This window comes from Triturus cristatus, chromosome 3_2, assembly GCF_964204655.1.
Source record: "Triturus cristatus chromosome 3_2, aTriCri1.1, whole genome shotgun sequence".
In the NCBI taxonomy this organism is placed as follows: domain Eukaryota; kingdom Metazoa; phylum Chordata; class Amphibia; order Caudata; family Salamandridae; genus Triturus; species Triturus cristatus.
The window spans coordinates 831,888,038-832,131,830 of NC_140584.1; the positions used below are offsets into that span (position 1 = coordinate 831,888,038).

The following is a 243,793-nucleotide window of genomic DNA, read 5'->3' on the forward strand; positions in this document are numbered from 1 at the left end:
CCAGACCAGGTGTAGCAAGCCTGAACAAGATGGACTGTGACCTTCGGCATGTCTTTAGTAAAAACATGAGTCTGAGTACACGTCCTGCAGATCCTTGACATGCAATCCTTGAGGTCCAAGGCCGGCAAAACTTGTGCTAGGGCGATTACCTTGAATTTCTTCTTCTTGAGGAACAAGTTCAGAACTCTGATGTCTAATATCGGTATCAAGCTGCAAGCCTTTGTGCGGACCAGGAAGTAACATGAGCACCAGGTTACTTCCTGCTCTGCCTCGGGGAGCAACATCAACACACAGAAGGGGGTGTCTGTTACCGACTCGCATTATGTCCCCCTGTGGTGCCTTGCCACTAAGCACGACTCCCAAGTCCTGTGACAAATGCTTCACTGTTTTCTGATGTACTGCTTCCCAATTGCTAATCTTGCACATCATATTAATAATCCAGGGAATAAAAATGATATGCTGCGCATCTGTTACTGCAGAGAAATACAAAAGTATGCTGTGTACCTGCTACTGCAGAGTAATACAATGCACTTTCCCCAAAATACAGACTGATCTCTTAAATGTATGAAAATGTATTTTTCAACTCTAATAGCCATTTACTACTTTGAAAAATACATTTCTTACATTATTTACAGATCTCCTGGTTAAGATTGTTGACCTTGTGGGGGCATGGCCAACAGCATTGCCGAGTGAGACGCGCTTTCGCCGAGCTCCGGCAGAAAGTGCCATCCGACACGGAATCCGGCGATCCTTAGGCCTGGGAAACACCTGCATTTCCCATCCAGCCATTCCTGACTACCCCAGCGAGTCTCTAGGAGCCCTGCGACCTCCTGAGCGGCTGTCCTGAGACTTGGGCTGCGACCACACTCGCGCGCTCAAAATGGCTCTGCCGCGGACCTGAGACGGCGCGGCGAGCTTCCAGATCTGGCACCGGGTTGCGGGACTGCGGACACCCGGAGACACTGATCAGGAGGACTATCGACCTCCGTCTCCTCCGGACTCTGGCAAGGGTGAGACACGGGAGGGGTAAATCCTGCCCGGGATACCTGTGACCCTTCCGGCCGGCGTCACTGCGACCGACGTGGAGCCTCTGACCTCCAGGGAAGGCCGGTAGAGGCTGCTGGATACGCGGGGCACCTGTGGGCAGTGGAGGGCACTACGGAGCGATGACCGGAGTGCTGACCCCAGGTGTGCTGGGTGAGTGCGAGGTACTGTCCCACCCGGTGGCGAGGCCTGGGGGCCAGCTCTGTGCTGACGGAGACTTGCGGCTCTGGTCTACCTGGCACGACGATCTATAGTGGGAGTGGGGCCTGCGCTGCCCGGTGGTGGTGCCTCTGCCTTGGGACCTCCAGCAGTCCCTGAACTGGCGCCGACACTGGCCCCCTGCGCCTGACAGAACGGCGGCTGCTGCGCTGAGCGGCCCAGCGACGACTTCAGGGGCCTGCGTGGGTGGCTGGAGGGCTGCCCCGGTCGACTTCATCCCTGATGTGCTGAGGACGATCCCTAAAAAGACCGGCACCGGGTAAGGAGAACCCCCCTCCCCCCTTTTTATCGACCGCACTCTACTAAGAAACTGAAGCCCCAGAGGGACCCTGGGTATCCCAAGCTGGTCTTACTACGGGGGAGACTGTCAGAACTGTCCCTGACTCACCTCCTTGGCAAATGGGCCTGGTCTCAAGCAGGCCTGAGGAGGGTGTGTGAAGTACTTTGTAGAGACTTGCCTTTGCCTCAGAACCCAGCCATAGTAACCTGTCCACTGACATCGCTGAGGGGTCACTCGAAGTGTGGACCCGGTCCCCACCAACTCCCCCCTGCGCCTGCGGTGCACCCCCCTGGTGCTACACAGTTCCCCTGCGCACTCCTCCACAAATAGCGGCGACCATGGGCAAAGACAAAGACCCGAAACCACCACGCCAAGGGAAGATGGACCCGCTACACCAAGGTAATCACCCCCTGTCCGGAAGAACGGCTGGGCTACTCGCACTGACATGGACACCCTCCTACAGGCGATCCAATCCTCTAGGATGGCGCTTGAGGGAAAGATAGGTGTAGTGGGCACGGAGGTGACGCTCCTGCGGCAGGACTTGAGGAAGCTGGCGGCCAGGGTCACCGAATCAAAGTCTGGGGGAGGCTGAGGATACCCTGCAAGAACTCCACAAAGGGATGTCAGACCTACAGTCCTCAAATGAAGACCTTCAGTTACGTGTCGACGATGCGGAAAACAGGGCAAGACGCAATAACCTTTGCTTTGTGGGCTTTAGAGAGGGACTCGAGGGGGCAAATATGTCGGACTTTCTCCACTCTTGGCTCCTACGCATATTCCCGAAGGATAAATTCTCTGCCTGCTTCATCATAGAAAGAGCACACAGAGCGATGATGGCCCGGCCCCCCCGGGGGCACAACCGCGTCCCGTTATAGCCCGTTTTTTAAACTTCCTAGACAGAGACATGACCCTCCGAGAAGCCAGGAAACTGAGAGATATCAGATCTGAAAAAGCACGTATAATGATCTTCCCGGATTACAGCAGGGAGGTACAAAAGCAGAGGCGTACTTTTGACTCAGTGAAGGCAAAGCTATGAGAACACAAGATTCAATACATGCTCCTATTCTCTGCGAAATTAAAAGTGATATTCCTGGGGAAGACTCAATTCTTTCAGACACCGGAGGAAGCATGGCACTGACTTGAGGAGAGGCCCGCCCTGGAGCGGCCGGAGGCTCCCCTGCGCCGTAATCAGACAATGGCGGGGACCGCCCCGCGGACTCCTGACCCCCGAAGTTCGCTGACGCCCCGGAGTACCCGCGACCATCGACTCCAGGAGGCCACCCCATATGCACCGCGGGGCACTGGAAGAACCCGACGACGTAGCGGTCGTTCGCTGGATTCTTGCCTCCCGGCGCGCTCGCACACCCTCTGCCTCCCCGACCTCCCTGACCAAGACACAGAGACCAAGACTAGAGACACTACGTCCGGAGAGAAGGGTGAAGAAGGACCCTCTCTCCACCCCCTGGTGGCTAAAATAGAGGCAATGGAGCAGGATGCAACTACTGACACTTTGGCTTCACCGGGGGAACCCCCTGATTTGCACTCTTGAACGTGGGCTAGTGAGATCGACAGTGGAACCAGAATATGATACCGGAGTCAGCAGGTTGGACAATTTCCCCCCCCTTTTTTCTACTCCACCTACACAGACCTACGAAGCGGCTGAAGACCCCTCATTACATCGCAGAAGAGAGCCTGGAAGTAGCTATAGACTTGGGCTTCACATAGCCCCTCTCTTCCCCTTTTCTCTTACTCTAGCTGTCTCCCTCTTTCTTCACTCTTTCTTTCTCCTTTCTCACACATTGGTCTTTTCCCCCTTATTTGTGATTCCTCTGCCGGTTGGGGAATTCCCTTTTAAGAACTATTGGGGTCGCTGCAGGAGTTTGACCTTGTAGCGCAAGTTGGGTTTGGGGCGGGCGACAGACCTCTGCCACCCTAATGCACATCCTCGAGCGTCTGGCTGGGGGTGCGATAACGGGGGAGAGGGCGGTGGGGTAGGGGGATGGGATTGAGGGGTTGCGAATAGTTCTATTGTTGTGGTTTGTTTTGGTTCCTTATGTTTTTACTGAGATAGTGTCACAGAATTCGGAGTACGTGCACAATCACCCACATTCACCGACCAGGGCACTGTCTAACTATCCCTATACATGTCTCCCGCCACTGCACACCAGTCGACTGTGATGGATTCAGAGGCTAGCCCCTTTACAGTGCTCACTTAGAACATCAATGGCCTGGGGGATATGATTAAAAGAGGTTTGGTTTCATCATTCATAAAGCGTGCCCGTCCGGATGTGTAGCTACTGTAGGAGACCCATCTAAAAGGCACAAAATGCGGGTTTCTTGCGAGGGGAGCATATACGGTCCTGGCACATGCGGGATACACCTCCAAATCTAGGGGGGTAGCTATCCAGATTAAAAAATCCCCATCTTACAAAGTGACACGCACATGGGCGGATCCCCAGGGTACATATGTAGGAGTGACAGGGACCTGGGGTAGAAGGAAGGTTACCATCTTGTCAGTTTATGCCCCACCGAAGCTACAGACTAAGACCTTACACGGGGTGACCGATATTTTGCTGGGGACACCGGGCAAGACACACATCATCGGGGGTGACTTTAACGACATAATGTCAGTTCCCATGGACCGCTCGGGAGAACATGCTAACCCCCCTCCGACTACGCATTTAGCTCGATTGACTGACACCCTGGGCTTGGTGTGGACATGTGGAGGCACCTACATCCAGGGGAGCGACAATATTCATACTACTCCGGGGCTCACAGGGTCCACTCGAGACTAGACTATGTACTGCTCCCTTGAGGTGTCATAGAAAATATACATGAGGCAGAATATATGGCCCGGGGTCTGTCTGACCATTCGCCCTTATATTTTAAAGTGGGGTTGAGGCCCGTCACTGGGCGCGGGAATTAGAGACTATCGGTATGGGACCTACAGAACAAAGAGGTGCTCCAGGGCCTTCGGGCTGACATCAAGGTTTTCTTCGCAGAGGATCCAGGATCGGTGCAGTCGGGCATAGTACTGTGGGAAGCATTTAAAACGGTGCTGCAGTACAGGGCCCAAAACCAGATAGCCTGGGCGAAGAGGAAGGCTCAGGAAGAATTGGCCACCTTGGAGACCCAAATCCTTGCCTTGGAAAAGCGGTACCTTGAGAGCAGAGACCCTTAGACAACTGATGGTTGCGCAGCATCACTACAAGGCTCTAGCAACACAGGCGACCCTACATAGGCTGTACGGTGTGGGGGACAAGTCGGGAAAGTTGTTGGCATGGCTTAGCCGTAAAGAAATGGAATCCCGCTAGGTAACGAGCATTGTAGATCGCCAGGGCTTGGAACAGACGAGGGATGCACAAATAGTTCAGACGTTCGCTTCATACTATCAGCATTTCTATGGTGCCCGAGCCCTGGGGGCCTGTCAGATATTCTAGCTTATTTAGACGCCATTCGGACCCCGTCCTTAGATGACAATGAGAGGGAAGGCCTAGAATCGGATATAACGGCAGACAAAATCAAGGAAGCCATACCAGATTGCGTCCCAGGAAGACTCCAGACCCAAACGGCCTCCCTGCAGAATTCTATAAGAGATATGCAAACCTTTTGGCAGTACATCTCTTGGCGTTGTTCCAGGATGCATCTTAAGAGGGAACACTGCCCTTGGATCTCCGAATGGCCACGATTATCCCAATTCACAAACCAGGGAAACCCCCCAATGACTGTGCTTCCTATCGCCCCATTTCCCGCCTAAATATGGAGGTAAAAATTCTGGCGACGATTTTGGCTCTACGCCTTCGCCAGGTCATCACTACCATGGTGCACCAGGACCAAACGGGCTTCCTGCCTGGCCGGGCGACCAGAATGAATCTGCGCAGGACCCTGTCCGGAAGAACGGCTGGGCTACTCGCACTGACATGGACACCCTCCTACAGGCGATCCAATCCTCTAGGATGGCGCTTGAGGGAAAGATAGGTGTAGTGGGCACGGAGGTGACGCTCCTGCGGCAGGACTTGAGGAAGCTGGCGGCCAGGGTCACCGAATCAAAGTCTGGGGGAGGCTGAGGATACCCTGCAAGAACTCCACAAAGGGATGTCAGACCTACAGTCCTCAAATGAAGACCTTCAGTTACGTGTCGACGATGCGGAAAACAGGGCAAGACGCAATAACCTTTGCTTTGTGGGCTTTAGAGAGGGACTCGAGGGGGCAAATATGTCGGACTTTCTCCACTCTTGGCTCCTACGCATATTCCCGAAGGATAAATTCTCTGCCTGCTTCATCATAGAAAGAGCACACAGAGCGATGATGGCCCGGCCCCCCCGGGGGCACAACCGCGTCCAGTTATAGCCCGTTTTTTAAACTTCCTAGACAGAGACATGACCCTCCGAGAAGCCAGGAAACTGAGAGATATCAGATCTGAAAAAGCACGTATAATGATCTTCCCGGATTACAGCAGGGAGGTACAAAAGCAGAGGCGTACTTTTGACTCAGTGAAGGCAAAGCTATGAGAACACAAGATTCAATACATGCTCCTATTCTCTGCGAAATTAAAAGTGATATTCCTGGGGAAGACTCAATTCTTTCAGACACCGGAGGAAGCATGGCACTGACTTGAGGAGAGGCCCGCCCTGGAGCGGCCGGAGGCTCCCCTGCGCCGTAATCAGACAATGGCGGGGACCGCCCCGCGGACTCCTGACCCCCGAAGTTCGCTGACGCCCCGGAGTACCCGCGACCATCGACTCCAGGAGGCCACCCCATATGCACCGCGGGGCACTGGAAGAACCCGACGACGTAGCGGTCGTTCGCTGGATTCTTGCCTCCCGGCGCGCTCGCACACCCTCTGCCTCCCCGACCTCCCTGACCAAGACACAGAGACCAAGACTAGAGACACTACGTCCGGAGAGAAGGGTGAAGAAGGACCCTCTCTCCACCCCCTGGTGGCTAAAATAGAGGCAATGGAGCAGGATGCAACTACTGACACTTTGGCTTCACCGGGGGAACCCCCTGATTTGCACTCTTGAACGTGGGCTAGTGAGATCGACAGTGGAACCAGAATATGATACCGGAGTCAGCAGGTTGGACAATTTCCCCCCCCTTTTTTCTACTCCACCTACACAGACCTACGAAGCGGCTGAAGACCCCTCATTACATCGCAGAAGAGAGCCTGGAAGTAGCTATAGACTTGGGCTTCACATAGCCCCTCTCTTCCCCTTTTCTCTTACTCTAGCTGTCTCCCTCTTTCTTCACTCTTTCTTTCTCCTTTCTCACACATTGGTCTTTTCCCCCTTATTTGTGATTCCTCTGCCGGTTGGGGAATTCCCTTTTAAGAACTATTGGGGTCGCTGCAGGAGTTTGACCTTGTAGCGCAAGTTGGGTTTGGGGCGGGCGACAGACCTCTGCCACCCTAATGCACATCCTCGAGCGTCTGGCTGGGGGTGCGATAAAGGGGGAGAGGGCGGTGGGGTAGGGGGATGGGATTGAGGGGTTGCGAATAGTTCTATTGTTGTGGTTTGTTTTGGTTCCTTATGTTTTTACTGAGATAGTGTCACAGAATTCGGAGTACGTGCACAATCACCCACATTCACCGACCAGGGCACTGTCTAACTATCCCTATACATGTCTCCCGCCACTGCACACCAGTCGACTGTGATGGATTCAGAGGCTAGCCCCTTTACAGTGCTCACTTAGAACATCAATGGCCTGGGGGATATGATTAAAAGAGGTTTGGTTTCATCATTCATAAAGCGTGCCCGTCCGGATGTGTAGCTACTGTAGGAGACCCATCTAAAAGGCACAAAATGCGGGTTTCTTGCGAGGGGAGCATATACGGTCCTGGCACATGCGGGATACACCTCCAAATCTAGGGGGGTAGCTATCCAGATTAAAAAATCCCCATCTTACAAAGTGACACGCACATGGGCGGATCCCCAGGGTACATATGTAGGAGTGACAGGGACCTGGGGTAGAAGGAAGGTTACCATCTTGTCAGTTTATGCCCCACCGAAGCTACAGACTAAGACCTTACACGGGGTGACCGATATTTTGCTGGGGACACCGGGCAAGACACACATCATCGGGGGTGACTTTAACGACATAATGTCAGTTCCCATGGACCGCTCGGGAGAACATGCTAACCCCCCTCCGACTACGCATTTAGCTCGATTGACTGACACCCTGGGCTTGGTGTGGACATGTGGAGGCACCTACATCCAGGGGAGCGACAATATTCATACTACTCCGGGGCTCACAGGGTCCACTCGAGACTAGACTATGTACTGCTCCCTTGAGGTGTCATAGAAAATATACATGAGGCAGAATATATGGCCCGGGGTCTGTCTGACCATTCGCCCTTATATTTTAAAGTGGGGTTGAGGCCCGTCACTGGGCGCGGGAATTAGAGACTATCGGTATGGGACCTACAGAACAAAGAGGTGCTCCAGGGCCTTCGGGCTGACATCAAGGTTTTCTTCGCAGAGGATCCAGGATCGGTGCAGTCGGGCATAGTACTGTGGGAAGCATTTAAAACGGTGCTGCAGTACAGGGCCCAAAACCAGATAGCCTGGGCGAAGAGGAAGGCTCAGGAAGAATTGGCCACCTTGGAGACCCAAATCCTTGCCTTGGAAAAGCGGTACCTTGAGAGCAGAGACCCTTAGACAACTGATGGTTGCGCAGCATCACTACAAGGCTCTAGCAACACAGGCGACCCTACATAGGCTGTACGGTGTGGGGGACAAGTCGGGAAAGTTGTTGGCATGGCTTAGCCGTAAAGAAATGGAATCCCGCTAGGTAACGAGCATTGTAGATCGCCAGGGCTTGGAACAGACGAGGGATGCACAAATAGTTCAGACGTTCGCTTCATACTATCAGCATTTCTATGGTGCCCGAGCCCTGGGGGCCTGTCAGATATTCTAGCTTATTTAGACGCCATTCGGACCCCGTCCTTAGATGACAATGAGAGGGAAGGCCTAGAATCGGATATAACGGCAGACAAAATCAAGGAAGCCATACCAGATTGCGTCCCAGGAAGACTCCAGACCCAAACGGCCTCCCTGCAGAATTCTATAAGAGATATGCAAACCTTTTGGCAGTACATCTCTTGGCGTTGTTCCAGGATGCATCTTAAGAGGGAACACTGCCCTTGGATCTCCGAATGGCCACGATTATCCCAATTCACAAACCAGGGAAACCCCCCAATGACTGTGCTTCCTATCGCCCCATTTCCCGCCTAAATATGGAGGTAAAAATTCTGGCGACGATTTTGGCTCTACGCCTTCGCCAGGTCATCACTACCATGGTGCACCAGGACCAAACGGGCTTCCTGCCTGGCCGGGCGACCAGAATGAATCTGCGCAGGACCCACAACTGACTCATGGAGGTACAAGGTCGAGAAGAGCCGCATCTGCTCTTGTCCATAGACGCAGAAAAAGCGCTTGACGTGGTGCATTGGCCCTTTCTAGAAGCCACCTTGGTTAAGATTGGTGTTGGTCCCAAATTTAGGCACTGGGTGCGACTCCTATACACGGTCCCCCGTGCAAGGGTTAAGGTTAATTGCCAGGTATCTTGAGATTTCCCTATTAGAAGGGGGACCCGCCAAAGCTGTCCCCACTACTTTTTGCCCTTACTATAGAGATAGTGGCTTGCGAGATCCAGCAACGGGGGGAGATTTGGGGGTTCCGAATAACACCGGCAGATGTGAGGGAAGAAAAGATTGCGCTTTATGTGGATGACATTTTGTTGTCTGTTACCCACCCGGCCACCACGATACCCGTCCTGTTTGATCTTATGGGCCGTTCTCAGGATATGCCATAAACTGTCCCCGGGGCCCTACAGATAGCACGGACTGGGTTCACGTACTTGGGGATTTACCTCACTACAGACAGGAGGCTCTCGTACTAGGAAAATATCCAACGAATCATCACTAACTTTGCTGAAGATGAACTGAGGTGGAAGGCTTTTCCTCTCATTATCCTTGGCAGGGCAGCTATGTTTAAAATGATTACTTTACCCTGTCTCCTTTATGCCCTCCAGAACGAGTATTTCCCCTTCTCCAGGCAGACCTTTCTGAGTAATGGATGCGGAACTACGCTCCCTTCTATGGCTCGGGAAGCAGCCGAGGATCGCTCTCTCCACATTATGTCGCAACCAGTATGATGGGGGGGATTTCCCTACCGGATATTGAGGCCTATTACTGGGCAGAGCATCTAACCCCAGTAAATGAATGGATTCATGCCGCGGCAGACCACCCCACCTATAGGTTGGAGAGAGACACTATGGCGACTCGCAAGTGTATGTTTTATCTTTATGGAGGGCGAGGCAGGGGACGTCTACTCCCGGCCACACAAGTTACACCGGAGGTGTGGGACAGAGCATCGAAAAGTTTTCGGGCGCTGTGAACAGATTTTGGGCTGCACGCCTCCCAGTTTTTTAAATATGCACAACTGTGACATGCCTGGCTAGCGGAGAACTCGCTATCCTCCTCACTGCCAAAATATGCACCATTGGAAGGACGCCTACTGCAAGAACAGGTACTCACCAAGGCAGTATCACTAACATACGGAACCCTGAATAATAATACGCCGGACAGACTGGGGAAATTGAGGGAGACGTGGGAGCAGAGCTTGGGTGCCCCTGAAAATGTGGACTGGGAGGCGTCCCTGATGCACCACCGAGAGGTGGCCATTAAATCCGACCTCCGCCTCATCCAATACAAAATACTTCACAGGGTATACTATGACTTGGCCCGACTTCATCGTATGGGCAGAGCTAGTGACCCGAATTGCCTGAGGTGCGGTCAGACACAGGGAGACTTTTACCACACCATTTGGGAATGGCCCGTCATACAGTCATATTGGGAAGTGGTAGTAGGGGAACTGAGTAGGGTTCTAGAAGAGACGTTGCCCCTAGATCACCAAATTCATACTGCTGGGCATACCCGGAGATGTAGATCTGGGCCGTCCGCAGCTTATCTTTGCCATGTTGGCTTAAGTAGTAGCAAAAAGGGACGTAGTTAGAAAATGGGGGGCGGCGTTACCTCCCCAGCTTCGGGACTGGAAGACGGGGTTGGATATGTACATGGCAGCGTAGAGGGTCACATACAAAGCAAGAGGTTGCCTGTGAAAATTCCGTAGGGTGTGTGGTAAGTGGAGGATATATTACAGGCTGGATGGAGGACTGGGCGATGATTAGTTGGCCTGTGGGGGGAACTGCACTGCACTTTTGCCAAGAGGGCCGGCTGGCCCGCCTTCGGACACTCAGGAAGAGGACAATATGGGGGACGCCGCTGCATGGATCAATGATTGAACGGGAGTCTCAGATTCATACAGCCCACACAGGGGAGGAGAATGGAATGTATGTGCTGTGGATTATGTATGCGCACGTCTACACGATTGTAACCAACTGTGACACGCTTCTTTCTGTTTTTTGTTTGACGCAAAATGAAAATAAAAATATTTAAAAAAAAAAAAAAAAAAAAAAAAGATTGTTGACCTTGTAAGTTAATTCAAGTCACCATCCTATTTCACTGAAAATTCCTTTTCAAATGCTTTAGCAGGTAATCTTTCAATTCATTACAGGCACTGTTGCTGTTTGCTAACCAATCTTTAATTTTCTGAAAGGTTCTTTAAGAAGGGGTTAATAACACATCTCCTACAAAAGGATGTCTAGATCTGTTGACATTTAATAACTGCAGACCCACTTTTCGGTTACCTTTTTAGGGGAAGGCCACTGAAAGGTTTGTCATGCTGCAGAAATAGGCACATCCTGACTGCTACAGCTAGCGGCAACTTCATTGGTCAGGGAACCACACCAAACATAGTACTGAAATTAGAAATTTAGAAGGAGGTGGGGAGAAACTCTGGCCCCCAGGCTGTGGGGGTGCCCGCTTGCTGCTTTTCAGGTTCTGATACTACCAAATACGGAGTACAGTTGTCAGTTCTTGCTGGCTGCATGGGTCTGGGATGGAGGCACCTTGTCTGTTTTTCATCTTTTCTATAATGGGGGAAACAAATGTCAGATGTGTTCTTCGAGATACCCACCATCCCCCATGCCGGTTTTGTACAAAGTGCCCAAGGTTTCAATATTCTCATCCAAAATCTTTTACATGTGTGTGGGCCTACTGAGAGATAGTTTCTGGCTTTGTGGTCGGCATCTATCAACGTGCTGAAGACCTAGGTATACTTTGAAAAAATCTTCAGAGCCTGATGTTCAGAGTATGAAGATGTGCCTGCCATAAATTGTGGGTTAGATGAAATGTATATTCATTTAACGTAATATGTCAGAAACAGAATGAATTTCGTTCACCGAGGAAGCCCAATTCTAGGTTTGCATCCTGCGCATCCAGTCTAGATAATGAAGACACAGAACCTATGACTGGTGACTCAAAGAATTCCATCTCAAAGACTCAAACAAGTACATTCAGCCCATTCTTCAACTTCCATTCTACTAGGTTGACTCTTTCTTAGGTGGATGGCAGTAATGTGTTTCAGATTAGTAAAAGCACTTCTAGATTCAAAGATTGTCTGACGTACTGCAGGTACAAGGAGGTTTCAAAGAATTGCTCTATTATATATCTCTGCTTTATTACCTCTTAAGTTTAATTTGTAATACAAATAATGCTGCTTTGGTTGTAACGATGCTGGTTAGATAACTTGGGTAAAATAAATAACTGATTTATGTAGGAGGGCCATGTATGATGTAAGTATTGGCATCGGCTAGAAATTCTAACAGTTTGAAAATCTATCACTTCTTTTCTTCTTAGGCTCCCCTAGTAGCCGCACCTTTGTTTTGCAAATCTCCAGCCCTACCTCTCGTCACTTCACTATTGATCCCTTTGATTTGTGTTCTTTATACATGTGTGGGCTGTAGGTAAATAGATTTAGTATAATTTCCTAAAGTATTTTTCTTTATTCAGTTCACATTGCCTTTATTGTAACTAGGCTTTTATTTTTATTGGGATATTTTATTGCATTAAATTAGTTTGTTGTTTTGTGCACCATGAGCACTTGTGACACGGTTCACACTTCAGATGAATTCTGAATAAAATAAACAAATACAACCAAGAATACCATAAAGATTAATGAAGGGAGTTTGCAGGGCCCATATGCACCTTCCCGTTCTCTCTCGCAGTAACCACTGCCCTTCATGAGGGATACTGTTGATTAGTGTTTCCAAATGTAGACACAAAATCAAGTCTTGGTCCAAACTCATGGAACACAACAGAGTGTGACCTGGCTGTGTGCGCATCTCTGGAGTGCAAACTATTTATTAGGTGCAGCTATAAAATTCACTTCATCCTTGAAAGCTGGATACGTTTCCACAGTTTGTTTGTGGTACGATATAAAAGAGAACTGTAGCTTTTATTCAGAAAGCTGGGATTTTCCTCAATATACTAGGAGACACCAAACTCACTCAGTAGATTAAGGAACATCCCAGCTTCTGATCACAAATATAAAGAACACTAAAGAAAAGGTTTTGAGAATTGCAAAAACTTATATCTGCACCCTTGTTATGTTAAGTGGTTTTTATAGAGCGCACAACTCACCCTGGGGCATCTAGGCACTAATTAAGAGAATGTACTGAGGTTAAAAATATCCGGATATCAAGAGAAGTGTCCTGATTAAAACAAAAACGCTTTCAAGCTGTTTCATGAAAATGCTTAGCGTTGGACTTTTACGAACGGCTAGAGGGAGCTTATTCCAATAGCTTGGCGCTAGATATGAAAAGGCTCTACCTCCGGTGCGGGTAAGGCGAATTCTGGGAACCTGGAGAAGATCCAGAGTGCTGGATCTAAGTTTTCTGCCAGGAGAATACTTTAATAGGTTTTTTATGCAAATAGAGAGGGCCTCTTTCATTCAATGCATTATGTGTAAGACAGCAGATTTTTAAAAAAGGATCTGTTCTTTATTGTTAACCAATGCAGTTCCCTCAGCAGAGGGGCTGAAGCGGATTCTGCCGGGCAATTCAAGATCAATCATGCTGCCATATTCTGAATTACTTGAAGTTTGGCCAATTGAGTCTGTCCCACTTCTGCCAACAGGGCATTGCCATAGTCCAGACGACTAATGACCATTGCCTGGACTAAAGTTCTGTGATGGGAGGTAGGCAGATAGGGAAAAACTATTCTGAGAAGCCTTAAACCATAGTAGCATGAGCTTACTATCGCCGCAACATGATCTTTCATGGTCAGGGCCTGATACAATTTTATGCCTAGATCTTTTACTGACTGTTTAGGGGTAGGGGCCTGGCCCAATTCGACAGGCCACCAATCATCCGACCAACTATTGAAGGCTTTCCCCATCAACATAACCTCCGTCTTTTCCGGGTTAAGCTGGAGACAATTTCTTGTCATCCAGTCGAAGATGGCAAGCATTCCAGAGGCAAAACGGACTTTGTCGAGGTCTGGGTTGGGTCCGATGGTAAACGTAAGCTGAGTATCATCAGCATATGAAATGATCTCAAAACCCAGATGCTCGACAATTCGTGCCAGCGGGGCCATGTATGTATTAAAAAGGGTGGGACTTAAACAGGAGCCCTGGGGTACTCCCCTGTCAAGCAACATTTTGCCTGAGGAGTACGGTCCCAGCATGACAGTTTGGGTTCTTTCGGACAAGAAGTGTTCAAGCCATTTAAGGGCTGTCCCATTTATACCACAATCCAGGAATCTCTCTGACAGCTTAGAGTGTGAAATAGTATCAAAAGCTGCAGAGAGATCTAGGAGGATCAAGATAACTGACCCTACCGCGTCGACAGTTAATCTAAGCGCGTCAGTTACCGCCAAAACGGCGGTTTCTGTACTAAAACCTGGACGGAAACCAGATTGCGAGGGGTCCAGAATATGATTATCCTCCGGATAAGAGCTTAGCTGTCGATTATTGATACTTTCCCGGATTTTTCCCAGCAATGGTAACAGGGAGATGGGACGATAGTTACCAAGAATTAAGGGGTCCGCCGTAGATTTTTTTAATATTGGGAGAACAATCGTCTCTTTCCAAGTAGCTGGAATGGCACCAGTAAGGATAGAGTGATTAAACATGTCTGGGATTGCCGGGGCACAGCTAGAGGCTAAAAACGCCATGATTTTGGGTGGACATATATCAAATGGTGACCTAGATTTAGCCCCGGCAAGGCCCTATATGACCTCCTCTATTGTGGCTTGTTCGAAGCTGTTTAGGGAGCTGGCTACTATCTTAGTCTGCTCCTCGGATTTTCGTGAAGATACCAATTCAAAAGTAGTAGGCGAAGAAAAATTTACGTACATTTCTCCACAGCAACCTTCCTGGACACGCAGATGTCAGACCCCTCGAAAAGAAAGCCTCCGCTGACTCATGCGATCTAAAAAATTATCATCCAATCTCCCTGCTCCCCTACCCGGCAAAAGTTCTCAAGAAAGCCATCAACCAGTAGCTTACCACATTTCTGGAACAAAACCACCTATTTGACACTTCTCTAGCAGGATTCTGTGTCTGCCACAGCACTGAGACTGTATTGACTGCCACCGCAGACAACATCAAAACACTCCTCGACCATGGAAAAACGATGGCCCTGATCCTCTGTGACCTCTCTGCAGCATTCCACATAGTCTCCCGCAACATCCTCATCAACAGACTCTACAACATAGATATATGCCAAGACGCTCTCAACTGCTTCTTTACAGGACACACATGGAGCATCTGACTGCCTCCCTTCACCTCCACACCCAAAGACATCATATGCGGTGTACCACAAGGATCATCCCAAAGCTCCACCCAGTTCAACATCTGAATGATCCCCCTCGCAGACGTTGTCAGATCTCACAAGCTCAACATAATCTCCTGTGCAAAAACCAACTTCATCAACGCTATGATCACTGTAGCCAAACGGATGAGAGACAACTGCCTCCAACTCACTTCCAACAAAACTAAAGTAATGATCTTCGGGAAGAATACCTCCGCAATGGACCACTGCTGGTGGCCTGCAGAACTCAGACCCACACCCACACAGACCGACCAAGCACGCAACCTCGGCATCGTCCTCGACAGCCAACTGACCATGAACTAACAAATTGATGCAATCGCCTCTTCCTGCTTCCACACACTTCGCATGCTCTGCAGAATCTTCAGATGGATCCCAACCAACACCAGAAAGACCGTAACTCAGGCCTTCGTCACTAGCTGCCTTGACTATATATCTCCACCCAGCTCCTCAGAAGACTTCAGACCATACAGAATGCTACAGCCAGACTCATCCCAGACCTCCCCAAAGGAACCCACTTCGCCCCTCCACCTGAGAGACCTCCACTTGCTCCCCATCCAGAAAAGATGCCAGTTCAATATCCTCACACACACTTAGAAAACCCTCCACGACCTAGGATCTGCCTACCTCATCCATCAACTGAACCTCCACCAACCTGCCAGACACCTGTGCTCCTCTTCACTCTCACTCCCACCCACCACCCCCGCCGCATCTGGCACACCCGCAGCAGCGGGCGCTCTATTTCTTACATAGTAGCCAATACATGGGCCCCTCACTAGCAGATTTCAGAAAGATACTCAAGACCTGGTTCTTCGAGGGAGACATAGTGCCTAGATTCCCCTAGGCATGACAGAGTTGCAATTTACAAATGTGGATTGATTGATTGGCAGAGTTTAGTCTTTACTCACTGAATACTACTCTAATTCACTTTACGGACGAACCTTTTAGTGAGTCATTTCTATTACTATTCCAGGATGAACTGGATGCTTACCGATTTTTCACTTTCGTCTAATCTTGGTTGGTGTACTTCCGTCAATTCTATTCACTGTTTATCTTGGACATATTGAATCTAAACTGGACAATGCCAGTGAAATAAAAGGTTTTCAAATTAAATAGAAAAATCAAAATTGCACACCAAGTCTCATGATCTAATTAATATCTCTGGCACACCATAGGAATCTTGCTAGGGACCTTTTACAGTAAAAGGCTTTATATCTGTGCAAAACATTCTAGATAAACCACCAGTCCTCCAATTTGATAACCAAGCCCCCATCTCATAACACCTTTCCTTCCTAGGAGTTCAGCAATGGCACTCTCTCCCAGAGCACCTACACAAGAGATAATGAATACCTCCGGCTTTCAGAAGGTCCTGAAAACCTACTCCTCCCCCAAGGCTTACAGGCCAAGGTCTCATGCAATACGGCCATGAACAAGAGCTCTATACATCATCAATTCTAATGAGCTGTGACAGGTTCCATTTTAAATTCATTAGAATGTTTAAACACTGCACACAGAAGTAACAGATAGTGGTCTGTGTTTGAGGAATTGTGTAAGGAATTCTTTATACACGCAACCTCTGAAACATATCCCTCAGATTCAGATTTAATCTGTAGCAGTCACTGCACTCATTCAACTAGGGTGACTAAAGCTCGGAAACAAGGAAAACACTTCAGGTTCAGTAATTTTGGAATCCCTGTGCAGTCAACAAGCTCATGTGCAGGTAGAACCCCCAAATGTAGTCATGCCCACTCCAGGAATCATGCCACCAGCTGTCCCATCTGGAGGAGGTCTGGCTACCTGCAGATGTACCATCTATGGAAGTTTAGAGTACCAACCCCTAAATCCATCTGAAGGCACTTAAGCTACCAACAACTGCCCTGCCAGTGTAGCACATCTATCTTTTATCATAGCCATGATAATAGCTGCACCTCGGCACACAGTCTGCTGAAGCTGCTGTTCAATCTTTGTAAAATTGATCACAAGCCCGAAGACCCAAATATTTTTCTTCATTGCTTCATGGGACAGATCTCCGATACCTGCAAGATCTTGAGATTTATAACATAAAGGAGAAGCTTCCGGCCCAACCAAGTGAACTGAAAATAGAAGTACAGGATATAAAATGGGAAGGCTGCTACTTCCAAGAAGATCAACCATCTTTTGTGCGTCTTCAAAACTGTACTCTTTTGCGTTTATACAAATAAAATTGTAGCAGGGTTTGTCGTTGAAGAGGGACTGCAGTTGAGAAACATTCTTGCACATGGAGGGTGAGATGCCCTTCACCTGCTTTCCATGAGTTTTCAGAGTTTCGTGAAAAAGAAAGCCAACTTGAACAACATCTTCCTCCATGTCTGTGATCAGGCAGACATGCTGTGAGAGACCATCCTTGATCATAGACTCGGCTGCATACAGGTCCCGGCTGTATGTTACTTTCCAGAGATCAGGAGGACCGTCCACGAGCTTAGCAGGCATGCTAGAGTACTTCAATGCTAACTGCAGGCACTCTGTACCATAGTCCAATTCATAGTCACTACACTGCAGGTAGGCTTGGAAGATGGCATCAAACTGGAATGCTTGTGGCATCTCACTAGCCCTGTGTTTGGCACGTTCGAGTGAATAATCTAAGCAGCCATCCTCAGAAGACGCAATGACTGTGGAGATCAAAGGGCGAACTACTCCAGCGGCTCCATGCTCATCTGCTGCTGCAGTCACCTTGAGAAGAATATCTTCTTCCACAAAAGGCCGCACAGCATCATGAATAATGACCACATCTGGCTGCCAGAGTCGAGAAACAGGAGATTCACTCTGCACCAGCATCTTCAGTCCACTAAGTATTGATCGGTGTCGTGCTGTGCCACCTTCTGCTAGTGTCACCCGCTTGTGTCCATACTTGTGAATGATAGACTGCATCAAGTCAATTTTCTCGGCAGCCACGACCACCACAATCTCCTTTATCCATCGGACTCTCTCAAATGCCTGTATTGTATAACTGATGAGAGGCCTCCCCAGAATTGTACAGAACTGCTTTGGGGTGGAGACGCCCATCCTCTCTCCGCACCCTCCTGCTGGCAGCACAACTGCCACTTGTGGCTTTACCATTCCTGCCACCTTTCCACTGCCAACGTGTTTGGGAGAGGACATTGGATGAGTGAAGAACGTGGCACTGTTTTGACACCTGCATGACAAAAACAACAGCAGAAATTCAGTTTATTCAAAGGTACAACTAAACCCTAATTTCCAGACATTTCTCACATTGACAAGTATACAGTTGAAATGCAAGCACATATTAATATTAGAAGGACCTCTTTTAATGGACAAATAAATAGGCTTTCCAGGTCACCATCCGATTTTTCATTAATGAAGAATGGAGCAAATGAAGATATTTTCTTACTCATGTTAAAGTAATGAGGAAATGGCTGAGACCTTCCCAAGGTCCACCACACACAGATGCTGTCACTCACTGTCATCTTTGGAATGGTAACATACGATGGACATATTTTATGTAGTTGGAATTGAGAAGTATTATGCACTTTTAGATTATTGTACTTTGGAGGAACAGCAAAAAATAGAGACATTTCCCTCTAGGCCTACGGAGTTGGCGTTGCCGCCACAGAAAGGCATGTGGATTTTGCGTTCGGGGGCCTGTTGCGGGCCCCCAGGTTATTGGGGGGGGGGGGGGTGGGGAGTGCGCAATGGGGTACCTATGGTACCCCCCTACATTGTCACGGACAAGGTGGCAGGCACCACGCGGTGCCTGTCACCTGGTGCATGACATTGCACAACGTGCATTCCCAGCATTGTACAGCACCGCCCGGCACAATGCTGGGAATAGAGGATGCCACCGCCACGGTGGCATCCTAACTGCTGGTGCGGAACCGACGCACCACTAGCGGCCGGTCCCAGCACCGCTAGGGTGGCAGGCGGACTAAAGTCCACCCGCCATCCTAATAGGCCCGCAGTTTTGTTTAGCCTAGTTTTCGCTGATTGACAGTACACCAAAGTTTATCCCCAATCAGTCAAGGTTGGCTCTTGTTCCCTCAAAACAAGTAACTAGCTGTTGGTGGCAGATTTTGTATTAGTTACGGGGTGAAGGTCTTATTTTCCCTCAATATGTTGCCCAGTCTCACTACTGGCCTCCAAACCCCTTTTTCAATCTCTGAAATCTCTCAATAGGAGGGAGTGGGGGGGGGGGGAAGAAGAGAGAGAGAGAGAGAGAGAGAGAGAGAGAGAGAGAGAGAGAGAGAGAGAGAGAGAGAGAGAGAGAGAGAGAGAGGGAGAGGGATATGAGTGTGACTGATTATTTAGGCACAGAACAAAGTGCAGGGGGTAGTAGCCAGGTCTGCACAATGGTGGTCCCAGGGGAGTGAATGGGAGCGGATCCTTGTCACTCAAGAGGGAGGCTCATCCCAAATTAATATTACATATACAAGTTGCCTCCCTTGCTCTTTTCTTAATTGGTTTCAAGTACAAAGAGTAAAAATCATGTCTCAAGAAAACAAATCAATAGGATTAATCTTAAATTTGCTGCACAGCAATTTGTTTTTGTAGATTAATGTGCGAGGGTGAACATACAAACAAAAAGAGAATTAACTTCTATAATATATCACTAATGTTCATATATTCAGCTTTATTCAATATTTATTCTTTTTGTTCAATTAAATCCGAAAAACAAAGGAGCAGTGGCCAGGAAGGGAATTTCGATTGGAGTGTTTCTTTAGCAATCATGTAAGGTTCTTTGAAAACTCAGATAGCGTAGGTTTCAATGAAACACCAGGCCTGGAAAAAAACAGGCTCTTTCTGACACTGGGGACAGTGAGTCTTATCAAAATATTTAAAGCACTGTCAATTTTTTATAGGGGTCAATGCATCACAATAATGGGACATTCAGGTCACCTCTTTTTAAGTGTTAAAAACTGGTGCTTCATGAAAAACCTAGGACACCGTCCTCCGCGGTCACAAGAATCCTAAGACTGGCGTAACAATGAAACCTCGGTATCGGAGTTTTCAGACAGATATTTGCTTGATTATCAACAGATTCTGTTAAATGTAAAATCAAGCTAATGGAGTTCTTTTCAAAAGAAAAAAGAGAGAAGAATTTCAAAGAAAAATAATACTTTCCAAATTATGATGTACTTGGGTCTCCGCAAAATCTACCTTTGTGCCACCATCCCCTGAGATGCTAGAGAAAGTGCTCATCTTTAGAAGAGCAGCGTAATCACCAATCAACCAACTAGCAAAGAAGTAAAAATGATACAAATCCAGCCTCTCCAAGTATGAGATGCAAACTATTTCTGAACTCAAGGACAAGAATGGCATAATAGTAAAACCTGCCAGCAAGGGTAGGGGGCCATTGTGGTCCTCAACAAACAAGACTACATAAATGAAGGACTGTGACGTGACAGGTCACTGACCAAGAATATAATCGTAAGTTAAGAGCAGATTCAGCAAAGCAATTAATGGAAGATAGCTCATGATTGCTGGACAAAGGCCGAACACAAGGATGGATTGGCATCGAAGAAATTGAGAATCTAAAAGATATGATCGCAAACACTCCTGTACTATGTCCTCTGACAACCCCGAGCAACACCCATAGTCTGCGGCTGTGAATCAGTTTTGGAATCACTCTCTAAATTATGTGGATTTCTCCCTGAAACACTTCACCAGCACCACAAAAACCTACATACAGGATACCACAGACTTCATCAGGTGGCTTGAGGGTACCACATTTGAGAAAGATGCACACATTTTGGTTCCACTGGATGTGGTTTCTTTCTACACAAACATTCCTCAAAACAAAGCACTTGAAGTACTCCAGATATACCTTGACCAGTTACTCATTATTTCTCTTGACAAAGTTTCCCCCACAAGAAATTATTTTTTACTCAATGGCTACTTTTGGTTACGAGTCATGGTTACCATGATGGGATGCTCTTTTGATCCAGAATGAATAAATAGTAGTGTTGCAGAGCGTGAACTTTGCCCAAGGGCATCAAGGCGCTATGGATAGAGCGAGAGGTTGGAGGAAGCATAGAGAGGGCCATTAAGAGTGAAGAGCCATGTTTATAGAGCCATACGGAACAAAAGGTGAGAGTTTTGCCCAGAGATCGATAGAGTGAGAGAATTCCAGAGCTTCGAGGCAGCAACAGAAAAAGCCTCCCCCACCCCCCCCCCACCCCAACCTGGCTCTCCTGAACCTGGAAACTACCAGCAAGTTTTTGTTGGCAGACCGGAAGTTGTTTGGTAGGGACATACCGCAAGAAGAGTCGTTTGATACCGTTGAACCAGTGTTGTGAAGAGTCTTATGGACAAGGCAGAGGGCCTTGAACAGAATTCTCTTTCCTAAGGTAAGCCAGTGAAGCTTACGAAGGGATGCCAAAACAGGGTGGAATTTTGGAAGATCCATTACAAGTCTGGCAGCTGCATTCTGTACAAGCTGTAGTTTGTGGATGGAGCCCTTATTGATGTCCAGGTAGAGCGCATTACAATAATCCAATCTGGACAGAACCAGGGCCACAGCTGCCTGCTTTCGGGAGGAAAATGAGAGACAAGGAAAGATCTTCCTCAAGATCACAATTATGCCAAAACAGGTGGAGACTCTTCTGTTGGTCTGGGGGTTAAAAGAGAGAGAGCTGTCAACAATGACACCAAGATTCTTTCCTGCTGAGGCTGGACATGGGCATGAACCGAGCATTTCAGGCCCCCAGGAGTGGGACCATATAGTTTGTTGGCTGCCAAATATCAAGACTTCGGTCTTGTCCCCATTGAGTCGCAGGTAGTGGTCTACCATCCAGGAGGCCACAGCCTGCATGCAGCTCTTAAAATTTGCAGCGGACGCCTTAATGCTGTTGATAATTGACACAATAATTTGTGTGTCATCCGCATAGGACAGTGCCTCCAGCCCAAAATATCTGATAACCTTGGCCAAAAGAGCAACATAGATGTTAAACAAGGTTGGGCTCAATGATGAACCCTGTGGAACTCCGCAAAAGGTATGAGTGGCGTCAGAGTAGAAGTGATCCAGTTTTAATAGTTGTAACCGATCCGTAAGAAATGAGGACAAAAGCATCAGAGCGGAGCCTCTGACTCCAATTTCTTTGACACAGCCAACCAGCCTCACAGGCGAGATGGTATCAAAAACCGCGGTTAAGTCTAGGAAAATGAAAAGCACGGTGTACCCAGCATCTACTTGAATACATATGTCATTTATGGCAGAAGTTAAAGCAGTCTCCTGGCTATGGCCACTTCTGAACCCATGCTGGGACCCATCAAGCAGACGATGTTCCTTCTCCAAGATCTTTGCAGGTACTTGTAGCAAAGAGATAGGCCAATAGTTTTTTAGTTCAGCGGGATCCAATGTGGCCTTCTACTCCAAGACGACCTAAGACAGGACATTTCCACAAATTTATCTGACACAGATTGGAACGTGACATTAGCAGATATCAATAAACAACTAGATGCATATACAAATGAAATCAATGAGAGAAAAACCAGAAAATTTAAGCATGACACAGTGGATTATAAACTCGGAGAGGTTTACACGTGGGCCGACGTTTACGCCACAAGAAGACAACAACGCAAACAAACAGGTCGTACGTTTGAGTCAGACGCTACATCTTCTGACGATTCTTCCACCAACATCAGACCTTCAACCAGTGCATCCACTAAACCATCTACGGAAACTTCCGAATCAACAGAAACATTACAAGCAGCCTGTGACGAACCTTCAACCAGTGCCAATAGACAACATTTTTTAGGATCAGGTCCAAAACCACCAGGAGAACCAGGAGGAAAGTCCACGTCCAAAACCATTGCAAAAAGTACACGCAGTCAGAAAACTTAGTAATCAACATTTCCGGCTACACTCTCACTCAATTTCAAATACAAACTTTGCAAAAAGGTACTTCATTCGTACCCACCTACCATTCTAACCAGTTGGAAACAGAAATCAGTCTTTTTAAATTCATGAGATCTCTAAGATTGAAACACTTTTTTCACAACATTATCCAAACACCGGATACACCTCGCGAGAATACGTTACTTGGTTTAAGGAACAAGAGTACATTTATGGCTCCATCCAGCCACAAAGCATTAGACGCTTTTGAAACAATAGTTAGAAAAGATCTCAAAAAGATCACTTACCATACCAAAAGCACTTTTGCCAATTTAACACGCAAAGAATATGATACTCTCAAACATCTGGCGAACAAACCCGAAATCACCTTCAGAGAAGCTGACAAAGGGGGCGCCCTAGTTATCATGGATTCCACCTTTTACCACGATAATGTTAACGAGCATGTTCAAAACTCCGACATCTACATGCCAATACCATCAGATCCTACCAAGGAATTCACTAATATTCTCAAGATCATTGTGAATAACGCTCATGAAAACGGCACCATCAAAGATGAGGACAAAAAATTTCTTATCAAGGAAGATCCGGCTACTCCATATATATACATGTTACCCAAAATCCACAAACATGCAACTAAACCTCCATTCAGACCCATTGTATCGACAATAAACTCAATTCATGAACCGGTGGGAAGATACTTGGATAAACATTTGCAACCATTAGTCCAATCCATGTCAACATACATCAAGGACACCACCGACTTCCTAAACATCTTACAATCAACACAGAATCAAATCACCCCTGACATCACATTGGCCACAATCGACGTAAAGTCATTGTATACATCAATTCCGCATGACAAAGGACTCGAAGCCATCGAATCATTTTTACTTCAGACCGATAAACCTGATAACCTGAATATATTCCTCATGGAACTCATTCATTTTTCACTCTACCACAGTTACTTCGAATGGTCCGGAACGTACTATATGCAATGCTCGGGCACATCAATGGGCAATTGTGCTGCGCCTACGTACGCCAATCTCTACATGTACCGTTTCGAACTTGATCATATTCTCAGTAATGTGGACTGGACAAACAACTTGATTCTTTACAAAAGATACATAGATGATATTTTTTCATCATTTGGAAAGGACCGACTACCCTACTGGATCAACTGATTGAAATTCTCAACACAGTGGATCACCGAATCGAATTTACCCATAACATCAGTCATGAGTCAGTAACTTTCTTGGATACTCTTGTTACCAACACTGGAAATCAACTCACCACACAAGTATACACCAAACCCACTGACAGGAACAATCTATTACATTATGACAGTTTTCATCAGCCTTCTCTAAAAAAACATCTACCGTACTCCCAATTGCTACGACTCAAAAGAATTGCCAGCTCAGATGAACTCTACGAATCTAGTAAAACCTCCTGCATAGACAAATTCAAAAAACGCAACTATCCTCTTACCATCTTGGAAAGTGCAATTACCAAAGCCGCCATTCCTACCAGACAGGATTTGCTTCAACCAAAACTACAGGTCCAACAAGAAACTAGATCAGTGTTCATCTCCAAATTCTCAACAAGAAGCCACCAAATCAAAAAAATTGTGTTAAGGTATTGGCCGATTCTGAGCAATGAACCAGACTTTCGACACATCTTTGATTCACAACCCAGATTCGCATACCAAAGATCTCAAAACTTGAAACAACTTTTATCCACGCCTAAAAATCTCCACACCAGTGATTTCAAAGGTACCATCCCCTGCTTGAACTGCGGAAACTGCAATTCTATTATCAAGGGTAACAAGATTGCACACCCTCACAAAGGTTTTCCCATAAACCTAACCGTAACAGCCACGTGTAATACTCAGAACGTCATATACCTACTTAAATGCCCCTGTGGGCTTGTTTACGTTGGCAAGACAGAGAGAAAAATACGTATTCGTCTCAACGAACACAAGAGTAACATACGTACCCATCAGATAAAATCTCCCATTGCTAACCACTTTGATCGTTTACAACATAATGTCTGTCAACTACGCTTTTTGATTCTCGAACAAGTACCGATCATAAAAGGACGAAATAATACACAACATCTATTACAACGTCTGGGCGCTAGAGAGCGCGCACGCAGAATGGCCGCACTGCTGTGAGGCTCCTGCAGCCTGGAACTCAAATCCGTAATTTATCCTGTTTAAGCCGCTGCTCCCGCGACCGAAACTACCCGTGGCTGTTGAGGGTGTTCTGCTGCTGCTTTGGTGCAAGTTGGAGCCCTGTGCGACCAGCCTCGGCGGAGTAAGCGGCGGCGGTAGCCGGAAGGGGAGCTTAGCAGACGTGGGGCGGAGCGAGCCGCCCGGCGTGTGATCCACGCAAGTCCGAGGCTCACCACGAGGCAAGTGGGCCGTGCTGGGGACCCGCGCTGGCGGCACCTTGAAGACTGTGCGGATGGCGGAGAGGTCGCTAAGAGAGGGAGAGGCGCAGCCGTACACTACCTCCCTGCAGTGAGCCACGTTGCTGCACGAGGATTATCGGTGCACCCGGGGCCCTGTGAGGAACGGCGCCATCCGCGGGAGAGGCATACTTGAAACGGTGAGGTGGGGGCCGGGGCGTGCGGCGGGTGCTGAGGGACAGTGTGCTCTGGTGAATCTGCCCCCCCCCCCGCTTCCCCCCCCCTCCTCTGGAGCAGTGACGACGAGATACGACCTGCTAGAAGGGTAGCGGGCAGGGTGTATGGCGGTGTACCCTGCCCTGGTCTGGCCGACCCGCTATCACGAAAGCCAGTGCTGAGGGCCCGTGGAGGTGGGGGGCTGGCTCGCGCATCGGGGATCTGGTGCGCGCTCCCCCCCTCCCCCCTGCTGCCGGAGGAGGACGAGAAGGTGTCCGAGACTGCGCCCACCCGACGGGGTGGGCAGCTGTGTGGTGCCCGGGCCTGTGAGGGGGACTCGGAGACTCGCCGCCTCGGGGCCATCTACTGAGACTCGACGAGAGCTGGGCTCATCTCTTGTATGCCGGTACCTGGCTGGCCGCTCTCCCGTGTACCGGCCCGCTGTTTGGAGGTTCGAGGGAGGCGCCACGCTACGGACACCGCGGCCCTGCACCCTGCATCTAGCTTCATTTGCCTGCCACGGCATCTGCGGATATTAGGGTTCCGGCGGCCGGTCTTCCTCTGGGGGCTGTGGTGGTGGACGCCTCTTACCTGCCTTTTGCTCCCTGATCGGGGGTGGCTGGTTCGGACCCGCCGGTGGCCTGGTACTCATCACTGAGGTCGCGCTGTGTGCTGTCCGGGACTTCTGGGCCCACCTGTGCCCTTGAGGATAGCAGAAGCCAGCATACTGAGACCTGTGTCAGCACCCAAGATGGGCAAGCAGGACAGCCGGCAGCCTAAGCTCACGTTTGACCCCCCGGCGACCAAGAGAGGGGTGCGGGGTGCGCAGGACCCGGGAGGCACCCAGGGCTCGCCCGCGCCCGAGGCGAGTTCCTCCTCTCCGGCCACAGACCTACAACACCTGATGCAAGAGATGAAGCAAGGTTTTGCTACAATCGTGGATAAAGTGGACCGGCTATCGTCCAGAATGGACGCCATCGCGCAGAAAATAGATATCCATGAAGAGAGGATTGCGGAAACTGAGCGGAGGATATCCGATAACGACGATACCACAGCCTCCCACACCACGCAGCTTTCAAGAATGGATAATGTCTTGAGACTTATAGCAGCAAAGAATGAGGAGTTGGAAGCCCGTAGCCGCCGCAATAACATCCGCGTGGTAGGGATTCCGGAGTCCACCAATACAGGGCGCATGGAAGACTACGTGGAAAAGATCCTCCTGGCCGCCGTTGGTTCCGACGCTTTCTCTAAGCAATTTATCGTCGAGAGGGCACACCGCTCTCTTGGGCCGCGGCCGAAACCGGGAGCTCCTCCAAGACCCATCATTGCACGGCTATTAAATTATAGAGACCGGGACACAGCGCTGCGAGCGGCTCGCACGGCTCAGACACTTTCGTGTGATGGGGTCAACTTTACCGTTTACCCAGACTTCACGCCTATCGTGCAAGAACAGCGGCGTAAATTTCTCGATGTTAAAAAGAAACTGCGGGCCCGACAAATTGATTATGCACTACTCTACCCGGCGAAACTGAGAATTACCCACCAAGCACGGCAGCACTTCTTTACAAACCCGCAGCAGGTAGAGGAGTTTCTTAAGGCTCTGAAGAATGGGCGTACAGAGAGGTCTGCTGGTGGCGAGGAAGATCGTGAAGATGAACACTAGCTATGTGGGTGTGTTTTTTTGCTAGATGGATCTGCGAACTCAGGAACTATTGTCATATGCTTAATACAGATGCAAGCCTAAGGGACATGCCAGCATGAAGACGCTGTGACTGTTTGGAACTACTTTGGTCGGATGTGGGACAGCGGTTGGTAACGTATTCCAGGCGCCACCTCCCCGCGCCTTCCCCTGTTGTAAGGGGGATGGGCCGTTGGGGGTGGATATGGGCGCACTCTGGACGGACCCCATGGGGTGTACCCCATTGCTTACACTGACTGTGTTGCTCCTGTTGAGCTTTAGGTGGGGAGTTATGGGTGGGGGGAGGGGAGGGGATTCTGGCAAGTTGGGGTTGCTTCAGTGGGTTGGGGGTGGGGTAGGGATGCACGTGACGGCCCTGGTCTCTCCCGCTGCCCTCGCTTCTACCGGGGCAACTTTGCCCGGGCGGAGGGATTGGCACTGGCGGGGACCCCTGCTGCACACACTGTTTGTGACTATGGCCTTCGGCAGCGATCAGGTAGGGACGCTCATTGATGGGTCATGGGGTGTACGGGGCTATCTGTCCTACATTCGGGGGGTGAATGGGAGGGGATTGGAGCGAGGGCCCTGGAGCTTACTAGCCCGGGCCGCCCTGATATGCCCGCGCCTGAGGACTGTGGTAGGAGTTGGCATGCTCGGAATAATGAGGAATCTCTTGTAGATAGCTGCTGGACGACTGGGACAGAACGATTGTGTGTGACGACCCTGGCCAAAACTTTAGATCAAAATGCTTGGGAATGGTGGTTATGCAGGGCGGCTGACACTGGGTGTAGCGGGGAGGTGCGCTTTCCAGTGCAGTATGAGAATGACTTAGATACGTTGCCGGTAGGCCATGTTCTTCAGAAGGTTACGGGAATTATATTGGAAATGTTCAAGATGTGGGGTGGGGGGATGGGAATGTTTGAATATGTTATTGCACTGTTGTACGCGACCAACATCAATGTGAGGTTTTTTTTGAAGATTATGGGTGCACCTGCTGGTGGCGTGTTGGGGGACCCCCTCTTGGAGCCGGCCCCTCCCACACTTATTCACGTGGGGTCTGGCGGAGGTAACTGCAGACATATGGGACACAGGTGGTGGCGCTGCTCTGATGCTGGGGCGACACTGCGGTTAAACATGTATATTTATGGTTGCGTGGGGGGCCCTCCCCTGTTGCAGCACTATCTTACTCCTTTATTGTCCCCATGACACGAGTAGATTCGGCCTTAAATATCCTGACGTGGAATGTTAGGGGTCTGGGAGACCCGCGAAAGCGGAGACAGATACTCTCCTATCTAGACCGCCATGTCATACATATTGCCTTTCTCCAAGAGACCCACTTCAGAGTGCAAGCCAGCCACCCCTTTGCTGGCAGATGGGCGGCAATTGCTGCCTTCTCCTCCTACTCTTCGTACTCTAGGGGTGTGGCGATATTGATAAAGAAGGGAACGCCCTTCAGTATGGAGGGCACTAAAAGTGACACTCAGGGGCGGTACTGTCTAATGTGGGGTAGGCTGGGACATGTGGCGGTTACCCTGGTCTGTTGTTACGGCCCCAACATAGATGACCCGCATTTCTTTACAGACCTCAATGCGGCAATTGTGGGCGTGGGCCCGAGACAGCTTATTTGGGGGGGGGACTTCAACACCACACTAGATCCGTCTAGGGACAGATCCCACCCGGCCCCGCACCATTACACTAAGGCGCGTGCGAACCTGTTGGAAGCATTGGCTGATCATAACTTAATTGACACGTGGCGGCACCTGCATGCGGACGCGCGTGAAGGTACACACTTCACGGCACAAGCAAAATCATGGGCACGGCTTGACTATGTTTTTATCTCCCCTCATTTTCATGCGGTGCTTGAACATGCACACCATCTCCCACGCACGTTCTCTGATCATTCGCCGACCCGCGTCACATTGCGGGCGGCGGACCTGGGCCCCCCTGTGACTTCTTGGCGCCTGCAGCCCATGATGCTGCTAGATACTGTATTTCAGGAGGAGTTACGGGAGGAATGTTTGGAGTTCTTTGAGCGCAATAAAGATTCCGTGACTGAGGTCGGAACCATATGGGACGCTTTTAAAGTTACCATACGGGGAGTGTGCATCGCTAAGGGGTCAGGCGTTCTCAAAACCATATTAGCCCGCCTGCGTACTCTGGAGAGTGAACTTGGGGCGCTTGAGGTGTCGCTGGCCGACAACCCTGAAGATGCCACGCTCGCGCGTATCCGTGAAAAGATAGCGGAATATATGACTGAAGCCGATCGGGAAGTGAAATTTAGGGGTAAACACTGGATAGCTCGCCGCTATGGCGAAGGCGAACGGCCAGGGAAAGCCCTGGCAGCGACGATGCGACTGACGCGCCCGCCAAATACTATATTGGAAATTGAAGGCAGGAACGGTGCAGTGTACAGAGATACCACGCTCATTCTTAACGCATTTGTTGAGCATTATCACCACTTATATACATCGACCAGGGCTGGGGATCTGCACCTGCAGGACTATTTGGGGGATGTCTCCTTGGGATGGCTTAGTGATACGCAACGGGCGTTTTTAAGCTCCCCTTTTGAATTGGATGAGGTGCGGGAGGCTATTATGCATATGCAATCGGGCAAAGCCACAGGCCTTGATGGGATCCCAATCGAATTCTATAAGACTTACATCGATTTTATGGCGCCGGTCCTTCGCGAAGTGTATGAAGATGCTCTAGAGGTGGGCCATCTGCCCCCTTCGATGCGTATGGCCCTCATTACCTCGCTCCTCAAGCCTGGTAAAGCTGCTGACCAATGTGATTCATACCGACCCCTCTCACTGCTCAATTGCGATGTAAAAATACTTGCTAAACTGATTGCTACCCGCATTAACTTACTCCTCCCTAACCTAATCCTCCCTGACCAGGCGGGGTTCGTGCCCGGAAGGGCAACATCCCATAACCTACGTACTTTTTTCTCGATTCTGAATGCCGTACATGACGATCTCCCGATGGCTGCCGTCTTCCTTGATGCCACGAAAGCTTTCGACTCGCTCGAGTGGGATTATGTATTTCGGGTTCTGGAATTGATGGGGTTTCCCCTCATCTTTATTTCTTGGATTAGGCTCTTGTACATATCCCCCAGGGCCCGAGTGCTGGTGAACGGGAAACTGTCTGAGGCGTTTCATATCACCAGGGGCACTAGACAGGGTTGCCCCCTGTCGCCCCTGTTGTTCGCTATCGCCATGGAGCCGCTCGCGGCGCGGCTCAGGCAGCATCATAAGGATAAGGCGATGCGGTGTTTCCAAAGACAGATATTGATATCTCTGTATGCGGACGACATTACTCTATATATTCGTGATCCCTGTGATAACCTTCACCCGATTCTTAGGGAGTTCATCAGGTTTGGCAGGCTCTCGGGAATTCAGATCAATTGGAGCAAGTCTCGGGTTTTCCCGCTTACGGCGTCTACTAGACGGTTTACGCTGGAGTACCCTCTAGCCTGGTGCGAGGGGGATTTCACCTATTTAGGTATACACATTGAGAAAAACAGGGAGGAACTGATGAGGGCCAATTATGGCACGAAGATGACCCGTATTACAGACTGCATAACTCGATGGATTACGCTCCCCCTTTCTATGGCGGGTCGGGTGTCGTTGGTTAAAATGGTAATCCTGCCGCAGTTGCTGTATCTCTTCCTGAACATCCCCTTTTACCCGGGCAGTTTCTTCTTCCGGACTCTGCGCTCGGAGCTTATTAGCTTGGTTTGGGGCGGGAAGTCTCCTCGACTCAAATGGGAGGTCCTCACTAGGCCGTTTGTGCAGGGCGGGTTTGGCGTCCCGGACTTTGAGTTGTACTTTCAAGCGGCGCAGGCGCACTACGCCTATTTCTGGATACGGCAGCCCCGATACATGCCCCAGCTTGCGGCCGAACACTGGTTGGCGCATCCGATCCCCATAGAAGGCGCATTGTACGCTCCAGTAACGGGGGCAGATGCACCGCCCACGACAGTGGCAAGTACGGTGACGGCCTGGAAGCGAATAACAGCTAAGCTGGGCCTAAATATGGTATATGCGCCGCTCTTGCCGCTTGTCTACCACCCTGCCATGCCCCTGCTGCAGGAGGCAGGGTTTCAGAAATTGGCCCATGCTATCCACGTTAAGACATGGGGGGACTTGTACCATGATGGCACGTTCCGTTCTATGGAGCACCTCTATGGGGGCATCCAACCTTCTCCCCTTGAGGTGTTTTTGTATATTCGGCTCCGGCAGGGGCTTAAGGCACTCACGCCCGATTTCCCACGGGAGCCGCCAGAGGTGACACCGCTGCAGCGTGCCCTTCGGGACGAGACCCCTGCCAAGTTGGTCTCCAAGATTTATGGGTCGGTGCGATCGCTGGTGGACGCGCCGCCTCTTGCTGCTCGGGAGAAATGGGATCTGGAACTGCAGATCCCACTGACGGACAAACAGTGGGAGTTCTGCCTTCAACAAACGGAGCGTATTTCTTCTAGTAGCAGATTCAGAATAATACATTATAAATATATTCACAGGTTGTATTACACTCCTGTCAAGTTGCACAAATACCGACTCCGGGAGGATGATAGGTGCGAACGGTGTCATGCTCCTGGGGCAGACTTCCTCCACTTGGCGTGGGCATGTGAGGCGGTGCAACGTTATTGGCGTCAGATCTTTACAGCGGTTTCCAAAATGATCAATTCGGAGATAGAGCCTTCCCCTGTCCTTGCCCTCTTAGGGTATGTGGAGCCCATACAAGCCGCGCACCGCAAATTCGTTGCACTGGCCTTCTTACTTGCTAAAAGACGAGTTGCATGTAAATGGGGCAGAGGCAGGGCCCCCAAATTTAAGGATTGGATGCGGGATATTGTTTATTGCCAGGAACAAATTAACACGTACTCTGAACTTTTACCACTTGCTTCACGACCAACTGACATTTGGGCTCCACTGACTTGCTCCTTGTTAGAAGGGGAGAATGCTGGGGGGGGATGAGGCGATCCCATAGCTACATATGGGACAATCCCTCATGACATGCGGAGAGCCCGCGGTGAATGGTGTGCTCCATTGCAGATGCGAATGGCTGGCCGTTAAGTGCAGCGGCCCTTAGGCTCGTGGAGAGTGTCTTCCAATTGCCCGGTGCTGAGGCGTGAGAGATTAGAATTGCGGCTCCGCCAGGGGGAGTCTGATTTGCAGCGCACTGCACAGTTATTATGGACTTAAAATGCGATCCTGAGTTATTGATATCTTGTGTTAGTGATGATTGCTGTGCTGCTCCTTGTCACCTTTGTACTGCTTCCCACTGCCATATGAACCCATTGATGTAACTTGCTTATGATGTATGGTCGCTCAAATTTCATAAATAAAGTTTAAAAAAAAAAAAAAAAAAAAAAAACATCTATTACAACGTGAAGTCTTTTGGATCAACAAACTTGATTCGATTCATCCTAAAGGACTCAATGATCGTTATGATCTAGGTTGCTTCTTGTAATGCGCTTTGATTCTGACCTTTTTTCAGTTTTCAGAATACACCTCGATATGAATCATATGGGTATACACCCATGAGACCCGGGACCCCACTACCTTGTATTCCCTGATGTTTTATCATTGTCATTTATTTTTGCCAAACCACTTTATTGCACTTGTTATTACCATCCACTAGTACTGTTTACCAATATTCTTTAGTCTATTTTGTAATTGTGTGTGTTTGTGCTTACCATTGTACTATGTGTCATACCTTCTTGCTTTGTTCCCCTATTCACCCCGCCTACACTTTCACATGTTTTCTCCATACTATCTTACTATCAGTCTTATTAACACACTGTCATTATTCCTTTCGCCATTGGCTTTACCACCTTTTTCCAGATTACGCTTGTCTATACACTTGCGTCTTTTCACTTCTCTGTTTTCAACATTCCTTTTGACTTTTCGTATACCTTTTATTGATCCTGTACACTCTTCCTACCATTTACGTATCTCTTTACACGCAGCTACACAGCCGCCGTTACTTCGTAACAGGCTTGTATTCCTCTGTTTTGATTGGACTCTACCATTCACGATAAACCTATCGGCTCTTTACACGTTGGACGACACATTTACCAGTACTAATGTAGACGATTGGCTACGAGGCCTCCAGTATCTGATTAGTGATTACGATCACCTGACACCCTTTAAAACCGCGCGCGTTTCACAGTTTACTGACTTGCTGACACACCGGCACCTTTGACCACTTTGTCTTGATCGACTTTAACCCAGCATCACGTAAGTAGTGTACGCCATTGCCGACACCGCCTCGCTCCTCTATAACTGTGCCGTTCTACACCCACCTTGTCTATTTACACACCTTTGGCTCTCTTTTTCACCTGGCTCTTAAACTTTTCCATCACCTTTCATCTTTGACTTTCTTGAAACTCTCCGTATAGTTTGTCTATCTCTGCACTTTTCTCAACTATGAGAACGCGTACTTGCCTTGTTTTCCCGTCACGTTGTTTAACCTTGATCTACACCGTTTCTTTATATTATTTTTTTACGTTCGCATGCAATCTATTTTAACACACTTCACTCATTCCACAGGATTTATCACCCACGCTCGTGACTTCAGTTTACTTTCTTAAACTTTGGCATAATACAATGTACTTGTTTACGCACCACCGTGTTCCTTAAATCACAATATTCAAACCTTGTTCACATTCTTGCTTGCTTTATTGACATCTAACCCGCTAATTTGGATTGTTGATTTATGCTTACCGCTCTTTAGATTGATTGCCGATTGACATTACTGTATTGAGTAAAAGCTGTTCCCTTGTATCCTCCCTTTTAGTGCTGCCCCTGACGAAGGGCCGCATTGGCCCGAAATGCATTGGGCTACATCGAGTTATGAATTCCAATATACTCGTTTGTGATGTTTAACCTTCAGTGAAAACGATACCTTTTCAAAGGAATGACTACATACATGTGAATTGAATAAACCTATGAAATACAGAAAACGACCTTCGCTTGATTAATTTCTCCATCGGAGTGCAATTCGAGTGACACGCTTCCTACCAGAACGTGCTTTCACAGTATTCTCATCCCTACTCAGGGGGATCTACTCGTCTGCACCCATACCTCGCTTACCGAAAGTACATTGATTTAACACGAGTGCGCTTCCTCTCTCTTCATCAACTTCTACTCCAAGTAGCCATTCACCCATACTATTACTATCTAGTTAAGATATACAGATGTTATTTTTTGCAGATGGACTGGAGAACCATTTGGACTACAACAATTGTCTTTGTGGCTACATGACAGAAATACTGATTTTACAATTAGAAAAAAGAGTTGTAAGTACAGGATTGATTTCCTGGAAGTCTAAGTAAAAACTGAGAATGGCTTGTTGGCCACAACACTATATTCCAAACCGAACAACAATAATAGTCTGCTCAGATACAATAGTTTTCACCAGAGAAGTCCAAGAGACGCTCTTCTCTATGGCCAGTTACTGAGACTATGACACAACTGCTCAAATTCAATGGATTATTTTGAATATTTCACAAATCTGAAGAAGAAAAACTGCAAGAAAAATGCTACTCAAAAACAGGTAAAACCCTGCTTTCAAAAGAGCATAGTTAACACCCTGTTAAACACTAATAGGAAAGAGGCCTAGAGAAAATTAAAAATCTGGGGATATGTGATCACCCAAGTACAAATCTCTGCGGCTGAGTTTACACATAGGGGCAAAAGGGTAAATCACCAATCTCTTCTAATAGCAACACCAAGGAATGCTGTACACAGGATTCTTTGATGCTGCAATAAACTATACATAGTAAAAAAAATGCCCAGGGAGTCAGCAAAAGAATTGGGCAATAAAAGTCCAGGAACCACTATTAACAGCACTTGGGGGCGAAAGGATATATCCAACATTCCCACAACGAAAACCTACTCAGATTAACACTCCTAGACGAGATACACAAGAATCCAAGAGGAAGAGGCATAAAACACACACTACTAACAAGCATTTGCAATGCAATAGGTCTTGCAAGTTTTAGCTATTGGCATTGTAAATGACAATGCCTTTTATTTATGTTCTAAAAATAAAAATAAAAGGCATTGTTATATGCATAAATGCGAGACCTATTGCATTGCAAATGCTTGTTATATTAGTAGTGCAGTCACTCATCTGATTTCTCAGCAGCATGTGTATTAACGGTACTAGGCTGCCCTTCCAGTTAGATTAAGTTAGACTGACAACAGGCATATTTTTCTTTATTATCTATTTTTCAGACATTAAAAAATACAAATGACCTTCCATTTCAGGGGGTTTTGCTGCAGTTTTAGCATATTTGTAGAGCTTCTTTGTGCTCAAAGGGGTGTCATTTCTGATATTTATCACTTTCTATGCATTTTATTGCTAGGTTTTACTCACGAAAAAGTGTCACTCAAAGTGTCACACATTTGGCAGCTGGATGTCACTCATGACCGCACTGAAACTATGGTACTGCTACACTTAAGCAATCCGAGAACTTACCAGCTGTGCATTCACACCACAGTGATCTCACGCCTCTCCAGTTTACAGCGCTTTAAAGCCCGGTTGGGTGCAATTTGCGCATCGTAAGATGACAAAATAAATTTAAAAAGAAGCTTTCGGTTTAAAGAAAATACTCCTATTGTAACCTGAATGTACAAATTTCCATTTCAAGACGGTGCCCACATTTAGTGACTGCAGGGGGCATTCTTCCCAAAGCGGTCTGGAATACTCAGTTAGTCTTTTGGTCCGCCCCTTCTAAGAAAGTAACATAGGCCACCCTCTTTTAAGGCACATTTTAAAACGGAAACCGAGCAAATCAATAGTTAATTCGAAGCCGTCAGAATTCCTAAAACAAAATGAGCAAATATTATATTTCTCAGTTTCCACAAGGACAGGCATAATCAATTACGTCATGCGTTCGTATGGCAATGCAACAGAAGCAGTTCAATTTTATTGCCCGATAATGTTGAAATATTCTTGCAGTTATTCCTGTCTGCTTTAAAAAGTAAAGAAAACATCTTCCGAGTCAGTCGACTTAGTTTGAGAAGTGAAAGCGCTGCAAAATGGTGGCAAAACTTCCCTCAGCCGGGTAGGGCAGGGACTGTGCAGCTCAATACACCCACCCCGCTGTGACTGCGCGCGGCCCAGCCCCTTGCACTCGTCCTGGGGAGAGGGAGAGAGCGCACGATGGCAGATCCGCTGAGACCCCTCCTGCAGAGGAAGTGAGTGCTGCGCGATATGTCCTGCACCTGGCTTTGTACCATATTCATCCTGCCAGTGTGACAGCAGCTGGTGAGGGCATACCGGGCACTGGTATGAGCAATATCGGATTCAGAACCCTGCCCTTTTCATCAGGGTGCTGCTACACCAGATCGGCACACTATAAATAAAACCGCAACCTAGAGCACCCCCTGACTTCCAGTATAAGAGCGCCCCTTGACCTTCTCAGAGTGCCTGTCCCCTAATCCCACCTGGCATACCCAGTGGACTATCCAAGAAAATATAGGTCTACTCCACACAACCTATATGACAAGCCGTGGCAGAGGGAGGGAACAGGAACAAGCTGAGCCAAACCAGAGCAGAGGGAGTGGCGACAGGAAGAAAGCCATGCAGATAGAGCCCGTGGAATGGGAGATGGGGGCAAAGCGAGACAGTCAGAGATAGAGGCAGGGGATACAATGAGGAATGAGTAAACAGGAGTGAGGGGAGGGGTGAGGGAGAGAGCAGAAGGCTACTACAGAAACAAGCAAAACAGAAAGCAGCTCCACATCCGGGCCGGGGAGGAGACCTGGCAGGGCGAGGGCTGCCCGCGCATGTGCTGTACCTGGAACTTTCGCGTGTTCTGCGGCTCGTGCCCAGTGGCTGCGCGTGCGGACTTCAAAAGCCACGGTACTTTAATGAGTGCTCTGCGGCTCATGCGGCCCAGGGAGGGGACCGCCAAAGTGCCCAAGGCAAAAAAGAAGCAGAAGTCCGACGGGAGCCCACCCTGCCTTCGTGAATGCCGCATGGTGCGGCCAAAGCAGGATTTCAGGCGGGGCTCCTATGAGCAAGACGGAGCCCCGCGTGGTGCTGCAGTGAGCCACTGAAGACACGAGACCAGCGCAAAGTCCCCACAAGAGCTAGTAAGTGGGGCATGCTGTACGTTTAGAGCGCGTGTGTGCATTTAAAACAAGCATTGGCATAGCCAATAGGTCTCGCCTTTGGGACCTTATAAGTGTTTAGCCATGCAACAGTTGCATAACTAAATACTTAAAAAGGTCCCAAATGCGAGACCTATTGGCTATGCAAAGCAGCCGTGCTGCCATGAAAGTGATCGCGATCAAGCATCAAAGCGCGAAAGTGAAAGTAATCGCGGTAAAAGCCACGCGCGCCCGCGCACATGCACTGTAGCTCTAGGCTGGCCTGGTAGCACTTTTTGGAGCCCTCTCAATAAGTCTCGCCAGACCAGCGCATGCACTGGGTCAGGCGAGACCTAAAAACTACCCCTTCGGGTACGAGAAATGTATGTGCCCGCAACACAGCCCAACTCTTCCGAAGGCTCGAGCCCGCTCCAGTATTAGACACCTTCCGATAACACACTTGTGCTACGAAGTAACTCGAGATCACAAATCAGCACTATATATTTTTTGGGGGAGGGGGATGGAGTACAGAAAGTATTCTGGAGCGTAATGAATTCTGCATCGATGCAATGTATCGGTTTTTATTTTACTTTACCTGGTACAGCGTAGGTGTATTTAAGTAAAAATCGCTGGATTAGAAAAATACAAGATACAATGAAACAATTTGCATCTACTGTGGACGTCGAAAACACCAACAATGTATCATACGATGTCTTCCAAGCAGTGAAATAAACAATAAAAAGAGATGTGTCTTCAACAAAGAAACAACGGATCGCGATGAGAAACAATGTCTGATAACTGGCAGGCGCGCGAACTCAGGTGTTCCTGCACTTACTCACTTCGAGCGTTTTTACGAATAAAAATGACTAGTTTCACGGCGGTTGGAAAAACTACCTCAGATTTTTTGAATAACGCATACGACTATTTAGTTTACAGCATTGTTTGTGAGTAGATGTTAAATGATAATTTTACTTCGACAAATATTTCATTTGTGATACATGTGCAACCGGTAGAACTTGGAATCAACTTCATAACTGGAGAACTACCCCACAGAGATCTTAACAGCTTAAAAAAAGAAAAGAAAATCGCCATTTGCCACTGCGTGCATGCTGCTCTTTTTGAAAGTGAGCTGCAGCTAACCGGTCACTGTTCGGGATACATTAAGCATGTTGCTCTCGTGCTATAGTCCTACAAATTATTAGCGACTGGGTTGCATTTCGATTCAAATGTTACTGTGCAGCGGAATTTTAATCTCGGGAAACTGAAGTGAAACTTCGAAAGGCGGAGAGTTCCGGTGCTGCACCCTCAGCCGCAACAGCAGAAGTGCTTCTGAATTTGAAGCCGGCATGTTCAATTGTTTTAACGCCTTACGGGTTTGAAGGTCGATGTTTATAATTGTCTCACTTACTTGTGAAACTTACTCGTGTCGAGCCCGGGTCTTGCGCGCTGGACGTTTTTCCTCGCACACAACTCTTCAGATGACAAATGCATCGCTCAGGCGATTAAAGTGGAGATTAGGACCCGGTTTGTCATATATTTCAGACAACGATACAGGTTAGCAATTCGAAACAAGCTGCAAACAAAACATAGCGGAAGAGTCTACTCCGGGCGACCGATAACCTCCTTAACCTGGCAGCAGGGGTGGGAGGAGAGTTCCATAGGCAGCCTGTGTTTGGTGGTGGGAGGGAGGGCAGCCTACGGGGAGATGGCGCTTTAAAGTTGAAAGCACGGCGCTTAGGAAATGGGCGCCACGTGTGAAGTTAATTAAAACAAGCCCGGCGGAGCGTGGCGCGCGCGCGCTTGGGGGCGGGGGAGCGAACCCTTTGAAGTGCTCCCAAAAAGCGGAGTGCATGGCGGCACCAAGCGCGTGATTGTGCGTGTGCTAGCAATGCAATCCGCTTTTTGGGAGCACTTTTAAAAGCCCCTATAGTCTCGCTTTGCGATCGCTTACGTGATAGCAAGGCGAGACCTAAAAAGAAATTACATGAGGCTGGTGAGGACGGAAGGGGACAGGAGATGTGCACATCGCGTGTCTGTACGTGCATGTTCACGGGCACGTTCACAAACTGCAATCGCCCCTGCGCGTGCCCATCTCCTGTCTCCCTTCCGAGGCAAGTCAGTAAAAATAGATCTCGCTGGCAACAGCGCTTTGCGCTGCGTCACCGGGCGAGACCTAAAAAAGGAAGCCATACTGATGCTACATTGTGACACCATAAAATTCAGGACTAAATTAGACGATAAGACCCGATTGTCACAGTTTGTAAGCATACAGTACGTATGCGCGAAATCCTGTTATGACCCCTCAGATGGGTCCTGTCTAGCGTGAGCAGTGAACAACAACACTATTTTATAAAAGCATGATGCAATTACACTGTGAGCAATGGCATGCAGAGGCATCTGCACATATTCTTATGTATGATATAACTGTTTGTTTTGGTGTACAGCATATTGGGTTGTTTATATATTAATGTGCGATATAATGCTATTCTGATTAAGGATTTGTATCCCCGATGTCGGATTCCAAATATATCTGTACGAATTCATGATGACAGTCATGTTAAAGTAAAAATACTAATGAAGTTATTTAAAGAAAAAACAAAAATCTAATTTAGGACTCAATGAGCTCTCACAAATCCTTCATATTTGCTACATCTACGAGACCTTGACCTGTGTTCACCAACTAAGCCATGTCTTATGGATGAAATGAATGTCACCCTCAGGGTATTCTTATTATCTGTCACTGAACTTTAAGATAAATCCCTTCTCCAGTCAGTACCCTGAGCCCATTTCCTAAAATTATACTGTACATATGATAATCTGTATGGATGTTACAAATTCTCTACAGTAAATCCACCTAATGAGCAACAAGCTTGGATCATCAAAACAAGTTTCAAGACTTTTGCAAGAGCCTAAAAAGAAAACCATAGGAGTATCACAGAGTACTCTGCACAGGTGATCTTCTAATTCCAGACAAATCTGTATATTTATACTGTATTCCGCTCTCTCCCTAATGCTACTATTGTTTTATTGCGTTCTCTTTGAAACAACCAAGTCAGTCTGCCCACCTTTCTCGCAGATGACACACATGCATACCCTGTGAAAAACACACATCCATACAATAGCTTGTTGTGTGCAGTCACGTCATATAGTAGATGACTGGGCCACAAACCTGTGCTGAAATAAACCTATCATATAATCATTCTCATATATAGTTAATATATTTGTTCTTCCAACACAAGTCACAATTTTTTGTGCACAGCGAGATCTAGAAGTCCGATTACTCTATGTAGGCCTCATAAGGGGATTTCACAGCATTAACACAGACTGTCAGGCCACTCACCTGGGAAGTGCCTAGTCTGCGGGGACGATGCTGCAACTCACTCGCCTCTAAGATAACCCTCAACCAGGGATGGAACCTAAAGTCAGCAGGTGTCTCAGAAAGGAAGGGTGGGGGAATAGGAAGAAAGAGAGAAATCCTTAGCTCTCAAGATCTTATGTCTGGAGTACCACTTGCATCCCTTTTCATGTCTGATTGGTGTTGGTCTTCCGTTAGATTGTATCCCGGCTCAGTAGAATAGTTCTCTGTGGTATGCCTGTGTGTGATACAAGAGAAATATCCAACATTAAACTCAAGCAGACATTCAGCACTACAACACATCTACATATTATGGAACAGTTACTTATGCAATAACTACTATACACTTCAAGCTGCTCAAAGTCTCTGGATCCTTTCTTCAGGATTGATCAAGAGTATCAGGAGTCTGTGAACTTAGTATCCCTCGCTTGGGAGCGTAGTTCTGCTCTATGGTTCAGTGTCTCGGTCTTTCTCTGAGAGTTAAGGCTATTCTCTAGTTAGTGCACTAACCTTGCCTTCAGAGTATTGTCCTATGTGGATTACTTGGTGATGTTCACCTTTTTTCTTGTGTTCTTTCTTTCTTTTAGGTGCGGTGTATGCAGTGACTCAGATGAGCCACCCATGGTGGGATGCTTTGAAATGGACATGGCGCCCTCGGGTCTGAAGGATCGACATGATTCCAGGTGAGGAATGGAGAAACTAGACCTCTCTCCAAGAGAGTAAAAAGCAAAGCAAGTAAGAAGCCAAGCAAGGCATTGTGAATTGGGCGGGGTTTAAGTACTGCTCTCAAACCAAGTTGGCCACCGTGATCATGTAACACCTGAAATCTTGCTAGCTAGCACGAGATCGCCGATGCAATTTGTCATTCCTAGGGATACGGGCCAGAATACTCGGTACGGTGTCAAACAACCCCAGGGTATGGCTAATCTAGACAAGAGGCCATTTGGAATAACAGGGACACCAAGAATGGCAAATGGCCCCGGGGGCTAGCTCTTATAAGCAAGGACTTTTTGAAAACAAGGACACCAATATTGAATGGCCCAGAGAATGGCTAACATAAACAAGAGGCCTTTGATAACAAGAGCAACAAAATAAAACAGAAATGTCTTTTTAGAAGGGGACAGGCCAGGGCATGGAAAGGTAATTGTTGAAGGGGCTGTACCTCAATTCACAAATGACGCAATGAAAAAGTAGAGCTTGGGCTTGAGTGGTATGCATGACATGACTCCCAACACAGACTACATTTCCTGCCAAACCCTATAGTTTGAAACAAAAAAACTTCCCTCTAATGTCCATTCTCATAGCTACTATATTAGATCAACAACTACAAGAGCAACCAGCCAATAATCTATTCACAACCTCCAGTTAGCAATATGCTGAACAAAACTTGAATATTACTATTGGCCACTGTAACTGCAATCTAAAAACATTGAAATCTTTCCCACTAGGACCCAATCATCCTTTATCAGTCATGTTTGCACACTCCAAGTTTAACAACTTAAACCTGGGCACTATCAGCCTGCCTTCCGCAGCTTCCTTCGTAGACGGATTAATAAGTCCATAGTGTGCATGACCCATATAATGCTAAAGGAAGAAGAAAAGGGGTATAATTTGATTTAGAGTTACTGTAATTCAAAACACTTCCAACAGGCCCCTTTCCTTAACAGGCAACGCAAAAGTGCAAGAACAAACACAATATATAATTCTGATTTTGCTAACACTAACAGACATCTCCATTGGGGTGGTGAGACAAAATATCGATTTGTAAATATCGACTTGCAGAAATATCGAGTCAAAAATATTGTGACATGGAAATATCGTCAGCAAGAATATCGTGGTAAAGAATATCGATTTTAAGTCAAGTAATATCGATTTTTAAAATATCGATGTTATTAAGATCAATTACAATAATATAGTTGTTTAAAATATGTTTTTAATTATTGTTATGCATTTTACTATATATTTTAAATGTATATGATGTAATTTGTTTGTATAATTTTTTTTAATGTATTTGTAATTTATTTTAGTAGTTATTAAATTTCGTTTAAGTAATTTTTGTTATTTCTAGTACCGTAGCAGGTTGTGGGTTTATAGGGGTACAGGGTGGGAAGTAATTTATTCATAATAAATGATTATTTTTTTAAATAATAATTATTAATTATGTTAATAGTGTAATTTTTTTTAATCTTTTATTTATTTCATGTGTGGGTTGTGGGGTTTATAGAGGTTTTAGGTGGAAAGTAGTTTAATTTATTGTTAAATATTATTTAATTGATAATTATGTTAATTGTGTAAGTTTTTATTTTGTGTGGGTTGTGGGGTTTATATGGGTACAGGGTAGTCAATTTAAATAATTAATATTTACATATTTTTCAATAATGGTTATTTAATTATAATTAATTATGTTAACTGTGTAATTATGTTTTTATTTAACTTTAAGAGTGGGTTGTATATTCTCTTGGGGTATATTGTGGAAAGTAAAAGTATTTCATTTAAATAATAATTAATTTTTAATTATTGATAATTAGATTGTTGATACATATTTATGTTAATAGTGTAAATATTTAGCTTTTAAAGGTTACGTTTTAGTTTGGTTGGGTGTTTTGTAGGGGTATATGATGGAAAGTACCTAAAATAAAATGTATGTTATAAATCATTTTTTGTTAATACATTTTTAAATAACATTTTTTTATATGACAATTATTTTTACATTTCATTTTTAATGTTTGTAATTAGTTATCATATGTATTTAAAAATTATATTTAACAAATGTTTATATGAAATATATTTGTTTTTTTAACATTTACATTTTAACTGGTTATTAAAATAATTTTATTGCTTTGTAGGGAATTGGTTTGTTTCTAATGTAGTACTAACTGCAGTGGGACTATTATTATTTTTTCCTTCCGCAATCCAACACTTTCCCTCCTGTTGCCCTGACTGGAGTGGGAATAATATTTTTGGGTGGGTGGATGGATCTAAGCCAGGCCTCTGTAGTACTTCCAGTATTCTCCCTGAAAATAATTGGGATGATACCAATGAAGGCATTATAATTATAGATGTAATCCTATCCTATCCACTGCGGAGCCCCATGCAGAGTCAACGAATGATTGGAGGGACACGGGGTTCTCGGACAAGTGAACTATTACTGCATTGTGGTGTAGTGCTCTTTAGAGAGGTGTGTCTTTAGCTCATTTCTGAGTAGGTTTTGTGATGCCCTGATAGATATAGGAATGTGGTTTCAGATCCTGAGTGCATTGATAAAGAAGGTCTGCGTCTGCCATCTAGTTTTTAATTTTTTACACGTTATTACCTCAAGTCTGATGATACCAGGCTGTCCTTGTTTCTTGACAGTGATGTCTTTGAGACCGAGGTTGGTGTCCAGGGTGAATCTAAGTAACATGGAGTTGAATGAAAGTTGGGGTCTGAATTGGTCCCAGGTCATGCCGCTGACTCAGGTTTGGACTAGTTATTGCTTGTTTTTCTTGGTAAACAACAGCCCCTTGTGTAGCTGAGCCTCAGATCAGTTCTGAACATCCAGTTCTGAATGAGGGGCAGGCATTCCGTGTGCTATAGAATGCCCGGAGGAGAGGAACTTTCAAGTAATACGACCTTTCCCCAGCAGTACCTGCAAGTGTGAAGGCTGTAGCAGTGACCACTCCCTGTGGTCTACCCCATCAGGCACCAGGAATGTCAGCTTCCTCGAGCAGCATGTCTTTGATATAAGACTCAGCAGTGTGAGCTTTCTACCAGCAGTGCCAGGTCAGTACTGTCACCATAGCTCTGAGAGTTCCCTGCCCCCCAATGCTGTAGGACCCCAGCGGCATTATCTTCCTTCCATTAGTGACCTGAGGGTGCTGTAGGAAACCAGCAGTGTGAGCTTCCTCCCAACCAGAGATGGCAACCCTACCTTGGCCCAGCCATTGACCCATGGAACCAGGGATCCTAAATGTAGCTGGACCCAGCACCCCAGATAGTGCCTCTAATTCCTCCCTAATGTAGGGGTCGATAATGTTGGCGGGCGGATCGCCACCGCCCGTATAGCGGTGGCAATCCGCCTGCCAATTCCCACCGCCCGCTTACCATTTCCCCCCGCCACATTACGATGGTGGGGCGGAAAAAGGGCATGATATGGTGGCAGTGTCTGCAAGACACCGCCATCCATATCATGATGCAGGCTGAGATATGCCTTTCCATGGCGGCATTGCATCCTAATGTCACTGGCAGGACCGACGCACCTTCGGCGGTCGGTCCAGTTTCCCGGTACGGTGGCGGGCGGCATCTTAATCGGCCTCATAGTTCTTTAAAGACAAATAACACGGAATACAGGACAGCTGAGTGGAAACTGAAATTCAAACGAAGTACGTGTATTGAACAATCAGTTTATCCGGTTGAAGAGCTGTAATCTAAGCACCGCCTCTCTGGTATCTCCTGCACTTGCTATTATCTCGTGCTATAGTCCTACAAATTATTAGCGACTGGGTTGCATTTCGATTCAAATGTTACTGTGCAGCGGAATTTTAATCTCGGGAAACTGAAGTGAAACTTCGAAAGGCGGAGAGTTCCGGTGCTGCACCCTCAGCCGCAACAGCAGAAGTGCTTCTGAATTTGAAGCCGGCATGTTCAATTGTTTTAACGCCTTACGGGTTTGAAGGTCGATGTTTATAATTGTCTCACTTACTTGTGAAACTTACTCGTGTCGAGCCCGGGTCTTGCGCGCTGGACGTTTTTCCTCGCACACAACTCTTCAGATGACAAATGCATCGCTCAGGCGATTAAAGTGGAGATTAGGACCCGGTTTGTCATATATTTCAGACAACGATACAGGTTAGCAATTCGAAACAAGCTGCAAACAAAACATAGCGGAAGAGTCTACTCCGGGCGACCGATAACCTCCTTAACCTGGCAGCAGGGGTGGGAGGAGAGTTCCATAGGCAGCCTGTGTTTGGTGGTGGGAGGGAGGGCAGCCTACGGGGAGATGGCGCTTTAAAGTTGAAAGCACGGCGCTTAGGAAATGGGCGCCACGTGTGAAGTTAATTAAAACAAGCCCGGCGGAGCGTGGCGCGCGCGCGCTTGGGGGCGGGGGAGCGAACCCTTTGAAGTGCTCCCAAAAAGCGGAGTGCATGGCGGCACCAAGCGCGTGATTGTGCGTGTGCTAGCAATGCAATCCGCTTTTTGGGAGCACTTTTAAAAGCCCCTATAGTCTCGCTTTGCGATCGCTTACGTGATAGCAAGGCGAGACCTAAAAAGAAATTACATGAGGCTGGTGAGGACGGAAGGGGACAGGAGATGTGCACATCGCGTGTCTGTACGTGCATGTTCACGGGCACGTTCACAAACTGCAATCGCCCCTGCGCGTGCCCATCTCCTGTCTCCCTTCCGAGGCAAGTCAGTAAAAATAGATCTCGCTGGCAACAGCGCTTTGCGCTGCGTCACCGGGCGAGACCTAAAAAAGGAAGCCATACTGATGCTACATTGTGACACCATAAAATTCAGGACTAAATTAGACGATAAGACCCGATTGTCACAGTTTGTAAGCATACAGTACGTATGCGCGAAATCCTGTTATGACCCCTCAGATGGGTCCTGTCTAGCGTGAGCAGTGAACAACAACACTATTTTATAAAAGCATGATGCAATTACACTGTGAGCAATGGCATGCAGAGGCATCTGCACATATTCTTATGTATGATATAACTGTTTGTTTTGGTGTACAGCATATTGGGTTGTTTATATATTAATGTGCGATATAATGCTATTCTGATTAAGGATTTGTATCCCCGATGTCGGATTCCAAATATATCTGTACGAATTCATGATGACAGTCATGTTAAAGTAAAAATACTAATGAAGTTATTTAAAGAAAAAACAAAAATCTAATTTAGGACTCAATGAGCTCTCACAAATCCTTCATATTTGCTACATCTACGAGACCTTGACCTGTGTTCACCAACTAAGCCATGTCTTATGGATGAAATGAATGTCACCCTCAGGGTATTCTTATTATCTGTCACTGAACTTTAAGATAAATCCCTTCTCCAGTCAGTACCCTGAGCCCATTTCCTAAAATTATACTGTACATATGATAATCTGTATGGATGTTACAAATTCTCTACAGTAAATCCACCTAATGAGCAACAAGCTTGGATCATCAAAACAAGTTTCAAGACTTTTGCAAGAGCCTAAAAAGAAAACCATAGGAGTATCACAGAGTACTCTGCACAGGTGATCTTCTAATTCCAGACAAATCTGTAAATTTATACTGTATTCCGCTCTCTCCCTAATGCTACTATTGTTTTATTGCGTTCTCTTTGAAACAACCAAGTCAGTCTGCCCACCTTTCTCGCAGATGACACACATGCATACCCTGTGAAAAACACACATCCATACAATAGCTTGTTGTGTGCAGTCACGTCATATAGTAGATGACTGGGCCACAAACCTGTGCTGAAATAAACCTATCATATAATCATTCTCATATATAGTTAATATATTTGTTCTTCCAACACAAGTCACAATTTTTTGTGCACAGCGAGATCTAGAAGTCCGATTACTCTATGTAGGCCTCATAAGGGGATTTCACAGCATTAACACAGACTGTCAGGCCACTCACCTGGGAAGTGCCTAGTCTGCGGGGACGATGCTGCAACTCACTCGCCTCTAAGATAACCCTCAACCAGGGATGGAACCTAAAGTCAGCAGGTGTCTCAGAAAGGAAGGGTGGGGGAATAGGAAGAAAGAGAGAAATCCTTAGCTCTCAAGATCTTATGTCTGGAGTACCACTTGCATCCCTTTTCATGTCTGATTGGTGTTGGTCTTCCGTTAGATTGTATCCCGGCTCAGTAGAATAGTTCTCTGTGGTATGCCTGTGTGTGATACAAGAGAAATATCCAACATTAAACTCAAGCAGACATTCAGCACTACAACACATCTACATATTATGGAACAGTTACTTATGCAATAACTACTATACACTTCAAGCTGCTCAAAGTCTCTGGATCCTTTCTTCAGGATTGATCAAGAGTATCAGGAGTCTGTGAACTTAGTATCCCTCGCTTGGGAGCGTAGTTCTGCTCTATGGTTCAGTGTCTCGGTCTTTCTCTGAGAGTTAAGGCTATTCTCTAGTTAGTGCACTAACCTTGCCTTCAGAGTATTGTCCTATGTGGATTACTTGGTGATGTTCACCTTTTTTCTTGTGTTCTTTCTTTCTTTTAGGTGCGGTGTATGCAGTGACTCAGATGAGCCACCCATGGTGGGATGCTTTGAAATGGACATGGCGCCCTCGGGTCTGAAGGATCGACATGATTCCAGGTGAGGAATGGAGAAACTAGACCTCTCTCCAAGAGAGTAAAAAGCAAAGCAAGTAAGAAGCCAAGCAAGGCATTGTGAATTGGGCGGGGTTTAAGTACTGCTCTCAAACCAAGTTGGCCACCGTGATCATGTAACACCTGAAATCTTGCTAGCTAGCACGAGATCGCCGATGCAATTTGTCATTCCTAGGGATACGGGCCAGAATACTCGGTACGGTGTCAAACAACCCCAGGGTATGGCTAATCTAGACAAGAGGCCATTTGGAATAACAGGGACACCAAGAATGGCAAATGGCCCCGGGGGCTAGCTCTTATAAGCAAGGACTTTTTGAAAACAAGGACACCAATATTGAATGGCCCAGAGAATGGCTAACATAAACAAGAGGCCTTTGATAACAAGAGCAACAAAATAAAACAGAAATGTCTTTTTAGAAGGGGACAGGCCAGGGCATGGAAAGGTAATTGTTGAAGGGGCTGTACCTCAATTCACAAATGACGCAATGAAAAAGTAGAGCTTGGGCTTGAGTGGTATGCATGACATGACTCCCAACACAGACTACATTTCCTGCCAAACCCTATAGTTTGAAACAAAAAAACTTCCCTCTAATGTCCATTCTCATAGCTACTATATTAGATCAACAACTACAAGAGCAACCAGCCAATAATCTATTCACAACCTCCAGTTAGCAATATGCTGAACAAAACTTGAATATTACTATTGGCCACTGTAACTGCAATCTAAAAACATTGAAATCTTTCCCACTAGGACCCAATCATCCTTTATCAGTCATGTTTGCACACTCCAAGTTTAACAACTTAAACCTGGGCACTATCAGCCTGCCTTCCGCAGCTTCCTTCGTAGACGGATTAATAAGTCCATAGTGTGCATGACCCATATAATGCTAAAGGAAGAAGAAAAGGGGTATAATTTGATTTAGAGTTACTGTAATTCAAAACACTTCCAACAGGCCCCTTTCCTTAACAGGCAACGCAAAAGTGCAAGAACAAACACAATATATAATTCTGATTTTGCTAACACTAACAGACATCTCCATTGGGGTGGTGAGACAAAATATCGATTTGTAAATATCGACTTGCAGAAATATCGAGTCAAAAATATTGTGACATGGAAATATCGTCAGCAAGAATATCGTGGTAAAGAATATCGATTTTAAGTCAAGTAATATCGATTTTTAAAATATCGATGTTATTAAGATCAATTACAATAATATAGTTGTTTAAAATATGTTTTTAATTATTGTTATGCATTTTACTATATATTTTAAATGTATATGATGTAATTTGTTTGTATAATTTTTTTTAATGTATTTGTAATTTATTTTAGTAGTTATTAAATTTCGTTTAAGTAATTTTTGTTATTTCTAGTACCGTAGCAAGTTGTGGGTTTATAGGGGTACAGGGTGGGAAGTAATTTATTCATAATAAATGATTATTTTTTTAAATAATAATTATTAATTATGTTAATAGTGTAATTTTTTTTAATCTTTTATTTATTTCATGTGTGGGTTGTGGGGTTTATAGAGGTTTTAGGTGGAAAGTAGTTTAATTTATTGTTAAATATTATTTAATTGATAATTATGTTAATTGTGTAAGTTTTTATTTTTATTTTGTGTGGGTTGTGGGGTTTATATGGGTACAGGGTAGTCAATTTAAATAATTAATATTTACATATTTTTTAATAATGGTTATTTAATTATAATTAATTATGTTAACTGTGTAATTATGTTTTTATTTAACTTTAAGAGTGGGTTGTATATTCTCTTGGGGTATATTGTGGAAAGTAAAAGTATTTCATTTAAATAATAATTAATTTTTAATTATTGATAATTAGATTGTTGATACATATTTATGTTAATAGTGTAAATATTTAGCTTTTAAAGGTTACGTTTTAGTTTGGTTGGGTGTTTTGTAGGGGTATATGATGGAAAGTACCTAAAATAAAATGTATGTTATAAATTATTTTTTGTTAATACATTTTTAAATAACATTTTTTTATATGACAATTATTTTTACATTTCATTTTTAATGTTTGTAATTAGTTATCATATGTATTTAAAAATTATATTTAACAAATGTTTATATGAAATATATTTGTTTTTTTAACATTTACATTTTAACTGGTTATTAAAATAATTTTATTGCTTTGTAGGGAATTGGTTTGTTTCTAATGTAGTACTAACTGCAGTGGGACTATTATTATTTTTTCCTTCCGCAATCCAACACTTTCCCTCCTGTTGCCCTGACTGGAGTGGGAATATTATTTTTGGGTGGGTGGATGGATCTAAGCCAGGCCTCTGTAGTACTTCCAGTATTCTCCCTGAAAATAATTGGGATGATACCAATGAAGGCATTATAATTATAGATGTAATCCTATCCTATCCACTGCGGAGCCCCATGCAGAGTCAACGAATGATTGGAGGGACACGGGGTTCTCGGACAAGTGAACTATTACTGCATTGTGGTGTAGTGCTCTTTAGAGAGGTGTGTCTTTAGCTCATTTCTGAGTAGGTTTTGTGATGCCCTGATAGATATAGGAATGTGGTTTCAGATCCTGAGTGCATTGATAAAGAAGGTCTGCGTCTGCCATCTAGTTTTTAATTTTTTACACGTTATTACCTCAAGTCTGATGATACCAGGCTGTCCTTGTTTCTTGACAGTGATGTCTTTGAGACCGAGGTTGGTGTCCAGGGTGAATCTAAGTAACATGGAGTTGAATGAAAGTTGGGGTCTGAATTGGTCCCAGGTCATGCCGCTGACTCAGGTTTGGACTAGTTATTGCTTGTTTTTCTTGGTAAACAACAGCCCCTTGTGTAGCTGAGCCTCAGATCAGTTCTGAACATCCAGTTCTGAATGAGGGGCAGGCATTCCGTGTGCTATAGAATGCCCGGAGGAGAGGAACTTTCAAGTAATACGACCTTTCCCCAGCAGTACCTGCAAGTGTGAAGGCTGTAGCAGTGACCACTCCCTGTGGTCTACCCCATCAGGCACCAGGAATGTCAGCTTCCTCGAGCAGCATGTCTTTGATATAAGACTCAGCAGTGTGAGCTTTCTACCAGCAGTGCCAGGTCAGTACTGTCACCATAGCTCTGAGAGTTCCCTGCCCCCCAATGCTGTAGGACCCCAGCGGCATTATCTTCCTTCCATTAGTGACCTGAGGGTGCTGTAGGAAACCAGCAGTGTGAGCTTCCTCCCAACCAGAGATGGCAACCCTACCTTGGCCCAGCCATTGACCCATGGAACCAGGGATCCTAAATGTAGCTGGACCCAGCACCCCAGATAGTGCCTCTAATTCCTCCCTAATGTAGGGGTCGATAATGTTGGCGGGCGGATCGCCACCGCCCGTATAGCGGTGGCAATCCGCCTGCCAATTCCCACCGCCCGCTTACCATTTCCCCCCGCCACATTACGATGGTGGGGCGGAAAAAGGGCATGATATGGTGGCAGTGTCTGCAAGACACCGCCATCCATATCATGATGCAGGCTGAGATATGCCTTTCCATGGCGGCATTGCATCCTAATGTCACTGGCAGGACCGACGCACCTTCGGCGGTCGGTCCAGTTTCCCGGTACGGTGGCGGGCGGCATCTTAATCGGCCTCATAGTTCTTTAAAGACAAATAACACGGAATACAGGACAGCTGAGTGGAAACTGAAATTCAAACGAAGTACGTGTATTGAACAATCAGTTTATCCGGTTGAAGAGCTGTAATCTAAGCACCGCCTCTCTGGTATCTCCTGCACTTGCTATTAACAGGACAGAGAAATTCCAGGCAAATTGCTTTACTTCACACTCTCATTTTACTTGGCCAACTAATTTGAAAGCACCATGAAGTAAGTTTATTCAGGGTGCATGCTACACAAAAAACAAACTTATTTGGTTTAACGGAAATATGCTACACATACGTTAGTAAAGCTGGCCATATATAAAGTGGTCATGATAAACTGACATTTCATGCTCACGGCAACGTCATCCGTGTACCAGAAAATTGGAACAAATCACCTTGAAGATGGGAGGCAGAACCAAATGTTTGGCTGTATCTCACTCTCCTTCACTACACTACAATCATAAGCACAGGCACATATTGACATGGACACCATCTGCATAGCATGATACTGAATACAGTGCTAAAAGCTTTCAAAAGTACACCACAAGTGAGCCATGGCATTCGTTTAACTATGAACCTGTGGGTGGGAATAGTGGTCTACAAAATACATCTCATGTATAGTTTGCACCTCCACCCATGAGACTTGCGTATGAGGTGAGCACATATTGTGTACTCCAGGAGTGAGCTACACACAGTGTACACACCCGGATAGGCATTCATATGGTGCCTCACGCAGAAGAGATGCACATGCTGCAGCCAAGGAGAGCTGTACTTCCATTACAACCGCGTGTCATATACCCTTGCGGCACATTTGCTGCATTACATGTCCCCTTGTGAGATATACATTTTGTGTGTCTCTGGTGGAGAGCAGCAGGTTTTATGGCCTCAGGCGATTTCTGTTTTTGCTGGAGGTGCAAGTTTGCAAGGCTGGGCTAGGGTATAGCTTTGCCTGGACACAAGATGGTTTCTGGAGCAGGGCTGGCATGTGGGACTCAGTCACAATAAGAGGCTGGCAGTGCCGCTGATTTCAAAGAGCAGGAATGAGGCTGAGAGTCAGGGAAGGGGTGGCCTCTGAAGGCTGCTTTGAGGGACACAGACTGAACACCACTACACTTGAGTCTAGGCAGCACAGACCTACGTAGGGACCCAGAACACCTATGTATTGATTGGAATAGAGAAGACAGCATTTAATTTGGGGCACAGAACTACCGGGGCTCGGAACACTGGTTTTGAGCACAGAGAATTGCACTGTATTTTGGGGAACGTTGTAGGGCTTTGGTGGTATATTGGGGACTTAGAACACTGCACCTGGGCTTGTGGAGTACTAACTTCACCCCGTGGTGAATAGAACTGTACTGCGTTTGGGTAGAACAACTGCAGATAGTGACTTTTGTGAGTGCAAAAAAAAGTGCACTGCATTTCTGTGAGTACGTGGCACCGCAGTGCATTCCCAGATTTAGAGTTTTCCATGCACTGAATTGAGGGAAATGATGGGAGGGTCCTATTCAGGCCCATGGGGAGTGGAGGTTAATCCCCAATACTGGGTATGTTTCTAGAAAATAGCTAGGGATATGACATTGGATATGGGCCTCACTGTAAGACAGCCTAGATTCTATATCTGTAATTATATATTGATAGCGCGTTTACTGCCCCTGATGAGGTGTTGAAGCGCTTTAATCTGACACAGGATGTTATATTTACAGTAGACATCCAAGGATGTCACCCTTGGCCTGGGTCTAGTTCGGACTAGGAGAGACACCATGATCTGACGCCCGATACTGGTCCCACTGACATCCTGTGACTGTTTCCATGAGACAGTTTGTGAATTGTTGTGGACAGGCCTTGTTTTTAGAGTGTGTGGCTGCTCTCATCAGATAGAGGTCAGGTGAGGGCACTTAGCTGTGTTTCAAAGTCGAAGCGTGGAAGCTGCAGCCAGCGTCCTCCTGTACACGCACGACTGCTCTGGACCTGGACCCTTTTAGAAAGTTGTGCTTGGCCTGCAATGCTGCCACCGAGCAGAGGCGTGCGGGATTGGGAGGTTTGGCATTGGTGGTGGGGATAGGGGGCAAGGTTCTTTCAGTGTTGGTGTATATTCCTGTGGCAGAATGCAGTTGTATCGACAGCCTTTAGGATGCAAAACTGCGGCACCAAACTGTGTGTTTGGTGCGCGGAGCCCCTGGCTAGTTTTGACGCCACAGCGCACAGATTGGGAACCACTGCACTAGTGACATTTACCTTACAGGGCCAAGGTACACTTCATACCAGGCATTTCCGAGTTGCTTGTGAGCTACTGATAGCTTCTCAGCTACCTGTAAGTAGCTCTCTAGTAGACAACCCATCTTACTAAATTAGAAGCTTTTGCTGGAGATTATATATATATATATATATATATATATATATATATCTCTCTGCTACAAAGTACAAAGTACAGAACTCACGGGGGATGATTTAACCCGATTTATTAGGTTAAACTATACACAAAAGACATGTTTCGGCGACTGCCTTCGTCAGTTTTGCAAGGCGTCCCTGGACAGCACAATTTAAATCAAATACATTACAGTGATTGGTGGTGAGGTGCTCCTTTAAACAAACATCAAAAAAAGGACTTCAAAAGTAAGTTTAAAGAAAAGTTTCAGCCATCTTTAAACATGTTAATGTGATCAAATAATGAATTAATTGCATTTTTGCCCTGAATGGGCTAATATCATTGATCAGTTATGCAAACACGAAGACCAAGGTTAATATTTCATGACTATAAAGCCCTCAGATGGGCATATTCCGTCAACCCGGTCAAACAGTGACAAAATCGAGGACCTCGATATAAATAGAAAAGAAACACACCCACTTCTACAGCATCAAATCTATGCTGAATAATCGTCCACCAAAAGATGCAAAAAGCTATACATAAAGAAAAGACTCATGAAGTTATATTGCATATTACATATAGCAAATAACGTAAATGTGGGAAGGAAAACAGTGTCCTGTTTAACTATCATTAATCCAGAAAAAAATAATTAATTAACTGGTTATGCTGACATCCGACATAATGCAAAATACAAAGAGATAAGCTGACAGACTGTTCAGAAAATGTCATGATTTCAAAATCAAAGATGTATCGCCAATTCCTCACTGCTGTTGAGTCCCTGAGGTATCTTAGTTTGCAGATCAATTATGAATCGGGACTCCAGTCTACGGAGTTTGAGAAGTCTATCTCCTCCTCGAATGCTGGTGGGAACATGATCAAGGCAAAAGAAGCGTAATAAATCCCTATTGCTGCCATGATGACTTTTAAAATGACGTGCAACCGGATAGTTGACGTCATTTGTGGTGATAGCTCTCTGGTGTTCTAGGATCCTGATCTTTGTGGGATGTATAGTGCTCCCAATGTACCTCAGGCCGCACGGGCAGATTAAACAATACACTGTATTGCAGTTGATACATTTTTGAATTCTTTTGGGGGATTTAAGGCCTGGAATTTCATACGTTAAGGTCTTTTCGCTGTTTTTACATGCCTTACACTTGCGGCATGGGTAGAATCCCTTGATAGAACCTAGACCGCAGGCTTTTCTTGGAATAGAAAAATGACTTTGAACCAGATCATCATGTAATGATCTGGCCTTTCTAAATGATAGTTGCTGTGCCTTGGGTAAGTCTTCCCCAATTACTGGATCGGATTTAAGAATCTGCAAGTTTCTTTTTAGTATTTCTCTGAGGGCATTTTGATTGCTGGCATAACTAGTAATCAATCAGCAATCCATGTTAGGAGAAGATATGGATTGTTCCTTCTTTTGCTTGGTTGCAGAAGTGCCACTTATGAGTTCAAGTCTATCTTTTGATTCAACTTTACATCTAGCGCTACGTATAGTGGCCTCTGAATATCCTCGCATGAGGAATCTGGCTTCACTGTCAGCTGCGGCTGAGCGAAAGTCACACTCTCTAGTGCAGTTTCTTTTAATTCTTAGCAGTTCGCCATAAGGGATGCTGTTAATCAGTTTGCCTAAATGACAGCTGTCAGAATGGAGAACGGAATTCCCTGCCGTTGGTTTTCTGTGTAGGGATGTACATAGTCTTCCATCAGAGACAAAAACCTCCAGATCCAGAAAATTTACCGAAGATTTACTAACTTCACCACTGAATCTGAGGTTCAAATCATTTAAATTCAGATTGCTAACAAATTCATTGGCAGATTCTATGGTGCCATTGAAAATGGTAAAAAGATCATCTATGTAGCGGTTCCAGCTGATTAGCCTACTGGTCCACATCTCATTGGCATCTGACCAGGCCACCTGCTTCTCCCACCAGCCCACGAAAAGATTTGCGTAACTGGGGGCGAAGCAGGTGCCCATGGCCGTACCCTGTAGCTGTCTGAATAATTGATCCTGGAAAAGGAAGATATTGTTAGTTAAACAGTATTCGACAAATTCCAAGATCATACAATTATGATCTTTAAATTTCAATGAACGGCTTTTTAAGAAATATTCAATTGCTTGAAGGCCATATATATATATTACCTATTGGCAGTCACCAGTAGGCAGTTATAGTTAGGACCAAGTTTCCATAGGAAGAGCATTTATTGTTTTGCTTATAACTATGGCGTCTTTTGATGAATCTTCATGAAATTTTCCAAACAAATTTTTTGTTCATATCAGCTCCTATGTGGGAAGTTTGGGGGTGATTCTTCAAGGGGGGGGGCTGAGAGAAAAGGGGGGTCCAAAAATCGTGTATTCTCCATGTTAATTTCCATAGGAAAATTTAGACAAGGCTACAGGTCGAACAGGTGAACGGAATTACCCCAAATTTGGCAGGGAGAAGGGTCTTGGTCTAGAAAGCACGCTTTTGCTTATTTGGTGTAAATCCTTTCAGTAGTTTGAGAAATATCGAATTTTACAGATATCGATATTTGGGAATTCTGCGATCTGATTGGCTGAGGTGTTACGAGCACAAGCTTGCTGCTTATTGGTTGTGAGCGCTGCGAGTGGTTGCAACTAGGAAGTGTTGGCCGCCATTTTGTGATTCCATTGAAGCGAGTAAGGGGGAAAAAGGGTGAAAAGAGTAGAAAACAGGAGGATAGGAGCACTGTAACCTCTGTGGGGGGAGTGCTAAGCAAAGTAGTCACACCTACCGGTCTGAAAGTGCGGTGTTGCTCAGAGTGACATGGTGCTGAGATGAGATGGTGCTACAGTCTGGTATGAAACCTAGAGCCTAAACCGGGAGGTCATTGCTGTAAAGTGATGTGCTCTGGTGTTTGTAGGATACCTGTGAAAGTAGTGTTAGTAGGCGTTTATACCATACAGGGAGTGGGAAGCAAACTACTGAGCTCTACCGTGCGTTTATACTATACCGGAAGTGGGAAGCAAAGTACTACGCCTACCGGTGTGAAGAATCGGGGATCAAACCGAGCTGATTGTTGTAAAGTGATGGGCTGTGGGTACTGTAGCATACTGGCCGTTGTAGTATAACTGTAAGTAGTGTTCGTATGCGTTTATACTATACAGGGAGTGGGAAGCAAATTACTCACCCCTACTGGTCTGAAGACTCGGGGATTAAACCATGAGCTCATTGCTGTAAAGTGATGTGCTCTGTGTACTATTTCAATGTGAGTCATAGTACAATGTTAGTATGTAATGATACTATAATGCAAGTATGTAATGTGAGAATGTAGGGCTGTCATGAGGGGAATCTTGGGGAGTGTGTACACAGTGCTGGATCAGATGGATGCCTTGGTGTCTGGTCCTGTTGGTGGCTGTTTAAGTGGTCTTCTTTTCCTGCAATAAATCTACTTATCAGATCCACTGCCGTCTTCCTGTTCACTACATACATTTGGCGACGAGCGGGAGAAGGTGAAAAGGAAGCACTCACCAAGATTTTGCGCTTGCTTGCGTTGTGCTGAAGACCAGTTTTCTAGGTGAATCCGTTTCTACTCATCCCAGGGTTGTCGGCTGATCGAACTATGTGATCCTACCTCTGGTAGGATTTATATTTTTTGATTTTGGGCTTCCTCCGCCTCTTCACTACACTCTGGTTGCTGTACCACATGCACGTGTGCAAGTAGTGTTAGTATGCGTTTATACTAATTCTGTAGTTATGCATTAAACAAAGCATCATGGTCCCATAAAGCGCCACCTCCCAGGCACAGGTCATACAATGTCCCGGGGTGTGCAAGCGCGGGACTTTTATGTTTGCTATTACAGGGTTGGAGCATTGCTTGCACCCTGTGATAGTAAATTCTTGTTTGCCTCGTTGAAGCAAGAGGAGGAAAACCTCTTATCGTTTCAATAAATCGGAACCGGATGGTAAAAATGGGAGGAAAAAAAAAATGAAGCGGGGTCTCACCCGTTCATTTAAATGAGCACGCTGGTGGGTAAGGTTTCGGGACCAATCCTATTATTATATCGCGGGGTCTCTGCAGCACTGGGGATCTTAATCTCAAATGTAAATTAGGTGCGGGAGGGCATAGAGACTTTTCGCACATTAGGGGATCGACACCTCCCCGGGTATTGTTTTCGAATTGTTCAGGGGGCTTCGAGGCCAACTTAAGACCGGGGATCGGCAACCTCCGGGGCTTTATTTAAATATGCAGGGTGGGCCTCGCCAGTCCTTGAAGCCTCGGTGGCCCTGGGCAGTGCCTTATTGGTTCTGAAATCACACAGGCAGTATTCATGGTGTTATAAAGTGATACACTCATAGAACTTTTGCCGTTGTACAATTACCCAGGTTTCATTTATGTAATAGTCTGTTGGTTTATATTTGATAGGTGCACCGGAAAATTAAACAACATTTCCCTTATAACCTACTATCAACCGCCGATTTTCACCATAAACTACAGACAAGTGTTGTCAGAAAAAGAAGAGCGATACACTCAGTTATTTATTGGTAAACAAAAAACCTTTTATTAAACACAACACAAATAAATGGAAATGTAACTTTATTAGAACAACAGTAAAACATGAAAGAAGTGGGTGGGACTCCTCCAGAAGCAGTGTACAAAACCTGCAAGACAAAAAAGAAACATAAGTATGTGTGCCATGTCTAAGAGAAAAAGAAAGGTAGTGAGAATGAACGGAGGAAAGTGAGAATGGGACAGAGAGCGAGTGGGTGGAAGGGGAGGGAGAGTGAAAAGAACAGAGGGAGGAGAAGACAGAGCGCCGGCCTACTGCACCCAGCCCTCACTGTTCACCTCCCATCACCCGTGTGTCTGGGACGCTGGAGTCTGCGAGAAAGAGTGCGGTCCAGAAAGTCCTTAAAATGAAACAGAGATATGAATGAGGCCAGAGATTACATTATTATCTATGACAAAATCGCTTGCCTGCACCTGTTCACCCAGGGTGCTGCACCCCAGCCCCTTTCTCCGCTCTGTGCTCAATTGCAGCTCCTGCGCGCCGAGGCTGTACTGCTCACCTGCCACAACCGGTGTGTCCAAGGACGTGCCAGTGCGAGATCCAACTCCGTGGTGCCGCTATCAGGGTGGCCCAGCAGGTCTCCGGTCGGGGACGGTGTTTTGATACCACGGTGGAAGGCGTCAGAATGCCCAGGGCATCATCACGGGGTAAGCACCCGCTCCGCCCATTTTGGCTCCACTAACCCAGTGTCTGAAAAGGGAGAAAAAATATAATGTTGGAAACGTCTTGAGGTAAATGAAGGTTTCTTTCAACGTTAAAAGAGAACACCAGTTGAGTGCATCCTTCCTTCTTGAAGTACGATCTTCGAACTGTTAGAGGTAATCGTGGTTCAAAGAGGAGTTGGAGTGCACGAGAATACACAAGGTTAAATAATAATAGGTTATGCCAATGTTCACATACAAAGGAACAGAGTGCATGCTAGAAGTATAACGTGCGTGTTTAATGCAGTGGCGCAAGCATGTGTGCATGTACACTTAGTAATCAGCTCACTACAGTGCCCCAAAAGCCAACGCCACTTGTCTGTAGGGCAGCGCTGCCCGCTGGCTCAGGCCTACAGTACGGTCCAGCAGGTCCTTAAAATGAGACAGAGCTGTAACTGAATGAGGTCAGAGATCACATCAGTACGCAGGGTAACATCAGTTGTTCGCACCTTTGCACACAGGCTGATGCACCCCACCCCTCCCGCAGCACTGCACTCAACACGTGTCTGTAGGGCAGCGCCGCCCGCTGGCTCAGGCCTACAGTACGGTCCAGCAGGTCCTTAAAATGAGACACATGTGACTGAATGAGGTCAGAGAACACATTATTAAGCAGGGCAATATCGCTTGTTTGTACCTGCGCACCCAGGCGGATGCATCCCACCCCTCCCACAGAATCGCGCTCAATTGCAGGCCCTGTGCACCCAGGCCCCACTGCTCACCTGCTGTCATTGTTGTGTGTCCAAACACGACGGGCAGCAGTGTTCACAATTCAGGTGCAGTGTTGATTGGGATGATGGTGTACACCTCATGGATCCTTTTTTTTTATTGCGCATTGTGATATGCGAGGTGGATGCGACCATATCACCTGAGGCAGTGTAGAAGAACTGGGACATGTGGCAGCGTCATTATCCTATTTATACGTACGCAAAGTGGGCTGGGCTTGCATACCCCAGGCGAGCGTAGGGGTGTGAATAATAGTTCCGGGGACCTGGGTGTTGTTCAGTTCCTGCCTGGCCAGGAAGTGTACTTATGTGTATTTCTGTTGCAATTTTGACGTTGCAGAATGCGCAATTTACATTAATGTAGCATGTACCAGGAGGGCGGCAACTATCGCTAATGAGATGCTGTTCAAAAACATTGAATGGCCAACATCACATGTCGTTGTCAAGGTTGTGGATATGCACAGACACTCATGTCAATGGTGTGCGTTATTATTGAAAGTGTTGCTATCGCGAAGTGCAAACGTGGATGTGCTCGGATGGAGGGAAGATCAGCAGTGAGGCTACGTCATAAATAGTGATAACGTTCATTATAGTTAAGCAATGCATGCCAAACGTGAATCTGAAAGTTTCACATATGACACACTACTATACTGGTAAAGCCTGACAACAGAGAATACAGCAATACAAATGTACACATTACTGTTTACTGTTTGTCACATGTGATCTAGGATGTGCACTCTGCCTGTGGCTGATGATATCCCTTCGGGCCAGCAATACCCAGGCCAAAAGGCAGCACAATAATGTGCCCATACACACACCAGGGGCATCGTGTAACACACATTTGATTTTTTATGTAACGTTTGAGATGCATGGCGATCACACGTGGAAGGCTAATGTACAGACCATGAATATTGATCAAGATGATCGTTGCATGTTGTGTGTAGTAGAAGATGTGTACACAGCAAAAAAACTTTTCAAAAAAGCTCTCTAAGCAGAAGGGGTGTGTCTCATCAAACGCTGTAGAGAGAATAACTAAAATGGGTGGGATACTCCAACTGTTACAATGGGAAATGTTATGAACTAATCAAATGCTTTTTTTTAAGGTCACATGGCAATCGCGCATCGAGGGCGCAAGGAGGCCGCACCCGACAAGATTGTGAGAAAATATATTTATCATAATATAAGTTTATTACAGTTAAAAATGTATAAATGTTTAAAATATTTTAGATTATCGCTTGCTCTCATATACAGTTTAAAGTTATTTAGATATAGTTTTGAGACATAAAAAAAACGAGGGAATGGCATACCCGGCGAGACACCATACGTCTATGACGCAACAGGGCCTGGCAGCGTGCACTCGTAGCATATGCAACGCGCAGCGGGCGCGACCCCATAAGTACATGACGTAACGCGTGGCTTGGTACAGCGTACCTGTCGAATACCTATGTAGCAGCTGGCGCGAACTCATACGTATATGATGTTACACGGGACGTGGTGCCACGAATTCATCGGATACGAAATGGGCATCCTTTACGAGTTAAGCAATATGGCGGATAGGATTCGCGTGGTGATGGAGCTTGGTACACTACCGGTATGGGAGTGCAGTTTTCTCCCCCCCCCCCAAAAAAAAAAAAAAAAGATATACATATTTTTGGGGGAAGATATAAAAAAACATTACTTAATTTTTAAAGTTAAAAACAAAGAAGTATAATTGAGTTCCAAAATATAAAAAAAAAAAGAAAAAAAAAATATAGGTTTTATAAACATTCAGATATGAAATTAGCATTTAAAAAACCTTTGAAATTCACTGAAAAAAACTATAGTTTTTACAGACGTTATAGTTAGGAATTAGCATTTAAAAAACCTTTGAAATTCACTAAAAAAACCATAGGTTTCAGGGACGTTATAGTTAGTTGGACATTTGACTCTTATAAAACCAGAGAAATAGTTAGTTGAGCTAACCATAACTTGCGCGCCCGCAATGCACTGCTGATGTCACATATTACATCACTCATGACATGGTCAGTGACATCACTCATGACATCTCAAATGACAGCACTGATGACATCATCCAGTGAATGTATGTTTCTGTAAAGTTTAAATATTTTTCATATATATCTATTCCAAGGTGTATTGAAGAATGAATGCATTTACAAGAGCCTGAAGGGTTTATTTAGTAGGTGCGTGACTGACTGTATAAGTGAGTTATTTAACATGTCTTACTGAATCGTTTTTTCAGTGAAAATATGTATTATATATATACACACACACACACACATATATACATACACACACACACACACACACACCCCTCAAACATAAAAACAAAAGGTTAAAGATTAGTAATGGTTTCTTTACGGAAAATACGTTTTCCTAACTAAGTTTAAACTACACAAACTTTAAAAATGTCAAAACAATAGTTATAACTTTCATATACAATTAATATACCACATTCAAATTATTATAAGTAGAGGACCTTGTTACACTCTCTTTTCAGCCCGCTAACCAGACAACATTAACTATAACTCGCCACTCTACCATGCACTGTGTTGTAGATTGGAATCAAGTAGAGTGTAGTAGCATATCGTACAGTGTAGTAAAGTGTTATGTATTGTCATGGCATGGTGCCTCATATTGTGGAATCAAGTATAGTAGACTGGAGCAGCAAATTGTACTGTAGAATGGGGTCGAACAGTACAGTAGGGTGTCGCAGACTGTCAGAGTGGAGCAGAGTGTTTTAGAGTGGAATAGGGTGAAGTAGAGTGTCGTCTCGTCAATTGAAGTGGAATAGTGGAGGAGAGTCTTGTGTCATATATATACTGTGTCATATCGTAAAGGGAAGTTGAGTACGTGTCGTCGAGTGTCATACAGTGTACTACAGTGGATGGTCATAGAGAGGAATAGAGTGCATAACGTATAGTATAATGTTACAGAGTACAGTGGATTGGCATACAATGTTATAGAGTGCAATGGCATTGAGTGGCGTAGAGTGGAGTAGTGGAATAAAGTGGGGTGCAGTGGCATACGAAGAGTTGCGTACAGTGTCATATAGTGGACTATAGTGTCGTTAAAGCGGAGTACAGTGTTTCACAGTGGCATACAGTATAGTACAGTGGAGTGAGGGGTATGGAAAGGACTAACTTGTCGGAAAGTGGCATACAGTGTAGTAGAGTATTGTAGAGTGGAGTTGCATAGAGTACAACAGTGCGGGAAACAGTGAAGCTGCGTAGAGTAGATTGTTGTATAGAAGCGTACAGTGAGTTAAAGTCTTGTACAATGGAGTAGAGTCGAGTGGATTGGTAGCACAGTATGGAATGAAGTACGTAAGAGTGTATCGGTGTGCCGTAGAGCAGAGTGGCATAGAGTGTAGTGTACTGGCGTAGCGTAGGTAGCAAACGGTTATAAATCGGAGTGGGGTTGGTACAGTAGAATAGAGTGCTGTGTCTTATAGAGGAAAAGAGTGTTGTACATTGGAGTGTACGGGCATAGAGTGGAGTTTAGAGTGGGACAATGTAGTATACGGGAATAGAGTGTAGTAGAATGCCATGAAGTGTGGCAGACTTATGTAGAGTGGAGTTATATAGAGTGGAGTTATATAGAGTGGAGGAGAGTATCCTACAATGGAGCGGCATAGAATGGAGTGGCATACACTGTAGTGACGTACACTGGATTACCATAAAGTGGAGTAGCATACAGTGGAATAGAGTGCAGTGGAATATTGTACAGTGGAGTGTAGAAGAAGGGAGTGGTGTAGAGTGGAGTAGAATTCAGTGGATTAGCGTAGAGTGGGGTGGCATACATTGAAGTGGCATAGCAGAGTCGAGAAAACGTATAAATTGGAGTGGAGTCTCATACAGTAGAGCGGAGTGCGGTGTCGTAGAGTGTTGGAAACTGTTGTAGAGTAGAGTCTTGTACAAAAGAGTGAACAGGCATATAGGCAAGTGCAAATATGGACAGTGGAGTGTATGGGGATAGAGTGGAGTAGAGTCTAGTAGAGCTTTGTAGAGTAGAATTATATAAAGTGGAAGAGAGTACACTGGAATGTCGTAGAGTGGAGCAGCGTACAGTGGAGTTGCATAAAGTGGAATAGTGCAGAGTGGAGAAGCATAGACTAGACTGGCAATACAGTGGAGTGGCGTAGAGTGTAACAGCACACGGTGTAGTAGCATACAGTGGAGAGGCATACAGTGAAGTGGGTTAGACTGGAGTGATGTATTACGGGGTGGGGTGGAGTGTAATAGCATACACTGGATTGGCGTACAGTGGAATGGGATAGAGTGGAATACAATACTGTAGAGAAGTAACGATTGAAGATGTGTACAGTGTAACAGCATTGAATGGAGTGACATACAGTGGAATAGCAGAGTGGAGTTGCGTAGAGCAGAATAGCATAGAGTAAAGTGGTGTATGGTGTAGTGGTGTAGACTGGAATAGTGTGCACTGGAGAAGGGTAGAGTGAAATAGCATATCGTGGAGTGGCGTCCAATGGAGTAGCGTAGAATGGAGTGGCGTACAGTGCAGTGGTGCACACTGGGGTGGCATAGAGCGGAGTAGTGCATAGTTCTGTGGCATAAATTGGAACAGCATAGAATGGAGTGGTGTACAATAGAGAGACAGGCTGCCAGACTGGAACAGCGTATAGTGGATTAGTGTACAGTGCAGTGGCGTACAATGAAGTGGTGTAGACTGACATGGCGTACACAGGAATGAGTGTAATAGCATCCAATGGAATAGTGCAGAATGGAGGGGGGTAGACTGGAGTGGCATAGAGCGGAATGGCATATAGCGGAGTGGCATACACTAGAAAGGCATAGAGGTGAGTTCCATACAGTGTAATAGCATAGAGTGGACTGCCACAGTGTTGAGTTGAGTGGCGTAGAGCTGAGTGTTGCACAGTGGAGTGGCATAGAGTGTTCTAGTGTACAGTAGATTCGCGTACAGTGGAGTGGCATACAATGGAGCAGTGTAGACTGGAGTGGCATGTGCTAGAATGTAATAGCATAGAGTGGAGGGGTATTCACTGGAGTGGGATCCAACCGAATAGATTAGAATGAAGCAGCGTAGAGTGGAGTGGCATACAGTGGGATGGCGTAGAGTGGAATAGCATGTACTGGAGTAGCATATAGCAGAGTGCACTGGAGTGGGATCCAATCGAATAGTGTAGAATTAAGTAGCGTAGAGTAAAGTGCCATACACTAGAGTGGGGTAGAGGGAAGTAGTGTACAGTGGAGTGACATACAGTGGAATAGCATACTGTGAAGTCTTGTAGAGTGGAGTTGCATACAGTGGAGTAGAATGGAATGGCGTACAGTAAAATGGCAAAGAGTGGAATAGCGTATAATGGAGTACCATCCAGTAGAGTGGTGTACAATAGAGTGGCATAGACTGGAGAAACGTACAGTGGCGTTACATAGAGTGTGATAACGTAGAGTGGAATCTCATACAGTGCTGAGAGGCATAGAGTGGAATCACGTATAGTGGAGTGACTACAGTGTCGTGGCATAAGGATGTATGTGAAATTTAGTAGCAATGTAGATTATGGTGTGCAGAGTAATGCAAAACAGCAAATTGCGCTACCATGCGTTTTTCCAGATTTACTAATCAACTCAGGGCATGGTGGCCTTGCGTTTCTTTATGAACCTAACTTTAGTACTGCATTGCCCATGTGACACCATGAGTGACGCAAGGGTACCGCAATCCAATAACACAGCTAGGCCTTAGGTATATTTCGGGCCATGGTATACCATGATAACTTTGCAGTATACCGTGGTGCGTGGTGATGACCAGGCAGTATATAATTGGGTAATGGCTGTTTATTTCCTATTGACTTTCCAATTCAAACCATTGAATTAGGTAACAATAAACAAATATTATTTCAGTACCAATAGCCTTTAAGTTGCACATGTGCTTTAAAAATGCACGTTATATTAGAATTAAAGTTAATATTGGACTAATAAATCATGCAGTGTTGCAAGACTTATTACCGCCTTGGTAACCTGGGCACTTCGCTGTTATATATTGCCCATGTATAGGCATTGTAAATTGACTAAGCCTTTTTAGATTACTGCTGGTAACTCTGCCAGGTTCATCGAGTTGATTACTGCTGATAGACTTGAATGACATGCCCAACAATGTAATCTTGTCTGATGTGGTCACTATTACAGCACTAATATTAATAGCTCAGGAAGCTCTTCATTGAACATAAGTAGCTCTTACTATAGAAAAGGTTTGAGACCCTTCCTTCAACACATATAACGGGCTTATAGGTAAGCTAAATATGCCAATTGGGAGTATACCAAATTCATTTTGTAAAAAGAAGAGAATAGACACTTAACCTCTAGTTAGCAGAGGTAAAGAACACAGAGTTCTACAGCCAGCAAAAACAGACAGTTGTTTTGTTGGTGTATGATCTTCACTGTATGGTGGTGGTTTTATTGACCAATGATGGTGACTCCGGGTATACATGTGGTGGTTTAGTAGATGTATGCTGTTGGTTGTGTGAGCTTATGATAGTGTGTATTCTGCCATATTACGTCGGTTTTATAGAGATATTGTAATTGGATTTACATAGCGCTTACTACCCCTGATGAGGCGTCAAAGTGCTTTTCGGTGAGAAGCATGCTACATTGGAACCAAAAAGTATTAGTGGTGAATTAGTATAGGGAAATATGAAATTAATTTGAGCAGTAGACATGTTAGTCTGTTAGTTGGATAGAAAAGATAGTGGATGGAAATAAGAGGGAAGGGTCTAGAGAGTGTTTATTTAGAGTTCATAGCAGTACGAGGATGTTTGGGATGAGTAAAGGAAAGATGGAGGAGGGAAGAGCCTCTAGAAGTGTATTAGGGAGAGGGATGAGGTATCAGATGAGTCTAGGAGGGATACATGAGGGAAGGGTTTAGAAAGTCTTGTTTGGGAGGTCCGAGTAGTAAAAGAGGTTTCAGATGATGCAAAGAGGGGTTGTGGAGAGAAGAGTCTAGAAAGGGTTATTTTGTAGATCATAGTGATAGAATGGGATTTGAGATGAGTCAGAGTAGAGGTAGAGGATACATTGAGAGAGGTATAGGGTGAGATATTGGTAGTGCATTGGAGATGCTGAATTAGGAGTTAAGAAATATAAAGATACACTAGTACATGGAAGGTATATATGTATTAGGAAGGTATATATGTATTAGGAAGGTAATTTGTCTAGATTTAAGTTGTATTTAATAAACTCAGACTTTCATGTGTTGCTGTACTTTAATCTAAATGTTTAATATCTTTTTCCCTTTTAATAATTCAACAGTGAAGAAATTGTAGATAGTCATGATAAAAATGTATTTATTCATGCAGTGACCTGTATACATGTTAAACATAGAATGCTTTAACCATAAGTAATATGTACATTTGTCAAGCAGAACTAATGGATATCTGTATATTTATGAACAATTATTATACACATTTATACAAAGGAATAGACTTGTATAGATCCATACATATAATCCAAATAAATGCTTATATAGACAGCGATTTGCTGTACATTTATGTTTGAGTATGGTGGTTATGTGGGAAAGAGCCAACTCGAGTAGTCTTCTGAACAGAAGGTAGTTATAAGTGGATCTTATGTTTGGGGGTTAAGAGTTCCATAGTTTAGGTGATTAATGGATGTGCCAACTATGGGTTTTTTCTTGTATGGTGGGATTTTGAGGCAAGGTGCCAATGTAGCGCGGAGGTTTCTTTGTTGAATGCATTTGGTGATTTTATTCCTGATGAAGAGCGGCTCTGTGGGTGATTCAAAGCAGCTTGAATATAGATCTTCTGGCAATCTGTAACCAATGTAGGCGCTTCAAGGTAGGGCATATGTGGCTTTACCTGTAGTTGCAGTCTGGAAGCAGAGTTCTGAATCAGTTGTAGTCTTTTCATAGTTGTTAAAGAGGATCCATGGTATAGGCTATTGGTGTAGTCCAGTTTAGACAGTGCAAGAGAGATAGCAGCCTGGACCTTAATTTGAAATCCCAGGTGGGAGAAGATGTGTTGCAGAATTTTTGTAGTGATGAAACTTGATCTTGCTAGTTTGTCCACTTGAGCATTCATTGATAGCTTGGAGGCCATGGCAATTCTGAAGTTTCTTACTTCCGTAAATACTTTATGCAGTGTTCCCAGGCCATCAGGCTACGTGGCGAGTAGGTCATAATTTTTCCAATTGCACATGTGAGTGTTTCTATTTTGGAAGCATTCAATTTGAGGTGGCTCCATGTCATCCACTGATCCACGATTCTGAGGCAACTGAAAATGTGTGAGTTCCTAATGTCTTTGGGGCTTTCCAGTTGAAGGAGTATTTTTATGTAGATGTTGAAAGTATGGGTGAGACGACAGAGCCTTGGGCAAACCTTGCTTTGCTTTTGTGAAGTATGGTTTGGATGAGAAAGGGGGGGTATGGATGACATTTGTTCTGTTTTGAAGGTGAGATATGATCCAGGCGAGAGCAGTCCCCTCAATGCCGGCTTCGTAGAGTCTTCGCATTGGAGTGTCATGGTCAACTGTGTCAAAGCCAGCTGAGAGGTCCAAGAGAAGTAGTGCAGCAACCCCGTTCGGGTCTACTGTGTTTTTAAGGTCATCCCTGAGGGCATATTCTGTGCCTCTTCCTATAATGGTGGGTGTGTTGGTGTAGGATGTTGGCTGGGTAGACAAATGAGGATAGGTGTTCAACCAACCTTCCTGCAGTCTCTGTGTGCTGCCTTCCCCTGCCCCCCCTGTAGCTCCTGTGTAACTGCCTCTCCCAAGTCGGCCCTCTATGTGCCCCACTCCCAATGATACCTTCTGACAGTTGCCTTCCTCTCCTGCATGCACTTTTTAACCACCACCGCCTGCAGTCTATATGTGTTCTGTATATCTTGCATCCCATTTGAGATGATCTGCTCTCACATTAAGGTTCGCTATACGCACTTCCTCACTGCAGTCCCTCTCTGCACTGCACCCATTCAGGCCACTTCATGTCTCCCAGAACCCTTCATTGTGCCTCCACTACCCTCCCATCACACCATTTTTTAATCTCTCCTGATGTTAAACATCGGAATAGATTTAAAGAAAAATTAGCCCAGGGATTGTTTGGGTGTTACTTTAACACACCCAAATTCCTTAGTCTCACTAAAAAACAGTGCAGAGCAGGGTTGTCCTAAGGGAGCATTAGAGGTATTTCCAACTGGCAGGTCTCAGGTTTGATTCCCAATTCATTTTCCTTTCCTCCCGAGAATGAATACGCGAGTGCCAATCAGTTGGCAATATTACTGCCTGTTAATTACTGTGCTAGGAATCTGTGCTATTCTGAATCAAAATAAAATATTCATTATGTGTATTCCAAGTCAGCAGTTCTCATAATAGATGACTGAGCTAGGTCATTACAGGAAGCCACCAGGTCTAAAGACCTAGCAAAAGAGGTAGTTGCCATGGAATAACTTTGCAACTAATGGTGTCTGGCATTGAAAGGCTACAAGTATGTCATCAAGCTCCAGAATAGATAGAATGTGAGGCTGATGGGCAATGTCCTGCAAAGAAACCGCTCCAATAAAGACAGAAATAGTGCCTGCTTATAACATGTTATAACAACAACCATGCTTTCAATTCTGTTCTGAAGCCCCCAACACATAAGTTGCCAAATCCAATAAAATATAAGTGTTGTTTTTAAGTCTTGAAAGGGCAATGGGCATTATAAAATTGTAAATATTTTTTCCAAAAGTCCTTTGTAATGAATTGCCATTTTCTCTATTATGTTTGCTCCTAAATGTCTACTCTAATTATAGCAATTAGCCTGGCCTGGGTAGAGAAAAAGAAAACCTTGTATGGGGCACAAGAGACACCACGGAGACACCATGGCTACAGGTTTGTCATTGTAGGGGGCGCTAGGTGGCGCAAGTGCGGAATGGCTGACTGTGTGAGGCTCCCGCAGCCCGGTGTAAAAATCCGGTAATTAATCATTCTCTAATGTCAGCTGCCGACTGAAACCGCAGGGAAGAGGTAGCCGATGTGTTGCTGCTCCATCCAGGCAAGTTTCATGAGCGGTAGAGACGTGGGGAGCCTGGAAGCGGCGGCGACCGATACAGCCGGCAGAGAGACCTGTGTGATCGGAAGCCGAACCCTGGCAGAGCCTGCCTACGAGAGGCCGCGGCGCCCACGTAGTGCGCGGGCCTCAATTGCCTGGTGAGTGCAGCTGGAGCGAAAAATGTGCACGGTAGGCGGGGAGAAAACGATATAAGACCGACGGGTGGCGGAACGGCCATCGAGGAGCGCAGAGTGATAACGAAAGACGGTACTGCGCGCAAGATCCTCGCTGTAAGTGCAGAGTCCCCCATTAACCGGCGGACCCAGACGCTCTGGGCCTTGCGAAATACTGGTTCTGAATGGCCAACAGGTGAGGAGCTTCGGCTGGGAGCTCCCGGCCAGGGATCGCCTTTTGTCGTAAATTCCCAGATTCCCACCTCCTCCTTGGACCCTATTGCTCACCTGAGTTGTTTGCCTTCGGTCCTCATTGCTTTGGTCTCCCGCTTGTGAACTCGAGAGTCTTGGAGTTGTAATGGGATCAATGCTTTTCTTCTGTGGAGACTGAGCAGTCATGGCCGATGCCCGATGGAGCTGCCCGACAGCTATAGGGGAGATTGGCTCCGACTTTTCGCCGCAGCCGTCACCTACCCAGCCGGGCATCGGGCACAGCTCTCCTCGCATCTCCGCTGCTTGTCCTGTCTTCTTCCTCCCCCACCATTCATCGAGACTTTATGGACCTGCAGTCGCCTGAGGCATCCTCGACGATGCCAATGCCTGGTGAGTTCTCAGCATGGCCGTCGGTGAGCAGGGCTGAGGTTCTCCCCTATTGGACTTCCCCCTGCCTCCGGGCTCAATTGCTGCTGCTTGCCCTTCTGCCAGCCTTTCCGGTCTCGCCTCCCGTTTGTCGTCCGATGCCGATGCCTGTCTTTCCGGCCCTGGTGGTCCTTCCGATCGACGCCTGCCTTCCAGACCCATGCTGCGGTTTCCTGGCTCCTGCTGCGCCTACGTGGGGCTGCAGCGGGGGCGTGTGGATCGTTCCTCCCCGTTGGAGATTCCACAAGAGTGCCGTGACGCTGGTGCCCTGTTTTTCTCTCTTCGAGCTTGCTCTCCCTTTTGCGTGTTGTTCGCATCCTCCTGACACCGTAGCTGCTTTTCCCCCTCCGGAGCTGGTGCCTGTGCGGACTTCTTCCCCAACTTCTAATAACTTACGAGGGATCAATGACTTCCAGCCTTCCGTCTATCTACACTTGGTGACCTGCCCTCCTCACTGTGCCCTGCCCCTTGGGTTCATGTGCCTTTTTTTGACTTTTGATTTTCTGAACGGAGGTGTTCACCTGCAGCCCCGCCATTTTGTTATGTGGCTCTGGGGGCCCTAGACCTGATCCCCCCCATCTTGCGGTTGCCTTTGACTTCCAGACTGTTCCTAGCCGCTTGGTCAGCGTCTCTTTCACTATATGGACCATTTAATTCCTCCAGTAACCGATATAACTGTAATTTCATGCAACGTTTTTAAATCCCTGTTTAACCTCATGTAAAATGCCCCTTTTCTCTTTCACCATCTACCCCCTCTGCTCCATTGTTCTCGTTTGTCCTGCTCTCTGATTGCTCTAGTAACTGATGTAACGGAATCTGATGTAATGCTGTAACATGGTTTTAAACCTCATGTACAGCACTCTGATACCTCCGGGTCTAGCCAGCGCTATATAAAACTCATCAAATAAATAAAATAAATAAATAAATAAATATGTGGCCGTGCTGGCAGCGGTGAAATAGACGTTGGAGTGCTTGCGGCCCAGGCTGGGTAGCGACACACGGCAGCGAGGCCTCACATCAGCAGCAGGGCCGCGATTCACATGACAGCCTGCGAAATAATTTGGTGCAACACAACGAGCGGGCCCTGAACAGTGGGTTGGGGCCAGAGAGAGGCAGGCTTTGGACTGCAGCACTCAGGAAGAAGCTCAGAGGTGCCACCGTGCTCTGGAGTGGCGGATCGGATAAGAAGCAGACACCTTTGGCATTGTGGGGCGGTGGAGGCCGATGCCTCTGCTCGCGGCGGCTCTTCTGCGATAGGCTCACGGGCATTTGGAGGCGACGGTGCCCGGGGCGGCGCGGCTCCTTGCGAACGCCTCAGGCGACTGGGCCTTGGCGCCTGGCATTGCGGAAGTGATAAGAGAAGGGTAACGCGACGAGGTTTGGTGACCGCTTTGCAGACAAATAAGCGGATGCATGAGGCTGCAGGAGCAGACACTGGCAGTAAGTTATACCTGCAATAGAGGCACCGACATATGCAACTTTCGACCAGCGTCCGACCTATTGAGCAAGGCTGAGGGGGAAGGTTAGAGGAAGAGCGGAGCATATCTCGGACCGAGGACGCTGCGTGATGCCTGAAGTGCGCCTCTTGTGAGTGTGTCCTAAAACAATGCGCAAGGAAGCTATTCTTGAGGGAATTGCTCGCGGCATGCAGTAAGCTGGGGATGCCTACAGCGTGCTAATGCTGGTGAAGAAGAACGACGACTAAGTGCCCTGGATTTGGGGTGGAGACGCTGGAGGAGAGATTGGGCCCTGCCTCAGTTGACAACGCGGCAGCGCTATCACCGATATAACTCTGCAGCAGTATGAAATCCGGCGATCTCTATTGAAGGAAATGCTCTGGACAGAGTGCACTATCCCGAACATTGCCCGACAGCCTCGGCTCCAATTTGAGGCTAAAAAGAATTCCAAAGCAATCCCGGATGGCGACAACAGCAATGCGGCAATGGGCAACCGAAAGACGCCTGTGGAGCCTGATACTGATATGAAAACTATCCTATTGGAAGTGCGCCAGGGCATAGTGGCAATCGCGGACAAAATGGATGACATGAATACGCGGATGGATAACATTGCTCGCAAAATAGACGGTCATGAGGAAAGGATCATGGAGGCAGAGAAGCGCATATCAGACTCGGAGGACGCCACTGCGCATATGCAGGACACTATGATGGATAAGCTCTTGAAAGTCATCGCTGCCAAAAATGAGGACATGGAAGCGAGGAATCGCTGAAACAACATCAGACTCCTAGGGATACCCGAAAGTACCAACACGGGCAAGATGAAGCTGTATGTTGAAAAACTGCTGCTGGCAGCGATCGGGGCGGAATCCTTCTCTTCTCAATTTGTAGTGGAGAGAGCCCACCGCTCGCTAGGCCCTAGACCTCCGGTAGGAGGCACGCCACGTCCTATCATAGCCCTCCTCCTTAACTATAGAGATCGAGATGCAGCCCTTAGGGTGGCGCGGGAGAAAAAAACGCTCCACAATGAAGAGGTAAATTTCACTATCTACCCGGACTTCACTGCCGCGGTGCAGGAGGACAGGCGGAAATTCCTCCCAGTGAAGCAGAAGCTGAGACAGGCTCAAATCGACTATGCCTTACTCTACCCGGCCCGTCTTCGCATCACTTACCAAGGGAAACAAACGTTCTGCACTAGGCCCCAGCAAGCCGAAGACTTTTTGAAGCACCTGAGACAACGCAACAAAGCGGCACAATCTATTGATGGTTCCTCGATGCCAACCACTTCGGATATTGACTGATCAAGATGTTTTGAGGCAAAAAGGGGTTGATGCAGCAAAAAGACTGTGAGAGCTGAATCTTATTTCTAAACTGTATATGGTACTCCTGACGGAACAATTCATAGTCTTGCGTAATATTTTGGACCTGGCATAGGAGAATATAAGTAATGCACACCGGACACCCTTGCTACCTCTACGGGGTGCGGAACGACATCTCGTGCCCCTGAGGAAGTAAGTGTTACTTGTGAGCCGCCTGGCGACAGTCCCCACCCAGGAGAACCCTCTTTTCTCTTTGGTTACCTATACTAGAGAGGGCTTAGCAGCGCTGTTAGTTTGGGATAATTGGGGCAGGGAGGGGAGGGAAATTCTTTTCTGGCATGTTTGGGATGCTTCAGTGGGAGGAGAGAAGGGGGACGGTTGGTTGGAATATACCAGTTCGAAGTATGTTGCTTAGAGACCGACAGCCAAGTAATTGTGCAACTGCGTATAGTGGGATAAGTGCCGGCTTACGAACAGCTCATGCTATTACCAATGGGGAGTGTGGGTGAAGCGACATCTGCTAATCGTATGAGGATTTTGTCCTGGAATGTGAGGGGGATGGGGGACTCTAGGAAGCGGAGACAGATACTCTCATACTTGGATCGTCATAAAATTAGTATAGCGTTTTTACAGGAAACGCACTTTAATCCACAGCGGCATATCTCATTTGCTGGGAAATGGGCAGCTTACAGGCTGTTCTCCTCATATTCTTCCTATGCGCGAGGCGTTGCCATTACTGTCAAAAGGCACGTGCCTTTTCTACCACAGGGAGAGATAGTAGACCCGCAGGGAAAGTATGCAATTGTATGGGGGAGGATGGGGGCTGACAATGTCCCGTTGATAAGCTGTTATGGTCCAAATGTAGATGCGCCTGACTTCTTCACAATTCTGTGGTGTAAAATACTGGCACTGGGCACCAGTCATATAATTTGGGGATGGGATTTTAATGTAGCCTTCAACCCTATCATAGATAGGTCTACAGCGATGCTGCGAGATATCCTGGAAGAGGGAGGGCTAATTGATACCTGGCGTCACATTCACCCAATGTCTAAAGAAGGCACGCATTTTACGCCGAGCGCGGCATCATGGGCCCGGATAGATTACTCCTTAACATCGAGAGGTCTGGGACCGTCTATTTGCCCCGTACATATTCTGACCACTCGCCAGTGCAACTATTGCTTGAATTGTCGGGGGTGGAATGCCAAGATGAACATGGCGACTACAGCCCACAGCCCTGCTGGACGCGGCGTTTCATGCAGAGCTGGAGGAGGAGATTCAGGGGTTCTTTCAGAGAAATAGGGGATCAGTGAGTTTGGTCATATGGGAGGCCAGCAAGGCCATGGTCAGGGGAGTGTGTATATCTAAAAGTTTTGGAGTGCTCCGAGATATCCGGGTGTGACGATGTCAGGGGGGACCTCGGACCAAACCCCAGTTGGTCACCCCTTTCTTCTCTCTCCCACAGCCTCACGGGGAGCAGACTCCGACCCCGTATTGGAGAACCGAGGCTGAGACACAAAAAGGCGACTGTTACTTTAATTGGGCGGAGTTCGACTATCCCAGACCCGGCCCCCTTCGTGACGTCGTCTACCCGGAACCAGAAGTATCCGGAAAGAAGAACAGCCTGGTGTGTGTTACACCCGGAGGAGAGCAGTGTGGAGTACAGCGAGTCGAGCAGGAGAGCGGAGGAAGTGGAGGAGAACAGGAGAGCGGAGGAAGTGGAGGAAGAGACGGGAACATCGCAGACGTCCAGAGGGCAGCGCCAGGAGGCCAATGTACCGGCGAATCCCCCTGCCACACTTCAAGGGTAGTGTGGCTTCAACAGGTACGGGGCCGCATCAGAGCGTGGGTGGGAGGAAAGGGTTTTAAACCTCCTTGATCCCTACGCCGACCTCGGGAGTTGGAACTGGTCTCCCTACCCTGGAGCACCTTTTTTTTTAGTCTTGCACTGTCTGGGTCGTTTAAGGAGAGCACTGCGTGGTCCCTCACTCCCTTCCCTAGAAAACGGACGTATCTTCCCTGAACCTGATCCCCCTCCCCCATATCTTCTCTTTTTTTCCCTGGGCAACCCACCACCCCGGAGAGGTCTTCAGGGAATCGACAACCTGGAGAAGACTCGGACCGCCAGAGTGAGGAGAAGCCGCGCCAGCCCAGATCCACGTGTTTCAGACCTCCCCCTGCCCTACTACAGGAGTGCCAGACTACCCAAACGCTCTGTAAAATCAATAAAAGGATTAACAAGCACCTCTCGAGTCTCTGTGCCTCCCTGCGACCCGCTACACCGGGGATGGCTTCAGAGGCTGGAAAGAGCACTGAAGGCACTAGAGGCGCGGATGACTGGGGGAGACAGGGGGCAGGCACCAATAGAATTTCGGGACAAGCTATCAGTATACATAAACACGGCGAATCGCGAATCCAAGTTTATGGGGAAATACTCGAAGGCCCGGAGATATGGGGGGGGGGGGGGGGGGAGAGCATCCGGGGAGGGCGTTGGCGGAGGCCATCCAGAACCCCTAAATTCAAGGAATGGCTGGGGGACATGGTGTACTGTCAGGACCAACTTACAATCTATGTAGAGACGCTGCCCCGCACCTCGAGACCAAAAGATATCTGGGGTCCTCTTACGCAATACTTGCTGGCCCGCCCTGCAAACTCTCCTCCGGACAGCCCTGTAGCAGCAGGGAACGATAGCAGACCTCCCCCCCCCCGGCAAGACCGTCCTGGGAGCTAGAGGAGAGGTGACGACCTATCATCTTGCTGAAGTGGAAGGGATGTAAGTGTGTTAGTAGGTCGATCCAAGCAAAATGAGCTGCGTTGTACACCTCCTGATAATATTCTTGCACATATGGAACTTCTGCGCCGCCATGGACTACACTGTGATATGTATTGTAGTTGATGTACGAGACTAGTTGGGACTGATGATGTGGCCCCCCTGGATGTCCCTATAAATACCATCTGACACTCGAGAAAGGTACCCACAACTACAGGCACAACCTACTTTATATCTGTTTCTGTAAATCTGTACACGCTGTTCTGTCTATTTACTGAATGTGTTGTTCTTATGTGGAAAATCATAAATAAAGTTTTTTTTTTTAAAGTTTGTCATTGTAACACTAACACACACACTGCACAAAGTAGTATTTTGATTGTGCAATGCTTTTACAATAGTAACCTACTGTACACAGAGTAAGGCTGCTATTGACACAGCCAGACATAGTTTGCCAGCAGAATAAGGTTTCACAAGCTTTTTGCTGCCAAACTTCACAAGTTTGATGAGGCTGGACACAGCGAGGTACTGCCTACACAAGGGGGTGCAGATCTACTGCCTTTGCCTAAACACCAAGGCAAAGAAGGAAACAAGCATTGGCATAGCCAATAGGTCTCGCTTTTGGGACCTTATGAGTATTTAGTTATGCAGCACAATATCCTTGGTGCACCAACATTAACTGTTGCATGGTTAAACAGTTATAAGGTCCCAAAGGCGAGACCTATTGGCTATGCCAATGCTTGTTTTGAAGATGTTAATACATTCCCACATATAAGGACATCTATGGTATAGGCTGGGCTGTTACATATGGATTTGCTTCTCCTTATTGCATACTTTTGACTAGCTGTGTTAATTTATACTACAATATACATACCTTTTTTTTTTTTAATTGACTTAAACTTGAGTTTAATTAACTATGTGGAAAGTGTGTTTAATTTTTGGGAAAAAAATACAAATGCAATTAAAAAGAAAACTTTGATGTCCCTAGTGACAGTCGCCGCACGGGCTCCCCCCGCCACCCCATCATCGGTCGGGATTTGCAAGGGATTTTTTCTTTGTCAACTACCTGTATTTTTTTTACTTTACAAAAATTTATGTTTGTCAGGACGTTTGCAAGCTTCCGAAATATAGCAGAAGAAAACGTTTCGCTAAAACTAGGCCTTGCACGGTGAAATTGAACCAAGGTGCTTTTTAGGTGGTCGGTTCTATTGCCAAAAATTGTTTCAGAAATTTCTCTTGTAAAACTTCCTTTGTGTGGACAAGTTATATTCCGTAAAAGAAGTCGGGCGAAGTTGGTAAATGAAGTATTCCACGGTCGATTAGTTGTTCGCTTTTTTGTGCGTTAGGAACAAATTGAACCCCACGTGGTCCCGTCCAAGTCTCACGGCTCCTTCCCTGCAGCTATTTTTTGAGGGTTTTTCAGCTCAGAATCCCCACACGGGTGCATGCACAGCTTGGCTCATTGTCACTAGTGACAGTATATATTTAGATATTCTGTACGTTTATTATAAATGCTATATATTTTCACTCTATAAAATGTCCTTACTTACATACAAACCCCACCCATTAATATTTATTTGTATTGTCAGGGCAAGTACAGAGGTAGACATTTATGAGAGGCTATGAAGTTATAACAGGTAGAAAAATGGGCAAACTAGGTTGGTTTGGGGAGACTAATATATTGTAAGGTATACACCTGTATGGAGATCATCATGACAGAAGCACCAAGACAGATTTGGAGACTAAGGCATAGTTCTAGGTTATGCAATATTTGGGTGTCAATTAGTATACATGGTAATGGTGTGGAGTAATGAATGGATGATATAATTAACTTCTTCTGAGTCCCCACCTCAGAAGGAAGCCTAACATGTGGAATAGGTTACAACACCAACTGTCGCATGTATGTCTTAGCATTTTATCCAGATTCATTTGCTCAGTCTTTTTCTGGTGAAACCTCAGGAGAAAGTTGTAAAATCTGATAATTGATGCGCAACTCACAATTCCAATATGTGTGTAAACATCCATTAGCACACAGATCCGAATGTAAAACACAACTTTGATTCACTAAAGTTTGTACGTTTATAGAAGGCAGGGATAGGTTACGTCAATAGAGATTTGTCTAGCTCTGTATTGCCATTGTTAAGGCCTCGCAGTTCTGTAGGGTTCAAGTATGTTGTATTGTATTGCTACAGTGCTTCCTACTTCTAACGAGGTGCCTAAGTGTGTTTGTTAATGGGTAGCACTTTACTACATGGAATGACATAGATGTGCATTTGTCTTACGGCCTATGTGGAGTTTTTGATTGTCACACATCAGGAAGAGAGTTATGCTCTTAAGTTTTGCTGCTGTGCCTCTGTGAATTTGAAGAGAATCATCAGTAAGAGATAATTTGCTTAAGCATTCAGTTCTAATTAATGGACACAGGTGACGAGTACGGTCTGGCCTATGGTTGTAGTGTTTTGGTGTGTGGGTACGGCTGAAACTATGTCATAGCCAAGAATGTCGCTGTGCTTACTCATGGGTGTAGGAGAGAATTGTGATGATAGATGTGGACACACAAGCCAACACCTGTCATCTATAGAGCAGTCTTTGTGGATACAGATCTAACTGCAGAGAATACAGGGATAAGGAAGTGCACAGAGATTATGGGATCTACCCTTAGAAGGTAGAAACTCAGATTCAGGCAGTAACGTGGCCACAGAGTGCATCAAATCAACCTCAAAACAGCCTCTGTGGAAGGAAAAAGCCATAAGATCTTCACAGTACAACAGGGCCTACAGCACCCACAATACACTTTGCTTAAGGCAACAAGTAACTGGGATCATGAAAGCAGACATGCTTTGGTGGGATGGGCATTACTTAGAGTCATTGCTAAAATATGTTGAAAATAGGGCCCGATGTTATGAATGGGCTCAAAGCATAAAGAAAATCAAACAAGGCAAGGTTTTTGTCACATCTGCACAGTGGTACTGTTAGGGTTAGGAAAGTGCTATACAAACGACAATACAATACCTGCAAGCTTCATGCTAGCCATGTAAAACACACAGATCATTTTAGCTACCTAGGGCTAATCTTTAACTGTAGAGGTTCCTGCCTTCCACAGTTAGAAGTTAGGAAGAACCAATTAGCAAGAATTATTAATGCCCTTTTCTCCTTTGCTACCAAACTGGATAAAAGATAGTTTGCTCACCTGCTGGCCATTTACAGTGCCAAATGTATCAGTAAGGCAATTTAGAAGGCAGGGGTTTTTGGTATACAGTGGCAGCATCCTTACAGGTTACAGAAAATAAATGTACTCGCCGCTTACTGGCCCTCCCAACATCTACTGCCACCTTTATATGTCATAGGGAGCTATGGCTTTTATATCTTGAAGCTATGTTAAGGACAGGCCCAATAAGGCTGTGGCATAGGGTCTGGACTAATGAGGCCCTATCTTTAAATAGAATGACAATTAGGACTGTTTGTCCCTGTCCCAGGTCTTCGAGATTCCCTGGTTTAGAGGTATCCGGGATATGGCCGTGGCCTTGGGCAGGCAGGACTAGTTCAAAGATCAGTCCCAGACACTTTCTAAGGTGGATTAAAATAAAAAATGCTCAGGGCCATGTGCTATACTCACTGGGAGGACAAGAGGTGGTCAAAAGTAACTGAGCTCCCCTCTGTTGCCTCATATATGCAACTCAAGCCACTGAGGAACATTCAACCATTCTTGTTATATGATCGTTACTATTGCACCTATGTCCAAATAGGGACCCTTCTTCCTAGTCAGGATAAGGGAGTTACACTCCTAAAATAACCCTTGCTCACCCCCTTGGTAGCTTGGCACGAGCGGTCAGGCTTATTTTAGAGGCAGTGTGTAAAGCATTTGCACATAACCCACAGTAATACAGCATAAGCACTACAAAAGGACACCACACCAGTTTAGAAAAATAGCCAATATTTTTATATACTTTAAGAGTTCTAAAGTTCAGGGGTCTGGGCCCCAAAATGTATATCCCAAAATCCTTTGATCTCTTAGGCAGAGAGTGTCTGTGCCCAGCCAGAACCAGTTCTGCCTTATCTGGTGTGATTTCCTGACAGGAGGTGGAGACAGCATTGTCAGAGGCAGACCAGTCCCTTTGAGGTGCAAGGAAATCTCTTCCACCTTCTCCCATTGCAGTCCAGGTCTATTTAGCCCATCCTGACCCTACCTAGACTATCTGGAGCCACTCTGTCATCCAAAACCTAGACAGGAAATCCACATTCCAGCAAAGGCACACAGGATGACTGAGCAAGAAAATACCTACTTTCTAAAAGTGGCATTTTGAAAAACAGAATGTAAAAAACACCTACACTAAAAGATGCATCTTTAGATTATGAGTTCAGGCATACTAAACTTTATTTTCCCACCTAGTTCTCAGGGCCAGTTATGTTTATAAGATGTTATAAACAAACTTCCCATTCTGTCCTATGGGGAACAGGTAGCCTTGCAATAGTGAAAAACAAAATGGGCTGTAATTCACTATCAGGACATGCCCCACACACCAGGGCATGTCCTACCTTTCACATACACTGCACCCTGCCGACAGGAGCACATTGGGCCTACCTTAGGTGTGATTAACATGTAGAAAAGGGAACGTTTAGGGCCTGGCAAGTGGGGGCACTTGCCAAGTCGACATGGCGGTTACAAACTGCGTGCAGACTCTGCAATGGCAGGTCTGAGTTACCTTTTTAGGGCTACTCACGTGGGTGGCACAATCAGTGCTGCAGATCCACTAGTAGTATTTGAATTCAAGGCCCTGGCACAGGCAGTGCACTTTACTAGGGACTAACAAGTACATCAAATATCCAATCATGGAAACACTAATCCATAACACAATTTGCCAAAGGAGCACTTGCACTTAACCACTGATCAGCAGTAAGAAAAGTGCGCAGAAACACTCTGCCAGCAAAAACAGAGTCCAAACCGGGATGGCAGAAAGCAAAAACTCTGGGGAAACACGCCAAAAGATGCCTTGTCTAACAATGATGCACAGCACTATCAGTACTTTATGATACTCAGGTTTCGACTTAACCTATTTCATAGACTAGTCACCTTCACCCAGTGTAATAATAGATCACACTATCTTGTAACTGAAAGCAGCACAGAGCACTTTACATGTAGCGTTATTTTGCACCTTCTATTCCAATTGTAGGTCCCATGTTCTAAAGCCTTTATTCATTAAGTACTCCCTGCGTCATTGCACAGAAGCACTGCACTTTTTGCAATCCCTGGCCTCAGAGGAGATTGCGCTTACCATATATACTTTCCTGAGGCTGGTGATTAAGGCAAGGAATTTGCTAGGGTGGCTTTTCGTGATGATATGTTAGCTTTTTCTGCAGATCTCGGATTTAATTTTTGTCAGACAAATATCTTTTTAGGTCTCGCCTTGCTATCGCGTAAGCGATCGCAAAGCGAGACAATAGGGGCTTTTAAAAGTGCTCCCAAAAAGCGGATTGCATTGCTAGCACGCGCACAATCACGCGCTTGGTGCCGCCATGCACTCCGCTTTTTGGGAGCACTTCAAAGGGTGCGCTCCCCCGCCCCCAAGCGCGCCCGCGCCACGCTCCGCCGGGCTTGTTTTAATTAACTTCACACGTGGCACCCATTTCCTAAGCGCCGTGCTTTCAACTTTAAAGCGCCATCTCCCCGTAGGCTGCCCTCCCTCCCACCACCAAACACAGGCTGCCTATGGAATTCACCTTCAACTAGTGTGGCGGCGCGCGGTAACTGTGCGCACAGCCGAGGAGTGCTCTGGCAGGCTTGGCGCCTGGCTCAGCTGTTGTTACAAAGTAACAAGTTACACGCGGGCACGGCGCACTGAACGCCGCTCGGGATTTTGCATACAACTTTATTTAAGGCGGGTCGAATCGGGTCCTCTTTCCTGCCGCCCGAGGCGCAGTCAGCACAGTTCCCAAGAAAAGCTTTGGCGCACCGTTGTGGGAAATTTATTAATCACAGAGTCGAACCCACACTGGCAGCTGAGTGAACTTGGTCGCTGGATTGGTTCCTCAGCTGCAGCCTCAGCCTGTACATAGCACACCGCAGCCCTTAGGTTTAAAGCATGCACTGAAGCTGTGTTGTCATGGGCGGGGCCGCACGGGAGAGTCCGAGTTGTGGGCACCAGCTACCAGAAGGCGTGTTACCGCTGAAAAGAAGTAAGTGCTGCTTGCAGTGCGTGTTCCTAATTTTTCAACTGAAACGCTGTGTGATTACTGACTTTTTTCCTAAACAAGTGTTAATTATCTTCGAGGCCGCTTGTGAATGTCTTCTCTGTCCCTATGTTTTGCTAGGTGTTTTTAGCAGAAACTGTTGTTGCACTGCTCTCTCTGAAGGGTTCTGTTTCTGTAAAAATTTATTTTTTTTCCTGTTGGAACAGGATCATCAATCAAGTAAAGTTGCTGTGGGGGCGGGGAGCGAAGCCCGGAACGAATGGTCCAAACACCGTAGTATACAGTTCCCAGCAAACTCTATGGTTCTTGAGTTCAGCAGGTTGCTCAAATTACATTAATTTGGAAAGCGCCTGTGAGCCCTCCAGACTCCCTTATGCTGCAGTTGCACTTTGCCGGGCTGCCTTCTCCGCCCTCTCTCTCACACATGTGCCTGCCCTGGACTTTTCTTTTAATAATCAGCACTGTCGCTTTGTTCAGTTGGACCAGCCAATCCGGACCGGTCATTACTACATACAGCTCCTAGAATACATTACGTAGTTAATGAAAGTGAGTCGAGCAGGGTGCGTGTGTGTGTGTTAATTAGCAAATTCCTTTTTGGCAGAGCGCTATCAGGCAGCTGGTGCTGGTTGTACGGTGTGTCAGATTATAACAAATAGTTACTTACTGTGCTATGGCCAGTCTCAGACCTACGTTGCCCCTGCAGGAAGAGTGTGTAAGTCAAGATGTACTGTTGCACTGACATGCTATGCTATGAAAATATTTTTGCTGATGCAGTCACGTTGCTCAAATTGGTGTAATTTCAGATATTTGTTTCCCTCATCTTATCTGCTTGATTTTTCTCGTGAGAAAGTGTCACTCATTGTCGGTGAAATGTCACCCATAATTACTCTAAAGTTATAGAAATGTCACACATACCAATCTGAAACCTTGGCAGCTATGCTGTCCTCTTCACGCCACACCCAGCCCTGCTCACTACCAAGGTACAGGATTAGCAGAGTGGGCCAGGTCACTGGGATACTCGGTTTTCAGTACTGGCTTCTTTATGATACATCAGTCAATTCTGGCAACTGTACTTCTGGTTCCGTTTAATTAAACCAATTTGATGAACGAACGTGACACCGACTTGTAAAATAAAGATATAGGACTGTTTCGAGGCGTCATTGAGTGGTCTGGTAGTTCTACACACCGCCTACAACAAACTGTTCCCTGCACAGTGAGGCTGACAGTGTCACCTGTCAGGCTTGAAGCTAGTCGGGCTGGGGCAGAGTCAGTCTCATGTCAGGCAGCGGGGCCCTCTTAGAGCTGCGATAACAGAAATAACTGCGGATTTCGGAAGAAATATTGAATCAGTCGAAATTGGAGGATTTGGTTAGCACCACCTCCAGTCAGTTTCTTACAGGTCGTTCTGGCCGGTTAAGGGTCAGCCTCATGCCACACGGGTGTGAAATGCCAGGCGGGCTTCGGAGGAGTCAGCCACACGGAGGCCGCCCCCTGCCGGCCTTTCACAGACTGCAGCCTTGCAAGGACCATCTCCCAGCTGCTGGCAGGAGAGACCACTCCGTCTCGGCGCCCCAGGGCATCTCTCCAGAGGGCGCCCATTTATAACTACAAGCAGAACATTTTTAGAATAAAACTACAGGGCACGAGCCAGGGTGGTTAAAAGCTATCCTTCCCTAACCACCCTGAGGTCTGTGGTGAGTGGGTCTGTGCCAAGGGCAGGCTCAACTGGCAGATCTGTACCGCAGACGGAAGGCGCTGCCTGGTGATACGGAGAAGGGGGGAGCACTTGATAACAAGCATTTGCAATGCAATAGGTCTCGCATTTTCGAAACTTTGACCTATTAGTATTGTAAATGACAATGCCTTCTATTATTGCACGTTTTTTTAATCACATAAATAAAAGGAATTGTCATTTAAAATGCCAATAGCTCAAAATCTCGCAATTGCGAGACCTATTGCATTGCAAATGCTTGTTTTTTACCGCTGTGATGTACTGTACTAAATGCAATTTAACTTTAAGATGAAATATGTTTTCTATGTATTGATTGCAATGTTGTCCCAACATGAAACATGTTTTTATGTTAATTTCTCTGTGGCTTCGGACCCAGAATGAGGGTAAAAAAAATAATAATTAAAACCACCTCTGGTACAGAAGGAGCAAGAATTACAAATTAATACACACGTTATAAGGACATCATGACAATACTGCTTTATGACATATATGGGTTATAAGAGAAGCCGAGAGCTAAATGTTGCTAGGGGAGCCAAGAGGTTAAATCGCTGCCCTTTGAAGACCCCGTCCATCAATACTTGAGATTAGATGGTTGAGTAATATTCATGGATCTGCCTCAGTGGGGTCAGATACGGCCAAGATGACGTGCTGCTAAGACGATCAAATCCAACTATCTAGAGGAAGTAAAGTTCTGAAAAGATTTGCTAAAGTGAATCAGAAAAGGTTTGTTAATGGAGGGGCCGCTGAAGCAGCAGTGCATGACTATCCTTAGTTGCCTCCCAGTTACAACAAGGAATTGGGCCTGGCCCTCCTCTTCTATGTGGGTAACCGGCTGGTGGATTGGTCACGAATAGCAGGATCTTGGCATTGGCACACAGAAATCTCCTGTCCAGAAAACCCAATCGGCACCAAACCAAAGAGTCAATAAAGGCAAAAGCGAAGCTTGGCAAAGTGGTCCACCTACAGAGGTCCTCTGTAGGGACCCTGGGTGTGGAGTTTGGTTGAGGCATTGAGGGGCTAGTCACCTTTGTGGGAAAAAAGACCTTCCAAAATGCAGGACATTTCTGAGAGAAATCCCAAAAACCCTGGCACTTGGACCCTCTGCACCTGATCCTAGTTCCCATCTAGGCAGTGATCTAGGGCTTATAAGCAACCACAGGTGGCAGGTCATTGCAGATGGAAAGCTACCGGGGCAACAAAGAACCTAGAGACACTGTGTGGCTCGAATCCATCAGGCAATAAACCCATTAGTGGCTTTGAGGGATGCCTCACTGCTTGAGCTTGCACAGGCAAACTACAGCAATCATTTAATGAATTCACTCAACAGGAGTACCTTAATCTTGTGTGTCTATATTATTCTTTTCTCATTTATCTTCTCGTTACACATAGTCACTTTATTTTTCATATACATGAATGAATAAAAACGTATTTATACACAAAATTATCAAATCATAGTTTCCTATAGCCACAAACAAGACAAATGTTGTGTTACATTTGTCAATCATTCACAGTGCAAACATTTCACATATCACCTAAAATGTTACACAACGAAATCATCTTTAAAAAGTCCTTTTCCTTATTCAAAAAGTATATGAAGGTACTGTGAACTTAACTACTGGATTAACTGGGAAAGTTCATCACACGCCCAGTTCTTCACTCAGGCCTAAAACAGATGTGTTATTTATGTCCCCATAATTTATACTATCGATCTAATTGTCCTTGAGTGCTGTTGGTCAATCCTTTTGACCAAACAAGCTGGGGCAGACATTGGTCCTCGTGTTATACTTGCCAAAGAGTTTCGACCTCCATGTTCTGGGCACATCTTAAATTATGAGGTCATTGTACGGGCATCTGAATTTGTCTATACACTGGACTCTACCCGAAGGTACACGCATTACTTACCATCCAACACTTATGGGCCAGTCTAACATCCATTCGTTCTTTCCGATTCGTTTGGCACTCGAGCTAAGTCCCTACAGACTGATCTCCCTTTTTAGGTCTCGCCTGACCCAGCGCATGCGCTGGTCTGGCGAGACTTATTGAAAGGGCTCCAAAAAGTGCTACCAAGCCAGCCTAGAGCTGCAGTGCATGTGCGCGGGCGCGCGCGCCGCGCTTTACCGCGATTACTATCACTTTCGCGGCCGCAGGGCCGCTTTGATGTTTGATCGTGATCGCGATCACTTTCACTTTCGCGGCCGCTTTGCATAGCCAATAGGATTCGCTTTTGGGACCTTATAAGTATTTAGTTATGCAACTGTTGCATGGCTAAACACTTATAAGGTCCCAAAGGCGAGAGCTATTGGCTATGCCAATGCTTGTTAACCTTGATGCAAACATCTTTACTAAAATAGCAACGCTGAGACTACAGATGTTAAAGGGTTACTTCACACACCCTGACCAATCAGGCTTCATTTGAGAACGCCAGACAGAGGATAATATAAAAATGGTACTGCATGTGCTGGATGTGGGGGCCTGCGGAACTAAGCCATCTGTCCTGGTGACTCTTGATGCTGAAAAAAGCATTTAACAGGGTAGATTGGGACTTTATGTCTGACGTCCTGCAGAAGATGGGGATGGGAAAGCACTTAAGCAATTGGCCGGAAGCAGGTTATCAGCCCACATTAAAATTAATGGAGTGTTGTCTCAGTGGGTGAACATCTCCAGAGGCAATAGACAAGGAGGCCTTCTCTCACCCCTTTTTTAGGTCTCGGCTAGCGTGGCTGCGCACATGCGCAGCTCGCTCGGCGAGATGTAATGATTGAGGGAATGCTGTAAAGGGCTTCAAGCCCCGCCCCTCTTTCCCATTGGCTGGCGTCACCGTTTATGCTAAACGGTGGCCAGCCATTGGGAAAGAGCACTTTGTGACGTAGACTTTTCCATTTTTCAGACGGCCCACTTGGACGGACTCGTCTGACTTCCTCCCATCGCAAAAGGTTTCTTATCTTTATGGAGCCATGTGTTTGGAACACATGGCCCCATAAAGACAAGCTCCAGCACGATCCTCTTATGCTTTCGGAGCGCTTGTTTTTTTTTAGGACTCGCCACGGTGCCGCTTATCTCCCGCAATCTGCAGTGACGTACTACGGAGTGTGGAGCCCTCCGGCGGCGCACACAACCACCGCGCCCCCGCAGCGAATGGGAAAGCGGGCAAAGGTGAAGGCGCCTCCGGGGTGGGAGCCTGAGCCGCAGCATTGCGGAGGCATCGGCGCACGCATGGTGAGTGATGCCGCTATACTACTGAGCTGCCCGGGGAATCTTAATCAGTTTTGTGGTAGCGTGTGGCTGCCCGAGAATTCCCGCAATGTCCATCTCCCCGCTGGTTCCGGAGCGGGCGGCGGCTGAGGATGACTAAGTGAAAGTGGCGGATCTTTCAAAATACAATCCCAGCCTCTGAGCAGCAGAGACGAGGCCCTCCGTCTCAGACACCCTATCTCTAAGGCCCCCCCCCCCCTTCTGCGCCCTGCGAAGGAGACCCGTGTGCCCCTGGTGAACCCGGAAAGGGTGCCTGACACCCCACTTCACTCCAACGGAGAGCTGCCACCGAGGTGAGCTGGAGAGTGGGGGAGGGGGTGGAGGTGCGAGCTTGGTCTCCCCAGTGCCTAGTAGAGGACCCCCATTCCTGCCTTTTCCGGAGAGGTTGTGGTGAGGGGCGCAGATGACAGGCTGGCCCCGGGCAGCGCCTCTTCCCACAGTGTAAACATGTTACAGCACTGTGCCTGCTCCCAGCACAGCCGCAGAAGCACTCCGATCTGTTTGCAAGCCGCACTCCTGCTTCACGCACAGTTTTTGTTTTGGCCGAATTAATAGTTTGGGGACATTTTGGATCGAGACTTAGCAAATTGCTAGCGCCATGAACTATTAAATTATCATGCATACTGAGGCCAGGTGTGGCGCAGCGGTATGACTATGTGCTGAGCCTCTGATATAAAATAGCAGGACTCCAGAAATGTATAAAATCTCATTCTTTCCAAGTAATCGTACCCAGTGGACTTGTTGTCTGCACCCACTCCTTTCTTTGTGTGACCCTCCTCGTCCTCGTATGTACGGTATGTATGACCCTTTGATCTCGCATGCAGCAAACGTGTAGGGCCGTTACCCATCAAGGTGCCTATGTCAGCGAGTGGGTAGGTAAGTCATTTACTGCCACTTATTCTCACCATATACACAACCTGAGCATGCTAGCTTTTTTTCTGTTTCCTACTCCCAGGTTCCATCCGTCTTCCCATGCCTCCACTCACTCCTAATTAAAGATGTGCTCTTTTTATTCATCAATCAGTGTGGTTAATTCTTGAGATGGCTTGGATGTATTTCCGGGTTAGAACATTAGTGAGGTGTAAAGAACCTTTGGAGATTTGACATTACAGTTAGATTTTTGCTGTCGACCGCTACACAGAGGGCCTTTTCAAGTTCTTATGCACGGATACATTCACCATCTGTGTAGCTGCGGGACTAGAGTGCCAAGAAAACCGGGTGTGTCAGTGGGTTTATGAGACTTTATCTTGCTTCTTAGGCCACACCTTAAAACGTATTTTTTACACCGCAGTACTTGTACACCAAAATCTTTTTTTTCAAGAGTATAGTGACGGTGGGTGTGGTGCGATTCAGTGCAGGTGAGGTTGCAGGACTGTCGTTAGTGAAATGTTTATCCACTGTGCCTTGATTTGCATAGTGAAGGGCTAGCAGGGGTCACCCGCTATCGGTAAAATGTATCCTATGCGAGTTTATAGGGGGATAAGCGGGTGATTCCAATTTTATTTATTCTATTTTTGTAGGAGAAAAAATGCTTCAGCAGTGTCCGTCTTCGAGTTGATGTGTAGAAGCCAGGGTGAATATCAACCAGCCCCCCTGAGTAGAAGACAGTGGAGGATAGGAATCCCTTTATTTGCAGCCATCAGCTCTAAAAGGCCCACCACTCTTGAACCATACACTGTGTTTTTTTTGTTATCCTGCGTGCGGCAGCTGGGGGCTGTTAAAGCTCAGATGTCTGGTGACCAAGATTAGGGACATGTGGGTATTGACGTGTTGCCAGCAAGGGGCTAGGGATGGGCAGGCGGCACAGGGTGGGAGGTGTGGAGGATTCTGGGAACTCTTTGGCCTTGTGTGGCACAGAGACCTTTTGTTTCAAGGAGACATCTGATTTCGTGTTGTGTTTCGAAATTAGACACGCCATTTGCAAAGATCTTCCACATGTTCCTGCGCCTAGAGAGGGATAGCGCTTGGATATTGGGCCTCTTAGCAAGCACTACCTACAATTGATCGACAGGATTGTCAATTATACGCGTACGGAACGGTCAATGCCCTCTCCGCGTCCTCTCCTAGACCGTCTGTCATTTAAAACCACATCAGACACCATGCTGAAGTCTAAAGAGAATCTGTAGCGCCTAGAGGACATTCAGTTGTACGGAATAATTCGTAATAATGGCAGATGTGCCAATCAACTAGTGCCGTGGGTTTACGCACCAAGTTCAAACTTATGTGAACTTCAGTTTACGGTCCCACCCTGATGAGATGCTCAGTGGGTTAATGCGCTTGCGGTAGAGATGTTGGTCTAAAACCTCCAGGTTGTAGGTTTTAACCCATGCAATGCAGTCTCCGCATTTGACAAGTCGGAAGCAGATAAAATGTATAACATTCAGCAAGTCATAGCATCGCTTGCTGTACAGTGATCTGAAGTGGCAAGAATGTGGTGACAGCAAGCATTATGAAAACAAGAAGGTACAAATACGGTTTAAGACCTTTTTTAAACGTTACATTGATATTAATTTTTGCAGGATTTACGTTCACTTACACTTCTGCCCATGTTTCTTTTGCTTGCTTACATATACACTTTTGACTGTCTGTGCATTTTCTTCCTCTTTTTCAGCTCTACTTCGTTTTTATGGCTATTTTGCCATTTTATGTTTTTTTCTTTCTATTCTTTTAGTTTTTTCCTCTTAACCTTCGGGCCTCTATCATTTCTGTTTTTTTAAAATTCGGCAAACAGACAGCTCTTAGCTGTTTGTAGGGGTAAAGGATCTTGTGGACATACCTATAACTTATAGTGAACTTAGTGTTTATTGGCTTTATTGCTACTCTCATTTGCTTGCTTCTTCTATGACTTTCCTTTCTCTTTAGGTCTAGTCTCCTACACAGCACTAGACACTGTGCCTTACCAACAACCTAAAGGGGCTTGGAGCCAGCCCCCTGATTACCACTGGTCAGCGTTCCTTGATTAAGTTAAAACGATTTGCTTTGCTAATGGTATTGTATAGCAAAGAAAATGGTTTTAACTTAATGAAAGGCGAGACCTATTGCATTTTTAATGCTAGTTTGCATTCACTTTGCAACCCGTTGCCCAGCAAATAAAGGCAACCCCCCTATTTAAAGGGATTAAATTTGGTACCCAGGATATAAAACTCACTACGTTCACGGACAACATATTGGTACCAATGACAGACCCACTACAGTCCCTGCCCCACCTTATGGCTGAATTTGAGGGCTATAAAAAGGCATCTGGCTTTAAAATTAATGTCACCAAGTTGGAGATTCTACCCCTAGAGCCATCGTGTGCCAGCTGGAACCGATAATCCCACAACGATGGGCGCAGACCCATATTGAATACCTGGGACTAGCCCTAGCTCCCTCCCGGACCAAAACCAAAGTCATTAACCTCCAACAGCTGGAAACAGAAAACAGTATCCCTTTTAGGCCGAATAGTAGAATATAATATGACCATTCTTCCCCAAATCGTATTTATCTGTTAAAAATTGGTATTTAAAATACCAAAAGACTACATTACAGACCTCCAGTGGCTTTGCTACTCACATACTTTGCAAGGCAGAGAGAATAGCCAGTCGCCAGTATTCCCTCAAGCCCCGTAGTGGAGGGCTGGGGATCCCTGACTTGACCTACTCCGTCGGATTGGTAACGCGGGCACTCAGGCAATGCCCGAGGGACCGGTACCCAAATTCCAGTTGTGGGCTGTTTTTTTGAGCGGTTTCTGCGTGGTTTGATGCCGCCAGCGGCCCAGTGGCTGCCTGAGTGGCCTCTCTGGAAGTAGATCAACGAGGTGGAGTGGTCACTCTCTTTCTCTCGCTGGGCCGGCCCATTAATATATGCATATTGAGTGGGGGCAGGGGGCCTGAGCAAAAGTGGCATCACTTGTTTTCAGGTGTGTTTCACCAGTGTAAACTAATCTGTGCATTTTATTAGCCACCTTCCCTTTTTTTTTTTAAATAAAATTTCGCAGAAGTAGTGTTTTGCGGAAAGGCAATAAGCAAATGCGGGCCACTTTTTTTTTAGCATGCCCGGGAGATTTTTAATCCCCATCCAAGCCTGGAAAGGGTGGTTATGATAGATCATACCATGGCAATGGACCCTCCCTGGGAGATACCAAGGCTGCTTAAAGTGCAGAGAACTAACACTTTATATAAGTCCCCAGTGACGAAGGCTACCCTTTAGCGACGTGAAAGGGGCTTATGACTTTCCCCTTGCCTTTCACACCACTATGGGGGACACAGACTTCACACCTGGGCTTCACTGAGTTACATATGTCTATTGGCTACAAGAGGGATGCAAGATGCTAAGGGATGTATATTTGAGGAGTGCACCATTGAATCATTTGAGTAATTAATTATGGAATATGCTCTCCCGGAAAGAGTGCTTTTGCTACTTACAATTGCGCGATTGGGTTCTCCATCTGGAGATCAATTGAGGGGCAACTAGATTTCTAATGCCCTTTGAAAAATACATTCTGACATGCACTGGATGTAGAAATGCTACCTTCAAAATATACAACAGTCTCAACTTTGAGCATAAAGATGAAAAATTGGCTTTTCAGAATGCCTATGAGAGGGAGCTGCAACTCAGTCTCGACACAGACCAGTGGGGTGGTATCTTACTCTGTGCAAACAATGTTGCCTCACACACAAGGGAGAGAGAATTATTTTTTTTAAAGACTTTATAGGTCTAACTACACTCCAGGACATCTGGCCCAGATGGTGAGAGAAGACAGCTCACATTGCTGGCGGGGTGTGGGAACAATGGTTCCAAGGTACAATCATTTTGGAACTCTGTCTTGACGACATTATAACAAATGACAAGGGAAGACCTGGCCAGATGCCAGGAGGTGATACTACTAGGTAGTCCAGCAAAGGATATCTACCCCTTGTTGGGGTGGGAGGAAAGGGATGCCTCATCTCCCACCTTCTGTTGGCCACCAAACAAACAATTCTCTCACTTCGGGGTCAACACCTGGTCCCTTTGGAACTCAAGTGGATTGAGAGGCTGTGGTGGCTCTTAGGGTCGGAAAAGGTTTCCAAAAGGGCCAAAGTGGAGGTAAACAACTTCACAAAACAATGGGGCCAATGCCTAGATTTCTTCAACAAGGACTACAAAGAGTAATCATGTTCAAAGAGACTTGGTGTGCAGATCTGGGACTTTTTCTAAGGCTTTTAGGGATTATAAATAGCATACTACATACTCCAGATTACAATACACTTCAACCGTCCCAGACTGATTTTCAACACTACAGCCATTCTCGCTTAAATTACCACAGACATCGATGTAACACAGCTATTACTTTGTGGCAGGTAATCCAAAACCGAGGTCAATTCCAAGTAATTATTTATGTCCACAGTTCCTCTTATAATAATAATAATAATAATATTATTAATAGTATTAATAGTCTTGCCACTCCAAGACTAAATCGACATATAATCCCCACAAGCCTTGAAAAAGCCCCAGGCCTGAAAGCCCTCATGGGGCGAAACATGTTGGCTGAACCCATAATCAACCCACCATGGAGGATTTTTAATACAATGTGAACAAGCCATCATAACTAAATCACATTTTAAGAACAGAAGTCATCTAATTTTGTGTTTGTCCGCATTCTTGGTTTTGGGTGAATCAACATATATTGACATAATTATCAAAAAACTTGGATGAATACATAACTTTGGTAATTGGCCTTAGTAGGGTTCTAGGTGTCTGGTGTATTAAAGATGCTCCCATTCATAAAGTAGCCGGTTATTTATTCTGACATCACTGCATAGGAAGGCACTGAAGTAAGAGTCACCCATTTGGCGCCAAAAGTTGCTTGGCTCAGACAACAGGTGCTCCATTTGTTAACATCAATATAAATATTTGTTAATCAAGTTCATTTACATGAGAGAAAGAATGGCTAATTATTTTCTATAATTCCATAGGAATCAATCAATCAATCATTTGTAAAGCACGCTACTCACCCGTGAGGGTCTCAAGGTGCTGAGGGAAGGGGGGAGCAGCTACAGGTCGAACAGCCAGGTCTTGAGACGTCTCCTGAAGGTCAGCAGGTCCTGGGTCTGACGCAGGTGGATGGGGAGGGTGTTCCATGTTTTGGCGGCGAGGTGGGAGAATGATCTTCCGTCGGTGGTCGTTCGGCGGATGCGTGGGACGGTGGCGAGTGAGAGGTCGGCGGAGCAGGGCTGGCGGTTCGGGGTGTAGAAGGTCAGTCGTTCGTTGAGGTATGCTGGTCTGGTGTTGTGGAGCGCTTTGTGAGCATGGGTGAGGAGCTTAAAGGTGGTCCTCTTGTTGATCAGGAGCCAGTGCAGGTCTCTCAGGTGGGTGGTGATGTGGCAGTGGCGAGGGAGTCCAAGGATGAGGCTTGTGGAGGCGTTTTGTATGCGTTGGAGTCTCTTCTGGAGTGTGGTTGTGGTTCCTGCGTAGAAGGCGTTGCCGTAGTCCAGCCAGCTGCTGACGAGTGCTTGGGTGACAGTTCTGGTTTCGGTGGGAATCCATCTGTAGATCTTGCGGAGCATGCGTGGGGTGTTGAAGCAGGAGGAGGAGACCGTGTTGACTTGCTGGGTCATAGAGAGCATTGAGTCCAGGATGACTCCCAAGTTGCAGGGATGTGGAATTCCTATAGCCCGACGCCCAGGACATATTGTTTGGGGTCAAGGGCAACAAGTTTTCATGTGTATTTTGTCCTTGATGTATTTTGTCCTTGGGACAAGTAATTCCAACCCCCTGCAGCACAAACCCTTTGGTTGCCAATTTGCAGTACCACATTATAGATCAGGGAAGAGCATTGTCTGCAGTTAAGGTATTATTTTTGGCCATATGTTAATGCCGTCCAAACTTGTATTTATGGTTCATTAATTGAAAGCCTTTATTATTAGGGTGGGCACTCTAAGTAAATGTTGTAAGCTCCGACTGCACTGACAGTGATTCCAGTATACAAACGTGTACACACGTTTTCAAAGTTTAGCAATATAAGGCTATGTATAATGCTCCCAGAATGCTCTCTGATTTGATGCAAATATTTGCAGAAGCTTGAAGCAAGATTGATGATGACTTGCTTTCAAAATAAAATGTTCCTAAAAAACATGAAAGCGGGGAAAAAACATTTAGCTAAACTACTGTAAAATTTTAGGTACCATTTCTATGCAGCATCATTTAGTAACGTGTTGATGCATGGTAGTATTTCCCAAAAATATTCATAATGGTCAATCAGTGTAACCAATTTCAATAGGAATATGGGAAACAAACATACAAGCATTGGCAAAGCCAGTAGTCTGAAATTGGTGATCAGCTTTTTAGTTTTGTCAATGTGTGACTTGATTTGGCATGGTTTTTGTAAAACCTTATTGGTGTTGGAGGTGCTGGGTCCTCACCATTATAACAAACATTGGCAAAAGCAAAAATTGTTTTTGGTCCAAAAAAGCACACACTGCCACAGTAGTTACTGGTACTGAACAAAACAACTTTGTGTGCAGATATGCTCCTTGTGAAAGAGCAGAATGCTGTCTCTCATAGTGAAGCCAGTCGATACAGAGAGACAGAATTTCAATAAACACAAAAGGTTATGGTCAACGCCAGACCAAATTAGGGGCACAAATATTAAAGAAAGTCTTAAAAGGGCACCCATGGTATATGTCCTTGCATTAAGTGCAGCTGCACGGCTTTCGTGAATTCCCAAAAGTAGGAAAAGAAATAGTACTCCTAGATAATATTTATGAACTACATTTTAGCATGAGCAAATCTGAATGTGTAGATTTGCTAATGCGAAAATCTGGAGTGTTTGCAAGATCACTTTCCCTTCAACCACTTTTTTCCCCCCAACTCTGGAAGAAGGTTTACATCTGCCATTGTCAGGAGTACATTTCCAACATTTCTCTGTATGGGAAAAGATTAAAGAAGAGTTGTTGAAAACCCTTAAAACATGCACGTTGGTAGGTTTGCACAGACTCAAAAGGGCATTCGAACCCTGGTACTATTGCTTACCACTACCTTCAGCCCCAGTATGCAGATCTGCGGAAATATGGCAACATTAGGGTATTGCAAGTATTCAAATACTACTATGGTATGAGCCCTGGCATATTCATAGAGGCTATATCAGAGCTCTTTTTTATAATGAGATTTCTGCCATAATTTGTCGATGCACTACATGGCACCAAAGGGGCAAGTGGATTTTGTTACAGGACAAGTATATTTATGAAGCAACCTGCCCCATGGACAGGTAGATATTTTATATTTTATTAAATTCCACACCCCTGCAGGTTGCGTGCAAAGTTGGTAGGTGTCGGGGCGGCACCCAAAGTAGCCGGCCACCAGGAGTCGTCACATGTGGTGGGGGTGGAGCCGAGGATGAGGACCTCCGTCTTATCAGAGTTCAGTTACAGCCAGCTCGTCTTCATCCACTCTGCGGTGGCCTTCATTCCCTCGTGGAGGTTGGATTTGGCGGTGGCAGGGTCCTTGGTGAGGGAGAGGATCAGCTGGGTGTCGTCAGCGTATGAGACAATGTTGAGGTGGTGTGCTCAGACGATGTTATCGAGCGGTGCCATGTAGAGGTTAAAAAGGGTCGGGCTGAGGGATGAACCTTGGGGTACGCCGCAGGTGATTGTGGTGGCTGCAGACCTGAAGGGAGGGTTGGGGGGGTGGGGGGGGGGAGGCTAACTCTCTGCATTCTGCCCGTGAGGAAGGAGGTGGTCCAGTCCAGGGCTTTGTCTCAGATCCCCGCGTCATGGAGGCGTGTGCGCATGGTGTTATGGCAGACGGTGTCGAAGGCGGCCGAGAGGTCCAGGAGGATGAGGGCCACAGTTTTGCCGTTGTCCAGTTTGGTTCTGATGTCGTCAGTGGCAGCGATGAGGGCGGTTTCGGTGCTGCGATTGCTGCGGAAGCCGGATTGGGAGGAGTCCAGGACATTGTTCTCCTCCAGGAAGTGGGTCAGTTGTCTGTTGGCGGTCTTCTCAATGACCTTCGCCGGGAATGGAAGCAGGGAGATGGGTCGGAGGTTCTTGAGGTCCTTTGGGTCCGCCTTGGGTTTTTTGAGAAGGAAGTTAATCTCGGTGTGTTTCCAGCTTTCTGGGAAGGTGGCGGTCTTGAAGGAGTTGTTGATGATCTTCCTGAGTTGGGGTGCGATAATGGAGCTTGCTTTGTTGAAAATGTGGTGGGGGCAGGGGTCGGAGGGTGAGCCGGAGTGGATGGTGTTCATGATTTTGATGGTGTCTTCATTGTTGACGTTGTGCCAGGGGAGTAGAGGGTCAATGAGCTTGGTGGGGGCAGAGTCGGGGGTGATGGCGTCTGTCGTCGGTGTCTGGGTGTCGAAGCTGTTGTGGATGTCTGCGATCTTGCGGAGGAAGACGGTAGCCAGGGAGTCGCAGAGTTTTTGTGATGGCGGTATGTCGTTGGAGCAGGAGCTGGGGGTGGTGAGTTCTTTCAGCTGTTGAAGAGCTCTTTGCTATTGTGTGCGTTGTTGTCAATGCGTTCTTTGAAGGAGGTTCTTTTGGTGGATCAGATGAGTTGGTGGTGTTTGCGTCTGGCGTTTATGAGGGCTGCGTGGTTGTCTGGTGCCTGGTCATTACGCCAATGTTTCTCGAGTCTTCTGCAGGTGTGCTTGGAGTTTTGGAGGTCGGCGTTGAACCAGGTGGCTCTCGAGTTGGTGCGCCTGTTGGAGGGTTTCCTTATCGGGGCGAGGGTGTTGGCACAGTTGTCGATCCTTTGTCTGAAGTTGTTGGCTGCTGCGTTGGTATCGGAGGGCTCGGGTGGAGGGTCTCGGGCGAGTGTGGTGGTGAGCTGGTCTTCGGTGACTTTTTTCCAGCTGTGGTGTGGGATACGTTGCGGTTGGTTGTGTGCGCTGTGTTTATCGAAGGAGAAGTGGATGCAGTGGTGGTGGGTCCAGTGGAGTTCGGTGGTGTGGCTAAAGGTAACGTGGTCGCTGGCGAAGAAGATGGGGTCGAGCCTGTGACCGGCGGAGTGGGTGGGATTTGTGACGAGTTGTTTGAGTCCGAGGTAGGCGATCAGCGTTGTGGAGTTGCTTTCGTTGGCGTTCAAGGTGGAAGTTCAGGTCTTCGAGGAGGATGTAGTCTGTGGAGGCGAGGGCGTGCATGCTGATGAGGTCGGCGATGGATTCGCTGAACTGTGGTCTGGGTCCCGGAGGTCTGTTGACGAGTGTGCCTCTGAGGGTGGTGGTGTGATCGATGTGGATCTGGAAGTGTAGGTGTTCGGCCGTGCTGAGGGAGTCTTCGGTGTTGGTCGAAATGCTGATGGTGTTCCTGTGGACGATGGCGATTCCTCCTCCTGGTTTGTTGTTGTTTCGATCCTTGCGGGTGATCTTGTAGCTGTCCGGGATGGCTATGGCTATGTCTGGTGCCGAGGAGGTGTTCATCCAGGTCTCTGTCAGGAAGGTGACATCCGGAGCGGAAGAGTCGAGCAGGTCCCAGAGTTCGACGGCGTGCTTGTGGACTGAGCGGGTTTTGAGTACTACACAGCTGAGGTGGTTGTGGCCAGCAACATTGGGGTGGGCAGGACGTGCAGGTGTGCACTGGCTGGTGCAGCCGCAGTTTCGGCAGGTGAAGGGTCCGTGGGTGAGTTTCGGGGTGGCCTGGAAGCAGGTGGAGGATCGGCCGGTGTTGCGCGCGTGGAGGGTCGTGGCATCATAGCGCGTCGGGTGTTGTAGCGCTCTCGGGGGCCAGGGGGTCTTATGCTGGATGCAGTCCAGGCGCGGACAGGGGCAGATGGGCTTGCCTTATGTGCGCCAGCAGCGCGTCCACAGCGCTCGCCATAAGAAGGGGAGGGGACGGGAGCAGGGGGCAGGAGCGGACTTGATCGGTGGGCGGGGCCGCGGGGCAGCAGCGGTGGGAAAAACAACACGCAGGCACTCACGGCAGGACGAGTACAGAAATGAACAGGGGGCAGCTAAAATACAGTCACACCAATAACAGCTAAATTACATTCACACCAATAACAGGGGGCAAAAATAGTCACTCAGTCAGATGTGCAGTGCGGGGATACGGGAGGCGCGGGCTGTGGAATAAGAAACGGAGGGACTGCGGGCGGAGTGCAGGCCCGAACCCTGCTCAGAGGAGGCTCAGAGGCTGGAGCGACGAGGTGTAGAGGCGGTGCTGCTGTGGAGAGTGCTGGCCTGGACCGGAGTCTAGGTCTCACACGCCCCCCCACCCCCCGCAGCGGTCGCCATAAGAAGGGGAGGGGGCGGGAGCAGAGGTAGGGGGCGGGAGCAGGCTTGATCGGTGGGCAGGGCCGCGGTGCAGCAGCAGCAGGTAAAACACGCAACAAGCAACACGCAGGCACTCACGGAAGGGTGGGTACAGAAATGAACAGGGGGCAGCTAAAATACAATCACACCAATAACAGCTAAATTACAGTCACACCAATAACAGGGGGCAAAAACAGTCACTCAGTCAGATGTGCAGTTCGGGGATACGGGAGGCACTGTGGGGGCGGCGGCGGGAAAAGAAACGGTGGGACTGCGGGCGGAGTGTAGGCCCGAACCCTGCGCAGAGGAGGCTCAGAGGCTGGAGCAACGAGGTGTAGAGGCGGCGCTGCTGGGGAGAGTGCTGGCCTTGGCTGGAGGGAGGCAGAGTTGGCACATGTTTTAGTGGAAATTTGCTTCGCTCAGGCTAAATCTAGATGGACCGTTTAGGGAGATGTGGCATGTTCAAAATTTCATAAATACTTGTGATCCAATGTGATTTTCCTATAGGACAAGCATGATTAGTTATTCAGACATAGTTGCATAGGAATGCCTTGAACTGAGTGACACCTTTTGGGGTCAACGATTCCGACAAATTTTGCTCAGCTCAAATAATTTACATACAGGTTGTGTTGAGAAGTGCTGCATTTATTAAGATATTAAGAGTAGCACAGTTAGCCCATGCTTTGGTGGAAAAGTTGCTTCACTCATGATAAATCCTGGTGAGCCTTATACACCAACTGCTCATAGTATGAAAATGCAAAATCTGATGCAACGCAGCAGTATGGAATATTTCATATTTAGTTAATGGGATGTGATTCGTATAAATGCTGACTGAGAGTAACATGCCCAGCCAATAAGATGCTAACATCAGCCTGTGAATAAGATGCTGTCTGAATAAGATGCCAATGTCAACATCATCTTTGCCACGCTGTCACTGCGTTGCCTTCTAGCAATCTATGCTACAACTGGACCCATGATGGTATGCTGTCCCTGATGGACCTTACAAATTTACTGAGGAGCCTTCTCGTAGTCCAGAAGCTGCTGTAAAGAGGCATATGTTGTCCATGTCCTGTGCCAACAACACATGGTAGGCATCCAATGCCTCACGATTGCCCTAAGGCTGCTGCACGGCTTTTAAGTGTGCCGGGTCCTGCCGGTGCTCAGGACCGGCAGTACTAAAGAGCAGGTGCTGAGATGGGTCCCTATTGGGCTCTCCATTTCTGCTCTCACCCTCAGGGTGGGGAAAAATCGTACCTCTGCAGCAGGACCACCCATCACTGCCTGGGAGGTAACTTCAAAGAGACTCGTTATAGTTCTTTCAGCCTCATCATTTCAGAACGGAACCATTTTCAATATTCTATACAACGAAGCCGTGGTTGTTACATATTTAACTTATGCAACTAACAACCACTGACAAAGCCAATAGCCCTGGCTTGTTGTATGTATAATGTTACTTGTTGTATTATATATCTGGATACAATGACAGAAGCAACAAAGTACCAGTGGGGCGGCACACTATGCTAAGAACAGATTTTTAGTTTACGTGTTTTTAATGACATCAGCTACGCTCCTGTTTCCTTTACTATATCGCCCTGTGCTCCACGGCATGGTCTCTGGCGCCTCCTGGAAGCCCACAGCCTGCACCCATCCCCAACCCACTCTCAGCCTCCCCCACTCACCTGCACCTTCTTCTAGCGGCTCAGACAGCTATGACACTGCAGATCTCGCTTTCTTCTAGCAGGTGAACTTTCCCCCGCCAGTAGTAGGATCTAGACAACGCTGGGATCAGTGGGTCTAGGTTCCCCCTTCACCACAGTCAGCTGCGTCTCTCATACGGTGCAGACAGACACACAGAGCATAAAGCGCCCGGCACACGTGCGGCTGGCTGATCACTTCCGGGGCAGTCTTGTCCAGTGCCTCAGCAGAGGCACTTTCTTCTGGACAGGCGGGGCTGCTTTTCCGGGGAGGGACGTTTTTTCTAACCAGTCGCGTGATTTATAGGGAAGTACTGGTATTAGGAACCTCCCAACAATGTTCCTCAGCCTGTCAGCCGCTATATCACTGGCTTTCCGGTTACTTGCATCAGTGCTCACTTATTTTAAGTTGGATAAAGTCGAGAACAGAAGACAGGCAGTCTTGATTGTTTAACATCTTCGGTCGGGAGGAGGAAGGAGGTGAGACTGACATTCGGAAAGCTTCTGATTGATTTTCGAGACTTCACTTGCAGAAGAGTGCGAGCAGGGCAATGGAGCCCCCAGACAAGGGGCAGGGTGGGAGATTACGGGTCAGGGGTGTGTGCTGTCAGACGAGGCTGCTGGAGGGGGTGCGTGAGTGAGTTTGCTGGGCTGGGGCAGAGGAGGGGGTCTGCAGCTTAATGGGGGGTGGAGGGAGTTGGCAGACTGGGGACAGCAGCGGCAAATGATGGAGTTAGAGATGAAAGTCTGCAGGCTTGGGTAATCTACAGGGTGGTGTGTTAGAGGATGAAGCCTACAGGCTGAGCGGGAGAGGGTGGAGTATAGAGGGGTAGTGCAGAGAGACTGCAAGCGTAGACGAGGCAGTGTGCAGTGCAGGCTGGAGGGCTAGAAAAGAAAGTCTGCAGGTGGAAGTAGTAGACCGAGTGTGCAGATGAGGCTTGGTTAGAGTATGGAGACTATAGTCATGGGGGCCGAGGATGCAGACTGCAGGCCAGGGGTGGTGTAGGGTGGAGGAGGAATCGTGGAGCTTGAAGGGCAGCAGAGGGAGCTGCAGAGAGGCAAATGCGTGCTCATGATTAGAGGAAGGTGTGGACAAGCTTGGGGTGAGCAGAAGGTGGAGTTTGCACGTTGTAGATGAAGGCGAGGGATGTGCATGTTTATTTATGTACTACATTATTTTTATTTGTTGTTCTGTTAAGTGTGAACTTGACCCAATCGGGTTCAGAGCGCGGTACAGACGAAAGGTGTAAGAGGGCATCAAGTAGAAAGTCATCAGGTAGGAAGTCCACCATGAAATGACCGGTAGTGTATTAGTGTATTACAGTACAACGATGGTCATGATTTACAATGACAGGATTGCAATATGGTTGAAGGGTGCAATAATAATGGGGATAGATAACAACGTGCAATAGTTAATGTACATCACGTTACTCGCACAAAGAGGAACATAAAAGAACAATACAAGCACTGAGTTAAGAGAGCATAAAAAAGCCAAATTAAAAGTATTGGATTAGTGACTGGTCCAGGGAATGTGTGAATCTCGGGAGATTTGGAATTTTTGAGCAAAGGTAGCAGAGTTGAAGTAGTGCCATGAACAGAGCAGATTTCTTACAGGACAACAATGGTAATACGTTGCAATGGTACAAATTGGTGTGAAATACAACGTTTTCACCAACGTAGTGGAGTATAGTTTTAGCACCCTCCATAAATATATAAGTAGCAAACTTGCAGTTAACATTGGTTTGATTTAATATTGTATATAGTACAGAAATAGCTAAAAGATGCCCTGGCACTAAACCCAACTGAATCTTACAGAGAGGCTAAAGACTAGAGGAGAGGTGGCCACTGGCTTGTGAGGAGCAGCGTCTTCAGGAGTTTTCTTAATGTCATTAACTGACCTGAAGATCTCAGACTAGTAGGGGGCAATATTCTAATGTTGGGTGGCTAAAACTGAGAACGCTTGCCCTCCCAGCTGAACGCAACAATACAAGAACAGGCTGCTGTTTCTGGATCTCAGCTGCCAAGGAGAAGAATAATGAATACAGTTGTGCCGTAAATAGACGGGCCTTACAAATCTGGTTAGCTTTTAATTTAGTACACATGGTCTTTAAAAGGATGATTTTGGAGATGGGCAACCAGTATAGCATTTTCGTATGATAACTTTATTTCGGTCAGAAGACCATAAAAGTGCAAATAGAATACATACATAGCACATCAAATAAAATAATAAATATAGGTTTTTCACTTATTAAAAAAAAAGAATTAAACGGTGAGTTATCAGACGTATTTCGGTAGTTTAGATTGGTTTAAAACTTATCCTACGGCGCCACATACCATAAAGGAAACGAGAGACAGCAAATACAATAGGGGGCGAGGTATCATATTTAAGAACTCTACATGCCTGCACACAATGTCTAAAACCCAGGTTTCTGCATATTGGGATATCTATATGCTGGACAGAAAAATAAAACATGAATGACATCTTCTCTAATGTAATTACATGCCGGGCAAGTTTCATTTTCAGTTTTTGCCCATTTCGTAGTAAATGACCTAATAGGTAGGGAGCCATACCTTAATTGAGCATATAGTTTCCTCGCAAGAGGGGGTTCGACTACATCAAAGAATTCCTCCCACCCCATTTCAGATTTGACTGAGAGGAACTCAATAGAGAGCCTACCATAGGATGTTGACCATTGTAGTGCACTTAGATTTTGCTGCCTCACCAGATTTAACAACTGGGCCCTAGATATTCTCGGGCAACTCAACTCAGGGGTCCCCCATAACTGAGGCAAGCCTATTTTGAAAGAAAGAGCCTTAATATGGGAAAGCCATGGAATATTTTAGTTTTTTATCTGTTCCCAGACCTCCCGAAATTCAGCTCTATAGGATACCAGCTCAGGTACTGACCAGAGCCTCCTCCAATAGAGCAAGGGTCGCACAGCTGCCAATTTCTCAATAGACTCCAGACCCAAGTCCATTTGCAAGGGGATGAGGGGTGTACTTTTCGGTAGGCCCGCCAAATTCCTCATAAAGGCCTGTTCCACCCTCAGAAGGCTAAATACGTTCTTATGGCCCCAAAGTTCGGCGCCATAGATGGATGCGGTCCGAGCTTGGAGGCCATAGATCTTAAGGGCGGGCGCAACCGGTTTGGGGATCGATGCTCTCTGAAGTTTACCAATACCCCCTGCTATTTGTGAAAGTCTAAGGGCGGATCTGGTAATCTGATGGCCCCAGCCAAAATCCTCCACAAAGTGATCCCAAGATAGACGAAGGTTTTGACTCGTTCCAACGGAACACCATTCAGAAGAGGGTTCGGGCACGTACGCCTCGGGGGATTAAAGATCATAAACTTGGTTTTATCCAAATTGATCTCCAATCCCCTCGAGGCACAAAAGCACACGAAACCGTCCAGGACGCGCTGGATGCCCGAAGAGTTCGGGATAGCAACAGAGTGTCATCCGCGAACATTAATGCGGGCACCCGACCGGTCGTCAACCAGGGAGCATCATTATCCTTTACATCATTTAAGGTGTCGACAAGGCCATTGATAAATAAGCTAAAAAGGGTAGGGGCTAAAACGCACCCCTGCCGGACACCCCTGGAAACAGGGAAGCGGTCCGAGAGATCCCTGTGTCTCCCGCACCTGACCCGTGCATAATTTCCAACATGCAAACGGGTCAGGATATTAAGCAGGTATGGCGGAAGGCCCAGGTCAGCCAATACCTCCCACAATTTTTCCCTAGGGAATAGGTCAAAAGCAGCCCGCAGGTCCACAAAAACAAGGTAGAGGCTGCCACCCTCAACCCTTGTGGTTTTCCAGAAAAGGACCTGGAGCCGAAAGATTTGGTCCAAGGTTGAGATACTGGATCTAAATCCAGCCTGGGGGGTAGACAATATTTCCCATTCCTCCATCCAAGCTTGTATCCTGTCCAATATGATTCTACCCATTAGTTTTTGTGTTGTGTCTAACAGGCGAATGGGCCTGTAATTTGAGGGGGTAAGTGGGCATCCCTTCTTGTAAATGGGGGACAATCTCAGCCCCCAGCCAGGTATCCGGTGGATCAGACCCCATAAGAATCGCATTGAACAAGATAACAAGGTATGGCGCCCATATTTTTGGCTGGGATCGGAACAGGTCCCCTGGCAATTTGTCGAGGCCGGGAGCCTTGTTTGGGAGCAACCTAGCTATGGCAGATTCTACCTCCTTCAAGGTGATGCTCTTTGGGGAGTCAGAAGGGTACAAGCTCGGTCCCGACCCTCCACCCGAGGCCCCCGCCAGTCGATACTCATGACGGGGGGCCGGGCAAGTGTCGCGGCTCCCTCCTGTTGGAGCCCTGGGGCGAGCTTAGGGCCTAGACGAAGTGTCATCATACTCCAAACATGGGTATAGTGCCCCTAAATGTGCTTCCCACACTGAGGGTGCAATGTTTGGGAAGTTAGCTTGCCCGGCTCCCTTGGAGCCTGTATTAACAATAGCCCAAAATGTCTTTGCGTCCTTAGTCAGGAGCGCACTTCTCAGCTCTTCCCACCTTGTTTCCTCCCAGTCCCCCTTGGCTCCCTCGATTGCCTTTTTATAGAACAAACGGGATGACCTAATTTCTAAACTGTCCTTAAGTTTAATTGCAGTAAGGAGATCCTTCTTGGCATTCCTACAGGTAGCATTATACCATGGGTGTATCTTAGCCCCACCTCGTCTAGACCTACTAAGTGGGCAAAGAACATCCCCCAACGCACTGGCCAACTGCCTATGAATTTTTACGGCATGACCGTTTGAGGACAAGTCGGCCATCTCAGCTATCCATGGTATAGCAAGCTGGTATAATTCACCCAGCCTAGACGGGGAATCCTGAAAATGAGGCCATTTGACCCTACGTCGATTGTTCGAAACCATAAGGGGCATGATCATGCTGGTAAGACCAGCTTCAGGGTTAGTCAGCCCAAAGCTCCCCGGCTTCAATGTTAGGACAAGGGCGTTGTGGTCACTATCATATCTCGGTTGCACTCTGAATTCCAACAACCTATCCCAGTGTCTTACTTCCATCATGATGTAATCAATGATGGAAGTTTGTTCTACCCTGTTAAATGTGGGAAATCCCGGACGGTCAGGGTCCAGTCTCCCATTACACGCCCACAGAGACGTTGCAAGTGAGAGTGACTTTATTTGAAGGACCAACCGGGTCCATGCCTTGACAGGAGGGATCTTTGGTTCCGGGATACACCAGAGCAGGTCTTCATCATCCTGCTCATCCAAATCAGGGTTAACCAAGGGCTCGAATTGACAATTAAAGTCCCCACCAACAATTATTGTGACTGAGGGTTCAAGTGTCTGAATAAAGAGATCTAGTGCTTTGATCGTGTCTGACTCCTGCCCGCTCCTAACTGGCCTAGAGTAAATATTTATTATGGCTATTTTTGGTGAGTTCAGGGGTGTCAATAACACACATTGAACATCAGGGGAGTCAGTTGGTATTTGGGTAGCTTGAACGCTCAAGTGGGTGCCTATTCAAATTGATAGGCCACCAGATGGGCGACCTCTGCCACTAGTTACTGCCAAGATGTGAAAAGTTGCGTAACCTGGGCTAGCACTCTCCTCTAAAGCCCATGTTTCCTGAATCAGGCAGATATTGTGTGCTGCCATGAAGGTGCCCCAGTCAGGAATAAGTAATTTGTTTTTTAACCCCGCTACATTCCACGAAATAATTTTTATAGTTCCATCATCTACCTTACCAGTGTCTTTTGGAATCCCTGTTGCCATAGTGGAAGAGCCATCGCAGGTAAGAGTCTCTGACTGAACTTTCCTTTCCGTTTTATCTATACTAGGAACTTCCCCCCCCTACAATGGAGACTCCCCGCAGTTGCTTTGCATCCCCCAATTCACTCCTTCCCACCCAATTCAAGGAATTGAATAGTGTACCTTCTACTGAGGTAAGGGTTTTGATATTTCCCTCCAATACAATTAAAGGGGTGGATGTTTCACTAGTGTTGTTCAGAACTAATTCCTTGTCGAGTGAGCGTCAATCTACCTGATTCAGTACACTAAACCTATTTCTATGCGCAAGGGATGACAAGGGGGGAGTATAAACATAAAAGTCCTCCCAGCTTGTTTGCCCCTGTTGCACTCTAGGTGGACGGCCATTTTGGCCCTCATCATAATTAGCACTTTTACAGTGAGCTGGTCTCAGATGGGGCATAGGATAAAAATAAGACAGGTGGAGGGGGAGGATTTGAGTATTTAATCTAGAGGGAGACATACTACAGATGTAATCAACGGCAGCGATATCCCTAAAATGTATTACTACACAATTCCCTGTAATAGTTTTGGGTCCCTTCCCAATCTAGTCTATTCGTCTTACAAAGAGTATTTCCCCAGAAATATGAGAGGGGAGAGGTCTGTTTACATTAAGCCACTGGATGCACTTATTTTTTAAGTCGGTATGACCTTAATTTTTTTTCCCTGGCTTAGAAGTGGTACCCCCGTTAATACTACAACATACGGCAAAGATTCTGGGGGAAGATTAATGGTTTGCAACTCCGGTGAGGTAGCTATAGAAGATGATGGCTTTATATTTATTGAGACCAAAACATCGGAAGACCCCCTTACCAATCTGTATCTTTCGCATCCGGTTTTCTCATCACTGGGAGTGACTTTTGCTTTAGGAGAAACCGGGGCAGAGTTCCCAATTACCTGGGGGCCATCAGCAACTGAATTTATACATAGAGGGGGGCTAGCAATTTCCAAAGCTAGCTCATTGTTGGTGGGGGCCAATCGTGTTCCTTGGCTCCTAGTAAAACTATCAACTACTAAGGCAGTCCTAACTTGAGAAACCATACCGCCAGCCTCACTAGAGGCAGACTTCCCATGTGGGACCGCTAGGGGTGCTTTCCCCAGACCCATATTATTAAGAGTAGAGACTAATCTATCGATTCTAGATGCCAGGGATTTGATGTGTTTGCCAATAGTCTGATCCAAGAGAGACTGAAAGTCAGCTACTAAGCTAGTAATCCGCAGCGGAGCTCCCACATTTGCTGGGGAAGGGTAGTAGCTAGTACAGAATCGTGCTTAGGCCCTATATTTTTATTTGGTCTCCTTTTCTTTCCTCTAGGGCCCGGTTTATTTATTATGATGGTGCTTGGGGGAGATGGGGGTGAACATAGGGATGAATTGCTAGCTTTTGCTTCTGTAGGGACCTGGGCACAGGGTAAATCAGCAAATGACGACGTAAGAAACGAGCTTACGTCAGGAGGGTTTGTTACAATTGCTGAATAGTTCCCTTGCTTGCTCTACCGAGGGGGCAGCGGGAGTAATTGACAGCCTTCGCTCTGTGTTTTCAATTGCAGTTACCACTACCCCAATGGTTTTTTGAAGCATCTTATCGATAGCCGTTAGCGTAGGGAGGGGTAGTGTCGTGGCCACCTGTTGTCTCGTCACGGGGCGGGAAACTACGAACTTTTGGTTTTTACCCATTATATAGGATGGTTAAAAGAGATAGTCCATTCCTACAAAGCCTTTGCTGAGACGCCCAAGGGAATAATAATAATCAGTAATAACAGTACCTTTGGGTAAATGTCCAGGCTATCAAGGGAGTCCGATAGCAATGTTAGGGGGGTGGCCCGTCCCGGCCCCTGACGGCCCGCCCTTTGCCCGGGCTTCGCCCGGCGCGACCCGCGCGCGATCCCGTGGCGCGGAGCCTGTCGGGAATTTGTAGCGCCTCCGGGCGCGGGAACAGCGGTGCGGGGAAGCAGTGCAGGCTGGGAGGTGTAGTCTCCCTCCACTCGGCGGCCGCTACGTGACCAGCTGCGGCAGCGGGAGGGAGGTCAATAATGGCAGCAGCACACAGGCAAGTTCCCCCAACGATGGCACAGCACCCGCTCCCCTGAGCCTGTCGGGAATTTGTAGCGCCTCTGGGCGCGGGAACAGCGGTGCGGGGAAGCAGAGCAGGCTGGGAGGTGTAGTCTCCCTCCACTCGGCGGCCGCTAAGTGGCCAGCTGCGGGAGGGAGGTCAATAATGGCAGCAGCACACAGGCAAACAGGCAAGTCCCCCCAACGATGGCACAGCACCCGCTCCCCCGAGCCTGTCGGGGAATTTGTAGCGCCTCTGGGCGCGGGAACAGCGGTGCGGGGAAGCAGAGCAGGCTGGGAGGTGTAGTCTCCCTCCACTCGGCGGCCGCTAAGTGACCAGCTGCGGCAGCGGGAGGGAGGTCAATAATGGCAGCAGCACACAGGCAAGTTCCCACAACGATGGCACAGCATTTTCAAAGAGGCTGAAGTAGCGGCACAACGTTCCTAAATAGTAGTAACTTTAAGGAGTATCAGACCACAACAAAACACCTCATATTAGGTGCTGAAGGATAAGAGGCTGGCATATGGAGGGTGAAGAGGGCAGGAGTTATAGAGTTTTTTGCAGTTATTTATTTATTACTCAGAAGTAGTACACTGTTACCAGGAAGGAACAGTAGGGAAATAGATTAAACTGTCATGTGTAGATGGTCCTGAAGGAGAAAGTTCTTAAGGAGGGATTTAAAATGTTGAAAGGAAAAGTTATTTTTGATGTAGAAGTCAGGACATTCGAAGAATTGCCAGAGGAAGATCAATGAGGAATGGACTTTTTTTTTCTAAAATGCAGAGTGTGGAGAGATCATTGTCCTTGCAATAGAGAGAGCAAAAGTCTCCAGATAAAGAAAGTTTTCAGGTGAAATATTTTAGACCGTAGGTTTAGCACTTTGAATGTGAGGCAGTCAAGATTTCTGTGACAGAGTAGCTACCTGCTTTCAGGACAAGGTCCTCAAGATCTTACAGGAGTTTAGGCCTATGGAAGGTGAGGAACCCGAAACTGATGTCGCGGAACCTGATGTCGAGGAGCTCACCCTGGACCCCGGTAAGGAGGCCTTGAGCGCCTTCCTGCTAATTACGGTCAAGCAAGCTAAAGAACTCCTTCTGGGCCTTAAATACGGCGCTCCGTCGGATGCCTGTATGCCCTCCTTACTCAAACTGGCTCCTGACCGGGTAGCTAACGTCCTCTGTAAGGTGTTTAATAACATACTTTCCTCCGGCGGCTACCAGACCATCTGGAAGGAAGCCATAGTTTCACCACTCCTTAAAAAACCTAACGCTGACCCTTCAGAGTTGAAAGATTTTCAACTCCTCTCCCTTCTTCCTGCCCCACTAAGATCCTGGAAAAATTCATCAACATTGAACTGATGAAAAACGTTGCATCCCAGGATATGTTAGACCGCTCACAGAACGTGTTTCGTGCTGGTCCCAGCACAAGTCTGCCCTTATTGCGGCTACTGACCATAGTCGCATGCAGGTGGATCGGCGGTGTTGATCATACTCGACCTTTCGGCGGCATTTGACATCTCCCTGGTGCGTATGGTACTGCGCTTGCAGGAAGTGGGAGGCTTGGGCAAGACATTGCAGCTTCTCCACTCCTTTATGTCAGGGATAACGAACACTGCCAGCTGCGAAGGCTTAGGGAATCACGGGCCTATAGCCTTCCCTGTGGGGTCCCCCAAGGTTCCTCCTTGAGCCACACCCTCTTTAACCTTTATGTGACCCCCCCATGCCAAGCTGGTGAGATCATTTGGGTTCCAGGTGCTGTCCTATGCGAATGGCACGCAAATCATTGTTTCCATCTCAAATGATTTGCAAATGGTCGCAGGAAAATTCAATCGGTGCATGACCAGCATTATTTGTTGGTTGAAGGGTAACTCACTTAAGATTAATGCTGACAAAACCAAGGTACTGGTGTTTAGCTCACAGAGTTCCATCTGGTCAAATGTCCTGGTTAGGACAGCGAAAAATCTGGGGGTCACATTCGACGCGGGTCTGAACATTGATGCTTAGGTCAGCAGCACTGTCGGCACCTGCTTCTATATCTTAAGAACCCTCAGAAAGGTGCTGCCGTAAATTCCACCCGAACGGTATCGGTCCACCATCATTGCACTTATCACCTCCCGGCTGCAATGCTTTGTACCTCAACACCAATGCGGCATCCCGGGACAAGCTTCAGGTTGTACAGAACGCAGCAGCCAGGTTGATCCTTAACATCTCTAAGCACCAATCAGCCAGGGAGGGGATTCACACCTTGCACTGGCTCCCCATTAGGAAGTGAATCTCATTCAAGGTCCTGAGCATTGTCTATAAGGACCTACACAGCAAAGGCTCGTTGCAGTTGAAAACTATCTTCAAATGGTATATCCCCGGGAGGACCCCAAGATCCTTCACCCAGAAAAAACTGTTTTCTCCGAGATTCCGGAGGGCCAGGTGGGGCGGTCGCTCCTGTTCTGTAGCGGCCGCCAAACTTTGGAACTCTCTGCCTTCCATCATCGCCAACACGGATTCTCTTCTGACTTTCAGCAAATTGCTGAAAACATGGGTTTTCTCATCCTAATGGGTGGCTACGTGCTTCTTTCTTCTACTCAGTCTGCCCAGCGCCTTGACACCTTCAGGTATTAGCACGCTCAAAAAACTGTATCCTATCATAGTACAGCCAGCCTCAGTTGGAAGCCATTTAAGGGGAGCATGTGCAAACATGCTGTGTTTCAGTTTTTGTGAGAAACCTGCCGGCTGGGTGTAGCACTGGTCTTAGTGGTGTGTGCCAGCGATGAGCCATATTGAGATAGGAGAGTACACTGGTCTCGACTGCCACATTCAAATCATGGATGGAGATATGTTTGAGCTCCATAACGTTTTGGAGGTGGAAAGGTGGAACCAGGTTGATTTAGCCATAGCTTGGATGTGATTTTTAGGATTAAGGTTAGTCAAGCAGGAAGCACAGAGATTTGGTAGAGGTGACCAATTTAGTGGTGATATCTGCCAGTTTAAGAGATGCAACCTAGATCGGGTTGGTATCTGGGTCAGACTTGAAGGCGAGTAGAAGAAATGTAGTCTTCCGTGCATTTAGGGGAATCCAGTTTGACAAAGACCTTGGACTCATTTGTGTATTGGTGGAATGAGGTGCCAAGATCCTTAAGGAAGTCACCCTGAGTACACCATAGATATTGAAGATGATGGGTGCTCAGGTGGAGACATGAGGAATGCTGCACCTGATGGGTGAAGGATCAAAGAAGACGTTTGTCCAATTTTGACTAGTTGAGAAGGCACGCTGAGAGATATGAGGGAACCCACTGCAGGACAGTTCCATCGAAACCCTTGATGTCAAGGAGAATGTGGTGGTCAACTGTCTCAAAGGCGACAGTTTTATCCAGTAACATGAGGAGGTCAGTTTGGCCATTTTTGAAAGTGCAGATTAGATAATTGGTCACAACAGATGTTGCAGATGTAGTAGTGTGACCTGCCCTGAAGAATTCCCAATAAGTCTTTTTCTAAGATGTATTTAATCAGTTGTGAGGAAACCTATTTCTCAATAGATTTGGCCAGATTGGGGAGACTTGAGAGTGAGTGGCAGTTTTGGACATTAAAGGGGGTCAGGGTTGAGTTTCTTTAGAAGGGGTTTTACATGCACAGCTTTAAAGCAGTTCAGTATCACACCATGTAGAACATATGAGTTAGTGAGGACACGCCATAGAGGAAGAAGGACCTGAACAAGGTATTTTACAATGAGGGTTGGGGAGAGAGATTGACTCACCAGACTCTAAGGAAGGTTTGCTGTGAGAGACAGCAGAATGAAGGGATCCTGTAGGAGGCAGGAGACGCACAGGTAAGAAGAAACAGACTCGCAGATAATCTATATAATCCAGTGTTTATTTCCAACAGCATCCACTTCCTAAGTATGTAGAACCATCACTGCTCTATCTGCTAACCCCCTTTATATAGAATATATACACTTTTTACCTGCCATTCATAGACATACACAATGCAGCGTCTGTTCACCACTGAAGGCAATAGGTGAGATAGATATGAGCGACAACATAAGTGTCACGCTCGTGCCTATCTCATAACAATAAAATAACATCAAATATAAACACAGGAACGTGGACACCAAGAAAGTGTGGGTGCACATATACCCAAGACCTCCCCCTTTTTATATGGAATGAAATGTTTTTTTTAACCAACAATGTAGTCTTGGAACCTCTTTGGTGGATGACGGGACCTCACACTCCTAGAGATGTACTTGGCATGGTTTCTTGCATCAGAGCTGGGATCCTTTTCACACTGTTGTTCACCAACATCCAAGAAAACATTTCTCCAATGTTGGTCTGAAAACTCTTTCTCCCCTCTAAATAAAGATACCATGTTAAGGTTCAAGAGCCTACCATCGTCTAATTGTACTGCATTCTTGAATACCGCAGTGATTTGAATGGGGTCTGACCACATGGCTCAACCCTTTACCATCCATCTTCCCTTTCTTAATGCGGACTAAATCACCTATTTTAACACCGTGCTTGCTCACAGGACCTTTCCTCTTTCTGACCTCATGTTTCATTTTATTTATGTACTCCTCCACTCTGCGTCTAATTCCTTTGAAACAATATGTAACATAACAAGGGTACCCCTAATCTAGTTTCCTATCTTAGGGTATTAAAGTAGTCTAATTCCTTTGAAATCCACCTCTGCAATCTCATCAACCACATTGCATTTGTTCTTCAGCCACCTAGGAACCAACCTAGTACTAGGTTTGCATCCTCTCAATAATTCAAAGATACTGAATTGTGTGAAGTCCTATAGGTTAACAACATAGACTACAACTCATTTCTCCAGTTGAGCCCTCCCCTTACGGCTAACTGGATCGCTTCCTTGACCATGCGGTTGAACCTCTCAACTTGACTGTTAGCCTATAGGTGGAATACAGCTACCTGTTACACCACATTTCTCCAAGTAGTTCTCCTTAAATGCACTGACGAATTGAGGGCCATGATCAGTTACAAGTTCCTGACGTATACCTTCCCTACAAACAAAATTAATCTAAGAACTCAACAACATTCTGTGAAGTGACCTCCTTTACCATTTTAACCTCTGCCCATTTGGACTAATAATAATAAATCGGCACAATCCTAAAAGCTTCCTATCTAGGTAGTGCTGCAAATGGACTGATGATATTTAATCCCAATTTCCGCCACGGAGTAACTGGAAATTCAACAGTATACATGGCCTTGGCTGACTTGTCACTGGAAGCACACTTTGCGCATAACCTTATCTGATGCTTTACAAACAAGTCCACCCTAGGCCACCAGAAACTCTCGGTGCATGAGATTCCCATGTGACCCTCATAGGCTATGTCCACAATAATTTCCCTCATGTTAAACGGAGGGATACATTTATCACCTCGTACCACAATGCCATTTTCTACTGGCAATTCCACTTGTACTTTGGAATACCCCATTAACTCTCTATGCATCTTCCTTTCCTCCATCCATCCATCCATTTAAAATCCACTGTTTTAGTTCCACATCTCGTTCCATTACTTCCATCCACTTAGCTTCTTGGACAATGGGTTGTTCAGTTACGTTAAAGTTAACATCTTGAAGGGTGAATGCTACCTCACAGTCTTCTTTATCAACTACCTCACAATCATTTACATTCGCTGGGATAGGTAGTCTGGACATGCAATCGGCATGCACATTAATCTTCCCATGAACAAATTCTAATTGGTACTGGACATTTTGTAGCCTAGATGCTAATGTAGCCAACCTCGCAGACGGAAAACCCCCTCCACCAGGTGCCATCATGTAAACCAAAGGCTTATGGTCCGTTTTAATGATGAATGAATTTGGTTCCCCATAAGAAGGTCCTGAAATGCTCAGTACCCCCACACACTTGCCTGCAATTCTCTCTGTATTATAGAGCAATTCTTTTCTGCATCACGCAAAGCACTAGAGGCATAAGGAACTATCCATTCTTTGCCTCTATCTCTTTGCATAGGCATACCAACTAAACCACAATTTCTGCCATCCACCATCACAAGACACTGCTTTCCAACTTCAAATGGTTTCAAACAATAAACTCTTTCAAGGTTTTAAATGCAGTGATATTTTTTAATTGGATTTTATTTATTAACTGTTCGATTAATTAAAATCATTACAGTAAGAACAAACACCATTAAAAGAATAGTAATTGGGCTTAGCAAAAGTCAAATCAAGTCATATGCACTTCTATAGCGCAAAACATATCACTCCGAAGAGTCTCAGTGCCACCCGTTCTTTCCCCGGCACCCTCCCGGTCCAACCTACACCTGGATTTGTAGTTGACCATGTATCCTTAAACACACTTTTGCAGTCTCCGTTGTTCTTTAAAACTCCTTCTGATTAAAACACCTCATTAGAAATTTAAAAACCGTCTTAAAAGGACTTGTAAAATGGGGACGCTCTCCTCAGGGCCTGTTATGGACCAGTCTGCTTGCTTCCGCAGGGTTTGGCGTACCCATCGCCAAAGTCGGATTGCATTCATTCGAGGCCTTTAAGTCAACCCTGATCAGATGCGTGAATTTCCCCAGTCTTGCTAAGGTCATAGCATTTGTTTTGGAAAAGCACAAGGTTGACGCTTCACTGCAGGTCTTTGCTCCGTTAGCAATACAGATCGGGCACAGGAGTCACCAACGTTTGTTGTGAAGATTGGGGCAGCAGCATAGGAGGTGCAACCAGGATTCTCTCGTGTAGGAGCACAGCCTGCATTTTATGTCTTCCCCCCCTTGCGGTCCATGCTGGATTGAAATCAGCGACACCTAATGTGGTAAGTCTCATAAAGAGTATTTTGCTTCGAGCTTGTGGTGTTAGGGCATCGCTTAGATAGGGTTGGGTTTTGCTTGGTGTGTACGATTTATTTAGAGGATCAAGTTTTTTAAGCTTGAACAGAGAGACTTGGTATCTTGAGCGAAAGATATTTCATGCACTTGTCTATTTATCACTTTTTTCCAAGCATTAATTGGGATTTCCAGTGACTGTAAACTTGCTTCCTCTATCTTCAGTGTGTTGACGGCGCTGCCAAGGCTGGTTTGCCAGACCGAACCTCTCTCGTCGAAGATTGATCTCAGCTGGTGTCTTAATGAGTCGACTGGAGCCCTCAGGATCCTTAGATGTAACTTTATGAGCTCCCCCTGACATGTCAGATCTGGCCTCACGAGGCCTAGCTCCAATCTCAGCCTTGATTTCCTAGCTGACCTCTGGATAAGGAGCTCTGATTTATATGTTTTAACTTGAGCTGAGTTATAAAAGGTGTCCAGCGACCCTGGGAAGGCCAGATGGCCATACCTAATAGCTGGAAGCAGTTTCGCTTTTAGGACTGTCCATATTGGTCCGGCAAAAGGGCTTATCAGATGTTGGCTCAGTTGTTTTAACAAATGCGTGACGTTGCTGGACTTGTAGGTCAGATGTTTCCGAAGAATTTTCGCCTTGGCCCGTTATGTGAGCTGAACCCCTAGATAATTGTATGAAGCCACTGTGCTGATTTACAGATCCCGCAATAGCCACTGTGTTTCCCATTTGAGGTTGTAGCTCTGGAAAATTATTTCCTTGGTCTTCCCCCCTGGTTCACAGTCAAGAACGTGTCCTTGTTAAAGTGGTTCAGTGCATTTAGGGCTCTTTGTAGGCCCACTTTTGTACGGTCCATTATAGCTGTATCATCAGCATATTGTAATACCGACAGCCTCACACTGCCGAGCCTAGGTGCTACTAGATTAGCTCCTTTCAGAGAGTCCCCCAGGTCCTCAGTGTACAAATTAAAGAGAATAGGGGCCAGCACACAGCCCTGTTTAAGCCCGTTGTTCGTGGTCAATTTGGATGACCCAGTACAGGTGCTAGTTTTAACCCGCACCCAGGTATCTTCATAAAGGGATCTGATTGCCTTCAGGAGTTTAGATGGAATTCCCCATTTGTCTAATTTCCACCATAGCCTTCTGCGATCAACTTTGTGGAAAGCTGTGCTGTAATCAATGAAACAGCTAAACAGTGGGGGGGCTAATCTTCTTTACTGCCTGGGATGATAGATAAGCTAACACCAATACATTGTCCAGGGTCGACGACTGAGACCTGAAGCCCGACTGATAAAAGGGAATGATGCCTCTTTCTTCTGCCCAAGATGCAGGTCTTTCAGGAGGAGGCGAGCATAGGCCTTAGCTTCAAGGTCAAGAAGGGCAATGAGCCTGTAGTTTGATGGCTTCCGGCAGTCGCCTTTTTTAAAGATGGGGACCAATATAGAGCCCCTCCAGGAATCTGGTATCTTGGCTGTCGAGAGGATATGATTGTAAAATGGAGTTAGGGTTGCTGCCCAAAAGTCTGGGGCAGTTTTAAAAATGGGTGCAGGTATCCCGTTGGGCCCTGGGGCTCCATCATTCTTCATAATCTTGAGGATCTTGATGACCATAGCAGGATTTATCAGGCCTGGCGACCTTTGGTGCTCCTCTACCCGGGCGCTCTGTTCAGTAGAGATAATGGCAGGGGTGGCATTCAATTCTTCAGACTTAAGGTTGTTTGACTGGTTTAACCCCCTCCTCGCAGTTAGTTTCTTCTGAGCAGCCTTTATTTGAGGTAGCGTGTGAATATAGTTGCTTCACGTGAATCGGCCAGTCGTGCTCGGCTACTCCGTTTTCTCTTGTTACCCCACGACTACTCAGCTGATTGATGTGTCTCCATAGCCGCGAGAGATTCTTTTCCTTGAACAGAGAGAACACCTTCCGCCATTCCCTTTCAGTATGCTCTTTTTTGTGTTCCCACAATTTCTTTCTTAGGGCAGACCTCAGTATTGTAACAGATGATCCGTACGTTGGTCTGCTCCCTCCTTCCTTTTTTTTTTTTACTTTTAGGGCCTTGCGGAGTGCTCGCTTGCAGTCGAGTATGTCTTTTGTTGGGCGTTTACTTCCTGCTATTAATGGCACGTTGGTGCTGGAGGGTTGGGGCTGAGCGTTTCCCAACTTCAATTGAAGATCCTCTATAATATTCTTCCAGTCCTTTATGGATGATAAGAGCATTGTTGAAGTACCCTTCTGATTCTGGTTCAACGAGACTTGCATCTTCTTGCCTATCTTCTCTGACCATTTTATCCTCCTCAGGACTTTGTTTTTCTTCCCCTCTCGACTCTCCAATGGCTTGAAAGATGGTGGCTGTTGGTACTTCCAACTGGATCACCGCTCTTAGTGGCCTATGGTCACTTTCGAACCTATCCTCGACTTCAAAATCTTTCAGTCTGGCCGCTGACCATAATGTAGTTTATTCTTGAGATATTCCAGAAGGTTGGATGTGGCTGCCAGGATGGCGTTCGTGCTTCTTTCAATGCATGAGTTGTAGTCCGCTTATGGTTTTTGAGGAGACTGTAGAGGGGTTCTGCCCAGCCCTTTTCCCCCTCCCCCAATGCAGGGGATATAGCAATGTCAAGATCCCTCAAATTAAAGTCCCCAGCTAGGATTACCTGATTGAGTTTGTGTTTATTTACGAGGTTGTTTAGTTTCCGTGAGAGTGCCTCCATGGAATCTTTCATGGTGGTCTGTACTGGGTTAATATAACAGTTTACTAACAGTAGGCAAAATGGATGAGAGTTGAGATTCAAGCCTCTAATCTTTAAAACTTGTAACCTCAGGTGTGGTCGGTTTGAGGTCTGTGGCCTCAGTCCAAACAAACTTTGCATTTTTTTAAAATAAACATATAAAAGGAGCTACTTTGGCAGCATAGTTTGGGGATACATTTTGAGTAAAATTCAGTTAATCCAAGGAATGCCACTAATTGTTTCTTGAAAGTGGGAATAGGACCATTTGGTGATATTTTCAAAAGGTTCCGCTTGGGTTTAATACCAATGGCACTAATGCAATGGTCTAAATACTCACCTTCCTTCTGCTTAAACCTTCATTTGTCAGATCGTAAAGTGAGGCCTTTAGCTGTTGAAGCTGCCAAAACCATCTTTAAATTGTGATCTGCTCTTCTGCATCCTAACCATAAACCAATATGCCGACTTGGAAAGCAACTGCCCCTTCCAGGCCATCAAGAGTTTCCTTCGTCAACCTCTGAAAGACAGATGCCACACTGGCGATGCCAAACAGCATATGACAAAACCTTCTGGAGTTGTAAATGCCGCAAGGTTCTTTGATTCCTCATCCAAGATGACTTGATGATATGCACTTGCAAGATCAAGGCATGAGAACACGTGCACTCCTGCTAAAGTGGTGACCATTGCGGGTAAATTAGGCAAAGGATGAGCATCCACCCATGTAGCATTGTTAAGACTAGGCCGATTTTCCTTAACAATAGCTTGTGAAATAATAGTGTACGAGGCACAAAAGTCCACAAGTGCACGTAGTGCAACCCAATCAATAGTAAATACTCATGATGGAAATTTGGTCGAGTCGGACCTCCAACTATGCTTAACACTGCACTGAATTCAGGTTCACTACTTTCATTAGAACTGTCATATTCCTCATAACCCTGTACCATGTTCACTCTCCTGGGAGCTGACCTGCATACTCTGCCAAAATGCCCTTTAGTACCACGCCTTGAACACACTTACTCCACGGCGGGACATATTTTTGCACTGCAGAGGTGCGCACTACTGCCACATCTATAACAAAGGGGAATGTTTCTCCTCCCATCTTGTTTTTGCCAATTAGGTTTGACATCATTTGTCTGCAAAGGACCATTGTTCTTAGTGTAAGGCTACTTCCCTTTAGATCTATCCTTGGATACAATGTGGACGTCACTTTTCAAAACAACCACACAAACTTTTCAGCGTGCTCCAATGGCTTTGGCGATGTCGATAGCAGCATTGAGCGACATGTCAGTACTGGTCCATAATCATTCCTGTATTTTTTTTAATTATTGGTTCTCATTAAAATTTGGTCTCTTAGCACTTGCTCATAAGAGATGTGCTCAAAATTGCACGTGACAGCTAGAGATGTAAGGACAGAAATGTAGTCCTAAATAGATTAATCAGGATGCTGCTTTCAAGAATAGAAAATGAATCTGTCCATCACCACATTAGTTTTCTTCCTGTACCGTAAACAAAACTGTTTGGAAGTATAATGATAAACATTGATAATTCCTGGATTATCCAAAACTGGTAAATTCTTAAAGACCTTCAAACCAATACCCTCAAGACAATGCTTCAATAATGCCATCTTTCCCCCAGGTTCACATTCTTCACCTTCAAAAAACTCAATATACGCTAGAAAAACAGCCTCCCATGTTTCCCATTCCCTTGGTGGCTCCCACGTGTAGTGAGAAATGCAGGAGGAGGTATAATGCCAGACATAGTGGTAGAAAAGGTACAAGTATGAAAAATAGGAAAATAACAGTCCTAGTACACTTAAAATAACTAAGGGAGTCACCGCAGTTTAGGATAGAGATGTATACATCGGGCAGTAAACGAGGGGGGGAGGGGTACAAAATGCAAAAAAAAAATAAACACTTACCTCCTCGCCGTGTCTCTCGTCCGTCGTCCCTTGCTCCGGCTGGAACCAGGAAGCCCACCCAGGCTCCTCTAAGGCAATCACAGCACTGCAATGCAGCGCTGTTAGTGGGTTGACCTCTTTGGTTCAGGCAGGCAGTGGGAGCCTTGGCATGTTCCTCACCAGGGTGTGCATTACAGCCTGGTGGGGAACATGCAAAGTGTGCAAGATGGCCGACCAGACCATCCTGCACACTATCCTCACCCTGTGCCACCAGCTCCGCCCTAACTCAGCCCCGAACCTACAAAAAATTAAATTATGATAATAATAACGTTATTATCATTTTATTTTTCCTCCTCTGAGAGCAGTGGGGTGACGCTCCTCCGCCTTAGCAGAGGAGCTGCCCCTGATCACTTCACCGCCGAGTTAATCAGCGCTTGGATTAATTGTACACCATACTCAAAATGTTAAAATGATAAAGGTAGTCACCGCTGCCTTAAGTAGATTTGTATGATGTGGCTTGGAGTATGGTGGCAGCTCAATGGAGGAGAATTTGGCAGGAAAGGGTTAAACCTGATGTGGGGTTGTTGACGATATGCAGGCCGTAAACTCCCACCGCCTTGAAATATTGCTGCAGAAGCACGGTACACCAAAATGACACGCTAACGATCTGCTTCCATGTATGGGAGTGCACCAAAATGAGCTGCGATGATACACTGCGATCAGCTTCCGTATGTGGGCATGGTGGCCAAAAGCAATTGCCTCTCAAAATACGCGCCAATATAGTTTTGGGAACATTCAGGCTCCTCAAGAAATGGCAGATGGGGTAGAAATGATGCACCAGTTAAATCAAAGGGATGTGCAATGGCATGGATGAAATGCTGGTGAGATACAGGGAACACTAATATCCAATAAAAATTCAAAGTTGGTGTAAATCCAGTGCGTGACTTTGTGCCTGCCTGTCATCAGTGTAGGAAGCGGGAGTTTGCAGACAATCTGTATAATCCAGCATTTATTTCCAACAGCATCCAAATCCTAAGTATGTACAACTGTCACTGCTCTAACCGTTAACCCACATTCTATATGTACAACCCCCCCCATTCAAAGACATATACAATGCCTTCACGAGCGAAAGCGCCCATTCACCACTGAAAGCAATAGATGAGATGGACACAAGCGACAACAGAAGTGTCACACTCCTGCCTATCTCCTATCAGTACAATAACATCAAATATAAACACAGGAACGCGGACACCAAGAACGTGAGCTTGCACATATACCACCAATCCTTTTAATAGAACAATGATGTGTGGGACAGAAAAGGGAAATGGTAGGGAATCAGTGGTCTTGGGGACTCCGAAAGATATTTGAGGTCTGGGCCACAGAAGCAAGTCAATAGTCTTCGTTACACAAGTGTGTATGCATACTAGGTGCAGGGGGGGGGGTCTGCAGTGTGGTAGCAAGTAGAATGAGCGGTCTGCAGCCTGTGTGGTGGTCAAAGTAGTGAGTCTGCTTGCCAGAGGTCTAGAAGATGAAGTCCTAAGCAATAGAGGGATTCTGTGGGTGATGTAGTCTGCAGGCAGAAGAGACAGTATACATGCTGGGACTAAGAAGAGTTAGGGGTCTGTATAATTGCGCCAGAGGTTTGAGGTGAAATGGGGCCAGAGAAAGGAATCTGCAGACTAAATATTGTGTGGACTACGTGATGGCAGATCCTCCGTTACATTAAAATACTCTTGATATGCTTTCTCTATAAATCTCGTGGCCAGTTTAACTAGTAAAATTAAGACTTCTCACATAGGTGCCAGGTATTTCTAGGGTTTGGGAGTCAAAGTCTCCATGGGGGAGACAGAATAGGCAGGTAACATTGTTGCAATGGCTGCTGGCATTATCTTCCCTTCTAACACGCTGCATGTTTGTTTTCCTCACAGCTGGAACTGGAACTGGAAAATGGCCGGAGGACCCTAAGCCTCCTTCCTGAGCCCTGCCATGCTCCAGCATGGAGTGGCTTGTAAACAAAGTGGAGAGTGACCTATATATTGACCCGCGCCAACTGGCAATTGCTGCTGAAGGAACTCATGTTGCTGCCTTTGTTCCTCTGAAATGGGTACTAAACCTAAAAGAGCGGAAAGTCCTGCCCAGCTTCTGCCCAAGGCCAGAGGGGTTGAGTGATATAGAACTACAGACATTTTTAAATCGATCCGTGGTCAAGTTGCCAGCAGGTTGGACAAGAGTGGACATTTATGGTTTACGAAAAGAACAGCTGACTTATCCCCTCACTGGCCATGAAGGCTGGCAAGACGAATCGACAGTTGGCTCAGGGACTTTTGTCGGATTCATGCAGAATGTGGCATCTCAGAACTACAAAAACCTGTGGGAAAAAGCTCACAGAACACACGTTCAGCCATACCAGGGCACAGGTGTGAGATCAAAGGTCCAAGCCCTTGATGTACTCAGAAGGGCCCTGCAGAAGGTTTATGGCCTCAATTTCATTCTGATAGACAAAGAAGCTGCCTGTCTCTCACCTGCCAAAGACACTGTACCTATAGCACGGGGAGCTCCATCCTGTCCCAACATCCTCCGGGCAGATGCCTTGCTGGAGTCTACCCATGTCCTTTATGTCATTCAACCATATGTGCAATACTCCTTGTATGATCTTGTTACCTTCAGTCCTGCAAAGCTTGCCAACAGTTATGCCAAAATCCTTTTTATCATTTTTCATGTGCTACAAGCAATGAAAACCTTCCATGCTGCTGGGCTGGCCTGTGGGTCGTTGTCCCTGCGCAATGTGGCAGTGGATGAGAAGCTTTGCAGTCAGCTGCGGGTGAACCTAAATGAATTTGAGAGGCCATCAGTAGATGAGGACATGACGCTAGAGAAAGAAGCTGCAGAAGAAAACCATGTTCCAAGAAAGAAAAGGATGTGCACCACTTGTCAGGAAGAGTTGTGCCGCTTGGTGGTTGGCTGGGTGCATGGACAAGTCAGCAACTTTGACTATCTTATGGAACTGAATCGGTTGGCAGGACGCAGAATGGGTGATCCCAATTACCATCCAGTTTTGCCATGGGTGGTGGACTTTACTACTAAACACGGCAGGTTCCGGGACCTACGTAAATCTAAATTCCGACTCAACAAAGGAGACAAACAGCTAGAGTTCACCTATGAGATGACAGAACAAGCCTTTGTTGCTGGTGGAACAGGTGGGGAGCAGCCCCATGTCCCCCATCACATCTCGGATGTCTTATCTGACATCACATATTATGTGTACAAGGCACGGAGGACCCCCAAGAGTGTTCTGTGTTGTCATGTGCGATCCCAGTGGGAACCTCATGAGTATCCTGCCAGCATGGAGCGTATGCAGAGCTGGACACCTGATGAGTGCATCCCTGAGTTCTACACCGACCCCACCATCTTTCGATCCATTCACCCTGACATGCCTGACCTTGACATCCCTGCCTGGTGTAGCTCTTATGAAGAATTTATCAATGTTCATCGGGCACTGCTGGAGAGCAAGGAAGTGTCTCGGGATCTTCACCACTGGATTGACCTCACCTTTGGGTACAAGTTGTCAGGAAAAGAAGCAATCAAGGAGAAAAATGTTTGCCTCCATCTAGTGGACAACCACACACATTTGGCCAGCTGTGGGGTAGTGCAGGTTTTTCAACAGCCCCATCCTAAGCGCTTGTTAGAACCTGGACAGATTCCTTCTGAAGCTCCTTCCATTACACGGACTATCATTCAGAGCATGAGGGAGATGACTGTAAGGGAGGACCCTCGTGATTACCTTTCCAGCACTGTTAATGGGTTAGTTTTAGAGGCTACTGCTTGTGAAACGATCTGGGTCTCTGACAAAGTTAACATCACAGATGAAGAGCTGGAACAAGGAATGGAGGCTTTAGAGTCCATACCCTCAGGTGGCCGGACAGTAGACCAACTGGGTAGGCAAGTTTCTAGTCAAGGCAGCAGCGTTCCTTCCTTGCTAGCAGATGCTAGGGCTCTAGGTATTCGGTCAAATCACAAAAACAAAGCTGGGGTCTGGGACCAGTTGGAGTGGGGTGAGCAAAGGCTCCTGCTTCCTGAGGCCTTCAACCCGACCCAGGCACTAGAGGAGCTGGAGATGCTGAATAACTTCTTGGTTAAAGGTCTACATGGTGAAATCAAAGAGTTGAAAAGTCCTCAACTGGAACACCATCAGAGCTTGTTGAATTACTTCCAGCGTGACATGCAGGCTCTAGGTGTAATGATTGCTGAGGTGATCTTTGCATCCAGGATGCGAACAATGCAGCCCCAGGCAACTTTGCTGCATCGTTTCCTAACTGCACGGAAGCTTTGCAGATATCATGTGAAGGAGATTCCGGCTCCTTTGCTGCATATCCTGGAGATTCTTTTGCAGTTACGCATCCCAGAGAAAGTGCTGTTGAAGGACTTTCCTGTCAGCACCCGGGTTTCTCTATTTGAATATAAATTAATTTCAAAGGGCCTCCCTCCACCTTGTCCTGCCCAACTTCTTAGTCCTTTTTGCTCTGTCATTCCCTTCCCTGCATATTTCCAGTCCCTGCATAAGTTCATTTCTATTTATCAGTCGAGGAGAGTAGAGGACGAGCGCCAGGGGCGTGAGCTTGTATTCCTGCTCTGGCAACAGCTGGTGGACATCATTGATGAGGTCACCCCAGAGGGATTGGAGATCATTCTACCATTTATTCTCTCTTTGATGTCTGAAGAGAACACTGCCGTCTATGCAGCCTGGTATCTTTTTGAGCCCATAGCCAAAGCCTTGGGCCCAAGGAATGCCAACAAGTACCTGCTGAAGCCACTGATTGGTGCATATGAAAACCCCTGCTACGTACATGGGAGGTTTTACCTATATACAGACTGCTTTGTGACACAGTTAATTGTGCGTCTAGGCCTACAGCCTTTCCTCTCCAATCTACTCCCTCACATCCTTCAGATATTGGTGGGCATAGAGAGCCTGAAGGAGGAGACCACATCTCTTGCAGGAGGTGCTGAAGATGAAGAGAGTGGCGTGGGCACTCCTGTGACCTGTTCCTTTGGTGAGGAGAGAAGTGATGGGGATCTCAACTCCTCAGGTTTGGAGCTTCTGGACTACACCTCTGGGGTCAGCTTTCATGACCAGGCCGACCTAACGGAGAATGAAGATTTCCAGAATGGCCTCTACGTGGAGGAATCATTGCAAGAGCAGGAGTCCATCAGCCTGGGAAGGCTGAGCGATCAAAGCAGTGCCAGTGAGATCTCCTTTGGGGAGGAGAAGCCTGTTGATGGTGATTCCTTGAAAGAGAAGAGCAGTCTCAAGTCGGACAGCAGCCAAGACTTGAAGCAGAGCGAAGAGTCTGAGGAGGAGGAGGACGACGACATTGATGCTGCTGCTGCTGCTGCTGTCCCTCCAGGGCCCAGGCTTTCACTGAGCATGGACACCAACACGAAGGCTGTATTGATCAGTGAAGATGTAGAGCCTAAAGAACAGGTGGTGCCAGAGCTTAATGGCCAGTTGGATGAAAAAGATCATCGGATCCTATTGGGTAAGAGGCATTTGTGTTATTTTTGCACAGAGGAATGACTGCTCTGTATGCTGCTTACAAATGATTAAATAATTGATGGTGAAAGCCCTTTGATTTTTCTTTGACCAATTCCACAAACTAGCTTCATGGTGTTAAAGTACAACCAAGAATCACAGGTTATCTGCCACACAACTGAAGCATTAATCGCTGTTATTTTTGTTGTGATTTCAAATCGTACTGTGCGCTTAATTAAATAGTGATTTTATAGGTGTGCATGGTGAGTGTGTGCATATATACATATATTCCATAAAAGGTCTGTTATAGGGTTGTCGCCGGTGACCTCTGTGCTGTTTCATGCATGGTTTTTCATACATAGGATGGAGAACCCCCTGGCACGATCTGTCTCTGTTTTTTGTGCAGTGTGACCTAGGGCCTGGCATTTACTTTCTACATACAGGGACGTAATAAATGGAGTGCATGGCCCGCGACATAGCTTGGCATGGTTTTTGAAAATGCCCTGTTCTCACTACCAGGGCACTGACCTACAAGATCTGGTCTGGAACCATGTCTTATATGCTACAGGCACAAATGCATATGGTTCACCAATACATATGTAGGCTCTACTGCATGCATAAGCATTCAGGACACACAGGAACTGTCTGTGTCTCCAGTTAATCAGCTTGGTGATGTCTAAAGTGGGGCATTATCGGACAGGTGGAGTTAAGGCTGCAAAGTACAACTGATGAATTTCAGATGTTTTAGATTATAGCCTTAAGATTGCTTTCTACTGAAAATTTCCAGGGAAATTGTATGTGTTTTTTTTTTTTTAACGTAGATTATACTTTGATTTTATCAAAGCGCAATACCATTGCTTTAACAGATATTTTTACTGTCAATTTCTCGAGTTTTGTTATATAATCCTTTGGTTGGTTCCCACCACACCCACAGGGCATGAATAGATAAATGGGTAAACAAAAATGTGGCTAGTGCACTGCAGATCATTGTGTGCAGCTCTGTGAACCTTTTACTTTTAAAGGCATTTTCTACCCTTCTGATGTGTGTTCTGATGCTTGCTGAAGGGGGGCGGTGTCCTCCCCACCCCTATGTGTTCTCAAAAAACGTTTTGCAGTCCATAGTTTTGAAAATGGTTCCCATGGAGATCCAAATGGCTGCTAGCTCGAAGTTTCAACTACTAGCACATCTGTAATGCTTGTTTGGAAGGTTTTTTCAAGGAATGTTGGAGCGTGTACTCCAAATTCAGGAACAAGCATTTACAATGCAATGGTCTCGGCATTGGTAAAGTTAGAGCTATTGGCATTGCTCATGACATTTTTTTTGTTTGTTTTTGTTTTTAAAACATTTAAAGAAACGGTATTGTTATTTACAATGTCAATAGCTTAATCACTCTCAAATGCGAGACCTATTGCATTTTCACCCACACACAGGACCACCTACACACACACTGATTAAGCTATTGACATTGTAAATAACAATGCCGTTTCTTTACATGTTTTAAAAACAAAAACATAAACAAAAATGTCATGAGCAATGCCAATAGCTCTAACTTTAACAATGCCGTGACCGTTGCATTGTAAATGCTTGTTGAGATAACCCCTCGATTTACTTAGCTGACTGTGTTTATACCCCTTCACTTCTGAAAGCTCTCAGTTGTCCCCTTTTTCACCCGCCAGCTGCTATGCTATCCTCTCCGTCTTTTTTGCACAGAAGAAAGGGAAAGCCAGAGCAAATTGGGATTTTTAAAGCGCTTCCCTTTCTTCCCGCGGCATAGCTTCCTGGCGGGGAAGGTCACACCTGAGGCACAACTAGAGTCAAATTTCGTGTGGGGTGGGGGGTCTGATTCTTCAAGCAAAAGGTAGAGTGGAGGTGCAGGGGCTCTAAGGAGTGAGAAACATCAAAGCCTCGTTAACGAGCAAAAGGTCTTTTAAAGACCTGTGAAGTACTCGGGTGCCGCTGTGCTTGTACCCAGGAAACTGTCTAATCCCGGTCTGCGACACACGAGGGGGGGGTGGGGGTGGCGAAGGCCTTTGAGTCCAATGGGCGTTGCGCGCCTGGGTCACACGTTGCTCTGCTTTGGCGCCATGGCGTCACTGCTCTCCTTGTGAAATCACCAATATGTGAGCATGCGCCGCAGTGTAGAAATGCGATGCATGCTCACATGACTTTGTGTGACAGTGAGTACCGGTACTCTATTTAATAACGGGGAAGTGCCGGTACTCTTGAAGGGGGAAAAAATAAGTGCCGGTACTCCGTACCGGTGAGTACCGCCCCATTTAAAGCACTGTGGATAGGCACCGCCGCAAGTCTGCTCCAATGCGCACACAGTGTCTCACAATGCTCAGCAGGCAGCTTTGAAGATGAAATGATCCGCTCCCGTACATAGGACGGACAATGGCTCCCCACTAAACACGCCGCCTCCCGAAATCAGAATTAAGCACGCCTCCTAGCATGCGAAGGTCGACTAAGTACCCAGAGGCCCCTCCTACTGAAGCCTTCTGGGAAATGTAGTTCGTTGTGGTTTTGTACCCGGAAACAGTACAAATTAGCAGGGTCAGATCCTGACAGTCCTTTTTCGTCTCTTACATAGGTTATAGTAGGGTCCCTGGTTATTCATATATACAGACTAATTGCTTAAACCTTAAGAAAGTGAATTGGTGCTCCCGGTGAAGAGTTAAGCGAGGTGATGCCTCTTGATTAGACATGACATGAATTGTCTATCAATCCTATTTAAAACCGGAGAATCATTATTTCACTTCAAATGGAATTGAGTGTAAGGTATAAAACATCATAGCAGCTGATGTTCCATGAGTCGGATGTAAGGAGACATCCATGTGAAAACAGTTGTGTAAACAGTTGTGCGCGCGAGTAATTAATGACAGAAGGCATAGTTGATATGATGTAAAAGGAGTAATAGACGTGAGTAAAATGAGCACACGAAAAAAATCAGCAGTCAGGGACGCACCAGAAAGTTAAGTTTAAGAGAAAAAAGGTACAGAACTTACTTAGATCCGGATAAAGCCTGGTAAAGTCACAAGAGTGAAACAAATCTGCCGCAGAATTGAAAGTGAGCGCGGAGATCCAAGGGCTTTGTCCAATTTATTCCTCCTCCTTGATAGTCCATCTAGGAAGGAGCAATAATGTTATATCGCCGCACAAAGGGGTAGCGAAATTGCAAGAACGTTACAAAATAGTAAGCAGCGGGGCTGCAGATGATGGATGGATTTTAATTTGAAGATGGCCAAACAAAGTATCAATAAGTTTCACGTCCCTTCGAGAGTCTGGCTTGAAATATCCGTGACTTTTCACAAACTCTGATGTCCTTCCCCGCTTTATAGACATGTTTTTAGAGAAAAACTCTGCTGGATTTAACTCTCCTTGTTTCAGAACTGCTTTGGCTGTTTTAAGTACAGCCACAACACACAACCCGAATAACATGCATCTGCAATGTGCTGTCCTGCCTGTTGTCAGGACAAACTGCTCCGGCTACGTCATTTCGTTGCCTTTCTTAGGAGTCTTCCTCCGGGGCACATTTTTGGGCGGTGACGTTTCACGGAGAGGAGGGGGCAGAGCGTTCCGGGTTCGGGATAAGCGGGCACACCCAAAAAAATGCAAACAAGTCCATTCACGCAACAAACAGGCAACGCAGAGGTTTAATCCAAATTTAACAAAACAATGAAGCAGATCAGACTTCCTGTGGGGACAAAGTGTGTCAGTAAAGCCGTGAGTTTCCTGAACTTTTTGCAGACAGGACCTGTGCAGCGCCCAGACATAAACACAGGGACTGTTGGCGCTTTATCTCTCCCGCTTAGTACAGTGAGCTGTACCAATTAAAGCGAACCAGAACGGCTTACCTTCCTTGGCTTTTTTCCTTCTTGCCAAAGTTCCTCCGAGTTTCCCCAGGAACGAGTCCTCTTTCTTTCTTGATGGAGGCGATTTAGGAGTCGTGGAGGGGGATTTTTGCGGGGACGTTGCCATGCCGCGGCGGTAGTAGTTCTGGGGGTTGACGAGTGCAGTGGGACCTCCCACCCGGTGGGATGATCGCAGAGTCAGATTTGTGAGCCCTGCTCCGTTAAAAGGGCTGTTACCTTTCCAGCGGAAGCGGAATCATTTCAGGCAGCTCCCCCTCCCTCCGCCCATCCCGCGAGGCTCCAGTCCAGGGAAGCGGCTCTGCAGACGGTGCACTGCAGCAGCAAACTGGAAGCAGAATCCGTTCTGACGCTGGCCAGGCCTCCTCGGCGGCCTGGCCTCGCTGACACGCTGGCTGCCCAGGGACTGGTGGTTCAACCACTCAAACCAGGTGGGAGAGGAGAGTTCCGCAGTTCTGCCAAATGTACTTCAGTTTTCATGTCCTCTCTCGGGAAAGAATGCCGTTCCTCAAACTCCAGATTTACAAATGTCTCTCCTACACACCAAGTCTATCTATTTTCAATTGTAGCTTACAGTCTGTATGAAAATATGAGTCCTCTGGGTCCACGCCGGGGTTAAGAAGCGCCATATAAGTGATACTTGCAGAGTAGGCGCTTTTTCAAGCATTGAAGCCCTCTTCGGGGCTCGCAAGAGTAAAGGAAACCCGTCATATAAATACGGATACAATCAGTGTTTTAAAGATTTAAAAGGGCAGTACTCTCCGGCACTGAGCACCTGCATTGAGCACCTGCACATCTTCAAGGTGAAAGGGAGGGTACCTGCACTTCTCAGTGCCGCAGGAGGAATCGGAAACGCGCCGAAACCATTTTATCTAAGGGTCGAAGGCTCAAGGGAGGCCCTGCGGGCACATGCTACACAGAGTAGCAAGCAAGCAATCAATAATAAATCTTGGGTTTTGCAAGCGCTTAACACCAGGGAGGGCAACTGCAGGCTGTAAACCCTGAAAGTGCGACGCGAGCAGAAGGTCCTCGTAGTAGGTACAGATCGGAATCCTAATTGAACACGATCACGTTCAGGCAGGAATCGCCCTGGACTCCACCGCCTTTCTCCGAGGCAAAGCAGAAATGCCTCGGAGAAAGGCAGCGCCGTTTCCGGATTCGGGGGCGTGTTTTTCTGTTCTCTCCTCTTGCCATTGGCTGGAGGAGATAATTAGAAAAGTTGCAAAAAACACGCCCCCGAATCCGAAAAGGACGGGGCCTGTTCGGAGTGACGGACCTCTTCTCCAATGGCTGGCCAGCATTCAAGAGGCCAGCCAATGGAGAAGAGGGGAGAAGAGGGGCGGGTTCAAGCCCCTCTTCTCCGAGTCATATCTCGCGAGCGAGACTGCGCAAGCGCAGTCTTCGCTAGCCGAGACCTAAAAAAGGGCACCCCTTCTCCACAAGTTCTGTGTTTATACCACGTGTTGTGTTAATCAATTGTGCCTAGTGATTTTTGTGTGCTTTGCTTGACAAAATCTTCCCTACAGGATTTTCGATTGGAAATGCAACCGGAGTTTGCTTCTGGCTGCCATACATAAGTTGTATTCACTTCACCAATCTGCAGGAAACCTCCCTAGGTTGGTGCATACTTTATCTGAAAAGGTTTCCTGCTGATCATCAAACGGGAACGATGTTCCAAAGTGATCGAATAAAGGCTTTTATTATAGATTACTGAATTGACCTATAATGTGAGCTAACCTGGGGGAACAGCAAGAGAGAATGAATACTTGTATTAAGTCAAACAGCCTTATTTGGAGTTTGTCTGAGGGAATACTCCAATCCAAATGTGGTGGATATTCCATCTACCCTATTACAGGTGCATTGTAGTCCGTTAAACTTGTAGTACAGAATATCGGCCACGTTTGTACCGGCCATCAGCAGCCTTTGTTGTAACCCTGGCGAGACTCCTTTGTTATGCGTGTGTAAGGAGCTAATCCGAGGATACTCTCACTCTGCTAGTGATGTGAGTGCACGACGTGGGGCTCCGCGGGAGGGGTAAAGGGCAGAGCTGCGGCTCAGGCTCTACATTTAACAGGTCCGCACTGATGAGGCTGCTGGCAGCCAACTGCTGCCAAGTATTACCAGCTTCTAGACAGTCCTTCAAGCCCACAATAAATAAAAGTAAGTATTTTACAAGGACTTTTATTTACCGTTTCTAATGGAGTGGTGTAGTTTTTCACAATATCATAATTTACAAGAATTGAAGCATTTTCGCTATCCTTTACCACAATGTCATTGTTACTCATTCATCTTCTGCCGCTAACCGTCATTGATACATCCTAGAGGCTGGGCTTGTTTTAAGTGCATGCCAGTTCGATTTTATAGCTGGATGCAATAACAGAAAGAGTCAGCAGAATACCAGCCAGGCAGTAGAGAATTGTTATCTTACATGTTTAAGTCCCGCTCTTTAGTATTTAGAGTACGTGCCTTTGAGAGACTGTTATGTTCTACAGTTGCTATGTATATGGTCAAAGGGGGTAGCATGTTCTATATAGAACAGAACATTGGGAGGGCAGAATGGCAGGGAGGACATTTGGAGGAAGACGTGCCAGCCTTCCGGCTTCAGAGAAAGTTGTGTACTTCTGGATTTGTCAAAGTGTATTTGTGCACCACTATACACAACAGAGATAAGCTCCCACCCTGCCCCCCACACACAGTTTTTTCCACCCGCTTAAAGCCCTGGCACTAGTGTACAGAGGAGCTTATCGCGTTACGCTGGTGTGCCCACGTGACGTACGTTCACATATTTGGCCTAGGAAAGAGTCTGTACTGGCGTGCCACAGGCGCCTGCTTCGCTTACGTGACGTCTCAATAATCAACGTATCCTTTATTCAAGACTTGTGACAACAACAGGAAAGGGAGGGGAGGGGGGAGATCACCTGATGAGACTGAAGTGGCATGAGGAACACGTGGATGGCATAACTGAACAAGCAAGAAAGATTAGAGCCTGAAGGCCCCAGGGAACTGAGCCCTTTGATCTCTACGCGCACGTGCGAACAGCAATGCACTCTATCACAGGCTCATCGCACACTGTCGCCAGCTGCGGCGAGAGGATAAGTCGCTTCACAGGCTCCACGAGGGATAAAGCCCGGGGGTAGACTCGCGCCATTCCGCGGACTGTACGCTGCGCGAGACTCGCGACTGAGGGCCGAGAGCTCCAGCCCGGATGGATCCTCGCCGCCCCTGCCTCTGTAATAGACGCATGGGTGACCAGATAGTTCTATGTACTCCCATCAAGGCGCGTCCCGGTGGAAAAGTCACGCACTCTTGTCATGTCCCTTACCTATCCCAAATCTGGTAAGTGACAGGCGTGCAACACCCATTGGACTCAAAGGGCTTCAGCCCCCCCCCCCCCCCCCCCACCGTCGTGTGTGGCAGCCCGGGATGAGACACCTTCCCGGGCAAAAAAGCAGCCGCACCCGAGCACTTCACAGGTCTTTAAAAGACCATTTGCATGTTAATGAGGCCTTGCTGTTGTTTCACCCCATCTAAGAGCCCCTGCAGCTCCACTCTGCCGATTGCTTAAAGTTCAGCCCCCCTCCCCCCCCCCCGAAATTTCGCCTCTGGTGGGTGAAGCTCACCAGTGGGCATCATACCTGCTCAGGAAGTTAAGTATGGATTGAATAAAAGCGGGTTTCGTTATCCTGTTCGTGATATCCTTGGCCTTCTCCCGAGTTTCTCCACTGCCTATTGAAAGTTCAACAGCCCTGCCGAGCGTTTACAGCACTCGACAGCTTCTTAGCTATGTTTGCAATACACACATTCACAAGCACACGCACAAACGGCAATCCTGCCCGTCTTTTGCTTTTGTTTCTCTTGAAAACAATACAAAAGTCAATTGCTTTGAATCAAGAAACAAAGGTCTTAAACCTCATTACATTCACCCTGGCAGTTACTGAAATTGTTCTTGGTGGAAAATGGCTGGCAGTTCGCTCAGCGAGGTAAAACATAACTTTGATGAAGAGATAAATGCTTTAATATAGTATGATGTATAGAGTCTTGTCAGGGTTTACTAAATAAGCGGCGAGCCAATGTAAATTATGTGGGACATTATGTGATCGTATCAATTCATTATATTGTCATTGCTACATGTTAACACTGTACAAAAGTTTAACCTTATTAGTACTAGTTTATTTATTTATTTATTTATTTATTTTAAAAGTTTTATATAGCGCTGGCTAGACCCAGAGTTATCAGAGCGCTTTACATGAGAAGATAATATAAAGCAAACATGGCATACAAGTTGATAAAAACATAATGAAACATCATGTGAAATATACAAATCAAAATAGATATACAGGTGCAAGAGCTATACACTTCAAGTAATTAGGTAGATGATGTTCGGGAAATGGACAAATATTACTGGACAAATATACCATGGTGATTGGAGATCAGGTGCAGGTCACAGGTTAGGACCCCCAATAATAATTGGGCCAAACATGGCATACAAGTAGATAAAAGATAATGAAAACGACATGCGAAATATACAAATCAAATAGATAAACGGGGGCAAGAGCTATACATATCAAGTAATTAGGTAGATGATGTTCAGGAAATGGACAAATATGACTGGATAATATAACATGGTGAATTGGAGCTCAAGTGTAGGTCACAGTTTAGGCCCCCCAATAATAATTGAGGAGGTGGATTTTGAGGTCTTTTTGAAGCTGAAATAGGAGGGGTTACAGCGCTGTCTTTTTGGGAGGGCATTCCAGATGATAGGGGCATTACCAGAGAAGGAGCGTGATTGTGTGGTCTTCTTTTTATGCAGTGTTGGAATTAGGAGGAGGGTGTTAGTGCTTCTCAGAAGTCGTGAGGTGCCCGCAATGAGGAGTTTCTTTGAGAGGTACTGCGGAGTGTTTGTGTGGAGGACTTTATGAGTAATGCAGGCAGATTTGTAGCCAGTTTTGCCTTCAATAGGGAGCCATTTAAGAGATTTGAGAGCCGGGGATATATAATCAAAGCGTTTGCAGTCTGTGATGAGCCTGGCTGCAAGGTTGAGCACAGCTTTGATTGGAGCAAGGTGGACCATGGCGATCCCGTTGAGGATGGCATTACCATAATCAATTCGTGAAAGAACAAGTGACTGAACTACAAGTTTAAAGTCATCGGTAGGTATAAAGGGTTTGATTTTCTTAGGTGACGGAGGGTGAAGAGGGCTCCTTTAGCAGAGTTTTTAATGTGGACGTTAAGGGTTAGGGTGTGGTCGATAGAAATACCAAGAGATTTGACCGAGTTGGACAAGGTGAGTGAGCAGTTAAGTGCGTTAAGGTCAGAGATCCAGAATTGAACGGGGAGAAGGTTATTTTTAGGGGAGAAGAGAATGATTTCGGTTTTATTGGGGTTAAGTTTTAGATGATTGGAATGGAACCAGGTTTGGATCTTTGTGAGGGTGTTGTTCAGGTGTAAAATGTCAGCATAAGTTTTAATCTTGTAATAGATTTGGGTGTCATCGGCGGAGAGGTGGTAGTTGATGCCCGCTTGTTTAAGAATGAGGGTGAGGGGTTCCATAAAGAGGTAAAAGAGGGAGGGAGAGAGAATAGATCCTTGGGGGACACCAAGGGAGACCGGAGTGGGGTTAGAAAGACAGTTTTGAATTTTGATTTGCTAAGTTCGGTGTTGTAGGTAGGAGATAATCCATTTGTAGGCAGTACCATTAAGGCCGAAATGGGTCCTAAGCACATTAAGTAGGGCTAAATGGTTGACTGTATCGAACGCTGCGGAGAGATCAAGGAGTATAAGAAGGCAGGTCTCGCCATTATCCAGGGCGTGGTGGATGTCATCGACGACATTGAGCATTGCCGTTTCGGTGCTGCAGCCTTTCCTGAAGCCTGATTGAAAGGGTTTGAGTAGGTTGAAGTTTTCGATGTGTTTGTCTAGTTGTAGTAGGACACATTTTTCAAGGACCTTTGAGAGAAGGGGGAGGTTAGTGATGGGGCGGAGATTGTTTAGGTCATTGGAGTCAGCATTGGGGTTTTTGATTATGGGAGAGATTTGTCCAAGTTGAAGGGAGGTGGGGACACAGCCAGTGGGGAGAGAGGTGTTGATGATTGTGGTCCAGTATGGGGTGATGATGTGCTTAAGGGCAGGGACAAGGTTAGAGGGTAAGGGGTCTTTTGTGTGGGATGACGGTTTAAGATGACCAATTATTTTAAGGACTTCTAGCTCAGTCACGGGGAGGAAGTTGAGCAAGGAGGCATTGTTCTTTAATTGTGAGTTAGGGGAGTTGGTTTCTGGAGAAGTGGTAGGGGATAGGTGTGGGGAGTGGTTAAGAGGGGTGAGGAAGTAGGTGGGTGCGGAGAGTTGCTGGGGAGCGGTAGAATAGTGGGCAGAAGAGAGAAGGGGTCAACTGGTCGAGGAGATGTGGAGTAGGCATTAGGGGTGAGGACGGGTTTGCATTGGGAGATGGAGGGGAGCTGTGTGGGAAGGAAGGATTGATCAATTTTGTCTATTTTTTCCGAGAAGTGGGAAATTTCTTCACTTCTGGCTGAGGAGGTGATCAGATTTGGAGGTGCGGGGGAAGTTTGGTTTCGAATGATTTTGAAGAGTTCCCTAGGTCTGTTTTTGGCACGATCAAGTTGAGTGCGGAAGAAGGATGCCTTTTCCTTGAAGATGTGTTTTTTGTACGTGGATCTAGCACGTCTGAGGAGTGCAAGATGGGAGGGAGAGGGATGGTGTCTCCAGGTTCTTTCCGACAGTCTGAGTGACTGTCTTTTGTTATTAAGCTTGGTATTAAACCAAGAGTTGGAGGGGGTGTTTCTTTGGATTTTGAGTTTAGGCGGGGCCAATTGGTCAAGAATACCGGTGACAGTATTGTTAAAGTGTTCAGTAAGCTCATTAGCATTATGTGAGGGGGGAATGAGAAGAAGTTGGGCTTGGAGTTTAGACTCCAGAACACCCGGGGGGGTACGTTTTAGATTTCTGGTCAATTTCTTAGGTCTGTTAATTTTGGAGGTGGGGAGATTTGCAGTGTAGCAATGGTGAACAGTATAAGGTGATGGTCAGACCAATCAATTGGGATGATATTGGTCACGGAGGCCAGATCTTCGTTGGAAAGAATGGTGTCAAGGATGGCTCATTTGGTGTATGTCGGGGACAGGCATAGTTGTTTGAGTTCATTGATCTCAAGTAGATTAGTGAGTAGGGAGATAGTGGGATCATCGGTATCGTTCCAATGGAGGTTATGATCCCCAAGAAAGAGATTTTTTGAGTTGGATAATGAGGATTGTGACAGGAGCTCAGATAAGTCCTCGATGAAGGGCTGGGAGAGTTCCGGGGGGGGGGGCGATATATGTTGTGTAGATGAATTGGGTGGGAATTTTGAGTTGTCAGTTCAGCTTCCAGGTATTTGCAGGAGGAGTAGCCAGAATTATTGACCAGGGATAGCTGAAGTTCATTTTTAAAGATAGTGGCTAGACCACCCCCAATTCTGTCAGGTCTATCTTTTCTAAGAATAGAGTATCCCGGGGGGGAGAGTAGGTCAAGTATGCTCATTGAGTGGTCATTGAGCCAGGTTTCTGTGAGGAATGCAATGCCAATAGATTCACTCAGGATAGTTTTCAAATTTCCCGGGCATGTTGGAGTGCGGAGCGACAGTTGACAAGCATACATGTAAGTAGTGTGGGGTTGCATATGGTGGGTGAGCAAGAGTGGATCGATGTGAGTTGGGGCAGTGGTGTGGGGGAGGAGGGGATTCTATTAGTCCCTAGGATAACAGGGATGTGGGAGTAGGGGAGTGGAGGATTTGGTGATTGGTAAACTAGGAAGGTAAGAGTTGCATAGGTCGTAGAGGTCGGACGGGGAGAGATGGTTCGAGGTGCGGCGAGGTCTATGTAAACGGCAGCGGAGAGGAGTCGATCTCCAATGATTGTGTTTGGTGTTAGGGATTTTTTTTGGGGGGGGGGGATTTTATGGTGAGGGAGGGTTCTGGAGCTGAGGAAGATACAATCTTTCCTGAATTGAGAAAGTTCAGCAATCAAATTAGATAGGTCAAGTTCAATGTTGTGTAGGCTCCTGGCAATTAAGGTGAAGGGAGGTACCGAGGGGGCGTGGTCTGTGTTATTTGTGGAGGGTGGACTGATGTGTGAGGGGGTAGATGGGGTAGTGGGTGTGGAGTGATGGGTGATGGGGCTGTTAGGTGTGAGGGTTTGGTAATCAAATTGGATAGGTCAAGTTCAGTGTTGTGTAGGCTCGTGGCAATTGGGGTAAAGGGAGGGTACTGAAGGGGCGTGGGTGGGGGGTAGGGAATGGTCTGGTTTAGTCGCAGAGGGTGGACTGATGTGTGAGGGGGGAGTTAGGGGAGTGGAAGTGGAGTGAGGGGTGACGGGGCTGTTAGGTGAGAGGGGTTCAGTAATCAAATTAGATAGGTCGAGTTCAATATTGTGTAGGCTCGGGGCAATTAGGGTAAAGGGAGGTACTGAAGGGGCGTGGGTGGGGGAAGGGAAGGATCTGGGGTAGGGAATGGTCTGGGTTAATTGCGGAGGGTGGACTGATATGTGAGGGGGAGATAGGGTAGTGGGTGTGGAGTGAGGGGTGTCGGGGCTGTTAGGTGTGAGGGGTTGGGCTAGGTTAGACAGGAGGTTAAGAACTTCAGGAGATGTGGTCAGAGAGGCTAAAAGGGCATAGAGCGAGTGGAGAACGGATATATTGGGGTGGAGGGGTTGTGTATTTATCGGGGGTTGGGATAAAGGATTGGGAGGCGGAGTTAGGAGGGCCTGAAGGGGCAGGATTGGGGGATGGGGAGGAGAAGACGGTGTTCGGGATGGGTAAGAGGAGGGGGGTGAGGAGAAAGTTTAACACCGAAATGCAGCAATATGCAACTGGAAGTGAACAGTCTGCTTTTGCGCAGTGCCTTCCGCTTCACAGTAACAAGCGTTGCTGCATTTTTTGTAACTATTGATTTGTTTGCGCTAAGAATATTTTTTTTGTTAAAACCTACAAATTATGCAGCAGATAATGGATTATGTGGCCAATGCAGCAAATCCTTAATTATGAGAAAAATGCCACAGCTCCAGAATCGCTTAATTCCAGTGACCCTAGGCATAGCAAAGGCATACCAACAAACAAGGTAAAGCCTAATAAGAGGAAATGTAAAGTACACGAGGAAAGGTTTTTTTTTTTTCCAGGGCTCCAGACCATCCTTTGGCCAAAGAGACAGTACAAGCTAACTGAAAATTCGAGGACAGTTTAAAAATCTTAGGATTCATCACTTTGAAATAAAGTTGTACATTCAAAGAATACGCAAAGTAAAAAAAAAAAAAAAAAAAATGAAGAAGAGCCTGTGTGACTTCTGTACTTGGTTGGTGGGGTTCTTTTTTGATGAACCAAGTTTTATTAAAACACAAGATGAAAAGGTGATAATACATTTTCGTCTCTCAATGTCTTTATTACTAAACCATCAAGTAAGAGCACCATAACAAGTTTTATCATCCTACGACTGTATTAGGAGTATTATTGGAATTATATTTTGTTCCGTGTACATGGACTTCAAACTCGCACAATTTTCCATTAATACTCCGCTGATCATGATCACAGGTGCAGTTTTGCAGTATCAAAAGCATTCACACATCTCATTCATTTTCTTTCTTCAAATTCTTCTTACAAATGTGTGGTCCCTTATGTTTATTTTTTCTCTTACACATTTTATTTATAGGTTAGAGGGCTGTATGTTTGGCTCGTATCCTGAACTAAGGGATCCCAATGTCAGATTGTGCACTATTCAAGTGCTGAAAGTAAGCAACATACTTGGATCAAACCAGCATTAGCAAAGCAAATCTGTCCCAACTTTGGGAACTATTGGCTTTGCCAATGGATTTTAGTAAAATGAGAGGAAAAAAAAGCCTATAATGTGGCCGGCCACGTAAGTAATTTTGTACGTGTGTGTGCACCACACATGCAAACACCTTTAAAATGATGCAGCCACTTTTGCTTCCTTTTTAACTACTGAGTTAGATCGGTATCTTTTAAAAAGTAAAAAAAAAATGGTGTGGGTGAAATTCAGGGGTGGAGAGCAGCAGGGGTATAAGCATCACATGAGGCGGAAGCAGCATGGGGGTGCAGGTGGAGAGCAGCAACACAGAGAGCAGGGGTGGGGGAAAGCAAATGAGAGAGCAAAGTGGAGTGTGGGGGAGCCCACTGAAGAGCAAGCATCATAGTAGGAGTGGGGAAGAAGCACACCGGTGAGAGAGTGAAAGGAACATGGAATGATGGGTACAGGCAAGAGAAGCACAGGGAGACAGGTGAATAACACATGCATTCTCATGGAGTGCTCAACAAAAAAGAAAAAAGTAATGCTCGAAAAGCAAGCAGTGAAAGGAAGTAAGCAGTGGGTCCATGCTCAAAGGTAGGTATTCCTAGTTTGTTGGCCTGATCTGCGCCATAGGGGCACCAATTTCTACAATTCAAAATTACTACTTTTCAACACTTCCTAAAATACTTTGGGAATTTATAACTTTCACCCAAATAGAGCTGGAGTTAGAATAGTAAATTTGACCTTCCACTGTCAGCCAAGACCACTGCTGCAATGAGGGCATAGTGCAGGACAAGAAACACGAACAAGCTCAAGGGTAGGGACAAACACAAGAGGAAGCAAAGCCCACATAATCTGACAAATTGGAAGCAAACAAATGAGAGTGAAAAATAAAGCTAACCAACAGTAAGCAATAGGCTGTCTCTAAGATAACAATAAGTCTTCCAACAGACAGCGCATGTGCTGTCTTAAGGTGAGACCTAAAACATTAGCAAACTGCAGTCTTGTGAAGTAAACGTCAGCAGGCTATGACTTGAAGTTAAAATAAAAAACAACAATGTGCTCAAAATCCTCCTTTAGAAAAAAATGCCTCTTCCAGAGACGCAGGCCATGCTCCAAATGTCCCTTTTTTGTTTTGTAGAAGTCCAATACATTGATGCATTTTGGATGAAGGAGTAACAATTGTAACAGTTCTATTTATGGCTATTAATTCACTCTTATAAAAGTAGGAATAGCAATCTATGTGGCATAAGAGCAAAACATTCAAGAGAAATAATAAACCATGCATCCCTGTTCTTGTTCAGCTTGCCTAAAAGAGAAATGTAGTGTCTTAATTAGTTTTGCCTCTGAAATGTCTTATACTCTGAAAATGTTTCACAGAGCAGGTGAGCTAAGACGTATTTGTGTTTTGAGGTTTGTAAAGTGCATCATACCCAAGGGTGTCAAAGCGCTAGCTAAGGAAGAGCCACTACCAGAGAGACAACCACAGCTAGCATCTCGCAACGGAGAAGGGCCAGGTTTTCAGCTACCTGCCGAAGGCGGCGTGGGAGGAAAGACTTGCATATGGGTGAGAAGAGTATTCCATAACTTGGCATCAACAACCTGGAAGGATCGCCCCCCCCCATCTGGCTTTACGAAATCTCAGTATCGCCACCTTCCTGAGAGAGGTGGACCTTGGTTGTCTATTAGGGATGTACCAGTAGAAAGCCGTTTGCACGTGCTGTTCCTGTTAGAAGAGAGCAGTATGAAATAGACAGAGAGCTTTAAAAATCACATGACCGACAGCCAATTCAGGGAGCGAATGCCCTCTCTGACTGACAAGCGTTTGAGAATGTCCAGGACAAGCTGAGCCGCCGCATTCTGGATAGTCTGAAATGTGGATATGTTAATAAAGTACAGAGAATTGCTGTACTCCATGCCTAAAGTTATAAGCGCGATGACCACTGCAGCCCTGGAGGTGTGCACTTCGTGGCTAGGAGAATCTTTTTTATACCCAGGGCTGTTTCTGCATACCGAGACTGGTTCTGTTTTTGTGACAGGTCTCGCTACGCTAAGATGGTGATTCACATCTAAACTGGGAGGAAAAAGTCCTCTGGGCAGAGATATGCAAGAGACTTCGGTCGAGGATGAGTTTGCTGTGTTAGTGTAATTTGAGAGATGGAAACCTTTCATCCGATGGGAGAATTAAGTCCTCCGCATATTAGCCCTATTACCTCAATGCAGAGTCCCCCTATGTCGCTCTCCGATTCCAGCCCCTCTTTAGAGGGATAGTTTGAACTACTGCAGGGTGAGGCTCGCAGCCCTGCACTCCTCTAGTTATGGTTCAGATGACTTGGAGGAGGGGACAGCCAGACTGTGGAAGGGAGCCTCACAGATCAAACTTGATTACCCAGCATTGGCAAAGCCAATAAGTCTCGCCTATGCACAAGCTATTGGTTTTGCCAATGTGTTTTAGTATATTGTATACTATTATGGCTGCTGTTCAGCATGGCTAAAAGTTAGTTGTATGGAGGAGAGTGTCGTGGAGTGAAATGTTGAAGAGTAAAATGGAGTGATATAGTATGATGTATTTTACTAACATAGAGTAGAGTCACGTAGAGTGGCGTGCAGTAATCACAAGGAAAGAAACCTGTAAACTTATCGCTGCTGCTAAATCAGGCTCACCCCACGATCCTGCATCTTGCTGTTGATAGAATTGGAGATGAACTAATCAACCAAGTGCTGGAGTCGGGTAGCTATCCTTCCAGCTGGAAGAGAGCTACAAATAGGCCATTATTGAAGAAACCCACATTAGATCCTTTTGAAACCAAGAACTACCGCCCTGCCCATAGCAGCCAAAATCTTGGAGAAATCAGTAAATAGGGCATTGACGCTGTACCTCGACACTCACAATTTGCTAGATTCCACGCAACATGGTTTTCGTTCACAACATTCTACGGAATCCGCTCTGCTCGTAGCAGCTGAGGAGATCCGAGGCATAGTAGAGAAAGGGGGTAGGGCTATTCTTGTCCTGTTAGATCTGTCGGCTGCTTTTGACACCGTGAATCAGTGTTAATACAGAGACTACAGGAGGTCGGTATTGAGAGCCCAGCCCTGTCCCTTCTCTCATCATTTCTGGAGGGAAGGGAGCAGAGCTTGTATTGGGATGGCCTTCAGTCCGACAGTTTCCATCTCCCGTGTGGGGTCCCTCAGGGATCAGCGCTATCACCTACGAAGTTCAACATCTATGTTATCCCTCTGGCCAGACTCATTAGGAAGCATGGTTTTACCCTATTGTCCTACGCGGATGATTCCCAGCTCATAATAGTGACGGCCAATCAGTCAGATGATACAGCCGCCAGATTTCACATGTGCCTTCTGGAAATCATGACCTGGATGAACCAGAGCTTCCTGAAGATTAATACAGACAAAACAGGGATCATTGAGTTTGGCCAGGGGCAACCCCTGTGGAACGACACCTGGTGGCCTCTGAAGGCTGGCGAATCCCCACGCCCCGTGTCCAAGGTGAGAAACCTTGGCGTGCTGTTCGATTTTCAGCAAATTTCTCGGCCCAGGTGAATAGCCTTGCCTCGTCATGCTTTTTCCTAAATAAAGACCTTGAGAAAGATCTTCCCTTTTATTACGTCAGAGCTACGTAAGACAGTGGTAGTGGCGCTCCTGCTGTCCAAGCTGGACTATTGTAATACCCTACTGTTGGGGCTAAACAAGGCCCAGTTGAGTAGGTTACAGTCTTTGCAGAATGCCGCCGCGAGACTGCTGCTGGACATTCCTAGAGACCAATCCATCTCGGCGGGAATTAGAACTTTACACTGGCTCCCTGTACAACAAGGTGTGGAATTCAAGGCGTTCTGCCTGGTCCATAAGGCTGTCTTCGGGGGAGGAGCCAAAGATATTCAGAAAATGTTGACTCCCTATATCCCCGGCCGTGCCCTAAGATCTAGCACCTTGAGTCTTCTTCAGGTGAGCAGGACCAGGAGAGTTAGGTGGGGTGGAAGAGCCTTCTCAAACTGCGCTGCAAGACTCTGGAACAAGCTTCCTCTTTCCCTAAGATCTGTACCAAACCATCAATCCTTCAGGAAGGTCCTGAAGACATGGCTGTTTTAAGGTAGTTCTCGCTTAAGACTGAGACACCCTCCACACTTAGCAGTGCCAAGACTCTACGGCATTCGAGCGCTTTAAAAACCTATATCCTATCCTATCTTACAGTGGAGTGGTGTGCAGTGCATTGGCACACAGTGTTGCAGAGCATAGTGACTTAGAGTGCTGTGGCTTAGAATTCAGCGGCGTACAATACAGCATCATAAAAGACAGTGGCAGAGATTGGCGTGTTGCATAGTAGAGTGCAGTGGTGGGGAGTAGAGTAGCTTAGAGTGAAGAGGCATAGAGTGGCATAGAGTGTTGCAGAGTATAGTGAGGCAGAGTGCAGCGGCATAGAATTCAGAGGTGTACAATGCTGCATCGTAGAATGCAGTGGCGTAGATTGGAGTGTTGCGTAGTAGAGCATAGTGTCTTAGAGTGCAGTGTTGTAGAGTGCTGCGGGGTGCAGTGGTGTAGAGTGGAGTGATGTAGAGTTAAGTAGCATAGCGTGGAGCAGAGTACAGTGGCATAGAGTGGTGCAGAGTAGAGTTCAGTTGTGTAGAGTATAGTGGACTGGTGTGGAGTGTTAGAGTATAGAACCGTACTGTGCAACAGCATAGAATTCAGCATCGTACAATGCAGAGTGTGAATTAGAGTGGTGTACAGTAGATTGCAATGATGCAGAGTAGAGGGAGTGATGGAGAGCCCCATAGAGTTAATTGGCACAGAGTGCAGTGTGGCAGGGTAGAGTGGCGTACAGTATAGCCGTGCAACATTATCCAAAAGGCAACTTAAGAAAAAAAGTATGGACAGAATGTCACGCAAGTACCAGGTAGAGAGTGGCCCAGTAACAATGTGCAGTTTTCAGCCGATTTCTCCCCCCCTCCCCCCCCAAAAAAGACAAGCATATGCAAAGCCAATTTGTTTTTCTTATGAGACCTATTGTCTTTTGCAATGATTTTTGCCAATTGATATATGGGATCTTGCTGCATTAAATATTCCCCTTTAATCTGCAATGAGTGTTGAGCTTGTTCATGTTGTATTTTGGTATTCTAAAGTGCATAGAGTCCTTTTTGAAAAGTGTTCACGTTGTTTCCTAGTATTTTGAAGTCTTGCCCAGGTGCTCTGGAGAGAAAGTAAGACACACCCCCTTCCATTGTCTGTTGGCTTCCCCATCCCTGAAAGCTGAAAGGCAGGGTCAGACAAATACAAGATGAAACCGTGCTCACAAATGTAATAACAGCAATATGAAGTCAATGGTCAACACATGATCTCACACTGTATTAATGCCTATAGCATTACAGGGTATCCGGGGAGAAAGCATGAAATGCAACCGAGGGAGGGCGATGGTTAGGAAAGAAACACATGAGCGAGAAAGAGGAACACAAAGTATACAAAGGGAGACTGATTGGAAATACTTTCACTCTTTTAGAATGCTTAACCAAAAAGAACAAGCATTGGCATAGCCAATAGGTCTCGTTTTTGGGACCTTATAAGTATTTAGTTATGCAGCACAATATCCTTTGTGCAACAACATTAACTGTTGCATGGCTAAACAATTATAAGGTCCCAAAGGCGAGACCTCCAAATATTTCTGGTGTATGGGACATAAAGTGTTAAGTATGATGCAAATAGAGGGGAAAAGATGAAAAGAGGAGGAGCTCTGAGTAATAAAGCAAATAAAGACATGACAAAAAATGAGACGTAAGATAACAAAAAATTCAATAGTGCTAGACGAAACCGAAACTTAAATGATTCAGTAATAACGTTGGTCAGCCAAGAGTAAAATGAAATGGAATAACGTGGAATCCAAATAGCTTAGGGAACAAGCTGGGATGATGGTGAGTAATCCAGGAAGGTTTTTTTTTTTTTTTTTATTTTTTTATTGAGCATTTTCAACATTTCTAATACAACCAACAAACCTGCCATTCAGCATCATCATGGTGTTACAAAATAATTTGTTGCTTGGTGCCATATGAAAAAATACGTCGTGCAATAGTCAACATGTCCGTAGCAATAGGGAGTACAAGCCATTAAACTGGATACAGGAGCTCGAGGGGTCGCAACACTCTACCTTGGTGCACAGGGTGAACTAACCATGGAGAAGAACATGTGTGGCAAACAAAGGACACTCCAGCCCAACAGGTTCGGCCATCGCGTTTGGAAAGGACAGGACTTTCGCGTGGCTCTCCCGCCTCCCACCACTCCGGGCTCATGCACATACCATATCCCCCTCCGCCTCCCCAGCCTGATGTTCCCGAGCCCAGCTCACAAATGGATCCCAGATGTCGCGGGGTCGCGACGCAGTCGGCAGCAACTCCCCAAACGTGGTCAACTGCGTATGTCCATACGTTACGTCTGCTAGCCAGTCCGTCACCGTGGGTCTCTTTCTCCTACCCCAATGGATCGCCACCCGCCTCTTAGCGAACAGCAGGAGCAGTGCATGCAACTTGCGTAGCTGTGGTGAAGTGTCTTTGACATAGCCTAGTAGTCCTAGCAGGGGGGAGGGGTCGTCCAGGCGGCCTACAATCTGGTTGATGAATAAAAATACCCGAGCCCAATATTCCTCCAGCCTCGGGCATGACCATGCTACGTGCAAAAAGGAGGCCGAGGCAAACCCACAACGCCAGCAGTCATCCGTCTCACGCAGCCCCATCCTCTTGAGGCTGACGGGGGTTCTGTAGAAACGGTGCAGATATTTAAAATGTATGAGACGCAACCTGTAGTTTGGCGAGAGCGCAGTGAGCTGCCCACAGCAAAACTCCCACTGTTCCTCAGTCAGCCCAGGCTGGAGCTCCTCATTCCAAGACAACATAGACTTGGGCACCTCCGCCAGTTCCTTGTTTTGCATCTGGCTGTAAATACGAGTTATCAACTTCCGGGGAGACGGGGACCCCACCACAGCTTCCAAGGCCTTAAAGACCGGTGGCGCTTCCGGGAACTCTTCAGAGAGCGTCCGGCATGCCGCGCGCAGTTTGTGATACAGGAATAATTCGGAAAATGGCACCACGCCTCCCTCCTCCGGCACCGGAGCAGGCATAAACTTGCCATCGGGGAAAAGGTCCGCAAAAGTGCGAAGGTGCATCTTGTCAGCGAGGTGGCTGGCTATTCCGTCAGCGACACAGGGCAGCATCGGGTTATGCATCCGAGGGAGCGATGGAGCATACAACAATGGAACTTTCGCCTTCTTACGCAATTCCTCCCACACCCATTGCAGCATCCCAGCTGTATCTACATCTGCCTTAGGACGCCGTGCCTTGGCACAGATCGCTACACCCAACGGGAGGGGCGCCACCACATCTCGCTCCACCGCCACATGGGGCTGATAGGGGGTAGGGTGGGTCCAGAAGTGCAGGAACTGTGCCTGCGCACAGAGGGCATACAATTTCATGTCCGGGGCACCCAGGCCTCCCTGTCGCAATGGCAGAACTAGTGTGTCCCACGCTATTCTGGCCTGTCCACCTGCCCATACCATTGCCACCAACTGTGACCGCAGAGCGGCAAAAAAGTGCGCCGTAAGCGGAATAGGTACATTAACAAATAAATAAAGGAATTTTGGTAGTACTACCATTTTTGCCAATGCAATCCGCCCAGTTAGTGACAGTGGCAGGGAAGCCCATAGTTTTACTTTCTCGCTCAGCCACATCATTGCCCTGCCAAAATTGAGGTTCCAGAGTTCCTGAAGGTTCCGGCTGATCCAGATCCCCAAATATTTAACCTCCTCCGCCTCCCAGCGAAGGGGGTATTCGGAGGACACCTCCGCAGTGCCGTCCGTGAGGGGAAAGATTACCGATTTAGGCCAATTAATGGATATACCCGCTAGGCCCTCAAAGCGGACAAATTCCCGTAAGACGGGATCCAGGTTATCCGCAGGGTTGATAAGGTATAGGGTCACGTCGTCCGCGTAGAGTGATATTAGAAGAGTTCTAGAACTAAAGCCTATACCTCTCGCTGTGTGATGTTGTCGAAGCCTGGCTGCCAGCGGCTCCATAGCTATGGCAAACAGCAGCGGGGAGAGAGGGCAACCCTGCCTAGTACCGCGCAGGATAGGAAACGGTGCCGACACCAGTCCGTTGACCCGCACCCTGGCTCGGGGCAGAGTGTAGAGCAAGCGGATTTTCTGAAGCAGCAGCGCGCTGAAACCCATCCGCTCCAGAATGCGGAATAAATAGGGCCATTCGAGAGTGTCAAAGGCCTTGGTGGCATCTAAAAACACCACCGCGGCCTTGACCTCGGGGTGCAGGTAGTGCAGCGCGGCGAAGACCGTTCGCAAATTGTGGGAGGTCGCTCTGCCCGGTATAAAACCGGATTGATCTGGAAGTGCGATCATTGGCAGCAGTGGCTGCACCCTGTTCGCGAGCAGCTTGGCTAAGATTTTCATGTCGACGTTAATTAGAGACAAGGGCCTGTAGGAGTTGAGATCGTCAGCCGGTTTATCCGGCTTCAGCAGTGTGATGATCAGCGCTTCACGCATGGTAGCAGGCAACACCCCCTTTTCTAAGGCCTCCTCATACACCGCCAGTAACCGGGGCGACAGCTCTTCAGCGTACGCCTTGTAGAAAGCTGTCGTCAGGCCGTCCGGTCCCGGCGCCTTGTCAGGTGGCAAGCTCTTTATAACCTGTGCCACGTCACCGGCGTCCATGGGGAGGTCCATATATTCTCTGTGTCTGTTGTTGAACCACACCAACGCGATGGAGTCCAGGAAGGATGTAAGCCCCTCCGGACACACATCCTGGGTGTTTGTATATAAGCGGGAGTAAAACTCGGAGAATGCTCCCGCAATGTCCCCCTTATCATGGAGTAGCTCGCCAGCCGGCGTGCGCAGCTCATGTATATATGTCGCGGTCCGCGGCGACCGGATCATATTCGCCAAGGCCTTTCCGGGGCGGCCGCCCTCGCCATAGCGCCTAGCCGCCGCATATTTCCCCAAAAATGTTACCTCCCGCATTGCCTCTTCGTCATATTCCAAAAGTTTGGTCTTCAGCTGCCCTGACACCTCCGATCCACCACCCTCAAAGAAAGTGCGCTCAAGTTGTTTTATATCGGCCTCTAATGTCGCCAGGGTGCCCCGTATCGCCTTCAGCACACCAGCCTGCCGGGCTATACATTGGCCTCTAATAACGGCCTTGAATGCCTCCCACAAAGTCGCCTCTTCGGCCACCGACCCTGTATTTCGTTCAAAGTATTCAGTGATATCAGACCGTATCTCCTCCTTGAACACATCATCAAGCAAAGCGTGGGGCGGGAGCCGCCACGAAAAGGCCGGGAAAGGATCGCCCGGGATTAGTAATTTCAACATGCAGGGTGCATGGTCAGACAGTGAGCGGGGCATATGCTCCACCTGCGCCGTCCACAGTGCAACATCCCTTGACACCAACCAGAAATCGAGACGGGACCACGCACCACCATGGGCCGATATGCAGGTACCCTCCCTCAGGCACTCATGTCTCCCCCTCCACACATCAACTAGCGCCCCGTCTGTCAATATTTCCCTCAGCACGGAACTCGCCAACGGATTCAAAGTGCGAGCCACTCCCTTTCTGTCCATTTTGTCATCAAGTATGGCATTGAAGTCACCTCCCCATATAATCGTACCACAACCAGTGGCCTTCACCTGTCCCCAGAGCTTATGGTAGAAGCCAGGGGAGTCCGTGTTCGGCCCATACACCGCCACAAACACCACTGACACACCGCATACAATGCCCTGAACCAAAACATACCTGCCCTCCGGGTCACACTGAACCAAGCCCTCCCGCCAGTCCAACCCACGGCGTATCAGTATCGCCACCCCCCGGGCATAATTGGAGTATATAGCGGAATAAACGTGTCCCCATCTGGTGTGGTGCAGTCTTTGAGCGGGGGCCGTGTTCAAATGCGTTTCCTGCAGTAGGCAGACATCCACCCCATGGCGCACCAGATAAGCATGTACCAACCTAGCCTTCCGGTGGTCGTTGAGCCCTCGAACATTCCAGGTAAGGCAGTTCAAAGTTTTATCTACTCTCGGCATGCTTCGTATACAGTATGTAAATTACAGTAGGACACGTTGACAGTGACCAGTTCATACGCACCGGGCATCGTTGCGATATCGCGTAATAAATGCTGGCAGTGAACATCAAAACAAACAACATCAACCATCCGCCCCCCACCCACTCCAACCCCCCAACCGGGTCGTAGAATAGCCATCCCCATAGTATCCCCAAAACTGCAGTAAATGAACAAGGGAACATTCCCGAGGGGGTGTGGCTGTGCCGGCTACTCCCCCGTATGGAACAGGGTGGCCAGAAGGTCTGCGAGGGATCCCCGCCACTCAACAACCTAATAAATTGAAATTACACATGGTAACAGATGGCATCAATTAAGCCCTAGTTATCTCAAATACACGCCCACTCCGCTGTGCAGGAGGCCCAGATCCAATATCAACCAGTCCCCTTAGGATATGCTAGATAGGCCACTCGGCTACTCATTGTCGCTCAGCCTGCTATCCGGTTTCTCCGGCATGTTCTTAGATCGCTGCCCAGACTTACGACCCACATGTTTGGCAAATTTCATCGCCTCTTTGGCATCAGTGAAGATATGGGCAGTCCCCTCATAGGCCACTTTCAACTTAGCCGGGTAAAGGAGCGAGTATGGAATCTGCGCCTGCAGAAGGAGCCGCTTCGCCGGCAGAAACTCTCGGCGGGCAGCCTGGACTGCCGGGGTAAAGTCTGGGTAGAAGGCGATTGTATTGCCCCTGTGCGTGATGGTGCCTCTTCCCCTTGCAAGTCTGAGGATTTGGTCGCGGTCCTGATAGTTCAAGAGTCTCGCAATTATAGGCCGTGGCGGTGCCCCAACCGGGGGCTTCGGACCCAGCGATCTATGTGCCCTTTCCACCGCAAAGACCGCAGAGAGATCAGGATCAAATAATTCCCGTAGGAGTTCGGTGATATAGGTCTCCATTTTCGTTATGGCAGTGGTCTCCGGCACCCCCGTGACTCGTACATTGTTGCGCCGGGACCGCGCTTCCAAGTCCTCATTCTTAGCACGGATGATCCCCAGCAGTTTATCCATATGGAGGAGCTGGTCTTTCGTCTCCACTTGGAAGCCATGGAACTCCGATTGGCGAGCCTCCAACGTGTCCAGCCTCGTCTCGTGTGTCGCCACTTGCGTTTTCACAGAGTCCAATTGACTGGTGAGGGCGTCCAGTTTTGTGTCGATGTTGCGGAGGCTAGAGCGCATCTCGAGCATCAACGTGCGCAGATCTTCGCCCTGATCACTCGCGGCCAGGTCGCGCCCCTCTTCCGCCTGGGACTCCAGCTCCAACTCCCCCTGTCGTGTGGATCGTTTATTATCAAAATTCAGCTTCGGCTGCTTCGAGTCATGTTTACCCATGGCGAGGAAAGTCCCCGCGGGGTCCCGCCGTAGACCACCGCCACCTGGGTTTCAGCCTCCACAGCTGCTGACGTGTCACTGCGGGCCTCCTCGCGCCGGCCCGTACCCCTGGCTGCCGGCCCCAACTCGGAGGTCAGACGCCACCTCACGGACCTCACTCTTGCCTTCAATGTCGTACGCCAGTTCTTCACGGCGGACCAGACCATATGGGGAGCGCCTTATTGTGCACAGCGAGGGGGGGGGGGGAGGAGACCCTTCGCGCACCCCCGTATCCACCAACCTGCAGCCTTATAATCCTCCGGCAGCGCCACCCGCAGCTCCTGGGTCCAGCAGGCACCCGCCGTCTCCACCAGAGCTCCAGAGTTCTCCCAGCGCCTCTCACCGCACAATACTCCTTCGCCACGCGGCTCCCGGTGTCGACCACAAAATGGCGGCCACCTCCCCAGGGATCCGCTTCTCAGGCACTCGTCACAGGGTAGCCATCCACTCCTCACAATTCTTCTCGCACGTCAGGCACTTGTTTCACTTCTCACCGTGCCTCGCCATCCGGGTCCGCGGTTAATCGGGCGCCCACCGCATCAGTCAGCAACGGCTCGGCGCCGGGCAGCCACAGGTCCTCCCGGCTTCCCGCGGCCCGTCCCACCGTCAGCTCCTGGTCCGCCCGTCCAGATCCGTGCTCGCAGGCTGTAGCGAGCAGCTCCGCCCACCTGTCCAAGACTCCCGAGTAATTCTGCTCCGCCGTAGCCCAGGCCTCTTCACCCGCGACTCCGGGCTCGAGTTTCAGCACATCCCCAATCTGGTTCGGGCAGTCTCCTCCGCTGGGGCCGCTCGCAGGTTATTCAGATCTCGCCGGCTCCCGGGCGATCGCGGACGGGAATATGCCGCCTCCTCCGGCGCCCCTCCGCCACCTGCTCGTGTGTCGCCGGTTTTGGCAGCGGGGGCTCACCTCGATGTGCAGGATTAATGTAGGATTATAGTCCGGCCGGCGGAGCTCACTCAAAGAGCGGCCATCTCGCTGCTCAGCAGGCCACGCCCCCCTCGAGTAATCCAGGAAGGTTAATGAAAACGTGAACGTTGCTTGGCCTGATGAAATACAAGATGACAACACACAACAGCACAAAATAAGTTTGATGGCATAAAGAAAATGTGGGTGAAGGGGTCACAAAAGAACTGTGGCGCAACTCACCGCACAATGAATGCAGTGCCCTGAGTTGGTAGAAAATACAGTCTGACGGAGTTCTGCTTCTAATAGAAGTCAATAGCGCATGGATACAATAAAGTAGGAGAAGCGTTAAAGCGTGGCGGGTATGGGAGTCCCGAAGGAGAAGGTGAAAAAGAACAGTGCCATCAGGAGAGAGAGGATTGGGGTGGGGGGGTAAATCCAGAAATAATAAATTCCTGAATACGGAGCGCTAATGAGGAAAGAAAAGACGCCTGCAAGTGTATAGCATCACCTTGGTAAAGAGATGGGACTCTGCAGCAACAAAGTTGCAGTTTAGGGCGTGGATTCAGCCGAATCCAGTGGATAAAAAACAGCGGGCGCAAATCCAATGACAGCGCTCCAGCGTCTGTTAAAAAGAAAAACAGGGGGGGTGGGGGATCAGAATATTAAATAACGGGATCCTGTGAGACAGGAACAGGCGCAGGGTCGTCTTCAGCAGCTCGGCGGCAGACTTGCTGATAAGGAAGATGAAACAGCGCTCAGATAATAGGCTGATACAGAGTTCGGGGCTCCGGGTGCTCGATGCGCGAAAAAGGGAGCTTTAAATATCCCGCAGGTGAGTGCCTAAATGAATGACGTTATGGCACATAGGTGATCTACGGCCCCTGGTGGGTTGCTCAAAGTAGGCGGGGCAAAGAAAAAAAGAGAAAGTAACTAACGCCTCAACTAATAGCGTTGAGGCACAGAAAATCGTCTCATCCCCCTGGAGATTCCTTCGAGTACGGGAGGTGGATAAACGTGAAGGCAATCGGCTTCTGAGCTGCAGTCAAGCACTGTAGTAGTTTAAGGATGAATCACCATAGCACGAAAGGGCGACATGGATTTTTTTTAAACCAGAGAAGGACGAACGTTACCATGTTTATAGGAGGCATCAGATCAGGCTAGCTGTGAACCAAGGAGCGTAGAGCAGTAGAAACATCAACGAGGCAAACCAAGATATAGTCGCCCATCTTCTAGATTGTGGTGAGCTACCTAGAGCTGCATGAAACGGAGGCAATACTCTGCAATATTCATGCCTTACCTCTTCTGAACTCTGCCGGTGGGGTATTGCTTTGGAACGACTTTGAATGGACTCCCCTCCTGATCTACGTTGCATTAACGACGATATGTCCTGGCTTAAGCTAACGAGAGGGAGATGATGGTAAAATTAAACACCAGAAACACCTTTCTTTCAAATAAAGAAGACTGTGTGTGTCATATTGTTCATTATGCACATGCTCAAAGCCAAAACACCGTCTCTTGCGCATGAGCACTGACACGAGAGTGCGCACTAAGGAGACACTAATAACCAGTCAGCTCACAGCACAAGCTCCAGATGGCGCCTCGGGCGCTGAAAGCTGCCGGCTGCGCGCGTGCACGCTTGCGTGAACGCAAGCGCGAGGCCGTGTGGCAGGACTTTGAAAACCCGTACACTAAATGTCTCGGCCAGACCAGCGCATGCGCTGGATCAGGTGAGACCTAAAAGAGTAGTGCCTAAAAGGGAAGCAGTGGTAGGACATAAGTAATGGGTTCATTCTCTAGGGGTGGGACAAACTCCAGAAGAGTAAGGAAAGACCGTTGAAGCAAGCAAATGAGTGACAATAAAGACAACTGATGGTAAGCAGTGGGCAGGCTATTAGCCCATTGTAAGCTAATAATGTTTTACTACAGATAACACATGTGCTATCTTAGGCAAGACCTAAAAATAAATAAGTTTGGGGGGGAGGTACGAGATGGGGCAGGGATTTTCAAACCAGCTTTGGGCAGCAGGAGGCCATGAAATGGAAAGAAAGAGCGAGGGGCAGGGTCACCCCCTTATATATAGTTCCCTCACATGAGCAATGAAAGTTTTGAAAAGATACAACTCATCCAGTAACGAGGAAGATATGCCACAGGGGTGAGACATTACAAGAATAGGGAAGAAAGCTATTTAATAAAGACCGGGAACTGAGTTAAACAAGAAGGCCATCCAATTGTGAGCAAGGGGCTGAATCAAAACCCAAATTTAAAGATGTATGTGGCGAGACCGCAAAAAATTAGCTTTCTTGTGATGGTTGTGTAAGTGACAGCTTTATTTTTCATCAGAGGCCCTGCTTTAGTTAAGAATTTGAGTAGTATCCTGGATTGTACAACGAGGCTAAGTAAGCATAGACCCAACGCTTAGGTGACCTAGGATGGGCACAGCTTTCACCAGCTTAAAACCCCAAAACTACCATGCAAGGCACTAGAAACCAAATGATGCCAAACTGCAATCTCCAATAGCTTAAGTCCATATTATAAGGTCACTTAGTTGATGGGCGGAGAGAAGCAGTAAAACAACATTTTAGTATAAGAAATTGATGGTCTCGTGAGCAATCCCAAGTGTGCCATAAGAACTCCATGATGATTGCAACAATTCTATGCAAGTAAGAAAGCAAAACAGAAAGGCCTCTGCTACACAGATGGGAGTAGTAGTATGCAGAAAATTGAAATCCACCACTAAGCAGCCATGGAAAATGAGTTCTAAGGCTGGATTGGAATGCGCCTATTTTGCCCACAGAACATGTTCCAAAAGCAGCTTAGCTGCACTCTTCACTGAAACTACTTAAGTCCTTGATGAAAAATATCAGCTGCAACTAAACTAAAGTCGTAAACTTGTCATAATACTAAAATGGCAGATGAAAAACACAGCAAGTAACTTTTTCATGGTCTGCTTACAGTGGATTAAGAGGTAGGTGCTGCAAGGCAGCCCATAGGTTATGACCTTCCCAGGTAATGTAACAAGTGTCTTCATCCAAATCAATTTGTATTTAAGCACAGATGCTTGCACAATTCAGCTTTTAGTCGGCAAATCAAATTTGTCCGGTCTTTTCATTGGGTCAAACTAACTAATGAAATTCCCTGTGTGATCTGTTTATAAGCGGTTTCTCTCTACCGTTATCTGGCATTCCAGCCTGCAGTCCTTGGCCACTTAGCTTTATTAAATCCTGAACAATGGTCCTTCCTCAGTCAGGAATCCTTAGGACTTCTAATCAGCCTGGCAGTTGTAATTTCAGGTCTCAACTGCTTACAGAACAGATTGGGGTCCTTTATTCTAAGAAGGATTTGAACAAGTACCTATCAAATCAACAGTTCTAGTATTCTCTGATTTGAGAATATAGGGCAAGATGTACTAAGCTTTTTTGCATTCAGAAGTGTATTGATTCACAGAATTGGCCTGTTTGCGACTGCGGAAAAGCATTCGGAATGTATGAAACCCAAACTGTGGGCAGAGAAACCTAGGCAATAAACTGGTTTGGCCATACCAAAAAGCAAATCATTCATATATGGAATGACTCGGTGTACAAAAAATTCTTAAACTAAAATATACATTTTATTTTTTATATAAATTCATAATAAAAAGATAGAAACATTTCCAATAAGGTAACAAAGTACATGTAACACCATAATAACAGATATATATTACATACAAGACAGTGAATACGAGGAGCCTAGCGCGCAACCAAGATGGCCGCGTAGGTGCGAAGCTCCCGAGGACCTCCGCGACCTCCTGAATTAATCCTGATTATATCCTGTCTTTGATGAGGGGACTGTGTCTGTGTACCCGAGCTGAGGCGGCACCCGTTTTCCGTTTTCGAATCGGACCCCAGACACCGGTGGGAGCACCGATCGAAGATTGCGGCCTTCTCCGCGCCGGCCCCCCGGATTGGAGTTGTGGGGCGATCCGGGGACAAAGCGAACAACAGCGGCGGGCAGGGCTGGGCGACTCGCGTACTCCGCGCTTTCACTTTCGCTTTTGCGCCCTCCTTGCCCTCAAGCGAGGTAGGGTTGCGGAGCGGGGTGCGGTGGTGTGGCCTTGTCCCGGTGCCCGGCTGACCCGCCGGCTGTGAGTTGTCCTGCGGTCCAGTGGTCACCCCCCCCCCCGGAACCCGTGAACTGGTTTATCGGCCCTTTCGAGGAGATTGGCACGACTTTGGGAGTGCGACATGTCCACAAAGCAAGATGGCGACCGGGCAAAGGTGAAATCGACCCGCCGTGGCCCGGCACATCAGTCTAACAGCATGGACCGCTACACCCTCCAGAAGGGATCTCCAGAGGCACCGCGTACATCCCCCGCGGGCCCGACTGAGGCGTCTGCTCAGCCCGCGGATCTGACCCTCCGGGACGTCATGGGCGCCATTGCCGAGATGAAGGCCTCGGTGGACCAGCGCTTTGATACTCTGGCGCAGAAGATAGACTCGGCCCTGGTGGATGTGGGCCTGGTGAGAGCCGACTTGTCTAAAACAAATGACCGGGTCGATTCCCTGGCCCACACTACCTCGAGTCTCACTACAGACGTGGCGGCCCTTCAAAAGGAGGTGCACCGGCTTGGCCAGGCGAGCGCCCTGATGGACCGTCGATTGGAGGACTCCGAGGGTCGGGCCCGGAGGAACAACGTTCGCATTGTCGGGGTGCCGGAGGGACGGGAGGAGGAGGCGGCAGATTTGTTTGTGGAAGACCTGATCCTCACCCGTCTCCAGCCCCGGGGGCTGAGTAAACTTTTTGCGGTGGAACGTTCTCACAGGGTCCCCGGAGGAAGACCTAAGGCCGGAGCCCCGCCGCGGCCTCTCATTGCCCGGATTTTTAACTTTCGGGACAGAGACGCTATCCTGCAGACTTCCAGGCTACAGGGAACGGTCAAGCTCGATAATATGGACGTGAATTTCTACCCTGACTTTACTCCGACGGTCCAAAAGCAGAGACTGAGTTTTCTCGGAGTTAAACGTCGCCTACGGGACCTGAACCTTAAGTACTCAATGCTTTTTCCAGCTAAGCTGAGGGTGGAGGTGGATGGTCGCACGCACTTTTTTGACCGTCCCGAGGCGGCTGGGGACTGGTTGGATACTCTGCCTGGGGATCGGGGCCGGGGGGGTGGGGGGGGTGCGGTTGGCGGGGAGGGCTCGCCGGATCAGAACTGAGGGGTGAATAGTAGGCCTTGCTCTGGACAACATTCCGGTTACCATTCACTGATCGTGTATGTTCCCCTCCTATGGAGGTCGTACGGGGTCCATTGGGGGCTTTCCCTCCTCCTCTGGGGGACTAGTTAGTTTTTCGTCTATGGGGCGACAGGCACACTGCACTTTGGGGGGGCTGTCTGGGCTCATGCAGGGGTGCAGGGAGGGGGGAGTTCTGTTGGGATGGGTGGGCGGGGGTGGAGTGTTGTTTGTTTGCACCGCAAGGCGAACCCTTTACTGTATTGTTGTTTTCGAGATGCTCTTTGGGGGACGACTGATGGCTTCCATGTATGATGGGGGGTAGGGATTTGACTGTGTTATCATGGAACTTTAACGGACTGGGGGATAGGATTAAGCGTGGTGTGGTCCTGCAGTATCTGAAACGAATTTCACCAGATGTGGTCTTCCTGCAGGAGACACACCTTATAGGTAATTCCTTTCATGCCATGAATCGGCGAGGCTATCGCTTGGTGGCCCATTCGGGCTTCACTTTGGGCTCGCGGGGGGTGGGCATCATGATTAAGAACTCGCTCCCATTGGAGATTGATGAGGTGCGCCATGATGAGAGGGGACGTTACACTGTCTTGGTGGGTAGAATGGAGGGCAGAGTGGTCGTTTTTGTATCAGTGTACGTTCCGCCGGGGTTGCAATCTACCACGTTTGCGGACCTGGGGCGCCTCCTCCTTGACCTCCCGGGTGGGCTTCTGGTAGTTGGGGGGGACTTCAATGCGGTGGCTTCTGGGTCTATGGATCGTCATCCCCCCAGGGACCTCCCCCGGGCACAGGCGTGGCTGTCCGGCCTTTTAGATTCACTAGGATTGGTGGATTGCTGGCGACTAAAGCATCCCGCGCAGCTGCAATACACCTTCCACTCGGGTGCCCATGGTAGCCTCTCGCGGCTTGATTATGTCCTTGTCCCTGCGGCCTATGCTGGGAGAGTGGGAGAGGTGCGCCATTTGGCGCAGGGTATTTCAGATCACTCCCCACTACTGTTGCACTTTGATGTCTTCCCGAGGGGGGAGGGCAGGGTAGCCCCAATCAATGCCTGGTACCTGCGCGACCCCACTATTCGAGCCGAATTGATCAAATCCTTGCAGCGGTACTTTGAGGAGAATGTGGGGTCTGTCCCTTCGGCTATCTCCCTGTGGGAGGCTTTTAAGGTAGTTCTCAGAGGGGAGGCCCTCTCCTTTATCTCCCATGCCCGGAGGCGCGAGCGGGAGGAGGTAACCCGGGTGGAGGCCGAAATTACTGAACTAGAGGGTGACCTGGGGAGCGGGGTGACGGATGCCACATTGCATGTTCTACACCTCAAGCAGGCGGCCTATAGGGCCCTCGTCACGGAAGCGGCCAGGGGCCTCAGTAGAGAGCAACAGGGGCGACGGTATGATGTGGGTGATAAGGCTGGTAAATTGATTGCGTGGTTGGACAAAAAGGAGAGAGCGAGTCGTGTGGTTCCGTTGATCGAGAGGATGGATGGTGTGTGTGTCACCGAGCCGGACGCCATTGTCTCGTGCTTCGCGGATTATTTCCGCGAGGTGTATTCCCCGGTTTCTCTCTGCTCGGAGGAGGATTCCCATGCCCTGCTTCGGGACATCGCGCTGCCCTCCCTTTCGGTGGAGGACAGGGATTCGCTGGACGCTCTTCCCACCTCGGACGAAATTGCCCTTGCTATCCGCTCGGTCGCATCTGGCAAGGCCATGGGCCCCAATGGCATCCCTATCGAGCTGTATAAGCTGCGACCGGATGTACTGGCGCCCCACCTGCGCGCGATGTTCCTGGCGGCCCGCTCGCGGGGTTCCCTTCCGCCGGACCAGCGTCTGGCCACGATCGTGGTGATCCACAAGGAGGGGAGACCCCGTGAGCGGGTCACATCCTATAGGCCTATCTCGCTCTTGAACGCGGAGCCCAAAATCCTCGCCAAGGTGCTGGCCAACCGGCTGGTCGGCGTGGTGGGCGATTTGGTCCACCAAGACCAGTCCGGCTTCATACCCCATCGCAACACGGCCCTTAATCTGCGACGCTTGCACGGGGTGCTCGCGCGTGTCCCGTTCGTGCGGGAACCGGCCATCTTGGCGTCCTTGGACGCCACCATGGCGTTTGATACGCTCGAGTGGCCATACATTTGGGCGATGCTGGCGAAGTTTGGCTTCGGACCGGGCTTCATCAGCTGGGTCAAGTTGTTGTATTCCGGCCCATTGGCGCAGGTGGTGGTGAATGGACGAGTTTCGGCCCCATTCGCACTGGGACGGGGCACGCGACAGGGTTGCCCCCTGTCGCCTCTCCTGTTTGCACTGGCCCTGGAGCCCCTGGCGGAGTGGCTGCGGTGGCACCCTTCCATCCATGGTCTCCGCTGGACCCCCGAGCATGAGGACCGTGTGTCCCTCTACGCTGATGATATCCTTCTATATCTCGCCTCCCCGCGTAAATCACTGATCGTCCTAGTTGATGTTTTGCGCTCATTCGGTCGCAACTCAGGCCTCGTCATCAACTGGGCGAAATCCTGTGTATATGTGCTTGCCGGGGAGGCTCCGGTCCTACCACGGGACTGTCCGATCCAGATTGCCTCCCAGGGGTTTCAGTACCTGGGTATATATATTACTCTGGACCCGGAGGCCCGCTACGAGCGGAATTTGCTGCCCCCCCTCCAGCGCTTGAAGGAGGACGTGGTGCGTTGGCGGCGTCTGCCGCTTTCGCCGCTCGGCCGAGCGGCCTTGTTTAAAATGATGTCGTTGCCGCGCTTTCTGTACGCTCTCCAGAACACTATGGACTTGGTCCCGGAGCGCTACTTCCGTGAGGTGGAGAGTTTGCAGCGTCGCCTGTTCTGGGACGGGAGGCCACGTATTGCCTTGGCTAAATTGACGCTCCCGTGGTACGATGGGGGGGTTGCCCTCCCGGATATTAAACGGTATTACTGGGCCTCCCAGCTAGCTGCGATTAATCATGGCCTTTACGGGCCCGCCCTGAACCCGGCATTTGAAATGGACAAGATGCTCCTGCCCGGTGGCGACTACAATCGAGCGCTCTACTCTGGCGCGCCGGACCCTCGCCTGACGGGACCGACGCGTGTCATGGTGCGTGTATGGCACGCGCCTAACGCAGCTATGGGGTGGAAGGACCGTTTGACCCGGGCGTCACCGCTATATGCGTCTGCGAGGTTGGGCTCCCTGTGGACCTCGAAGGGCTTCGAGAAGTGGGACACGATCGGCATCAGCACAGTGGGAGATCTCTGGACGAGGGGGGGATTCAAAACTTTCGAGACGCTGCAGACGGAGTTTCAGTTGCAAGGCAGTGAGTACTTTCGGTACTTACAAGTCCGCCACGCGCTGGGCTCAGTCTTCCCGGATGTCGCGTCCATTCCGGAGTCTTCCCCCCTGGAGGACAGAGTGCTGGATGGCCATGTCCCAGACAGCACGATCTCCCTTATATATAAAAAACTGATCAACGACCGATCGGGCCTGCTGACTGGCCTCCGCGAGGCCTGGGTTGCCGATGGGCTGGAATTGGACGACGAGGACTGGATTTCCGCGGTGGCCTCTCCGAAGGAGGTGGCCATCCCGGCTCGCCTTCGCTTCGTCCAGCTTAAGATCCTCCACCGGGTTTACGTGACGGGGCCAAGGCTTCTACGTATGGGCTTTGCTGAGGATGGACTGTGTAAGTGTGGCTGTGGTGCTTTGGCAACTTTCTTGCATATTCTGTGGGAATGCCCAAAGGTGGAGCGATTCTGGCGTGGTGTGCACGAGGTCCTGCGAGTGGTTACGCGTGTCGCGCTGTTGCCTGAAGCGAGGAGATGCTTGCTGAATGTGTGGGAGCCAACTGACTACTCGGTTCCGCAGACGCGGTGGGTGACTCTGGGATACATGATAGCTAAGCGTGACATTGCTCAATTGTGGGGATCCCAGAGGCCCCCGGCGGTGTCGGCCTGGAAAGAACACATGGATTGGTGTATGTTTCGTGAAAAGGTGGTGTATGTTGCGAGGGGTAAGCCTGGGGCGTGGGTGAAAATCTGGGGCCCCTGGAACGCCTATCGCGGGGGTATTTGCGAGCCGCCACTGCTGCCGGCTGCCTCACCAGCTCCGTCCCCCTAGCCGACCCCCTCCCCCAGCCACGGGCACGTGGTTCCCCAGTCCCTGATCTGTTCTCATTCCCCTCTTCAGAGTTTGGCGATTGGTTGGGGTCCCCCACTTAAGGAGCGCGTGCTGTCACTTGGGATTGCGGGTTGCCTTGCGGGTGTGGTTTTTTGTGTTGTTGTGTTTCGACAAAAGGAAACCGTATTGTGGGTTTGGAGTTATGTGGCCTGCACTACTGATATCTCCTGATTTACCTTTTTGCACCGCCAAGAGATTTTTCTGTATATATGTCATATGCTTCTGCCACTCTAGCGGCCGGCCAGACGGTTGTAGGCCCATACCTGTAACTATTTGAGATTGCAATAAACGGTTTCAAAAAAAAAAAAAAAAAAAGACAGTGAATACAACACATAAATATCAAACATACAACATAAAAACGTATGAGAATAAATTCATTGTTGCTGGTTGGAATACAATGTGGCTAGATCTTAGGACAAGTTCTTAATAATGTGTTGCGACTAGATCTTAGGACAAGTTCATAATAATTTGTCTACGCATGTTTCGGCGAAAAAAACCGCCTTCTTCAGGACGGCCACAGCAACCCGGACAAACAAAGAAACATAATATGTATCATCCATACAATAAAATTAAGTACACTGAGTCAAAAGGACCTTACATACAGATACATGAAATTGCCATTGGTGACAATAAATGTTTCTGTGTTGAAAGGGGCATGCAACAAAACTAACTGATAAACACAAAAATTACCTCCAAATTGGCAGAAGGAAAACCAGAATGGCAGAAAAAAGAGTGACCAATGAAGACACCGAAAAGACGAGTAAGTATATCGCAAACTCCATAGATATAGAGTGCCAGTGATAAAAAGAAAATAAACCAAAGAGAGTTTGAAAATAAAAGAAATACTGAATAAGATGGGAAACAGAAAATAATTAAGGAGTAAGGTAGCTAAGAGTAATACCAGCTGAAGTCAATGTGGAATAAAGCGGCTGAGAATGCTGCCATCTTACCAGGGATAGGTCTATAATTGGGACCAAAAATTATAGTTGGCCCAAAGGTAACTCAATTACCTAAAATGAAGGAGCAATATAAAAAGATATAATGACAAATCTTAAAAGTAAGCAAACCTGTGAGGAAAAATATACAGTGGTGCTGTATAGCCTCAATACACGTACTATCAAAGGATGTACAAAAGGACTTGAACAGGCATTGAACTGACAGGTATTCAATGAAGAAGAATGACCAAGGACAGATGCTCCACAATGGTAACAATATCCAATAGTGATAAGTAAATTCTGTGGAAAGACCAACAAACGACCAACAACATGCATCAAACACTTGGTCTGAGCAAATTGAAGTTCCTAACCCTACTCCCCAAACAACGTCAAAAAGAGGCCTTCCTCTATCCAATGAGAAGCATGAAGTAGATTAGGCGCGTCCATCACCCACAAATCACAACTTAACGGCTACCCGCGGTGTTAGTACATCTAGCCTGTCAATAGCAGGGAAGAGAGACCAGGGAAGAACTTGGAGGGTTTAGTACACGCCGCAGGTAACCCCAGCCACGACGTAGAGGAAAGGCGTCGATTAATGCCAACCATGATACAGGGTCCAGCGATAATCTCACGTTGGGCAGTTAGCGTGAGGATTTTTATCGCTTTTGAGATAAGCGTTGCTAATAGCACGCTATCTCAGCGATAAAAATCCACTCTAGCCGGCGATAATTATCCTAGCGCTAAGTGCGTTTAGCGATAATTATCACCGGTGTTGCTGATCTGCCCCCTGGTCTGTAACAAGTTCCCCCTATTGAAGGCTTTCTTGAATTTAGACTACCAGCAATTAAGAGTGCACAAGCACGGCCGGCCACGAGGCGGTCTTTCGATCTACGTCACATGTAAATTATCCCTGAATACCAATGTGTTGGAATTTAATGAAGATTGGATAATTGGTATCAGAATCGGCAGTTCAAACCCGGCCAGACAACTATTTTTGCTTAACATTTATGTTGCGCCCCATTCCAGCGAGAAAAAGGCCAAATTCGACCGACTGATTGAAATTACTTCCAACCTGATAAGAGACCATGGTGCAGCCCCATGCTTAATTTCTGGAGACTTCAACACCACTATACTCAAGCACCCCAGAGGACTATAACAAAATACTCCCTGCCGCACCGTCATACCTAGTGGCCCCTCAAATCATCAGGCATTAGGCCGAGCAAATTGAGTGAATATGCCGTTTTACAACTCAATAGTCTGGGTTTCACTGTATTGAATGGGAGATTTTCTATGGATTCTCCACCGGCCTGGACTCGAACTAACGGTCTTTCCTACTCATTTCTTGATTACACGCTTGGAAACTTCGAAATGCTCTATTCAATAGAGAACTTTTATATTGCATCACCGGGCGTCAGGATCATCGCCCTCAAATAATAGGATTATACCTCAATGTTGTTCAGCACTCGGCAATAGCCCACACTACAACTGGCATATATACAGAGAACCTTAAAAGATTAAAATGGACTGATCATCTAATCCCTGCAATAATGGACAAATACAGATCTCTCCTAGGAGAATGGAGCACAGCAGAAATTGTCCCAATTAAAATATGGGAGCTCCTATCACAGCTGAGACAAAAACAATTAAAGACCAAACGCAATTCTGCATTACGTCTCGCAAGAAAACGTCAGGGAGATGTTCATGCGTTCTCCATCTATAAACAAGCCCAGAAATCATTTAGTATATCCTTTAACAGGGATAAACAAAAAGCAGCCAACCAGTTCTGGTTAAAATTAGTCCACGCCAGTAAAAACTCCAATCCTAAATCCTTTTGGTCATTGGTGAACAGAAGGACATTGGGCGTAACTGGTCAATGCATTGCAAACATAAGTGAAGCCGAATGGGCCCTTTTTCTAACAGAGCACTTCCAAGATCACACCAAAGGAAGGGATCGGTTGAACATCATTTTACCATGGGAAACACACTGAGAAATGGCACATTAACCACACTTGATAAATTAAATGCTTCTGCTTTACTTATCAATACCGTGGAAACCAAGTTTCAGCAAGACTCTTTATTTTTCCGGTTCTCTTACGAAGGAATGAGACAAAATATTACTCGCTGTATCAGCAACGCCTGGACGGACGTGGCCCCAGGCCCTAACGGGCTCCCGCAGGTGCTGTTTAAAGCCGACCCCACGCTTTGGTCCGAACATCTGGCCCCACTATTTTTGCAATGCCGACATACTCATGGCATGCCAAAATCATTGAAAGGAGCAATAATTCACCCAATTTTTAAAGAAGGCAGAAGAGCAGATCCTAAAAACTACAGGATGATAGCCCTCCTAGATGTAGACTCCAAATACTACGCAAGCCTCCTGTTGGAAGACCTGTCGTCCTGGGCGTTAAAAACTCAGCGGCTGCCATTTAATCAGACTGGGTTTGTGGCCAAATCAGGCACCACTAGCAACCTATTGGCCCTATCCGTACTTACGGAGAAAGCAGCATTCTCAAAAATGTCATTACACTGGTGTTTCGTTGACTTTAAAGCGGCCTTCGACCGGGTGCCTAGGGACCTGTTATGGCACAAATTACACAAATGGGGAATCCCGAGTGACCTGTTAAAATCAATAATCCAACTTCATTCAAAACCTGGATTCGTATCAAGCTGGGTGACGGGTCACACGTTTCAAGAAAAATACCGACCTTCTGTGGGGTCAAACAAGGGTGTGTGTTGGCCCCCATCTTATTCAACCTTGTCATTTCTGATTTATCTCATCTATTGAACAAGGTCAACTCTCATCCCCACCTACGTGGTGGATCCTGAATTAGTAATTTGCTCTATGCCGACGATATTGTTTTATTCAGCCATACGAGTGTCGGTTTACAGAGACTTCTTGACCAGCTGCTTTCTTTTACATTAAGTAACACTCTGGAACGAAATCTTTCAAAAACGAAAGCCATCACCTTTGGGAACCGGAAGCAGCAAACTGGTGGGTGGTTCTTTGATGGCAAAAAAATTGAAACTGTGACATCGTACAAATATTTGGGCATTTACATGGATTCCAAGGGCTCTTTTGTAAAACAGAAGCGGTCAAAGCAAAAGCATTGTCCCTTGAAGCAGCATCAATGAAACCTTTGACACAGCTACTTGGACCTAGCTTATCCCCCCTCCTGACAGTCATGAAGGCAAAGGTTACAAACTGTCTGACATACGGGCAAGAAATAATGTTGGGGAGCAATTTGTTAATGCTGAATAAAACAATAACTAGAATCTTCAAATGAGCCTGGCACTTTTCGAAATCAGTATCTCCAGCCCAGATAAGGCTCGAGTTTGGCTTTCAGAACCATGAGGATGTCGGAGCAGGTGCATTCATCAAGTTGTGCCATAGGCTGCGTAACTCAAGGGAAGGAAGCCTGGAGGTCAAGTTGTGGCAAGAAATATCAGCAGGGCAATCTAGTCAAAAACACCGACGTTACCCTGAACACTCCTTGAAATTGCTTGACGTTGTGGATTACTGGGGTACTAATCCGCCCCAGCAGGCACTAAAACTGTTCATTAAAAGAAGTGTTCAACTCTGGTCTTTTCATCGGGACAGGGCACAATTGTCTGAAAGAAAACACGCCTGGTCTATAATTGCGGAGCTCAAATCCAGACCAGAGGCCCCATATCTTTCGAGCACTTATGCAGCCATCTGGAAGAAAAGATTCATGGCTCTGAGGATTGGCGAATGGCCCTTTTTAAAACATTTGCTAGCATGGCGTTGCTCAAACGAGGACATCAATTGTAGGGGTTGTGGTCATCACCCAGAAACAATTGAGCACCAGGTGTGTGTTTGCCCCGCATTTCTCAACGACAGAAGGCGTTTGCTGTGGGGCGGATGGATCAAATACGGCGTTCGATCTTGCCGGCAAGCCATTATATCAGCAATGAATCCCAACAACACAATGCTAAATGTTAGATTTACGAAATTTGTCTTCAAAACTGTAAAAAAAACTTAACTCTGTAGGTTTACAAGAACCATCGTCCAATCTGTGAATATATGACCAAACTGGGACCCCCGTGTTCTCTACCAAACCTCGAGACTTTTGTTGGTGGTGCCTTTGCTTGTTTTACTGAAAGCCAGGGGCGGGTTTCACACCCATCAACAAGGTTTCTGTTTTTAAACTCATTTTAGCTGTTTCTTGCTCACTTTGAAAAAAGAAAGAAAAAATATTTACATATATACATTTATATATATATATATTTGGCACCACTGTAATTTTATTTTTATTCTTTTTAACTTCTTCCTGTTGCACTTAAGATGAAATGTGTCTTCTTTCTTGTTTTATCCCAAATTGTCATGATTTTAAGTGATCGAACAATAAACAATATCTGACCGTCCCTCTAGACTTGGCTATCCAAGCAGTAGTGTCTGGTAAACGTGTGCAGAGATGCCCACGTTGCTGCCTGGCTGATATCCAGGACTAGGACTCCGCATGTTAACGCAGTGGCTGCCGCTGTTGCTCTAGTACAGTGAGCACATAACCCCACAGGAGGTTACTTCTTTGCCAATGTGTAGCACAATTTAATGCAGAGGACAACGCATCAAGGGATGGTCCTCTTCTGTACTGTCCGACCTTTCTTGGCACCCACATAGCCAATGAAGAGTTGATCGTCCACCTGGAGGTCTTCGGTATGATCAAGATTGAAAAATAACGAACGTTTTGGGTCGAGGTGCTGGAGTCTCTCCTCTTCCTTGGAGGGATGCGGGGTGTCTAACATATGAGCAGGGTAATGGATTGGCCCACATGAAAGCGCGTGACCACTTTAGGGAGGAACAAAGCTTTAGTTTGAAGCACCACTTTATCTGGATGGACAGACAGATAGGGAGGCTTGGAAGACAGAGCCTGGAGCTTGCTAACTCTGCGAGCAGAGGTGATGGAAATTAGGAAAGCAGCCTTGAGGGTTTAGAAACCTGAGCGGGCAATTGTGAAGAGGATCAAAGGGAGCACACATAAGAAAAGTCAAGACCAAATTTAAATCCCAAAGTAAGGCATTATGAAAGGAGACGTTGTAAACGTGAGTAAGGCTCTTAAACCTATTGATGATGGGAGATTTGATCAAATAGGGCTGATCTGGAAGTCTCAAAAAGGCAGAGATAGCCGAAAGATAACCCTTAAGGGTGCTCTAAGCAGAGACCTGCTGGGCCAAAGAAAGTATGTACAACAGAACCTCCGAAAGAGGGGCAGAAAGGGGATCAACAGCCTTTGCTGTGCACCATGCCACAAATTTGTTACATCTACAGGTGTATACCGTTTTAGTGGAGGGACACCTGGCTGCCAAGATGACATCACAGACTTCAGGTGGAAGGTCGAAAGCCGTCTACTGCTGCCGCTCAATCTCCACACAAAGTGGTGGAGACCGGACAGGTTCGAGTGAAGAACCGTCCCCTGCTGCTGCGTCAGAAGATCCTACAGAAAGGCCAGTCGGATCGGAGGATTGATGGCCATACTCAGACGGTCGGAATACCAGACTCTTCGTGCCCAATCCGGAGCCACAAGAATGACTTGAACCCGGTCGTGCTTGATCTTCTTGAGCACTCTGGACAGAAGTGGTATATGTGGAAATGCGTAGAGGAGGCCAAAGCTCCACTCACAATGAGAAGCGTTGCAGAGTGAGCGCTGCCTTTGAAACTCCAACGTGCAAATCTGCTGACATTGCACGTTCTCTTCGGAGGTGAACAGATCTAACCAAGGCTCTCCCAACCACTAAAAGAGACCTTGCGCCAACTCCGGATGGAGAAGCCATTCGTGATGACCAGATGCAGACGGCTGAATTCGTCTTCTCCGGCATTCAGAGGTGAACCACCCAGGATATGCCCTGATGTTCCAGGCATGACTTAAGGCGGAGAGCCTCCTGACAAAGGGTCCATGACCCCACCCCGCCCTATTTATTGCAGTACCACATGGTGGTGGTGCTGTCTGTGAACACCTTCACTACTTTCCCTTTAAAAGAGGGAAGGAATGCCTTCAGTGCCAGTCTGATCGCCCGGAGCTCCAAAAGGTTGATATGGATACCGAACTCCCGTGGAGACCAGACGCCTCTGATCGCCGCCTTTCCCAGGTGGCTACCCCATCTCAGGAATGATGAATCCTTCACCAATGTTGGATCTGGTTAGGGAAGGGAGAGGGATCTGCCTCTGACCCAATCTTCGTTCGTTAGCCACCACTGCAGTTGCTGCGCAGTTCCTTCCAAGATCTGGATGTAGTCAGAAAGATTCCCCTGATGCTGTGCCCTCTTGAATTTCAGGTTCCACCGCAGAGCCCGCATACGCCATCTGGCATGATCCACCAGCAGGATGCAGGAGGCCATGAGGCTCAGCAGCCTCGGAGTAATTCTCGCTGAAATCCAGGATAGAGGCTGAAACCTCGGTATTATAGCCTGAATATCCCAGACTCGCTGCTCAGGAGGATAGGCCAGAAACTGCACTGTGTCTAGAATCGCTCCGGTGAAAGGGAACGTTTGAGAGGGAGTCAAGTGTGACTTCAGCATGTTGATAGTGAACCTCAGTGAGTGCTTGATGTCCGCCATAGTCTGAAGGTGGGAGACAACAGCCTGGGGCAAGCCTGCCTTCAAAAGCCAGTCGTCAAGATAGGGGGAAGACTGGTATCCCTGATCTGCGCAGATGAGCTGCGACCACCGCCATCACTTTCGTGAACACCGGAGGGGCACTGGTAAGGCAAAGTTGAGGACGGTGAACCGTAAGTAAAGTCTGTGGGCAGGCAGGACGGGGGTATGGAAATAAGAGTCCTGCAAGTCCAACGCTACCATCCAGTCTCCTGGGTCTAGGGCAGAAAGGACCTGGGCCAAAGAGAGCATTTTGAATTTCTCCTTCCAAAGGAAGAAGTTGAGGGTCCGAAGGTCTAGAATAGGACATAGGCATTTGTCCTTTTTGGGCACCAGAAAGTATCTGAGAAGACAAACCAGTCCTACGTCTGGCACATGGACCCTCTCTATGTCCCCCTTGGCAAAGAGAGTCATAACTTTCTCGCGAAGAAGTGTGAAATGATCCTCCGAGATACAGTTGTAGGAGGGTAGCATGGAGGGAGGTGTAGTCTCCAAGGGGAGGGAGTAGCCCCTTTGGACTATTTGCGGAACCCACATGTCCGACGTGATGGACTGCCATCGGAGCAGGTGATGGTGAATCCTGCCTCCGACTGGCCGATGATGGGCCTGAAACGTCAGACTAGGAGGTAAAGAGTGGACTGGCTCGAACGTTTGCTCCCAGACCCACGAGGACGCTGAGTCCCACGTCCTTGGCCACGCAAAGGCTGACAGCTTGCTTGACTCTGTGGCTGGGCTAGACATGATGTTGCTGGGTGCCCCTTCCGTAACCATAAAAGGCAACCTGAAGGGGATGAATTGGAGCCATGAGGCCCAAGGATCTGTCTGTGGCCCAAGATTCCTTGAAGCGATTAAGCGCAGAGTCTGCCTTCTCCCCAAAAAGGCAAGTGCCATCAAAGGGCATGTCCATCAGAGTAGATTGTTCATCCCCTGAAAAGCCAGAAGTCCTCTTCCTGGCATAGTGTCGTAATGCTACTGATGAGACAACTGTTCTGCCTAGTGAGTCAGTGGTGTCCAGTCCACAACGAATGATGAATTTTGCTGCTTCTCTCCTGTCTGCAACTGCCCGGGAGAAAACGGCCCAGGGTTACTCCGGGCACTGAGGCAGCACCTGCGCAACTGTATCCCAGATAGTATGGGAGTAGCGGCCCAAGAGGCAAGCGGTATTCACCGACCGGAATGCTAAGCTGGAGGAAGAAAACATCCTCTTCCCAAGGTGGTCCAGCTTCTTGGATTCCCTATCGGGGGGAGCAGAACGGAATGTGCCTTAGGAAGATGAGGCTTGGACAACCAAACTCTCAGGGGAAGGCTGTTGCGTAAGGAACGCTGGGTTGCCTGGAGCGGGCCGACGGCAGCGGACAATTGTTCTATCCACAGGAGCTCCTGTGCTGGCCCTTGACTAAGTGCCCAGAAGGACATCAGTTGGGGCTTCATTAAATGGCAAAAGAGGTTCGGAGGTAGAAGCTGCAGGCTGAAGCACCTCTGTCAGGAGGGTAGTCCTGACTGCCACCAAAGGTACATCGAGGCCAAGCACCTCGGCTGCCCTCCTCACCACCATTGTGTAGGATGCCCCCTCCTTTGCAGCCACGATAGGGGGGAGAATGCAAGCCAGTGTCAGGGGAAGTGTCCAACCCACTGGCCTCACCAAGGTCCGGTAAAGGCTCCAGCGGCCCCACCCATTTCTCTTCCCCACCTCCTGGTACAAAATCAACACCAGGGACGAACATAGGGACAAAGGTCCCCTCTGTCCCCGGAACAGACGTCGCTTGACGCTGGTCTGGCTCTGTATCCAAATCGGGGATGACGCTGACAAGGGACATGTTGGCTCCGGGAGAGTCTCCGGGATTGACATAGGGGACCGTGGAGCTGGAATGACCAACATCGGTACGGATCCTATACCGGATCTACAGGGGCGATTCGGGCCAGAGCTGCCAGCGTTGAAGGCCTGAGGGCCCCAACCGACTCCGTGTTCCCAAAGGAGCTCCAGCAGAGCCGGACTGCCTAAAATTTAGGTGCAAGGCCTCATAAAACTGTTGCAATTGGGCTGGAGATGCTCTGGTTCTCAGAAAAGTGGGGAGGCGCGGAGTCGTCTCTGAAAGAGGGTCCGGGGATGGAGGCTTACAGCGACAATGCTCTGTGTCCCACGTCGCGTTGGCCGACGGACGGGGTGAAGTCGAAGAACGGTTATGCTTCTTCAACTTCTTGTGCTTCCCTGATCGTCCTGAAGATTTGGAATGGGAAGAGGAGTGTGGGCTCTGCCACCGTTCTCGAGACCTTCCTCTCGACTGAGAATGGGAGCGACGCGTAGCCGAGCGCCGGGCCTCCAACAGCTTTCGGGACCGCTCCCGCAAAGCTTTTGCATTCATGGCCCAGCACTCGGAGCATGACTTCGGGTTGTGGCCGAACTCCAAGCACCAGAGGCACACTAGGTGCGGATCTATCACAAACCTCATCCGAAGACAGGATCCGCAGGGATTGAATTTGGTCCTACGTTGGGACATCTTGACGCCACCAGAAGTCCAAGACTCAGAAAAAACGTTGACAAAAGTTTTTTAAAAAGTAGCTCTCTAGGTCTGCGCTTTTGCTGGCGTGGAAAAAGAAAGAACTGGCGTTCGCATGCCCAGGCGAGGTCTATGTAGGTCCCGCAACATAATTTCCCACATGCACGAAATGCGCGCAGGGGTGCTGCTAATGAAAAATATGTGGAATTAAACTGACACCTGGGCGAAATTCTAAGGTAAGGAAGTCTCTATCAGATTCTCCTGTTAGCTGTGTTCTTCGACATCTAAGCTATCGTCCGCTGCTCTTCCTACCCCATTTGCAATGCCTTCACTGAATTGCATCTACCACTTGAGTCCAGACAAAAGGACTTTGTTTCTGTTTCTGCTCTCCCATGGTCCCTTTCCCTCTTGACTAACCACCATCCTCTCTCTTCTCTTATTTTTAGACACTGCCTGTAAAATGGTGAGGTGGCTGTCTGCCAAGCTTGGTCCGACAGTAACATCCAGGTCAATCTCAAGGAACCTCCTTCGACTCCACACATCCTGCTATGCTGGTAACGTTCTCAGTCCAATTCACCTACATAAAACCTATGCTCAGTGCTGTTTCACAGGGGCCATAGGAATAATAAACAGAAAAGTACCAGCAGGAAGGGCAACTATCATGGGGTTGCCAGATGCAATAATTGTGAGCGTTCCTCTTCTGTCTGTTCCCTTCTCTTGGTTTCTCATAAATCACAAGCCTTGATTCTTTCATCCGGTCCGTTTGTACGTATTTTACTCCCTTATGCTTATGCTCTTACCTCTTTCAGCTGCATGGCTGCTCGTTCTGTCGCCCATGTGCTTCATCGTTTCTACATCACCATCATTCTATCTCTTTCTCATCGATGTCCCTCATGTCACCTTATCTTCTCCCCTCGTCTTCTTGTTACTGCCTCTCATCCTTTGGATTTATCACCAGAGAGGTGCCTGTGTATATCTCATATATAGCATAAAGACATAGCATTCTTCTGAAATTCTCAAATTGGCTTGAGATCATGAGAAAGCACTGGAGTTGTGTCAGTTATTTATTTATATGTTTATGTAGCGACAAACCTCCACCATGGTTAAGTGTTTCCATAGAAGAGGCTTCCAACTCTCTCTGGATGTCACAGAGTTGTGGAGAAAGATGGATCTTGAGTTGTAATCAAAAGGCTTCTAGATTGGCTAATACTGTCTATTACGTTCTGGTTAATGATGAATAGTCCTCTGTCTCCTCCCTTTCCGACTGCTAAAGCACTGTTTATTTTCCAGGCCCGCTCAGGCAGCAGTTTATCGCCAAAGGGGATGAAAGTGACTCTTTCAACAGTGGCAATATCTACCAGCAATGGCCGGTATTTGGGGATCAAGTGTCTAAACCTGTGCTGGACTGTCTCATGTACATGGCACACCTGTATGGAGAGCCAGTCTTGACCTACCAGTTCCTGCCATACATCAGTTACCTGGTTAGTAGTCATTCTTTTGTTTGGATGGTTGTGGGAGTCACTGGAGGGTAATCTACAACAATGCTCAATTGGTGATACGATATGGACCCATGTGAGATGTTCTTACAATGGCTATGACTGTTAGTGCAAGATATGCTTGGGGATAGGACACTGGATATAAGGAACAGAGTGCAAGTCCTTACACAAGTTGCAAGAGGCAGGATCAATACAGCTGAGGGTTAAGGAGGAAAATGCAGCAAGAATGGACAATCAAACCGGGCAGTGTAGTCAAAGTGTGAAACACAGCACCACATACATCCCAAAGTCCAGGTGGTGCTCGTCAATAGACATTAGTGGGGAGCGAGTTTCTGTCTAGGTTCTTCGACTGCATTGTACAGTTTGCCTGAGCCAGTGTGTTGTGTGGATGTGGTCTTGGGAAGTAAATTATTGTTAGTTGAACTGTGGGGCTATCTCATTTCATAGTTTCATTGCTGAGGTATTCAGACACTTTTCCACTCCAAGAAAATACACAAGTAAAGAGACTCTAAGGTTATTTGAGCAATCGTCAGGAAGTGTCTTTAGGGTAACAAAAGCAATCTGTCCCCAGGTTTCTTTCCAGCTGCCTGTCTAGCTGCAGTATTCTGAAAATATTGTTGGTGGAAGACTTGGCATTTTGGTCAGGATGCAATAGAGAGGGTTTGCATTATCGAGCAAAGTATTTATGGTGGCTCTTTCTAATACGGTTTATCTTCCTAAGGATAAAGGTGGTTCGGTACCTAAGGTGCTCTCATGCTGGTTCTTTCTGTAAGAAAATCTGTTGAATGCTATGCATTTAAATCAAACCTATCCAAACCGAAGATAGGTCATTTTGAATTACTCTTTGTTAATTTCAGTAGAAAACTGGATCAACTGGAGTTAAAGCAGGAGAGGCCGTGTGTCTTTCACAGCATTACATCTGGTGGAAATAAGAATTGTATTATGTATTTTAGGTTGGTGATCAATCTTGCCCAGGCTAGGACTAGAAAGTCTGTCAAAAGTTTTGAAGTTGACTGCTGGAGAAGTGTTTATAAAATATCTTGCTAACACCAAGAAATTAATATTTGTACGGAGATTTGAAGAGGGATTGTAATGTCTGGTACAATAAAGCTGCCATGAAGGAATTGAGATTTAACCAAACCTCACTTTTACCCACCCATCTCAAAGGTCATATTCTGGACTGATACCCGTCACTGAGAATTGGTATTGATTCAATCATCTCTGTAAAGGCATCAGTAAGCATTGCAAGGCATTTGCTACTATTTACCATGATCTTAAAACCTTCTCTCTTGGTTAACTAAACCTAACAGGCCACAGGCTGGACTCACACTTCTAATGGTTCAACGTTATAATTCTACATATTCTGCCATTGTGAATGAGTACATTTCTTTAAAGTCATCCATGGACAATCATCCTAATTAAATCAAATGGTTTAATGAATACTAAATAAATGTAGATCACAGACTAATGATTAACAATTAATATATCATGTAATTATAAATCCAACATATTACTTTCTAGAGGTGATGATCATAAAAATGTCCCCATTCAATCCCTCAATAACTTTAAAAAAGCCATCCAAGACAGAAGTGTTTTTCAATCCTTTTATTCTTCCTTCTTTTTAATTGCAATCATATAAGATGGTAGCCTGCTAACGCGTTTCGTCCCTAACATGAGACTTCATCAGGGCTGTAAAAATATACACAAAAATATATTTACAATAAAACATTAATAAAACCCATCTCCACAAAACAACCGTCCCTTATATGTAAATATTGAGTGATCAATATCGCCAAATGGGCTGAAGGGGTGTAATATACTCAAAACCATCACTTGTATAGTAGTAAACATGTATAAAAACCTGTAATCCTAACATTTTTAAATATCATTGACTAACACATGTCCACTACATTCGCATACATAATACAAGGAAAGTCCCTTATCTATAACATCATAGGTCCTACATTTCTCCTACTTTTAGAATATTATTAGATCTTGTATACTGAATCTGCAATTAAAAATAAATTTTCGCAACTTACAGTTCAGTGAAATGTTTCAATTTAACCAGCCAATATCATTCCAACAATACATTTTATAGATTGATTTCTGAAAATGAAGGGAAACGAAAAAAGAAAAACTCACTTGAATATATGAATATATAAATCAAACCATGTTTGTCAACAATGACACCCTCAGTGGATTCAAAATAATAGTTCAGGCTTCCTGTTCGCTCCCCTTTCAAGTGTGCCCCAAGTGTTACATGTGATCCTATCAGACCTGTAACGCAGAATTTGACACTTTAGTGTCAAAAAGGATGCCCACGGCCCCCACCCTGCATATTCTGTTGAGTTCATCAAAGTCATTTCTGCCCATTCAGGTCAGCCCATGGTTTGCTCTGGGAGGCATTTCACACCTATTAACACCTGTTCAATGTTAATTACTGACTGGAGTGCCAATGCAGATTAACCTCCTGGAATGTCAGGCAGGGAAAAAAGAACTTTCTAAAAGCTACGCTTCGCTAATATTTATTTAAAATCCGATTTCACAAGTGAATGAGATTTTTAATAACTATTAAAATAGTTGTTTATTTTTCTAGCTGGTTCCATTCCTGAAATACAGTATTAGTTTTTTAATGTGTACTCTGGTTTTCAACAAGGGACAGCTAGGCCTGCCACAGTGAACATAGCTGTAGGGTTTTAGTGACTGGAAGGACATATTAACACTAGATTTTTACATCTCCTACTTTTACCTCTGGGTTACAAGACCTATATGGGGGTGACTTTTTAATATTTAAAAGGGAGGTTTTCACCTTTCAAAAAGGGTTCAATTTGACAGGTCATAGTGTGTGTTTTGCACTGTTAAGGTCCGGTTTCAGGGGTAGGTCTGAAGTCATGTTTGCACTGTCACTGTAGTGGATGGCATAGTATGTGTGCAGTCCCCTAGTGGCATTTTTAACTTCAAGCTCCTGAGTACACTTTGTACCATATATTAGGGACTTATAGGCAAGTTAAATATGCCAATTAGGAATATGCCAATTTGACAATGTTTAAAGCGGGCAGTTCAGGCACTTTACGACTGGTTAGGAAGGGTAAAGTTCACAGAGTTTTATAACTAGTAAAAATACAGGGTCAAGCAAAAGGTGAATAATTCAGGATGACCTAGCAAAAATGGTGTATTTCCTACAGATCGATATTGATGTATTGTGTTATCTAACAAAATGCAGATTAATTTATAAAATCTATATTGAAAACTTAATTAATTATTTATTTCAGCTATCACAATGTAATCGTACAGATAGCGGGAGAGGAAAGACTATCCATTATTGTGATTTTGTCATTAAGAGTCTTGACAGAGTGGAATTAACCTTGAGGCTTTTGTACTTTTACTTTCATAATGACTTCTACCGGGACGCGAAGTGCACTGATGGGTTGTGTAGTTTCCAGTGGCTTTATTTTCAAGTTTGGGTAAGCTTGAGGTCATCTGTACGTCAATTTATTGTGGCTTTTTGTTGGTGATGCAGTTATCAATTAACATTGTTGGTGAATGAGTGGTATAGGAGGCAGCGTGTGTCCATGATTGTATGTATATGGCATAGGTTAAAACACAATAAGATATTTAAGGTTCTTCAAATATTTATCAGGCTGAGGCTAGATAGGAAGTGTCCAGTTTAGAGTTGCTGTGAGTGTTTAGTTAGGAATGTGCCATACCAGAGGAGAGGAAAGGATCTGACACTCTGGTTCCTTCCAAATGAGAATGAAGCAGTTGTTTAAACTCTACTTCGATCTGTACCAAGACACACATATCCTTCATCAGTTCCTTCAAAGGTGAATGTAACATGGCCATGATGGAAGCCTGATTGCCGTTGATCCTAGAGGTTATGTAGTTGCTGGGGACATTCAGTTTGTAGTTTGTTGATTATAGTTTTCATTACGTTTTTTTTCATTCTAATTGGTTAGGTGGCAGTGAGATCAAGGTGACCTCTTGAGAAGGGTTGTGCCAATCTCTTGATTGAATGGTGTTGAAAAACGTCCCTCCTTTAAATGGCTATTTTTTATGATGTCCGATTGTTGGTCCTAAAACGAGCAGGTACTGGATACCAAAGAATATGGTGCAGTGGTAAAATGCTAAGGCAGAAGGTGCAGCGCGCCATGGCTAAGGCAGCAGGTGTAGAAGCAAAGACATAGCAGGGAGTAGAGTCTGCGGCAGGAGTTACAGTGGGCAGAAGCTACAGCAAGTGATGCAGCGGGTGGAGAGTAGACAGTGAACGGGACAGATGTTACAACATTTGATGAAGGCGACCTTTCTCATATTGAGTGTTTATTCGTCTGCAATGCTACACCTCCCCTGCATAAGGTGAATGCTTGGCTGTATACCCCACTCTCCACCATATGTGGCATCTACTTCTCTCGGTAGCTGGAGGTCTCCCGTGTACACGCTGTTGATTCCTCTCTATGCGCTTGTGGTGAGTACATTTCTCAGCATCTATAGTAAGATTGATGTACATCTCTCTGAGCCTAGCCCATGTGCGCAGCATGCTTCAGTGTCCGAGGTCGCTATGGAGTTCTACTTCTCTCTGAAAGGCCCAGGACTCTTGGGAGTTTCCTCTAGATGTGGTGTGCCCTTCTCCAGACACATGAACACTCCACATAAATTGTGTCCTTTGCTGTTCCCACAGGTTTCCCCCACCAGCGGCAGTCGGTTGAACAGCCGTAAAGAAGCTGGACTTCTTGCTGCTGTGATCCTAACACGAAAGATTATCATCTATCTGTCGGACTCTACACTCATGGATATTCTCCCCAAAATCAACCAGGATGTCCTGCTTCCTGTCCTGAATTTTCTGACCTCCCCGGTCATAGGGTAAGGTGTCATATGCCGTTCTTTGAGCTATAGATCTGCTTTCAAGAAACAGCCTAACCGCCCACTATGAAGGCTCTACTCCGAGTAAGCACATAACGATGGGCACCCTTGAGCAATCAGAGGGCAGCACACGGGTGGCCACAATTCACACACAGCAGCCCTGAGAGGAAGAAAACAATGCTAGCAACTCCAGAACACACACCACGGTACCAGGCGCTCCAGGGCTCCTGTGCAGGGTTCCCGGGAATATCAGGGCAAATGTATAGCGTACTGGGGCAGGTCTCGCACTGCTGTGGGATTCGTAGCACTGGCCAGGCATGGATGGAGACCAGCATTCCTGGGCACCGTTTTCCCTTAAGTTTGAACTTTTATACAAATGCTGGGTAGCAGATTCAGGCAGTGTGATGATTTTTTTCGGGCAGTGGGCCAATGGCTTTGAGGGTTTACTGGGCCTCAACTGTGTCAGTTGAGGTTGTTTACCTTTGACGTCTTTGTGTTCCACAGTTGTCGCCCCAAATTGAAAACCAAGCATACCCGTTTGGAACTTGACTCTTAAGGGAGCAAAGTAAACCAAGACTCCCTCAGGCAGGTGAGATGGCTTGTAAACCCGCAGCACAGTAACGCACACAACCCTTACTAAATCAATGTCCAGTCAGTGCTTCTACTTTGAAAAAATGCAAAGTATTTCGAATGCACACAAAGTTAAATACTATGCATAGAATCATCTGTAGGCCTAACGTTTTATTCTTCTACCCACACAATGTACAATTGGCAGAATAGCACACGTTCCCAGTGGGAACATTCATTTTAATAGCCCCTCCTAAAGAGGGCTTTGCCGATAATCAATACAAAGTTAGGCCTACATAATTTGTCAGTTCAGTAGGCGAAGGTCTGCTGCCTATGGCAACAGGTGAGATATGCTAGACATAATCCAATTAGCTTCACCATAACCCTATTTGCCATCCATTACTAAAAGCCTGATGTATTCACATTCATAATTATATTACACAATGAACATTTCAGCCAAAATAAACAGTTGACCTAATGTGTACTTTTCACTACAAAATTAATGTATATACCTCATCGAAATACACATTTCAACACGAAAATATAGAATATATAGTTCTGGCTTACACACATAAGGCCCTTGGAGCTCGCAAAACAGACCAGGGTCTCCCTAATTCCTTAATTCTCCCTCTTGGGACAATCAGAGTGGCTCCTTTTTCTGCTGTACATGGGGAAGCTTGTGGGGTCTCTTATCACAAGCCCCACTCTCTCCAGGGCCTCCTGAGCTGCAGAATTAGGTCGATTTGCACTCTTCCCCTTCCTGCGTAGCTAGGCTCCCCTTTTCTAGACTGTGTCTTCCTGCAGGGTGTAGTGAGAGCACCCTTTAGTCGCAGCAAGCTGAGCCTCTTCCATCACAGCAGATTCATCTTCTCCAGCAGTTTTAGGACCCACGTTCTTTACACAGCTGCTTAGTCACTAGACAGCTGGGCTGATGACTCCCGTGGGTCAGCTTTCTTATGGGGAATGCAGTCTAGCAATCCCATTTCTCCAGCAGGCAGCTCCTAAATTTCTTCAGGCAGCTTACAGCTCTCTTAGCATGGGCCTGCCCAGGTTGCCCCCACCTGCAAGAAAGACAGCAATTGGGTATCTTGACTCTGGCACTTGCATAATTTCCCCTCACCCTGTGGGGTGAGTCCTGTGACTGAGCCCTGAAAACAAACACACCCTGAACTGGGGTTCTAACCAGCACTTACCTGACTTTTAAAGAACACAATGTGTATTCCGTTGATCAACCACTGGGACCAGTTTCAAGTAGCTCTGACATCTTGTGTATCGCTCCCAGAGTGGCAAAATGTAGTCTTCGTCTTCTAGTGTCTCCAGGAAGGAGGGTTTGGGTTGGGAATACCCTGTTAGGGTAACCCAAAATAATGGACAACAAGGTTAACCCACGTAACCAGTAGGGGTGGAGGGAGCCTTTTTAGGGAACAATGGAGAAGGAAATGGTCAGGGAATTTCCTACCCTCTGTCTTGTATCCCCACACCCCAGAGCCTGATCCTGTACAAAAGACCTTACGAATGTTCCTACAGTTTACATCACTGTCTGGAGAGCTCTCTTCTCTCCATTTTGTGTACCTTACATCCATAGGCGATCCAGAATGATTCCTGTCCCCCCTACTGATCTAATCCACGCTCACCATACTCTGCACACATAATCTGTATACATGTCCCCTGCAACCTACCCAGAGTTCCTTATCCTCTTTGTCCAGAGGCAGCTGAGTGCTCCAATCATAGGTAATTGAATGAACGCCCTCAACTTAGATCATCAACTTTAGTCTCCCCTACAATGCATCTGTTCCGGAGCTGCTCTGATCGAACTAAACCACAATCCTACTCTTCGTGAGTAACTCAGTTTACTGATTTGTAATGTACTGTTATCTTCACTACGACATACTATATCTTGAGCCATGTTCGCTACCCGACTTCTTTCACAGAATGTTTGTAACTTAAATCCTTATCCTATTATCTGCAAGTTTCCTGGCTCTCCTATCTGTATTTTCTTAAACCTTGACTGCAAAACAGTAAAAATGTTTGAAATTAAAAGTGCAGAGGCAATAGATTGCTGTTCAGAATCCAATGTAAACTCCGCTTTCAGTGTGGGATACCATTTAGGAGGTCCACCAGATAACAGAGGTCCAAATACTAATGTCAAAAAGTAATGTCAAGTTTTGGAACTCGTTTTCCTAATAGCCAGACTGTCCCTTAGCCCCCACTGCTTCTAACTCTCGCTCCAGCTCTGGGTTCTGAAGGTAAGTGTCTAAATTATTGAGAGGAAGCAGACTCTGCAGAAATGTATCTGCTCAGGAAATAGCAACGCAAGGAAGTGGAAACTGTGGACTCCAACAAAACAAACCTGGCAGAAGACCGAAGATCTATACAAAGTACAAGAAGCAAGAAAAACAAAGAACTAAGGGTGGCGTCTAGTCTTTTAGAATCTAGCTCCGAAGCAATACACCCCCAGACAGAAACCGAATACACATAGGCACTGTACTAGGGAACACCTTGACATAAACCCACTGTTAGAAAGGCCAAAAGGTCAGTAGCATATACATAACAAGGTTATGTGGGTGACTGTAAGATCCATATGGATACCTCTTGGCCTAATTTTCACGTGGATAATTCGAGCCTTTGGTTAGTATGTTTTGTGTATCTGCCTGTATTCACGGGCCTCCCGTTATAAAATGTTTATATCATTATCATATTCTTATGTACAAATAAAAAAAGCAAGACTGGTATGTTCATATATCAAGTGTGCAACCACGTTACATGCATCAATCGAGAGGGTCCAGGGTTGTGTGTCCACATATTGCTGCAGGGTACTCACTCACTATCCATGTTATAGCCTTTCATATTTACAGAGCTCACAAAAATGTTTGCAGGTTTGGTCGACCAATAATGAAATAAAATGCATACTGCTGAAGTCCCATAGCTAGCAACAAGGGGGCTTCTGGAGGACGCAGTGCTGGAGTACTACAATAATAACACTGATTTCAGAGAGTTCAAGCTAGGGGGAGGAACACTGCTGCAAGAAGCTCACATTTCCAAAGGTTCCATTGCATTACTGCTTGAGGAAGCTTGCACAGTTAGTCATAGAGCCTTGCCAGAGTGGTCCCTGCTGGGGATGGCCACACTGCTGGGGTCCTATAGTACTGACCTGGCCTGTTGGGAGGAAACTCGTATCGCTGAAGTCTTATAGAAATAACATTGCGTTCCTCAGGGGACGTTCACCCAGTAGAGATATACGAATACTGACTCAGCACTACTAGAAGGGAGTCCACATTACAGATCTACTGACAGGACACTGGACACTGCAGGGCTAAGACTCACACTTCTGCGCGCCTGTATTAATGACCTGGGGTTGCTGGGGCATGGGGCAGGATTTCAAACTGTAGGCATTTTACAGTACTGCCTGAGCATTACTCTGAGGAGATTAGATTAGAATACTTGTAAAGCGCATGGCTGCCTCGGCAATGAGGTGTCCCAGCGCTGAAGCAAGGCAAAGTGGGGGACAGAGGAGGGATTAGAGTTGAGAGTAAAGCCAAGTCTTCACAAACCGTCTGAAGACCTGGTGATCAGGGATGCTGTGGATGTGTAGGGGAAGGGAGTTCCATAAGGCAGGGGCCAGTCGCCTGAAGGAACGACCGCCAGATCTGGTCCTTGGAATGCGTGGGATTCGTGCGAGGATTAGATTTACCGAGCGCACGCGGTGGGGAGTAGAGGGTACACAGATCGCTCAGAATGTCTGGGCTGGTGCCGGTCAAAATCTTGTGCGCGGTGCAGAGCGCCTTAAAGTGGACACGGTGTGCAAGAGGCAGCCAGTGCAAGCGGAAAAGGAGATTAGAAACATGGCTATACTTAGGGAGGGCAAAAATGGCGCGCGCTGCAGCGTTCTGGACCCGCTGCAGTCGGTTCAGCACAGACTTATTAGAGCCAAGGAGAAGCACATTACAGTAATCCAAAAGGGCCAATATGGAGGCTTGGATGATCAGCTGCCGCATTTGGGCGTTGAATAAACCAAGAATAGGTTTAAGGCCGCGTAGCAGCCCAAAGCATTTCCCTGCCACTGATTTGGTGTGCGTCTCGAATGTAGATCTTTGTCAAGCATAAAGCCCAGGTCTTTCACTGCAGGTTTCGGGGCCGGGGGGGGCTCCAAGAGCTGGAGGCCACCATTCATTGTTCCAGAGATGGGAATCTTTGCCAATCAGAAGGATCTCAGATTTTGCAGAGTTCAGCTGCAGGAAGTTAGCCGTCATCCACTCTGCAATGGCCAGTATTTCTTCTTTAAATTTTGCTCTGTCCTGGCTGGGATTGTTGGACAGGGTGGTCACCAGTTGGGTGTCGTCAGCATAGGACATCAAGGAAATTCCCCTAGCTTTGGCCATCCGTGCTAGAGGACTCGTGTTGTGTGTGTGTGTGTGTGTGTGTGTGTGTGTGTGTGTGTGTGTGTGTGTATGTATATATATATATATATATATATATATATATATATATATATATATATATATATATATATATATTATAGAGCGTGGGGCTCAGCGCCGAGCCCTGAGGGACCCCCCCAGTGCAGAGGATGGACACGGGAGGTAAAGGGAGGGGCTATCACTTGGAAGGTCCGATCAGCCAAGAAGGAAGAGAACCACGACAAGGCTTTTTTACTAATCCCTATCTCCTCCAAATGGAGGAGCAAGATTTTGTGGGACACCGTGTCAAATGCCACGCTCAGATCCAGCAGGACCAAAGCTGAAGTCCTGCCGGCATCCGCAGCTGATCTCAATTGTTCTACCACCGTCAGCAGTGCAGACTCGGTACTAAAGCGTGGTCGGAAACCATTTTGGGAGCTATCGAGTATATGATTAACTTCCAAGAAGTGAGTCAATGTCTAATTCACAAAGGCTTCCAGGATTTTGGACAGAAATGGAAGCAGTGAAATTGGACGGTCGTTCTCTGACTTGGTCGTATCAAGTGAAGGTTTTTTGAGTAATGGGACCACTTTTGCGTGTTTCGATGATTTTGGGACCACTGCCGAGGCGAGGGATAGATTGAGTAGATCCAGGCATTTCGGTAGGAGGACCTGTTTGGCTTTCCTGAAAGCGCCTGGTCTTAGGGGGTCATCTGGGGACTCTGATTTAATTTTGGTCACTAATTCCTCCAGATCTTTTAGGAGAATGGTGGGTAGTAATGTAAGAGAAACGGTCTCAGAGCAGGAGTAAGTGTTCCTCCCACTGGCGGCAGGGGTTACAGTATGATCGAAATTATGATAAATACCCTCCTCTTTCTCGAGGAAGATGTTCGCCAGCTCTTAACATTGTTGGCTGGAGGATATGATACTGCCTGATGCCGAGGGAGGTGTGACCAGATCCTTTAGAAGAGAGAAAATGGTTTTGCTGCGATTAGTGCTGGTGGTGATCAGGCTAGAGTAGTGAGCTGCCCTAGTTTTACGCACTAGTTTGTGGTAAGATTTGATAGCGGATCTATATTGTAGTTTCGCCTGGAGGTCATAAGAACGCCTCCATGCTCTTTCTAGAACTTTGCAGTTCTTCCTGGCTAGGGTCAGCTTCTCGTTAAACCAGGTATTAGCCTGCGCACCTTTAGAGTATGTGAGTTTGAGAGGAATGCAAGTATCCAGGGCTTGGGTTACCCAACTATGAAAGAGTGCATCAGCCTCTTCGATGTTGGTGGCTCTAGCTGGTGGTTTTGTGCTCAGGGCTGTGAGGAAGGCCTCCTGGTCAAATTTATGTCAAACCAGCACCCCTCACTGTTTCAGTGAGGGGTGCTGGTTTGACTGGGACTTGAGGTCTGCCAGTGTTAAAAAACCTATTTTATAAGAGGGTCAAAAAAGGGGACTTAGTTTAAGGACTAAAACACCTCCAATCCCATCTAGACACTACAAATAACCATCAGAAGGTGCACAGTCCATATAAAGAAGAATAGCTAACCAATAGTTACTGTGGAGGAATGCATGAAATCCTACAGGTAATTGAGACACCACCTAGCAGGAGGTAAGAGTCCATCAGCCCACCCTTATTGGCGGAGCATCGTCATTTGGAACTCCAAGGAATCACGGTCTGAGCCCAGGATCGCGGGCTCAAGTGATGTGCAGTGCTTATATGTGATGTGAAATTAAAAATGAATACTTGGTCAAAAAATATGTTTAATGAGGATTAACCAAGTTTCATATCTAAAAGAACCTATAGTCTTATTAAAATTCTACAGACTAATTCTTGGTTCAATTATGGTGTGGTCGACATGTTTCAGCCGGAGTGGTCACTTGACCCGGCTTTCTTCGGGACCGAAAAACAACTAAAATGCTACTGCTAAACTAATAATAAGTGAAAAATCAAAAACCCATGCAAGCCAAATGTGAGTGTTGGGTAAGACAGTGGCGAGTGCCACCCTACCAGACAAACAGTCTCGTGCTTGAGCGTAAGAACAATGTCTTCATTCCTAGAAAGAGAATCCAAAAATAAATCATTGGAAGTAGACATCATGCACAACAGAACAGCACTAATAGTCGCTATTCAGCAGAGCTATTTCAGCACTGCCCTTATTTCAGAAAAACAGAGCGGTGCCTCCTTCTCCGAGCAGTCAGCCGGGTGAGGTGAGGCAGTTCTCCCACAAAAAGCTGGGTGAGTTTTTTATTTTTATTTTTATTATGATTCACACACTGTTGTATTTGGAAACATCGTTTTGAGTTTTTCTGAAATAAGGGCAGTGCTGAAATAGCTCTGCTGAATAGCGACTATTAGTGCTGTTCTGTTGTGCATGATGCCTACTTCCAATGATTTATTTTTGGATTCTCTTTCTAGGAATGAAGACATTGTTCTTACGCTCAAGCACGAGACTGTTTGTCTGGTAGGGTGGCACTCGCCACTGTCTTACCCAACACTCACATTTGGCTTGCATGGGTTTTTGATTTTTCACTTATTATTAGTTTAGCAGTAGCATTTTAGTTGTTTTTCGGTCCTGAAGAAAGCCGGGTCAAGTGACCACTCCGGCTGAAACATGTCGACCACACCATAATTGAACCAAGAATTAGTCTGTAGAATTTTAATAAGACTATAGGTTCTTTTAGATATGAAACTTGGTTAATCCTCATTAAACATATTTTTTGACCAAGTATTCATTTTTAATTTCACATCACATATAAGCACTGCACATCACTTGAGTCCTCGAGTCTTGGGTACACACCCTGGCAGGAGTTTGTTTTCTTTCTGGGTATCACTGGCCTGCGCACCAAGCAGAGTCTTTGGTGACCCGCGATCCTGGGCTCAGACCGTGATTCCTTGGAGTTCCAAATGACGATGCTCCGCCAATAAGGGTGGGCTGATGGACTCTTACCTCCTGCTAGGTGGTGTCTCAATTACCTGTAGGATTTCATGCATTCCTCCACAGTAACTATTGGTTAGCTATTCTTCTTTATATGGACTGTGCACCTTCTGATGGTTATTTGTAGTGTCTGCCAGTGTTAGCCGCATTAGAATGAGAGAGTGATCTGTCCAGATCATGGGGAGGGGTTGTAAGACTTCCAGCGACTCAAGGTTAGAAAAAACAGGATCGAGGAGATGCCCGGTGCTATGCGTAGCGCCGGTGACCAATTGGGTCAGCTGGCACATTGCTAGGTCCCCTAGGAAGCTGAGAATGTCCGGGGATTCTAGCATCTCTAGGTGAAGATTCAGGTCACCGATAATATTGAAGTTAGCCGACTAGAGAGCTAGTACTGAGGTGGTATTTGCCAGGGCTTCTCTAAAAGTTTTAGATGGACCGGGTAGGCGATAAATTAGTAGGCCTGAAAAGGTAAAATTTGCACTTAGCGCAATTTTTAAAAAGCGCACTCTCACAATCTGGTAGGTCTTGGGGAGTGAAGCTGCAGGTTTGGACGGTTTTGTAGACGATCGCTATGCCGCCTCCTCTTCCCCCTGTTCTATTGAGACTGCATATGGCATAACCTGTGGGGAGGGCAAGTGCCGGTATGGCCACAGAGGTCTCGGAGAGCCAGGTTTCCGTTAGAAAAAGGACCTCGGGTGATTGATCCTGGAGTAGGTCGAGTACCTCGGCATGGTGTTTGGGCAGTGATCGGCAATTGATACTCAGGATGGAGTGTGTCAGAGTCCTGGGACCTGTGGATATAGGGTGCCCAGAAGGTTTCAACCTAAGGCTACATTGTGCACAGAGGGTAGGGCAATCATCTGGGGCCCAGTTTTGAGTCCTACAAGCACCAGCTTTTTGTAGGTCCAGTAGTGTTATGTGAGAGTAAACTAATCTTTGTGCCTTGGGAGAGGCAGAGTCCCTGGCGCAGACAGTCGCAGACGGGTTTGCCTTAGGCGCACCCGCTGCACGTCCTCGCAGCGGCGATCATTAAATGCCACGGGGGCTCAACAGGCTCCACCCGGGCTGCATACCGATTGGCTAAGAGCTGACCAATCAGCTCGCGAGCACTGCAAAAGGCAGGAAGTGAAAGCGGCACACGAGAAGGTTAAGAACAAATTCAAATGCAGGTAGGTTTCATAAAACTATTTAAAAAGGAGCAGTTCAGGCAATTGTGGGTGCAATCATAAAAACATTAAAAATATTGTTTAAACAATTGTTCCCTCAAACAATTCCCAACCAGTTCCCCAGCTTAGCTTAGCCGCGCGTCCTCGCAGCGGCGATCGTTAAATGCCACGGGGGCTCAACAGGCTCCACCCAAGCTTACGCCATTGACTGCATAACAGGGCGAAGGATTGCTGAAACGTTTTATTGCACTGGTCTCTTATGGTCTCCTTGTAACTTCTAAAATGTACTGGGGTCATTTTCTAGGGGTGATTTGTAATGGTTTTCTTTCAGATTTCCTAGTGGAGCTCAGGCCAGGATTGCCCTGTGTGTGAAAAGCAGAACCCTCATCGCCCTAATTTGTCTTCGTATCGGTGGTGAGATGGTACAGCTACACCTCAGTGAGACATTAAGGACTTTCTTCAGCAGCTTCACGCTGCTTCAGCAGGTTCAGGAACAGGTCAGTGACCTTCCCAAGCAGGTCTAAAAGAGAATGAGATACTTCTCCATTCCAGGATGTCTTAAGTGTTGTAATTTGAGTGTATGTTTGATAAAATTTAATTTTACATAGCTCAGACTAAAACCATGGTATCTAGTGAAGTTTGCTTGAATAGCATAAGGGCTCATGAAGGGAGCGGGCACCAAATCGGAAACGTAATGCTCCCTAATGTTATCTGGAAGAAAAATAGGACTAACTGGAGAAAGGGACAAAGACGGTGAGAGACAAGCGTGTAGTTTTAAGGACGAGAACCCTCACTCACCCGAAGGTTACATGCTTCATCGTTGGGTTTCCTCATCACAGCAGGACCACAAGGTGGCTGCTGTGGGTTACGACTTCCCAACAGGGGAGGAGAGGCCGTGTTTAGTCAAGGATGAGCAATATCTGGGATCTGAGTGAGGGGCAGAGTGCAAAGGACAGTTTAAAAGTATCTCTCTGGTCGACATGTTTCTGCCCATATATAACTCTGGATTCTTGAGCATTCCTCAGTACCAAAGATAGTAAGTGCCACTCAGTATCAAATTGTATAATAATAAAATACGGGGCTTGAATCAGTAAGCCAGGTATAGAATTAGTTGGCTCACCATTAGTGTCTTGGTCCACTTATCAAAAGCAAAGAAAAAACACAACATAAAACGCTATTATTCAAACCTATTATCAATTCTAAATTCCAAAAGTAAAGTTAATTACACAGGACTAAGTTTTAAATCTAAGTCTTAAAGTGATACCAATATTCCCTACCCATCACCCTTCACACTGGTGCTCTGTGAAGAAATGTGTCAAAAAACATTTAGGGTAATCTTACCCCTAGAAGGGATCTATGTATCGTTCTCAATCCTCTGATCTCCACCCATATCGTATCGCTGCATATGATAAAAAATAAGAACCTCAAAGTTCCAATGTGCCAGGGTAAAGTTATTGTCACATGTTGTGTCAAAAAGCAATAGTTTACGCCTTGATTGATAGTGGAGATACACAGATGTTCTTATATAGCTAGAAACACAGCCAACATCCATAGAGTGCCCGGCCTTTCTTAAATGAGTTACTGCTATGATATCTCCCAAATCCTCATAATTCAATAGTGTTCTGAAATATAAGGAGTGTGTTCTGTAACTATAAACATAATTATCTCCGATTTTATACATGTAAGATTTCAATACTGTACCGGCCATTACCCAGTCTCCATCTCATGTGTTTATAGGACAGCCGGTAAGTCATCCAATTAAACACCAACCCCGTCAAAGCAAGTGCTCGGGCGTACAAGCTCACAAACGTAAAAACCATGAACCAATATATTAATTTGGAATGTATGACGTTATTCCGCCACCTTTTATCCCGCAGGGAATCGCAACGCGGTCGTTACAACGACCGCGTTTTGATTCCGCATACCATTACTCCGCAAGTCGGAAAAACGACTTGCAGAGGGGGGCGCTGGATGTTGGAATAGTATAATTTACTATTCCAACTCCAGTCTGTGCGGACACTAGGGAAGGTGTTGGATTTTAAATCCAACACCACCCTCCCCCCCCCCCCCCCCCCCCCCCCTCCGCAAGTCGTTGTTCCGACTTGCGGGGTAATGGTATGCGGAATCACAACGCGGTCGTTGTAACGACTGCGTTGTGATTCCCTGCGGTTAAAAGGTTTTGGGGTAAACGTTGTTTACCATTAATTTGGAATGAAGAGGAGCCGAAAATAAGGCTCTTACTTGTGTCACGATTATGACCATCAACTCGGCCGGTTCGGCGAGATCAAGCATTGCACTCGTGGAGTCATAATAAAATGACCTAGGATTGGTCACGCACTACGTCACAAGTCATCAGAAGCAAACGACGGCCAAATTTCTTAAAGGTGCCTTGTCGACGCGTAACTCCAAATCGCTCTATGTGTGTATACCAATAGAGTGTCCTGTATTTCACAATCTTATATGTCAGCTATTCTCAGGACGTACTACAAATATGAATATGGAATTGAGTTAAGGTGGTATCGAGGCATGCCAACCCCCTGGTAACGTCTTAACCCAAAATACAGGTGCGTGAACTATCTTATTGAATTATGAGAAATATAGTTGCTAATGTTCATTATAGGTTATTTGATGAACAGGCGTGACTGAAGTAATGAGGCAAATCTGTACGAAAACATGGCAGCTCAGGGGTCTTCAGTGTCAAGAAAGATCTATTCTCAAAATAAATAGTAAATCAAAATTGTCGTTGGAGTATCATAGTAAAGATAGAGTAAGTCCTGAATCTGTCATAAGACTTCTCACGTGTATATTGAACCACTTCTTTCTTAGCAGGTACATATCGAAAACCGGTAGAGTGAGGTGTCTCTTATAACAGAGTCCAAGGAATGTCATCATTCAAGCCTTTACGATGACTCATTAATCTAAGAATCCAACGTTGTTCCCCCCAGAACAATATTTATTTTAGATTGCCTATTTGTGTGGTATAGCTGGGTTTATCAAGTACAATCCAGGTGAAGTCATCTTCATTGTGACCAAGTTGAAGGAAATGTTTGTGAGCTTAGTGTTGGATTTATGACACTTTATTGAACTCCTATATTCAATCATCTTGATTCTCACCTTACATGAGGTCATCCCTACATGCATCAATTTACACAGACAAGTGATTAGATAAATTATCCTTCCTGTGTTGCAGTTAGTGTGATTGTGAAACATCCAAGGAGTCTTTAGACTCCAGTCAGTCTGTGTAGTTGGTTGAGTTAGATGGCATAAAGAACAAAACCCACACAAGAAATGTCCGAAAACCGTAGGGATGGACCTCAATGTGTAAGAAGTCTTTCTATAAACACAAATTTTGTGTCTTGTGTGGACTAGGATGTCTCAAATGTTCTGAATGCATTTTGGAGCACACACAGGTTCCGCCGGGGACGTGGCCAGGCTACCGATCAAGATGGCCGCTTAGCTCTGAAGCTCCGCCCGATCTGCCTGACATCTTGGCTCTTACGCCTTAAAATAGCTAGCCATCCTGCCTACCGGAGGCTGCTGTATGACCCCATAGACCTCGCTGACCAGAGGCGACGATTCCGGCTTTACGGGGTGTGCGGGTGTTGGACTTGGCCCTTCTGGCAAGTTCACCCCTAGAACTTTTTGCATTATCCTAGCCTTTTTCCTGTGTTGTACTAGTGGTTTTAGGCCTCTAGGCGCTTTCACACTGTGTCCCAGTGGAAAGTGCGTGCGCTCTGGGTTACATTGAGTGAGACTGACCTGCCCTCCCATAGGAATGAATGGGGGATCTGCGTGACCATGTTAGTTCCTGATGCGTGGGGAGTGCAGAGCCGAGTTTGGTATGTGTTGACTCGTGTGATGAAATGCTGCCCGATGTGTGCGGTGTCAATGTACCTAGTGTGGAAGTGCCACTTCTAGAAGTGGGCATTTCTGTGTGCAGTGTGAGATGAGTGCCTTGTCTGGCGATTGGCTGCCTGAGGTCATGTGACGGGCTAGGGAATCCCCAGAGTCAGGAGGAGTCACCCAGTGGTGAATGGGGAGATCAGCAGCCAGATGGGTGGGAGGAGTACACCTGGGACCTGAATAGGGCTGGGCTTTCCCCACACAATGCTGGCTCCGCCCCCTGTGGTGCGACTAATGACCCTGGCCTGTTCTGTGAATAGGGAGAGGGGCTGAGCAAAACAAAGTGCTCAAGAACCAGTTGCATCTGGTTCGCCCCTTCCCTGCACCTTGAAACAAAGGTGATCTGTGTATAAAAAGGGGCTGTGTCCCCTTACAAAATGTTCTCTTTTTGGATCCTGACCGAGGGGGGCTTGCTGCTGGTGGGGCCCAGGAGGGACCGCCATGGGGGCTACCTCCCTGCTGGAGGGTCCTGTGTGCTGGCCCCTACCTTGCCCCCTGGACGCCTTCAGGACCTTTTGGACCTTTTTGCTGGTCCTTTTACTCTGCCATGGCTTGATACAGCCTTCTAGCGCCTGGGAGCGCTGAAATTGGGCTCCTGAAGGAGCACTGGAGCTCTGCAGTGTGCTGCTGCCTATTGCCTGAGGGAATCCCCACTGGAGGGATTCCCCCGTCATGGCTGCCGAGCGGGAGCCCACCCCGCTTCATCTTTCTTCTAAATTGCGGGTGCCACCCCGCTTCTGTTTACCTTAATTTGCGGGTGCCTACCCCGCATTATATTTTAATTTGCGGGTGCCCACCCCGCTTTATATTCCTTTGCGGGTGCCCACCCCGCTGTGTATGCCGCCTATTGATCTTTAATTACGCGGGTGCCCACCCCGCATTGCCGCCAGAAGAAGATCACCGCTGCCGGCCCGATCGAAAACCGGAAGCCAGGCACGTCGGTTCGGGACAGGGGCGGGGCCTCACCATCATTTCCCCCGACCGGGAGAAAGCGTCCCGGAAGACTGTGCCTGCCTCGCGGGGCTCCCGTGAGTTGAGGGAGCCCTGCGTATGTCTCAAGTCCCGGGTCCCAGGAGGGGGCCCGGGTGAAAGGAGCAGTGCTGCTGCAAGAGAGGCGGGAGCCCACCCCGCTCCCGCGACCAGAGGATAGAGCCCCGCCGTCGCCGGAGTGTCAGGAGCAGCGCCGGAAGAGCCCGGTGAGTGGGGCTGTGTTTGGTGTCCGGGGAGGGGTGAGACCGAGTCCCCCCCCCCCCCCAGGCTGCCGAAGCCCAGCGAGAGCCAGTGGAGGCACGGTACTTGAGCGGCCCCGCCTGCCAGAGGGCCGCTCCAACGGCGGGGCCAGCATGTGTTGTCTAAGAGCCTAGACGGCTCCAACGCGGGGGCATATTTGTTTAAGATCCTGAGTGAGGCTCCAACATGCGGGGGCATTCCTTTGGTGATAAGAACGGCCCCGGAAGGCAGCGGGCCGCTCCAACGTTGTCCCGGGGACAGATTGGTGTTTTCGAGCCCACGAGGCTCCCACGCTGTGTTGGGCATGTTTCCCCTGCCGATCTAGAGCCAGAGAAGGCTCCCACGCCGGGCATCATGTTTGGTTTAGAGCGCTAGTGCGCTCCAACGTGTGACATACTGTTTTAAAGGCACAGTGGTGCCCAGGCTCATTTCCACAGCTGCCCAGCACTTAGTGGGCAGCTGCAACGTTTAGGTTGTGGCCCTTTGCGCTTTGCCTTGACTGAGTGCGCAGTCCAGCCCTGACTTTGTGGACAAAGGGCGTTTGAGCCCCTGAAAGGCCAAGTTTGCCTGGGGACCGTTTTCTTGTGTTGTGCCCTCACCTAGGGTACATGTTATTTTTAACAGGTATACTTTTGCGCAATGTGCACTGCCTTTATGCATATATTGATGCTTATGGTGTTAGGAAATGTACGGTGTATAGTATGTTTTGCGCACCCTGTATTTTATACCTCTAGATAGGATGTCTGCCTAGGAGGTTGTTTTACCTGTTTAGGTTTCTGTTAGGGAGATACTTCCCTGTGCGATATACGCCCCTAGTGTAGTTATACTTAGGTGGTTAGGTCTAATGAGTTAGACTAATGAGAAATTGCATAATGTGTTTATGCCCCTGTGATGGATGCAGGATAGGTTTTATACCTGATGCTAGTGTGATGACGCTGAGGTCATTATTGCGCTAGTAGTTACTGGTTGTGCTCTACAGTTACTTTGTGTTTCCATTGGTATATGTTCTACATTTACTATTGGTGATTTGTGCTGATTCTGACAGTGGTCCATGTGGCCCTGTCCCGTGTAAATAGTCCCTTGTAAAATTCTGCCCAGTGCCAGTTGGCACAGTGTAAATTGTGTGAATATTATCTAATGTGTTTTGGTATAATACAAAGGCTACTTTTATATATCACCTTGTGTGGAGTTTCTTTTGTGGTGGGCCTTGGGTGTTGTTGCTGGGTGCGCGCGCAAACGCTTTACACATTGCCTCCGGGATAAGCCTGACTGCTCGTGCCAAGCTACCAAGGGGGTGATCAGGGGTTATCTTTGGCGTGTAACTCCCCAGCCCTGACTAGAGTGGTGGTTTCTGCCTGGCTTTGGCGCAAGCCCTAGCCAACCAGAAATCCCATTTCTAACAGCGGGCTCCCAAGATACGTCGATGTGGGGTTCACGAGCTCTGTGACGCTGCTGGGAGCAGCTGGATTGCACTGCATACGCCCAACGTTGTTGAACGCTGGGGGGACCAGGCGCTGAATTCCCGAGGAGCTCTCCTGCACCCATAACTGACAAGGACCTTGGAGCATGGAGGCTCCGATCACTACTGACGTTCAGAGGAGCTCGGGGCGCGCTCCTTACACAGCAGCAGGGGTCGACCCCACCTGATCCCGGGAGGGCCGAGCACGGTAAGAGCGAGCGGCCCGCTGGCATCCCCCACCTCGCGTCCTCTTAGCCACACCGGAGGCCCCGCGGTGACAGGGGCCGCGGGTAAGCCTGGGGGCTGACCTCCTGGTCAGGCAAGTTTTCTGCTCGGGAGCGGTGGGCTGTAGAGGCCAGACTATGCAGCTGAAGGGTCCTCCCCTTAAGAGTTGCCATGGTGCCGGATTGCGAGGTGCCCAACAGTATCACACTGGCTTTGCTGTGTGTGCTAGGTTTTTGCAGGCCCCGCACTGCATTCTTGGGAGCTTACTACCGCTGGTTTGAATACAGTGAGCAGAGACAGCGCGCTTGTGGCTCTTGTAGTACACTGCATTCATTGACCCCTACTGGCTTTCCACACAGTGACGGTCAATTCGACTCCCTGGAGAAGAGGTTGGACAATACGGGAGCCCGTCTGGATGTGCATGAACGTAGTTTGGACAAGGCAGAGAGAAAGGTTTCTGATCTTGAGGACGTTGCCACGCAATCCGTGAAAAAGCTTGACCGCATGGAATTTTTTTAAAACTCCATAGCCATGAAAAACGGGGACTTGGAAGCGAGAAGTCGGCGTAATAACCTTTGTAGTCTTGGAATTGCCGAGTCCACCAATTCCTTGCAGAATGGACCATTTCATTGAAACATTGCTCACGGATCTGTTCGGGAAGGAAGTGTTTACACCCATGATCCTGGTAGAGAGAGCGCACCGTTCACTGGGGCCCCGTTTTAACCCGGGCGCCCACCCCCAGACCGATCATCGCCCGCTTGCTGAACTTTAAAGACCGTGACACTGTGCTACGACTTTCGCGTGAGATGGGAACTTTGTCCTGGCAGGGTTCAACAGTATTGATTATCCCTGACTTTACCGCGATGGTACAAGAGGCCCAGAGGAAGTTTGCAGGAGTGAAAGCCATACTGAGAAACTTGGGACTTAGGTACGGCACGCTCTACCCTGCTCGATTGAGAGTAGATGTGGCTGGGAAGTCTCAAGTGTTTGATACACCTACAGCTGTCCAAGAATTTTGTCGAGACTTCAAAAGAGTGGGGGCTCCCAAGGCAGGCCCTTGGCTCGCTGCACTCCACCGCAGAGTGGTTTGGCAGCCAGTGTGGAGTTGTTTACGCCAGACTGAGTTGTGTAACGCTAGGTTCAACTGGTGGGCTATCCTTTTGTTTTCATTGCAATGCGAAGAACACATTTTACAGTTTAATAGTTGCTTATTATACAAGTCTGGTGGAACTGCGAGGCGTTGCCCTTCCCCCTCCACCCCACTGGTGTTTACCACCTCTGATTGGTTCACTATTTAGATTGCGTATGTGTGACTATTAATAGCCATGGAATTGGGAGAGTAATTATGCATGTTTCAATGTTTCAATGTTTTTAATATTTACCTTAGGCCACTTATTCTGCTGATCAAAAGTTTCGGCATCCAAACCATTAATTACGCTGACGACACGCAGATGATCCTCTCCTTGGAAGGAGAGGACTCTATCTCCATAGAGACCCTACACAATTGCCTGCGGGAGACATCAAGGTGGCTGAAGATGAATTCACTTCAGTTTAACGCAGGGAAAACCGGGGTGCTTTTTAACAGTGGCTCGAGGACTCCCTGTCCGTTCCCCAGCAACTTCTGGCCTCCGGAAACTGCTTCTAAGGTACAGCCTGCAGACTCTGTCCGCAATCTAGGGGTCCTGCTTGACCACCAGCTCAGCATGGAGACCCATGTTCAGAAAACTTCTGCCTGTTGTTATGCCATTCTGCGCTCTTTAAGGAAAGTTCTACCCCTCCTACCCACCCAGGCTCAAGCTCAAGTAGTCAGATGCACTATCCTGAGCAGGTTGGACTACTGCAATGCCCTCCTGCTCGGGGCCCCGGAGTATCTATTAGACAGGCTACAAAGAGTCCAATCTGCGGCTGCAAAACTTGCCTTGGGGCTCCCGTCAAGATCCCATGGACCATCCGCCTTGGCACAACTGCACTGGCTTCCCCTTAGACAGAGAGTGCAATTTAAGGCCCTCTGTATTGTCTTTAGGGCTCTCCACGGTTCCGGTCCTGCCCCTTTTCATTCCAAGTTTGTGTGGTACGTTCCTACCAGAAAACTCCGCTCCTCGGATGCCAAACTGGTGGTCACCCCCAGATTCAAGAAAGTCAGATCTGGAGGTAGATCCTTTGAGGTGACTGCCGCTAGACTCTGGAACTCCCTCCCCGCCGACATTAGACATACCGATGACCTTCTACCTTTTAGAAAAAAGGTTAAAACATGGCTCTTCCCGGGCTAGCCCTAGTCTCCCTGTTCCTCCCCCCCCCCATCCTCCTCAGACTCTGTCAGCGCCAGGATGCCTGCGACGGCGACAGTTTGCGCTTTACAAATTCCTAAAATAAATAAATAAAATGTTTCTTATTTGGTAAAGGGTTAAGTCCCTGGGTTGATGCTAGTAGGGATGGGTGGGGGGAGGGGGAGATTTGTATGCTGTTATTTCAACTTATTACCATGCCTTTTATGTTATTTGTTCATAAGGTACATTATTCTCTACAATGCGCACTTACACACATGGATAGACACTTTCCCTGATGCCGCGTGATTGCTTGTCCATGCACGCCGAATTGTCACTCCTTACTTGGAACGTGCGAGGATTAAACAACACTAGATTAGGCAAACAAGTACTAGCCTATTTGCAGATATATATCGAATAGGGGTAGCATTCCTCCAGGAAACGCATTTGCCCAAAACCACAGCGACGTCCTTTGCTACGGCCTGGGGCCCCCGCAGACACTTTGCTAACTATAGCTGTTACGCAAGGGGTGTGGTGGTGCTCATACACAAACAACTTCCGTTTCAGCACTCGGCAACACGGGTTGACAGTGAGGGCCGTTACGTGATTGTAGTAGGACATCTTATGGGGAACAAAATTGTGCTTGTTTGTCTATATGCCCCTAACGTGGACGATCCAGACTTTTTTAGGGCAGTCCACTCACAACTCCTTCAATTAGACGCGATCACAAATGCATGGGGGGTGACTTCAATATCCTCTTAGATCCATCTAGAGATGGTACGTCCACATCTGCTGACACTAAACCCAGAGCTCGGACTGCTCTACTAGCGCTGTGTGAGAACTTACTACATGTGTGGAGTCACTGTTGACCTGACGAACGGGCATACACACACACTACTCCACCCCGCACCACACCTGGAGGCGATTGTACTATTGGCTGGTGACCCCTTCACTAACGACCTGGTTTAAAATGTCCCAGCATTTGCCCAGAACCCTTTGACCACTCGCCTGTGATTTTGGCCCTCCGGATCCCTAGACCTGAGGGCAGTGAACGGCAGTGGAGATTCCCAGGTCAGGCCCTACTTGACAGCGTATTCCAAGATGAGCTTAGAGAAGCGATAATATAATATTATGACATTAACACTGGATCGGTCTCGTCATGGGCAACACTTTCGGAGGCTTTTAAAGCTTACATGCGAGGGATGTGTATCTCTAAACACGCAGGGGTCCTGCGAGATCTCAGGACAACACTCAAACATATTGAAACGCGGTTGAGTGCGCTAGACCAGGAGTCAATCTTACACCCAGACCGTGACATACGCAATAGACGATTGAAGTTGCTAACAGAGTTTAGAGAGGCAAAAAAAAAAACATAGGTTTCGCCAGTGTACCATCACCTGCATTTAGAATGTGCCGGGCGGAGGTCAGAGGCACGAGAAAGATACATAGATCCATTCTAGGGGTAAGATTACTCTTAATGTTCTAAAACACATTTCTTCACAGAGCACCAGTGTGAATGGTGATGGTTATGGGAAATAGGTATCACTTTATGAAACCGATTTAAAACTTAGTCCTGTGTAATTACCTTTACTTTTGGAATTTATAATTGATAATGGATTTGAATATTAGCGTGTTATGTTGTGTTTTTTCACAGTTTGTTTTGATAGGTGGACCAAGACACCAATGGTGGGCCACCCAATTCTGTTTCTGGCTGACTGATTCAAGGCCGGTATTTTATTGTTGTAGTTTGATGCAGATTGACACTGACTATTTTGGTCCTGAAAATGCCCAAGAATTCTGAGTTATATATGGGTAGAAACATGCCGACCTTGTAATAAGTGACCTGTGCAATTGATGCACAGTACTTTACTCTGTTGTTAATGCCATCCAATGGGAGCCCCAGAATAAATTACGAGTTTTGCCCACTAGGGAGATAGTTTTTGTAAACTGTCATTTGCACTCTGCCCCTCACTCAGATCCCTGCTATTGCTTATTCTTGACAAAACCCCTCAGCTCCTTCCTGGCGGGGTAGTCGTAGCCCACAGCAGGCACGTTGCGGTCCTGTTGTGAGCAGGGACCCAATGATGAAGCTTGTCACCTTTGGGTGAGTGATGTCCCGTCCTTAAAACTACACGCTTTTGTCTCTCACTGTCTTTGTCCCTTTCTCCATTTAGGCCTATTTTTACACCAGACGTACTGTGTGTGTGAATAGCTAGTGAACTTTCACATAGGTGGGGTCCGTTTACGCTGACCAAGTTAGTGATTCTGACCCAACCCCAAGGCTGTATAGCGGGGGAGCTGGGTTGATTCAGTTGCACACCATATTACAAGCCAAATTTCTAAATAAACAGTTGAAAGGGTCACTCATGAAATATGTCAATACTTCATGATCCTCAGGGTGAACGTTTTCATTACAAGCATGGCAAAGCTGGAAGAGCTATTGGCTTTCCCAATTTGTTTTAGCTATGCTTTACTCCAGCGTGGCTGCTGTTTAGCATGGCTGAAAGTTGTAGAATGGAGTGTTGTGGAGTGGCGTAATGTTCAGTGGAGTGTCGTGGAGGTAGTAGAGTGGTGTCGAGTGGAAGGATGTTAAGTGAAGTAGAGTGTCATACAGTAGAATGGAGTAGAGTATTGTAGATTGTTGTGAAGTGGCATAGAATGAAATGTTGTGGAGTGTTGTAGCGTAGATGGTCGTGGCATAGACTGGAGGGGCGTAGAGTAGAGTGGGACAGAGTGGAGTAGAGTGGCATAGAGCGGAGTGTTGTAGAGTAGAGTAAAGTGTTCAAGAGTGGAGTAACCGATTGGAGTGTCTTAGAGGGGAGTGGAAAAACGTAGATTGGAGTTTCATGTCGTAGAGGGGAGTGGAGGGGCTTGGAGTGAAGTAACATGTCGTAGAGTAGAGTTACGTGTTGTACAGTGGAGGGCCATAGAGTGGAGTGGAGTAGAAGAGAGTGGAGTGATGTAGTGTGGAGTATGCATGGTGTGGTTGTGCACTGCCATTACAGACAACACATTTTCAATTGAAATGACTATTACATTTGCAGAGACCTACAGTTTTACTGATTAAAAGTATATAGCGCACAAAGAATAATGTGTGGAAATGTCATCACCTAGTGTATTGATTTGTTTTGATCATATTAAAGTATTTGTTTCCACCACACTTCAGAATTACAAAAAAGTGCTTCATTTGTGCTTTTTTAATTCTGATATATTCTGAAATATCTGCACCGTTCATTTGCAGACATTTAACTTTTTTTGCTATGTGCTAGAAAAAAGCATTTGCTTTCACACCAAGATTGTCATATAAATTCTCTCACTTTGAAGTCAGAGAAAGAAAAGTAAACACCAAGCTCCCTCGGAAGACAGAGCATGACACTGACCTCTGTCTTTGACTGCACAACAAATGTGACAAGATAAGAACGAGATTTAAAGGCCTGTTTACAGAAAGCAAGTACAGTGGAAAAATACAGTAGATTGATCATACGCCACAGTAGGGATTAACTCAAGCGGGACGGCTAAAACAAATCAAGCAAGCAAATAGAAAACCAGCAAATGTGAGTTACAAAACACAAAGCCAATGGAAAGTAGTGGGTGGAATGCATTCCCAGGGAAGCTTTCAGAATGTCCCCAAGATGTTCGCAAACCATACAGCTATGCTTTCTGGTAGGCTTCGACTGGAAAATGAGACACAGGTAGGTAAGTATGTTACAGCACAATTTCCCAAGGAATTGGCTAAAAAGCCATAGATTTTGCAAGTACGACGAGTAATCTGGCTGTACAATACGAAATGGTGTATCATTTCGATAAAATAGCCAGTAAGATGGTCCAGCGAGTTTAGTCCTTACTGGTAATATGTGGTGTGATTATGCGGGAATCCTCTCACAGTTGACAAATTGAGGGCCTTTAAATTGGATACTAGTTGCACTTATTTGTGCTTAAAAATAAAAAATGCACTATTTAATTGGTCCTGTACCAAAAACGTTATTATTAAAGCATTTTCATTCACTTCTACCTCCTTACATTTTCCCATCCTGCCCGTGGATTATCTATCGTAACATGATAGTCTATTTGAAAGGCTGCATAGCTCTCACATTCTCAAGCCTAAGACCACAGAGCTAGTGGCTCAGACAGAACATACAGGCTTAGACAACAGAGCTAGGTTACACCAATTGTACAGGTACAGCAGTCTTGTATTGGGATAATTGGGTTCAAAAAGTATAGTGCATATAATGTCACCACATCAATTGTCTAAAGCCTACCATGGCAGCAGGAAACTGTCTTTTTCCAAGGAAATAAATGTCCTTACAGTAACGAGAAATGTTTTCACATCAGCTAGAATTATCATTTATTTATCAGCTTGCAGTATTTTGGAGAGCTAAAAAATAATATTTAGAAATTAACTTATTGCGCCCCCATCCCAATTAACAATCTATATACTATGGATTTTCTTACACAATTCATAGAAACTTTATATACATTCAGTGAAGGAAAGGATTTAAATTCTAAGAAAAAACAACAAAACAAAACCTGGAACACTTCCAAAAAGATTAACTTGTAAAATTCAATTTTATTCTTTTTACTCTTAGTATTTTATTCAAAAGCATTGAATCACATTTGCATGATCTGCAAAATATGCAACATATAATGTTATGCACGGTTATTGTCAAGAGAAGAAAGAAGTGTGGAAATAAGTGCTCATGTGATAAATAGAAATAAAGTAGAATTCAAAGGGAAACAGAAAATTCAGGTATATTAGTACAGAAGGGATCCGGCAATACAACCTAACAGGATCGGTATCCCTACAATATTAGGCCTACCCATCCACATGGTTTTAAACTATATTAATTTGCAATGCATCTTTTTTGTCGTAATTTCTTCTGTAGTTGGGCTGTGGAAGGGGATGAATGTGTGGTATAGGCCCATTAAGGGGTTTGTCGACGATTCCTCTGCTGCGGGTCTTCCTCAGGACATGGGGGTGGGGGACGGGGGTTGATAGTGAACCTGAAAATAACCGTAGGTGTCAAAGTGGCCAGGTAGGGTTGAATCAAAAAATGACTAAATGACATATTAGTTAAAGAATGATGCTTACCCAAATCCTATATCGTGGTGAGTGACCAAGAGAAAACTTCAAGGTCATTGGTTGAAATCCAAAAGGTTTTTCGGTCACCAAGGAAAGGCTAAAAACGAAAATACGGGACAATAGGACACAAGCGATTTAAAAACATAAAAGTGATTATGAAACGCAGGACAGTGCGCACCATTGTCCATCAGCAATTTACCCGCTGTGCAAGATCAGCGAGAGTCCATGTGGGAGTATTCAGTTCGGTTCTGTGAAGATGGATGGACTCAATGAATATCGGGGACAAAAATCCTAATTTAGGATGGAGGATACAACCTATCTTAAATACTTTGAGTACAAAGACTGGCAGTGGCTTGCTGCATTCGTCGGCCTCATAATGCAAAGAAAGACGTGTCAATTCAATGAGGGACACCAGTTCCAATCTGAAAAAAGGGGGGGTTTTACACTAATGAGTGGAAGGATTAAGCAATATCTATCATCTAAAAGATGGGAAATGCAGTCTATCTAAATTACCTTCAATATTCAGACTTGTACACGAAATAGCGTGCCGCATCCGTCGGCGTCATGCAAAGAATGCCGTGTGAGCGTCCCCGGTTAAGTAACCAACGTGTACGTCGGCCACCGCAGGGCACGGTGAGCCGCTATTACGTCCCGCTTAGTTACAGCGTGAACAGACTATCTAGACCCGCGAATACCTCCGGTACAAGAAAAAAGACTAATCCCGTGTTGTGGGCATCTTTCAAAAAATCAAAGTGCTGTACAGATGATTTGCATACAATATTCATCTTATTTACATGACACTGACCCCATGTAGCAGGCTTATTTCATAAGAGTAATCCCGTGCTGCGGGCATCTTTCATAAAGTCAAAGCGCCGTATAGTGAATTGCATACAATATTTATCTTGTTTTCATGAAACTAACCCCGTGTGGCAGGCATATTTCATAAGGTCAATGCGCTGTATAATACTTAGCTTACAATATCCATATTATTTATATGAAAAGAGACTGGCCCCATGCCGCGGGCATATTTCATAAGGTCAAAAGCGCTGCACAGTAATATACATACAATATCCATATCGTTCTGGCGCGCATGAAGTGTATTAAAAGGTACAAACATCAATATCACACAAAGTTGTCATTAAACAAACAAGTGAATGGGAATAAACTGCTGTACAAGACACAATGATAAAATATATACAAGGTGATACAGTCAGATTTCTCCATGACAAGATGTATCTTGAGGGTATATACAGTGATACATGTGAGCAAAGAGTCAAGTGGAAGATTATCATTAATCAGGAACACAAAGGGAAAAACTGTTCTGCACAAAAAACTATGGGGAATCAATCTAAGGCGATACAGTCAGAATATATAAGACGATATGTATCTTTGAGACCCATTATATAAGAAGAGAGAAATCTCTATCCATTGTGAAGGTTTGATATCTGTCTAGAAATCTCCTCGTACTCGTTGAGGCCCTTGTGTACAGTGTCGAATATATGTATCCATTTACATTCACAAGTGTTCAAAATGTTGGCAAAATTGCCACCCCATGGGTTGATCTGCACTTTCTCCACAACCCACCACCTAAGACTCTCAACAGAGTGTCCGAAGGTGTTAAAGTGTTCAACTAGGGGCACACCCTGAACTTTACAGCGCATCCTGCTGCAATGCTGCAGGATACGGGACTTGATTTTTTGTATAGTTTGACCGATGTATAAAAATTCACATGGGCAAGCTATGGCATAGATTACACCAGTGGAATTACAATTCGTGTGTTGCCGCAACGTGTGTACGTAGTTATTATATGTACATTGTTTCAATTCTTTTGTAAGCGGGCAAGCCTTGCATGCCCCACATTTAAAATGTCCAAGAACAGTTGGGATATTCCACAAGGTCGTTTGACTTTCTCTGGGTTTGTTGGGTATCATTGATTTCACCACATAATCCCTCACATTTCTTCCTTTTTTTAAGGCGTGCATAGGTGGTTCCGGGATGCCAATTTTATCAACTACCAGGTGCCAATGTTGATTTATGATCTTTTTAACCTCATTGCTCCTAGTGCTGAAAGTAGTGGCATATACGAGTCTTTCATTATCAGATCGATTTTTTTGATTTGGGTTCCAAAAGGAACTCACGACGGCAGAACCAAGCCCTTTTATGTGCTATCTTAAGGAGACTCCTCGGGTAACCCCTACTGCTGAGGCGTTCCATAAGGTCGGCCGATTCCTCAAAGAAATCCTATTTACGACTACATTTCCTACGCAACCTCCGGAACTGGCAAAAAGGTAAATTGTCCCTGAGGTTGCGCGGATGATGACTAGTGTAGCGTAGAAGGGTATTTCTCTCACTTGGTTTCCTATAGAGTGTAGTGTGTAGCTTGCCCTCCTCTTCTCTGATTGAGATATCCAAAAAATGTATTTCTTTGTTACTAAAATCTAGAGAGAATTGAATATCCTGTGATTGGGCATTGAGCCAAATGTGAAATTGTGTAAGCTGTTGCTGATCACCCTTCCATATCATTAAAACGTCGTCGATATATCGACGCCATTGGGAAATGCAATCTCTGTAGGGGTACTCTCACTGAAAACATGTGTGTGTTCATATGTATCCATGAAAATAATGGCCAGGTCCGGGGCGAAGCTCGCCCCCATAGCCACACCTTTCGTTTGTACATAGCAGTCACCTTCAAAGTAGAAAAGGTTCTTGGTCATGGCGATTTCCAGCAACTGGATTATAAAATCAGTGGGGACTTGCCATGGTCTAGGTCGTTTTTCGAGTGCCATTCTGATATTACCTAGTGCTGCTATTTGGGGGATGCTGGTATGTAATGATGTTATATCCATCGTGACTAAGATGTTTTCTCCGTGGTTAAACAGGCGCCCATCCACTAGCTGTATGGCCTGCACGGTATCCCTCAGGTATGCCACAGTGTTTTCAGCAATGGGTTTCAAGAACACACCAATATATTTACAAAGAGTCTCCAGGATTGATCCACATCTTGATATGATGGGTCTCCCTGGTGGATTATTCAGTAGTTTGTGTACCTTGGGGAGGGTGTATATGGTGGGCATTCTTGGTTGTTCATTGTTCAGATTTGTATATTCATGTTTACAGAGGAAACCGTCATTCATCCCAATCTCAGTAACCTGTCTAATGGTGGCTGCCACGTCTTTTGTGGCGTCCACCCTTAGTTTACAGTAGTTACCTTCCACTCCCAGTTGTGCGAGTATCTCTATCTTATAGTCTTCCCGGCTTTGGATGACAATGGCTCCTCCCTTATCAGCCGGCTTGATCACTATATCGATGTTGTTTTTAAGTGATTCAAGCGCCTGTCGTTCCAGTCTGGAGATATTATATTTGATGTAATGTCTTACTGCAAGGAGTGTGTTGATATCTTGCATAACTACCTGCTCAAAGGCTAGTATCCTATGTGACATCAGCTGCGGTGGTGGAGTAAAGGTGGACGGAGGCGTAGGCCTGTATTAGAGAATGTAGGTTTATAGGGAGTTTTATTAAAGTAGTGTTTAAGACGTACTTTTCTGAAGAATTGGCGTAGCTCAATTTTCAGATTGAAAGTGTTGGGTGGACTAGGCGGTACAAAAGAGAGGCCTATTTCTAAAATCATTGCCTCCTCAGGTTTGAGGACCTAGTCAGATAGATTAATCAAAGGACTGTCATGTCTCACAGGAGGTGGAATCGCCACCTGTAGTGCTGGCGTCTGCTCTGAATTTCCCCATGGGTTTCCTGGCTGAAGTGGACCTGCTTCTTCGCCCTGCCCCTGCCCTGGTTCCATCTCGGTTGTCCCAATCCCCTGGAGTATGTCGACCCCCTGGGTCGGTCCCAGGGTCGACCTCTCCCTCGGTAGTCCTCCCATTGTCCCTCTTCTAAAAAATTATTATCACTAGAGAAGACAGGGTACTTGGGTGCCGCAGAGCTGGTACCTGGTCTTTCCGACTCACCGTCAGAGTTGCTAGCGGCAGTGGAGTCAGAGAAGGTAGTATGCCTCCTATAACCGCCCCTCCCTCTAGTAGAAAACCTCCCCTGACTTTCCCGTTTGTAATATCCTTCTGCTAAATAGGGGTAGGGGACTTTCTTATCATAGAATTTTATATCTTTAGCAAGCTTATCTAGTTTATTTGTTTGGGCATAGGTGTCAAAATCCTTCAGAGTTCTTTCTAGGCGTTCCAATGCTTCTTTTGCGTTAGTTAAAGCCTTGTCATCAATTATTTATTTCTTAAGGTCAGCAATTTCTTCCATTAGACGCTCAACCTCCTCCAAAGCTGTCTCTACTCCAAGCACCATCCAGTGCCTGGAGCAATTGTTGGAGATGAAGCTAAAATTATCTTTGAATTTAGGATTATCTAAGAAAATCGCCGGCTCGTTGCGCACCTGTAAACCAACAAGAATCACACGGGATTAGTCTTTTCTTGTACCGAAGGTATCCGCGGGTCTAGATAGTCTGTTCACGCTGTAACTAAGCGGGACGTAATAGCGGCTCACCGTGGCTCACCGTGCCCTGCGGCGGCCGACGTACACGTTGGTTACTTAACCGGGGACGCTCACACGCATTCTTTGCATGACGCCGACGGATGCGGCACGCTATTTCGAGTACAAGTCCGAATATTGAAGGTAATTTAGATAGACTGCATTTCCCATCTTTTAGACGATAGATATTGCTTAATCCTTCCACTCATTAGTGTAAAAAAAAAAACTTTTTTCAGATTGGAACTGGTGTCCCTCATTGAATTGACACGTCTTTCTTTACATTGTGAGGTCGATGAATGTGGCAAGCCACTGCCAGTCTTTGTACTCACTGTATTTAAGATAGGTTGTATCCTCCATCCTAAATTAGGATTTTTGTCCCTGATATTCATTGAGTCCATCCATCTTCACAGAACCGAACTGAATACTCCCACATGGACTCTCGCTGATCTTGCACAGCGGGTAAGTTGCTGATAGACAATGGTACGCACTGTCCTGTGTTTCATAATCACTTTTATGTTTGTAAATCCCTTATTGTGTCCTATTGTCCTATATTTTCGTTTTTAGCCTTTCCTTGGTGACCAAAATACCTTTTGGATTTCAACCAATGACCTTGAAGTTTTCTCTTGGTCACTCACCACGATCTAGGATTTGGGTGAGCATCCTTCTTGAACTAATATGTCATTTAGTCATTTTTTTGATTCAACCCTACCTGGCCACTTTCTGACACCTACGGTTATTTTCAGGTTCACTATCAACCCCCGTCCCCTCCCCCCTGTCCTGAGGAAGACCCGCAGCAGAGGAATCTACTTACCCCTTTTGCGCCAGGGTCGAAACGTCGACAGACCCCTTAATGGGCCTATACCACACATTCATCCCCTTCCACAGCCCAACTACAGAAGAAATTACGAAAAAAAGATGCATTGCAAATTAATATAGTTTAAAACCATGTGGATGGGTAGGCCTAATATTGTAGGGATACCGATCCTGTTAGGTTGTCTTGCCGGATCCCTTCTGTACTAATATACCTGAATTTTCTGTTTCCCTTTGAATTCTACTTAACTTCTATTTATCACATGAGCACTTATTTCCACACTTCTCTTTCTTCTTTTGACAATAACCGTGCATAACATTATATGTTGCATATTTTGCAGATCATGCAAATGTGATTCAATGCTTTTGAATGAAATACTAAGAGTAAAAAGAATAAAATTGAATTTTACAAGTTAATCTTTTTGGAAGTGTTCCAGGTTTTGTTTTGTTTTGTTGTTTTTTCTTAGGATTTAAATCCTTTCCTTCACTGAATGTATATAAAGTTTCTATGAATTGTGTAAGAAAAACCATAGTATAGATTGTCTAGGACCACTGTTTTCTATATCGATTGATGCCCAGGTCCTTTGACTATACTGGGTTACCCCATTTATTATAATGGCCCATCCCAATTAACAGCTTGTCATTTTCTAAAAAATATATCCATTCTCTAGTCAGTAACTTTTACTTTTTTTTTAGTAAGTAAGCTGATTTTATGTGGTACACAGGAGCTTATTATTCCCATAAGCTACACAAACATTGCCCAGAAGGTCAGTATTTTTTATTTAATGAGCCCAGATATGCCGTGTGTTAGTTTAAATAAAATATCTATATATTTTGTCTACAAATTACACTCTTTCCTTTTTCTTACATAAAATTGATGTGAGTCCTTGTCATCATGTGTCCAAGTATTCTCAAATAATTTGCCAGCAACCAGGTGTTCAGGTATTCTCTGTCATATGCCAGTCAGCGCCATCATGCGGCCAGGTATCCATCATCCTACGCATGTCAATGCCATCGTGTACCCATAAACCATGCAATGCTAGCCATTCCCATGTGTGAAGCATCAGATGCTATTCAGTGCGATTACAGGCATCGGTATCTCTCCATCCCCTAAATGAGTTGATGCCGCTGTGTTCCAGTAAGATTCCATGAAGTACCTTCAATAAACACACAGGCACATAAGCAATACTCCTCAACTTACTGAGGTCAGAGTGGGCAGAACGCCTTCTGCATAGGATATTTTAAAGATCCCGAAGGAAAAATAGATTGAAAGAATGAGGCCCATAAATGGATGCTGCATGGCATATTAAGAATCAGTTGGCAGAGTGTGGAGGGGTAATGTGACCATTATCTTGTTAGTTTTTTGACAAGGCATTTGTTTCTTGATGGCGCATGGAACAGAAGTATCTTGATTACCTTTTAAATTGCTTTGAGTAAAACCTTGCTTTTATTACTGTCCTTAGAGAAAAGCTGGAGAAAATCTTTTGAAATAAGTATTGTCCTTTGAAATAAGCTTAGGAAAGTTAAGATCAGTTTGGTAATGGGATTTGAGTTCTCTGATGGTTCTCCTGAAGGTGTTTAGCTCCTGGGAGTACGAAAGAGCAGGTGCAATGACCTTGTTGGATTTTACTTTCAGAGACGGGATTCCTGACAATAGACTGGTATTGTTGCGAGGTAGATACACTTCATTAAGAAAGATATTGATAGGGTGTGTGGAAATGTGCCTAAAAGTGGGCACACTTGTGCAGGGTCACTCTCTTGCCCCCCCAAGTCCAAAGACCAACAAAATAGAGAATGGCACTGGAGTTGGAATAAATAACAAGTTTATTAATCGCTCATGAATGGGACCACATCTACACAACACTCTCGTGCTGCAGGAGGAAGTAAACTGAATTCACAAACCATCGTCCCTTTTATACCATTTTGTTGCAGTGTAAGCATGTGAACAGAAATGGAAAGAACAGTTTTAGAAATAGCTATCAGCAAACAAGGGCAGATGAATAACCACTTGGTCAGCAAAGTGGGAGGGGGAGCAGGAATGCTTATGGCAGCAGTAAATGGCCCACAGTTAACATCTAAGACATGGTGCACTAGCAGCTAAAAAAACAAGCATTTGCAATGCAATAGGTCTCGCATTTATAAGAGTTTGAGCTATTGGCATTGTGAAATTACAATGCCTTTTATGTATGTTTTGGTTTTAAAACAAATAAAAGGCATTGTCATTTACAATGTCAGTAGCATAAACGCGCATAAAAGCAGTGTGCGACGTGCAGCAGTGTGCGACGTGCAGCAGTGTGCGGTGTGCAGCAGTGTGCGGCGTGCAGCGGCGTGCAGCAGTGTGCGGCGTGCAGCAGTGTGCGGCGTGCAGTAGTGTGCTGCGTGCAGCAGTGTCGTGCAGCAGTGAGTAATGCAGCAATGTGCAGCAGTGTGTGGCGTGCAGCAGTGTGCGGCGTGCAGCAGTGTGCGGCGTGCAGCAGTGTGTGGCGTGCAGCAGTGTGTGATGTGCAGGGGCATGCAGCAGTGTGCGGCGTGCAGCAGTGTGCGGCGTGCAGCAGTGTGTGGCATGCAGCGGCGTGCAGCAGTGTGTGGCGTGCAGCAGTGTGTGGCGTGCAGCAGTGTGTGGCATGCAGCAGTGTGTGGCGTGCAGCAGTGTGCGGTGTGCGGCGTGCAGCAAACCTTGATTAAATAAACTGCATTGTAAATATTGAGAAATCTGAATGGCTCAATGACTTATGTATGCCTTTAGGACAATGCATGTCATTAACAACGCAGTCGATTGAACGTGCTGAATACTTTTAAGATAAGAGGCTGCTTTTAAAGGCATCATTTTCATTTGAAACTACCGGTATGACATTATCCTAACGAATCGCCCATCTGCAGCATGGTTGCTCAAGAGATAAGAACCGAGGAAAAGCGAGCATGCAAAGCAAGCCGTTACTTTGCTGATAATGGCGAGACGACATGAGAATCAATGCGTGGTTGCTGTGCACTGCATTCAAATTCAACAGGGCAGTGAATTCTGACATAAGAGCAATACTGTTGACTTATAGCACCTACTTTTTCACATGCTAAAAAGCTACAAAATCACATGAGTGAAAGGAGCATAAGCTTCGCACAAGTAACTAGGCCAACAATGACCAAATATCTCCTACTGATCTTTTAGTAAAGGTTTCTGTGGCATGTATCTCCTACCAATTCTAGCTATTATTGTAAATAAAAAAGTCGGCACATAGAAGTTGGCCACATAAATGATTTTCTACTGCCTCCTATCGGCCATTAATGAAGGTCCTCCTATTGCTTAAAAGAAGCGTAATTTGCCTCTAACAATTGGTAGCCCCATATAAGCAGCCAACTGATCTACCACCACGAAGAACTCAAATAACCTTTGTGAACTAAAACATTTCAAATACAGAAATTGAATAGTATTTCTACGAAGCGAGTTACACAAAAGATTATTTGATGCCAATCAGGGACATTAAGAGGAGTCAAACACACAACAAAACCAACAAGGAAGACAAAAGTAGCGTGTGTCTTCCTGTGGGCTCGAGCTCCCCGTGCGCTGCTGTACGTCAGTCTCGCGCCCAGATTGAAGTGTCACTTTAATCTCGCTAATCGCGGGCTTTGAAGCGGCAAGGGGCGGGGAGCGCATTCCAGGCGGGGGAGCGGACCCTTTGAAGTAGGTGCACGCGCCAGTGGGCTGAAGCGCTTCCCAAAAGTGGATTGCATGGCGGCACGATGCACGTGATTGTGCGCGTGCTCGCCGTGCAATTCACTTTTGGGAGCACTTTTGGGAGCACTTTTGGGAGCCCCTTACTAGAGTCTCGCATAGCGATTGCTACGCAATAGCTAGGCAAGACCTAAAAACAGCACGTACATTGCTTTAGCTGAGTCAAGAAGTTAACTAAAGTAGAAAACACAAGCAGAGTGAAAAAGATGAGCAGGAGAGGACGGAAGAATTATTAAGAAAACTAAATGGACACCACAGCAAAAATGACCGTCGCTTATGCTAACGTCAAATATTACATGTTTCCACAGGTGTGTGGTCATCATTAGTGTATTATGTGAGGTGCTGGGTTTGAAGAAGGAGACAGAATGTTTTTTAGAAACTGTGGAAGTGAGTTAGTTGGTGGTGTACAGCCAAGATGACTTGCGTATAACAATGATTTTGCCACCAGATTTCTGGGCCAATCCAAATGATATACAGCATTGCCATGCAGTGTAAGAAATTCAAAGGATGAGAGCGAATTAACTGGTGAAACATGTATCTGTGATGTGGAATATGGAACGTGTTGTTAAATGAGATCAGTGCTGTCTCAGTGTGTAGAACTTGAAGACCTGTGGTCAACTGGCCGTTGGTAGGCCTCAAAAGGAAGCAGGGTAACTGCTGAGGTCAAGTCTCCAACAGGGAGGGGTGAGGTGAGGCCCACTGACTACAGCACCACATCCCTCCAGACACTGTGAGTGATCGCCTCTAAGGATGAGTGGCATTGTCAACATGATCTTTGATCTGTGAGTGAATGATGAGTTTAGTGCCTGCCTTGTTTTTGTTCTGGGATAAAAGTGTGTGTCTGTGTGTCTGACCCCGTCCATCCGCCAATGGACATGCAATCATAAGTGTAATCTTTAACTCAAAGATGGGACAGTGCATTTTAGAGTCTCTGAGCTTTGACCTGAACGTGAATAGTAATTTTGGGTTATCTGCAGGAATAGGTTCACTCTTCTAGCTCATTCTTTGGCTCCTGTCTCACACTCTTTCTTTTTTTTTTATTGACAGGGCTTAAAGGCAAGAGCCATTGGCTGTACTGAACCAACGCTAGTGGAAGTGAAATCTGTGGATGAAGGTGTCCTCCTTGTTGACCTGGCCGTGCTGGAAGAGCTGGAGAAAGTGTACTCTATAGAAATGGCCCATTATACTTATATCCCCTTCAGCTTTCTCATAGGTACAAAAAGATACTCTCCTTGTGCAGCAGTGCTAGCGGCGAAGTGTGGTCATAGAACAGACAAGGGTGTTGGAGGATCTATGATTACTTTGGAAAAGATAGACAGAGACCCTAGTTAGTTGAAAAGGTGGCATTTATATTAGGGTCTAGTAGGGGGAGTGCCATAGAGTGATATGCCAATAAGGTTTTAATGGTTTAGGTTCTCATTAAAAAGGGCTCGAAACTCTCACCATTCTAAGTGGAATGCTTCATCTGGTTGTTATACCTCACTCCAGGTAGGGTGTAGGACTGTCCTTTAATGGGCGCCACCATGTTGGGATATTTTTTCTTTGTGTTTTTGTGTCTCTGGTTCTTTCTTCCAGAGATATTCCTCATCAAGAGGCTGCATTTATAGGAGGGACTGTTTGGTAATATTTAATTATCATATTATTTTGCGCACTCTAGTTCAAAGGGGACATAACAAGCTAAAATTGCTTGAGGTAGATAAGTATTTTACTTTAATTGGTCTTTTCCTTCAGCAAATTAAAATCAAAGGGGTTGTTTGGGACCCTTCATGTCTTTTGTGTTGACGTGTTTCTTGCCTGTCAATTGCCCTGCATGAGTCAGTTGCAGTTTTCCAGGACAGTCTCTTTCTCCTACTATCCCTTTGACTACCTATCTCGGGTGGTGTCTTGGTACATGTAGTGAAAGTGCAATGTGTGATAAAAGTTGACTAGTTTGTACTTGTATCTCTTGTGTAGAGGTAAGAGACTCTGTTCTTACAGGACCCGGTCTAGTACTTGTAGAAGGCTAATGAGCAGAAGATTAGACCCTTTAAATTGTGGAATAATAACCATGATAGATTCATGGAGAAAACTATGCATCTTCGATTTGGTATGAGCACTGTGACCCACTACTGTAGTGAGTATGAAGGCAACACAGGGCTTCATGCGGGCTTAACTGGTTCCATTATTACACATACTGAAAATATTTCTTTGTGTGTAAACTTCCACAACATGCGTTGTTTGCAAGATTTTTTCATGTGTGTTCGGTAGTTATTGGTCACAGAAGGATGGTGTTCAACTAACACTTACCCCATCCTATGAAAATGGCTGTTTAATAGAGGACCTACTAGGGCACTTGTATTGCTACGGCTATAAAAATTGAGGAAAAACCTAGCATTGGTAAAGCCAATCGGTTGTGCCTTTGCAAGACTTATTAGCTTTGCCAATGTATTTGAGGCAGGTTGTAGAGCAGTGCAGCTTCTACGCAACATGGCTAAACATTTGAAAACGATAAGCGCTATGATGCGCCCAGCACTTACTGCATCATAGTGCTATTTGTTTGTGGCAGGAGGGAGGGGCGGGGGCAATCAACAACTGCAGGAGAAGGGAGGCAGAGACACCGTTAGCGCTATAGGACATGGGGTCTTTGCCTCCCCCTCTCTGTGGCTTAGCCACAAATGAGTAATCAGTGTGTGACGTCAAGACTGACAAAAGAGTGTGGAGCCATGTTGGAAGTAGCCTTTTTGCTAAATAACTGCTGAGGTTTTTCTTATGCTGGTTCACCCTGACCTTGGGGAGCCATAGTGTAAAGGTTACTTTCACATAGCCGGGGTCTTTATTTTTGTTACCAACAGCCTCATAATAGAGCATCGTATACAGGAGATGCAGAAGGCCATTCCTAGGGTCTGTGTTATAATACTCTATGTGTATATGTGTATGTATGTGCATATATGTGTGTGTGTGTGTGTGTGTGTGTGTATATATATATATATATATATATATATATATATTCACTTAAAAAACCATAGGTTTCACACACGTTATAGTTCGGATTTAGCATTTAAAAAACCTTGCAAATTCACTTAAAAAACCATAGGTTTCACACATGTTATAGTTGGGTGGACATTTCACTCGTAAAAAACCGATGCAATTCCACTGTTATAGTTGGTTCAGATAACTATAACTCGCGTGCCCGCAATCCACTGCTCATGAGATCACATATTACATCACTCATGACATGGTCAGTGGCATCACTAATGACATCACTGATGACATCATCCTTTTGATAGAGTGGCGGTCGCGCGAGTTATAGTTATCTTAACTAACTATAACGGGGGAATTTCATTGGTTTTTTACGAGTGAAATGTCCACCTAACTATAACGTGTGTGAAACCTATGGTTTTTTAAGTGAATTTGTACGGTTTTTTAAATAAGTTATGGGGTTTTTTGGGGTTTTTTTTTTAAGGTTTTTCACCGTGCGCGCACCCCGCGATTTAAGGGACCCCCTGACAAAGGCTAGGGGGTCAGGAACTCTCTTCCCTGCCCCCTTTTCACGTTTGCCACGTCTATTTTTCACTCTCGCACCCACAACAAACAAAATGGCGGCCGACACTTCCTGATTTCGACCGATTTGAACGTTGACTGACATGTAACCACCAATCAGAATTACGCTCGCGCACATTATGTTGCGCGCACGGTGTGCCGCTATAGATAATTATAGATAATTATGTGCTTTAACCTCAATTTTCTCAGGAACTACTGAACAGATTGACACCATATATGCAAAAGGCACATCCCTGACCTGAGGACTACCTCTCTGCCAAATTTCAAGTAATTCTGTTCAGCCGTTCGGGCTGTACCTTCGACTAAAGGTCCTATGGGAAAATGCATGGGGAAAACGCGTTTTGGGACCCCCCTTTTTTCTCAGCCCCCGCTTGACGAATCACCCCGAGACTTTCAGGGTAGGAGCTGAGCGGAGCGCCCCATTAGTTTTGAAAATTTCGCGAGGATTCGTCATCCGGCGCCAAAGTTATTCAAAATAGAATTTTCAGATTTCCTATGGAAACACGGTCCTAACTATAACTATCTACTGGCGACCGCCAGTAGATAATATATGTATGTGTATATATATATTTTTTTTATATATTTTTGTATTTGATGACTTGTGTGGCTGTAGATACCCATGCTTAGCATAAGTCCACTGTCTAGTGTTGGGCTCAGAAGTGTGCAAGTTGTTTTTCTTCAAAAAAGTCTTTCGATTCACAAGGTATAGCGGCGACTCCTCTTGCTAGTATTGCGCATGATAGTCAACTCCATTGTTAGATTTTTTCCGTTGTTGGGTTCAGTCGTGTGTTCCTCTGCTCTGGTCGACACCATTATTGGGATCCTTTTCTAACATTGTCGGTATTGATTTCGATCGAAAATCAATCTCTACTTATACTAAACTATATTAACGTCAAATTCGTCTGGGGGAACACGATTCCATTGCGCCCTTCGAGGCGGAAATTCTCTCATACGTGTTTCTTACAAAACAACCAAAAGATTAGATTTTGTCCTTCCTGTCATTCTAAATTTCCGCATACAGACTTACACAAGGTGTGTAATTCCTGCCTATCTCTCTATCGTCAGGAACAAATCTGTGAGGCCCGCAGATCATTCAGGTAAAAGAAAACTCTACAAGATCGTAGAGCCAGAAGACTGCAAATGTATCGACGCAGCACCGTCGAAACACGACATTTTCGGTTCAGAGGAAACGGAAAGGAAGGCACATCCATCGGCTGCAGATGAGGGTAATTTCTCTCCAAAGCTGAGCCCCAACTCAGAAGCAGAACAAGATACCCTCACATCAGGGCAACAAATCGTGAGTAAATTGCCACATCCAGTTCAACCCAAACAACAAGCATTACAAAAGTCTGCTGTTGGGCCTCCACTGCCTTCCAGCCATGGTAAGCACAGACCGGCTGATTCCGGAAAGTCTGGCCTCGGCTCAGGTCTGAAAAAAACAGCATAAACTCCTCGGTCCTAAACAGTCCACCTCAGAATCCACAGTTTCGGCACTGAAACAATCTCAAGTAGGAGCAGCCACATCTTTGGAACCGAAACTCTCAGATCCAAAAAACACGATCGGACTCCACATCCAAATCCAAAGCTTCAGATCTGAACTAATCCGCACCGAAACCTGTGGGAGAAAAACTAAGGTCAGAGCCCAAAACGCAAACAGTTGCGCATGCTCCACAGAATGTACAACCAGTACTTGAGAAATTTACATCAGCAACTAGATTCTAGACAGAAACTCTTAATTATCCATCCTGATATAGGAAGAATTCTCACCATGCCCCCTCAGGAACATGCACAACCTGCAAAGGGACAACTCTGTTTTCAATAGACATTCCTGTAACAAACAGGACGAAAGAGGATAGAGTCTCAAGTACACTTTGATTTAGCCCTCCTCTCAGTAGCGGCTACTATAACAGGGGTGGTGAGACAGAGGGAAGGGTGGACGGATGGAGGGGGTGGGAATTTTTTTTTTTTTAAATAGCACTTACCTTTTATGCTGCCTGCCACTGGCTCTTCTTCGTCAATCCTCCTGTCTGCACGCTGCAGGAAGCACACAGCCTGCCAGAATCCCCTGACCTATCACAACGCTGCCTTAGCTTTTCACCCACCAAACGGAAAACCGTCTAATAATAGAGTGGTTGACCATGCACAATACAAGCAAGAGGAGAAGTCACCATACCTCATGACTTGAAAGACTTCTTCAAAGAAAAACAACTGGCACACTTCCGAGCCCTATATATAACAAACTCCAAGGCCTGGCACCCTTTCAGCAGGAAAACCCAGGCACGGACCTCGTTACGCTCCGAATAATGACAGCAACGTTGAAATATGCAAACGCAGTGAAGTTTATTCCAGCATATTATCCACAAATTAACCAGGCAAAGTGCCTGCCATGACGCTTTTCGCTCACCTCACACGAGCTTGATCACATATGTCTATATATATATGTGTGTGTTTGAGAGGGTAGATGTTCTAGAACGTAAGGCTTATGGTTTCTCCGCTTCAGACTTGTTGCGAAGAGATCTTGTCGTTCAGACCGTGATGATCGTATGTAATATCTAAATCGATTGCTGTTTCTTCTGAAACAGAACCTTTACTTATACTGGGGCTTTGGGGTTGGGTGGACCTTTTCTGTTGTATTCCATGTATGTCTTTTTCTAAGTGACCTTGCCAAATGCTGTGTGTTACCATATTTCTAGTGCTACGTTTGCCTTGGATATTGCTTCACTGTGCTAAAATACGTATTTTGACTTTTTTTGTTACCCATATAAGGTTTCAGTTGCGAGGGCATTGATTTAAGTAAATGGCATGCTCACTGTTGCAGTTTGCGTGTGTTTGTAATTCCCAATCCCAGATCTAGATCTTTGGTGCTTTTGGGGAGGCCACAACTGCTACAGATACCGCATAGACAGTGTCTTGTTTTTCCGGCTGGATCTCAAAGTATTCCTTGTTTTATTGACCAGACTGCTATGGGTCTGGTTTTCTCCAGCACGTCCGTTACACTTCTCACTTGAAAGCAAGCATGGGTTCTCAAGAGGCTTCTGATGCATATGTTCAGGTATTTCTAATGTTTATGCACAGTCTATTCCAGATGATTTTCAAATTGGGGAGATGGTACTCACATAAGCATTTCCTGGCATGCTACAAAATCTTGTTGAGCATTTTTGGTCAGTGCTTCTGCCTGATAATTGTATATTGTTCAGCATGAAGTAGTTTGTTCTCTTGCTCAAATACTCACCGAAGGGTAGACTGTCTCTTTGTACTTTGGGGTGTTATAGTAATGAATTTGAATCTGTATGTTTTTGGAACACCTATATCTATCCGCTGTGTAGGTGGCGTGTCGGTTCAGGGTAGCCAAACATTTCAAATGAGGATTGCGGTTGTTGATCCACTGTACGAATAGTTGACCTTCTGACTCCTCTCCCTCCAAGTTGACAATATTATTAACCTATCAACACCAAATCTGAATTCGGTCCCTTTAAAGGTTCCCTGTGGGGTTCATCCACTGGGTCTGAAACTAGTGAACTTGGAGATTGGCAAATCTTGGTGTTGGCACAAAATACAACAAAAAGCATTGGCTGGGCAGTTTCCTGAATGGAAGCTGGCATTAGTTGGATTATAGCAGGCATGGAGAAGCAGTCTGAGCCCAGGAATAGGCAGCAAGAAGCCTAATGGCAGGGAACACAAGCAGCGGAGGCAAGAAGATGGAGAAAAGGAATCTGTAGCAAGGATTTGCAATAGGAGCTCAGGAGGAAAGGAGATTCTGAAGGGTCACAGGAGCAGGGCACTGCTTCAAAACCACAAGGAACAAGCATTTGCAATGCAATAGGTCTTGCATTTACGCGAGTTTGAGCTATTGACATTGCAAATGACAATGCCTTTTATTTTTGTTTTTTTAACATAAATAAAAGGCATTGTCATTTACAATGCCAATAGCTTAAACTCGTGTAAATGCGAGACCTATTGCATTGCAAATGCTTTTTTTGTTTGTTTTCAGGCACAGAGAGATTAAGTGATATGCCTAGAATCAAACTGTTGAGCCGAAGCCGAGACTCGAATTCGAGGATGTATCTCTTTAAATTGATGACACTTCACTTTGCTAAGTTCATGTTGCCCTGCAGACCTATAGAGATCGGTTGAATAGTGTTCATTTAATAAAAATGCATGCCCAGATTTTAGCCATACGTAGAGGAATTCAGCCCCTGCATCTATCTATCTTGAGAATGCTTCAAGTTCTGGCATACCCGCTAACGGGTGCCTGAGGTGAAGGGGTTAGAGAGGAGATGCAGTTTAATAGTCAGGTATAACGATTGTGAAATTGGGGAGACAGCTTCGCGTCCCGGCGTCTGTTCACTATTGTGTGATTCTCGGCAAATGACTTTAATCTCCCAGTGCCTAAAAGTAAAACATTAATCTGGCCTTGTTCTTGTGTAATGTAATTTGGTGTTCATGTAAAAGGGCTCCAAGGCACCTGGGTCCGGTTCACTCTATATAACAAAAAAAAACGTGGTGAAAAAAATGTGCCGGGAAGTAGGCGGGTCGCAGGCTGCCCTGCTCGGGTGTGACACTGGCACAGAGCCCTGCCCCAGCCCATAGAACAATTAAGCCAGGGGTCCGATTTTGGGAAAAGGTGTGGCAGGGCTGAACTGAAAGTAAAGGCGCTGCGGCCTTGTGCTCCCTATCTGCACAGTGACAACACAGGAGAAAGCTCATTCATGAGGCCTGGAGGAAGGAGGCGGAAAGGGCAGGGACAATTAAAAAAAAGTTTATCGGAAGCTGCAATGCCTGATAAGATTTCAAAACTCTGCATGGCGAGGATGGGGCGGTTGTATATAACTTAGCTGTACCCGTCCTCTCAACCTTCGAGTCTCCAAGGAGAGTGAGATTGACTGGTTTTGGAGGGGGGGGCAAATGAATCAATGAAGATAGGATATTTATTAATGGTGAGGGATATTTTCAGTGTAGTAGAGTCTATTAAACAGTGGCAGGCATTTTGATTTCGTGGAAGATGAGAAGAGAAACATTGAAGTTGACACCCTCCAGATGAGTGTGAGTTGATGCATGCTCTTTACCCAGAGAGATGTGCATGAGTGTCATTCATGGTCAGAGGCACAGGCTGGCAAATGGTGTGCACTTTCGCGGCCGCTTTGATGTTCTCAGTGGCCGCGCGGCTCACTGAGAACATCAAAGCGGCCGCGAAAGTTATCAGGCAGGCTGCCAAATGGTGCGCGCGCCCAGCGCACATGCACTGTAGTTGGCGGCCTGAAAGCACTGGTTTGCACTTCCAAATCCCCCTTTTACAAAAGCTCTCGCGAGAGCAGCGCTAAAGCGCTGGCTCAGGTGAGACCTAAAAAGGAGTTGTAGGAGCGGTACTGCGGGTGAAAATAATCTTTCGCCTGCCCTTCGAGTCTTGAAAACTGCAAGGTAAGCAGACCCTCAGGGCTTCTTGGCATTGTTGTTTTCAGAATATTATATATTCGCCATTCCATCTTTTAAGAATCGCAACCAAGTGCACTGTGGGAGCTGTAGTTCATTCCATCAAGTAGAACTTTCCAAGACTTTTTAGAAAGGTTTCAAAACGTTTGTAGAGGAGATCCTCTCCCTTTTATTAGGTAGTTGACTTCTCAGTCAAAGTTGACATGCAAGATGGTCTCTAATTTGCTCTAGGAACCTTCTGTACCCAAGTGATCAATGTAAACTTGTGTCTTGCCATTGACCTCTGGAGGTCCCTGAAATCACAATGACCATGAATCCGCACCAGTTCAGCTGTGGAGTGCATTATCAAGCATGTGACCCACAACTGTTCGAACAGCCCTCGACCTGCATCTTCTTAGGCCTCAAATCATGCTTCCAGGGTGGAAGTGGGTCACATAAACCTACCAATATAAATCTGGGACTGGTCCTAAGACTATTTTTGTTCTAGTTGTGTTCCCTTTATAGGGGAAGACGAATATGAAAGCCGACACTCTAAATAGACTCCGGTGCTCCACACTAGTATGAGTTCAGTCTTCTAGTGCTGATGTGCTTGTGGCGGTTTTCAAGAACTTAGTTTTTCCACAAATAGATTGTTTTTCCACAGAGCCCTTCTCTTGCCTGAAATTTGCCTCATGACTAGTCCAGCAAGGGAAGAGGTGATTATTCACTCCTACCTCTCTTTGCTGATATTGAAATCATGGTTGCAGAAAATACAAACCTACGTGCAGTTTGTACTTCTAGGAAATAATCCACTAGGAGGCAATATGAAAGCAAGTGCACGCATATCTAGAAAGCATTAGGATCAGGATCATATGCTCTGGGAAGCGATTTCTCTTGCAATCAGGCTAATGTGCCATGGGGATTCTTGTTCAATGTTGAATGACACATATCTTGAAAAGATGAGTTTTCAGCTCCTTGTGGACATAAAGAAGTTGAGGGGTGAGATACCTATGTTTTAAAATCTGTGTATAATATGTAAAGGCTTGTTTTTGTTTTTTCTTTTTTTCCACTTCTTAATTCCAGTCTGGCGATGTAATAGGTTTGTATGTTTTGTTGATGCCCTTAGGTGGTGAGTTTTAAGGTTGTGTGGTGTTTTACTGCCTTATGTTAGTTACAGCATGTTTTTGAGATGATGTTGGCTTTTGGTGGCAGTCTGTGATATTTTGGGTAATTGGATGGCAGTGTGCAAGATCATCTTTACTGGAAGATATGATCGGTCGATAGTTTATTAGGTCACTGAAATCAAGATTATTTTCTTTTCAATAGCAGAAGGATTTGTCCAGTTTTGAGTGTTTTACATATGATGCCTTCTGTAAGGGAGGTATTAGTTACGCTGAGCAGTGATACGTGCCGGTCATGATTATGAATGAGAGGCGGTCCTCGTGAAATCTGTTAGCTTTGGAGGAGGAATGTGGCAGCATTTTGAAGGAAGTCCATTTCAATATTAAGATCTTGTCTAATTCGTGATCCAGAAGAGATTCATGGTGTCGTACATGTCCAGGGAATGAAGTTTTGAGTGCCCTGGATAAGGTTGTCTGAATTTTGGATGAATTTGAAGCTACATTTGCTTCCTTTGTGGGGTAGTTATGCTGGGTGGCTCTGGTTGTGCTGCTCGCTTGTGTGGAATGGAGCGCTTAAGGCCCGGTAGGTTAGCTTGGACTTTGCACCATTTCTTTTCTTACAGAAGAGGAGCACTTTAACCTTCACAAATTTGCTGTGAATGATCCCTTTTATTAACAACGCACATCGTGACAGGCTTCTGCAATTCAGATTATTCAGCGAATGCAACTTACTTGAATTGCCTGAATGGCACATTTTATCTGGTTAGTGAGACCGAGGCATAATTTTCTTGGACAATTTCATCTTTATCCTCCCACAAGAGAGCTGGCTCCTTTGTAGGAACTGAATTGTATCCTGGCCTCTCTCATGCAGAAACTGTCTGAGCCTATGGCGTCTTGTGACATTTGTTAACTTGGAAAACATAACTTTGGTAACTATTATGTTTGTTAGAGGTAAAATTCAGGCCCTTCAATCCAAAGATAATCATTTTATCTTCGTAAGGAAAAATATTGTCCTGTGGACTGTTTATCTTTTTATGTCAGAAGACTCAACACACGTTTGTTTGTTAGGAAATAACTCTTCCTGGTTCTCAACCTAAACACGTTGCCTTCTCAGCTGAACAAACCCCTAACCAGCTAATTGTCACAAATACGCTAAACAAGTACAGTGAAAAAGCAAAACATTACAGCTTATAATTTGTTTAGCATTTTTGAAATTTGGAGTGAAGGTTTGTCTGAGATTTCATTTTCATTCTACTGGAGTTAATACTGTATTGGTAGCATTCCAGTGACATTGCAATTCGGACCACTGCGCGTATTATTGTTTCAAGTAATACTCACTGAGTACATCTAAGAAAGCTACACCTATCAGCATGGAAGATGTGTGCTATTAGAATGTGAGCTGCTCTGGCATATGCTGTTCCCACCTACCAGCATTTGTGGGATAGAAAAATGCCTTCCATACTATTTGGAAAGTAGAAAGAGCAGGTTGGCTGAATAAGCTCAGATACCGCCACTGAGCTTCTCCTTCTGAGCCATCCCTGTAGATCATGCACCGTGTTCTTCCCTTGCATTTTAGGAAAAAAAGTAGGAACTGGGAGGACTTGATGATGACAGTGTTAGCAAGACTTAGGGCACAGAAACTCATTTAGGAAGCTCCTAAACAAAATATAAAGTAACACTCGTTCCTTTTAGAGAGCGACAATTTTCAACCAATTGTTAAGAAGTTAGGAAGGACCGTTTTCCGGAAGAGGTCATGAGACCTTTGCAGGATCACCTTTATGGCTAGGAAACACAGGCTCTGGTTTACTGGGTGGATGAGGTGATAAGTGCCAAAATCACTTCACTGGCGACATTCATGTAACTTGGCCAAATATAACCCTTTCACAAACCATGGATCAGGTAGAACAATAGTAACGGACACTTCATACCCAATGGTTTCACATGCAGGCCTTTGAGATGCAGCATAAGCAAAATATGGAGAAAGAAGTCTCAACATAAATCAGTTTGAACTCTGAGAAGTGCCTCTACTTCTTTGCTCCTTCAGACCTTATGTGAAAAGCAAAGCTGCACTGGTTCAAATGGACAACACCATGACTGTGTAGTAAATATTCACACCGGTCAGGGCTCGCTTTCATCACATCTTGGATGAAAGTCAGAGGTTTTTAACTGGGCCTATTGTAGTTGTACAGTTTTGAAGGTAGGCTAATTCAGGAGAAGACAAACTGCAGACAATTGAAGTTGCAATTTTAGAAGGATACCTGATAGGGAACTAAACAACCATTTGTGAAACAATACTCTTAGATGATGTGGTACTCCACCACAGAAAGAACCGGAAACCATGGTTTAAGAAACTGTGTTATTAGTCGAAGGGGGTAATTACCCATCGCAAGTAATAATCACAGTCCTTGAAAGGGTGAACCACTAAAGACCGCGCATAAAACTGAGGTCAACTCCCTGGTAGCTATGCCACACAGCAGACAGGCTTAACTTGGAGACAATGTGTAAAGTATTTATGCAGTACTAAAACAGTATTGAAGTTGTAATGCAAAACAATAACAATCCAAAAATGAATTCTCGAAAAATAGAGTCAAAATTAAAAAACAAAATGACAAAAGTCCAATATGGAAAACTGGAGTTATGAATGTTTAACATTTTAATTAGAAATGGTGCCAAGAAGCACAAAGTCCCAATGATAGTCACAGGTCACGGTAGGTCAGGACCAAGGCACAATTTGATACTGACCGCAGTGGTGCACAAATCGGATGCACAAACCAGGTTCGTCCAGGGCAAAAGATTTTACCTTCTGACTTAGTCCTTTAAATCCCTATCCCATACAGAAGTACGTTTCTAACCCTCCCACCCCAACCCCCCACAGAACCTTAGGGGAGGCACTTGGAGACATACAGGCTATCAGGCAGAGGTCAAACAGTAGGACTCAGGCTGGTCAGCTGAGCAGTTGAAGGAAAAGGACTCTTGTAGCTTGTTGTGTCCTTATAGCTTTAACAGGTGGTCAGCCTTAAGACCCTTGGAGTTCAGTTCTCTGTGCTTAGTACAAGAGGGAGAGCAGGTTCAGTCCTCTAGGCTCTCCTCCGGTCTAGGACAACAGGTTCAGTCCTCTTCTGATCTTCCACAGGTCCAGAAATGTTCTTAAGTGGGTGCCTAGATATGCCACATGTAGGCCTGGCATGGGTTAGTGGGTGGGAATGACCCCTTGAGATACCATAACGAATGAGGTAAAGGTTCCCGGGGCTAACCCTACCCACTTTGGGCATTTTCAAGATGACAAAAGTCTTCGGCCACACTAAACTTGGTCTCTGAAGGCTGTAGGTGTGTGCAGCAAATGTACTGTAGTAATCCTGATATCCTCCCACATGCAGCGTAAAAATCCGGTTTGAAGCAGCTACGTTACCCCCAATAAACAAAAGTGTAAAAGAAGAAAAAGTAGGGTTTTCAACAAGAATTGTTTTGCCATTCTCTTTCTCTCCTTTGAACTGTGCACAAAAGGTTATATGCAAAGCCAGCGAACCTGCCAAGCAGGCTTTGACACTAATGTCTACAAGAGGCCTACTGTGATTGGGGACTGCCTGGTTAGGGGGACAAAAGAAGGGACCTGCCCAGGTGTCAGCGAATGTTTGCCTGTGACATCGGAGGCTTCTTTGAAGTGTGCCCCAAGTGTTATATGAATACCCCAGCATAACTGTCAAGCAGAATTTCACATTCAAGCAGGATTTGACACTTTAATATCAAAAAGGATGCTCCAACCCCCACCCAGCATATTCTCTCAGGTTCAGAGGGGTCATTTCTGCACATTAAGGTCAGCCTATTATTTGCTCCTTGGAGGCATTTTATATCCATTCACACCTATTCAAATGCTAATTACTAGGTGGCAAAAATAGAAGAGCAAAATGCAGATTCGTCTCCACAAACTTCAGGCAGAAAAAAGGTAATTTTCTAAAAGCTATGTTTCCTTGATATTAAATAAAAATTCAACTTCACCAGTATTAGTATTTATTATTGCATCCCAATGTTTTCCTATGGAAGAGACATCCTTGCTCAAGTGAAAATAGCTTTTGGAGCATTTTATACTGTAAGGACATGTGTAACATTAAACTTTTAGATGCCCTACTTTTAAATAACATGCACCTTGCCCTATGGGCAATAAGGCCTACTTAGGTGTGACATAAATATTTTAACGAAAGTTAAGATGTGTGATTTTGACAGGTTAAATTTGCAGGTTAAAAGTGCAACAGTCAGGCTACAAATGGTAAGTCTGCAGTCCTGTTTAGCACTGTCAATGTAGTTAGTGGGTGGCACAATGGGTGCTGCAGTCTGCTAATGACATGAGTACGCTTTGCACAATGTACTAGGGACCTTCATAGGTAAGTTAAATATGCCATTTAAGAGGAGCACTAGCACTTTATCACTGGCTAGCAGAGGTAAAGTACACATAAATCTACAGCCCGTTCAAATATAGTGGCCAGCAAAGGAGAAAAAATCCAGAGTGACCACGCAGAAAAGGCAGATTTCCTATATGACCTGTAGACTCTTCATATCCAGTCTTCCATACAAGGACCTTCGAGGCGAGTCCTTTCATTGATTGATAAGCGAAATTTGCATTTGGCATGTATTTGATGTCTACAGCTCCAATCTAGCTACTTAGAAGTGGAACGCTTTACAAGGGATGGCTCTACATTGCAGTGGGGGTAGCAGGGCAGCACGTTTCAGAAGGGTGGGAGAGTAGAGGGCTACTGGAGGACATGGGTTTGGGGAACCGAGGAAGAATCTACTTGCAGGGACTTCATTGCTCACATACCTGCCTGTCAGTACTGATTCTCGACCTGATGCAAGTGTTAATGCACTCATCCAAGAAGCTGCTGCAAACATGGATGCTTATTTACTTACTTGCTCAGACTCCTAGATTGCAGCTGGTGTGACTCTCACAGTACGTTATTTCCAAGTATTCTATATGTATGAACCACTCGCAGTGCCTCGGCCATCTTTTCTGCCTAAAGTTATTTCTGTTTTTTCTGCTACGTTCATTGTTCTGCTGATGGTCTTTCCTCACCCACAGTTATCAGCAGAATGCTGCTTGAGTACACTTTTTATTCGACTAGGTCTTGCATCAATACAGCCACTTGTTTTTAGCTTGTAGACAGCTGAATATGGACTTGAAATCATTCCAGCGTCGGGGATTGTGGAATGCTTCTGGTACTTCTACTTCTTAGCCGAAATGCCTACCTTGTACAGTAGCACATTTTCCATATATATGGAAAGGCAGTAAATGCTTCGCACTTTGGCAATATTCATCGAGTCAAAAACTGCAGAGCTACACCATTGATTTCTACGAGCACCTTTGCAGAACGCTATAGCTTGAAATGTAATGGATGCCATGGCGAAGTGTGTGTCATATAGCTTTTCCCGTGGGCACCCTTACCTATAATCTGCCTTAGGTATGGTATTACTTGTTATAAATGCAAACCGTGGGAATGTTATGCTGCATGGAGCTTACTTATTTGTAATACTACTTTTGCAGATTTGTATCTGGTAGGCCTTAATCTGTGTCCCATCGAGCCTTTCCTCAAGCAACAGATGGCACTCGGATTAAATTGGTCTGCATATGTGACTGCTCTACAAAATAACTCAAGGGTGCCTTTACGCGTGTGTGGCTCCTGTCAACGTGATCCTCTTCTGATTACACACATTTCCTCTGTTGTAGCCCACAAGTTGTTTCAAAATACGTTCTGGATTCAGCCACCAGGTGGCAGGAATGCGCAAGTAATGTAATGTATTGTATACAAGCTAATAGTTACAAAACCAAAATTAAAAATAAGATTAAGTGTTTTCTATGTTTTATCACTTTACAGGCGAGCTGGGCATCAGGCGAATTGTTCCAAACCATGAATTGGTGAAGCGTTTGTCTGACATGTATGAGGGCACTGTTTGTCCACAGAGCAGGGACACGATTAAACAAGACCAGATGCTGCAGTCTGGTGTGCTGGGCCAAGAGGTGAAAAGTAGCCTCCCTACACTGGGCCTTGAAGACGAGAGACAGTCGGGCACGTTCGGTAGTGTCCTCGTGGGCAACAGGATCCAGGTACCCAAAGATGTGCCGCCTCCGGGTACCAAGACTCGCCGGCCTGAAGCGGATGACTTTAGCCCCCATTTCTCTGCCAGTGATGAGAACACCCTGAAGCAGGACCTTCCCCGCGGGGCGCACATGCTGTGTGGCAACTGGCTGGCGTACTGGCAGTACGAGATTGGGGTCAGCCAGCAAGAGTCCCACTTCTGCTTCCACCAGATCAAGTTACAGAGCTTCCTGGGTCACTCCGGGGCCATCAAGTGCGTCGCTCCTCTGGGCGGGGAAGACTTCTTCCTGAGTGGCAGCAAGGACAGGACTGTCCGTCTCTGGCCCCTGTACAACTATGGAGACGGCACAAGTGAGATGGAGCCGCGGCACACCTACGCCGAGCACAAGAAGTCCGTCTTTTTCGTGGGGCAGCTGGAAGCCGTTCAGCAGGTGGTAAGCTGCGATGGAGTGGTGCACACCTGGGACCAAGGGACAGGTAAGAGAGGGAACGCATGTTCACACCTGATCATTAAAAGGAATTTGCACAGAAAAAGATGGGGGAGATGGGATATTGCACTCCGTGGGCCATGTGTCCAGGTATTGGTATGCATACCCGGGGGAGGGGGGAGGGTTGACAGTAGGAATAATCCACACAAATAGTGATTATTCTTTTCACAGAATAGTTGACAGAGGCACAGTGCACTGAATTGCATTGGGATTCTCATTGGTTCCGGGGAAGCATGAAACTGTATATTGGATCCCTCTAGGACCTTAGGAGGGAGAGAGGTCTTTCTACCAAAAGTTGTCGTAAACCACTTATTGAAAGTGCCAATACGCGCTTTACAAAGCTCTTAAGTAAAGAACTAAATAGATTTTTTTTTAATAACCTCTACTTGCTAATTTCCTAAGGCACCATCACTGTTATTGCTATTGCAGACTTTGGTGTAAAAAATTGAATTGTGCCACCATCTAGTGGACAGATGTGAGACTACTCGACTCCTGCGTTACCTTTATTCATTTCTTTTCAGTACACTTCTCTGTATATCTGCTTATCTTTCTTTGATATCCATATCCCTTTCCGCCTCTGTGACCGCTGACTGTGATGAGCACCTCCAACTTCTTTACTACACTTTTACGCTGGATGTCACTTCATTGGCCTGGCATACCCCCATGCTTCTGCACCGTTCCACAACCAACCAGTGACCTTTAACACAGCCCCGTGGACTTCCTCTTCACTCACCCCACGCCCTCTCCATGGCCTCTTAGTATTTGTTATGTGCCTCAGCTTTTTTCTTCATTGGCTTGAACCCTGTTGATGACCTCGTTCTCTGGTCAGCCCTCTCTTTCTATGGCTTCACTTCTTGTCTTTGATCCTAATCAAGTTTCCTCTTTCTTCACTATGCGCTGGTAACTTCTGTCTATGCGATTTACTAGCCCACCATGGTCACTCCCACCAGGTGGTGATGGATAAACCAGGTTTCATCTTTCACGTCGCCTGTCGTCAGTTCTGTGTCATTTGTGTTTCTCTTTTCTTTCTGAAAGGTAAAACTCTGCGCACAGATGAAGCCGTGGACAGTCGTCACCCCATCACAGCTGTGGCCACCATGCCACCTCCGCACTGTAGCATGGCCGTGGCAGGCTCAGACTCGGTCATTCGTTTTATAGACTGCAGAAAGCCAGGGCTTCAGGTAGGGACGCCTCACTCGGTCACCTCGAGTGGACTTTGTCTTACCTTACTGTCACTGTGATGATTATGAATGTGCAGCAGGTCAGGTGGACGTACTACCAGCTCTGCCGTCCAACTACAATGTTGCCTTTTATTCCCCAGGTCAGTGCCTTCTCGACACACCTACTGTTCACTGCCTTACTCTTGGCAGGTGAACTTTTTGACTTCCCGCCCCAGGGTGTGGAATACCACACTCCTGAATCGGGTGCTCAACTTAAGTTTAGTTATCATAGTTGTACATTATATAGATAATGTGTCCGCTCGGCATTATCAAACACTTTTAAGCACTGTGATGATTTGAGTTGTATCCTTTTATTTGAGGCCAGAATCGTAATTTAAAAAAATGTATAATAGCAGCTTGACCTACGGTGGACTGAGATGATGGGAGCCGATAGAGAAGTGTTAGGACTACAGGGCTCCTTTCTAGATGAGTAGGAGTCTAGGATGATGGAACTAAGAAGCTTAGAGGTTCATAATGTGTGTTGGACTGAAGGTGATGGGCCAAGACAACAGACCAGGCAGGAACCAGAGTGTATATGGACTGCTGGCAGTGAGAATTATAGGGCCTGTAGGCTGTGATGGTAATTGATAGGAGCAAGGGAATATATCGCAATCATTGACTGTCATTTTGGGGGTCTGAAAACTGAGCCTGCGTGAATGCCCAGGGACCAAGTGCCAGTGAGAGTCCTAGTGATTGGTGTGAATAATGGTCATTTGGTGGAAAGAGGTGTTGGAAGCACTAGAACCCGAGGCAGGTTTGGTCATTAGGGGCTGGAAGCACCGATGGTCATTTGGTGAAAGGTAGACCTGGGGACAGGCGAGGCTGGAGGCATTGAGGCTCATGCAATGTTAAAAATTATTGTGGGGGAGTGGGATATAGTAAGGTTAATTGGAAGCTGCATGCTCTGAGAACATGAGGCACTGCAGACGACAAAGGCCATGAAAGGGTGCTGGGCCTAGCTGGAGCACTGACCATCACGGTCTAGACACGGCCTCACCTTAACAATTCTTTCAAGATTCCACCAATGCCCTCCATCAACAAGCACAGCATTTCCCTTTATCTTCAAAACTCTGACAGACTCGCCAATCATTCCGATCACTTTTCAAATGAAATGGTCCCAATAACTTTTCTTCATATTGTTTTTGCTTCTTCTGTTCGTCATTATTCCATATCCCTAAGTCCACACAAACATGAAAACACTTCTTGCCGACATGTGTTTTGTTCAAGGAAAATGATTTCCATCGAACTTGTTCAGGGCTAGAAGTAACTGAAAACCTCCATAAATATCTACTCGATGTACAATATACCCAAGATCAGATCCTGTGGCATGAATAATAGTGTTCACCAGCCATATCCTTGATAGTGATGCTGTCTGTAACCCTTAAATTAAATCTGTGTAGACCACAATATATATTTAACTATGATAGAATCAACTAGCACCAGCACTATACGTGAATACCATAAGATAATGTATTCAAAAATTGAAAAACCCAGCCTGGGGAAGAGTGCGCAAATGAGCAATAAATCTCCACCGTGATTGTTTAGGAAAAAAATAGATTTTCCTAGAGAACCCTCACCCACCACGGTTGCCCCTTGGTGGCATGCTTCATCATTGGAGTTCATCCCGATCCGCTGCGGATCAAGGCATGGTACGACCAAAATGTTACACGGGAGCACTTGAAGATGGAATCTGTGATAAAGACAATGTAGGTGAGGGGAGTGGAAACTAAGTGGTGGTATGTTAAAAATACCTGACTAGTAGGACTCTCGTTTTATTCCCGCCTCTAGCCCGAATGTTTAAAATCAAGGGTTGTGTTTGAAGGAGTAGACTATAATGAGTCAGTTCCCTTCAAAATTAATTGGTCAACCTGTTTTGAGCATTTCCCCTATTGGCTCTTCTTCAGGACCTATAGGAAAACCTATTCCTGTTGGTACCACTCCTCAAAGTCCTTAAATAGGAACGCAAAAGATTGCATGCCACACGCATTCCCCTATCATACATACGGTAACCTGGAACGTCATTCATTATCTGTAACAAGAAAAAACAGTGGAGAGTTTCAAAACCAAACAGCTCATCAGCCACAGCTAACAAACCTTGGATAATATATACAGGCAATGATGTGAAACACCCTGCTGTGATGGTGCTTAATAAACCATAAAATACGATCACTCTGTATGTGAGAAAATAAAATTAGCCCACTATCATTTTTTCCAAACAGTGGTTGTAAAAATGCCTATACTTAATTGGCGAGGCATCATAAGACAAAACGAACACACAGACAACAAATGACATACATTTTCAACGCCGTACTAGTGTGTCATGGTCTTGCCTGGAAGGATGGGGCCGGTAGTCACACCCTACATGAGGGAGAAAAGGAGACACCGAGTCGTCAACTTTAGTATCCGGCCATTGGGGGTCGGTATGAATTAGCGTGAAGATAAGAGAATGAATGCCTCCAATTGTGGCTATCAGGAGATATGCCACGCAAAACCGCCCTGCTTACTCACTTCGTCAAGGCCGTCCTTGGCCGTTCTGCCTATTTCGAATCCCTGGAGACCGCATCTTACCGATGTATGTCTCAGTTTTCCATTTGAACTGACGTGTGGTGGCTCCTTCCGCACACGTATCTTTCTCACATAAAATACTAGACTGCTCAGAGACCTGGAAAATGGCCACCTGCCACAGGCCAATAATGGGTCAATTTTGGGATCTTTTTAAAGAGTTATATCTGTACACAAAGGCAGTGGACCATGTGGTCTCGTATAGAGTTTGTGGGTGATAGAAATGCGTCAGTTCAAAATGGAAACCCAAGACATACATTGGTAATATGCGTTCTCCGGGGATTTCAAATAGGCAGAACTGCCAAGGACGGCCTTGATGAAGTAAGTAAGCAGGGCGGTTTTGCGTGGCATATCTCCTGATAGCCACGATTGGAGGCATTCATTATCTTATCTTAACGCCAATTCATACCGACTGCCAATTGCCGGGTACTAATGTTGACAACTCAGTGTCTCATTCTCTCCCTCATGTAGGGGTGACCACAGCTCCCCCTCCCCCTGGCAAGACCATGACGCACTAGTATGGTCTGTGTGTTCGTTTTGTCTTATGATGCCTCGCCAATTAAGTGTAGGCATTTTTACAACCACTGTGTGAAAACAATGATAGTGGGCTAATTTTGTTTTCTCACATACAGAGTGACCACGTATTTTATGGTTTTTTAGGCACCTTCACAGCAGGGTGTTTCACGTTATTTCCTGTATATATTATCCAAGGTTTGTCAGCCGTGGCTGATGAGCGGTTTGTTTTTAAATTCTCCACTGTTTTTTCTTGTAACAGATACGGAATGACGTTACAGGTTACCATATGTAAGCTCGAAGTATGCGTATGGCATGCAATCTATTGCGTTCCTATTTAAGGACTTTGAGGAGTGGTACTAATAGGAATAGGTTTTCCTATAGGTCCTGAAGAAGAGCCAATAGGGGAAATGCTCGAAACATGTTGACTGATTAATTTTGAAGAGAACAGACTCATTATAGTCTACTCCTACAAACACAACCCCTGGATTTTAAACATACCGGCTAGAGGTAGGAATAAAACGAGATTCCTACTAGTCAGGTATTTTTAACCCACCACCACTTAGTTTCCACTCCCATCACCTACATTGTCTTTATCGCAGATTCCATCTTCAAGTGCTCCCGCGTAACCGTTTGGTCGTCGCATGCCTCGATCCGCAGTGGATTGGGATAAACCCCAATGATGAAGCATGCCACCAGGGTGCTCTAGAAAAAACTATTTTTTGCCTAAACAATCACGGTGGAGATTTATTGCTTATTTACGACCTCTTCCTCAGGCTGGGTTTTTCTATTTTTGAATACATAGCTTTCTCCCCCATTTTTTGTTAAGTACCTTAAGACAATGTCATACTACAGGGATCATGCATTTTTAAAAGTCCCACAGGATTGAGTATTACATTCTAATCAAAACTTTGAATAATACAGCCGATCTTACTCTTCTATTATTCCTGTCAACAAACATGAGACACTCTGTCTTTTGGTATACCCGAATGGTGCAGGTGCTAGATGAATCTACCATAGTAATTTTGTTTATAGGTTTGGCACAATATATGTTATAGTGAACACATTTTTATGGTTTAAATCTTTTTATTCACATTTCCATAGCAGGGAAAAAACCAGAACAGCAGTGTGGCAGCACTCAGCATGTGTCACTTATGCAAGGCAGGAATAGGAGTGTTGCTGCGCTCTGCATTTGAACATTCCAGGAAATCAAAAGTCAGTAACGATAACTATCCCCAAAACATACCCCCTCCCTCTCACATCCCTTCAGTACTAGCTTCTTAAACGTAAGTATGTCAACAGCCGCGGATGACACTCCTGGGAAGTTCACCAGTTGCCAGGCCTGGAGGGGGTTCCATTAACCGAATGACGCACAGATATTTTAGGAATGTGAGCTCTCGGAATTCCGTGGATACGAGACAAGAAATGGGCGTCATATCTCCCAAAATTACGTTCTAGAGGTGACCAGAGAGGAAGCCAACCGCTCCATACCCAGGATATAGCATAGCACCATCATGGCAACAGACCCCCCCACAATCAGAATGCCCACACAAGATATATTGGGGAAAAAACTGCTGCAGGTTTATTACATACAACATTATGTAATCTGGTGGGTTATCCAAGGACAGGCAGCCTTCTCATCACCTGCCCTCCTGATGAGCCTTGCAGCACCATAGCGAACCACTTAGTGCTGCCCTATTGGCAAATCCCCTTCCCGGATCACCTGACCACCCTAGGTCCATTATTCTCACGCCCTACTGGGCGTAGCGTAGCTAGGCAAGCCCCCGGTTGGTCAGGCCCCCAACCGCCCGAAGGACTACGGGGCGCCGACATAGAATTCGTGAACCTCCCATGAGGCTCCTGGGGTTCGGCTCTGGCACCACCGTGTGCCGTTCAACGATACTGTTCTGTACCCTTATGCATTCAGATCGCCCATTAACTCCGCCACAGCCCCGGAGGTGGCCAACTGTCGCCGCTGGGGGCCCCCACCAACTGCTTTAGTCTATCCCCTGCAACCCTTGTGAGCTAGTGCTTCCTCCAAGTCTAGCAGGAACAGGTCCATTCCTACCAGAGTAAGGTGTACCCCGTCCGCCTCAAAGTAACCTTTGACCCTTTCCTGAATCATTTCGTGTCTGATAAATCCCAGACCCCTCTGCTGAGTGAACTTGCGCATGGAGCTGTTCACCCGTCCTGGACCGCTCCACCGCCTCACTGGACTTAGCACCCTGCCACACCCTCCGCTGCAGGATCTCTGACCACCAGAGCTCGCACTGTCCCAGGCGTTTGTTCAGTTCCCCCAGGTCAGTCTTCATGGACTGCAGGAGCAGTGTCCTCCCCAAAGCAGTCAAGTCATTACCCCCCAAGTGAATCACCAAAAAATTGGGCGGGGCATCCAGCGTGGCTAACGAATGCTCCAGTCTGTTCATGAGGCTGCACCCTCTCATCCCTGGGAAACCCAACCACTCAATCTTAGTCTGAGAGCAGCGCCGCATCCAGTTCCGGATCGATACCCAACGGGCCAACCGGGAGATGGCAGAGTGCCCAATGACCCACACACTGAAGAAACCCTGAAGAAACAAAGGACACGATTCAACTCAAAAGTTTATTACAAACAGTAAAGATCGCACTACAACCACCAAACCATAACAAGTGGCACACAACACTGCAAGACACAGTCTAACACAACGCTGAACTCCTCAAGGGTGGATATATCGCTTATAACACGTGGACTTCCAGCGCCCAACTTTCATGACCTGTGCCGGTTCCATGCGGATGCGGTGGTGGCCGCCCCAATCCGGAAGGAGTGGCTAGAATACTTGTTATCATCCCGAAGAAGGCCGGCCTTAGACAGGCAAGCAACTATTACCCTGTCTACCTGGAATATGGTTAGGGGGACGAGGTTGGCGTGAATCAATAGGTACCCCGGTGCATCTGGATGGAGAGAAACGAACTCCCGGACCCTGGCGACCGGGCAGTATTTGGGTTCTCCTAGCGGCAGTAGCACCACCCCTATCCCCTATCCCCTTTCCGTTCTGATCTGTCTTAGACCTTCTGAGGTGGATCGAGAGCTCGTCCATCAACTGTACGTCCGCTATGCCCAGGGCATCCCCATACCTGTCAGATTTGGACCGGGCCACTAACTCGCTGATCCTGAAATCCCCAAAGAATGCTAAGCAAAAGGAAGCAGCAAAGAGGGACGCCTCATAAGGAGAGTGGGTGACCCCCCCCTCCCCCCCAGGACATCTAGCATAGCCTGCAGGATGGTAAAGGTGATGGGGGACCTGTTGTCTGGTACCCGGGGCTCTTCCCTAGCCCACCGCTTTAGCGCCACCCTGATGGCAAAGGACTTGGTGGGGTCCTCTCCCCCTCTAAGCTTAGCGTCGTGGCTGACCGCCGCGTGGTGACCACAGACCCAAGAGTGACTCTTTCCCTGTCTCTTGGCCCACACCACGAAGGCCTGAACCTTTCCCTCAACGGGTACCCCGGCCAGGCCCAACACAGCAGCCACGTTGTTGAAGCAGGTAAGGCTCGCCAGGTACCGCTTCCTGGTGCCGGGGGCGAGGGCCTGTTGCCCCATAGCCCTCAGCTGTTTTTCAACTCCAAGATCCTCCAGAGGGTTGCGGGGAAGGGGGTCATCTCCTCTCTCGCCTGCGGCCACGCCTCTCGAAATCGAAGCCACTGAAAACGAGAGAGAGCGTCAGTCGCAACATTCTTAACCCCCTCGATGTGTCTAGCCCTACACTCCAAGTTGCCACGCAGGCTCCATCTGGCGAGCTCCCTGAGCAGGCAGAGCACCAGAGGGCACTTGGCGGTCTGCCCGTTGATTGCCTGCACGACCGCCATATTGTCTGACCAGAAAAGGACCTTCCTGTTGGACAAGATGGACGGCCAAAGGTGGAGGGATATGATGATGGGGAATAGCTCTAGAATTGTGATTTTGGAAGTAATGCCATGCTTGCGACAAGCGTTGGGCCATTCCTGTGCACACCATTCCTCGCCCAGGATTGCCCCAAAGCCCTCCCTTCCCGAGGCGTCTGTGAACAGGCTGAGTTCGGGACTGTCAACCCAGGGGGCCCTCCAGATGACCGTCCCATTGAAGTGCAGCAGGAAATCTCCCCACATGGCAAGGTCCTTCTTCAGGCCTGTACTCAACCTGACCCAGTGGTGTTTCTTCGACAAGTTACCTGTGGCCCTGGCTAATCTCCTGGCGAACACCCGCCCCACTGGGATGACTCTCGCTGCAAAGTTTAACTTGCCTAACAGGCTTTGAATGACACCCAGGGGCGCCTTGTCTTTCCCCAGCAGTGACCGGATGTCCTGCCGCAAAGCCTGTACCTTCTCCGCAGGGAGCCTAGACACGCCCGTTACCGTGTCAAGCTCGAAGCCCAGAAAGGTGAGGACCTGCGCAGGACCCTCCATCTTACCAGGTGCTAGCGGCACCCCTAGGTGTCTGGCCAGGTCCTGGAAACATAGAAGCCCCCTGCTACATTCCTGTGTACCCGCACCCCCAATGAACAGAAAGTCGTCCAGGTAGTGGGTCACCCCTTCGACGCTATACCTAGCCAATAGGGCCCACTGCAGGAATAAGCTAAAGGCTTCAAAGTAGGCACACGAGACCGCACACCCCATCAGCATGCACCTGTCGTAGAAGAATTCACCTTGCCACTTAAACCCAAGGAGGTGCTGACTGTCAGGGTGAACCGGTAGGAGGCGGAAAGCGGACTCAATATCGGCCTTTGATAGCCACGCTCCCTTGCCCGCCCTCCTGACCATGTCTACTGCCATGTCAGGTGAACAGTAGGAGACCGAGCACAAACCCTCCTCCAGCCAGTGGTTCACTGAATCCCCATCGGGGTAGGACAGGTGCTGGATCAGCCTGAAGGCCCCAGGCTCCTTCTTCGGGACCACACCCAAGGGAGAGACAACGAAGTTCGGAAGGCGGGGGGGGGGGGGGGGGTGGTGCCGGAAAGGCCCACCACCCTCCCCAGAGCCGCTTCCTTCCTGATCTTAGCCCCTACTACCTCGGGGTGGTCCCTGGCTGACCTGAGGTTCTCTGCATCTCTGTTGACTAGGGGGCCCTTGTAGGGGATACAGAACCCCTCCACGAACCCCTAGACCAGGGCCAGTCTGTCTTTCGCATTGGGGTATTCCCTAAGTAGTGGTAGCAGGTTTGCGGTGACCACGGGGGAGGGACCCTTGGCCAGGGGCACACCCGGGGAGGGAGCGGGAGGTGCAGTGGGGCCTGATCTGAGGGGGGAGGAGGCGAGGGGGTCTGGCAGGGGGACCCCGGGCATACTTGTCTTGTCTGGCGGGCATGGAGGCGTGTTCGCGCTTGTCGCAGGGGGTGGCAGAGTGGGGGGAACCGCACTTGCTGCAGGTGTGAGAGAATCGGCAGGCCTTGCCCCAGGAGCAGGAGCCAGCGTTGAAAAGCCTACACGTGCCATGGAAGGCTCTCCTGGGTCCCTGCTTCTGTCCACCACCCCGGCCTCCTCGAAAGGGCTGCCTGAACTGCCTCTTCCTGTCCTGCCTCTGTCCCTTGGTTGAGCCACCCATCCGCATGGTGGAACTAGGCTTCTCCTCGGCCTCAACCTTGCCCTTGCCCATGTGCTGGACCAAGAGTCGCTCCTCCAGCTGGTCCCACCCTAGTTCGGGACAGATGGCCATCTTCTTCCTAAACTCACAATCGTACCTGTACCAGCCCATCCCCCCGTTCGTCTCAGCCTCATTGGTGATGATGCCGGCGTTCAAGTGGTTCGCCACGGTGCTGCTAGGCTCATCAGGCGGGCAGGTGGCAAGAAGGCTGCCTGTCCTTGGATCGCCCGTAAGCTAACCCACCAGATTACTTAACGTTGTATGTAATAAACCTGCAGCAGTTTGTTGGAGGCAAGGTGTCCACGGCGCGTCCGGTGTGGGAAAGAGGCAGAGGAGGGGGTGGGGGATACCTATGTACCCCTCACCCCGCCTCGCGCACCGGACGTGACGCGGGACACCCGCGACCAAGGTCGGACTCCTCCCTAGGCCAAGCTCCCCCCCAAGGAAAAGGGGGGGGGGACCGACGAGAAAGGGGGGTGGATGCCCGATGCCACTACAGGGACGCCCTCCTGAGTGGCCCCCTGTGGTGGCCTCGGGCAGCCGCATAATCTGCGGAGCCATCCCTGATACGTGGATATCTTTCCGGTGCCCCAAAGGGTAAGGATCTTCTGAAGCGCCGCCCCCAATGCCAGTCCTATCTTCCTCCCCTTGCGGGACTTGAGTGGATAAGTCAGCGGGTTGTGCTGACCCAGAATCATGTAGGAGGGGAATCTAGATATCAGTGTGTCAAAGTGTAGATCTATGTCGTCTAAAAGTTGAGTCCAGTAGGCTGTAAGACGAGGGCAGTCCCACAACAGATGGAGCAGTGTGCCCGCGGACCTACAGCCGCACCAACAATCTGAGCTTCGTTCCGGGTTGTCTTTGTGGAGGCGCACAGGGGTCAAATACCAGTTAGTCAATACTTTGGTGGCAGTCTCTATACTGGCTGTGAACACATATTTTTAGGTGTTATGAATGTCCTGAAAATCAGTGAAGAGATCTGTCTGGCGAACTCTATTAATTGATATAAAATAAATACTAATGGAAGTGGCAAAAAAAGAAGAAATTGCGAAGAAAGACAACGTGGCTTCAATTCTGAACTGTGATAGAAGCAAACTCTTACTTAACAAGAGTAATACTCTTTAATACTCGTGGATGTGCTGATAGATTGTGTTTCTGGATATTGTTATTCAAGACCAGTAGATATTGAACAACCGTCTATCTTCTATTTCAGCACCCAATAAATACTGTGTGTTGATCTGGTGTGAACCAGTATGCCGTGTGGTATGCAGTTACCAAGCTTGGTGGTTGTAAAAACTCGGGGATGTGAATAGTGATGGTTGTGGGCACTGGAAGCAGTAAGTGCCACTTTTAGTCACTGGGGGTAGAGAACATGTCGGAGCTAGAGTTACTAATGGATACTGGAGGTTCAGGAAAGTGAGGGTCATTATTCGGGGGGCTATAGCCAAGAGATAGCGCCTGATTGTTCTTGTGACTGATATCTTCTGCCTTCAAGATCTTTTGTTTGAAGCCGCGTGTGGTAACCCTTTTAACCTGCACATTTTCCTCTCTTCTTGCAGCACGAGTTCAAGCTGGCCAGTAACCCCAGTGCTGGCCTCATTCGGTACCTGGCGGTGAGCCCCAATGGGCGCAGCATGGTGGCTGGGTACTCCTCTGGCTTCATTGTGATTCTGGATGTCCGGACAGGCCTGATCTTGCGGGGTTGGCCAGCTCACGAAGGGGACATACTGCAGATGAAGGTGAGATGAGAGGCGGCACACCCACACTAGAGCCAACCACAAGCCTGCTCATGTTGTGCACATGAGGGGAGCACTAGACTTGTATGGCTGACAGCACCCGTGAGCCGTTGTGGCTGGTGACAGCACCTAGGCACTGGTCTGACAGCTGACCCCCTAGGAGCTGGTCTGGTAGCTCACAGCACCTCGTAGCTTCTCAAACTGCTGACAGCACTGAGAACTGGTCTAATGGCGACAGTATCTTGGGTGGGAGGAGAGAGAGCCCTTACTGTTGACCTCACTCTGACGTGGGAGCCCGAGTGCTGCCTCCACCATGCTACTCTGATTGTTAATGATGCTGTAATGCTGGATTCTGAGAGCTGGCATTGTGCGGTGGGAGCCTGGTGGCGCCATAGGGCGGGAGCTTGATTGCCAAAGCCAGACTGTTAACAGCAGCGTGGGACGAGAGCCTGGCAGAACTCTGGGGTCGAGGGGCGGTGGCTCATTTCAGTGTTGGGTGGACCATGACTAACACCTATCATTGGATTGAGAGCCTGGCTTGGGGGTGTGAGTCTGGCTACTGCAGGCACGGTATGGCATGAAACTGGTGGAAATCTTGCCGTCGAGACCAGTTGATGAGTGCCTTTAAGTTGGCACAGTAAGATGTGAGTCTGAAATCTGCCACAGTGAGTTGAAAGCTGGTGGCTAACAAGTTGTGACTGAACTGCCTGGCTGACCCCTTTTGCGGTTATATGGCTTCTGGCATGAAAGCCCGCTGGTCACTGTATGAGACCAGGCGCTGGCATATTGATGTATTAACATGACCACTGCACGTTGGAGTACAAGGTTGAAGGCTAGCTGAGGGGGTGGGGGCCCAATGCAAAACAAAACACCATAGAGTTGTTGGATGTTGGCTAGCACTATGGTCTTGGTGCCTGACACTCTTGTGGAGTAAATGCCTGATGACAGAAATCATGGGACTCAAGTATAATAAATGAAACCAATCGAATAGACTCAGACGCTGTGGGCTGGGAGTCCGCAGCCAGTAGTGTGCAGTCGGTGTGCAACTCTTTGCAATATGACGTCGGCACATCACTCACCTACACAATGAGGCTGGAGTCCGAAGATTGCACCCCAGAACTACAGGTCCCCTCTCGTCCCGTCCCCCTGTCCGTTGGACTTCTCCACCAAACCACTGCCTGTCATTGATTGGTGGGCCTCCTCCGTGCCGTTCTCTCCCCCCCCCCCCCCCCCCCATTGCTCTTAATACCTCTATGCCGCCACTCCGTCTATGCCACTGACTGCACCTATGTACCTCTGCCTCTACTGTTCATTTCCTTTAGCCTGTTCTCCCTGCTCACAGTGCTCACCCCCCCCCCCCCCCCCACCTCCCCCCGTGGCTTGTCTTCCTCTGCTCCCATTACTTGCCCTCTGTCAGTCTGTCTCTGGGACGTCCTGCCTACTCTAACCTGCTTCCTTTACCCTCTTTCCGCAGTCTGCCCCCCCCCCCCCCCGCTGCCTGTACTCCTAATCCCAGTGTGATGGCGTGCCTGTGCTGCCCGTACTTTACCCTTACTATCCCTCCTCAATGTATCACTGTCCCGGTACTGCCAGTCCCTTGTGCGCCTTGCTTCTAGGCGCCCCATGCTCCTTTACCACTGTACACCCGGCAGTCACTCCTGTGCGTTCCAGCCTGCTCCGTGGCCCCTTGCTCCCCACTGTGCCCCCCAGATCCCTCCTCGCTGTGTCCCCTTCCCTGCTCCTTCCTTTCGGACCCGACCCGTGTGTGGGCAGTGATCAAACAGTCCTGTCACAAATCTGCCGTTCATAGGTCTAATGAGTAACCGTTGTCCATATTTACCCCCGGCCCCCGCTGCCACCGCTCCCCTCTCCTTGACACAGAAGAGGTTAAACAAAGTTTATCCCCCGTGGGTCTGTTTACCAGGGGCGGCGCTGACCTTGTCGGCCTCGGGACTGCTGCTTGCTAAAGACGAATGTCATATTGGGAAATGGCTTCTGTTGCTGGGAAGTATGCGTGCTCACGACGTGCCTGATGTATGGCCGTCACGTACGTGACGTTTGCCAGACGTGCGTCCCTGATCACATCCTGACCCCATGGCACCCCAGGTGGAAAGTGGTGTAGAGAAAACTGCAGGAATATCCTGGTCAGTGTCTCCTAGCTCTGGTACTACCTCCTTATACCAGGAGAAGGTTCTATAAGGAATCTTGTAAGATGGTAGCTCCTGGGGAGGCAACTGCTCCTGCCCTCCCTGTCTCTCCATTCAGAAGGCCATGTAGACCGGATGGTGCGATGAAACACACCGACCACGGGCCTTTACTTTCATTAATACACAACAGTCGCCTCTCACCCGGGCCTTCATGCCATTGATTGCTTTCTTAAACATGTTATTGTGGTGTGTGAATAGTAGATGCAGGTCTTGGCCATTCTTCATTCTTGTCTCTGTTCTCTAGGCTGCTGACGGGAACATCTTGGTTAGTTCCTCCACCGATCACTCGTTGACTGTCTGGAAGGATCCGGAGCAGAAACCAAAGCCGTTGCATCTCTATAAGTGCGTCTCTGACCCCATCCACGCCTTCGACCTGTATGGCAGCGAGATAGTCACTGGCACAGTGGCCAACAAGATTGGCATCTACTCTCTGCTCAGTCCCTCAGTGTTGCCCACCAGTACCACCAAGCTCAGCTCGGAGAACTTCCGGGGGACGCTGACCACCCTTTCTGTGCTTCCTACCAAGCGTCTTCTTCTCCTGGGCTCGGATAATGGAATTGTTCGTCTTCTTGCTTAGACAACTGTGGAGATGCAACGTGGGAGATGTTTTAGTACGACGAGCTCTTCCCTTATTGCTCAAGTGTGTGACCACTTATGCAGCCAGTGCACCAGTCCCACAGCTGAAGTATGGGACCCCCTTGCCAAACCCTAAACCACTCCCACAGCCTGGAATCCTCTTTACAAGCCTATGCACAACTCCCATAACTTAAATGTTGGACTCTTCACTGTAGACCAGCTATGCCCAATAAAGGTGTAAGAAGGGGATACATGCCTGATTTTCAGCATAGACACTGCTATGTAAATGGGTTCAATTTAAATTAATTATTGGCAAACTTATTTTATGTGAATATTCTGAAAATCTGGCATGGATCATGCCCACTTCGACTTACGTAGGACACCCCAGCTGCAGACCGATGCACAACTCCCACAGTACAGACATTGTAGTCTGTAACGCAGGTTCACACACCTTTCTTAAAATTCAAGTATGCAAGTCCTGCTCTGAGCCCACATGATAATGTTGAGTCCTTGCTAAAGGTTTATGCGCCATATTGTACTTCCTGTAGTCTCCACTCTCTAAAAACACTTATTTAAATCTATAAAATAATATGTCCGGTATATACCTGCCACAGCTCTTCATCTTCTCTACTGACGCAGAGGTCCAAGTGTCAATGATACAATGGAAACAGTTCCTACAGGGTTTTATAGGGCAGCATAACTGTGATGCGGTGCATGTAAGCAGTCTTGTAAAATAGCCTTGCATTGCCCCATGTCACATTGGTTGCTAGCATAATGTGTGCCTGCGTTACCCCACCATGATCTGTACATGGGTAGCTCTGGGTCTGTTTGCCCCGTATTTGTGCACTGATAGAGTTGGTATATTAATAATTATTAGTTATGTCTAGTGGGGATTGGCTGTAGTCCACAGCTTTGTATGTGTGTAGCTGAATGGGTTTAAGTTGAATTTGGGCCTATGGTCCTTTGATGCTCGGATGCAACTATCAAGTTTTTTTGGCCAGTGTTTGATTGAAATTGACAGTCCCATCTCTTTGCTGGAGTTTGGGAGCAGTGAATGATGATTGCTTGGGTGCTGACTGCTGTTCGTGGTCTCTACAATCTGGTTTAGTTGTAGCCTACGGTGCTTGTGACCAGTAAAGTTTGGATGGATTTGATGGCTTCTTGCCCTGTGCGAAAATAGAGTAGTGGGAGTAGTCGAAGAGAGTTGCCAGCGTCAGATTAATGTTTAAGTTTATCTAATGACTTTCGATGTCTAGCCTAGCGGAGAGCCCTTTGTGCACTGACAGGCTGCAGACGCAACTAACTGCTGTTTGTGGTCCGTGGGATTTGAATGTGGTGTAATGCTCTTTGTGCATTGCCAACGGTGTTTACCTGTAGCTGTATACACTATCCATGGATGGATTTGAGCTGTGTTTGATGCTTATGTGGGCATCATAGGCTTTAGTTGTCACTGACTTCTCTTCGTGTCTGATAGACCTCGAGTGTGCTGTGCAGTTCTGGTGTAGCTGATAGCTCTATGTGGTCTGTGACATTCAAGTGTAGCTGATGGCTCTGTATGCAATAATGTGGTTTGGGTTCAGGAGTCTTTCGGGTTGTGCAAAGCAGACAGTAGATGAAACCTTTAAAGCTACATGGGTTAGCGTTGCCTCCTTTTGCACAAACTTGATAACTTACTCACTTGTTTAGGCAGAGACTTCTAGGAAGTTGTATAGCACTTGGGTGTGAAAACCTGTTTATAGATTCCTACAACGTTAGAAATACAGACCATCTGCGCTCTCCAACCAGCTCTTGCTCCCAAATGTCTTCTCTGCGGGCCTAGGGCAGTGCACTCGTTGCTCCTCGTTCTGTGCCTCTAAACTCTTTTATTACCAAATTTTGTTGCACCGCGTTGCAGTTCACTTCATGTCATGCCTAGGGAGATTTCTTCTAATCCAGCCATCCTCTGTGAGTTGACTGGCCATGGATTGGGGAAGCTGTGGACAGCAAGCCGGAGTGGATTCAGTGATCTTCATTCAAAGAGCTGGTGGTTGGCTGTGCTTTTGGTTGTGGCAGTGATCGGACAGTCCTTTGCCTGTCACAATGTCTTAACTGTGGCAAATCATGTGGTGCACATAAACTTGTAGACACTGACCTTGCATTCTGGAAGTCAGTGAGAGGAAATCGGTCGTTTGTGGAACAGAGAAAGCTCCTATGAAGCTACAACTATATTGCAAGACCAGGTGGCATTGGCTAGCCACTCCATTCATTGATATGCTATCCTGCAGCAATCCCCATTCTCCTATAAGGGAGCGATTGAGAGGACAGGAGAAACTTGCATCATTCCATAAATATCTGAGATGGACATAGCTCTTAATACAGCAAAGATAACACTTGCCTAGGATGGTTCTTCCACTACTTAATGTCCATCTAAATGCACTGCTGCCTATTAACAGCCAGTATTAGTTGTACATAATTCTTATATATATAAAAAAAAAAGATCTCCAGTCTTCGTATGTGTGTTTTTGATGTTCAGCTAATTGGACTTGTAATTGTGAACAAGTCCCTGTTCATAGCAGTATTTTCCACCTCATCTGGTCTTCATGATACAAAGGGTAAGGGGTGGAAGGTGAAGTGGTCCTCGGTAAGGTGGGATGTCATAGTATAAATGGATTGCAGTGGCAATTAGGGTGTTAAATGATTAGGGTAGCAGAGGATGAAAGCTACCAGGTATGGAGGTGGTGGAGGATGATGAGGCAGATGATGAGGTGGAGGAGTGGTAGAGGAGGTGATCATGGCACAACATAAGGGCATCCAAGAACTGTGGAATGGATGGGGTTGAAGGACATAAGAGCAACAGCCCAGGGATGCTGGGAAAGGATGAAGGGAAACAGTGGAGGGGTGGTGGTAAAGACATTGTGGGAAGAAGTAGAGCGGCAACAGAGGAAGTGTGAAGATGTAGTTCACAAGTAGCAAAGATGAGGCTCGCTGCAAATTACCAAACAACTTCAACGTGAAGCTTCAGTGGATTGGACAGAGTGTTGAACTGAGTTATTGGGACCACAGAGAGCATTGGGATAACTTACAGAGGACCGCTTAGAAGGCTTATACAGATCATTGGGCGGGACCTACAACATCATACTAGACACTGGTTTGAGAGCACGAGCAGGGGGTTGGCAGAATACTGGTATCCTTGGGCCGCAATTGCTGATGCACTCCAATTGGATAACCAGGTTACTCCCTTTGGGCTCTTGAATTTCCAGAAGTAGCAAAGTCACGAGGTCAAGGTTTATCTTGGAGGTGGTAGTGGGGTACAAACTCCGAAACATCATGTCAACCTG

General features: G+C 46.7%; 2 protein-coding genes across 3 annotated transcripts; one reads left to right on the forward strand and one right to left on the reverse strand.

The window, feature by feature from the left end:
- Positions 1-16,810: 16,810 nt before the first annotated feature.
- CRPPA (CDP-L-ribitol pyrophosphorylase A) lies at positions 16,811-100,813 on the reverse strand. 2 transcript variants are annotated; one of them, XM_085649070.1, is made up of 4 exons: positions 100,559-100,811; positions 47,498-47,750; positions 40,870-41,122; positions 16,811-18,446 (listed from the first exon to the last, which is right to left on the reverse strand). In XM_085649070.1, exon 4 carries the CDS (start codon positions 18,410-18,412, stop codon positions 17,132-17,134), a length of 1,281 nt encoding a protein of 426 aa, XP_085505196.1. In that variant the 5' UTR covers positions 18,413-18,446; positions 40,870-41,122; positions 47,498-47,750; positions 100,559-100,811; the 3' UTR covers positions 16,811-17,131. The 2 variants fall into 2 exon arrangements, with proteins under 2 accessions (XP_085505196.1, XP_085505197.1); XM_085649071.1 differs by lacking the exons at positions 40,870-41,122; positions 47,498-47,750 and having other exon boundaries at positions 100,559-100,813.
- Positions 100,814-100,874: 61 nt separating this feature from the next.
- Positions 100,875-242,959, forward strand: WDR81 (WD repeat domain 81). Its single transcript, XM_085649069.1, has 11 exons — positions 100,875-101,053; positions 121,770-125,375; positions 171,278-171,385; positions 172,122-172,312; positions 177,003-177,184; positions 186,572-186,737; positions 210,474-210,639; positions 225,361-226,059; positions 227,106-227,251; positions 237,517-237,696; positions 240,145-242,959. The coding sequence occupies exons 2-11, from the start codon at positions 121,838-121,840 to the stop codon at positions 240,475-240,477; spliced, it is 5,709 nt and encodes a 1,902-aa protein (XP_085505195.1). The 5' UTR covers positions 100,875-101,053; positions 121,770-121,837; the 3' UTR covers positions 240,478-242,959.
- Positions 242,960-243,793: the final 834 nt, after the last annotated feature.

Coding starts and splice junctions, on each gene's coding strand:
- WDR81 (XM_085649069.1), top strand. CDS start 121,838: ATGGAGTGGCTTGTAAACAAAGTGGAGAGTGACCTATATATTGACCCG. Junction 125,376..171,277: donor AGATCATCGGATCCTATTGG/GTAAGAGGCATT, acceptor TCTTATTTTTAG/ACACTGCCTGTAAAATGGTG. Junction 227,252..237,516: donor GCAGAAAGCCAGGGCTTCAG/GTAGGGACGCCT, acceptor CTCTTCTTGCAG/CACGAGTTCAAGCTGGCCAG.
- CRPPA (XM_085649071.1), bottom strand. CDS start 18,412: ATGTCCTCTCCCAAACACGTTGGCAGTGGAAAGGTGGCAGGAATGGTA.